The sequence below is a fragment of the Pelophylax lessonae genome, assembly GCF_965119305.1.
Source record: "Pelophylax lessonae genome assembly, chromosome: 5".
Classification (NCBI taxonomy): domain Eukaryota; kingdom Metazoa; phylum Chordata; class Amphibia; order Anura; family Ranidae; genus Pelophylax; species Pelophylax lessonae.
Genome location: NC_138772.1, coordinates 389,282,796 through 389,571,153, shown reverse-complemented (window position 1 = coordinate 389,571,153; position 288,358 = coordinate 389,282,796). Strand labels below are relative to the sequence as shown.

The window sequence follows — 288,358 nt, the reverse complement described above, 5'->3', positions numbered from 1 at the left end:
CCATACCAGACCCTTATCCGGGAATGCAGCCTGGCAGGTCAGGAAAGGGGAGGGGGCGATTGCCCCCCTCCCTGAACCATACCATGTCCATCCCTATTTACCAGTATACAGTATATACCATCCCAATCCTTTTAACTACTTCCCACCCGCCCTATAGGGAATTGACGGCGGGAAGGTGGCTGTGTTATCCTGACACGCCGTCATATGACGGCGGCAGGATAATGCGCTCTGCGCGCCCCCTGGGGAGCGCACAGAGCGGCGATCGGTGCTGCGGTGTGTCACTCTGACACACCGCATCTCCAATCTCTGCTGACATAGGCTCTTTACCATGTGACCAGCTGTGTCCAAGTTTGCCAATCATACTTATGAGAGACAATCATATTTGGTGAGTAAGTCTGGTGTGAGGGATATCCACTGTGGTCGAGAATAGTCACTGGATTACTTTTATCCATCTGCACACTGAACACAGGGTGTTGTGAAAAAGTACCTTTTCTTTAAAAGGACTGGGTTTTTTTATATACTTGTAAATATGTGGTTTTCACTATTTTTGGATTAATTGGGAGGGACCACTGTAAAGTTACATTAATGTGACTTTAATGTAATATCTGGGTTAGCAAAGGCATCTGATACACGCAGAGTGGATTTACATTATTTGTGGCTTTTGAGGAATACATTTTAAGTGAAAGTTTTCATGTCTGGAGATCAGATTTAAAAGAGAAGTATGAGAATTTTTTCTTATTTTTTGAACTATACCTAAATAGGTGGATGCAACATCGGTCTGGTGCTGCACCTGTCCCCCGACGCTCTAAGGATGAGAACTGAGCGATCAAACACCGCTGATCACTCAGTTCTCAAAAGCTCTGCCCCCCCACACTCACTGGAGCGCTGGGCTGTGGAAGGGCGGGAGCGAGCGGCTCAGACTCTCAGCGGCTCGCTGACCAGCTGATCTGGGTGTCGGTTCAGGCATGTGGGCGGGTCCCAACCATATTGTCATATTCTTGCCCCAGCTTGGACAAGCTCTGTGACGTCAGCTGATAGTCTCAGCCCGCTAGTCTGCTGAAAACAGTTAACAGGAGGACAGAATGATCTGCCTTCTTGTGATCCACAGGAGAAGTACAGCCAAACGCGCTTTGGCTGTACTTCTACTTTAACATGATTCAGTGGAGGGTGCAAGGTGAGAGTTTGTTGGCTCACTATGTTGAACATATGCCAGCCACATCCCTGGTATACTAGAAAAAAGAGATTGTTGGGAGAAGTCCGAAACAGACCAAAATCCATGGGCTGCTACCCAAAAAAAAATGGGATTTTCTGGGGCTGTAATTTGTTCTAGAGAAAGGCATACACATGGATAATTCCATTCATAAAATTGACAAGTTTATTAAAGTACAAAGGGAAAGTTGAACGGTAGTGTAAGGGTAACCCCAAAACTCATGGGTTTCAGTAACATTTTGACTGTTGAAGCCAGATTGAAAATTATATTTATTTAGACAAACATGTAGATAGAAAGACATGTTTGGAGAGCAAGTCAATCACATTACATTCTGTTGGCTTAATGAACATTGCTCTATCTGACTTAGGGTTTCTAATACACTTTTATACAGTAAAGTGGGTGGAACCTAGCTATCTAATTTCTTTTGAAGTCCCATCTGGTGACATTTTGGAGTCTTTTAGTATGCGGACGGCCATTCACATAGATGTGTGACTTCCAGTTTCGTTCCTTGAACAAATCTTTAAAGACTTGAGATAGCAATCTTGCAAATGAAGGACTGAACACAACAGCTGCTCTAAAATATGACTTCTCACACAATATATATCCAATATATCTGCTTAATCACAAATCCATGCCCGATAATCATAAGTAAATATTTGATAAACAAAATGACTGCTTCCCTTTTCCTCATCAGTAGCATGCACAACAAACATAGCTACTAAGCATCATACACCCAGTCTCCCCATGTGTAAACTGTTACAAGTTCATAAATACATCTTACCATTTGTCCAAGAAAGCAACATCTGCTGAAGATACAAGAGATATGGCGTCCAAGGGCGGCCAAAGGATCCTATTGCTCACCCGGCAAAGCCAGACAGGGAATTCCAGCAAAGTCGGGGTACCCAGGGATAGGTGAACACTGGACCGAGCCAAGTACCATGGTTGATATATTATAACCCAAAACAGGTAAAAGATGCCTGTAGCATCTAAGTAGGAGTTTGAAGACAAAAAAGAGGAGGGGACACATATATATATGTGTCCTGGTCAATACCTAATAATAGACATGTAAATTCGTCTAACTGGGACAGGATATAATAGGCAATCTAAGCCATCCTCAGTGGAGGGTGCATTTACAGGCACATCATTTGTAAAGGGTTTGGACATTATACTGGATTACATTACATTGTAATCTAAGTAAATAAAAGTGTTCATTGATTATATTTTGTGATTGCAGATGCTTTAAAAATAATATATTTTCTTTGAATTAGGCTTTACTTTACTATATATAGTAATTTAGTGCTGTTCCTGGTTTTTTTTTTTTTAGTGAGCTCTGCTACATATTTCAGCTTAGTTATTACTGTATGAATTTATTTTAGGATGGCCTATTTATCAGCTTTTAGATGTACAGCACAGTGGCAGGCCTTACCACCTAGCTCAAATTATGCTCGTCACTCTGAGATCAGTTCAAAGAACAAAGCCGCAATACATTTCACCTTGATGACATGAACATCTGTGTACTCATTCTGACACCTGCTCTCTGATACTAAAATAAACAAAGTAACAACTATGTATCTCAATGATTTATGACCCTGTTATCCTGCAATTGAAGCATATGCTGTCCTTTTACTTGTTTCTCCTGATAAGTATTTTGCATTATTGTTGAGGCCATTGATTGGCTGCGTTGATTAAGCTGTGTGATTGTAAGATTTATCAAGAGATAGAAAAATGATAACACTGCTTTGCTTTATTTTAGGAAACTTTGCTTTTATAGGGGTGAGATACTACCAACAGAATGTACAGTTGAGTAACACATGGTAATATATGTCACAATAACTAATCAACACTTGCACAGATACAATGAGGGGAATTAACTAAAACTAGAACAGACAATCTGTGCAGGACAACCGATCAGCTTCTATATTTCATTTTAAAAGCTTGAAGCGGTGGTAAACTCTCAAAAGACAAAATAAAATGTTTCCCCTGCAAGGCTATTTCATAATGTGCTAGTATGCATCGCATACTAGCACATTATGAGGGTCTTACCTTAGAATGAACTCCTCCAGTGGTTGGCTGTCACCACTGACAGGGCTTCCGTCTTCACCTGTCTTCCATCTGGGTTCACGGGCTCCGGCCATCTGAATGGCCAAGCCCTGGTGCTGTCACTCCCATACATGCGTGCGGGAGCCGCTGTTTATGGCATAGGGCTCTGAAGGAATGGCACAGATATGCCGCAAATATGTGGCAAATATTTACCACAAAATATAATCAACAATGTCTGCTGATTAACATTACATCACATCAGTGAGACCTTTTTGTAATCTAACATAATAGTAAAGATCAAAGTGAATGTAAGCTTTTTTAAGAAGGTTATATTTCCCTTTCAAAGATGTGACACACGCATTGGGGAAAAAATGGTGTGCGTAAATTGTTAACATAACATTAAGATAAGTGTAATTCAGATTGACAAGAGCACAAATGTTTTCATTGTTACACTGTTTTCCTATGAAGAAGTCACTGTATTACGTGACGAAACGTGTCAGAAGCGGAGCCACGTGACAGCACACTATTTTAACTTCTCCACTGGATTGATGTTTTAACTTAAGAGGGCAATGACCTGATAAAGCGTAACAAGCATCTGTATTCAGTGCACTGGGTTGGAGAGTGCACTCTCCTTGCTGAGCTCTGGAAGCTATAGTAGTGAGAAGCATGTTGTAACCTAATCCTGATGTCTGTGAATTATCTCCTGGAGCGGTCCTGCAGTGTTTACACCTAATTATCTGGAAAGGCTTTTGCTGACCTTACCTTTATGGAGGTCTCCTGATGAGGTAAGAGGCAGCTTGAATAGGTCGTGCAGCACAGAGGTGAACACTATCTGGTACTTTATATGGGAAGATAGAACCTGTCTGTGGATATATTAAACAGTGAAACAAAAGAATATATCAGCAGTGGACTTTCATTTGGCAACAGACCACGTGTGTTTTAGACTGCACAGAGAAATATGAAAATACATCAGACTGGACTGTCATTTTTGCACTTTATTTGCAAGTCGATGCACTTTTATATTTGTAATGCTGTTTTATTGTCTGCTGCTGTATAGCTATATACTATATTTATTATAGGTATAATTTATTTATTTGATGTGGGAACACATGACAGTGAAAAGCGGCAACAAGACATATATATCACACTAATATACATATACAGTATCTCACAAAAGTGAGTACACCCCTCACATTTTTGTAAATATTTTATTATATCTTTTCATGTGACAACACTGAACAAATGACACTTTGCTACAATGTAAAGTAGTGAGTGTACAGCTTGTATAACAGTGTAAATTTTCTGTCCCCTCAAAATAACTCAACACACAGCCATTAATGTCTAAACCGCTGGCAACAAAAGTGAGTACACCCCTAAGTGAAAATGTCCAAATTGGGCCCAAAGTGTCAATATTTTGTGTGGCCACCATTTTTTTCCAGCACTGCCTTAACCCTCTTGGGAATGGAGTTCTCCAGAGCTTCACAGGTTGCCATTGGCGTCCTCTTCCATGAAGACATCACAGGGCTGGTGGATGTCCCACAGATGCTCAATAGGGTTTAGGTCTGGAGACATGCTTGGCCAGTCCATCAACTTTACCCTCAGCTTCTTTAGCAAGTAAGTGGTCGTTTTGGAGGTGTGTTTGGGGTCATTATCATGTTGAACTACTGCCCTCTGGCCCAGTCTCCGAAGGAAGGGAATCATGCTCTGCTTCAGTATGTCACAGTACATGTTGGCATTCATGGTTCCCTCAATGAACTGTAGCTCCCCAGGGCCAGCAGCAATCATGCAGTCCCAGACCACGACACTCCCATCACCATGCTTGACTGTAGGCATTTAGGCAACACACACTTGTCTTTGTACTCCTCACCTGGTTAATACGTTTATCCTGGTCTCATCAGACCACTTGACATGGTTCCAGTAATCCATGTCCTTACTCTGCTTTTCTTCAACAAACTGTTTGCAGGCTTCCTTGTGCATCACCTTTAGAAGAGGCTTCCTTCTGGGATGACAGCCATGCAAACCAATTTAATGCAGTGTGCGGCATGTGGTCCTGAGTACTAACAGGCTGACCCTCCCCACCCCTTCAACCTCTGCAGCAATGCTGGCAGTACTCATACATCTATTTCCCAAATACATCTATTTCCCAAAGACAACCTCAGGACATGACACTGAGCATGTGCACTCAACTTCTTTGGTCGACCATGGCGAGGCCAGTTCTGAGTGAAACCTGTCCTGTAAAACTGGTGTATGGTCTTGGCCACCATGCTGCAGCTCAGTGTCAGGGTCTTGGCAATATTCTTATAGCCTAGGCCATCTTTATGTAGAGCAACAATTCTTTTTTTTTTCAAATCTTCAGGGAGTTCTTTGCCATGACGTGACATGTTGAACTTCCAGTGACCAGCATGAGAGAGTGAGAGCGATAACACCAAATGTAACACACCTGCTCCCCATTCACACCTTGTAACACTAACGAGTCACTTGACACCGGGGAGGGAAAATGGCTATTTGGCCCAATTTGGACATTTTCACTTAGGTGTGTACTCACTTTTGTTGCCAGAGGTTTAGACCTTAATGGCTGTGTTGAGTTAATTTAATGGGGCAGCAAATATATATATATATATATATATATATATATATATATAGAGAGAGAGAGAGAGAGAGAGAGAGAGAGAGAGAGAGAGAATATTTTCTGTATCTGTACACTTTTTTTATTTGCTTTTTTTTATCAATTTGGGAGACCGGATCCAGATCCCTCAATAGAGCTGTGCAGTAACAGATCATTCCTAATAGTGATCCTTTGCTGGCTGCATACCCTTCTTAAGTTTGCTTGCCACACAGTACACGCAGAATGAGGCTCAGCCTAAAAGTGAATCTTGTATGGTGGATCCATGGTGTGACTCCTCTGTGTATCGTTGGCTGTGCCTTTCTGTATGTCAACACATATGATGGGTGGCCTCACAAGCCAATATGAAGCATTGGGCATTTCTGTACAGGAATCTAATAGTGGAAGATAATTATCTCTCTGTAAGCTTTGTCTCAGAGCTTACACAGGGCTATTAGTCCAAGGTGCCACCAGGCAAATATGATGCATTATTACTGCATGTCAGATTGACTTGAAGTTGTGCCCAGTGGCTGATTCCCAGAAAATCACTTACCCTTGAAAACATTTCATTTTACTCTTTGTCATAAATGTACATTTCTCTGTTGATGTCATTGCGTGGTGGTAGGTGCATTGTGCAAAATGGCATATGCAAATGTTCAGTTCTAATATCATTTGCAGTCTAACCATTTTGCACCTCATAAATTATTCTTTACAACCTATCACAATGTTTTCAAAGCAATGCATTATTTTTCTAGATGAATTCTGATTAGCATGAATCATAACATGTTGAGGAAGAACAAATGAAACTGGAAACCCAAACAGACAGAACTGTTCATTTATTTGTGTAATACTCTTTGTCTAGAAGATTCTGTTCTCTCAAAAGAATAAAATAATCTCACAGTTCAACTTACAACCAATGTAAATGTAGGTCATTAAATTATCCAAATGGGCTTATGCCAATATTCAAGGATTTCTGTCCCTTTATACTACTCTTCTCTCCAGAACAAAGTGAATCACTATTATTAGTTACAGTATCAGTCATTATATATGGTCCGTCTTCCATTATTTCATGAACGAGGAAAAAATGATTGTCATATATTTTCCATGTAGCTATCTGACATTCTAAAATAGTAATTTAATAACCGTCTATATCTCTGTCTTTAAGGCGAGAAAAGGCACATCAAAGGTGAAGAAAAAAAATGTGGATATATAGAATATGTCTAGATAAATAATTAGCATGACTGGGAAATCTCAGTATATTAAATTCATCCACAAAGGAATAGATAGGATAATCAATTTTACTAAAAGCCTTTTCAAGTAACAAGCAATAATCTATATTTAGGGGAATTGTGTAGATATGTGAACTTCAAATCTTTTCTAAAAATACTTTTTAGGTAATCTTTATCTGGACATTTTTAATGACAGAAACAAGCAATGATGTTGTTTTAAGGTATGATGATGAATGTTCTTCAGTGAACATTAACAAGTTTGTTCTTTTTTCACACCTTGTGTTTTACACCTTTGTGCTGTTTTACGCTTTTCAGTTTGTCTACTTTTGATGACTTTCAGTGACTCATTGACCAGGAATGGGGGTGCTGTTAGAGACACTAAAGTAACTGATCTTAAAGTGGTAGTAAACTCTTATTATAAAGTTTTACTTACAGGTAAGCTTTTAACAAGGCTTATCTGTAGGTACAGTGAATGTCTTCTATACTTGTGCCGTTTGGAAGATATTCACATCTGCTGCAGCTAATGATGTCACCAGCTACACTACATTGGCTCAAGGAACACTAAGGATTTGATTTAATAAAACTGGAGAGTGCAAAATCTGGTGCAACTCTGCATAGAAACCACTCAGTTTCCAGATTTTTGACAAAGCTTAATGTAACAAGCTGAAGTTAGAAGCTGATTGGCTACCATGCAGAGCTGCACCAGATTTTGCACTCTCCAGTTTTAGTAAGAGCACTGTGCCTTGATCGTGACTCTTATGTGCATGCTCAGGAGTGATGTCATAAGCACTCCATTCAAACAGCTGGAGATTGCAAACCCAGAAGGAAGAGTAGGTGAAGATGGAAGCACCAGGAGTGGAGACAACTTTGCTCTGGAGGGTTCAAGGTAAGTCTGTCGTAATATGCTAGTATACCGTGCATACCAGAGGTGTAACTAGAACCTTCAGGGCCTCTTTGTGAGAAACTATGAAGGGTCCCCTCTCCCCCTTCCATCTGAGCCTGGGCTTCAAGTTTTGATAGGGCATCCATGGACATCCTCTCAGAAACCTGTTTCCCACATGCCCCCTGGGGAGTGCAGAGGGCTCTGTGACTGCTGTGTCCTTTGGGCACAGCTGATTACAGATCATCAGATTAAGGGTCAGTGTGTACTTTTGGAAGAAAATCCATTGTATTCAGTTCCCCTTCCATCCTCAATGTCTTATCTGTTAGTCTTGCTATTATATCTACTTCTGCAGCACTACTTTTGGAGGGCTGATAACACTGCACAAGTACTTGTAAATTTTCAGCCTTATTGGTCTATCAATGCACTTTTTGAACATGTTTTTGAAAACATCAAGTTTGTAGCCAGGGGTTAGCAACCCTTTTACTGAGGTCCTACCTCTGGGTGATGTTAGTGGGTCGGAGTACTGTGTCCCTTTATAATCTGATGTAGGAGGAGTCTGAGGCAAAAAGAGTATGGGAACAGGCCACCATGATATACATTATGTAGGTCTGTAGTCCGGAAGGAGAAGTCAATTTGGGGCTAGCAGAGAGACTTGGGAAGAGGACCCACAGCAAGGAAACTCACAGTAATGCGTGGGAGGGATGGCTGCACAGTTGGGGCTCAGTGTTATTACTCTGTTGTGTTCTATTCTACCTCAAGTGAAAGTTTAAAGATAAAGGTGTTATTTCATCAGTAAAATATTAAGGCTGCTCATGTGGACATTCCTTCATTGATGAAGGTGGGTCTCGGGCCAGGAGAATGTAAGTAACAATATGGTAGAATTTCTCCCTTTACAGGTGTCCCCATATCATATTTGGAGAAGAAGAGGTGCAGGGCCCTTGGCCAGCATGGTGGGAGCTGGTGGTGAATCTGGGCCTTTTACAGGATTAATTTACTAATGTCAATAAAGACTGTTCATTTTGCAAAGGAATTTGCCTCAGAACTTAAACGAGGTGAAGCTCTGCTGACTTCCATCATCCAATCATGTGCAAGTAAAAATTATGGGTTTTTTTTCCTTGCATGTGATTGGTTACTCTTTGCAAAATAAAACTTCACCAAATGTATTAAGCTCTGGGACAAATTGCCTAGCAAAATGCAACTGCCTTTGCAGAGTGAACAGCTCTTCTACCTTTAGCAAAGCAACCCAATTGCCTCATATATATATATATATATATATATATATACAGTATATATGTATGTGTGTATATATATATATATATATATATATATATATATATATATATATATATATATATATATATATATATATATACATTTAAAGTGTCTGTAAAGTCACATGATGCCTTTACTGGTATGTCCACTGGATGATGCTGGCAATAACTACAGTGTGTTTTTTTTAATGAATGAATGAAAAGGCTAAATGCCTTTTCTCCCACCGCATTTGTGCGGTCAGGTGATTCTGCTCCGCTCTTCTTCCCCAATATACGGAGAGAGGTTGAAGAGGCCGAGATTCCTCTGTGATGCAGGAAAGAAAGCCATTCTCAAGCTGACAGGCAGGGAGGGCGGGGAAGAGGGGAGAGACTCACAGCAGAGAGCGGGCTGATGGAGGCACATAAACTGACCATGGTACCATGGTTTAGCAGCCATGGTTATGGTGGTCAGCACAGACAGGGGGACACAGGAACAGGCAGGATCAACCAGGTGTATTACAACATAGGAAGGGACAAATTACATGGAACATGCACTGTGCTATAGATCATGCCTTAAAGGAACAGGATTGTTGGGTTTTTTGGGTTTTTTTTAGGGTTACAACCACTTTAAGATCAGTTTGAGTTGCATTTGCATTCAGAAATGCTTCCTTCATAAGTGCGTGTGACCTTCCTGGGACCTGCTTGTGACCTCCTCCAAAGCTGTATCAATTGCAATAATGTGAACAAAGGCCCATGTACACAGAGTCCAAGGTAACACCTGTAACAGAATACTTACCTTACCAGGAACACCAAAAAATAACACTCCAGAAAATCTTTCAGCACTAAAAGCTAATGCCCTGTTTATAAATATGCCCATGTGTATTTATTAAAGGAATATTATGAGTTGATGTACTAAAGGCAAATGGACTGTTCAATTTGTAAGAGAAGTTCCCCTTTGCAAGGGAATTTGCACCAGAGCTTAGTGATTGGTGTGAAGCTCTGCTGACATCCATGATTCAATCATGTGCAAGGGAAAATGCTGTTTTTTTTTAATTTGCACATAATTGGGTGTTCTTTGTAAAGTAAACCTTCACCACACTAACTAAGCTCTGGTCAAATTCCTCTGTAAAGTGCAATTTCCATTGAAAGTGAACAACCCTTTTAACAAACCAACCCCATTGTGTTTTCATATGTTCCTAAAGAAAATTACACTTTTTGTTGTTTAGCATTGGCAGAGGCGCTGATGGTAAATAAGATAAACAAAAAAAGATGTTTTTATTTAAAAAAAATAAAATAAATTAAGAAAGCTTTCAGAAATAGAAGTGTTAATAGTTTTTTTTTTTTTTATAAATTAAGAAAATGGAAAATAAATGGACAGAAAACAAATTCAAATCAAATCAATATTTGGTGTGACTACTCTTTGTCTTCAAAACACCATCAACTCTTCTAGGTACACTTGCACACAGTTTTTGAAGGAACTCAGCAGATAGGTTGTTCCAAACATCCTGGAGAACTAACCCGATCTTTTGTGGATGTGGGCTGCCTCAAATCCTTTTGCCTTTTTTTTTGTAATCCCAGACAGACTCGATGATGTTGAGAACAGGACTCTGTGTGGGCCAAACCATCCCTTCCAGGACTCCTTGTTCTTCTTTACACTGAAGATAGTTCTTAAGAACATTGGCTGATTATTTGGGGTCATTGTCCTGCTGTAGAATAAATTTGGGGCAAACTACACACCTCCCTGATGGTATGTCATGATGGATAAGTACCTGCCTGTATTTCTCAGCATTGGGATCCTGACCAAATCCCCCACTTTATTTTCAGAAATGAAGCTCCAAACTTTCAAAGAACCTCCGCCATGCTTTGCTGTTGCCTGCAGACACTCATTATTGTAATGCTCCCCAGTCCTCATCGAACCAAATGCCACCTGCTACAGCAAAGTATTTAAAATTTTGACTCATCAGTCCAGAGCACCTGCTGCCATTTTTCTGCACCCCAGTTCCTTTGTTTTTGTGCATAGTTGAGTCACCTAGCCTTGTTTCCACAATGGAGGTATGGCTTTTTAGCCAAACCTCTACCATAAAGACCACTTACTCTGTATAGCAGATGTGTATACTTAGGTCCCATTGGTTTCTGCCAGTTTTCTGCTGATGGCACAGCTGGACATCTTCCAATGTCAAAGGGAAGTAGGCATGATGTGTCTTTCATCTGCTGCATTAAAGTGGTTATAAACTTCAGCCATGAAATATAAATAAAGCATATCCCTCTATAGTGTGCATTGGTCTTAAATAATAGCAGAATTTGTAATTTCTGTCTGCTGCTTTGTTCCTCTTCTATCAGCATGAATCACTTCTGACAAGTTTTCCTTGTCAGAAAAAAGGTGACAGGGGAGGGAGCTCCAGCTGATTAACAGCTTCCACTCTGTTCCTGTGTGCTGTGTGAATGGGGTGTGTCCCTTCCCTCCAATCAGCTCTCAGAAATCTTCTTACTGAGCTCTGCAGAGTGTAACTTCAGTTCTCTGTCCCCTTTTTTTGATAGCTCAGACAAGCTTTATTAATTCTGCACTATGAACAGATGTAGAGAAGAGAAGACTGCAGATAACCATGTACAATTTATGTAGGAGGATTTGTTTCATCTCTATGTATCACCTCAGGCCAGTCACTTCAGTGGGTATATGTAAGAATTTACAACCACTTTATGTATTATTAAAGTCATCTAACCTGCCCCACCCCATCCTTAGGTGGGACACACCAACAGCGACTAATGTGAGTACACATTCCTTACCTTTTCACTGGATATATCTGAGGGTTTACAACCACTTTAAGTTTCCTTGGCCGACCACTGCATCTTTGGTCCTCTGTTGCCTTTTTCTTTGTGCTTCTTCAAAACAGCACATCATGAAACTGTCTTCCCCAACCTCCCCTTAGTAGCAGAGTTTGGCTGTTCCTTACTCTATTTTAAGCCTTCTACACAGCTGTTTGTTTCACTTAATGACTGTGTTTGAACTTACATATGAAATTGATAACTATTAGAACATGCTTGCTATTATTGGCTAATCATATACCTTACTCTAATTCTGCAAAATCCCTGACTTTGTGCAAGTGTAAAAAGTGTGCAAGTGTAAGAATCGATGTCGGTTTAAAGCCAAAGGGTAGTCATACTAAATAAAATGATTTTTCTTCTGTTCGCTCACTTTGGATTTTGTAAATTTATAAAAGTAAACATTTAAAATAGAGGCAAAGGTAAATAGGGTAAAGTGATTGTAAAGTCACAAGGTTAGCCGATCAGGAGAGAGAGGGAGCGGGGCCAAACTGAAGCACTGTGTCTGAATAGATACACTGAGCTGCAGCTTGGCTCAGGGGCCCCCATAGCAAGCTGCTTGCTGTGGGGGCACTCAACAGGAGGGAGCGGCCAGGAACTCCAGCCAGGGACCCAAGAAGAGAAGGATCTGGGCTGCTCTGTGCAAAACCACTACACATGGCAGGTAAGTATGACATGTTTGTTATTTTAGTAGAAAAACTGGACGTTATAATCACTGTAATGCTGTCAGTTGATCAATCATTGTTTTGGTGTTTCAACAATTCAGTATCGGGATTAGAGCAGAGTACTGGTGCCAGTACCTGACCTTAAAAATCACCAAGTGACAATAGAATAGATATATAATGGGTTCTGAATAAAGAAATGCTTTAGGATCTTTGGAGTTACTGGAAGTCACCAGCAGATAGGTACTTACTGATGTGATAGTGAGGAGGAACAATTGGGTTTTAGGAGAATCCTGTCAGCCACTGTGCTGAAGAGAAGAGAGAAGTGTGACAGAAGGTTGAAGAGAGAGGTGTGATAGAGAAGATTTTGTTCTTCCCTGTCCTGATACATCTAAGATTTTTTCTGCACACATTGCCAATGAGCTGCCATCATTCAAGTGTTTCTAAAGGAAAGATCTTTTTTTTTTTTTTTTTTTTTTTTTTTAATCAAAAATGACAAACCTGTTATGCAAACCTGCTCTGTATAATGGTTTTACACAAGCAGCCCCAATCCTCTTCTTTTTGGGTCCCCTGCTGATGGTTCTGGCCCCTCCCCCTTGCCAAGTGCCCCCAATAGAAAGCCTTTCTCTTCTCTTGGCTCTGGCCATCTGGTCATTAAGTGTCAAAAAAATTTGATGGAATGAATAACCCTGCTCTATTTCTATAAGATGGTGGGCAACCATGCTGGCAGTGTGTGTTGGTACTGTTAGGGAGAGCTGAAAATTCTGGGCAGGGAGAGACACTGTTTTTTTTTGCCATTGGTACTTGCCCCCCATGGACCCTGGTTCCCATTACTTTTTTGACAATAGCCCTATTGCTTAAAAGCCCTGCTAATGGCCAGAATTGAATAAGATTTGCCTCCAAAGTTTGCAAACTTTGCAGTTCAAGAAATGTTTGTGAAACTCTTTGCAAATCAATCCCAGGCAGATTTGTTTATCCCTATTCATTACAGATTTTCCACAGAGGACAGTCAAAGCCAGACATGAGCAGCAAAACTGGAACTAAAGGCCTCTGGCATTAGAATTGGCACTTGGACTTTTTGCTGATGGGTTGTAGCAGATTGATATCTTTCTCTCTTTTTTTTTTTTAAGTTGTGGTCCTATCTCCTACTCAACACTGCTCAAGCTATATATTTTTAATGGGATCTTTTTTTGACTTCTTTGGGTTTGAACTTTTGTAAACCTGCATGTAGTATGTTAAATGATTCCACCATTATAAGATATGTATATTGTATTCTGATAATTAAATGGTGTTAATAAATGTAAAAGTTGTACATATTCCACCCACTTATATCACCTCTTGGAGAGTTAGTGAAGTGGAAAAGCCATTTTAATGTATCTGTACAGGCTATTATCAGCATGATGCAGGCCTTCTTCTCTATTGTACAAGTTAATAATTTTTCGCAGTATGCACCTGTCTAATTGTAGACAAAACTTGCACTGTTGGCAGGCCTATAGTACCAGCATATTACACCTGCCATCTAATGTGTAGAAGATGATGTGCTGTCACATTGGAGAAAAGAATGTAAACAACTAAAGGCTCTTTAACTGGAAGCTATTAATTGTGCTTCTGAAAAAAAACTACTTTGATTGGCAGCTCGTTACAGTGATAATTTTGGGCAGCAGGAAAGGCTGCAACTCAACAAGTCAGATTGGCAATTTAGCACAGTTGCCTTCAGGCCAAACAATACAAATAAATAATCTTTCTTATACTACCAAGACTGAAGAATTACAATAACCCTTTGCAAGTTAACTTCATATTACCCACTTGCTGTCCAAAGCAATTTTTTTCTTTCACACATATGTTAAAAATACTTGAAAATGGCTTGTAAAATATAAAAGATGACGTTGCATTATGTAAATAGATATCAAGCATGTCAAGATTTAAAATAACAAACTACGGTGCCGAAAATTTTTCATAGGTGTCATCGTTTTAAAAGCTAATACAGGTTATCGGTATAAAGTTAAAGTGGTTCCAAAGTTAGAAGGTTTTTTTATCTTAATGTATTAAGATAAAAAAACCTTCTGTGTGCAGCAGCCCCCCTAATACTTCCCTGAGCTCCATCTTCATCCAGCGATGTTGCATGAGAGACTCAGCTGCCCGGGACTCTTCCTCCTCATTGGCTGAGACAGTAGCGGGGCACCTTTGGCTGAATGGACACACAGAGCAGAAGTTCGGGTACCCCCATAGCAGGTTGCTTGCTGTGGGGGCACTCGACAGGAGGTAGGGCCAGGGACACCTGTAAGGGGCCCGAGAAGAGGAGGATCTGGGCTGCTTTCTACGAAACCACTGCATGCTGGAGGTAAGTATAATGTGCTTTTTATTTTTAACCAGTTGACCTCTGGAAAGTTTTACACCCCTCGTCATCAGGCCATTTTTTGCAAAATTGCACTGCGTTGCTTTAACTGACCATTGCACGGTCATGCGACACTGTACCCAAATAAAACGTATTTCTTTTTTTCCCACAAATACAGCTTTCTTTTGGTGGTATTTGCTCACCTCTGTGGTTTTAATTTTTTGCGCTATAAACAAAAAAATACTGAAAATTCTAAAAAAAAAACAAAAAAAAAATATATTTCCTTATTTTCTGCTTCAAAACACATCCAATAAAAAATGCAAAAAAATAAAATTTCTTCATTAATTTAGGTCAAAATATATTCAGCTACATATTTGGTTTGTGCAAAAGTTATAGCGCCCAAAAACTATGGAATATATTTATGGAATTTTTATTTATTTATTTTTTTTTTTACTAGTAATGGTGGTGATCAGCGACTTATAGCGGGACTGCGATATTGCGGTGGACAAACCGCATACCTAACTGACACCTATTTGGGAATCAGTGACACCAATATAGTGATCAGTGCTAAAAATATAATGTCTTTGTACTAATGACACTGACAGGAAAGGGGAAGGGGTTAACATCTAGGGTGATCAAGGGGTTAAATGTGTGGCCAACATATCTTACTGTGTGTATTGCATGCTGTTTTTACTAAGCAATGTGCTGTTTTTAGTTCCTGCTCTGCAGGAAGAAAAAAAAAAGCACATTGCTGCTGTCAGAAAAGAGCCCTGTGTTTGCTTACCTACACAGGACTCCCTTCGTTAATGTACAGAGCTGATTGTCAGGTGCCAGGACCAATCAGCGTCCCACACCTGCTGATTGGTTTGTGCTGCAGCCAATCGCAGCATAATGGGGGCGAGCTTCCTACCCTGGCATGCAGATCACATAATAGGTACGTGATCCAGCACAGGGTAGCCGCCTTGCTGCCGTATATGTACAGTATACGGTCGTCAAGCGCAGAGGCGTAACTAGAACCTTCAGGGCCCCGATGCAAGAAACCATGAAGGGCCCCCCAGACCCCTGGCCGGGGCCCTTCCCTTCAAGCCCGGGGCTCTTCCCACTAATCCTGGGGCTCTTTAATCTCATTGCATGGCCTTTTATTATGGTCCTGCATCAGGATCCTTTCACAAGTTCTGCAGTGGGCCCCCTTCCTGCAATCTTGGGGCCTCCCCACAGTGGTGAAATGCCAGGGCCCGGTCGCAAGTGTGACCTTTGAGATCCTAGAAGTTCACCCACTGGTTTGCTACCGGGCCCCCTGGAGCATGGGGCCTGGTAGCGATTGCAACCCCTGTAGTTACGCCCCTGGTCAAGCGGTTAAACAAAGAGAGAAAAAAAAAGACTTAAGTATCACTTTAAGTGTGAATAATGATGTTAGAATTATTGCTGTCACTCTGACATCCCCAGCTATATCTAATGTGTCGTGCAATTAGTGTTTGCATACATGTAAGCGACCTAAGTGCACATTTACATTTGTGTGTATTCACGGGGACATATTTTTCTTTTTATTGTTTTTATGTATTTTATACATTTTGTTTTACACTTTTTTTCTCTTAAGTTTATTGCTATAACAATGGGACTAACAAGCCCCCTTTGTAATAGTTTTGGTCAGGTGACAGGTCCTCTTTATGGCGACATCATAAATCCAGTAGACTAACTTGCCCTCCACTGCAGCTAATAATAAAGCACAGGTTGTGCTTGAATAACTGTTTTCCTGGCTGTAGCAGCAAGGGAATGACAGCTCTGAAACCGGAAGTTAGGATATCATTGTCAGTTCCGGGTTCATTAGTTACAGAGGAGATCATGAAACAGATGTTTCTTGATCTTCTCTGTAACTTTCTATCCCAACGGTTCGACCCGAACATTGACTGTTCGAAATTCGGCCAAATTTCGAACTTTTTGCTGAAAAAGTTTGGAATTCGGCAACCAGAACCGACCAAAATGCAATGGGACAGAAACTGGGCTTTAAAAGCCCGTGATTGGACCAGAACCATCAGTAAAAGCCAATTGAGGGGGCAGGAGAATGCTAGGAATGTGATTGGAGTGACTAGGGGGTCCAGACGCCAATCATTAGTGAATACGCCCCCCAGTATATAAGATAGCCCCGCCAAATCTCTAGCATTGTAATACAGGGATGTGGAAGAGAGTGGAAGCAGTTCTGTTACTTCTGCTTCAAAAGTGTCATTTAGCAATTATTAGTGTGAGGAAAGGGATATCTAGTGTAGTTAGGGTACTATTTTCCACTATAGTTAGATTTAATAATCTAGTTTCTGTAGGGAAAGTGTTAAGTGTCAGGGGACCGTAGTGTAGTGTAGGGTTAACTGACTCTGACTGCTATGGCAGGGTGACAAAACCCTTCCATGTCAGGGTGACCGCTATAGAGAAAAGATTGTTTCTCTTTGAACTGCTATAAAACATGATAGTGGCTTCGCCCCTGTCACACCCGGCTTTTTGTTGCAGGCGTTTATTGGGCTTTTTTGTGGACGTGTTTGGAGGCAGGCATGACATCAGAACTTCTGTGTAGGGGTATATATACACACACATGTATGTATATATACACATACACATGTATGTATATATACACATACACATATATAGGTGTGAAAGTAGCAGAACCCTATGCTTGCGCTAATTAAATAATTAACATGCATATGGCTTCTCTCCTATCACACCTATATGTGTGTATGTGTATAAATCCATATAAGTGTGTGTGTATATAAATCCCTATACAGAAGTTCAGATTTTATGCCTGCCTCCAAAGACCCCCAAAAAATGCCCAAAAAAACGCCTTCAACAACACACCTGAGCGTTTTTGTAGCAGGCGTTTTTTTTGGGCATTTTTTGGGCATCTTTGGAGGCAGGCATAACATTAGAACTTCTGTGTAGGGGTATATACACACACACACATGTATGTATATATACACATACACATATATAGGTGTGAAAGTAGCAGAACCCTATGCTTGCACTAATGAAATAATTAACATGCATATGGCTTCTCTCCTATCACACCTATATGTGTGTATGTGTATAAATACATATAAGTGTGTATATATATCCCTATACAGAAGTTCAGATGTTATGCCTGCCTCCAAAGACCCCAAAAAAATGCCCAAAAAAAACGCCTGCAACAACACACCTGGGCGTTTTTTTAGCAGGCGTTTTTTTTTGGGCATTTTTTGGGTGTCTTTGGAGGCAGGCATAGCATCTGAACTTCTGTATAGGGATATATATATATACACACACACTTATATGTATTTATACACTTACAAACATATAAGTGTGATAGGAGAGAAGCCATATGCATGTTAATTATTTCATTAGCGCAAGCATAGGGTTCTGCTATTTTCACACCTATATATGTGTATGTGTGTGTATATATATATATATATATATATATATATATATACATACATACATACATACATACATACATGTGTGTGTGTGTGTATATACCCCTACACAGAAGTTCAGATGTCATGCCTGCCTCCAAACACGTCCACAAAAAAGCCCTATAAACGCCTGCAACAAAAAGCCGGGTGTAAAAGTAGCGAAGCCACTAACCTGTTCTATATTAATTCTAATACAAACAAACTTTTTTTTCTGGTTCTGGACATGCTACAGAGCTGAAACTTCACATTTTTTTAATAATTTTTTCAATAATTGGCTCTCTATCAAAAAATGACAATTTTTAAGAACTTTTTTTGTGTGATTAATAGTCCCTGGGGCATGACCCAAAACCCTAGGCACTTTTTAGGGGGATTTATTGGGTTTTAGGGCTTCAAAATTGTGTTTTTTGATTACCGTAGTTCGGGTCCCATTGCTTTCAATGGGGTTCTGAAATCCGAGCCGAACTTTCGGGAAGTGTTCTGGTCGAACCGAACTTTTGAAAAGTTCAATCATCCCTAGTAGGGACATCTGTTATATTATTGTTTCACGGATTTTGATTTATTTAGAGCACAGGGGATTTCTATTGTATATCCTGCTTTTTCATTTTCCTTGGTTGTGGCTGGGTATTCTTTGCAAACTGATATTTCACCCCATTCACCAGAGTGAGTGAAAATTCACTCCTTTTGTAAATGAACTCCACTGACACTCATTGGGGACACACACAGCAACGAAAACCTTTGGAGAGTGGATGGTTTGGCACTCTATCCCTAAAAAATGTCCTTAATACCACTAAATAGTGTGAAGATGGTATATGTGTATGATGTCTGGATGATGTGCTGGCAGCTTCTGCACACCAAAGGAGTTCTGCTGTTGCTTTGGGCTGTGATAGGAAAAAGTATAGATCTAGAACAGGAGTGTCACACGTGATATAACTTTGGTAATATATCTTTGCTGATATGCTTTATGGATATACAGTACGGTAAGCTGTACAATTGTTTAGCCCTGATGAAAAAGACTTCGCCCCCCAAAATGCATAGAAATTTTTTTGTACTCGAATAAACTGGTGTCTGGACTTTAATATTACATTTATGGTGCTTCAGTTCTTGACTTACTGTATATCAAACAGGGATTCCAACCATTTACCACTCTGCTGTATTTTTTTTTTTTTAATGCTGTTTGGGTCACCATCTGCCCCATGCTATCCTAATGAACAGTGAGGCCACCTACTGTATTTAGCAGCCAATAGGAAGGTGTGTGTTAAGAGGAGCACAGAAGTTGTAAATTAGGATGCTGTGTAGTGGATAATTACCTAATATTGTGCCGAGGTTTTGGGGAAAAGATAAATTGTACTGATGAGTATGTGCCCAGGGGTACCTGCTATACAAACTTGGGGACACCTTACAAGCAGAAAAATTCTTTATTTGTCTGAATATCCTTTTTTAACCATTGGAATGTTTCTGAATATCCTTTTTTAACCATTGGAATGTTTCAAATGCTAGCACAGTATTTTTAAAAAACCCTATGCTTAAAATATAAGATTTAATAAAATGTTATTAGGTATTGTGTAACAGTAACAATACATAAACTTAACTATAGTAAGAAAAATATCCAGCTGGTGTTCCAGACAAAGCTTTAGTTAGTACAGCGTCCTAATCTTACTAAACTGATGGTGAAGTCATGGGAACAATCTTTCGGCACTGCATGTTTGCATACTGCATTGCAGGTACCCAAGATTTTGTGAATTGAACAATCATCATTGCCTCAAATAAGTGCTCTATGCAGGCTGTAGTTTTGTTACGCAAAGAAGAAACATGCAAAAATAGAAAAATGCCTTTATTTTCATTTAAAAATGTAGGACACAATGTTGTGAACAGAAATAAAAGAATAAATTTTCATTTATATATTACAATAAAAGTATCTGTTGTCATCAGTAAAACATCTTACCACTTGTCACTCTCTAATCTTATTTTTTTTTTTCCTCATCAAAGTGTCAGTCTACCAAAAACTGATATTTCAGTGAATTTGCATAAACCACTGGCTTCTTCAGTTTTTGAGAACTCCGTTTCTAAGGTAATACCACCTTAGTCTTTTCTTCTACAACCCCAAACAATTAAGTTTTTGCCTTCCTGCAGCTAAAGTGGGAATCCAGATTTTACCAAACCTGACCTTAAGTCCTGCCAGGAGTGCATGTCTTACAAGGAAATGGATATGCAAAGGTGGAGTGACTATTATTACTGCAATGTGGATAAACATATTGGTTGGGTATCTAGACAATGTGAACTATTAGTTAGACTTGGAGGGGTGAAGTTTGGGAAACACTAATAAACACCAAAAAAAAAAAAAATATTGCAAAATTTTAATGAAATACATTAAAATGTCATTGCAGGTGGATAAAACTTGGAACTCAAATTCAGCTGGTTCATGTAGGACTCTAGGACCTACCAAAAACTGAAATATCAATTTTGGGTTGATTCACCATGAAGTAAAGGTTTCTAAACTCATAAAACACAATTTTCATTACTCTATGTAATACATTTATTTGATTAATGTTGATTTCCATGAATTAAAGCCCAACTGAAGTGGCAGAAATAGTTAATAATCAGATGGACATTGTCATGAAAACCTTAATTTTTATAGTCTTACCTTTGCTCTACTATTATAGCTGTAGCACAGTGTGTATACATATGACTGCTCAGTCCAATAGGCACCAGAGTTTGTAGTCTGTATGAGGACACTCATGATGAGGCGTGGTTGGTATTTATCTATACCAGCACAAAGTACCGGAGTGGGGTGCAGGAAGCACATTTGCAGAGAGAATAAATTAATAGTAAAGTCTTCTGTGTTTTAGCAGCAATCCATTTGAACATATACATTTCGCACATAACATAACAAGAAGAAATCCTTTTGTAAAAAGTGCAGAACACTTATAACATATTCCTATTGCAGCCTCGTCCACTGGTTTCTTGTGCTCCACACTTTTGACAGCACTGAAAATGTGAGTAAAAATTATGTGAATCTGTCCTCAGAAGCACATATCCCATTAGGCAAATTGCTGCGCATGCCTATCCTATTGGATATTTTAAGTATGCTGCTTGCGCCAACACACACAGACAGCCCAAAAAGACAAATAAAACAAGACATGCCTATGCTCCGCTTCTGTGACAATGCTGCCTTAAGCGGGCCATACATGAATTGAAAGTCGACTGGTTAAGCAGGAAAGGCCTTATTTTGATCCATTTATAGGCAGGGAAGTTGTACAGATGTGTATCTACCAATTGACTTCTGTACAACCGTTCTGTCGGATATTCTCCACAGACCAGCAGCACTAATCAATGTATTCTGATGGCAAGGAAGTTTTAATGCTGTCAGAATACAATAGCTCAGCAGGGAGGTTTCCCCCAATAACATTTATTGTGTGGATGGGGGAAATGGGTCAGTTTTTTTCATTCAACACTGCTGGTTAAATGAAAAAAACTGATCCATTTATGGGCTGCTTAAGTGACTATTTTTGATCACTTCCCTTGGAGGAAGAGTAGAGATGTGTCTTCTATTTGTGGTTCTTTGGGGCTGCCTGTTCATGTCTGTGCACACAACATTCCCACTTAGGGCTGTAGCCCTCTTCCTGGGAGTGTTAGTGCAGAGGGAGGGGGGGGTCTCAATGGGGCTCTGCAAGTGACAGAGCCACCCTTACAGCAGAAATTTAAACCAGTGATCAAGAACATCAGAAAAAAATAGAGGATAGACTGCAAGAAAGACCAGAAGAAGCCTAACACAAGGTAAGTCCAAACATCAGCATCTTAAACAGTATATAAAAATAAAGTTTAATATCACGTTAAGTAGGTATTGTAAGGCATTTCCAAGTATAAATAAGTTAAAAATTGTAACATATGATGGTACAGGGCTATAAAGAGTAAAAAAGTGTAAGACTTCAGATGGGCTTTAATTATGTAGGTACTTTCTTTGAACATTTTAAAAGCAGATCCACATAACATGTACACTTGACAAATCCTAAAAACAGGTTCGTGATTTTCTCCATAATAAAACTAATTAGGGTGGTCATAAACATACTAAGCCTTTTGCATGGTACAACTATTTTCAGCAGAGTTGTACAACATTTTTATCTCAAATGATCATATATGCAGACCTCAAGAGACTAAAAGTATTACTGAACATCGGTTATATGGAGAAATGTTTCATCCAATACTTAGATAATCTCCTTTAAAAAAAGAGGTAAGCCAGAATTCCTCGATACATGAGGAAGTAATGGGCAGATTACCTAATAATGTATCAAACAATCAATTCTCCCATGATAACCACTGCTACTTCCTATTGTGGTACCGGAATACTTAAATGTCTCTAGGCTAGAGCCAGCAAAATTCTACTCAATTCCTCTTGACATCCTATCTAACAGTACCTGTTTATGGAGGCTCGGGATTGCTCTCTTTGCTGAGTACCTGGATACATTACCATCATTCCTTCTTTCCATATTGGCTGAAATTATTATTTATTCTAATGGATGATCTCAGCCAATAGAAAATAAAATAGTTTAGCCCAGTTAGGAAATAAATGATGAAGGCAATGTGTCCAGGTGCTGTTAAATAGGATAGCAAGATTAATGGCATGGATGAGCAGCCAAAGCTTAAACAGTGTATGGCCAGCTTAATTTGTCGGAACCTGTACTTCTCAACATCAAAATTGTCACTATGCTCCACCGAAAGGAACAAACCCATGCATAGTTTTTTCCTAATTAATCCTCCAAGTTATATATTCTTGTGTCTTCAATTATGAACTGCCCATTTGAGGTAAACCAATACTTCAATAGTTTAGGACTTTGTTTGAAGTCTTAAATAAACTCCAGTGTCTAAAGAATAATTTACTTCCACAAACTTGACAGACAAAATCACCCTGAACAAAGGAGAATGAGCCAATACCTTGGAGATATCGCATATATTTCAGATTTTCCGGGTCCGCTTTATAAGCTATTTGTGGTAATAGTGTAATATGTACAGTATCAACAAAACCAGGTCACTTCAGCCTGCAAGGCTCTTACTGTACATTCAAATAACATTATGTTTCAAACTACATAAAGATAGTTACACATCTTGACTGGTCCTTGAAATATCGACAATAGGGTTTTATATAAAAAAGTAGGTCACATTCTGAATTCACCTTATACTGTACATTAAATGACTCTTTAAATGTTTAACTATTAATTCTATGAAATATGTTATTTAAAAGGAAATTGTTAATGATGCATAGAAAATACTTATATTTATAACCAGAGTAAAAGGTCAAATTCCATTCCATAGGTAATTCTTTTTTTTTTCTTAAGTTTTGAATAGAAGGAAGGAAGATTAGAACCTTTGTGAGGGTTTTTATTGCAATAACTTGTCTAAGGAAATTTCCCTATCATGTTTTATTCTGTTGCAACCCGAATAAGAAATGACAGAAAAGGGGTTAAGAAAAGGAATACACACACAGCATATGACTAATTACTAGAATTGCCTGTGATCTCCTTGTAGCTGATCCTTTACCTATTACTGACTTACCATTGTTATGCACTGTATTTCTGTATGGTGGCGACCATCTTGGTAGCAGCACGGCTTTACTTCCTCATGTCAGGGTCTCCAACAACAGTGAACAGTACAGTGGTGAAATCACTACATTTTACTCTAAATCTTCTAAGACTAGCATTCAGAGTAGGCAATCTCACATTGAAACCATACAGCTAAGAAGCAGTAAGCACAATAATGTCTAATCACACTGATATACTGTAACAGGAAGTACATAGCTATTTTCTAGGACAAATTCAAGGCAAAATGTACATTTTTCATGGTATTGTTTAGGCACAAATAGCATTTCTTTGTTGCAATATCATGTCACACTGTATTTGTGCAGTGGTCTTTCAAACGCAATTTTTTTTAAAAAATACACAAAAAACAAAACACTTAAGTTAGGCCAATTTTTTTGTACAATGTGAAAGATGATGTTACGCTGAGTAAATAGATACCTAACATGTCATGCTTTAAAATTGCGCACTCTCGTGGAATGGTGACAAACTACGGTACTGAAAAATCTCCATAGGCGACGATTTAAAAAATTTAAAAATGTTCACAGGTTACCTGTTTAGAGTTACAGAAGAGCTCTAATACTAGAATTATTTGTATCTCTCTAACGATCCTGGAGGTACCTCACACTTTACATATGCCGGTGTGACTTGCTTATGAGTTCACTTCTGTGCACGAGTATGGAGGAACAGCGCACTTTAAATTTTTTTTTTCTTATTTATTTAACTTTTTTTTTTTTTTTTACAGTGTCCCTCTATTTTATATATTTTTGATCACTTTTATTGCTATTACAAAGGAATGTAACCATCTCTTGTAATAGAAATAAGCATGACAGGTCCTCTTTATTGAAAGATCTGGGTTTAAAAAGACCCCAAATCTCTCATTTACCTTTTAAAGCAAAAAAAATAAAAAAAAAAATCAGCCCTTTAAAGCGGTTGTATACCGCTGGTCTTTTTTCTTTTTCCTGCAAGGTAAAGTCATAATGTGCTAGTATGCATTTCACATTATCTGAAACATACCTTAAAACAAAGCTGTTCTAGTGCCGGGATTTCAGCGCTGCAGCTACTTCCATCTTTACCCGTCTTGCTTTGGGGTTTGCAGGCTCCAGCTCTGTGACTGGCTGGAGCCGCGATGACTTTACTCCTGCGCATGCGCGCGGCATGGGGCTTGGAAGAAATGGCACGTGTGGCCATTCCTTCAAAGCGAATGCATCAGTGATGTCACTGGCTGCATGTTTAGGTGATATATTTACACTACCCATAGGTAAGCCTTATTATAGGCTTACCTATAGGTAAAAGTCAGGAAAGGAAGTTTACTTCCTTTTTAAGCCCGAGAGGTGGAAGTGACATCAGATGTTGCTCCAGTCCTCCAAGGGCATAGAGCCGAGTGGGGCAATCTTGCCCTCATTCGACTTCCTGCCCAGGCATTTGAGGCATTAGATTGGCTCCGGGCTTACCGACTGCTCCGGTAAGCTCAGAGACAGCCAGGAAGTGAGGGAGAGGGGGCGCACCTCTCCCGCCGCCTTTAACCACTTGCCGACTGCCTAACGCCGATCTACGTCGGCAGTCAGCCCCTCACAGGCAAAGTGACGTAGGGCTACGTCACTAGCTTGTGAGGGTCTAGGGAGCGAGCGCGCGCCCCCGGAGGCGCGCTCCCGCGTGGTCACGGACCCCCCCGCGCGTGTGACCGACGGACCCGATGTCCGCCGGCCACTCTGCGATTGGCGGGGGAGAGGGAGAAAGTCAGGCGGCTTGTGTAAACAAGCCACCTGTCATTCTCCTCGGTGTAAAAACACTGATCACACGGATCTACTATGTAGATCCGTTGATCAGTGTCCTTACAGCTCAAGCCACAGCCAATCACAGTAGAAAGCACGCCCCTAGGCACACACACAGCCCCTCCCTCCCAAATAAAGTTAACCCCTTCACTACCAGTGTATTTTTACAGTAACAGTGCACATATATAGCACTGATTACTGTAGAAATGTCACTGGTAACCCCAAAAGTGTCAAAAATGTCAGTCAAGGGTCCGATCTGTCCGCCGCAATGTCGCAGTACCGCAAAAAAAATCGCAGATTGCCGGCATTACGCGTTAAAAAAAAAAACAACAAAAATGACAAAAATCTTTCCCTTTGTTAGTAAACGCGATAACTTTTGCGCATACCAATCAAAATACGCTTTTTGCGATTTTTTTTTTACCAAACATAGGTAGCATAAAACAAATTGGCCGAAAATGTTAAAAAATTTTGATCTTTACATTTTTTTGGGGGGGAATTTCATATAAAAAAAATGTAAAAAATATTGCTATTTTTGCAAAATTGACGCTCTTTTTTTGTTTATAGCGCGTGATCAAAAAATTGCACAGGTGATCAAATACCACCAAAAGAAAGCTCTGTTTGTGGGAAAAAAAGGACGCCAAATTTGTTTAGGTACAGCGTCGCGCGACCGCGCAATTGTCCGTTAAAGTCACGCAGTGCCGAATCGCAAAATACCCCCTGGTCAGGAAGGGGGTAAAATCTTCCGGGGCTTAAGTGGTTAAAAGTGATCCTGTGGCAAATTTTCCACTGGGACCACTTTGATCTGAAAGAGAATCGCCCACATTACAAAATAATACCGGGGTTAAACAACAGTATTTAATGCCAAAGCAATGACCTATGGTTGGCAAGTTTGTATCTACACCCAAAAATAAAAATGCAAAACATTGCAACTTACTGGTCATTGGATGTAGTGACTGCACTAGTTATCATTTTTGAGCAGTTTTCAGCTGGTTACTCTGTGAATAATGCAATTACTGTTCAAGAGTGGCTCCGCTCACTTCTCTACTGTACCTAAGGCGTAGCTATGGTTGTCACCAAGACTAGACCTCTATAATGTCTGCCTTTGTTCAACTCAATTACGTATGGGGTGATGAAATTAGTAGTTAACAGAACAAAGACAGGGCTGTTTTTGCTTTTAGTTTATCTTATACAAGCAGCCTACATTTCTAGCAAGATCAACAGGTATTTTCTGTACTTGCTAGAAATTGTTCTTAGCCTGGGTATTTAAAACAGATGCATCCATCTAAGAACTAGTAAGCTTCAAAATATTTTTTTTAATATTTTCACACTGTGTTACAGAAGGCATTAAAAATATAAATATGCTAATAAAATAAATATTTGACGTCCTAGTTTAGGTTATGATGTGCTTTTGAGAAAGAAAAATGTAGCATTCCTAATTATTTTGGCCTATTTCTGATAAGCTCCTAGTTCTGAAGATTCAAGACAATTCAAGGGTCACATGTAAAAGAAGCCTGAACTGTAAAAGAGGAGCATTTAGGCTTACCTTTCCAGTGACCTGTTTCTTTTAACGCTGCTGCTTTTCTGCTTACTGGACACTGTAGATATTCTACGCTTTTATGTGTGAAATAACTGCTTCCTCTGACCCATGCTGTGATTTTTCCTACCAGCTCCGTACGTCCTGTAGTTTAGATGTCAAAATACATCATGAGACTGAAGGAATAGATATTCACACAGATGAAGTGTAGAATAGGACCAGTAGTCGGGAAGCAGTCTAGGCTTTAATTACAAGTAACAGGGTCACTTTAACCCCTCATCATCAATTTGGTAATTAACAATCAGAAGTAGAAAGATACTGCTGTACTATCAAATATAATACTATTATAAGCAATAATCAAATATTGTAATTGCTTGATTTATGTACTGTAAGTGTTTTACATTATTTTTTATCAAACTTGCAGAAACACATAATGGCCAACCCCAAGGCTTGTGGACAAAAGCAAGCAACGTAATACCCAGTACAAGCTTTACCTGCTTAATAACCTAGCCCACCAGAAAAAAAATCCTAAGCTAATACCAATTTCTATTAGATGAAGCACATGTATACCCTCTACCTTTAATCCCACAATGCAATAGCCAGCCCTCAGCGACCTATAAAGATGGCCAGTCTTTGCCATGTGGGAAGAAGCTTCTCTGTTCCCTGGCATTCTTGCTGATTTTCTGGTGATCAGAAAAATGCTAGATTTTTTGGCTCTACCCCTTAACTAGAAAGAAATACAAAAACAATGGGGTGTTACACAACAACTATGCACCAGTCCAAAAACAAACATATGGAAAAGTACATGTGTTTAATAAATCAATAGAAATGGATTACCTGTTGCCCTTGTACTTTTTCAAGATCTAAATCTCAATAATTACATTCAACCTTCACTATTATGGTGATCGTTCTGCAAGGTAAAGGGCAACACCATGTGCTGACTGACCAAGACCTTAAAAAATACCTTCATTGGGATTGGTTTTAGTGTTTGATCCTTCCATGTTCAGCATTTATTAAAGTTTTAAACTTGACTTCTATTTATTGCATTTTTTGCAATGGAATGGTAATAATGGAATGTGCGCTGTGCTATGTTAATATAACAGTCTGTGCATTAAGAACTGACACTGCAAACCCTCTCATAATTTATCCATAAAAGTGAAGCTACACAGTGTAGCAATAAAACTGAACATAGAGTTGAAAAAAGGTTATATCAGGAATCTTTTATGTAATGCCTAAAGAAAGTAAATGAAACGGAGAGCACACTGGCATAGTGTAAGATCCTCAAAAAAAAAAATCAATCTCTAATATACTGGCTAATGTGTTTTGAGAAAGCACCCATAAGGTAAGTGGGATGTCCAAAAGGAGAAAACTTTTTTTGTTAAGCCTCCAAGAGTGAATAAATTATCTTATGTCACATGAGGAAAAGTTCTCATCTCGAGTAAGTTCCAACTAGAGGCAATCCTGATAACCTAATGTAGTTAGCTAACAAAAGGAAGTATAGGCTGCTTGGGAGGGAGAGGGGGGAATTAAAGCAAAGCTGCTGCTTCAGCCAGCATGGGCAAATCACAATTTTGCATTATGCAAAGTCTATGCAAGTCTAGTTTAAAGGATTACTTGCAGTTTTGTAAAGTTAAAGAGGAGTTTTAATATGATCAAAATCTTCTGATACAATGGTCAATAAAGAGCACCATGGTTATATGATTCTACCACCATGCTTTATCCTCTGGTTGTACTGTGGGTGAATCCTGATTGAACTTCTTTAAAACTCTCATAGACTCTAATGTCAAGATTTCCATGCAGTGATGGTTCGAGTTTCCTACGTCATTGTAAAGGTTTTACTCGTTTACAGCTGGATTATAAAGTTATTTATTCTGCATCAGCCTTCCCTATCCAGCTGTTGTGGAATTATAAATGCCATCTGTGAGCTGGGGAGGTGTTTGTCACTATTTGGATCTGGCTCATTCCCATGTTTTGGTTGTTGGTCACTTGGGGAAGGAAAAACAAAAGAGAGGATTGAGGGGCACTTTTGAAAGGGTTGCTATGGATCTGGTCTGCTAGAGGGCACCAGTTTATAATGTTAGTCATTGACTAACCTTGCCAACCAGCATCCAGATGCATACCCTTTTGGAATCACATCTTCTAAAGATTATAGTAAAAAAAAAATGTTCTACATGTTTTTCTGTACTGGACCAAGGAACCCCTTTTACATCATTGATTGTTGAAATTTTTTCACCTATGCACCTCAGTGTACCAACCCCAAACTGATGGCCTGGTAAAGTTAAATAGAATCCTGAAAAGTATGCTAAAGAAAGTGAGAAAGGAGAGAAAATAATGGAACTTCCTGTTACCATACTTATTATTTTCAGTAAAAGGAAAAGCCACAGTCATCCACAGGATTTTCCCTGTTTGAACATTTGCACAGTAGATGTCCCCAGAGACTTTTGGATATAGCCCAGAAAACATGTTAGCAAGAGGCCACACCACACAAACATGTAATCATAAACACATTGCTTAGGTGCAGAATAGAATAGCACCATTAATGCCCATAGTTCGAGAACATATGCAAAAAGCCCAAGAGGCCCAGGCAATCTGCTCTAGTAAAACTAGAACCTTAAACCTGGGCAAAAGAGTTTTAGATTTGGTGCTCACTTTAGAGTAAACGTCTTGCAAAGTGGTGGGGCTCCTATAAGTTCACAGAGAAAGTCATTAATATGAATCACCAGGTATACTAGCTCAAAAAGAGAAAGTTCCTCCAAATATACTAAGTAAATCTAAGAAAATTATGGAAGGATCAGGAGGCTTTTTACTAGAAAGTGACTCTAAAGTATCACCAATGAAAGTATAATGGAGGTTAGGATGTCAGAACCCCTGTCTGCTCCCCAGCTTCAGGAGTTGAGAGTGTTCTTGGAACAAAAATTAGGAGGTGTTTTTTTATCATTTTAGCTAACATAATATACCATGACATTGTGACTAAGCCTCTTGAGAAAGTAATGTTAAAACCACATTGGGTACCTGAAGCTCAATGGAAAGCCATTTCAGAAAAGGTTCATAAAATAATAGCCATGGAGTTTATAGAGGAATCTAAAAATGAGTTGCTAAGCTCTAAATTGCAACCAGCATAACTAAGCCTGAATGAAGACTCAGGTTCTGCAACAACTTGAGGAAACTAGTTAAAATTACTGAATTTGTTGCTTATCCCATGCCCCAGGTGGATAAATTGATAAAAATGCTGGGACTTGACAGGTACATTATGTGAGGGATTAGCTCGGTGGTAAGCGTATGGGTGACCCCTTTGGGGGTGCGTTTACACAAATAGATAGCCGGGAGATGGTTGCAAACAACAGATTGGTTTATTCATGCACTCCTTATGAACCAACTGCAGGCAGCAAAAACATCCAAAATAAAATAAAACAGAAAATAAATCCTTGCCTCTGTGGGCGGCTACCTTCACACACACTGGAACCTACCTAAGAGTCTGTCTCCAACCTACTGTTGGAGCAAACTTTGCTGGTCCCACAGCAGACACTCAATAGTCCATTTTTATCCTTTCCATAACAAATGTCCATTCAACATGTCCCTTTTCCTCTTCATATGGAACATGTCCCTTTACTCTTCACATTGAGATAATTTGTTTTCTCACCTTGAGAAGTCTTGAGAAGTCTTCACTCAGAAAATGTCCATTGGTTTCCTTTCACATCCCGCTTGTTACCCTCCTGAGCGCACATCGCTTCAGGAGGTCTTCCCCATGCTCACACAGCGTTCAGGGGGCACACGTCTGTCTGTCCTCCTCTTCCCAGCTCACACAGCGACAGGAGACAGCAGTCCTTCTCCCAGGCGTCCTCAGCGTTGGGAAGCACACATCTGTCTGCCTTCCTCTCCCAGCCCACACGGCGACAGGAGGCAGCAATCAATAGGACTTCCTTTGGACAAATTATAGAGGCCTTAATTTCCTCATTCTGAACAGCTGAAGGCCTTTCAACTTCCTTAGACAGTTCTGGCTACCTCTGCAGCCGACACCCTATAGTAATTGGTGAACTTTCCAAAGCAGGTGGGAATGTGTCTCCTCTGTGACTACATTCCCAGATTTACCTGACTTCCTGTCACAATTACCACCTCCAATCTTACTAAAAGGTATTGGCAGGTTCACTTAAGAGTCGGGGAAAAAGACTTGGCAGGTTCCCTTAACAGCCAGGGTAAAGTAAAAGACCAGGTGGGCTGTACCAGTACGTGGTTCTCCCTTTTGGCTTTCATGTGGCCCCGGCCTCAATCCAAAGATTGAAAGACTACAATTTTAAACTTCACAATGTATGATTCTGTGTGTCATCATCACCATTGGTGATGTTATTTTTAGTCTTGACTGGGATTTCCAATTAAACATATCAGTGCAGTTTTTATTCATAAGGCTAGGTTAGCAGTAAACCCAAAAAAAAATGAAGAATAGGCCTGGAAGAAGCCCAGTATAGGCTACAGCATTGGGTAGAGAGTCTTAATAATGCTAATGGACAATATTAAGGCATTTAAAAGTAGGCCCAACAGGTGTAATAAAAAAAAACATATAAGGATTGTACCACCAGAGATTTGTGCCTGATTTTAGTACTACAGCAGATCCACATACTGATCCCAGCAAAGACAGCAAGTCCACCATTGTGAAGTAAAATGAAGAGGCAAAGAGCACTTTTCAACAGCTGAAGGCAGTTTTATGTAGGGGACCAGTGTTACCATTCCTGACCTCAGTTAAGAGTTTCTTGTACAAACAGATGCCTCTGATGTTGGCCTGGGAGCAGTTTTGTTCCAGTAAATTAATGGAGGAGAGCATCCAGCCGCATCCCTTAGGCTTGAGTTAATCAGAGACATATAAGTGCACATAAAAAAACAAAACAAACAAACAAAAAAGGATGAGTATTGTCTGTGATACTTTTTTTATTTGCACTAACATCCAAATTTTCAGGACCCTTCTTCAAGGCCCATGCAGTACTAATGGACAAAGCTTTAGAACTTTTGTGGGGTTTTTTTTTCTCAGAGATTGTCCTACTTAACATTCCTTGAAGAAGACATACCCCGAAGCCTGTCCTGAAAAATGATATGCTAGTGCAAATGAAAAAAATTATCATGGATGGTATTCAACTATTCCTCAATCAGGAAAAAACTCCTGTACAGAGGAACTATTATTTAGTAGTATTATTTAGTAGAAAGGGAGCATTATTGAGATCTTTGGGCAGACAGCTATGATTGATAACAGACCATTCTCCACTCAGTGAATGACTCCAAACAAAAGGAACAATGCATGGGTCACAAATGTTTTATGGCTTTGCAAGACTTTACTTTTTTTAAATAACACAGGCCACAGACCCAACAAGGGAATGCTGATGGACCATCAAATGTGCACCGTTTGTTGCAAAAATGTACTCTTTTTCACAGGTCTGAGCAGAGGAGGTAGGCGTGTGAAGCACTGGCTAGCAGGATTGTGAATGGTGCTTATATGTCACCAAGGTTTCTCACATATATATGATGGGTGCTTCCAGAATTTATGGCTGATATGGAAAAAACAACCTTTTTATTTTCTCACAAATTTACTTTCTCGTCTGGGTCCTGGAGCCCAGAGCCTTTGTACAGCTTTGGTTGGAATAAAGCTTTTATTCCTAGTTCCACAGCTTACCTGGTGGCCATATCTCTAGTCTGAGTTGCCCACAGGCCTTTATATATTGTCACGTGTAAAGGCCTGAGATCATCAGCCAAGCACATTGGAAAAAAAAAGAATTGTTTTCTTTTACCAAACAAAACAGGCAAACAGGAAAAACAGCTTGTCTTCAGCAAGCAGAAAACACACACTAGTCCATGCTCTGGTTCAAAATTGCAATTTGAAGTTAATGGTGCACCACCACTATACCAATCCTGTGGTTTTGAGGTTTCCTGTTGACTTCAGGGGTCCCAAAGAGGAGGTTTTCGCCAGCTCAGCAATTGTGGCTCAATCCTAAGCTCAATTCACCCTGCTCACACAGGTATCCAGCCTTCTCACAGCCAGGTGCCAACTATTTCCTCTTCCTTTCTTGGACTCTGGGGCATCTGGATTAACTCCTTAAGGACCAAAATCCCTGTACTCAGGGTTTGAGGTCCTACCCACCCAAAACTCTTTGAACCTCAAAATGATAGGTCCCTAACAAGGAATTAGCAATCTGCAAAATACTGAAAGGCAGTCAACTACCCTTTAGCCAGACTATCTCAGAACCTTTCACCTTGCATGGGTAAGAACCCCTGAGTACTTAACATTACCTGCTAACTGTACCTCTATGAAGGGACCACAACCCAAATAGTGGGGAAATATACCTGCCATTCAGGACCCAACCCTGGCATCCTATACAATATACATGCTACCTAATGTTCAGGGCTCTCTCTGCAGTGGAAGTCTACTGCTGGGTGAAAAGGCTTATATTTTCACCTCTTTAAACATGCCAAACTGACCAGCAAAATTTTCCATTCCAGAGTTAAGAATAAATAATCTAACAAAGGCAATGGTCAGTATTATGGCTAAAACCATTTTTTTTACAAGAAAAAAAAAAAACGGAAAAACGGTTGCTTTAACTGCTCAAAAGTTGTTAGCTAATGTTGGGGTTTAATGTGTTTGTCCCTTACTTAGCTTTAACCACCAAGCACTGAGGGTATGCAAATATGCGGCCTCTCGGCAGATGGGCCTTGGTATTTGCATACCAATTTGCAGACACACGCCCTGCGGGCTCCTGGCACAGTTGCCAACCGCTAACGGAAAGCTCCCGATCACTTCTGGCAATCAAGAGCTTAACGATCATAATACCGACTGACCGCCATGACAGCCAATCACTCTGCTCACATGATCATAAACTGCACCTCCCGCCATCTGAAATCCCTTAAAGAGCCAGGAGGCACCGGCACAAAGAGGGTGAAGTACATGTCCATCTAAAAATATCCTGTCCAGAAGACGACATCGTATCTGCCTGTATTTCTTAGCATTGAGGACACCATTGATACTGACCAAATCTCCAACTCCATTTGCAGAAATGCAGCCCCAAACTTGCAAGTAACCTCCACCATGCTCTACTGTCTGCAGACACTCATTATTGTAATGCTGTCCAGCCCTTTGACAAACAAACTGCCTCCTGCTACAGCCAAATATTTAACATTTTGACTAGTCAGTCCAGAGCACTTGCTGTCATTTTTCTGCACCCCAGTTCCAATGTTTTCGTGCACAATTGAGTCGATTAGCCTTTCCAAGCTGGAGGTATGGCTTTTTGGCCACAAATCTTCCATAAAGGCCACTTATGGCCAACTTTTCTGAAGAGTAGATGGTTGTACCTGGATCCCACAGATGACACTGCTGGGCATCTTCCGTTGTCAAATGGAAGTAAGCATGATGTGTATTTTATCTTCTGCATTAAGTTTAGTTTGCCAACCACTGTGTCTACGGTCCTCAACATTGCCAGCTTCTTCAAAAGAACTTGAACAGTACATCCTGAAACCCCATTTTGCTTTGAAATCTTTGCCAGGGCAGACCTTGCTGATGCATTATAACTGCCTTGTGTCTTATTGCTGTGCTCAGTCTTGCCTTGGGGTATGACCTGTGACATAATACTGTCTTCCACAACCTCACCTTAAAGGTTAAGTTTACCTTTTTTTCTACATTTAAGCTCCCCTATATCTCAGTATACGAATAATGTACTTCATTTGCAGAAATAAAAAAACGTTCTATTTATCCTACACAAATCTCACTAAATGCAGCTCAAATAACAGCCTATGTGGATAGTCCTTTAATATAAAAAATAGTAGAAGTATGTCCTGGGTTTTGTCCAGCTAACCATACACTATACAATCTGATTGTACAATCTGCTTTAGATCTACCATCAACTATGTAGTGCAAAGGCCTGCCTGCCTGGTTACAGCATCAGTAGATAGATGGTGTCTCCTCCCATTATATACAGTAGTTTTGGTAAATCTAAAGGAGATCATCAAGCGATTGTACTAGTGTATGGCCACCTTTGTATGCCTAAAATAACTTGTTGCGCTTTTAGTGGCATTAATTGTTAACAGCACACCAAACACTAAAGCAAACAGAACTTTTCATGTGAAAAAATGAGCAACAAATGCAGCAGAACACACAATTAAAAAAAAGCAACCCACAACACACCATGAGCAACTTTCCCACGTGTAGGGAAACCCATTGGAATCAATGGGCTACCCTATATGTGTCACCAGAGAAATGAGCCAAAAAACATGCGCTTCCACTACGCTAGGTATGAATGGGGCCTGAAAGTGAAATTGGTTTATTTACATAAGAACAATGAGGCTCCATTCACATCATGCTTTGCCGTACGTTTCAGAAACTTGCTGCAAACACACCAAAAAGCATGGTAAAAACCCACCATGCTCCACTCTAATAAAAAATATTTTGGAGCTTCTTTGTTGCACGTAGGGCATCCCCTTCAGGTAAATGGGCTGCCCTATGCATGACGAGTGGAAATTCTCCAAAATGCCCCCCCCCCTCAAAAAAAAATGCATAAGGAACGTCCGTTCCCGCTATGTGAAGCTCAATCCACTCCATCCTATGTACTTGGCAAAGTGAACTGTTTCTTCTCCTTTATACAACTGAATGTTCATTTAGCGTATTCACTTTAAATACCCAATTACATGCAAAAAGAAAAACAAATTCACAAGAGATTATACAAATAAAGTCAGCGTGGATCAAACAGTAGAGCACATTGCAGGCCCATCATTTCATTTTTGACCTGTGATTATATGGACCAAAAATGCATTGCAATGTATCCCTAGGGGCAGCCAGTTGTACTTCTGTTTACATCCATTTACATCTAGGTCTGTTCAGGTTCAATAAGCCTTTCTCTAGGTCCAATGTTACAGACCAGAGTGGAACAGATGTAAATAGTTATAAACTGATGCACTGCCATTTACAACCAACCACCCATATGGATAGCTTGCTCCATTTTTCTCCCATCACTAGATGGTTGAAGAACAGAATAGAATCAAAAGGGGCATGGATGTCTCTGTGGGAGAACAGCGGTCTTTCTACATTGATTGGACACACCCCTTGCCTTGTCACAGCTACAGTCAGCAGGAAGTGCGATCTGAAATTTCTTCCATTAGGTGACTTGTGTCTTTCTGAACTCCATGAGCTGCATAAACTTCTTCAACCTCTGTCAAGTCATTACTTCAAGTGTATATCACCTTTATGTGTTAGTGCTGATTGAATGAAGATCTAATGCTTGCACCTAAGGCATTAACTGTAAAGATACTAGATGTGCCTAAATTTGCAAATGACTCTCTCTTTTTATAAATATATATATTTACACTGCTCAAAAAAATGAAAGGAACTCTTTAATCAGAATATTGCATCAAGTCAATTAAAATCCTGGGATATTGATCTGGTTAGTTAGGTAGCAGAGGTAGTTGGGGCAGTTTCAGCTGCTTTGGTGTTAATGAAATTAACAACAGGTGCACTAGATGAGCAAAAATGAGACAGCCTCCAAAACAGGAATACTTTTACAGGTGGAGGCACTGCCATTTTTTTCCCTACTCATCTTTGCTGACTGTTTTTCACTAGTTTTTAATTTGGCTAGGGTCAGCGTCACTACTGGTAGCATGAGGTGATACCTGGACCATATAGAGATTGAACAGGCAGTCTAACTCCTTCAGGATGGCACATCAATGTGTGTCATTGTCAGAAGGTTTGTTGTGTCTCAAGAGCATGGAGATGATTCCAAAAAACAGGCAGTTACTCTAGGAGAGCTAGACAGGGCCATAGAAGGACCTTAACCCATCAACAGGACCGGTATCGGCTCCTTTGTGCAAGAAGGAACAGGATGAGTACTGCCAGAGCCCTACACAATGACCTCCTCAGTCTGTTCAGGTGCTCAGTATTGCCCTGGTCCAGACCTGGGGGGAAATACCCTAGGACACCAGCTGTTGCCTCATTAGGAGCATAACCCGACGTGGTCAGGCATGCGTACAAGCATGTGGTGGCCATACAAATGACGGAGTACCATTTTGAATTGCTGTAATGCAATTTCAGCAAAATGGATTAGCGTGCTGTATCATTTTTTCACTTTGATTTTCAGGTGTGTTTGAATTCAGCCCTCTGTAGGTTGATAATTTTAATTTCCATCAAACAATGTGGCATCCTTTTGTTCCTAACATATTACTCAGTGCATATCAGTATAGATATCCAGCATGATATTTTTCCCAATTGAGATCTGATGTATTTTCAAAGTGTTCCTTTAATTTTATTTGAGCAGTGTGTGTGTGTATATATATATATATATATAAATAAAATATTTATTTTTAAATATAAATAAAAACAAAGCATAGCAAGTAAATACAGCATAGTAAGTATAAACTTATAGCCAGTAATATCACTACTTCAGGTATCCCTGCTCTTTACCCACTTACCGCAAAGTGACGTAGGGGTACGTTGGGTAACTTTGCGGGGTTATACCGGGATGATGCCTCTAGCTAGAGGCATCATCCCGGTACCGTGGTTTAGTGGCAATGGTCGGCTTTCCGTCGGTAACGACCGATGCGGCTTGGGAGCCGCTCGATCGTTACCCGGGTGAGCGGGAGGGGACGTCCCCCCTCCCGCCGCCTTCCGTGACTCTTAATGGGCCTCCCGTCCCACCGGGAGACCCGAGCACCCAGCCGGCACGTCCGCCGGCTGGATGGAGTCCCGATCAAAGCCGGAAACGGCTTTGATCGGGTCTCCGATGACGTAACCCGGAGGCGGCGTCCATGACGTCACTTCCGGGTTACTGTGCTGCAAAAGGCGGCAAATTTAAAAAACGGCTGTATGCAAAAACGCAGTTTTTGGCGTTTTGCATACATGGAAGTGTAGTGGAGGGGTCTGGGGTCTTTTAGACCCTCGATCCCTCCATAAAGAGTACCTGTCACTGCATATTGGTGTCACAAGGGATGTTTACATTGCTTGTGACAGCAATAAAAGTGATCAGATTTTTTTTTTTTTAAAACCTGTAATAAAGTTAAAAAAAAATAAAATAAATAGGAAAAAAAATTTTTTAGCCGCCGCCGTCACTGTTAGCTCGAGCACAAAAAAAAAACGTATACGGAAGTCGAGCCGCGAATGAAATCGCTGTTCAGACCACACATGTGAGGTATCGCCGTGATCGCCAGAGCGTAAGCAATAATTAAAAAAAAAAGAGCATCACTCTAACTCTAAACTGGTAACCGTTAAAAAAATTTAAAGCGTCGCCTATTGAGATTTCTATTGACCGTAGTTTGTCGCCATTCCACGGGTGCGCCCAATTTTAAACCATAACATGTTGGGTATCTATTTACTCGGCGTGACATCATCTTTCACAATATACAAAAAAAAATGGGCTAACTTTACTGTTTAGTATTTTTTAAATGCAGTGAAATGTGGTTTTTCAAAATTTTTCCAAAAAGATTGCGTTTTAAAGACCGCTGCGCAAATACCGCGTGACAAAAAATATTGCAATGACCGCCATTTGATTCTTCAGAGTCTTTGCTAAAATAATATATATAATGTTTGGGGGTTCTAAGTAGTTTTCTAGGAAAAAATACTGATTTTAACTTGTAAACAAAAAGTGTCCGAAATAGGGCTGTGGTTTAAGTGGTTAAATTTACCAACCTGTACCATGCTGTAGACATGGAGATATGAATGCTTCAGATCCTAAATAGCTTCATATATACAACACATGAGATACTAAGGAGGTGTTTCCACTTGTAAGGGTTAACAAGTGGCGACACCTCCTATGTATCTCATGTGTTGTATATGCGAAGCTATTTAGGACCTGAGCATTCATATCCCCATTTCTACTGCATGGTGCATGCTGGTAACGTAAAGTTGCTATATTACTGGCTATACATTCATACTTATTGTGCTGTAACCCTCCTGCATTATTTATTGATTATTTTTTTTTTTTTTTTCAATTTGGGAGACTTGCTTAGAAAAAAATAAATAAATAAATATATATATATATATATATATATATATATATACACACACACATATACCAATTGCTTGACGGCCATCTTCAAAAAGTAACATATTAATAAATGATGAATATGTTTCACTTAATTCCATTAGGAACATTACATGAATGAGCATGTTGGTCCATAAATATGCATGGCACTCATAAATAAAAAGACTACTTCATATTTACTGTCTAAATTATGCTACTCTTTTAATTTCGGACACATCTGAATCTGAATGCTTACCGTTTTTAGCTACTAAATGCAATGGAATTTGCAAGCTGCAATGTGACATAGACTATTGAAAACTGAGCATGTTCTGTATTTCTGTTGTCTTAAGGCACAATTAGGACAATGCCAGGGCAATCAAGTACACTGGGAATGTACAGTACATGCACTGTAACATAACATAATATATACCATGCCCCATGTAATACATCAACATAAGGAAAATAATATTCTGATATATCTAAACCCATACAATCAAATTCATTTAAATTTATGTCTGAATGATACCAGTCCGACAGAACCAGCTTTTGAGCCAGAGATAAAACAGGATCATACATGAATGCTTGAGTACATCATAAACAAATGTAAAAATCAGTACTTTTTTTTAAATTTAAAAGGATAAAGAAAATGATGAGGTCGTTTTAAAATGAATGGAAGCAACACATCTCAAAAAGTTGAGAGAGTGTAACAAAAAGCTGGCAAAGTAGGAAGTACTAAAAAGGAAAAGCTGGAAGAACATTTTGCAACTGATTAGGTTCATTGGCAACAGGTCAGTAACAAGATTGGGTATAAAAAGAGCATTATAATCAACCCAGACCCAGCATTAGAACTTTTAAATCTTGGGTTAGATGCCTTCCCTATAGTCATTAGAAAGGTTATAGCATTTATATTACTAGCTTCTAAACCTAATATCACCAGACACTGGAAGAGGGAGTTGGCACCCAACCTCTCTGAGGTTAAAGCCTCTATACAAAATCATTACTCTTATGAAAGACTACTGGCACTTAGAGCAAATTCACTGCCCTTGTTTGAAAATGCGTGGCATCCATGGGTCGAATGGTATAAGATACAGTGGGTACGGAAAGTATTCAGACCCCCTTAAATTTTTCACTCTTTGTTATATTGCAGCCATTTGCTAAAATCATTTAAGTTCATTCTTCTTCCTCATGAATGTACACATAGCACCCCATACTGACAGAAAAACACAGAATTGTTGACATTGTTGCAGATTTATTAAAAAAGAAAAACTGAAATATCACATGGTCCTAAGTATTCAGACCCTTTGCTGTGACACTCATATATTTAACTCAGGTGCTTTCCATTTCTTCTGATCATCCTTGAGATGGTTCTACACCTTCATTTGAGTCCAGCTGTGTTTGATTATACTGATTGGACTTGATTAGGAAAGCCACACACCTGTCTATATAAGACCTTCCAGATCACAATGCATGTCAGAGCAAACGAGAATCATGAGGTCAAAGGAACTGCCTGAAGAGCTCAGAGACAGAATTGTGGCAAGGCACAGATCTGGCCAAGTTTACAAAAAGATTTCTGCTGCACTTAAGGTTCCTAAGAGCACAGTGGCCTCCATAATCCTCAAATGGAAGACGTTTGGGACAACCAGAACCCTTCCTAGAGCTGGCCGTCCGGCCAAACTGAGCTATCGGGGGAGAAGAGCCTTGGTGAGAGAGGTAAAGAAGAACCCAAAGATCACTGTGGCTGAGCTCCAGAGATGCAGTCAGGAGATGGGAGAAAGTTGTAGAAAGTCAACCATCACTGCAGCCCTCCACCAGTCGGGGCTTTATGGCAGAGTGGCCCGACGGAAGCCTCTCCTCAGTGTAAGACACACGAAAGCCCGCATGGAGTTTGCTAAAAAAACACCTGAAGGACTCCAAGATGGTGAGAAATAAGATTCTCTGGTCTGATGAGACCAAAATAGAACTTTTTGGCCTTAATTCTAAGCGGTATGTGTGGAGAAAACCAGGCACTGCTCATCACCTGTCCAATACAGTCCCAACAGTGAAGCATGGTGGTGGCAGCATCATGCTGTGGGGGTGTCTTTCAGCTGCAGGGGCAGGACGACTGGTTGCAATCGAGGGAAAGATGAATGCGGCCAAGTACAGGGATATCCTGGACAAAAACCTTCTCCAGAGTGCTCTGGACCTCAGACTGGGCCGAAGGTTTACCTTCCAACAAAACAATGACCCTAAGCACACAGCTAAAATAATGAAGGAGTGGCTTCACAACAACTCCGTGACTGTTCTTGAATGGCCCAGCCAGAGCCCTGACTTAAACCCAATTGAGCATCTCTGGAGAGACCTAAAAATGGCTGTCCACCAACGTTTACCATCCAACCTGACAGAACTGGAGAGGATCTGCAAGGAGGAATGGCAGAGGATCCCCAAATCCAGGTGTGAAAGACTTGTTGCATCTTTCCCAAAAAGACTCCTGGCTGTATTAGATCAAAAGGGGGCTTCTACTAAATACTGAGCAAAGGGTCTGAATACTTAGGACCATGTGATATTTCAGTTTGTCTTTTTTAATAAATCTGCAACACTGTCAACAATTCTGTGTTTTTCTGTCAGTATGGGGTGCTATGTGTACATTCATGAGAAAGAAGAATGAACTTAAATGATTTTAGCAAATGGCTGCAATATAACAAAGAGTGAAAAATTGAAGGGGGTCTGAATACTTTCTGTACCCACTGTATATTCTGTTGAAATATATGTGCTACAACCTTAGCAATATTACCTACAACTTGGCGAATGTACTCACAGACTGGTCTTTGTTCTTCGTATATGTTGCACTGTGTGGCTACCTATATCTGTTTTATAATCCTTCCTTAATCTCTTTTTTTGTTCTACTCTATATAATCTCAATAAAAACGTATTGAAACGCAAAAAAAAAAAACATTTTCTACATTAGCTACTGCTGGTAAAATGGCAGAATTATAAATTAGTGCTGTGCTACAAGGCAAAAAAAAGAGCAGCATTATAGAGAGTCAGTGTGTCTCAGAAGTAAAGATGGCAGAGGATCATCAATCTGTCAAAATCTGTGTCTACAAATTGTTAAACAAATTCAGAATAATGTTCCTCAATGTAAAATTGCGAAGACTTTAAATATACAGTGCATCTGGAAAGTATTCACAGCCCTTCACTTTTTTCCACATTTTGTTATCTTACAGCCTTAATATAAAACAGATTCAGTTCATTATTTTCCTCAAGATTCTACAAACAATTCCCCATAATGACAATGTGATAGAAGTTTGTTTGAAATCTGCAAATTTATTAAAAAATAAAAACAAAAAAATCACATGTTCATAAGTATTCACAGCCTTTGCTCAATATTTTATTGAAGTACCTTTGTACAGCGTCAATTAAAGCCTGAAGTCTTTTGAGTATGATGCTCCAAGCTTGGCACACCTTTTTTTGGGCAGCTTTTCCCACTCTTCTTTGCAAGACCTCTCAAGCTCCATCGGGCTGGATGTCGGTGTACAGCTATTTTCAGATCTTTCCAGAGATGTTCAATCAGGTTCATGTCTGGGCCACTCAAGGACATTCACAGAGTTGTCCCATAGCCACTCCATTTTTATCTTGGCTGTGTGCTTAGGGTCGTTGTCCAGTTGGAAGATTCATTTTCGGCCCGGTCTGAGGTCCAGAGCGCTCTAGAGCAGGTTTTTATCATGGATGTCTCTGTGCATTGCTGCATTCATCTTCCCCTCAATCTTGACTAGTCTCTCATTTCCTGTCACTGAAAAACATCCCCACAGCATGATGCTGCCACCACCATGCTTCACTGTAGGGATGGTATTGGCCAGGTGATGAGCGTTACCTGGTTTCCTCCAGACATAACACTTCAAATTCAGGCCAAAGAGTTCAATATTTGTTTCATCAGACCAGAGAATTTTGTTTCTAATGATCTGAGAGTCCTTCAGGTGCCTTTTGGTAAACTCCAGGTGGGCTGTCATGTTCTTTTTACTGAGAAGTGGCTTCCGTCTGGCCACTCTACCATACAGGCCTAATTGGTGGAGTGCTGCAGAGATCATTGTTCTTCTGGAAGGTTCTCCTATCTCCACAGAGAAATGCTGGAGCTCTGTCAGAGTTACCATCCGGTTCTTTGTCACCCCCCTTACTAAGGCCATTCTCCCCCATCGCTCAGTTTCACTGGGCGGCCCACCCTAGGTAGAGTCCTAGTGGTTCCAAACTTCTTCCATTTACAGATGATGGAAGTCACTGTGCACATTGGGACCATCAATGCTGCAGAAATGTTTCTGTACCCTTCCCAAGATATATGCCTCGATCTAATCCTGTCTCGGAGATCTACAGACAATTCCTTGGACTTCATGGCTTGATTTGTATTGGCATGCACTGTTGACTGTGGGACCGTATATAGACAAGTGTGTGCCTTTCCAAATCATGTCTAATCAACTGAACTTACCACATGTGAACTCCAAGTTGTAGAAACATCTCAACGATGATCAGTGGAAACCGAATGCAACTGAGCTCAATTTTGAGTGTCATGCTATAGGCTATGAATACTTATGTACATGTAATTTTTTTCATTTTTTATTTTTAATAAATTTGCAAAGATTTCAAACTTCTCTCACATTGTCATTATGGGGTATGGATTGTAGAATTTTGAGGAAAATAATGAATTTAATCCATTTTTGAATAAGGTTGTAACATAACAAAATGTGGAAAAAGGGAAGTGCTGTGAATAGTTTCCGGATGCACTGTATCATTTTTTACAGTAAATACTATTATCAAAAAAGAATCAGAGAATCTGGAGAAAACTCTACGCAAGGGACAAGGTCGACATTACTTCATGGGCTCAGGAATACTTCCAAAAATCACTGTCTGTGAACACAGCTCGCTGTGCCATCCAAAAATGCAAGAAGCCATATCTGATCAACGCTGTCAGCAGCTGGTCTCCTCAGTTCCCAGGTGTTTACACAATGATGTTAAAAGAAGAGGGGACGTTACGCTGTTGTAAACATGGCCCTGTCCCATCTTTTTTGTGGCGTGTTGCTGCCATCAATTTCAAAATGACCCTTTTCTTTTTTAAGGTATATTTTCAGTGCAAGTATTTTATGTTTTCTATTTTCTATTGTGAATAAATATGTATTTATGAGATTTGCAAACTATTGCATTCTGTTGTTTTTTTTTTGGAGATTTTACATGGTGTGCCAACTTTTTGGAATTTGGGTTGTAAGTCCTGTTAGATTACTTTAGGTTGGCCCCTTTTGAAGGTATAGCTATGGGAAACATTAAAAATAAGCACCTATACTTTTTAAAATCCAGGAATACTGTCTCACCCTGCTCTGCACATGCTCAGTTGCTCTTGATTTTTTGACACTGAGCGGAAAATCAGAGCCACTAGAGGCTGGTCTGCTGACAGCCTAAAGATTTATTGCTGCTCAGGGGCTCTGGGCTTCAGCAAAATGGCAGCCTCCAAAAAGAAGAAACAGGAACAATGATGGAGGCAATTTACAGCACACACTAATTTTGGTAGCATAATTATTAAAGCGGAGTTCCGGCCACAAAATTGACATAATCGATTTTGTGGCCATCCGCTTGCTTTTTAGCACCTGAAAAGGAAATGGTTAGTTACGATTTTTTATTTTTTTTACTTACCTTGTAATTGCAGAAAAATATACTCACCTTTCTTCCACTTCCTCCCTCGGTGGCCCCGGCCCACGCCGTCACTTCCGGTTTGCAATGATTCCTGGGAGCTGAACGTCATCGCTCCCAGGAATCAATGTGCCGGCACCAGCCCCACTCGTCACTTCCGGTGCGACGCTGTTAAACAGCTTCTGGGCATGCCCAGAAGCTGTGGAGGAATGCGGCACCGCACCGTAAGTGACGAGAAGGGCCGGTGCAGACGCATTCTGGGAGAAGAGGACACGGAAGAGGACGCAGAAGAGGATCGCGCTGGCTTCAGCTGCCCACATCCGAGATGGCAACGCTGGAGAAGAAATTTTAAAGGTAAGTATTTCTTCTTGCAGGTAAGTGCGAACCGGGACAGATCAGAGGCTTTCCATTGTGGAATGTACTAGCCCTGACTGTCCCGGGGGTATTTTTAGTGAAACATTTTTTTCATGGCCGGAACTCCGCTTTAATGTGGAATGCATATTCCTTGCTAAAGAGCTTGCTGTAAAGACATTAATTAACTAAGGAAAATGTTTTGATACATATGTCACTGTGCACGTTATTAGTCTAGACCCTGGAAGCAAAGCTGATAAGGAAGAATATATTTTTAATTAGTTTGTTTCACTTTTATACCTCTACTGTATTTATTGCACTACGTTTCCATTTCATATGTAGTGCATTTTCTAAAATAATGAAAAATGTTAATGCAAAATAAAAACAAAATAGATCCAAATCAATTTGGATAATTCGTTATGTAATTATGTTATTTCAGATGCTTCAAACAATAACAATAGTCCCAAACGATATAATAATATTATCTGAATGGAATGAATACAAATTAATTTGTTGTTTCGTTATAATTAATTGTTAAAATAATAATATAAATTTACAAAATTTTGCAGAACCCCAGTTCTGCCTACCTAGGCGAAAATTACTGGCAATGTATTGAGACTAAATAGAATAATATAAAAATTATACATTTTATTCACATAGTACAAAAAATACAACACACATTTGTTTAATATAAGGCACATAACATATAGAGCAAGTATACATCACATATATCACATACATTACAATATAAAAACAACATGCAACAGGATATGAAGGACACTAGAACAAAAGGCACCCTCTCCTAATAAGGAGGCATAGGTGATCTTATGCACCCCATGATAACCCCATGAGGTGAAGTAGTTCCAGTGGTAGATGATATTACAACCAGTAGGTCAACGCATTTCGCAAACCTTAGCTTTATCAAGACCAAGCTGTAAGTATAACTTTCTGTTGAGCTTGAAAGAACATACATTAGTGACCATGAAATTTAAAAAAAAAAAAGAAAAAAAAAAGAAAGATATAAATATGTATTTTTCTTGTCCTGTCCAAAGTATTCTTTAGACTTACACATATGTAATTTGAGGCCTTTAACAGAGCTAAAAAAAAAACCTATCCTCTATGTACACGACCGAGGGTCCTCATTCCGATACCCAGGAGTAGCTGATATATGGGGGCCACAAAAAGGGGCCAAATGGCAGCCTGAAGGACATATAAGGTATATATCTTGAATAACTATAGCAGCTTTTATTTTAGAGGGATTACATAGATATAGTCTATAGTATGTATGTATATATTATACAAAATAATATACCTTCAGCAGACCAAGGGTCTCATTCACTCATGTATGAGACCCTTGGCCTGCTGAAAGTATATTACTTTGCATATACAGCTGCAAGAAAAAGTATGTGAACACTTTTGAATGATATGGATTTCTGCACAAATTGGTCATAAAATGTGATCTGATCATCATCTAAGTCACAACAATAGACAATCACAGTCTGCTTAAAATTAATAACACACAAAGAATGAAATGTTGCCATGTTTTTATTGAACACACCATGTAAACATTCACAGTGCAGGTGGAAAAAGTATGTGAACCCTTGGATTTAATAACTGGTTGAACCTCCTTTGGCAGCAATAATTTCAACCAAACGTTTCCTGTAGTTGCAGATCAGACATGCACAACGGTCAGGAGTAATTCTTGACCTAACTCTTTACAGAACCGTTTCAGTTCAGCAATATTCTTGGGATGTCGGGTGTGAATCGCTTTCTTGAGGTCATGCCACAGCATCTCAATCGGGTTGAGGTCAGGACTCTGACTGGGCCACTTCAGAAGGCCTATTTTCTTCTGTTTAGGCCATTCTGTTGATTTACTTCTATGCTTTGGGTCATTGTCCTATTGTAACACCCATCTTCTGTTGAGATTCAGCTGGTAGACAGATGGCCTTACGTTCTCCTGCAAAATGTCTTGATAAACTTGGGAATTCATTTTTCCTTCGATGACAGCAATCCGTCTAGGCCCTGACACAGCAAAGCAGCCCCAAACCATGATGCCCCCACCACCATACTTCACAGTTGGGATGAGGTATTGATGTTGGTGCGCTGTGCCTCTTTTTCGCCACACATAGTGTTGTAGGTTTCTTCCAAACAACTCAACTTTGGTTTCATCTGTCCACAGAATATTTTGCCAGTACTGCTGTGAAACATCCAGGTGCTCTTGGGCAAACTGTAAATGTGCAGCAATGTTTTGTTTGGACAGCAGTGGCTTCCTCTGTGGTATCCTCCCATGAAATCCATTCTTGTTTAGTGTTTTACGTATTGTAGATTTGCTAACAGGGATGTTAGCATTTGCCAGTGACTTTTGTAAGTCTTTAGCTGACACTCTAGGATTCTTCTTCACCTCATTGATCAGTCTGCCCTGTGCTCTTGCAGTCATCTTTACATGACGGCCACTTCTAGGGAGAGTAGCAGCAGTGCTGAACTTTCTCCATTTATAGACAATTTGTCTTACCGTGGACTGATGAACAGCAAGGCTTTTGGAGATACTTTTATAACCCTTTCCAGCTTTATGCAAGTCAACAATTATTAATCGTAGGTCTTTTGAGAGCTCTTTTGTGTGAGGCATCATTCACATCAGGCAATGCTTCTTGTGAAAAGCAAACCCAGAACTGGTGTGTGTTTTTTATAGGGCAGGGCAGCTGTAACAAACACCTCCAATCTCATCTCATTGATTGGACTCCAGTTGACTGACATCTCACTCCAATTAGCTCTTGGAGATGTCATTAGTCTAGGGCTTCGCATACTTTTTCCACCTGCGCTGTGAATGTTTACATGGTGTGTTCAATAAAAACATGGCAACATTTCATTATTTGTGTGTTTTTAGTTTAAGCAGACGGTGATTGTCTATTGTTGTGACTTAGATGATGATCAGGTCACATTTTATGACCAATTTGTGCAGAAATCCATATCATTCCAAAGGGTTCACATACTTTGTCTTGCAGCTGTATATATACAGTGGGGATCGAAAGTTTGGTCACCCCAGGTAAAAATTTGTATTAATGTGCATAAAGAAGCCAAGGAAAGATGGATAAATCTCCAAAAGGCATCAAATTACAGATTAGACATTATTATAATATGTCATCAAAAGTTAGATTTTATTCCCATCATTTACACTTTCAAAATGACAGAAAACAAAAGAATGGCGTCTGCAAAAGTCTGGGCACCCTGCAGAGTTAATATCTTGTACTGCCCCCTTTGGCAAGTATCACAGCTTGTAAACGCTTTTTGTAGCCAGACAAGAGTCTTTCAATTCTTGTTTGAGGTATCTTTGCCCATTCTTCCTTACAAAAGTCTTCCAGTTCTTTGAGATTTCTAGGCTGTCTGTCATGCACTGCTCTTTTAAGGTCTATCCATAGATTTTCAATTATGTTGAGGTCAGGAGATTGTGAAGGCCATGGCAAAACCTTCAGTTTATGCCTCTTGATGTAATCCCCGATTTCGAGGTGTGTTTAGGATCATTATCCATTTGTAGAAGCCATCCTCTCTTTAACTTCAGCTTTTTCGCAGATGGCATCAAGTTACCATCCAAAATTTGCTGAAATTTTATTGAATCCATTTTTCCTTCTACTCGTGAGATGCTCCCTGTGCCACTGGCTGCAATACAACACCAAAGCATGATTGATCCACCCCCCATGCTTAACAGTTGGACAGAGGTTCTTTTCATTAAATTCTGTGCCCCTTCTTCTCCAAACGTACCTTTGCTCATTCCGGCCAAAAAGTTCCATTTCAACCTCATCGGTCCACAGAACTTGTTTCCAAAATGCATCAGGCTTGTCTATATGTTCATTTGCCAAGTTCAAACGCTGATTTTTGTGGTGAGGAAATAGAAGAGGTTTTCTTCTGATGACTCTTCCATGAAGACCATATTTGTACAAGTATCTCTTTATAGTGGAATAGTGTACCACAACTCCAGTGTCTGCCAGATCTTTCTGGAGGGATCGTGCAGTCAAACGTGGGTTTTGAATTGTTTTTCTCACAATCCTGCGAGCTGTTCTGTCTGATATTTTTCTTGGTCTTCCAGATCTTGCTTTAACTTCCACTATTCCTGATGACTGCCATTTCTTAATTACATTCCGAACAGAGGATATTGATATCTGAAAATGCTTTGCTATCTTCTTATAGCCTTCTCCAGCTTTGTTAGTCAACTATTTTCAGTTTCAGTTTTCTAGACAACTGTCAGATGAGTCTGGGCATTTTAAACCTTTGAGTTTGACATCAACAGGTCTTCCCAGACAATGATTGAGAACAATCCATGACACTGGCAGGTCTCAGCCTTGCAAAGGGGGCAGTGCATGCTATAAATTCTGCAGGGTGCCCAAACTTTTGCAGACACCATTTTTTTGTTTTCTGTAATTTTGAAAGTGTCAATGATGGAAATAAAATCTAACGTTTGTTGACATATTATAAGACTGTCTAATCTGTAATTTGATTCCTTTTGGAGATTTTTCCATCTTTCCTTGGCCTCTTTATGCACATTAATACAAATTTTTACCTGGGGTGCCCAAACTTTCGATCCCCACTATATACTATAGATTATATCTATGTAATCACTCTAAAATAAAAGCTGCTATAGTTATTTAAGATATATACCTTATATGTCCTTCAGGCTGCCATTTGGTCCCTTTTTGTGGCCCCCATATATCAGCTACTCTTGGTTATCAGAATGAGGACCCTCAGTCGTGTAAATAGAGGATAGGTTTTTATGTGATGTGGATGTATGCCCGGATATTGACACTCCCTGAATGGATCCACAGACATAGCTCTGTTAAAGGTCTCAAATGACATATGTGTAAGTCTAAAGAGTACTTTGGACAGGGCAAGAAAAATACATATGAACAGTATATCTTTTTTTTTTTTTTATTTCATGGTCACTAATGTATGTTCTTTCATGCTCAACAGAAATAAAGTTATACTTACAGCTTGGTCTTGATAAAGCTAAGGTTTGCGAAATGCGTCGACCTACTGGCTGTAATATCATCTACCACTGGAACTTCTTCACCTCATGGGGTCATTGTGGGGTGCATAAGATCACCTAGACCTCCTTATTAGGAGAGGATGCCTTTTGTTCTAGTGTCCTTTATATCCTGTTGCATGTTGTTTTTATATTGTAATGTATATGATAAATGTCATGTATACTTGCTCTAGATGTTATGTGCCTTATATTATACAGATGTATGTTGTCTTTTTTGTACTATGTGAATAAAATGTATAATTTTTATATTATTCTATTTTGTCTCAATACATTGCCAGTAAAGTCCGCCTAGGTAGGCAGAACTGGGGGTCTGCAAAATTTTGTATATATATTGAACTTGGATGTGGCAGAGAATAGAGACTCGTCTTTAATAATATAAATTTGATGAAATTTGTTATTTTTGTGATTTGGAGATTCGGATACATATGAATCTCCAAAAACCGACAATTTCAATTTGATACAAAATTAAGTGGGCGCTCCTTATACAAGTCTATTGATGTGATATTGTTTGGTGGAAGGAAGCTGCCTTTTTTTTTTTAATGTTTGATTTGTATTATTTATGAATTTTGGGTCCAGTACAATTTGGTGGATTTGTTTTTTTTTTTATAAATCGCTATATACTAACTAATACTTTGCCACAATCCAGTGATGTAACAGATGTTTGAAAACTGCACCATCCATTATGCAATGTACCAACACCAGAGGAAAATGAAGAGAATTTGGTGTTTTTGCTATGCAGTACATCACTGTTATCTCACAAAATACCGTATATACTCGAGTATAAGCCGAGTTTTTCAGCATATTTTTTCATGCTGAAAATGCACCCCTCGGCTTATACTCGAGTCACTGACTAGAGTGTCTTTTTAAAAATGGCGCCGATCGGTGCCGACGTGTCACTGCGCATGTTCCGCATGCCCCGGAATAGCCGAGTGTTCGGCCTTTCCCGAGCATCGGCGGCGCATTTGCGGTGACGTATTGGCGGAGCCGGGTGGCACGAAGACGGCACCTCACCGACAGGTAAGTGAGACTCCTCCGCAGCCCCTGCATTTCCTCATGCAGTGCTGCGGGCATGGTACAGGACATTCTCCTGTACCATGCCCGCAGCACTGCATCTCCTGTGCCATGCCTGTACATACTGTGCCATGCCTATACCTACTGTGCCATGCCTGTACATACTGTTCCATGCCTGTACTTACTGTGCCATGCCTATACCATCACCTGTGCCATGCCTATACCATCACCTGTGCCATGCCTATACCATCACCTGTGCCATGCCTATACCATGCCTGTACCATGACCTGTGACATGCCTGTACCATGACCTGTGACATGCCTGTTCCATCACCTGTGCCATGCCTGTACCATCACCTGTGCCCTGATCTGCGCCATGCCCTTACCATGACCAGTGCAATGCCTGTACTATGACCTGCGCCATCTCCTGTACCATGCCCGTAGCCCCTGTTTTGCGTCTCGTGGTGGTCCAGTTGGGTACAGTAGCTGCTGCATGTCCCACCCTACAGGCTTATACTCGAGTCAATACGTTTTCCCACTTTTTTGTGGTAAAATTAGGGGTCTCGGCTTATATTCCGGTTGGCTTATACTCGAGTATATACGGTATTTATAAAATGAGGTTTCATTTTAGTATACCATCATAAGCGTTGTTTCACGTGGTGCTGCTCCCTGCTGCAGCAAAGCTAAATATGACAGATGTCTGTTTTTACATCTGTGCCTGTCTAGTTTGTGCCCACGTCCAGCGGACACGTGATGGCTCTGTGTGCGGGCAGATGTAAACAGACCGTTATATCAGGCTACCTCTGCTCCACAAACTTAATTTATAGCATTTGATTTATGTTTGTTTTGGCGTTTTGATTGATATTCTGTCTCTATCATTTAAAATACACCTATAATAAAAATGATAGACCCTTCATTTCTTTGTAACGTACAAAATATGCAGGGAATCAAATGATTATTTTCCCCACTGTATTTGTTTATTGTGTCTATTTAACTTTTATTTGCAAAGGGGAATTTGAAAAGCACAAATTACAGATTTTGGTGGTAGAACTATCTGAACTTAATTTAGGCAAGCATTTGTGCCAGTCTCTGTGACATTACTGAAACGTGGGGCAAACTTAGGTAGTTCTATGTCAGTGACACATTCTTAAAGAATTACCACCAGTTCTCAGTTTAGCAAACTCATGGTAAATTAAGACCAGCTTTGAACTGGCATAAGTCAGTACTCTGACTTGAGCTGGCTGTGCCTGTGCTGGGAAGTGCTAATGAATGTGACAGCTTGTAGCACAGAGCTGTGTTCCCTGCCCCACCTAGGGAGATTGCTTGGCTGAAAGCTAATGTAAACCGGGATACAGGTCATGTCATTACCCAAAATTTTGATGCCAATATTTGGAAATGTATGTGTCGTTGGTCTAGCTATAGACAAACCTGGTTCCCCAAAAAGTCTCAGTAACTTTTGATTGACAGCACACAGCACTGGGTGTATTCAAAAGCCGCTATTGGACTCAGTAGCATCTATGGATGTGTCTATTGCTATAAAGTGTTAAAGTAGAGCGAACCTGATAGAGGACTAGTCTTTTACCCCCTCCATCAAGCTCTGTTTATTCCTATTAAAAAAGTGACCAGGGAGGGAAGACGTCCAACAAAGGAGTGTTCAGTGTGGACACTTCATCCTCAGTGCAGACAGGGGCAGATTCATATTACTGTCTTTAACCACTTTACCACTAGAGGATTTTGCTGTCTTACGTCTGGGCCACTTTTTGCGATTCGGCGCTGTGCGACTTTAACTGACAATTGCGCGGTCGTGCGAAGCCATACCCAAACGAAATTTACGTCCTTTTTTTCCCACAAACAGAGCTTTCTTTTGGTGGTATTTGATCACCTGTGCGATTTTTACTTTTTGTGCTATAAACAAAAAAAGAGCGTAAATTTTGAAAAAACAACAATATTTTTAAAATTTTTTTATATGAAATTCCCCCCCAAAAAATGTAAAAATCAAAATTTTTTTAAATTTTTGGCCAATTTGTTTTCTGCTACCTATGTTTGGTAAAAAAATTCACAATAAGCGTATTTTGATTGGTTTGCGCAAAAGTTATTGCTTTACTAACTAAGGGAAAGATTTCTGTCATTTTTGGTGTTTTTTTTTTTTAACGAGTAATGGCGGCGATCTGCGTTTTTTTTTGCGGGACTGCGACATTGCGGCGGACAGATCGGACCCTTGACTGACATTTTTGACACTTTTGGGGTTACCAGTGACATTACTGCAGTAATCAGTGCTATATATATATGCACTGTTACTGTAAAAATGACACTGGCAGGGAAGGGGTTAATTTAATTGGAGAGGGAGGGGTTAATGTATGCCTGGTGCTTACTGACGTGTGTGGGGGGAGGTGACTGAGTGACACAAGGACAGATCCAGGGTTCAGCTATGCTGAACCCTGCAATCTGACCCTGCCTGTCACTTAGGATCTCCACACTAGATTCCCGATGATCGTGGAAGAGCAGCGGCGATCGCCGCTGCTCCTCCCCTGGCCCGACTCCCGCTGTGACTGAATACAGCGGGAGCGAGCCTCCGGCGGCGCGCATGCGCCGCCGAGAAAGGGGAGTGTCTGATGACGTAGATCTACGTTGTCAGACGATAACGAGCCACTTTGCCGCAGTACTATTACCGTACGCAGACGGCAAGTGGTTAACAAATACATGAATCAGGCACAAGCACCCACATATTTTTGGTAGACACCCCTTATGACTACCCCTGATTTAACTTCAATTATTCATTTTGCCCAATTACTTTTCATGGAATCTAAGACAGCCATCTGTTACGTTCTAATATTCTTTCACTTTTTTTATGATTTTTTTTTTCTTTCTTTAAATGATCATCTTCTTTATTGCCCTTCAATAACTTCTTAACACGATGTTCCCTTTTTCCTTCACTTCAATATCTCAGTTTTCTTTTTCTCATAGTTCATTGTTCAGTCTCATAACTAGATATTTTTTTCATAGATTCCATATTGCACTTATATTTCTGTTTGTCTTGTCTTTTTTCCCTTTCTCAGCCATTTATTCACATTTCTTTCTAACTAAAATATTCCCTTCCCCATCACAGTCCTACATGTTTTACTGCTTTTGAATCGTTGTCAGGGATTAAATGTGCTCTGAGTGATTTTTAGTGTTCCTGTGACAACACACAATCAATCAAACAACAAAATGTGACTGATGTTTCAAAAAAGACACCCTAATCCTGCTCTTACAGCATACCAAGTGCAGCTATTAACTCTACTGAGGCACCTAGAGTTTAACTTGTGTCTGTATAAACTGTCAAGTGGTAGCAAGTTTGCTGACTCCAGAATAACAAAGGCTATATGCTGCGCACTGGTAAAGTCAGGGTATCCGTGAGAAATAAGTAGATAAATTGGAGGATGATGAATAAATGAATAAAACTTGCTTTAACATAAACCATGAAGTGATATTTATTATGTGGCCATAGATAAAGCACACAGTCTAGATAAAAACACAGTGTTGTGTGAATGACACAGTCTAATTTAAAAAGTAAAAGTCAGAGTCTCATCCAGCCTCAAACACTAATTGGAGGGCCCAGCACTTCTGATGAAAACAGGCTCAAGGTTCACATACCAGCCTGAAGGCTTGCTGGGACCAGCTGTTGCTGTCCTTCGGGGAAGGCACACTTCAGTGTTGTCTGTAGTAAAGCTGGAGCTCACCAGGAAGATGGCCGCTTGTAGGATGGAGACAATAATGCGGTAGACCAAGGGAGGCGACATGGCCAATCTGGTGGCCCATGTCAGAGGAAAGGGAGGGACCAGGGAGGTTCTCCAATCAGATAACGCATTTCAAAGCTCCTGGGTTCTTTGACGAGAGCCTTTGAAACGTGTTATATGATTAGAGAGCCCCCATGGTTCCTCTCCTTAGCCTGCCACATTATTTACTCTATCCTGTGAGCGGCCATCTTCCTGGTGGGCTCCAGCTTTACTACACACCACATTGAAGTGTGTCTTCCCCACAGGACACCAACAGCTGGTCCCAGCAATCCCTCAGGCTGGTATGTAAGCCTTGAGCCCGTTTCCATCACAAGTGCTGGGCCCTCCATTTAGTGTTTGAGGCTGGAGGAGACTTAAGCTTTTACCTTTTAAATTAGACTGTGTCATTCACACATGACTGTGTTTTTATCTAGTTTTATCTATGGCCACATAATAAATGTTACTTCATGGTTTAAATGGAAGCAAGTTTTTTTCCTTTATTCATCATCTCCCAATTTAGCTACTTGTTTCTCGTGAATACCCTGACTTTACCAGTGGGCCGCATATAGCCTTTGTGTTTCTGTTTTGGATATCTCCATTCCTCCAGTGGACTGCATGCAGCATGGGACTGGGTCACTAGTATGCATGTTACTACCGCTTAACCCATTCTATGGTTGATCGCCTTGAGTCTGTTTGTTGCATTTTTTGTCCTGACCCTAGAATAAGCAGATGCATTGCACATAATCTCCCCTTAGTTTATGCACAACCCTCTTGGAGTTTGCTATAGACAATCCATCTGTGTTTTGTCTGGTATCATTTAGAAAGTGAGACTAAGCTTTTTTTTTTTTTCTTTACTTTTTCATAAATGAAAAAAAAAAAAGAAAGTAGAGATACAGATTCTAGAAAACCAACTACAGGAACGGATGCAGGTGCCAAACTAAATGATTTCCTCTACCCATGTTCTAAACTTGTACAAAGATCAAAGATCAGTTTGGTAGGGAGTAGTATGTTTCTACATAGTGGAAACAGGAATGTCAAGTGGATTCCTATGTTCATATAGAACAGGCTTGCAGACCTCATTCAGACAGCACTTTGGTGAGAATTGAAGTCAAGACTTTAGGGAGGAGGTTCATTTAATATAAATGTCCTTTTACTAAAAAATAAAAAAAGACAGTAGCTGCATTTCAAACATTTATCTAATATCCAGTATATTATGCCTGCTGTCACCTGTGCAGTGTTTATAGCAACCTGTTTCACAGCAGTTAAAAAAACAGCAGGCTAGTCTTAAAGTGGTCATAAACTTGAAGCAAAAAAAAAAAAAAAAATCCCTGAAAGGTAAAAGGCAACATGTGCTAGTATGTGCATACTAGCACATTATGAAAAACTTGCCTTAGAACAAAGCCTTCCAGTGGTGCACGGTCACTGCTGACAGGGCTTCCATCTTCACCCTGTCTTTCTTCTTGGTTTGTGTGCTCCAGCTGCCTGACTGCATGTGCACAGGAGTCACAGGCACGACACACAGCTCTGAAGGAATGGCAGGGGTATGCCGTTTCTTCAGAGCGCATGCATCAGTGACCTCATTGGCTACATTCTGTGTGAATATCTCCTAAACATTACAAGTTTAGGAGATTTTCACTGTATCTGCAGGTAAGCCTTATTATAGGCATACCTGCAGGTACAAGTTTAAAAAAGAAGTTTGCTACCACTTTAACGCTAGGTCTACCTCAAACTTAATTCTCAGTAAGCCAGAACACAGCAGACCAATCAAATTATCTAATGCACACGGACTACATCATCCATCACTTTTTTATAGTCACAGCAGAACAGAAGGGACAAAACATGTGTTACTATTATTTGGAAATTCAGGTAGTAAATGAATGCTTGGAATGCAGCCAACATCTACATTGTTTGTACTGTATGCATCCTAATTTATGAATTATGAATTACAATCATTATACTTTAAAAGCTAGCACTATCTAAAGTAGTTTTGACTTTTGAGTGGCGTTTGGAGAGTTGAACACTTGCTGGCTTCTTACATCTCCCAGAGGCTATAATGGAGATGTTTCCTTTAAGGCAGTCTGAGTCTCTAACTCATACTACATGGCCATAAGGATGGTGTCATTTTTTAGGAGCTGGAGATCTCAATAATTTGTTGGCAAGTGAAACCAGCAAATTGCAATTTAACAAGCCAAGAACCAATGAAAACTGAAATATCTCAGAACTTTAAATTATTGATCACAAGGTGTATTGATATACTTTCTCTCACATCAAAAAAATGAACAATGCTTTTTAGAGTCAAGATTGGTACACTAAATCTGCTACATGGTCCTTGATAGAGTCAGGCTGTTCTAAGACTTCATAAACAGTGAAGATAATTGGGAATGATGAGGATCTCAGAGAGCAGGTACTCATGAAAAGTAATTTAAGGACTGGAACGGAAGGGATAGAAATAGTTTTTTTTTTTTTTAATGTGTCCAAGATGGGGAGTCCCAATCCTTGTTGAATGACAACTGCTCTGTAAAAAGAATAAACCACCCCATCTTGTTTTAGACATCCCATGGTGTCTATATTTATCTTATACCAGCTACCAGTGCTCAACAATGTCATACGGTCCAGAGGGCACAATGTTAGGTGTGCAACTTTTTATTATACTGGATATTGTTGACATTTACCATCAGGGATTGGAGGGGTAGATTGAGGAACTAAAGGTAAGTGCCTACCATAGAAAAGGTTGGGGGTAAACTTAGAGCATTTACTATTTTTTTAACTAGCTAGTGTATAGAAGTAGCAAGAAGAACTTCCTAATGTAGGTTATCTTATTTTAAGAATTCATTTAAAAAAAATGGCAGGATCACCAGTAATTTCCCATGAAACAAAGAAATAAAAAGAGAACAGGCTACATTAACAAACATCTGCATGGACACACAGATAAAATAACGTATTCTGGGGTAACATACACTTTAACCACTTAAGCCCCGGAAGATTTTACGCCCTTCCTGACCAGGGGGTATTTTGTGATTCGGCACTGCATGACTTTAACGGACAATTGCGCGGTCATGCAACGCTGTACCTAAACTAATTTGACGTCCTTTTTTTCCCACAAATAGAGCTTTCTTTTGGTGGTATTTGATCACCTGTGCGATTTTTTGATCATGCGCTATAATCAAAAAAAGTGCGACAATTTTGCAAAAATAACAATATTTTTCACATTTTTTTATATGAAATTCCCCCCCCTCCAAAAAAAATTTAAAAATCAAATTTTTTTTAAATTTTTGGCCAATTTGTTTTCTGCTACCTATGTTTGGTAAAAAAAAATCACAATAAGTGTATTTTGATTGGTTTGCGCAAAAGTTATTACGTTTACTAAGGGAAAGATTTTTGTAATTTTTGTTGTTTTTTTTTTTAACGAGTAATGGCGGCGATCTGCAATTTTTTTTTTTGCGGAACTGCAACATTGCGGCGGACAGTTAGGACCCTTGACTGACATTTTTGACACTTTTGGGGGTACCAGTGACATTACTACAGTAATCAGTGCTATACATATGCACTGTTACTATAAAAATGACACTGGCAGGGAAGGGGTTAACTTTATTAGAGAAGGAGTGGTTAAGTGTGTCCCTAGGGGCGTGTTTCTAACTGTGCAGGGATGTGGCTGTGTGTGTAACAGCACAGATCAACGGTCCTACATAGCAGGACCGTTAGATCTGTGCTTTTACACAGGGAAGAATGACAGGCAGCTTTGTTTATATTAGTCGTCTGCCTTTCTCCCTTCACAGCGGACGATCGCGAGTGACCAGCGGACATCGGGTCCACCGGTCACACGCACGGAGGAGTCAGTGAACGAGCCTCCGGCGGCGTGCGCTCGCCCGCTATTGGCTCCCAGGCTAGTGACGTACCGGTACGTCACTTTGCCTGGCCGGGGCTGACCGCCGCAGTATATGTACTTGCGGCGGTCAGCAACCGGTTAATGTGTACGTCTGGGCAAAAAAAAAAACATTTGGTGAATCTCTGCAAACCATGCACATATCCCTCTTTGCAGAACGATATTTCTGTATCCTGCCAGAAAAACAGTGAACTTTTAACTTTTGTTGTTGGCTGCCAACACTACTTTTGCTGAACTGGAATTTGAAATTTCGGCCTGGGTTCTCCTTTATTGGCCTATAGACCAGCTCTCCCTTATTGAGATGAGGGGGTGTTTTATAGACTAGTAGTTTTAGCCTTAGTTAGAATTTGACTGGAATTCCACTTTAAGTCAGAATATCTACTGAATTGACCTTCAACCTGAATTCTAATTGAAAGCATAGCAAAGTAACCAGACGTAGATAGCTATTGGGACAGTTCCAAGGTGTGCATGCAGCATTTGAACATTATCCTCTTCGTAACCCATATTACTTGAACAACATAAAATGGGCCAGGATGGGATACCTGACCTGCATATTCGGAAGCTGAGCAGATGGCATTCTGATTAACAAGGCTACTGTCACTAAGAAGATTTCAGTAGAAGTGTGGCTTGAACTAGAACATACAGCTCTGCCTGGATAAAACACAAAACCCCAGGTCTGTATCCAATTTGGACTGGATGCATACAGCTTATGGCATTCACACTTTTTTTGCGTTATGGTATGGAAACATACATTTTAGCAATGTAATAAGATTAACAGAATTGCAGTATGCAGGATTTTGATTTTTGTCATGAGGGACAACATTTTCATAAACTGCAGTCACCATTACATCTGTACAGCTTCAGAACCTAATTTTCTTAAAGACTAAAGAGCCATAAATAACTTTCAACAACAACTTTAAAAAACACAAAAATACTGTAGTTTGGGCATTCTACAGTATTTTTCCAAAAGTGATACCATACTTTATGATATGTAAAGGAAAAGGGCTACATATCTAATTTTGATGTACAAAAAAATTACAGAACAAGGACAAATGTTAAATATAGTCTGATACATAACAACAGGGTAAATGGACCTCCTAAATACCAAGAAAGCACATCAGGCATCAAAATGCAATTTCTTATCAATTAAAATGAACATAGCTACAATTTTATCATAAATATAACCCACGCATTGTAAGGTTGCGCAATAAGATAAAAAGTTATAAAAGGAAACATTAGTGTTTACTTTAATAATATTTAACAATACTTCTGTACCTTTTTAAATAAATTATTTATTTTTATTTATATTATCAGTATTAGCATTGTTATTAATAAAGAATCTTTATAATAGAAAACATCAAAAGGCTGACATTCTGACAAATGGGCCAGTGATGCAAATCTACATTGAATAAATATGAAATGTAGCAAAAATACATTTTATCATGCACTTCACTTAATTTCCATTTATAGAAATTAAATTCTATGGTAGCTAGCAAAAAGATTCCTAAATATACTATATATTCTGCATTTCAAGTCTGCTTGTTGTAAGCAAGATTGCATGCCATTTGTAAAATACTGCAAGAGGTAAAAAACAAAAAACAAACAAAAAAAACTAAAAATAACAAAAATACATTTTGGTGCATGTGATATAGTTGAATGTAAACATTTCTTTTTTATTATTTTTTAATAATAATGATGCTTTTAGTCATTTCATAACCATAACATCCAATAAAAACAGTGTAATACAGAAAAATTTCAATTATTTGAAAATAAAATTCTAACAGTCCCACTTAAGCAAACTCAATTGATGTCCTTTGCCTTTAAAATGTATTTGAATATTCTGCCTTTTTAAACTTCATTTCAATATTATGTTACCAAAGAAATGATAAAACCTCTAAAACAGTTTATTCAGAAAAATAAATCAGTTTATCACTATGTAGGCAGACTTGCTGCCTTAGCATTTCAGTAAGCCAAACTAAATCGCCATAACCGAGCAATTACTGACATGCCATCAGCAGGAACAAATATCTACTGTAGCTAAAATGAAGTGCACAGTTACTGTTAAAAATAATCTGATTCATACTGAAAGTTAAAGATGGGCTAGTTCACTGTTTATTAATACAGTTTGGTTTCAGTCATACATACAGTTACAATCAGGTGTTGGTGATGGTTACCAATACATACTAAAACTGTTGACACTGCAGATCTTTGGATATTGGCAAGTTCCCTGTAATACAGCATGTTCCAAAACTATGGACAAATCTCAAAGTGTGCTTTAAATACTTTTGTTATCTATATCATCCTCATCACCATTGTCATCAGACTTAGCGTGAGACCTGGATAGCGTCAACAGTTTTTCTTTATTAGTGTACTGCTTCTGTTCTACATGTTGTTCTGTGCTGGTATCGTCCGAGGGAATTTCAATGTTTATAGCCTCTGTTTCCTCACAGTCTTGAGTTTTATTGGCTGAGGTGTCTATTGACTCGAAGGAGGTTCCTGCCTCCTCAAGGTGAATGTAGCCCTTATTGCTTGATTGGTCAGACCCTGAACTTTGGGAATCTCTTCTTATCAATGGCGCTGTAGTATAAGAATCCATAAGAACAGCAGGTTTTGTTTTGCCCAATGGAGAGCCTCTCACCAAAAGGCTACAGTCTAAGTCTGTGCTACTTAATGACTGGCTACCCAATTCTGACAGAGGCCCCGGTGACATTGGTCTCCTAAAGTCAGGCAGACAGCTTGTGCTCTGGCGCCTTAAAGGTAATTTTCTATGAGTTTTGGGAAATTCCCAGTTTAAGTCTGCATGGCTAAAATTGGTCAAACTTAATTCAATCTCTCCCTTAGATACTTCTTTGGCACTTTTGTTCCCTTCCCCATGTTCTTCTTGTTTTTCCAAGAGACAGCTATCTAACTTGACAATAGGCAGTGTAAAAGCACTGAGGGAATGACCGACAATGGAACACGTACTGTTCCTACCCCATTCTAGGTCAGGGGATTCAGACAAGGAATCATTATCCTCATCTCTCCCTGAAATTCTATCAAATGGTAAAGCAGAGTTGGACCTCTCCCTGTAAATACTGTATACCTCCTCATTCAAGTTTATTTGCTCATTTGGGTGTCGATATACCTTAGGAGAAGACGTCCTTGTTTCCCTTAGATTAGGAGGAGAGAAGGAAATTGGTCCACCAAGAGCAGAATTCCAGGAGCTCTTGGCCAACATTGCCGCACCAAATGTGTCACCACCTTTTACATCCATGCTCCGAGATTGCACATAATTAACAAACCCATTTAAAGGAACTCCATCTTTAGATTTCATTCCATGAACATCAATCACTGTAGAGTAGAGATCCCTCAGGTTGATGATCTTTGTTTTCTTGTCTCTGTTTTCATGAAGAACTGCATTAGCACAAATAAAAAGAAATATTCCAATGCCCATTATTAGAGGACCAAAAACTTTAAGATTATCCGAGTGCAAGTATCCAGAAAAAAAACCTGCAAGAAATCCAGGTGAAGTTTTTTGCTGAAGGCTTCTTGTTAAGTTTGTATCACTTACTTTAAAGGCATTCTGATTAGCTCCTTGACTGTTGTGATGGCTCCATGATTGGCTTGAATTTGCACTAATTTTATTTATATCACCTGATGAAAGTTTGGCTTTATTTGTCCCCAGACTGCCATGATAAACAGAACTGCTTTTTGGCCAATATCCCATAACAGCCATGGCTATTCCAACCAAAAGTACCAAAATTCCACACAGAGCAATTAATCCAGAGACAGAGCAAAGTTTAAGTTTGCCTTTTACTACCACCACATCATTCTTGCGCTTCTTTTTTGCTTTCCGCTTTCTCTTTGGAGCTTGGCTATTGGGTCTGAGAGGATCTTGTTTTCGTGCAGAGATCCTCAACAGACCTCCAGTGGCAATCATGCCGACCTCAAACTGCCACACAAGTCACTTCAGCTCCTGTGCAATTAAAAAGAAAAGACAAATTTAAAGGTTAAAACACAATTTCCAAGCACATTTAGTTGTCAATATCAATGATGTATCTATTTAATGCCACAGCCATTTGATGCTCAATAGAGTAGAGCAGTGGTCCTCAATCCTGGCCTACAGGGTCCACTAACAGGCCAGATTTTAGGTATTACCTTGGGGAGATGCAGACTAGAGAACTGCAATCACTGAGCAGCAAATGATATCACCTGGGATGTATTTCAGTTATCTTGCAAATCTGGCCTGTTAGTGGGCCCTGTAGGCCAGGGTTGAGGACCACTGGAGTAGAGCACATCTCAAAATAAGGGTGTGTGATTTATGATGTAAAGTTAAAGATCACCAACTGCTTTAAAGGTTTAAATATGTTCTGATAAATCAATATGTTATGTTTTATTTTCATAGTACATTAAAGTGTATGTTTTTGATATCCTATTACTTTTTGTCTCTTTGACAACAGTACAAATAGGGATGGTGAAACTACCTAAACAGACCGTAATAAAAACTTGACAAAGGGTCTAATCCTTCCACATGTTATCCAGGACAAAAAATACGTTTTGGTATTACATAGACTTTATTTGTTTGCCATAGGAAAAAGTGAGTGCTACTGTACATTATTAGCCTATTGAAAAATTAAAGATGAACTTCAGGTTAAAAAAAAAAAAAAATATCCTTGCAGTGGGACCCTTACACACTGCAGGGGTTAAGAGCTTGTTAAGTCTAGTGGTATCAGAATAGGCTCTGAAACTTACATTTCTTGCTCCACAGGCATCCAGCACTTGTCTCTTCTGTCCAGCGCTCTGAGATGTGGGCAGGTCCTCACGTAGAATGCAGGACTGCTAGTCCTGCATTGTATACTGTATGTGATGGCTTCAGAGTGCAACCACTGGACAGAGCACTGAAGAGAAGAGGCTTTGGGGGACCAGTCACACAGCTTATTCCTTTTAGCCTAGACTTCTACAGCATTTAATGCAGGGAGGCCCTACTGAAAGGTAATTGTTCTCTGTTGTTTGAAGGAGGGCTTGAAATAATGCACTAAATTTGGCTTAAGTGATGCAAGATACCAAACATTTAATACTTGATGTCATAACAAAGGCACGTCTAGCAATGTTAGATTTTTAATGATTCACAAAATGTGATTTCAAGATGCATAAAATGTTTTTATATATGAAAAAAAAAATATATATATATATATATACACACACACATAAAAAATGTTAAATTGACAGCATTTGCCTTGGATGATTTAAAAGCATAAAAGATAAGGCTCAGGGTAGCATATCAAAGATTTTGCAGGTACATTTTCTCAAAAAAACTAAAGTGTAATATTCTAGTTGTTCCTAAGTCTACAACTCTAATTAAATGCTTGAATATTCTGTGCAGGTAACTTTCATTTACTAAAGAAATACAGAAGCCTATAGACTAAGGATGCTGTATCTGAATGTAGTATCTGATACCCACCTCTTACTTTTTTGCCATACTACAGACTTCAACCTACAACAGTAGCTTGGTACAGTCTGCATTAGTTAGCTTTCACTGCAAGAGGAGAACACAGTTATGGCACCTCCAATGAAAGCCCAATGGTACATTGGTTTCTAATGCACAAACAAACATTTATTTTAAGCTGATAAAAGATGAAAGGTGCTGAATGCTCCAGGCAACCAGAATAGATTAACCATTAGAATGCAGGGCATCAAAGGGAAAATGAAAACTTTAGGCTGGCATTGTTGTTCAGTTTGGTAACCCTTAGGTTATATTCAGATTTCTCATGAGAACACCAATAGTTTAGTTAAAGTTACTAGTCCCAGTAATTAATTTGCAAGATAAGCAACACTACAGATATTTGCTCCAAAAAATATACCTACATACTGCATGTATTTTATTTAATACATAGTATACACTAATAAAAAACAGAAAGGCTAAATTAGCCATTTCACAGAAAGCTATCTTACGCAAAGTGAACTGCAAGGTTCATTGTTAGGTTTTCTTTACTCCCCATTATCCAGTTGCCATAGTAACCAGCAATGACCTGTATCTAGTGTCAGACACATCTAGTGCATTGTAGCTCTGTTTATTGTCGCAGTTTCTTACAATGCTTTTAATGTGACTGCACTGTTACTGGTCTACAAGTTCTACCTGCTATTAGCTTAAAACTAATATTATGTATTATATATTTTCCCTGACTTTTTTGACAAACACTGTAAGGACTCAATAAAACACATGACTGTATTTTAAACATTCCTGGACCGGAAGATTTTTTTCCTTTAAATTACCAGGTCATTTTTTGCGATTCGGCACAGCGTTATTTTACTGGAAAACTGCGCGGTTGCGCGACACTGTACCCAAATAAAATTGATGTCCTTTTTTTCCCCCACAAATAGAGCTTTCTTTTGGTGGTATTTTATCACCTGTGTGATTTTTATTTTTTGCACTATAAACAAAAAAAAGCGACAATTCTGGGGAAAAAAAAAAAAACAATATTTTTCACTTTCTGCTATATAACATCCCCCCCCCCCCCAAAAAAAAAATCAAATCAAATTTTTTCATAATTTTAGGGCAATTTGCATTCTGCTACATATTTTTGGTAAAAAAAAAATCCCAGTAAGCGTATTTTGATTGGTTTGCGCAAAAGTTATCGCATCTACCAACTTGGGGAAAGATTTGTCATTTTTATTTATTTATTTTTACTAGTAATGGCAGCGATCAGCGATTTTTAGCAGGACTGCGAAATTTACGGCAGACACATCGGACCCCTGACTGACATTGACAATTTTGGGGGGATCAGTGACATTACTACAGTAATCAGTGTTAAAAATATGCACTGTTACTGTAATAATGACACTGGCAGGGAAGGGGTTAACACAGGTGCGATTAAAGGGTTAAATGTGAGCCTAGGGGGTGTTTTCTAACTGTGGGGGGGATGGACTTGTGAAATCAACACAGAGACCTGTGTTTTCAACAGCAGACCATTGTTCTCTCTTCACGGGGAGCGATTACAGGTGCCTGGCGGCAATTGCGGCTGCAAGACTCGTGGATCAGCTTCCCCGCTGGCGAGTGGGCGCGTGCTCCTCCAGGATCAATCCCGGAAACCACGGTACAGGCACGGCATTTAGCGGGAACCTGCTGCCGCATAAGTGCAGCGGCTGGTTGGCAAGTGGTTAAATTATCTATTTTGTTTTATTTTAACCACTTGCCGACCAGTCACTGGGACTGTACTGCGGCAAAGTGGCTCGATTCCGTCCAGCGACGTAGACCTACGTCGCTGGACTCCTCCCCTTGTGGGCGGCACTCGCGCGCCGCCGGAGGCTCGCTCCCGCTGTTTTCAGTCACAGCGGGAGTCGGGCGAGGGGAGGAGCAGTGGCAATCGCCGCCGCTCTTCCCCGATCGTCGGGGAATCGAGTCTGGAGATTAAAAAATCCGATTTTTAAATTTTTTGGGGGGAATTTCATATAAAAAATGTGAAAAATATTGTTATTTTTTCCAAATTTACTCTCATTTTTTGTTTATAGCGCAAAAAAGTAGAAATCGCACAGGTGATCAAATACCACCAAAAGAAAGCTCTGTTTGTGGGAAAAAAAGGACGTAAATTTCGTTTGGGTATGGCATCGCACGACCGCGCAATTGTCAGTTAAATTCGCACAGTGCCGAATCGCAAAAAGTGGCCTAGACGTAAGACCACAAAATCCTCCGGTGGTAAAGTGGTTAAGTGAAACTAAAATTATGTAAAATAAATTTAGCAAATGCCCCCTTCACCCTCCCTAGCACTTCAGGTCCCTTTTATAAAGGAGAACAGTTTCCACTCCCTGCGCACCACTGGCCATCCCTGGAAATACTCAAGACTGCGCCTGCATATAACATTTTTTTTTTTTTTAATAAAATACAGCCCATGGTACAAAGCCTGCAATACTCTGTGGTGGCAAAATGCTGCAACGAACACTCACCAATAGGTAGAGGACACTGTCACATGACCTTGAACAGGTCATGTGATAGAGTCCTACTTCTCCCACAATACTTTTCAGAGTCCTGAAGGAAGCAAAGTGCAAACTACATTTTATAAAGAATAGCAGGAGTGCTTAATATGCTGAGGGCACTTTCAATAGAAAAGCAGCATTATGGTTGCATTACAATTTAACTATTATTAAACAAATATGCAAACCTTTGTGTAGTAACAAATCAAAAGGAAAAAAAAAACTTGTAACAATATCCAAACCAATACCAATCTACAATTTAGTAGATTGGCTCAATTAGACTGGCTTAACTGTGGGTATACAATTCTGTATATAGTTTTTTAGTTATTTATTCGATTTATTTATGATTTTCCCATTGGTTGGACTAGCTTGACTAGTAAAACATATGTAAATATTAATAATTTATACTAAATATGTCTCATAAACAAACAAGATAATGCAATAGCATTCCACAAGCACCCTCACACAATCAATATTAAAACAATTAAAACTCCTCTAGACTGAATAATCCTGCCAGTCCCTAATATGCCCAAATAGGAAATCAGCTAACAGGAATGCTCGTAATTAGCCCTGTGTTGGTGTAACCCAGGTCAAAATCCCAAATTTAAATAAATTACTTAATGCACCAAACCACTAAGGCTGCACTAATTATGCCAACAGTAGGTTTCCATGAAGCAAATATGCCAATTTTTAAATGTAGAATGTAGCATAAAATGTGTGCCACATTGAAGGGAGTGATGCAACCCCTGGGTCAGTTGAACGTACATTAGAATGGAGGCAGCAATGGTCAGAATGGCCTACACATGTCATATTCCCACTGAATTTTAAAATTACATTACCCTAGGCTGGGCACTAAAGTGGTAGTACAGGCCTTTGGTTACTTTTTACCCACAGGTAAGCCTACAATAAGGTTTACCGGCACGTATTGTAAATATCTCTTAAACGTGCACTGTTTATGAGATATTTACTTGTGAAACTGCCAGTGCAGTATTTGTGAAACTGCCAGAGCATGCGCACTGAAGGAATGGCATATCCGTGCCATTCTTTCACAGTCCTGTGACTTAAACAGTGAGACCACTGGAGCCCGCAAACCCAGAAGGAAGGCCATGTGAAGATGGAAGCCCTGTCAGCCCTGTCAGTGGCGACAGTGCGCCACTGGAGGGCTTCATTTTAAGGTAAGTTTCACATAATTTGTTAGTATGCGAAGCATACTAGTACATTATAGCATTGCCTTGCAGAGGACAAATTAGATTTTTGACTTACCGTAAAATCCATTTCTCTGATGTTCATTGAAGGACACAGCCCCTTATCCTAACCATTGGGTTATACTGCCCCCTACAGGGGTAGGATACTAGGCAGAAAAAAAGTCTGGCTATGCCTATGGGCAGTCAAATGGGGTATACTCCCTCTCTCTCTGCTACAGGTACTCAGTTTTGTTACAAGCAGTGTCACAAGAATTACAACTCCACAGAGGGGTGGGCGCTGTGTCCGTCAATGAACATCAGAGAAATGGATTTTACGGTAAGTCAAAAATCCCATTTTCTCTTTTGTTCATTGATTGACAAAGCTCCTGATCTTCGTAATCATTGGGACGTCCCAAAGCAGTGTTAAACATGGGGGGCGGGAACAGCGAAAAAGAAATTCCCAAGGCTAAACTATAGCCAACCAAGTAAATAGGAGAACAACAAAAACAACTGGAAAAGAAAAGAACAATACACCCTCAAAGAGGACCAGGTCCTCTAAACAGCAGCCTGCAAAACTTTGCGGCTAAAGGAAGCATCCGCAGATGCCAACACATTCACTTTATAGAACTTTGTGAAAGTGTGCGCCCACGACCAAGTGGCCGCTTTGCAAAGCTGCGTCACTGACGCTTGATGACGGAAGGCCCAGCAGGCACTGAGCACCCGAGTAGAATGCGCTTTGACAGGGAAAGGAGGAACCTGACCCTTGATAGAATAGGCCTGAACCACCATCTGATCCATCTGGAAATGGTTGCAGAGGAAGCATTTCTGAGGCCCATCAGTTAGAACAAATAGTGAGTCTGATTTCCTAAAAGACTCCATAGCTGGCAGGTACACCCTAAAAGCCCAGACCACATCCAAGGCATGCAAGGAAATTTCCTTCTGATGTTTTGGCCTGGGACACAGGGAAGGCAACACAATGTCTTCATTGAAATGAAAATCAGAGACAACCTTTCTAAGGAACGACGGACAGGGGCGAAGAACCATCTCATCTCTGTAAACCCCCAAGTAAAGTGAACGACAGGATAACACCACCAATTCTGACACCCTGTGCGCAAAGGTGATAGCCACCAAAAAGGCCACCTTCTGAGACAGCATAACCAGGGGAAACTTCTGAAGATTCTCAAAAGGAGGCTTCTGGATGATTGAGGGAGTGTGCAGCCAAGGGCCCATTGAAAGAAGACCGCCAAAGCCGACACCTGGCCCTTGATAGTACTCAAGGTCAGTTTCTGCTCAACCTCCTGATGAAGAAAGGTCAAGATCCGAGCCACCGATAAAGAATGAGGATGAACCCCGAGAGACTCAAACCATGCAATGTACGTCTTCCACGTACAATGGTAGATATTTCTAGAAAAATATTTCCTAGCTTTTAACAGTGTTGTAATCACTTACTCAGACAAACCTCTATTCTTCAGCACCTGGCATTCAACAGACAAGCCGTCAAAGCCAGCGACTGAAAAGCAGGATGGAAGATTGGTCCTTGGGACAGCAGATCCTCCCTGAGAGGAAGTTTCTAAAGAACATCAGTGACCAGCTGCACCAGATTGGCATACCAAGCCCGAAGAGGCCAGTCTGGGGTCACTAAAATGACCGGAATACCTTCTGCCTTGATCCTGCGTAGAAGTCTTGGCAGAAGCTTGAGAGGAGTGAAGGAGTAAATCAGATGATACTGACCCCATGGGGCCACCAGTGCGTCTGTGGCATTTGCCTGAGAATCCCATGACCGAGCCACTAACCTCTGCACCTTTCTGTTGAGCCGGGACGTCAACAGATCCACCTCAGGGATGCCCCACCAGAGACAACTGATGAAACACATCTGGATGAAGGGAGCACTCCCATTGTTCCAACACCTGTCAACTGAGATAATCCGCCTGAACGTTTTCCACCCCAGGACTGTGTATGGTGGAGAGTGCTGGAACGAACCATTCTGCCCACTTTTGAATCCCGGCTACCTCCAGAGCCGCCAGGACACTTCTTGTGCCCCCCTGGATATTGACATAAGCCACTGCAGTGGCATTGTCTGATTGAATGCGCACTGGACATCCCTGAAGATGATCCGTCCAATGTTCCAGGCACAGTCTGATTGCTCAGAGTTTCAAGTTATTGATTGGTAGTCAGGACTCTACCAGTATCCAGATCCCCTGAACAGAATTTTTACCGAGGACACCTCCCCAGCCAGACATTCTGGCATCCATGGTGACCACTATCCAATACAAGGGGAGGAAGGATTTGCCCAGCGGAAGTGCCGGAGAATGAAGCCACCATATCAGGGACTCTTTCGTTCCCTGATTTAGCCGGATCTGATTGTCCAGATACTGCAAATTCTTGTCCCATTTGGCCAGAATCTCCCTTTGCAGGGACATCGTATGGAACTGTGCAATCAGAACCGCCTTGAAGGTAGACACCATCAGGCTCAGCACCCGCATGCAAGTCCAGAGGAAGGACCATCTGCTGGACAGCAAGAGACAAATTGCAGCCTGCAGTATTATTTAGAGTTTGGTCAGAGGAAGGAGCACTCTTGCTAAGGCCGAGTCCAGAGTCAGACCCAAGATGGTCCAGCTTTGTGGACGGAACAAGTGCAGACTTCTGAAAAACCAAAATCCAGCCAAACTCCCTGACAGTTTGTATGGTGATTTAATGGTTTTCCACCAGAACAGTAGGAGACTCCGCTCGCAGAAGGAGGTTGTCCAAGTAGCTCAGTACCGTGATCCCCCGTTGGCGTAACAATGCTGGCACCAGGGCTAGCACTTTTGTGAAGACCCGAGGAGCAGAGTAGAGACCAAAGAGCAATGCCACAAACTGATAATGCTCCTCTCCCACTGCAAAGCGGAGGAAGCGCTGATGACTGGCACATATTGGAATGTGAAGGTAAGCATCCTTGATGTCAATAGAGGCAAGAAAATCCCCCTGATGCAGGGATGCCACCACTGCGCGAATGGACTCCATTCTGAACTCCTCCACCTGCACAGAGCAGTTCAGTGCCTTTAGGTCCAGAATTGGACATACCTTGCCTTCCCTCCTGGGAACTGTAAACCGGTTTGAGTAAAACCCCTGAAAACGTTCTGCTGTCCGAACCGGGCCAATTACCCCTTGAAGTAACAGGTCTTGTACCACCCCAAACAGACCCTGTAAGCGGTCTGGGGACAGGTGCAAGTTGGAAGGAAAGAATCTTGCCAGGGGGTAAGAGCTAAACTCAATCTTTTAGCCAGACCATTTGACTTTGTGGACCCACTTGTCTTGTACCAGGAAAGTCCATGGGTCCATCGGTGAGGGTGCACCTTCATGCGGAAGGAGCTTACTCTGCAGGTCTGGATAAGCCCGCTCTCAACTTGCCAGACCAAGTTTGCTTGGATCCACCAGAGGAGGCCCTGAATGGCTTCGATCCCTTGTCAGTCGCCCCTAAGGGGCGAAAACACTTCTTAGAAAGGTACTCTTCCACCCTGTGAGACCATTAATGATGTCATCCAGGGTACCTCCAAACAGGCGATCTTCTTGGAAAGGAAGATCAGTCAGGGCCTTTTTAGAAGTTTGGTCTGCAGACCAGCATTTGAGCCAAAAAAATACGCCAAAGGACCTCTGCTGAAACAGATTGCCTTGCGACTAGGGGGCCACACCCAAAGAGGCATCACAGATAAACTGCAGCCCCTGGACCAACTGGACCAGCTCAGCAAAGGCAGAGGGAAAGCTTAGCCCACTCGGTCAGAGTTTGTGACACCAGTGCAATGCTAAATATCGGTCTCAGTGCCGAACCAATAGGGTGTACATATTTCGGGCAACAGCCTCTGCCTTTCTGTCAGCCGGGTCCTTAAAGGCCGGGACTCTTCAATAGGAATCATGGTGGCTTTGTTCAATCTGGAGACCAGAGGGTCCACCACCAGTGGAACATTCCAATTTTTAAGAAGGGACTACTCATAGGGGTATCGCATAGCAAATCGCTTAGGGACCACAAGGGGGCATTTGGCCGTTCCCATTCTTTAGCGACAATTCTGTCAAAATAGGCAAGAGAAGGAAACACCATTGCTGCTCTGGATGGCTTGTGAGTGCCAAAGGGAGATGATGCGTCCTCCATTTTTAAGGTCTTATGCACAGATACAATCAGTGCATCCACCAGCGCCTTTTCGTGCACGGTTGCAGAAGTGGAGGACTCTTCCTCACTATCTGAAAACTCAGGGCGTCTGGTCGCAAACCCAGCAGAGTGACCCACGTCCACGGTGGCCGAATCAGATTCAGGATCTGAGGTGACAGATGAGGCAGGGGGTGCTTTTTGCTAGCCCATCACCCAAAAACCACCTCCATCTGGGACAGAAAGGACTCCAGGACCGCCGTCAGTGCATCGATAGATGGTTGGGACCTGGAGAGCCCCGCAGCCTCTGAGAGGGGATCAGGTGGGGAAATGTGCTCCAAAAACTCCATAAGTTATTAGGGGGACCCCACAAAAAAAGGTATAAAAAAACACTGCTAGGGACACCCCCACTGCTCCGGTAGCACCACTCGGTCGCCAGTAACAGAGCACCTAAATGATCCTCAGCAGAGGAGAGGACCCCACCAGACTCACCACGCAGCAGAAACAGGCACCCGTAGCCACCAGGATAATCTGCACTCCACGTGTGGCGATCAGGAAGTGAAAAGATCCAGGAGTCAGCACCAAGCGATGAGGAGGGGCTTCCACCGCCAAAATCGCCACCCGCAGGGCTCCACTATCATGGCCACCGCTATTTTCAATGGCAAACCACTGCAAAAATGGCAGCCGAACTACACAAACATGGCTGCCGTGCATTGAACACACGGGCTACAGCAAAATGGCGGCCCCAGACGGCACCACAAGGCTCCCAGGGATCCCCAGGCCTCAGAAAACGGGACAGGCAGGAAGGGGGGCACCTGGCAGGAACCCCCACCAGGTACAGCCCCCCCCCCCACAGCCAATCACCCGGTCACTGGCGACACACCCACCTGCCCCCTTTACCAGCACAGCACCCTGCCCCCACGCCACGCAGTGGACCAGGCCACCCCACAGCCCCAACATCAGTGAAGGAGAGAGCGGATGGGGGTCGATATGACCCACAGGGACCACCAGACCAGGTTAGGGGGGGTGCCTAACAAGAAGGAGGGGAACCCAGGGGTCCAACTGTTCAATGGAGGGGCCCACGTCCACCCCAAAACCCTCCAGGGGTAGAGGGGGTACAGTTACTTACCATACCAGGAACCAGACGGGCACCGCTTCAGACAGAACCTCCTCTCCATCTAAATGGGGGGGGGGGGCTGTCGGCCAGGAGGAATGCTGTGACTCGGGCGGAGACCGTGTCATATGCGACCTCACAAGGTGCTTAACTCGCAGGCCAGCCCCTGTCCGGTGGGGCTAAGTCGTGACCGACCTAGCGCAGAGCTGAGGTCTGAGCACACTTGCTGGCCAGACTGGGGTGACCACCGGATCTAGATTATCCAGCCCATCGTCCAGTCTGGCAGTTGATTATAGATCTCCCAGGAAAAAAAACATGAGAAAAAAATCTATCCAAAAGTAAAAAATTGCCAGGACCAGAGATCCCAGCAAGGAACTAGGTCCTTAATCTTGACTAGGCAGAAAAAAAAAACTGAGTACCTATAGCAGAGAGAGGGAGTATTTCTCCTGGGACTGCCCATAGGCGTTTCTGCCTAGTGTCCTACTCCTGTAGGGGTCAGTATAACCCAATGGTTAAGAAGATCAGGAGCTGTGTTCATCAATGAATGAAAGAGAATGTTTTATTTTTTTTTTCTTTTAAGAATTTACCACTACTTTAAATTAAAGTGATTGTAAACGATCACCTTGTAAAACAACCCATTCAGTTTAAAATAGAAATGAAAGGCAAAACATTTTTGTATAGATATATAAAAACATTATAAATACCTTTTTTCCCTTTATTTTTATAAGTGATCACATTCCCTCCGTTCCCTCTGTTCTCAGCTGCATAAGAGCTGGGGAGAGGAGAAGCAGTGGCACCCTGAGCTTCCAAGTGAATGGCTGTGCAGCAGGGACGTGTGAGGACAAGTCTGATCATTGGAGGAGAGTACACCAAGTTCCCAGCATAGCTAGAGAACTGACCACTGTGTGTTTTCCTGCTTAGAGTGGTGAGTTTTTAATAGGAAAGTAGAGTAACTGGCAGGAACACCAGGGATTTCACATAAAGGAAGCAATACAAAGAGAACAGGAGACTTTCTCATACAAGTACATGGTACAGCAGGCACCTAACAGGAATATGAAAGGTTAAGGGTAACAATTGCTTTAAATTTAAACAAAGATTTTATATATTCAGTATATAAAATAAGATACAATGCATCAGTTTAAAAACATATAAACTTAAAAGAAACTGAACATGAATTTGACTCCAAACCATTATAGTTACAGGCAGAGTTGTGCAGAAAACATCCAAAATGTTACATTAAGCATATCTTATCATTCTCCATGTCAATGTTTTTATAGATTTTTATTGTAATATGGACCAACACTGTAGTTATACCAATGTTACCTATCCATCAGGTGTGATTGAGGATGAAAAGGAACATAATGAAAACATATGTAACTAACTGTTCACGTAAAGTTAAAGCTGAACCCTGGAAAAGTAAAAACTTTTCCCTTGCAGTTAAAGTAGCTATAAATGCATGCCATTTTTTTTTTTACCTTTAATGCATTCCCTGCATCCCCCCCCCCCCCCGATTCAGTGCTGTGCCCATCTGTAGCGTCTTCCCTCTCTCTCTCCCTGTATTCACAGGGCAGAGAGACAGTAGCAGGAGCCATTGGCCCCTGCAACTGTCAATTGATTTCTGTAAGCAGAGAGTAGGGGGTGGGGCTGAGCATGAGTCTTTGGATGCATACCGCCTGGAGAGCCCACATGTGGCCCCCTTCTTCCCCATAGAAAGTGGCTTCCAATGGTTGTGCAGGGAGAAGAGGAGGAACCAAGTGTGCCGGTGGGGTACCCTAGAAGTGAGGGTTATAGGCTGCTCTGTGCAATACTACTGTACAAAGAGGGTAAGCATAGCATGGTTGTTATGTACAAAATATATTTTCACCTTTACAATCATTTTAACTGCTTGTTTCTGTCTAGGGGACATGAAAGACACTTTACCATACCTGGTCCTCTGCTCTCCCAGCATACAATACTCCCTTCCACTCTGGCAGTGGACTGTCCCTCAGCTACTTTACATCCAATACAAGACTATGGGCTCTGCATCAGGCTTGATGATGCCAGAGGACCTTGGATTGCTGGAGCATAGGGGAGAAGAGGTTGTAGGGACTGGTCTAGCAGCTTGGAGAAGCATACAGAAGTGAACGATTGGGTACGTAAAACTCCTTTGCCTGGACCCCTGGGCATAAAAATTGCACTTAACCCTTGCAGTGCAGGCACGGCCTCACTACAAGGGATACATTTTAAGTTTTACAGACTTAAAAGTGGTTGTAAACCCTCTCAAATACCTAGTGAAGTGAATAGCTTCAGGTGATACACAGAGATGAAACAAATCCTCCTACGTAGACAAGTTTTACTACTCTATCTGCAGTTATCGCTTCTCTACATCCCTTCAAAAGATTTGTGATAAAATCCTTCTGCATCTGTGAGGAGCAGAGAAGAGGGGCTGGAGAGCTGCAGTTACAGTGTGTGAGAGCTGATTGGAGGAAAGAGACACACTACTCCTTCACACACGGCACAGGAGCGAATGAAGGAATAGACAAACTGTGTGCTGAGCTCCCTCCCCGTCACAAATTTATCTCATGTGTTGGGAAAACTTCTCACAAGTGACTTATCCTAACAGAGGAATGAAGCACACACCTAAAGAGTAACTCTACTTTCATGGGGAAAAAATAGCAAATAAAGAAAAAATAATATAGCATATACAATTGCGACACAAGTCATATTGTAATTGTTTCAATCTGCAGCCGCTGTAATTTTCTAAAAAAAAAATGCAAAGGCTACCCGGAGGTGTTCCGTACACAAAATGTATACTGAAAATACCCCAGAAACATCATTTCCTGCTTGTGTAATTGGCTCACCAATTTTCTCAGAAGTCTGCAGTAAGATACAAGTCAGATTTCAGACATCCCCTGCAAAAAAAAAAAAAATGGGATCTTTTGACTTACCTTAAAATCCATTTCTCTGATGTTCATTGATGGACACAGCACCCACCCCTGGAGTTGGCTTTCTTCTGACACTGCTGAGAGTGGGTGTATATGCTATATTATTTTTTCTTTATTTGTTATTTTTGAAAGTAGAGTTACTCTTTAGGTGTGTGCTTCATTCCTCTGTTAGGATAGTTCACTTCTGAGAAGCCATAGCCAACCAGGTAACATGGAGCTCAACCATAACAACTGGAGCTCACCTGAGAAAAAACAATACACCCTCAAAGAGGACCAGGTCCTCTAAACAGCAGCCGCAAGACAGTGCAGGCCAAAAGAAGCATCCACATACACCAACACATTCACTTTATAAAACTTTGTGAAAGTGTGCACAGACGACCAGTTGGTCGCCTTGCAAACCTGCATCATTGATGCCTGATGACGGAAGGCCCAGGAGGCACTAAGCACCCGAGTAGAGTGTGTCTCAACAGGGAAAGGAGGAACCTGACCCCTAATTGAATAGGCCTCAATCACTGTATGTCTGATCCATCTGAAAATGATCCCAGAAAAAGCAGCCAACCCTTTTTGAAGTCCATCCTTGAGTATAAATAGTGAGTCTGACTTCTTAAAAGACTCCGTAGCTGCCAGGTACACCCTGATTGCCCAAACCACATCCAGGAAATGCAATGTAATGGAAATCGAGACGACCTTTGGAAGGAACAACGGACAGGGACGAAGAACCATCTTATCTCGGTGAACCACCAGGTAAGGTGAACGACAAGACAACGCCGCCAGCTCCGAAACCCTGCACGAGGAAGTAATAGCCACCAAAAAGGCCACCTTCTGGGACATTGTAAGCAGGGGAAACTTCCAAAAATTTTAGAAGGGTGGTTTCTGGAGAACTGACAACACCAATTGAGGTCCCACGGTGGCAATGGAGACTGCACTGGAGGAGCCAATTGTCGAACTCCCTGGATAAAGTATGCACCTAGGAATGTGTGGTCAATGAACATTGAAAGAAAACCTCCAATGGCCGAAACCTGGCCCTTGATGGTACTTAAGGCCAGCCGCAGCTCAACCCTCCCATTGGAGGGAAGCCAAGAACCAGCGCCACCAAAAAGAAGCAGGGGGAACCCCAAGAGACTCACACCACGCAATGTACGTCTTCCAAGTACAATGGTAGATCTTCCTAGAGGTAGATTTTCTGGCCTTTGACAGCGTTGGAATCACTGACTCAGACAAACCTCTATCCTTCAGCACCTGGCTTTCAACAGCCAAGCTGCTAAATACAGCAACTGTAAAGCAGGATGGAAGATTGGCCCTTGGGACAGCAGATCTTCCCTGAGAGAAAGTCTCCAAGGAGCATCGGTGACCAACAGTTTTAGCTCGGCGTACCAAGACCGGCGAGGCCAGTCTGGAGCCACTACAATGACTGGAATCTCTACTGCCTCGATCCTGCACAGGAGTCGGGGCAGAAGTTTGAGAGGGCTGGAACGAATCGGTCTGCCCACCTTAGAATGCTGGCTACTTCCCGAGCCACCAGGACACTTCTTGTGCCCCCTTGGTGATTGACCTAGACCACGGCCATGGCATTGTCTGATTGGATTCGTAACAGACACCGCTAAAGATGAATTGTCCAAGGAGCCAGACAAGGTCTGATCGCTCTGAGTTCCAGCACATCAATCAGCAGTCTGGGCTTTTCCAGAGTGCTGACCCCCTGAGCACAATCTGTGCTGAGGATGCCTCCCAACCCAGACAGGCTGACATCCATGATGACAACTGTCCAGTACAGGGAAAGAAAGGATATTCACCATCAAAGTGCCGTAGAACTAAGCCACCTCTAGAGACCGTGCATTCTTGTCCCATTTCTCCAGAATCTCTTTTTGCAGACTTCTTGTGTAGAACTGTGTAAACGGAACCACCTCGAAGGTGGACACCATCAGCCCAGCACCTGCATGCAAGCCCAGAGGGATGACCGTCTACTGGACAACAGAAGCTGAATTGCCTCCTGAAATGTCGGGAGTTTTTCCAGAGGAAGAAACACTCTGGCTGAGGCTGAGTCAGAGCCAGATAGTGCAGTTTTTTGGACGGAACCAGAACAGACCTCTGAAGGTTCAGAATCTAGCCAAACTCCCTCAGAGTAATCTCCATGTTGTCCATCAAAGCAGACGGAGACTCCGCTCGCAGAAGAAGATCATCCAGATACCCCAGTATCGCGATCCCCCGCTGACGCAACAATGCCAGCACCAGGGCCAACACTTTTGTGAAGACCCGCGGAGCGGAGGCGAGACCAAAGGTAACGCCACAGACTGGTAATGCTCCTCGCCCATGGCAAAGCTGAGGAAGCGCTGATGACCGGAACATATTGGAATGTGAAGGTAGGCATCCTTGATGTCAATAGAAGTGAGAAAATCTCTCTGATGTAGGTATACCTCTACCGTGCGAATGGACTCCATTCGGAACTTCTGTACCCGCACAAGCAGTTTAGCGTTTTGAAGGTCCAGAATTGGACGTACTTTGCCTTCCTTTCTGGGAACTGTAAAGAGGTTTGAGTAAAAACCCTGAAAACATTCCCAAGTCTGAACCTGGAACAATCACCCCTTGAAGAAACAAGTCTTGCACTGCCCAAAAGAGACCCGGTAAGCAATCTAGGGACAAGTGCAGGTTGGAAGGGAAGACCCTTTCTGGAGGATAAGACCGAAACTTGATCTTGTAGCCAGACCGAATGACTTTGTGGACCCACTTGTCCTGGGAGGCCTATGAATTCGGAAACCAGCAAAGACTTCCCCCCTCCCCAGATACAGATGAGGGTACCCCTTCATGCAGAGGAAGCCTTGTCTGCAGGTCTGGAAGAGCCTGCTCATGGCTTGCCAGACCAGGTTCTCTTGGAACCTCCAGTGGAGGCCCTGAAGGGCTTTGATCCCTTGTCTTGAGACCCTGAGGGACAAAAAAGCTTGTTATGAGCCGAGGAGAATGGCTTATGTCTACAAAGGGGCTCCTTGCCCTTGGTAGCCTGTGGAAGAAGAGTACTTTCCCCCCTGTGAGACCCTTAAGGATGTCATCCAAGGAAGCTCCAAACATGCGGGGGGAGATCAGATAAGGCCTTCTTATAAGTCTGGTCTGTAGACCAGCATTTCAGCCAGATAATACGCTGAAGGACCACTGCTGATACAGAAAGCCTAGAATTTAAAGGAGCCGCATTCAAAGAGGCATCACAGATAAACTGTAGCCCCTGGACCAACTGATCTGCAAAGGCAGGGGGAAGCTGTTTCCCCTCCAGGTCCCGGCATAAAAGTCTAGCTCACTTGGTCAGAGTTTGCAAAACCAGGGCAATAGTAAATACCGGCCTGAGTGTGAACCAGCCACAGTGAACATATTACAGGCTAGAGCCTCCGCCCTCCTATCAGCTGGATCTTTAAAGGCCGGGGACTCCTCAATGAATGAAGGTAGCTTTATTTAACTTGGAAACTAGCAAGTTCACGACAGGTGGGACCATACACTTCATAAGCAGGGAATCTTTACAAGGTGGCATGCCGTCATCAAAAAAACACTTTATTTTTAACTGGAGTTTTGCTTTTTTTTTAAAATGAAAGTGTTACTAAACCCAGAACCTGCATTTACTATATCTGGTCTCCCACAGTACACAGAACATAGAAATGAAATTATTTCAGTAAATATAAACAAATAAATACCTTTTCTCATCAGTATGTAGCAGCCTTGTGACTTGCATTAGTTCCTAGTAAAGCTTGTAGGAGGAGTTTTCATTCTCCCCTGATCCTCTGTCTGGACAGTGCTGATTGGCCCTGTGCTGATCACATGCACCCTCCCAAGAAAAAAAAACTCTCTAGCAATACACATCAAACTGAACATGTGCAGCCCGTCCCTTGGCTCTGTAAATATCAGGTTATTTTGTAGAGACAGTGAAAGATGAGAAGGATCAGAGAGACAGGATCAAACAGCCTTTATACACAATGCAAATGATTAACCCCTTAGGTTCCATAGTGAGTATAATAAGCATTCTTTACTGCACAGATACAGACTGATTTTAGTATTGTGGGTTTAGTAACACTTTAAAAGATACAACCACAAAACATTTTCTATTTTTGTACATGCCCTTATAAAGTTGCTATTTTTATAGCCAAAAGAAAAATGTATGTATTTTATAGAAGGGTAAACTATCTGCTGTCACAAAGCATGCTTATAGTATTTTTAAGAATTCTGCTTGTCATTGTTGAAATGCTTCAACGTTTAGCACAGACCTCTGGTTGATTCTGAATGGTCGCACGCAGTTTAGTATAATACTATTTTTCATACACTTTCAAACCATTTTAGACATAGGGAGGTCAGGAAGAAATTTATAGCTGATATTTCATAGAAAAGCAATTTGGGATGTTAACCATAAACATCAGTTTAGCTTTTACTCAGGCTGTGGTATGAATGGTATATTTTCCATGTTGCACGCTGCTTTAAATACAGAATGCAGGCTTAGAAACAATACAATATTTTAAATAAAATAATTTCTTTCCTAAGAATGTACAGTATCTTACTCGCCAACAAAACCATGATCTGTTCAGTTTAGAGTGCTTAGCACTGATGCAGCAGAGACAATTACACTTGAACACTTTTATGTAATACCCATCCGCTCTAGTTACCATGGCAACAAGCTATGGACTGTATACACTGACAGAAGCACCCTAGATGCATTGCAGTCTCCTTTCTTAAAATGGTTACTCGGTTTTTGGAAACCACTAATTGTATATACTAACAGAATTTGACATTGTTACATTTTGCTATATAAAAAGGTCGCAACACAGAGCTCGAAAATGAACCTGTTCATTTCTAGCCACTTGCTGACTGCCCTATAGCAGGTTTACTGCTACAGGGTGGCAACTCTGCACAGGATCACGTGTATATACAGTACGTGATCCTGCACTTCCACCTGTGGGCCGCTTCTGCTGTAATAATTCACAGCAGAAGCCGATCTGCTATGATAATTCACAGCAGAAGCTGATCAGTGGGTGCCGGTCACTTTATGTCCTCCGGCAGCTGACGATCATCAGTAAGATCATCAGTAAACTACACAGAACAGGGATCTGCCTGTGTAAACAAGGCAGATCTCTGTTCTGACAGGGGATAGGGATATATTATGTGTTCCTGCAAAGCAGGGACTTGACTTCATCTTTTCCCCTAGTAAAAGCAACACATACAGTACAAAAAAAACACTGGCTAGGAACACAGTTAAGCCTTTGCTTGCCCTGGATGTTAACGCCTTCCCAACCAGTGTTATTAGGGCAGTGACTTATCTTTAGCACTGGTTACTGTATTAGTGTCATGGGTTCCCCGCAAAGTGTAAACAGTGTCAGTTAGTGTCTTATTGGCCGCCGCAATATTGCAGTTCTGCTATAAGGTCACCTATCAATGCCATTATGTGTATAAAAAAATAAAAATTCTATAAAGGTAGACTTCAACGGCATGGTAAACAGGTATTTCAGAGACTTTGCAGGAATACTAGGGAAAAACTGTAGATGCAGATGTGCTGATAATGAAGTTCTGCAGCACAGTTTTGTTTTAATTTTAAGTCAAATTTCTACATTAACTAAAAATTTAAAAAAAATCCAGATTTTCTGTGTGAGACAGGACTTCATTTTGAAACTGAAGTCCGAAATTCTGTCGGTTATATCAACACTCTCATAGTGGGAATCACAGCCTTAGATATTGAAATAATGGAAAAATAAAATATTGTAGTTTTGTATTAAACATAGTTTGTAGACACTATAACATTCACGTAAATCAGTGTTTCTCAAACTTTTTTGTCCTGCGGCACACCAAAAAGGTCTAAAAACTTTCACGGCACACTTGAAAATATTTAACAATTTTTGTGGTAAAGAAATTATTTATTTTTACCTGTATATTTAATTTTAAATAGAATGTGAAGGATGTGTCTGCTTTCAAGAGCAAATCAGATTTAGGATCAAAAGACCTTGGATTGCGAGCAAAATTTATTACGGAAACATACTTGTAATTCAAAGCACTCTTATATCAAAGCGAATGACCCCATAAGAAATAATAAAAAAACTCAGATGATTCGGTCCATGACCATTTATTCAAAAGTCCTTCAGTTTATAGTCCATATAAAAAGATTATAGCAATGTGATAACCATAAAATTTCCATCCACAAATTGCAGCCCTCACAAGGGGATTAGAAGCAAAATTCAGCAGGAGCTACAGAGTATGAAAGCGAAGAGAGGCATCTCTAAGTGTAGCAAAATGGTTTACTTTAATGAAGGTTCAACATTTAGCAACTCACATGGTTGATGATTAAAAGAGGTACATCTAACTATGCAGGCATACGGGGTAAAGCTGTCCACATAGATCATCCTCCTCACTGCCATCAGTCTGCAGTCGTGACTGGGAAGACTACCCTGCAGTAGAGCGATCTGAAAATGAGGCTTGAAGCACGCGTGAAGCGCAGTGTGGAAGGGATGCCGTTGATGGTGGTGTGGAGGACGGTCTATGTGGAGAGCTTTACCCCGGATACCTGCATACTTAGATGTGCCTGTTTTAATTATCAACCATGTGAGTTGCTAAATGTTGGACCTTCATTAACTGTAACACATTGCTACACTTAGAGGCACCTCTCTTCTATTTTATACTCAGTTGTGACATGACGCTACCTGTATATCAAGACATTGCTTGTTTATCAAGTCAAAATGTATTAAACATTTTTGCTTGTCTTGCAAAACGCTCTCAAACCAAGTTACTCTCAATCCAAGGTTTTACGTATATTTATATATACAGTATTATATTACTAGTCAGCTGCTGATATATTGGGGATCACACTGGTCCATCCCTGACCCCCCATCTCTTCTCTCTCCTTTGTCCTTAGTCTTACCTTCTCGGCTCCGTGTACGGAGGGACAGGGACTGACTGCGGCCCGCTCTGTTGTGTGGGTGGGAGGAGGAAATAACGCGAGGTGCACCGCACACAGCACCTTTATTGGCTGGAAGCGCTGCCTGGCAAGCACCTAACATCCTGGACTCCTAGCACTGCTGGAAGCCTCTGGCTATTCAGGATCTGGATTGGTGAGACCGGCCTGGCTAACATCAAACAGTCGCTCTCCAATTCGCACACAGGTGAGGCCTGCACAGTGCTGCACAGGTACATTCAGCAGCAGTATGCCAGGCCGGCAGAGCTGCAGAGTCTCATGTGGCACCGGAGAACAACAAATGTTTATCCAGTCACGGGAAGACGGCACACCTCACAGTTTGAGAATCACGGGCGTAAACAAATTAATATACGCTTATTGGGATTTTCATTCCAAAAACATGTAGCAGAATACATATTGACCTAAATTTATGAAAAAATCTGATTTTTTTTATTGGATGTGTTTTATAGCAGAAAATAAAAAATATTGTATTTTTTTTTTTTTTTAATTGTCGGACTTTTTTTTTATAGCACAAGAATTAAAAAATACAGTGGTGATCAAATACCACCAAAAGAAAGCTCTATTTGTGAGAAATAAATGACATGTCTTTTGGGTACAGTGTCACAAATACTCTCTCACAGGAGTAAGAACAGAAAGTATTCATGTTTAATGAAAAAAAAAACATTGTGTAATGAAATGTTTAATACAAAACTCCAATATTTTAATTTTCCATTATTTCAATATCTAAGGCTGTGATTCCCACTATGAGAGTGTTGATATAACCAATAGAATATGGTATAGCTATGTATCACTTGGGTTTTTTTATCAAGCAATATCTGCTTGATACATTTATCTCCAAGGAAATTATTTATAATCTACAAGCTTCTTATCAAATACAATCAGAGTAACCAAGTAGTGTAAGACTTATGCACAGACATGCAATAATAAAGTAATATAAGGGTCTTTACTAGGCACGTGACTTCAAAGTTAATTTAATAAAACAATGTTTTCAAAATGAAGTCCTATCTCACACAGCAAATCTGGATTTTTAAATTTTTAATTAAAGTAGAACTGTGACTTCAAATTAAAACAAAAATATGTGCTTCAGAACTTCATTCTGCACATTTGAATCTCAGTTTTCTCGTAGTATTCCCGTAGTCTCTGGGATACCTGTTGACCCTGCCAATGAAGTCTACCTTTTAATGATGGTGTGTCAATAATACTGCACTACTTGTGAATTCAGAGCAGAGCTAGTCAAAGTAGAAGGACTTTTTTTTTTTAACTTTATGACGCGTGTGCATAACATAGTAACTGGATTTAGCTTATTTAGACCGTAATATAGGAGTCTTTAGTAGTACTTTAACCTGTTGGTGCAGAAAGCACTCAAATATGCAACCTCTCGGCGGGTGGGCCTGGGTGCCGATCGGACAGATACTTGTGTGCAACACTGCAAAACCAGCTGTGCTGAGAGCGCTCCCGACACATTTACCGGCGGGTAATGGAAAGTTCTTGATCGCTTCTTGCGATTGGGAGCTTTCCGATCATGTGACCACTGTGACAGCCAATCACTGTGGTCATTTGATCAGAGCGCCTGCCCCACCTCCCGACATCTGAAAACCCTTAAAGGGCCGGGGAGGCACCAACAAAAAATGGAATTTAGAGGGAAGCTAAAAGTTACACACAGTGACTGGGTCCCTGTAAAAATATAATTCACAAAATGGGATAAATGCACCCAAAACAATACAGTCATAAAGGTCACAAAGAACCAAAGAATTTAGAAGCAAACACAAGATCTGCACATTGCTTAATGACTGGAGCTGATACGCTGCAGTGCTATTATACTGGTAACTTATTAAAGCTCGCCAGATATTAAATCTAATATTAGATAATATATTTCTACTGCAGAAGCCATGCCCAAAAAAAGTCATGTGGAGGAGCAAGGCTAGTCACCAGTATTTCCTGTGGTCCCCATGCAAGTAATCCTTTTCCAAATAATTACAATGCCTTGGTTTGTACATTGTGTCTGTGTGAAGATGGTTGACTTGAAAAAGGAGCAGGGCTTTCCCCCTTCATGTAAAACCCAATCTTTCGATTACAAGTAATGACCGTTGGGGAATCTTCAAGAAGACGAGATGACAAAAGTAGGAAGACTACCTCACCAGCGACCATCAGTGGCACAATCAGTAGCACAGCAGTGACAGCACTCATTCTAACTCCAAACTGTATTGGAATATCAGTAATTGCACACAGTCTGACAGCAACCCACAAAGGTACTGTACCCAATATTCATGGCTACTTTCTGAAAACTCAACCAATCAGTGGCAGCATTTTATGTGTACTGAATGCTAGAAAATACCTTTCCTTACATAGTAGTTGAGGTTGAATAAAGACAATAGTCCATCCAGTTCAACCTGTGTAGGTGTGTGTGGCCATAATCATCTCTCATATCCCTGAATGTTCTGATCCTTGAGATGTATGTCCAAGAGTCTTTGGAAAGCAACCATACTTCCCGCAGAAGCCACCTCCTGTGGTAGAGAATTCCACAATCCTGTAGCCCTACAGGACGTACCTTCTTTCTATATATGCATATCACCTCAAAAACGGCAAGCCTTCGGCTACATTCACACTTGCCCCCTGCGTTTGTTTTATTTAACCACTTAAGCTCCGGAAGATTTTACCCCCTTCCTGACCAGGCCCTATTTTGCGATTCAGCGCTGCGTGATTTTAACGGACAATTGTGCGGTCGTGCGACGCTGTACCTAAACTAAATTGACATCCTTTTTTTCCCACAAATAGAGCTTTCTTTTGGTGGTATTTGATCACCTGTGCGATTTTTTGATCATGCGCTATAAACAAAAAAAAAGCGTCAATTTTGCAAAAATAACAATATTTTTCACATTTTTTTATATGAAATTCCCCAAAAAAATGTAAAAATCTAATTTTTTTAACATTTTTGGCCAATTTGTTTTCTGCTACATATGTTTGGTAAAAAAAATCACAATAAGTGTATTTTGATTGGTTTGCGCAAAAGTTATTGAGTTTACTAAGGGAAAGATTTTTTGTCATTTTTGTTGTTGTTTTTTTAACGAGTAATGGCGGTGATCTGCGATTTTTTTTGCGGAACTGCGACATTGGGGCAGACAGATCGGACCCTTGACTGACATTTTTGACACTTTTGGGGGTACCAGTGACATTACTACAGTAATCAGTGCTATACATATGCACTGTTACTGTAAAAATTACACTGGCAGGGAAGGGGTTAACTTTATTGGAGAAGGAGGGGGTTAAGTGTGTCCCTAGGGGTGTGTTTCTAACTGTGCAGGTATGTGGCTTTACATGTAACAGCAGACATCTACGGTCCTACATAGCAGGACCGTTAGATCTCTGCTGTTACACAGGGAAGAATGACAGGCGGCTTTGTTTACATTAGCCGCCTGCCTTTCTCCCTTCACAGTGGACGATCGCGAGTGACCGGCGAACATCGGGTCCGCCGGTCACACGCGCGGACTTGTTAGGGAACGAGCCGGGGCGGGAGCGTGCCTCCGGCGGCGTGCGCTCGCCCCCTATTGGCTCACAGGCTAGTGACGTACCGGTACATCACTTTGCCTGGCCGGGGCTGACCACCGCAGTATATGTTAAAGTAGTAATAAACCAAAAATATAATATATTACAGCTTACCAACCATTAGATGTGGTGGCTGCATTCGTTTTTTTTTTAGGCTTTTCTCTCTGTTTTTACTTGATGATTTGGCAAGTAACATACCTCCTGTATTAGCATAACCCCACTCCAGATGAACAAGCCATTTTGTTCCTTAGGCTGGCCATAGATATAAACAATGTTTCATCTAATCTGATGAAGATTTAACAAACATGTCAAAACTGACAATAAATTGGCTGGTAAACTGGCACACACTGCATAAATGTTAGCTATCAAAAGAGGTTTTCCGTGCAAGTATCAATACAGTGGAGTCTCTATAACATCATTCTTCAATCTGCTACATTATTCTGCAACATGACTAGAAAGAAAAAATGATTCCATAGAACGTCACTAGGTTTTTACACAGTGATTGTTAAAAATGTAAAGCATTATTACAATTTTTATAAACATTGTAGTCTCCTTAGTGTTACTGAATCCTACTCATACCAAAGAATTGTTTCCCTATGTTTGGCATCCCATCGTTTTCAGATCCAAATAGGGAGAAGCAGAATGATTCCAATGGAACTGATTTTGCTATGATATTACAAGTTTTGTTGTCAGTGAAACTTTGCAGAAGTTATAACTTTTTTGCTCATCAAGCTGATTAGGTAAAACATTTAAGAATAAAAATTATGCATTAAAATAAAAGAGGGTGCTTTTTAGTTTGGTTCATTTCATTTATTGTTCTTTGTATGTGTATTTTTTACCCAATTTTGTGCATTTATTACTTTTTTTAAATGCCTGTTTTTCTGAGAGAAAAGGGTAAAATAATGAGGCTGACAAAGGGCCATTTTTGGCACAACAATGGTCCTGAATTGTTGAAAGAAGCTTCTGTTACCTTCCGGAGCCATTTAAAAGTCTTTACACCATAGAATCATCAATATTTTCCTAATTTCACATTTCTTATAGAAAAATCCTAGGATCTGTGATCTATACATTCATATACCACTCATCCTACCATTGCGCCACAGTAAATGGTCTAGAAAATCATAACTCTGAGTTAAATGAGCTGCTGCCACTTTAAGTAAAATGTGTATCAAGCCAAAATCACCTAAAGCATATAAGGTAAATAGCAGTGCTAAAGAGTGAGAAAGTAATCTCACACACACCTATACATAAACAATATCCCAGGACGAAGTCGTAATGACAAAACGCATCTGTACGTGGCTGTATGGCAACCGGAAGTGACGCATCGCGTACTACCAGAAGTGAAGGTCCGTTGAGATACCAATAACATCACTGTATATCCGCCAGGACCGAGATAAGTTAGACTATGATATTTCTACCACATACCTGTTTATATTTGGAAACTTGTGAATTAAATATTTAAAGAATTTTTAATAAATCAGTGTTTTAAACACAATGCACTGAGCTCTCCCTTTCTTGTTGCATGAGTGATTTGTGATTCACTTCTAATGGCTGGAGATCGTTGCTGATGTCCCTGATGTCCTTGACCCTGAGGGGTACAGTGCCTATTTTGCCAAACATGAGAATGTGAGGCAAATTAATTTGGCGAGTCTAAACTGAATAGGGAAGTGGTTGCACATTCTCACATGGTGTGGTGTGGAGATACTTTAACCGCTTGCCGACTGCCGATCGCCTGCAGCAGATATACTGCTTGGCTGTACGGTGATCTTGGGGGCGCACGCGTTCCTATCATTCGCCAGAGGAAGCTGATTCACGGGGCCGTCAGCAGTGATTGCTCCTGGCCACCTGAGATAACTCCCCGTGGAGAGAGAACGGTGGTCTGCTGTTCTGAACACAGCAGACTGTTGTTCTCTCTGGTATCAATACCTAGCTCCTGTGTTCCTCCTATTTAGGATCACAGGCCTGTGTTGATTCCACAAGCCCTAGGCATACATTTAACCTTTGATCGTCTCTGTGTTAACCCTTTCCCTGCCAGTGTCATTATTACAGTAACAGTGCAAATGTTTAGCACTGATTACTGTAGTAATGTCACTGGTCCCCCCAAAAATGTCAGTTAGGGGTCCGATCTGTCCGCCACAATGTCGCAGTCCCGCTAAAAAATCGCTGATCACCACCATTGCTAGTAAAAAATATATATATAAAAATGACATAAATCTTTCCCCTAGTTTGTAGACACGATAACTTTTGTGCCAGCCAATCGGGATTTATTGGGATTTTATTTACCAGAAATATGTAGCAGAATACAAATTGGCCTAAAATGATGACAAAATTCAATTTTTTAACTTTTTAGGGGGGAATGTTGTATAGCAGAAAGTGAAAAATATATATATATATATATTCTCACATTTCTTATTGCTACTAACACATTTTGCCAAAATGTTGCCAAGATTTCCTGCTTTTTTTTTTGAAAATTTCAGGGAAATGAAAGCTCTTAATTTTGCTTATCTCTGGTAAAAAGCAGATTCTTTCTTTGTATCAATGGAATGTGAAAACAGGTCAACTTTTGCGCAAACCAATCAAAATACGCTTATTGTGATTTTTTTTACCAAAAATATGTAGCAGAAAACAAGTTGGCCTAAAATTTAAAAAAATTTTGATTTTTACATTTTTTTTTTGTGGGGAATTCCATATAAAAAAATGTGAAACATATTGTTATTTTTTCAAAATTTACGCTCTTTTTTTGTTTACAGTGCAAAAAATAAAAATCGCACAGGTAATCAAATATGTATCCAAATCATTTGGATACAGCATCGCACGACCATGCAATTGTCCGTTAAAGTCACGCAGCGCCGAATCGCAAAATAGGCCCTGGTCTTTGAGCAGGAAAATCCTCCGGGGCTTAAGTGGTTAATGATAGAGAATTTTTAAACCAATTATTAACGGCCGTGCCCAATAAATTTCTTAAGAACTGTGTGTCTGCCTATTTATTTATAATCTCTTTAAATGTTTAAAGTTAAAGGTTAATGAAAAAAATCCTGCCTACTATCCCATTATTATTATTATTACTATTATATTATTATTACACAATATTTATTTACAGCCAATGGTTTTTGCAGTGCTTTACAAAATGGAATTCCACAAAGATTCGGCTAAACATGTGACTTACAAAATTCACACTGCATATTTGCTATCCAGATTCTTTGATTGGATTACTAGCTGGGTTCATGGTTGCCAAACACAATTGCAAACCTCTCTATCCCTGATGTAACAGCAGTTCACGACTATTAGGGATTATGTGAGGTTTCATAGTGACTTGTGAAAACAGGCAGATGGCAAGATGTACATGGACAAGCATTAACAGATTTCTACATTGTAAAAATGAGCTTTGCACATTCACAGAAGCATATTATCTACAGTCATTTGTAACCGTGTAAGAATAATGTGAACATTCTGATTTGTTCTGTTATAACCTGTCCACGAATAGTTTAAATTTCCTTAAGAGCAGATCAGAGTCTGCTAGTAAGTAAAACAAGAGATCTACATAAATATGAAATAAACAATGATTTATTCTATTCAAACAACAGAAACAAAGAATATTTCATAAATATTTCTTCGTAGCTAGGAGAAAGTTCTACATCATTTATAACTAATAAATTGTGTCACCTGTTTGCTGATGAAATTTTAATGACTTGATTATTGAAGACAAACAAACAGAAAAACAAGAGGTAAAGGTCCTTTGGTAGTATTCCAGACTTATAATATGCCTAAGTGCACACAAGCTGAGAAGGGACTTCTTCTTTCCCCAGTCTCTCCCTTGTGCATTGACGGATCTGTTGTTCACATAAGACTTGCATTAAAAAGACCCCAAAATAACATCTCAGAAAAGCACAGTGTACTGCCGTCTTCCCTGATGCTGTTCTCATGTCCCTTTCATTGAAGTCCCATGAGTACAAGAGATCCCCATATGCAGAGAGAACAACTGTTCTCTATGCTGTTCCAGTCTGCCGTATGGCATTGACACGTTTCTCTACCAGAAATAAATAAATAATGTGATGGAACAATTCTGGAATACAGCAACAGAAGCATTATATATTTTCTTGATGGGCATTCGGTAGTTTTACAACATTTACCATTAACGCCTGTCAAAATGTGTACTCCTTAAGTTCCTGTATTTCTCGCTGCACTTATTGCTCATGTACACCATATTTTAAAGCTGAACTCCAGGCAATGAGTAAACCCATACATGCCAACTGTCCTACCTGCCAAAGGGTTTGTTCTACTGTCCATCCAGACCCGTGATGAACTGGTAACCTGACTCTTTTAGGTTCCATTTAAGCAACACAGCTAGGACACCATCCTGTCCCAGATAAGAAATGATTAGAAACAGTAGGATGAGTTCATCCTTTTCTCTCTCCTCCTCTCCTCGCGACACTGGGGGCCCCATTCACAAAGTGTGCCAAAAAATGTATGTCACAAAACTTGCTTGGCGCAGTGCCAAAATTTGGTACATAAGCTTCATTAGAGCATTTTTGGAGTGGAGGGAGGCCCTTTCAAATTATTAGTGCTGCTCCAAAAATGCACTATAAAAATGCACAAAAAACACAATGTGGCAGCATTGCTCAGGAGTGAATGGAGCCTAATTGAATCCGAGTACTGCCCCACCCTCCCCAAGTCTGAATGTTGTTGTATAGAAGAGTACATGAGGCTGAAATCAAGTAATATTCATTCTTCACATCAACATTGATTATTTTAATAATCATGCTGCTAGAAATAGTAAATAGATAGTAAAGTATATCATATTTACTTGTTTTAAACTTTTTTTATACATTGCTTCAGTTACTTCCTGGTTTCCTGCCTAGGCAAATGATGTCATACATCCCAGGAGTCTTCAGGAAGGTCAACAACTGGGTTACTTTTTAAGTAACAACAATATCTCTCCTGCGCTCAAGTGGTATGCGGGAAGGTGAATCTTCTAAGCGGTTTTATGACACAAATGAAGTGATCTTGCTGCCCCCCTCAGGACCAAGGGTATCCAAAAGGCACTACAAGAAAACAACAAGAGAAGGGCGCACCGACCTTGTGCATTACCACTTAAAAGTTTATTAAAATCAAAGAAGAGTAGCGTACAATATACTCACAAACGTAGCCGTGGCGATTTTGGCTCTGAGGAAGAGGGTCCACCCCCGAAACGCGTAAGCCACATCAGGTTTTGAGGGCGCCATCACGCTATCCAGCAGTAGAGAAGTGTCCTGGAAGTGAGCGGTGCCCATTTCCTATATGCTGGTTCATATGCTACGTTTGTGAATATATTGTACGCTACCCTTCTTTGATTTTAAGTGGTAATGCACAAGGTCGGTGCACCGTTTTCTTGTTACTTTTTAAGTAACCCAGCAGTCTTGAGAAGGGGAGGAGAAGAGAAGGGGTTTTCTCAGCTGACCACACCTTCCTGCATGAATGCTTGAGCTAAGGGCAGATGGATTCCATGCAGTAAAGGCTACATTAATCATTTGCCCTTACTCAAGATGACCATGACCATAAATGCTAGGGCGTGTGTTTCTCAACAAAATAAAGCATGGAGACATGGAAGGATGAAGGAGTTTTCTTTAACTATTAAAAATGAATTAAATAGTGTTTTTGGTTTGTGGTGCTCAGATGCAATAAAGACCCACTTTAAACTAGTTGTATTTAAAATACATTAATTATTCTTTTAATAAATACATAGCTGCATTAACCGGTGCTTCTAAATATTCAGCTGTACCAAACACTGTTTGTCCTGTCCTAAGTAAAATTGCTCACTGAACAATGGTGCTTGAACCAAACTCTACAACAAAAGACACAGAAAAAAAAAATATTGGCTGTGTAAACCTAACCTTTTTCCAACTTTCTAGCAGATAGCCAAGAGATGCAGACAGAGACAAACAATCCTATGATAAATTACCTGGGTACACAGGTACTTCACATACTTAGTACAAACATGAAAAAAAGAAAAAGCTTTTCATTCAAGTATCAGCTCTCCGACCGATATCTTAAATACACCTGCTTAACATCAGAGGTCGATCAGTGAATCATGTGGCTGCAACTCAATAATAAAAGTATGGAAATATGGTTAAAAGGTCCTTCTGTTATTTTGCCAAACAGGGTAGAGAAGAAATGTAATTGAAAAGATCTGACTGTGAAAATGTTGTTGGCATCAAAAGTGCTGGTTGATTCAGAGACTACTGATCTGGAATTTAAAAGCTCTGTCATCTCTAATTTTAACAGAGAATGGTGCAAAGGGAAAAAAAAAAACATAAAAACATCTAGTGAACAAAGGATCAGTTGCTGACAATACTGTTAACAAGAGAGGTCCAAGGATATGGCCTGACTTGTTCTAGCTGAGAGAATGCCCACATTCTTCAAATATCCATTTTTTACAATTGTAGTGTGCACAAAAATATCTAGAAGATTTTGAGTTAGTGGCGGAAGACCACACTGGGTTCCACACTTGTTTGCCAAGAACAAAGCATACTTGGAAAAGGGCTTGCTCCAACTCCCACTTTTAAAGACCAAAAAATGCAAACATTGCACCTGCCCATTGCCTTCTTTAAAGGGGTTGTAAAGTCAGAAGGTTTTTTTATCCTAATGCATTCCATGCAGTAAGATAAAAAGCCTTCTATGTGCAGCAGCTCCCCTCAGTCCCCCTAATACTTACCTGAGTCCCATTTCTATCCAATGATGTCCACGAGTGCCTCAGCTATCCAGGACTCTCTCTCCTGATTGTCTGAGACACAGCAGTGGCGCCATTGGCTCCCGTTGCTGTCAATCAAACTCAGTTAGCAAATCAGGAGAGAGAGGGGGCAGGGCCAAACGGCACCTCCGTGTCTAAATGGATACATGGAGCTGCAACTAGGCTCGGGTGCCCCCATAGCAAGCTGCTTGCTGTGGGGGCACTCAAAAGGAGGGAGGGGCCAGGGGAGCCAACGAGGGACCCAAGAAGGGGAGGATCTGGGCTGCCCTGTGCAAAACCAACTGCACAGAGGAGGTAAGTATAATATTTTTATTTTAATAGAAAAATAAACAAGATTTTTACAATCACTTTAAGGCAATATTGTCCATCAAGTATACAGCCCCGCCAGGACATCATTCCTTGATGTTTCTAATCCAAAGGGCCCAATTATAGGATTGTGTAATCTAAGAACACAAATGAAGCTACCATGCATGGGCTTATCAAGACAGCCATCAAGTCCATAAAGAATGTTTCAGCCATCTTGTCCAACTCATGCTGCAATAATGAATACTGTTCTGAAAGCAGAAGAGGCTCCAACAGGGACGTAGATAGAAGTACCTACAAAAGTGGTCACTAAACATGTATTAGTCTTTTTATGCCATATTGATATCACTTGAGTGCCCACATGGTCACTTAATTGAATGTTGTAATGTCTTATGAATTGACAATGCAAAGTGTACTAGAGTTTAAATCTGTATCCATAGTTATATTCCTTAGTTTAGTACTAAGTCTTTAGGTTTGTGGATTGGTACCATAAGGCTTAAAGCAGTATTAAAGGCAAAAAGAAAATTGCAATATATTCAAGCTCACAAGTTCCAAGATTTGATGACTGGATTTTTCTTATTTAGGCTTTTTTCTTTAATTTCACCAGATCTGGCCAATATGCCTGTTAATTTTCAACTTCTTTTGAACAGTAACTCAAATTTTTTTTAGAAAAAAAAAAAGCAATCCCCACTTGGTGATAAGTGTACATTGCAGGGATTTTAACAAACGTTGTTGCAGATTTCTACCTGTTTCTGCTGTGGAGGAATAGCTCTTTATTTCATTATGTCAATGTGCAGATTGAATCTGAATGGGAGAGACTTATTTGTTTCAATACATTTTTAATAAAGTATTCAAAGTACAAAAAGAAAGAAGAAAAACCTGCTACTGCAAGTTATACAACGGAGGAGACAATAAAATCAACAGGATTATACGTCTCGCAGGGTGGAAAAGATGACCATTTCAACAATAACAAACTGTACATGGAGGAAAGTATCATTATCAGCAGGTCTTGTTTATGTACCACTGAGTACATAGAAGCCACGTCTTCTCAAAGGCCTTTACGGAATCATTTCTTACAGCTAATAGCTTCTCACAAATACTTTTTAATTATAAGGCCTCGTGCACACCGCTGCTCCTAAACTGACATTTTGGGGGGATTTTGGAATTTTTCCCTAAAGCCCTGACTGCACCTCAATGAAAGCCTATGATGTTGATTTACTAAGGGCAAATAGACTGTGCCCTCTGTGAGTGCAGTTCCTCCAGAGCTTAGTAAATGAGGGAAAGCTCTTCTGACTTCCATCATCCAATCATGTGAAAGCAAAAATTCTGTTTTTTGTAAATTTTGCAGAGGATGCCTAAAATCTGACTTACATCTTAGTGCAGACTTCGGAAAAAATCATTCAGTAGACCTTACCAAACAACCTCAGCAGTTACTTCTGAGCTAAAATGTTTTTCAGAACACTGCTATAGGCAGACATAATGATCGCTAAATTGGGGGAAAAATATTTTTTTACATTTATCCTGCCTATAAATGTGTGCAGTCAATATCTAGTCTTGGCAATCAATATCTAGTCTTGGTGTAGAGGTTTGACCCTCAAAACCTAGAACATTTCCTTTCACAACATGAGATTTTTAGAGGCCCTTGGAAAGACATGACAGAAGTGTCAAATTAAACTTCATCAGCTCAAGGGCTCTGCATGATTCCTTGGCAGCCAAGGCTATTGTGGAGCAGGGTCATCAGACCATTTGAGATGTTGACTGCTGCAGCATACATAGGATACATGGTATTGTCCTATTCCTCTATAACCTGTCTTGTTCATTCAATGTATACATGGGTGGGAACTTATCTGAAATTGACTCGGCATTGCTAGAATTTGGAACCAGCTGCCAGGTCATTACTGAAATTGGTGAAACTCTAGGTTGACTGCAGCATGCGTGGCATCACTCAGTGATTCATACATGCAAAGCTGCCAATGCTGATATATGGCACTATGCAGCTAGTATATGCCTTTGGGAGAGAATAGGGAGAAAGGGGAGAAGTCAGAGAACTTAAGGCAGAGAGTGAAAAGAGAGCAGCAGACGAGGTGATGGGCCGCACAAATAATCTTTCCTGACTTTGCAGTCTTAGAATGGCTAGTGCCTGGAATCTGGAATTGATTTAGGTCAGGTAAAGGTCAAGTGTAGTGCTATAGTGTCTTTCCAGGGTGGGATCCTGGGAGGCAAATCTATATTGCTGTACTGGTCTGATGGTGTCCAAAAAATACCTTGCTTTATAATTTATTTAAGATTTCAACAGAAAATGGCTGTTCAGGTGTCATGCACACGAGGGAAGCAAGTCTTTGTGTCTGTACAAAAGAAAAAAAAAATCCTCCTTTGAAATGTAAGCATTATTTCCCTGACTGCGTGTGCATTTGCAGGAGGCAATTCTGCTACCATGCAAAAAAAAAAACTTGCTGTACAAATAAAGCAATAACATGCAAAAGGCTGACCTGGTGTGGGTAGAAATGTCTGCAGCTGTACAAAAAAAAAAAACTTGTAAATTTAAAGCATTTTTGTTAAAAATTAATGCATTGGGGTGTAGGGGTGGGTGGCCACTTTTAGCACAATTTATCCACACCTTAATTGTATATAAGGGAATTCATAAGGAGTGTCTACGACACTCTTTAGAATACTGATGTGTCTCTACACAACAAATGCCATCACGTGCAACAGATTCATGTTCCAGTGCATGGGAAGATAATTCTAAGCTAAGGCTGCACTCTCTTCTCCTGTTTCCCAGATGCAGGAGAAGGCTCTCCACGACCGTGAACCACTAGACATGTAATACTTTAGTAATCCAAAAATAAGGATGGGAGGAGCCTATCATCATAAAAGCCAATACATTAGGTTGAGAAGGAATGGTAAATGTGGCCAATTTTGAAGCAGAATCTAATGATCTTGCTAATAAATTGGAGGAACCATGATTCTGAACACAACACAAAACAAAACATAAATATATCATGTGTATAAAAATAATCCAAACTCAAAGTCCATCAAATATATAAATAATATTCCGTGAAACTTCTGTAATATATTCTGTGCTGAAAACTCAATTCAAATAAAACGTCCACGTGAGACAATCCCACCACCAGCAGGTTTAACTTCTTACCAGATATATGGATATAAATAGCATAACTAATCCACATGAACCGAGGTTAGCTATTATCCCATACACCTTCACCCAGCATGTGAGCACACTCAAAGGCCTCTTACTAGATGCAAGGTATACTGGGCATTGGAAGTAAACTTTCCTCTTTCCAGGATGTAACTTTAGGCTGGCTATCAATCATACGGTCCACAGATGGGGTGGTGCTCTGTCTCTTATATTACTCCACAATTCGCAAATGCAAAAGAATTCAATGGAATCGACAATGGTGCATTACCCCCGATTTATTAGATAAATTAGGCAATTACACTTACATGTATCTAAATGTCTGCTGGCAAATTGAAAAGAGCCTGTGGGAACTTCACGTCCGGCTGCAGCACGGACAGATGACGCGAGTGGCGGAGCGACACGCCTCCTATTTGAATTGAGTTTTCAGCACAGAATACATCACAGAAGTTTCACTGAATATTATTTATATATTTGATGGACTTTGAGTTTGGATTATTTTTATACACATGATATATTTATGTTTTGTTGTATTGTGTTCAGAATCATGGTTCCTAGATCATGGATTGGGGACACATCCTAGTTTAGCGCACCAATAATTTTTCACAATTATTAGTCACATTTCTTGGTAGCGGCTTTACCACTTATATCAGCGCACCTTTATTTTTCACAATAAATTGGAGGAGAGAGGTTATAATAGAGTAATTACAAAGGCTTATCACCATTCAAAGAACAGGGATAGAGGACCACCATTAGAAGACCAACAGAGTGATAAGAATGGTCGGTCAACACAAACAAATTATATTTTCTACTAGACTTAGTATGGAATTTAACAAAATGAAAGCTAATATTAATCATTATCTCCCCATTCTATTTAGTGATCCCAGTAATAGAGGAATATAAGTTAGCTGAGTCAAGTTTGTCTCTTGGAAAGCCTTAAATATAGGTAACATACTGTCACCAAGTTTGTAAGTAAGACCCAGAATGGATGGATGGGAGTAGTTGGTTTAGAATCCAGGGGCTTTTTAGATGTGGAGGAACAAGATGCTCCTGTTGTAGTTAATTAAATCTTCATGATGTGGTGTGCAATATGTGTGTCACACAACGAGAAGGTTGTGTGACAGACTGCAAGATTATTTACAGAATATTAAGTGAAATAAGTGGACTACTGTAGCAAAACATATCTACGGTACATGTTAAAAATGTTGAAACTTTAAAATACAAATTATTGAATGTATAAAGAGACCAATAAGATGAGCTGATAGGTTCTTAAGGTTATGCCGAAGTGAAGTGTTTTGGATTTTCACTTTAGAAACTTTTTTACCAGTTGGTCTTAACTTTGAATGTCTTGTTTCTTATTAATATGAATTTATATGAAAAAAAAAAGAATACAGATTAGTGAGCATTAATAGTTCATTGCCCCATTCTTGTATCCGATATATTTTCTGAAATTATTAATATTGTTACTGTAATAAACAGTATGTTTTTAGTTTTATTTTTGTTTCAGTTGATGAGTTGATTGGATGGTTCTATTTTGCAATAAGTTAATACACATTTATAGTAAAATATGTGGCCTTATGGATCTAGTGTTGATACGCATACATTGGATGTGAGTTTCGCAGACTCTTTGTTAAAGTGGAGTTCCACCCAAAAATGGAACTTCCGCTTTAAGGCCTCCTGACATGCCACATTTGCCATGTAATTTTTTTGGGGGGGAGGGGGGGGGCAGGTACCTAGATTTGACAGGTACCCGCTTTCACTCAGGGCTGCCTAGGCAGCTCCAGCGGAAGTTCTCCATTCCCCCTCCCTGCAATCTTTTAGGACACGTCACAGGTCCCAGAAGATTGCCCGTCCACTCAGTACGCGCAGCGCGACTTGCGCATGTGCAGTGTGCACCCGGCTGTGAAGCTGCAAGCTGTCACAGCCGGGTGCCCACACTAGAGATGCTGGTGCCACGGGGAGAAAAGGGAGAGAACCGAGGCTCCTGCCAGCCGCATCGCTGGATCGTAGGACAGGTAAGTGTGTTTTAATTTTTTTACACTTTTTGTAGCTGCTGACTTCTAATAAAACACAGAAATGGGTGGAACTCTGCTTTAACTGTAGCCATTCAATATTGCTACATCCTAATTTTTGTTGATAAACATTGCAAGGGTTTTTTAACTAAGGCTCCTTTCAGACGGCCGCTCCGCTGCTTTAGTCCGCTGCGGGACTTTTTTTTTTCCACGGAGCGGATGACATTTCTGTCATCCGCTCCGTGTGCCCACATATCATCCCATCCATTTGCGGATGATATGCGGACATAATGTAAGTATATGGCATTGCGGATGTCAGCGGATGACACCGCTGACATCCGATTTTCCTTCCTTTCCGTTTTTTACACGGATGGAAAAATGGGGTTCTGTTCCATTCGTAAAAACGGAACAGAACTGAAAGGAGGAAAATCGGATGTCAGCGGATGGTATTCCGCTGACATTCGCAGTGCCATTCACTTACATTGATGTCCGCAAATAATCCGCAAAAAAATAGGATGATTTGCGGACACACGGAGCGGCCGTGTGAAAGGACCCTTAGTTCTAGCTGATCATTTGGATACATATGTTACTTGGACATCATTGTTACAATGTTTCTTGGGGTTGTGATTAGGTGGAACTACACTCTGATCACTTACCTTAGGTTGCAGTGTGAAAGAGAATTGTGGCTGGGCTCTGTGATAACTACCTTTAGTAAGGTAATCTAATTGTCCACTCAGCTCATGAAGATATAAATATAATATAGTATAATAAGTGTTACAGGTTATGTTGTTACTTAGACTTAGATATAAGGACTGCTTTTTTGTACATCTTTATGCTATATTTAAGCTACTTTTATGAGTGAAATGCATTAGAGCTGCTTTGCCAACCGGTCAATTGTCAGTGTATCTCTTTGCTTCAATAAATTCAAGTTGGCTTTTATGGTGAGTGGCTCCCTCTTCCATGTTTTGGTTACAAGATTGGTGTATCTGTTGTAAAAAGTGTGGAGGCGCACATATAGACAATCCGCCCTTACTGCAGCTGCACTTCCTCCTGCCGCTGCAGCTGTCACAGAGACAGTACATCAGTGGAAATTTGTATCTGAAAGGGTGGAGTCTGATGGGGAATCATAGATACTAGTTCCCTATCAGGTTCGATTCCTTTATGATTGATACCAAGCAGTGGATGGATTCTTATCATGGTCAGGGTCGGACTCAGATACCAGTAGCTAAAGCAGTAATGAGGCTTCCACCAACCAGCTAGATATATGCAGCAGCAGGTCACCCTGGTGGATAACACAGGCTCACCTGAACTGTGGAGTCTAACTACTAACCAGTGTTCACCAGAGCAAGCCGGGGTTCAGTAGCCAATATAGCAGGTATGGATCAAGCAAAAGCGTAGTCAGTAAACAAGCCAAAGGTCAGTAACATGTGGTCGCCCATTGGGATCAAGCAGAAGCATATGCGAGAAACAAGCCAAAGTTCAGTAGCAAGTGCTAGCTGAGATACAGATGGCAGCAGGTGTGACACGAGCGAGATATTGGCTGCAGAGAGCACAATATTCTGGCAAACAGGAAGTGCAAAGACATGGCTAAAACAGGAAGTTCATGGGAGGAGCAAAGGGTTCCAGGTTTAAGAGAAACAAGGTTCAAGGCAAGGTCATTCACTGAATTGTCAAGAGAAATTTCATATCATCGCCGTTGGCTCAGCCAGAAGAGACATTGCAAGATACAGCAGAGTTCCAAGGTTCAGACCCATTTACATGGAAAGCTGGCGCACAGGTAAATCAAATAATTATAACTGGTAAGGTAAATTAAAATACAAATAAAATAAACCATAGATAGTTCAAAGAGTCAATGGTAGGCTGTAAAAAGTAAGTAATCCACACTAAGGCTAAGGCATCTCCTCCGGAGTGAAACCAGCTCAAAGGTCCATATAAGATAACAAGAGAAAACAGGAGAGCTCCTTTGAGTGTAGTATTTAATAAATCCAGAGTATTAAGCACATTAAAAACTCGCATATAAGTAGGGAAAACAGCGAAGTTCACGCGGGTCAAATTGCTGCAGCGGCGGAGTGAAAACCGGCATTAAAGCTCTGCTATGGATCATCTATCTCCATAAGGCATGGTGTCTCAGCAAGGAGACAGGCTGCTTCTAGCTCTCAGCTGTACCGGCCACTGGTTGAGGCACAGCACCCGCTGGCGTATGATGTCACTGTGGAGCAGGGGGACACACCGTGTTTCCGAGCATGCGCGAAGCTCTCACAGAGCATGCGCACTCCTTTTTCAAGTGTTCAAACCCAGGTCCTGATAATTCTAACCAATAGGCAGCCTGGTATTAGCAATAGAATCTGCCCACTGCCTGCTTTACAACATTGGACCTGATGGGGAACTAGTGTTTCAGCTTTCCCATCAGGCTCCACCCACTGCAACATCGCTGTTTGCTAGGAGCTTGTTGACTGTAAAGCTGTCAAAGTCCTTAACAACCAGTGACAGGTAGAAAAGGGAGAAGGTATATATCGCTCTGCTACACTGCGCCCATAGACAAGCACCCCAATTTCATTATCTATAAATTGGAGATTATTATTTTTTAAATTTCGAGCAATAACTTCGTAAAAGTGACACTATTATTATGCATATAACTCTGCCACACGTGTTAATAAAGTTACAAAAAATTGGGTGTCAGGGGATTTTAAATCTGGCACAGGTCAATTTAAAGGGCCAAAGCACGCACAGGGCCACACAGTGCATAAGTAGTTACTGAATGTACTGGAGGTAAAATTGATCATTAGCACTGTTATTCCCCAACCGCTTAGCAATAGGGGCTCAGCTATCTCCATGGTCACCAGGTAAACAAGGATAATAGGATAAGAATGTATCAAGGCATGTTATACTTTTATTTACTCTGATACATTTTTCTTCTAGCAGCAGTGAAAACAGGGAATTGGCTACTGTTTACAGACAGAAAATATCTCAATGTACATTTTACTCTCTCTTCCATGAGGCAATGAAGGAAAGACAGCCATGGACACAAGAGAAAAACAGGGCACAAGCTACAAGGCACTGCGTTACAACGATAGACAATAAATAATGAGATCCCCAATCAAAACAATGTGAAGAACACTAGCCTCCTTATGCCAATTAAAGTGAACATCAAACCAAGTTTCTTCCTTTCTGCCACCAATGATGTTCTCAAAACACTAAACTCCATCTAGATTGAAGAATTACAACATACATTGAGTTAAAGTGGATTGCTGTATGTTACAGAGAATTGTTTGCTTTCTGTATTGTCTGAAAAACCTCAACATGGACAAGGAAATGGGAAAGCGAAAAAAATCAATAAAACACATCACCGTATCTCGCAATACATTTCAATTATCTGATCTCAAATCTATATGGAACACAAGCATCGAGACTAGAAAACCACTTTACCGGTGATTGTTTCCTTTCATATATTTATTCAGTCTAGGATAAATTATCAGCTTCTCAATCAGTAAACAGACATAAGTATTGTCTTCGCTTTTTAACACTTGCTGAACTGTGTTATTAGCATATCAACAGCAAAGGCCAAAAGTTTCCTGAAGTATCTGAGCTGCTATCAGTCTAATAGGCTTATTCAATAAGAAAGTGTGAAGACCAATAAAAATGTATAACATTCAGTACTCTATAGCATCCAGTCTGACTTTATCCACTTCTGATCATCCTATAGCAGTTTTACGTGATCCTGCACCTCCCGGGTATCAGGTGCAAGAGCGCAATGCCACCAGGTTTCTCCCGCTGTGATTGAACACAGTGGGAGCTGATCAGCGGGTCCTATGGACCCAATGTCCACCAGCACCTGCTGATCGTTCAGTACACAGGCTGAATGGTGATCTGCCTATGTAAACAAGGCAGATTGCTGTCCTGTCATTAGGGAAGGCATTCGTCCTGTGTTCCTGCAAAGCAGGAACATGGATCAATGCCTTCCCCTAGTAAAAGCACTAGGGATAGACCGATATGTTTTTTTCAGGGCCGATACCGATATTTTGGTCACAATGTATCGGTATCTGCCGATATGGGCCGATATTTTGTACATTTAAAGTTTTGAAAAATAAAGACAATTTTTGACACAAGTTTGGTACTGAACATGTCAAATTTTTGTTTAATACTTAATGTTTGGCTTGCTGGCACCCTGTGGTGGATGGCTGGCACCCTGTGGTGGGTGGGTTTCTGGCACAGGGGCTTTGGGTGACTGGCTGGTACAGGGCCTGTGAGTGGCTGGCTGGTACAGTGCCTATGGCTGGCTGGTACAGGGCCTGTGGGTGGGTGGCTGTCTGGCTCGCTCGTACAGTACCTGTGGCTGGCTGGCTGGTACAGGGCCTGTGGATGTGGGTGGCTGGCTGGCACCGGGCTGCTGTGGGTGGGTGTATGGCTGTGATACACTCCCACGAGACTAGTCCAGACTCCAGACTAGGCTGTCCAAGATGAGGGAGTCGGCCTAAGAAGGCAGAATGACGTCACGAAAATATCAGTAATATCAACCAGTTCCGGGGCTGATACCGATATATCGGGGAAAGTGCATATCAGCCTTGCCGATAATCGGTCTACCCCTAAAAAGCACCTCCCCCGTTTTTAAGAAAACTAAGGCTGGGCACACAGTTAACCCTTTGATCACCCCTGATGTTAACCCTTTCCTAGCCAGTGTAAATAATACAGCGACTGTGCATATTTTTAGCATCGATCACTAGGGATGCAAAAATTTTGGGCCGAAACAGAAACCCAAAATTCAGGATGCCCTTGACCGAAAACCGAAACCGAAAATTACTTTTTTCCCCAAAATGAATTTAAAATAGTAGACAAGGTTAATTACCAATGGTATTTGTATTATCCAGCATGAGGGGGTTAATGTATTGCCAGTGGTCACTGATGCATTAGTGACCAACCAGTGGCAGTAAATTAGCCCCTTTGTGCTGCATTAGTGGCACCAGTGTCAGTGTTAATTGACACTGGTTGCACTGACACTGATACTGGTTGCACTAATGCAGCACAAAGGGGTTAATTAACTGCCACTGGTCAGTCACTAATGCATCAGTGACCAGTGGCAATACATTAACCCCCTCATGCTGCATAATACAAATACCATTGGTAATTAATCTCGCCTCGTCTGGGTATAGAAAACATTACACTGGTACTGGGTTATAGAAGACATTGCACTGGTCCTGGGATATAGAAGACATTATACTGGTCCTGGCTGGGATATAGAAGACATTATACTGGTCCTGGGATTTAGAAGACATTATATTGGTACTGGCTGGGATATGGAATACGTTATACTGGTCCTGGGATATAGAAGACATTATACTTGTACTGGGATATAGGAGACATTATACTGGATCTAGAGGGCACTGTACTGGTATTGTGTTCTAGAGGAGAATGCCATAATTCCAGTACAATAGAGAGACAGAGACAATACAGGAGTTGGCCATCCTGGTCTTCTCCTAGTCCTATGATGGGAGCTGTTAGTTCCTGCACAGTCCAGCCTGCACCTGCCTATCAGTGAAGTGTATAGAGCCGTTCTATGACACCGGGGAGCTGTAATCTCGCAGTAGGGCAGTCTCTCGTGTATACACGGCTCTGGTGTTAAAACATGGGGGCGCTGTAACTTGGTTCACTATAGTGACATAAGATCCCGCACACCACTTAACCAGCACTTCCACACTCTGTCAGAACTCAGGACGGAAAAAGGCGGGTACTGCACGGCATGACGTCACATCAATTCTGCGAGGAAGGGGGGTGCAGCGCAGCACAGGTGAAGTGTGTATGAAGTAACACACCGGGCGAGCGGGCGCTAATAGCTGTTATGAAGTGAGCCCTCCACTTCCCTGTCAGCGGAGATACCCGCCTGACAGGGAAGTGAAGGGCTCACTTCGTTACAGCTATTAGCGGCCGCTCGCCCACCTGTCCGGTGTGTAACTTCATACACACTTCACCTTTGCTGCGCTGTGCCCCCCCTCCTCGCGGCGGCCATTAATTTCGGCATCTTTAACCCGTTTTCAGCCGAAATGGGATAGGCTCATTTTCGGACTAAAATTTCGGTTGCCGAAATTTCGGTGCACCACTACTGATCATTGCATTAGTGTCACGGGTCCCCAAAAAGTGTTAAAAGTGTCAGTTAGTGTCCCAACTGTCCACCGCAATATCGCAGTCCCACTACAAGTTACTGATTACCGCCATTACTAAAAAAAAAATAAATAATAATATCACAGTTTGTAAGCACTATAAATTTTGCGCAAAACAATCAATAAATGCCAGTTGGGATTTTTTTACCGCAAATATTTAGCAGAATACATATTGTTCCTAAATCCCCCCCCCCCCCATGTTTTCCTCCCCCTTCCCTTTTATTAATATTGTTCCTAAATTGATGAAGAAATTAGATTTTTTTCATTGAATATGTTTTATAGCAGAAAATAAAACATATTGTTTTATTTTTTCAATGATGTTGTTTTTTTTTTTTTTTTTTTTTAAAGTGCAAAAAATTTAAATCACAGAGTGGTGATCAAATACCACCAAAAGGAACCTCTATTTCTAGGGAAAAAAATTACATAAATTGTGTTTGGGTACAGAATTGCATGACTGTGCCGTTGTCAAGTTAAAATAATGCAAAAAATAGCCTGGTCATGAAGGGGGGTAAATCTTCCGGAGGGCAAGTGGTTATATTGCTGCAGCCTGACATCACAAGTAATCTTTTCTTATTGGTTGATAAGAATTTCTGCATGTGGCCTGTGCACTGCCTTATGGGATTTTAAAACCAACCAGCTCCGCTTTAAGAATTATTTTAATTTTGCAAGGAATATTACCCGTGCCGACAAGGAGAATAATGTATAATCAAGATAAAAAATTCTGACTCATTCTATTCACGTTCAGTCTGATGGGGATGCTCAGATTGTATTAGTTATGTTTGATGCAATGCGCAAATGAAAATCAAACCAATCAAAATCATATGCTTTGAAATAAGCATTTTATTGATGCCTTTAGATTAGAATTATTACATGAGTGAATTTATTTACAGCAAAAAATCCCTTTTTTATTAATGCATTATACAGTAGGTGAAAGCTCTTAAGAAGAAAGACGAAAGAATATATTTCAAGATGTTGAATCATATAAAAATATTGGTTAAAAAAAATAAATAAATGGGATAGGAAGTCTGCTTGCTTTTGGAAAGAGAGCGACTTCTGCATAATTACCACGAATAGGAAGAGTTTACGTTGTTTTTCTATCCAAATCGATGCTTAATGAACAGCACTACAGATCTAGTTCTGGGCACAGTACCAAAGCCAATGGTCCATTCACAGCTGAAACATGGAAGCAGATGGTACCAATTCTCCCAAGTGTTTTCTAATCAATATTAAATGCACAAGTGGTTGGTCAGTTAACACAGCAGATCTGAGAGACGCAAAGTACTTATGGACTTATTCTCAAAAACGTATTACAACCTGCAGACTGCCATGAGGTCATATCGCTTTTGTTAAACTGATTTCATTACTGTAATTAGGATACTTTGTCTGCTTTCCCTTATATTTTATTAAGGTGGAGTTATCTTCACACAAGGGGCATTAAACGTATGCATATTACTGTGTGTAACAGATGTAGAATCGTTTATAAAATCCCCTTTTTATACATGCATTAGTAAATTGTACTGTGAGCAGACCATTTGATGGCACTAAAAATGCTCATTCAGCAATTGAGAATTTTACTGCTACTTAACAGCATTGCCAGCATGCATCTCAGACTGCTGAATGGGTCTGAATGGTCACATGCAGTTTACAGTAATAGTTCCACAATGAAAATCACAATAGAAAATCCACACAATGAGAATAGGGAAATATCATTGCGATGTTTCTTGGGATATATATATATATATATATATATATATATATATATATATATACTGTATATATATATATATATATATATATATATATATATATATAAGAGTAAATATCAACTGCAATTCAACTCTTGGCGAGTCTGTAAAAATAAAGAATACCTCTGGTAAGCACTCTCTCACTTCTCTACACTACACAAATACACTTTTTTGTTAAAAAAATGCGGGTACATGGGTACATTTACTTATATTCAGATCAACCATATGAGTTCTGCAGGGATCAATACACAGTATGCGTCTTTGTTGGACCACACTTGCCACATTAACAAGGTTGTTAAAGTCCTTCCTCAATGATCGTGTCTACAATGGACTGCCAAATTCAAATTTTCTATACAGTAATGTCTCTGTACCTTTTTTTGTATTAAAATTGTTCAATGAACTCTATTTTAAAAAAATGTGTATTATCAAGCAAAACTATGACCAGTAAGAAAGTTCCTGCAACATTTCTAAATATAAAAAAATAAATAAAAATAAAAACTAAATAGAAATTAAAAACTGCAGAGGAGATCAAATACCACCAAAAGAAATCTCTATTTGTGGGAAAAAAGGACATTACTTTTTTCTGGGTACAGTGTCCCATGACAGCGCAATTGCCAGTAAAAGTAACGCAGTGCCGTATCATAAAAAATGGCCTGATCATGAAGGAGGGGTAAACCTTTCGGATCTACATAGTTACATAGTTAGTCAGGTTAAAAAAGACACAAGTCCATCTGGCTCAACCAATAAAAAAACAAAAGCTGAAGTGGTTAAGGTGGTTTTTTACCTTCATGCATTCCCCCCCCCCTTATATCCACCTGAGCCCGATCCAATACTGCACAAGAGCAGAAGCTCTTCTGGGTCTATGCCTCCTCATTGGCTGAGCCGGCTCCCACTGCTGTCAATCAGAGCCAGTGTGTACGGATCGGGGCAGAGCACTGACGAGGCAGCTCAGGAGTGAGCATGCACAAGTGCTTCCAGAGAAAACAGCTTCCTCTGGGGGCACTTAGCGGGGGCAGGGGAGGGCCTGGAGCACCAGTGGGAGGACCCAATAAAAAGGAGGATCATGATATGTTTATTATTTTGAAAAAAAATCTGAACCTTTACAATTACTTTTATAATATTATACGTAGATTACCATTCTTGCTTGCTATGTGTTTACACTTGTGACATGCAGCTTTGAAGTTTGAACCAAACTAAAGACCAATATGCACGGGGTTTGTGCAATCTTCCCTTATGTTTGCATGGAGATAGTGTATATCAGCTACTTGTGATTTGCTATTGCATAAAATGTAGATATTTATAGATTAATAAATAGAGGGAGATCTGCATTTGACGTACTCTAAACCCACGTTCACATTGGTCTGACCTAACATGCGATTTGACATGTCAAATCGCATGTCAAATTGGACTTATTGCTGGCAATGACACAATCGAAATCGGTGCGATGCCAACTTTGCAGCACCACACCGATTCCCAAAAGTAGTTTCTGCCTTACTTTTGGCGACTTCAGGGGGCAATTTTAATAGACATTTGTGCAGGGACCCGCACAGATGTCTGTGAAAGCGCCCCCAAAGTCGGACTGAAAATGATGGTTTAAAATCCTGTGAGTTTAGCTGAACGATTTCAAACCCACCTTAGTGTGAACCTAGGCTTTAGGGGTGCATTACAATGACAGACTGGTGTGCGGTGCAGTCTGTCCAGATCCGTGCAGTGCTGATGCGCCAATCTCATCGCACTGATCATTTTTTTTTTAAATACAAACCTTACTGAAATGTCACAGATATTTCATTAAGTTATTTGGCTTCCAAGCGGTGCAAGGCAGTGGATTTTCTCGCACTGCACTGCGCTTTACTGTCCACCTCTGCAATGCAGTGGTGTGAACTGGGCAGAAAAGGAACGTTTTTTTGCCTTGTGATGCATTGGGACTGTGCTGGAATAGACACCCAATGCATCTGGTGTGAATGCACCCTAATTCAGCCTCTCTGCTTTACAACTGTTGAGATAATGGGGTTGATTTACTTAAGGCAACTAGGCTGTTCACTTTGATTGGTAAACCCCCTTTGAGTTTGCTGGTTCATTGACAAAAATGTATTCCCTGTGCAGCCAAGATAGAGGGGTTGATTTACTATAGGCAAATAGGCTGCATGGAGGGAAAATTTAGCCTAGTTAATGTGGGGAAAATTCACTTTTCAAGGAAAAATAGCCAAGCCATCAAAAGGCAACAACTGTAAAGCAAGATGGAAAACTGGCCCTTGGGACAGCAGATCCTCCCTGAGAGGAAGCTTCCAAGGAACGTCGCAACCAACCGCACCAGATCAGGGTACCAAGCCCAGCGAGGCCAGTCCGGGGCCACCAAGATGACCGGAATCCCTTCTGCCTCTATCCTGCTTAGAAGTCTTGGCAGAAGCTTGAGAGGAGAGAAGGCGTTAATCAGACGATACTGACCCCACGGGGCCACCAGCATGTCTGTGGCATCCGCCGGAAGATCATGTGATCATGCCACAAACCTCTGTACCTTTCTGTTGAGCCAAGACGCCACCAGATCCACCTCAGGGATGCCCCACTGGAGACACAACTAATTAAACACCTGTGGATGAAGGGACCACTCCCCTTGGTCCAACGCCTGCCGACTGAGGTAATCCGCCTGCCAGTTTTCCACCCCCCAGAATGTGTACAGCGGAGAGGGCTGGAACGAACTGTTCTGCCCCCCTTAGAATGCTGGCTACCTGCAGAGTAGCCAGGACACTTCTTGTGCCCCCCGATGATTGACACAGGCCACGGCCGTGGCATTGTCGGAATAAATGCACACTGGACATCCCTGAAGACGATCCATCCAATTTTCTAGGCACAGTCTAATTGTTCAGAGTTCTAGGACATTGATCTTCCAGTATCCAGACCCCCTGAGCAGAATTTTTGCTGAAGATGCCTTCCCAGCCATACAGGCTGGCATCCGTGGCTGACCACTGTCCAATACAAGGGAAGAAAGAATTTGCCCAGCCAAAGCACCAGAGAACGAAGCCACCATATCAGGGACCCCTTCGTTCCCCAGCTCAGCCAGATCAGATTGTCTAGAGACTGCGGATTCTTGTCCCATTTGCCCAGAATCTCACTTTGCAGGGACCTCATATGAAACTGTGCAAATGGAACCACATCAAAGGTAGACACCATCAGGCCCAGTCCCCGCATGCAAGTCCAGAGGGATGACCATCTGTTGGACAGCAGGAGATGAATTGCAGCCTGCAGTTTCTGGAGTTTGTCCAGAGGAAGGAGCATGCTGGCCAGGGCCGAGTCCAGAGTCAGACCCAGACAGTCTAGCTTAGTGGTCAGAACCAGAGCAGTCTTCTGAAAATTCCTAATCCAGCCCACCTCCCTCAGAGTTTGTATGGTGATCTCCAGGTTTTCCACCAGAGCAGTAGGAGACTCTGCTTGCAAAGGGCGGTCGTCCAAGTAGCCCAGTACCGCGATCCCCCGCTGACGTAACAATGCTAGCACTGAGACCAACACTTTCGTGAAGACCCGAGGAGCGGAGGCGAGACCAAAGGGAACGCCACAAACTGATAATGCTCCTTGCCAACGGCAAAGAGGAGGAAGCACTGGTGACCGGCACTGGAATGTGAAGGCAAGCATCCTTGATGACAATAGAGACAAGAAAATCCCCCTGATGCAGGGATGCCACCATCGTGCGAATGGACTTCATTCTGAACCTCTACACCCGCACAAAGCAGTTCAGCACCTTGAGGTCCAGAATTGGACGCACCTTGCCTTCCTTCCTGGAAACTGTAAACAGGTTTTAGTAAAACCCCTGAAAATGTCGGAAAAGGGACAATCACCCCTTGAAGTAACAGGTCCTGCACAAAAAGACCCTGTAAGCGGTCCAGGGACAGGTGCAAGTTTGAAGGAAAGAACCTTTCCGGAGGTAAGAATCATTTTCTTAGGCAGCGCCATTCCCCTCCCTTTCCTTCTCTGTTTACATGCATATAACCTTTTGGTTATATTTGAGGGAGGCTGCAGCCTGCTATTATATTTTTTCCTTAGCGCAGAGTATTTTCTTTTCAAGAAAAGAATCAAGCGCCCAGGTAATGGTCATAAAACACAAAAAGGAGTCTAGATAAACTGCTGCTAATTAACTGCAGATATTCCCACATCAAAAGTAGAAAAAAATAATTAGCGCAAGTTTGTACTCCCTTCAATAGGTGAATAATATTGTCCTTTCTTCGAAAGTGCTAATGCATCACAGTGCATCATAAATCTTTTTTCAAAACTCATATCCAAAAACAGTGCAAGACAGAAAATAAACATTTTCAAAACAGTGCTAGTGTAACAAAATCTGTGCCGTGTAATCAAAATAAATAAATATATATATATATGAAAACAATACATAATCAATTCGTCAAAAAGTGCTAGTGCAAAAATGTGAAATTCAAAAAATTATCTGTGCGGTGCAAACAGAACAAATAAAAATATATGTATTTTTGTTGCACTAGAACTTTTTTGAAAAAGTTTATGTTTTGTCTTGCACTGTTTTTGGATATGAGTTTTGAAAAAAGATTTATGATGCACTGTGATGCTTTAGCACTTTAGAAGAAAGGACAATATTATTCATCTATTGAAGGGAGTACAAACTTGCGCTGATTATTTTTTTCTACTTTTTAAGAAGGGACTCCTCATAGGGGCACTGCAAAGCAAATCCACAAGGGGAGGTTTTGGTCGTTCCCACTCTAGCAATAATTCTGTCAAAATAGGAAGGGAAAGGAAACACCTTTGCTGCTCTTGATGGCTTGTGAGTGCAAAAGGTAACTGATGCCTCCATTGCAGCTCCAGCTGAGTCCTCCATCTTTAAAGTCTCATGTGCAGATACTATCAGTGCATCCACCAGCGCCTTTTCATGCGTTGCTACAGGCTACAGGAGTGGAGAAATCATCCTCACTATCTGAGAACTCAGGGCACGGGGTCGCAGACCCAGCAGAGCGACCCGCGTCTGAGGTGGCCGAATCAGATTCAGGATCTGAGGAGACAGATGAGGCAGGGAAAGGCGGGAGAGCTTTTTGCTAGCCCGTGGCCCAAAAACCACCTCCACCAGGAACACAAAGGACTCTAGGACCGCCGTCAGTGCCTCAATGGATAGGTGGGACCCGGAGGGCCCCGCAGCCTCTGAGAGGGGATCAGGTGGGGAGACGTGCTCCAAGGACTCCATGAGTCAATAGGGGGACCCCACAAAAAAAGGATTAAAAACACTGCTAAGGGACAACCCCACCGTTGCGGCAGCACCACCTGGTCGCCAGTAACAGAGCACCAATTGATCCTCAGCAGAGAGGGAGAGCACCCCACCAGACTCACCACCCAGCAGAAACAGGCACCTGCCAGCACCAGGATAATCTGCACTCTATGTGCAGCGATCAGGAAGTGAAAAGATCCAGGAGTCAGCACCAGGGGATGAGGAGGAGCTCCCACCGCCGAAATCGCCACCCAGAGGGCTCCACTGTCAGGGCCGCCTCTTTTTCCATGGCAAACCACTGCAAAATGGCTGTTGGACTACACAAACATGGCTGCCGTGCATAGAGCACACAGGGTACAAGAAAATGGCAGCACCACGAGGCTCCAAGGTACCCAGGAGGGATTCCTAGGCCTCAGAAAATGACAGAGGCAGGAAGGGGGGGCCTAGCAGGAGCCCCCACCAGGTACAGCCCCCCCCACCCCTGATCAACTAGGCGCTGGTGGTGCACCTCTCTGCCCCCATCGCCAGTACAGCAACCTGCCCCCACCCCAGGAGGTGGACCAAACCACTCCAAAGCCCCAGCATAGTGAAGGGGGCACAGGTGTGGGGGCAAGATGGCCCACAGGGACCACCAGATGGATGAGGGGGGTGCCTAAATGGGAAGGAGGGGAACCCAGGGGTCCGACTGTCCAATGGAAGGGCCCACGTCCACCTAAAACCCTTCACGGGGAAAAGGGGGACAGTTGCTTACCAGGAACCAGGCAGGCACCGCTCCAAACAGAACCTCCTCTCCATCGAAATGGGGGCTGTCGGCCAGAAGGAACACTGCAACTCGAGCTGAGACCCGGTCGTATGCGACCTCACAAGGCGTTTAACTCACACTCCAGCCCTCGTCTGGCGGGGAGGGGTGCTATTTCATGGCCGACCTAGCGCGGAACTGAGGTCTGTGCGCACTCGCTGGCCAGACTGGGATGACCACTGGATCTAGATTATTGGGGAACCATGATAGTATAACTGTGAGGCTGGTATCCGCTTTCCAATTCATTATGGAATCAAGGTGATCTAGAAGTTCGGACCTGAAATTCAACATTTGAAAGGAATATTATAGCCTTCCCTTCAATGCCACGCTCATTGCTATAGATTTTATAATGTCTCTCTCCCTAAGAATGCAGACTGAGTATAAGGCAAGGGGTAATCTAAAGAAAGAGAGGAGAAAGAGAAAAGAACAAAAAGAAATAATACCAAAGGAGAAAATGCACTCCATAATATGAACCTGTCTGATCTCTGACAACTCACAAGGGGTCAGACAAGTATTTAATCCAGGGTTCCCAGATTTTATCAAACACAGCTCTTTCGTCTAGTAGGATTGCTGAAAGGCGCCCATTTACCACTATCAACGACAACTTGTTTTTCACCAAGACAAAGGGAATCGTAGGTGTCCTCCAGGACCTGGCTATCGCTATTTTAGCTGCTGTGGAAATAGAGGCTATAAGTTTCCCTGCCTGTCTAGGTGTGCCATCAACTGGGTGTCCCAAAAGTGCTTGCTGTGGTGATTTAGTTAGATTCACCTGTGTAAGTGAGTACATAAAATTGTAGAGACTGGTCAAAAGCATTTAACTTTGGGACAGGACCACCATATGTGTAATAGTGTGCCTTCCATACCGCACCCTGGAAAACAGGAGGAAGAAGCCCCTGTGACAAACGCAGCTATTCACACCGAAACCATGTACCACCTCATCAAGACCTGATAGGTAGCTTCGATCAATCAGGTATTTATGTTTGATTTCGATGCACACTGTGACATTTTGGACCACTCACCTATTTCGAACGTCTTCTCTATGTATTGTTCTCACTTTGTCAAATTTTGGAAATATGGCAAGTGGGCTTTCTGAAGGACCTGCACAAATGTTCAATTGAGGTAGAAGTGGAAATATCAGTTGCACGCTGTAGGGATTTAAAAAAAATGCACATTTTGAACATAATGAAAAAATTCTGAGTTTGAGAGTTGGTGTTTGTCTTGTAGGGTTACTTTTGATAAAATCCTTCTGTGATCGCAGAAGTCGGCAATGCACATCAAACCCTTGTTTGTCTACCAGGCAAAAGTGTGGGGATTGAGATCCTAAAGTGAAATCTGAGTTAAAAACGAGGGGAGCCATGGGATTGTGCGGGGACTTAAAACTATAAGGCATTGTTAATCTGTCCCATACATGTAAAGAAATAGATAGCGTGGGACACATCATAATCAGCTTATTTTTTAACCCAGCCATATTAAGTGACTAATTGGTTTTGTGGGATACAAGGAGGATTCCATTTTCATCCAGGTGGGTTGGGGTGATAAGGAGTGGTAATGAATTAGCTGTTCCAATTGTGCTGCATAAAAATATTTGGCAAAGTCTGGAACTCCCAGGCCACCCCTCAGCTTGGGAGTGTAAAAAGTGAGTTTGTTTACCCGAGGTCTCTTATTCCCCCATATAAATTTCAGAACCCTATTTTGGAACTTGTGCAAATCCGACACAGTAATTGAGATAGGCAGTGTTCTGAATGGATATAATAACCTTGGCAAGAGATTTATCTTAATTGGGAGGGGTTGTTATCCCTTCGTTGGAGATCTGCTATCACCCTGCTATATAATGGAGGATAATTTGCCCGATATAACCTATCTAGAGTAGGAGTCAGAAAAATTCCCAAATACGGGAGAACCTTCGTCTGCCATTTAAAAGGAAATTAGTTTTGTATCTAAAAACGTTTTTAAAAACAGGTGGACCATATTGGTCTGATCTTATAAGTCTACTGTGTATTGTCCTTCCCTGACCATATGATGGTAACAGGGGAGAATTACGTAAACTCTGGCATTATAGGATAGTTTGTTTAAAACCAGCCAATGATTTTTTATTATTGTAAACACTTTTGTTGAGAAAGAATGATATTGGGAAATGAAAGGGAGTTGCGGACAAGAAATCCATGTAGTTTTAACTCTTGTAAAGTATTTTTTTTTTTGGAGTTTAGCTTCCATCTTATCCAATTATTTATTATTTTTTTTTAGATTCAGTTACAATTTTGGAGACACCAGTAAATTGATTACAGTGGATCAATTAACCTGTAAGGCACAGGTAATCAATTAACCCGTGTTTCCATATCTTTGCTTTCCAGGGAAAAAAAATGGCAGTGTACATCAGAGCCGGGAGTGACATCATGACATCGCTTCCAGCCCCCCAGAATCATAGACATGGCCGGGGACAATCCAGTCTTTTGCCAGCTCTTTGTGAACCCGGCACCAGATCGGATCCCCGGCTTTCCCATCCCCCAGAGAGGTGCGGATGGGCTGAGGAAGGGGGGGGGGGGTTCGTCCCCTCTCACCGCCTGTAGAAGCTATCCAGTGGCTTATCAGCCACTAGGATGGCTTTTACATTACAGAGAATCGCCGGCTGAAAAGAAAGATTTCTGGATGATGTCTATAGCTTGATGTAGAAATAATTCAGATATTTCCACTTCAAGCCCAGGACATCCTATGTCATCCTACGGGTGGGAAGAAGGTTAACTGGGAGTGAGACATGAAGCTATATAAGGGTGGTGGGGGGAATATAAATCTTTTATATTAAAATAGTACTAAAGGCTGATTTTTTTTTCTCACAGATTTCATCATTTTAAATATAAAGCACAATACTGGTAAATGTTTACTATAAAAAGAAAGAAAAAAATCTGCGCTAGTGAAAAACAAAGAAAAAGCCTCTGAACACTATACCGTTGATACCAGGCACATATAAAACCAATAAAAAAAAGTACAGCGCAAATTTTAAACAAAATTATTGAGTGACATTCTCTAGTGATAAACGAATATAATAAAGTTCATGAAAGTTCAAAAAGCACACAGTGAAATGTGCTAATGAATATACCTCAGAACCATGGAGTGATAAGAAAATGAACTAAAAACCCAAGCATAAGTTCTGTGCTGGAATGGAAAGAAGTCCAGCGATAGCTGAGGTGACCCCAAGGGAATATCAACACCAGAGGCTTAATGAATGCAGCTGACCCCCTTATTCAGGGTGGTCAAAAACCGCTCAATCAACCAGTGAGGTTTAACCTCTTAGTAAAAACATTGACAACCGCTCAGGTAATTCCTGGTGGCCAATCCAATGGATTCTGACCCCCAATCAATGGATCGCAAAATATGCAAGATAAAGGCTCCACATAGTGAAGTATTGTAAAACATCCAGGTTTTTTGAAAAGGAATGCACCTACATCAATATTGATAGTAAAACAGCATGGCTGTATCGATAGTAAAACAGCAATGGTAATGCCCAGAGCACGTCTCTCTCCAGTGACCAAAATTTCCAGCCAACAATCGCACATGTGCAGTAGCGTGTGTGCATGGCACAGCCCTATGCATTTTGTCAGATATGACGTTATCAGGGGCACGCACACATGCCAAAGCCACGCACATATATATACACAGCTCGGATGAAGAGGATCTGCCGTGATTGGTTGAAATTCAGGGACATTATATATTTAAGCTACAATTGTATGCTAATAGACACAGCAGTCTATCACAGGCACCCCACATTAATTCAATCCTATGTCCATAAAAATGAAAAAAAAAAATCCTTTAAAACTAAAAATAATAGATCCCCATCATTCAGGCATAAGAATGCTCCAAAACAACCAATTATATAAAAAACTTTTACTATAAACGTAATTATAATGACCTAATTTACCTTCAATCTATCAGCCTCCAGCTTCTTTGGGTTCAGTTTATGATTTTCACTACACAGAGCCCTTAAAGTGATTGTAAATGTTGGATTTTTTTTTTTTTTAAAACAACATGCAATACTTACTGTACCTGCTCTGTGCAATGGTTTTGCATAGAGCAGCCCTGATCATCCTCTTTTGGGTTCCTCCACCAGCACATCTGGCTCCTCCTGCCTTCAGAGTGCCCCTATAGCAAGCCACAAAGTATAGTATAGAGTGCCCCTATAGCAAGGTAAAAAAAAACTTCTGACTTTAGAATCACTCATTTAATTGTCCTGCCCAGGACTACGTGTCCCATGAGGCAATGCTCCTCGCACATTGACATTCACAAGTTCCCAGGCACTTACCGAATTGTATGGAAGGTGTACTGAGCTGTATGTGTGCTGCACTGTGTATACTGGAATGTATGGATGGTGTACTGAGTTGTATGCATGTTGCACTGTGTATACTGTCATGTATGAAAGGTGGACTGAGCTGTGTGTGTGCTGCACTGAGTCTTTGCTAAAAAAAAATATATATATATATATATATATATACAGTATACAGTCATTAGCAAAAAATGCTGATTTTAACTTGTAAACAACAAGTGTCAGAAATAGGCCTGGTCCTTAAGTAATCAGTCTATAAAAACTCTCAATTTTCAGAATAGCTGTTCTATCATTACAAGAAAGGCAAGTATTCATGTTAAATACTGACAATTAATCAGATCAGATTTCTTTTGAATAATATATACTGTACATTTTTTTTTTTTTAAGTCCCCTTTAACAAAAGCAGCCAGAAGTACCATTTTAGATATTATTTATGTAATCATTTATTAATTTATAAAGCACTATGACAATATTTTAGCTTTGAAGAGATGTCTCCTTCTCCAGGGCTCCACAGTCCCCATTACACAAAGTGCGAGCAAGACAAATTAAGATACCTCATCTGTTCCATTTTGAAGCTCTGGCTTAGTCACTAGACTGTGTGACATTAAAAATTCAGCAACTGCTCTCTCTTGTCATCTTAATTTTAGATAACAGACTCACTGTTTTCCCAGCATGATAAAAATTCATTAAAAAGATCTGTAATGTGCAATTACTGTATGTTAGAGTAACTGCACATAGGACTCCTATGCTTTAATAATTATTTCTTGACATAATGCCATGTACCTGAATACACACTTTAGCTACATAGTCATTATCATATACTCCCTGCTAGGTCCCATCACATGGTGCTGCACATTTATTTGCCACGACCTAAATTCATCAAATCTTGCTAATATTTAGCTATGAACTAATCAGGGCCCTTGATTACCATGATGTTGATAATCCATACATCATTGGTGAGAAGATTGGTGATATATTGGTAGGCTTCTATTGTGCTATGTGTTCAGTTCAGAGGTCAATTCTGATCTGATTTCCTCTTTTTCAAGAGAAATATTGCTTCAGTCACCTATTTATTAAAGCGGTTGTATCCCGTTTAAAAAAAAAATAAAATTGCATCGCATACTAGCACAATATGAAATACTTACCTTAGAATGAAGCCCCCCCCCCCCCCCACGAACGCCCGGACACCGCTGAGGGAGCTGTCATGTTCCCTCGGCGTCTCTTCCAGGTTCGGCGGCTCCAGCGCTGTGAGTGGCAGGAGCCACGATGACGTCACTCCCGCGCATGCGCGCGGGAGTTCACTTTCCATAAAGGAGCCATCAAGGAGCTCTGAAGGTCTGCCAAGATACGCCGGACCTTCAGAGCGCATGCACCACTGGTTTCAGCGGCTGCATGCAGGGTGAATATTTCTTCTAAACCGTGCAGGTTTAGGAGATATTATTTTATCAACAGGTAAACCTTATTATAGTCTTACTTGTAGGTATAAATTAAAAAGCAGAGTATACTACCGCTTTAAGCAATACTAGGCACTTTCTTCAGTCTGTTTTCCATACTTAGCTATATTAAAAGAGATGTATGGGATTTTTTTTTCTTGAATCATACTTACCTAGGTGGATACAGCATCGGTCCAATGCTGCATCTGTCCCCCAGCGCCTCTAAGACTGAGAACCGAGAAATCAAACACCGCAGATCGCTCGGTTCTTTCAACCCCCCCGAGCAGAGAGCTGCTGACTGTAAGTCACTGGCTCTCTGCAAACCCCCCCCCCCTAATCGATATACAATTGTCACATGACTCAGCTCTTTCCCAGCCTGTCTGCAGGGAAACAGTGGCAGGAAGAGCATCTATTCCTCTGCTACTGGTCACATGTTCAAAATAAAAAATCAGCCTTTGGGATACAGAGTGAAAAAAAAATCATATCAATAGACTGTTTTAAATTGTCATACAAATATACACTTGAAATCAAATTATCCATTCTCTCTCTGTAAGTGAAGGATGGCACTGTAACTATTTAAAAATAAATAAAACAAACAAACAAACATGTAAGTACCTTTTTCCTAATCGATATACAATTGTCACATGACCCAGCTCTTTCCCAGCCTGTCTGCAGGGAAACAGTGGCAAGAGGAGCATCTATTCCGCTGATACTGGTTACATGCTCAAAATAAAAAAAACAGCCTTTGGGATACAGAGTGCAAAAGAAAATTCATATCAAAAGACTGTTTTAAATTGTCATACAAATATATAATTGAAATCAAATCTTTATTATTTTTTGCCAATTGCAGGCTATGTCACGACCCTCTAGTCTTAGAATAACAGGGAGGGGAAGCCTCCATCAATCAGGGTGTAATATTCTGCGCCCATTGTGTTTAGCTGGTTAGTGAGCACGGAGGGGGAGGAGGGAGTGGGCTGTCATTTACCACTGTGTATACCCCCCATGTGTCACTCTAGTCACATGTGAAAAGGAGGAAATGCTCACAGTAGAAAATACACTGAAAACTGAGCATGTGCACTAGCTGTCAACACTGATCTGCAAAATCCCCAACTGCAGTGGGGACATGGACAGGAGGGAGGGACAGAGAACAGCAGAATCAACCAGGTTTGTTGCAGAATACAAAAAACAAATCCCATATTGACTGAGTATGAACAGCATGTAATACAGGATTCATTGACAGTCTTTAATAATGTGGGTTTAGTAACACTTTAAGCTAGCCATACATAATAAGGTTTGGCAGGCATGGTTGGACTCCTCCTCCACTGCGGGGGTGACACTTTGGGTGTGGGCTGGGAATTATCTGCTGTTACATACTTTTGCACCAGACGGACTGGGTACCTGGTTAGGATTGGCCAATAAATAAAAATTACTGCTAGAATCCTCTACTATTTTGGTTTTGGAGTTTACCATATTGGGCTTGAATCCACTTTATGAGGTACTTTCAGGTCCGGATGGCCTGAAGGCCCATTCAGCTACTTTACAATTGGTGTAGAAACTGAATTGTACTACTTCATTGCTCCAGCCCTGAGGGGCTTCAAGGTTGAAAGGAAGACACGTTTTGGGGATGGGAAGGGAGGGGATAGGAAGAGGTTTAATTGAGTAGATATTTGTTTTCTAGGATGCCTACCAATTCTTACTGTTTTACGGCTCTACGTGTTCAACTTAATGGCGATCCCTATTGTAATTGCCACCTTGTTGTTATGTCAAATGTGAAAATGCTTAATAAAAATAAGTTTTCAAAAAAAAAAGCTAGCCAAATATGCTTCTAATTTCTCTTGTTCAGCTCAGTGTTATTATCTATTCTAAATGCCACTGCTCATTAGATGCGGGGTGACCCAAAAAGATACAGTGACTGTCCGTTCACACTACCGCGGCACGACTTCGGGGGCAACCTGTGAAGTCGCGTGCACCGCGACTTCGGCTCGACTTGCAAGGACTTCACATTATTGAAGTCAATGCAAGTCGCTCCGATGTCGCCCCGAAGTAGTACAGGAACTATTTTCTAAGTCGGAGAAACTTGAGTCGCTCCTATTAGAACGGTTCCCGTAGCACTGAATGGACCATGACTTGTCAGGCGGCCAAGTTGCCTGACAAGTCGCGGTAGTGTGAACCGGGACTGAACCTTCACCGGAAAATGATGTTATTTATTTATTTTTTTGACGAGCAAGTTCCTTTTTTTGGCAGTGTCCGCTCCCACTTCCTCATTGCTTGTTTAGAATGGGGTTTTTTTTCAGTCCACTCCCCTGCTGAAATTACTCTTTAATGACAGCTAACGAACCGCTAACAGATTCACCTAACTTAGCTTTTGATTTGCAGATAATGCTACACCAAGTCCACTTGAACACTGACATCTTTACACTGGCTGTGACATATGAAACTCAATGGTTTAAAAATCCTGTTGTGATATTACAACTACTGTTTATCGTGAAAGCCTGTTTGACCTCCTGTCTATTATTGCCTTATATTGTGTCTAAGCTTGCTGGAATTCACTCATATGCATTTGATGATACATGTGCAATCTGTAACTCTCTAGCCAGCTTCTGGTTCACACATGTTCAGAGTCTTCTGCATGACAGTTGCCACACAGTTACTGCACATTAGTTGATGCCATATATTTGACATCAAGCACAGCATAATCACCTTATTGCATCAGCTGATGGGGAACTGCCACAATATTATCCAGAAACGTTTCAATCATTTATGAATTATTTTTTTCATCCTTTTTTTTTTTCTTTCTTTCTACACTATGGCTGTTACATAGTATATGGACTTTATGATCTTTCTTTTTTTCTTTTTCTGTGCCATTGCCAGGCTGAAGGTTTTAATTTGTTTTCTCTTGGGGGGAGTATATTTATGTCTTATACAGTATGTCCTACTTTTACATTTATACATAAAAATACACTGTATGAATTTTAATCAGAGGCCTTTTTCTATGTAATATACAGTATAATATAATAATAATATAGTGTTGTTGAGTCGAGTCCTGATAAGTGCAGTTTTCTCCATGAAATTAACAATAAATGCTGGCAGGGGCCTTCTCCTACTAAAAAATTATTTATTTTTTAATCTTCACAAACCGGTTTAATAGCCTGTGTTTTTAATAGCTTATCTGAGTTTTTTTTAAAATCATTATTTACTGATTTTTGAGTTATTTTTTTTTTTTGCACACTTTTTTTTTTTGCACACCAGGGCTGGTTCACACTGATGCGATGGAAGACATCGCATGTGATTCACACCACACTTCTGTGCAATTCACATGCAATGTGAATTCAGCCATGCAGATTATATGGCTGAATTTGCATCGCATTCGGACCAAACTCGCGCAGGACCCTTTTTTTGGTCCGCACCTGTATTGCATTGACACTCCCAGCGGGTCGCATATGGAAGTGTGAAGTCGGGGACGATGCAGGAACCCGCAGTGGATTTGCAGGGTTTCCCGCATCGCACCAATGTGAACTGAGCCATAGAGCCCCTAACCATTAAATATTTTCTAAAAACAGAAACCCCTGGTAAAAAAAATAAAGGAGTTATCTGAATGCATAAATAAATAAATAAATAAATAAGTAAATAAATAAATAAATGCAATATTTTCATTTTCATCAGTACACACCTTGCTTTAGGCCCAATGCCATAATCACTGAGTCCCTGTGCTTCTCTATGCAATAGACATAGATCATTGCTGGTGGGAGAGGCCAGCCTGCTGCTAACCTTCTGAAAATATTAAAGCACCCTGACCCAGCACTCCTGTCTAGAACCCTCAATCCTGATGCAAGCAGTGTGCTGGGTTTTTGGAGAAGTTAGGTAAATTTCAAAATGTGATGATGGGCAGATGTCAGTCTGGAGGAGGGGGTGTTCTTTTGCAGGCTGCATCTGCATTCTAGCTCCGCTAGGTAACATCCACCTGTTATGCTGTGCCTCTATGAGCTGAGCTGAGCTTAGCTAAGAACTGAAATTCAATGAATGAAAGGGTTAGACCAGGGACAGTCAGGCTGGGGAGGATTTGACTAAATGATGCTGAATATTCTCCAATCTGAAAATGAGAAAGATAACAGCCTTGCTTGCTGGATCACTAGATGAAAGTAGAAGAAAGAAAGCCTTAAATATAGCTATCACTTTTAAGAATTGGTAAACTGAAATATAATGAATGATTTCTTTTAGGTTTAATACAAAATGAGAAGTACAAAGATCTTTATTTTATTTAAAATATATATCATTATTGTAATAATTAAAATTGCCAACTTTTTTCTAAAAACACCTAAAAGAAAAAGTTGGATTTTTTGGGAGAAGAAAGTGGAAGAACCTTCTCTTTTTTCTTACCTCTATGGCAGGGGATATCATCAGTTGGGATGATGAGATTACCGGTATCTCAAAGATACAGGCACGCCAAATTTAAGACAGGAACAAGTCGGGGGATGTACAGATATTTGTTCTTCAAGTTCTAACAGAACTTTGACTATTATATGTCTGGCATCTTGGGCTTTTTTCAGTTCTTAAATGTGATGAACTGTGATTTTATGCTGAAATCTGACTTTTATGCCACAAAGAGGATTGATTGTTCATTATTACTATGCTACTAAAGCCACTATGATTCACATTCTGTGAACTTTATATGGTTACATGCTTTGCCAACTACAGAATACTCTGTGAAAACCAGCTTTAATAGTTTGATTACACAAGGGAGTGAATTATATGTTGGTCTTTTTTTATCTGCTTTATTACTGTCATCCTGAGGAGGAAAAGATATATTAGGAATATCTAACTCAACCCAGACATCACCCTCCATTGATATATGGAATTGAAGATCCATCAATATTATGTCCTCAACTTGACTTACATTTATTTTTGGATTAAAGTAATCTGAACTTAGTTGATATTGAAAGGAAACTAGGTGAAGATCGGTTCATTGTTGGACATGTCCCGCATTAGAATTAATACACAAAGCACCCTAATTGCAGGACGATTGTGAACAATTCAAGTCCGCTGCATATAAAGTAGAATATTATGCTGTACTTACCTATTCTGCATAATTATGGGGACATTCTTATAACAAAGGTTTTAGAGATACCATTTGATGCATTACATTGTATGAAAGTTTTTGTGGCTATCTGAAGTAACATTAGAGCGATTTAAGTCATAATGTACTAGTACTAGTACTTTATGACAGACTTACCTGAAAACAAAGCCCTCCAGTGGCATGCTGTCACAGATCACGGCACTTCCATCTTCCCCCGGTCTTTCTTTCGAGTTTGCGGGCTTCAGCCATATGAAGGGCTAAGCTGCGATAATGTCATATGACGTCCTCCCATTTTTGCCACGCATGCAAGCTCACGGGGTGAGCTGCGTGATGATTTGGTGGTTTGCCATATCCCTGGGACACTGCGCAGCTCTTTACAATGTGATCAGCTGCCAATCACAGATGATCACAGTGTTAACAGGAAATGCCGGTTATCGGAATTCCACACTGTCAGAGTGAGCAGAGAAGAGCCGGTAGGTGGTATTCCTCAGTGGGGGCATCTGCACTGACAGTCAGAGCACTGATCATCAATGTCCTGATTATCAGTGCAGCCCCAACAGTGTCCACCAGCGCTGCCAATCAGTGCCCACCAGTACTGCCCATCAGTGATGCCCGTCAGTGCCCATCAATGCCTCCTCATCAGTGGCGTCCATCAGTGCCCATCAGTGCCACTTGTCAGTGCCGCTTTTCAGTGCCCATTAGTGCTGCCTATCTGTGCCACATATCAGTGTCCATAAGTGTTGCCTACCAGTGCTCATCAGTGACCATCAGTGTTGCATATTAGCGTGTCCTCATCAGTGCCACCTCATCAGTGTTCATCAGTGCTGATTTATCAGTGCAGCCTATCAGTGCCCATCAGTGCAGCCTCATCAGCGCACATCAGTAAAGAAGAACAATTACTTATTTACAATATTTTATAACAGAAAATAAAAAAGAGGGGTTTTTTTCCAACATTTTCAGTCTTTTTTTGTTTGTTTAGCAAAAAAAGAAAAAATCCAGTGTTGAGGTAAATACCATCAAAAGAAACCTTTATTCAAGCTCTATCCAAATGTTGTCTGGGTACAGTGTTGCATGACCGCCCAATTGTCATTCAAAGGTGTCCGTTTAAGAAAGCAAGATGAGCAGCGATCCTGATGAACGCAGTTCATCTTGGATCATTGTTGGTTTATGAAACAGAGATGATCAGGGGAGAACATTTTTTCAGCTGATCATCTCCACACACAGAGAATCTGTCATTGACTAACACAGAGACAGCCAATTTATGAAGCTGCAATCTCCACACTTCCCTGGCGATCTGTGCCAGAATTTACACTCCCAGATTCATCAGCTTAGAGGTGGAGAATCGGGGATAGAAGACAGAGTCTGGGGAGAACTGTGGGGGAAGAAGGAAGATTATTGACTTCATTCTTCCTCGATCAGACCCCCCCCCCCCAAGACAGTAAACATGTCCCCTTGCCATATTTATGTGTATATACACACACACACACACACACACATATATATATATATATATATATATATATATATACACATTTATACACAGTATCTCACAAAAGTGAGTACACCGGCACGCTGTCTCCCTGATGGTCACCGAGGTTTTGGCCGAATTCCGGATCTCACCCATAGGCCAAACGGGCAGAATCTATGCAGGAACGGTGAGCAGGCCATCACATCGTGATTATCATTTACATGCTTGAAAATTTCTATCTTGATGTAAGCATATTGGATGCTGGGGTTTTTTTATGTTGGAGTGTGGGTACTAAATAAAGCTTTTGAAACGGTATCACACTATTGTGCCTCCTATCTTTCCAATGTTTTTTTGGGTATGAGCTGATCCCTGACTGAGACTGGAAAGCGGAGTTCTTCTGGTGAGAGCGGAGGTGGTCCGGAGAGTCAAGGGTTCAAGCAACCAATGCTTACAGGCGTATTACCATGTAATACCAGGGGTCACTGATGGTGTGGTGAAGGTTAATGCCGGATTAATTATCTCTGAGCACCGGGAACACCGAATATTTAAGGAATAGCTGGTTCTTACCTTGAATAGAGACTGTTTTGGCGGTATAACACTCTCATATGAGGACTATATGATCATGATATGTTGAAGACATATTGAGCGCTGCTGAATGTGATTTGTGCTGGACATTTCCTATTTTAGTATTTATTACATTATATTTTAGGATTATGGTTGAAATATACATTTTTCTGAGTCAATCACTTCTACAATTTACGCACAAATTTTCAGGTTTATCATTAAATGTTTTATGTATGGTTCAGTTTTATTAAATGCATTTTATTTTTTCTTTTCAAACATGGTCGGGTTTGGTTGGGAGTCTCCCTCTTGGCTTACTCTAACCACTCTCTTGCATAGGCCTACGCTCAACTGACCAGCTTTGTACTGGTGAGCATATTAACAGTTTTTTGCTAACGTGTAGTGAACTGAGGTTATGCCTACGGACATTAACCTCTTCTTTCTTTATTCTTTTATCTTATTGCGCTATCCTATCTAAACCTCCCTATCTTTACACTCCGTTACTTCCTCCTCCCCTTTCTTCCCCCTCTCATCTTATTCTATCCCTCCTTCCTAACTTCAGCCCCCCCTAACCTGCTTCCTAACCTATCTCTCCCCTCCCTCCCATACCTGCAGATGGATGCTATCAGTGTGCTCTCGCTCAATGCTAAGAGACTTAACGTTCCTGAAAAGAAGCAAATCTTATTGAATGATTTGAAATGTTTAAAAGCAGATATCACATTTACTCAAGAAACCCACTTCAGAAAAGACAAACTTCCCCTACTCAAAAACAGGTTCTTCCCTGTGACGTACTATTCTACCAATTCAGTAGCTAAGTCGAAGGGAGTCTCTATTATTATATCGGGAAAAGTGGCGTGCACCTATTTGAAAACTCATATTGATTCTAACGGACGATTCCTGTTTTTAAAAGGTATAATTGGTAATGACAAGGTGACTCTGGCCACTATCTATCTTCCTAATAGTCAACAAGATACCTTCATTACTCGCAGCCTTGAAAAACTTCTCGAGTTTTCTGAGTGCCAACTGATTATCGGAGGGGACTTTAACATCCCCCTAAATCCTTCCAAGGATACTTCTTCAGGGTCTTCCTCCGTTCCTCCTGGTTCCCGCAAGCGAATTGTAAATTCCCACAACTGGTAGATGTATGGTGCTTGCTGCACTCAGGTGAAAGGGACTAAACTTTTATTCTTCGCCTCACAAACTATACTTACAAATAGATTATTTATTGATACCACACTGTCAATTACATGTGGTCTTGGACTCTTCCATCGGCTCCATTATGTGGTCAGACCATGCACCAGTGATCTTATCATATGCACTTCAGATGTTAATTCATCGAAAGTTCGGATGTGAAGGTTGAACGAGAGTCTACCCCAAGATACAGAAGTCCTAACAGATGTCACTAAAGTGCTGGACTACCATAGGCGGCTCTCTAATTAGGCAAATTAGGCGGTAGCCTAAGGCCTCGCACCTACAGGGGCCTCGCGGCCAGTGGCGGAGCGACAACATTTAGAAGGGCGCAGTCAGGGAAATCTCCCAAGTAAAAGATTGTTTTAAATCCTCGGATATAAAAGTTGCAGCAGTGTGCTGCAGTCCCTTCACTGTGGCTGCCAGGTGTCCGTTGTCCGCTGACACTTACCCCGCCTTCTCTGCTTGGGGATTGGCCGTCTGATCATGTAATGCTAAGATGTGGAGGAATCGGTGGGCGTGTACCTGCATCAGTAGGAAGTGACTGCCCAGTCAGCTCACTCTGCTATCATCGGTTGTTGCTCTGGAAGGGGCGATCTGCCCTGGCACAGGAACATACAGGTAACCAGGCCCCGACTTGTTACTCTGCAGGCTGGTCATAGATTTGTGGTGTCTACTATGCAAAGGGGGTGAGTAGCCCCAGGGAAGTTGGAAGAGTCTTAGAATGGTTGGTGGAGGAGGAGGAGAAGAAGAAGGCCCTGGGTGCCTGGGGGAGGAGAGGGTGGCTGGAAGAGAAGGATAGGGTCCCTGGATGTCTAGGGGAAAAGGAGAGGGCCCCTGGGTGGCTAGGGGAAAAGGAGAGGGCCCCTAGGTGGCTAGGGGAAAAGGAGAGGGCCCCTGGGTGGCTAGGGGAAAATGAGAGGGCCCCTGGGTGGCTAGGGGAAATGGAGAGGGCCCCTGGGTGGCTAGGGGAAAAGGAGAGGGCCCCTGGGTGGCTGAAGGAGAAGGAGAGGGCACCTGGGTGGCTAAGGGAGGAGAGGGCCCCTGGATGGCTGAAGGAGAAGGAGAGGGACCCTGGGTGGCTGAGGGAGAAGGAGATGGCCCCTGGGTGGATGGGAGAGAATGAGATGGCCCCTGGGTGGCTGGGGGAGAAGGAGGGGGCCCCTGGGTTGTTGGGGGAGAAGGAGAGGGCCCCTGGGTGGCTGGAGGAGAAGGAGAGGGCCCCTGGGTGGCTGGAGAAGGAGATGGCCCCTGGGTGGCTGGAGGAGAAGAAGGAGAGGGCCCCTGTGTGGCTGGAGGAGAAGAAGGAGAGGTCTCCTGGGTGGCTGGAGAAGAAGGAGAGGGCCCCTGGGTGGCTGGAGGAGAAGAAGGAGATGGCCCCTGGGTGGCTGGAGGAAAAGGAGAGGGCCCCTGGGTGGCTGGGGAAGAAGGAGAGGGCCCCTGGGTGGCTGGAAGAAAAGGAGAGGGGCCCCTGGGTGGCTGTGGAAGAAGGAGAGGGCCCCTGGGTGGCTAGGGGAAAGGGAGAGGGCCCCTGGGTGGCTAGGGGAAAAGGAGAGGGCCCCTGGGTGGCTAGGGGAAAAGGAGAGGGCCCCTGGGTGGCTGAAGGAGAAGGAGAGGGCACCTGGGTGGCTAAGGGAGGAGAGGGCCCCTGGATGGCTGAAGGAGAAGGAGAGGGACCCTGGGTGGCTGAGGGAGAAGGAGATAGCCCCTGGGTGGATGGGAGAGAATGAGATGGCCCCTGGGTGGCTGGGGGAGAAGGAGGGGGCCCCTGGGTTGTTGGGGGAGAAGGAGAGGGCCCCTGGGTGGCTGGAGGAGAAGGAGAGGGCCCCTGGGTGGCTGGAGAAGGAGATGGCCCCTGGGTGGCTGGAGGAGAAGAAGGAGAGGGCCCCTGGGTGGCTGGAGGAGAAGAAGGAGAGGTCTCCTGGGTGGCTGGAGAAGAAGGAGAGGGCCCCTGGGTGGCTGGAGGAGAAGAAGGAGATGGCCCCTGGGTGGCTGGAGGAAAAGGAGAGGGCCCCTGGGTGGCTGGGGAAGAAGGAGAGGGCCCCTGGGTGGCTGGGGGAGGAGGAGAGGCCCCCCCCTGTGACGCCAGAGTCATTTGCCAGGGAAGAGAGTGGAGCTGAGCCAGTCCTGAATATTTGACATCAAAGCCAAACATGGTGGAGCTGGAGCCCTTTGCCCTACACAATGACAGCACCCGAGGTGGAAGGTGAGAGGTAGCGGGGTTGTGACATTATATAGCATATCGACTCATATTGTACATTATTGGTAGTTTTGGTTGGAGTTGTCCTTTAGATGTTTAACTCTGCTGTTTTTCCCCCCAGCTGTGAGGGACTGAGGAATGACAGCCCACTATGCTGGGACTTATAGTGTCCTAGAATGTGGAGGACTGAGGAATCCTCAGTCCCTCACAGAGGGCACTACAAGTTCCAGAATAGCAGGCTGCCATGCCTTAGTCCCCACAAAGGGAACTACAAGTCTTAGCATAGCAGGCAGTAGTTCCTCAGTCCCCTACAGAGAGCAGTACAAGTCCAACCATAGCAGGCTTCCATTCCTCAGGGAGGAATGGCAGTGCACTATACTGGAATTTACAGTGCCCTCTGTGGGGACTCAGGTATGGCAGCCTTCTGCAGTGGGACTTGTCGTGCCCTAGACTGTGGTGGACTAAGGAAGGGAAGTGTAAGGGGGTCTCTGGAAACTGATGCAAGGGGGAGCTTTGGTGACCACAGAGTTCCCTTTTACACCAGAGTCTCCAGCTTTTCCCCTCAATCAGGGTTCCCAGAACTCCTCTTACATCAGAGTTACAGTGTAAGGGGGAAACTCTGGAGACTCTGATGTAAAGGGGGCTCTGTGAAATTTGATTTAAGAGGGGGACTCTAATGCTAAGAGGAATTCTGTGGACTCTGATGTAAGGAGGAGATGCTGGGGGAATCTGATTCAAAGGAGAACTCTTATGCAAGGGGGGGACACTGAACTCTGATGTAAGGAGGGACTCCGGGAATCATGACCTATAGGGAAATGCTGTGATGTAAGAGCAGACATATATATATATATATATATATATATATATATATATATATATATACACATACCCGATGTTTAATGATCTTTGATTAAAGAAGAATTGGTTAGAGAAAATTCTAGAAACTGTGAACTCATAGTACAAAGGTTAAGGCTCTTAATATATGCAATTTATACAGTTAATTTTTATTGCTTGAATTATTTTTCCCATTATGGGCGTGCGTGGGGCCTCATGTCCAAGTTTTGCCTTAGGCCTCACAAAGCCTAGAGCCGCCTCTGTGACTACTACTTCCAAACTAATGACATTCCAGACTGTGACCCCAGAATTATCAGGGTGCTCATCAAGCAAGACTCCTGGATCAAGACGCAGCGCATGATAAAGCTTACTTCTCTTCTACAGGACTTACATGCCGTAGAATCACGCCACAAACATGCTCCGTCACAGTCGTTAGAGGGAGAACTTATGACACTGCGCAAACAAATTAATGATTTACTTCATTTCAAAGCTAAAGCGGCTTTGCAAATGTCAGAAAACGTCATACGAATCTGGGGACAAGTGTGGTAGACTGTTGGCCAAATTCCTCCAAGAACAGAAAATGGCAACCTACATCCCTCAGATTGCCTTCTCCACTGGACAAAAGGTCACCCTGCCCAAACAAATTACACAAGAATTTAAGTCATTCTATGACTCTCTAACTCTCTATCTAACCTCCTCTCAATTGCCTCAACTACCTACTACTGTTAGAGAGGCATTTGAAGACCCCATCACACTAGACGAACTTCAAAAAGCAGTGGATGAGATCAAGGCAGGTAAAGCTCCAGGACCTGATGACCTCAATATACAGTATTATAAAGCCCTTTTACCCTCTCTTGGTCAGTTTATGATCAATATGTTTAATGCGCTGGGGTCCGGAAAGGTTCCTTCTTAAGGAAATCATATAGGCCCACATATCAGTAATCCACAAAGAGGGTAAGGATCCCACATCTTGTGGCAGTTACAGACCAGTATCTTTAACCACTTCCTTACCGATGGACATCATATGACGTCCAGGGCTTTAAGTGGGGATATCTTAATGATGCCTGCAGCTGCAGGCATCATTCAGATATCATTTTTTTTCAGCTGGTGATTCCTTTCACCATAAGAACTGTCATAGCGGCCGTTCAGCCACTTGATTGTTCTTACAGGCGGTGGGAGGGGACATCCCCCATCCTGCCGCCTTACGGTGATTCTACCGACTCACCCGTGCAATCAGAGCGCCGGAGAAGGAATCGGCCGTTGATAGAAGGCTGCCCTAGAGACTGCAAAGGACCAGATGGTCCCCTGCAGTCTCTTTGACTCTCGGAGGCCCAGGCGCAGTGTAGTCACACCCGGCCTGGCAGTTGTCAATACTGCTGTGATCCTGGCTGGATAATGATGATTTTTACATGTAGGAGAGAAATGCCAGAATTGGCTTGGGTGGCAAGTGGTTAATCTGGTTCACAGAGTCTGAAAGAAAACAGCTTCTGCTGTGCTCTCTATTTTGAAAACCATAATGTTGGGAATGCTTTGTCCTTTATTCCCCTATATTAAATGTTTAGAGTCCATTCACACTGCCGCGACTTGTGAGGCGACTTGTGTGCCCTCAAGTCGCCTCAAGTCGCTTGACATAACAAAAGCAATTTTATTCAATGAGAGCCGTCTTAATTGGCACTACTGAAGTCGCTCCGACTTCAGAAGAGGGTCCTGTACTACTTTGAGGCGACTTGTATCCGACTTGTCCCAATAGACTTCAATGGGAGTCGCCTCCAAGTCGGATCCTTATCTTATTTGAAGCGAATTGTGATCCGACTTTCCAGGAAGAAGAAGGAAAATTAACCAGGCATTCCCCACATTGCAGCCATGCCTACAGTTCCTATATACCATTATCTCTGCCTGTGTGAGTGGCACTGGTGGGCAGTGGCACTGGTGGACACTGATTCATGGCACTGATACGTGGCACTGGTGGACACTGATTTGTGGCACTGATATGTGGCACTGGTGGACACTGATTCGTGGCACTGCTACGTGGCACTGGTGGACACTGATACGTGGCACTGATACGTGGCACTGGTGGACACTGATTCCTGGCACTGATACGTGGCACTGGTGGACTTTGATTCATGGCACTGATATGTGGCACTGGTGGACACTGATTCGTGGAACTATGTGGCACTGGTGGACACTTATTCGTGGCAGTGATACGTGTCACTGATACGTGGCACTGGTGGACACTGATTTGTGGCACTGATACGTGGCACTGGTGGACACTGATTCGTGGCACTGATATGTGGCACTGGTGGACACTGATTCTTGGCACTGATACGTGGCACTGATATGTGGCACTGGTGGACACTGATTCGTGGCACTGCTACGTGGCACTGGTGGACACTTATTCCTGGCACTGGTGGACACTGATTTGTGGCACTGATACGTGGCCCTTGGGTCCACTGATTCGTGGCACTGATATGTGGCACTGGTGGACACTGATTCGTGGCACTGATACGTGGCACTGGTGGACACTTAGTGTGAGGAAAGGGATATGCAGTGTAGTTAGGGTACTATATTCGCGCTGAAGTCGCACTAGGTCGCGCTGAAGTCACGCTGAAAGTTGCGCTAACAAGTCGCCCCTTATGAGGCGACTTTCAGGTCGCGGTAGTGTGAACCGGCTCTTACTTGTAAAACAAAGCTTTTATAAGAATCATAACATAAAACACAAACAAACAATACATTTTACATAATTTTCCAACAAACAAACCACAAATGAAAGGTTTTTGAAACCTTTTTACAGAAATGGAAGGCCTTCTTCCCGTCAACTTTTATTGTATCTATCAAATATGAACATGCTATACTTTTTAAAATGCACTCAGGTGCAATGTTCAGCACTGGCATTGCATCAAACCTGTTACTTTTAGTTTCCACATCACACTTATAAAATAAAAGATTATAAAGCAAGTCCAGCCAACCGGTAAAGGAGCCACCAACGCTTTCTAGAAAACAATGCAACAGTGCTAAAGTTCATTCAATGTAGCTTATAGCTAAACTCTAGGCAAACAGCTACCGTAAATACATAGATTAAATATACATATGCGATTCATTTACCTGCCAAAGGGTTTTTATTTCTGCTTAAACAGTACTGAGAGCTCCATAGATCTATCCCATGACACAGCCCTGCCAAGCAATGAAGAGGATCTAGTCTTCCTCTGCTAAAGTTTCAGTCCCAGTTCCAGTCCCTGTCTCCCTCACCACAGCCCCACGTCTGTGACTGGAGAGTGAAAGGAGAAGCAGCAGGCTGATGAGCTATATTTTATCTATCAATCTGCTCTCTCCTCCTATCAGTATGCTCTGTAGTACAGAACACACCTGTATGGCTTCTTGTGCTTCTTCTTCCTCCCCCGTCTCTGAACTCTACTATAAGAGGCTGATACCAAATAAAATTCAGGTATTTACAATTACTATGATTTCTACATTGATGATTGGAAAGCTGCACTAACTTCTGTTTTCTATATCAGCCGGCTTTAATGCTTTAATTAAAACTTGTACTTAGAGGAATAATTAAAAGGCTGTAATAGTTAATATTTTTCTGGAAAGTTATTTAACCACTTGACCTCTGGAAGATTTACCCCCCTTCATGACCAGGCCATTTTTTTGCGATACGGCACTGCGTTACTTTAACTGACAACTGCGCGGTCATGCAATGCTGTACCCAAATAGCATTTTTGTCATTTTTTTCCTACAAATAGAACTTTATTTAAGGCTGCATTCACATGTCAGCGTTTGGATCGCGGGCAGAACCGCCGCGGTTCCGCCCGCGATCCGGAGATTATTGCAAATCGCGGGACGCCTAGCGTTGCCCGTTGATTTGCAATAGCCCCCCAAACGCTGAGCGATGTTGCCGCGATTTCCGCCTGCCGAATCGCGGTAACATCGCGCAAACAAAATTGCGGGACGCAATACGCTCCAAAGAAGCTCTTGTACTTTTTTGGAGCGTATTGCGTCCTGCGATTTTGTTTGCGCGATGTTACCGCGATTCGGCAGGCGGAAATCGCAGCAACATCGCTCAGCGTTTGGGGGGCTATTGCAAATCAACGGGCAACGCTAGGCGTCCCGCGATTTGCAATAATCTCCGGATAGCGGGCGGAACCGCGGCGGTTCTGCCCGCAATCCAAACGCTGACATGTGAATGCAGCTTTAGTGATATTTGATCACCACTGCTGTTTTTATTTGCGCTATAAACAAAAAAAGGACAATTAAAAAAAAAACAAATATAAAAAAAAAACAATATAATTTACTTTCTGCTATAAAACATATCCAATAAAAATTTTTTAAAAATCGTATTTATTTATTTTAACCAGTTGCCACCTGCCAACCATCAAACGACGAAGGAGTGGTGCGGCTCTCGTTCTGAGCCGATGTCATATGACATTAGCCCACTCAATCAGGGCAGGCTCGCGATCGAGTGCGTGCAGCCCGGCACTGTCGTTGTTGGAATGTCCCCGAGGCACAGCTAATCATCGACAGGGGGCAAACAACCAATGAGCATGATCCATTCACAGCCGACCACATGGCTCTGCCCCCTGTGTTGACTGTGCATGCACGCGATCAGGAGCACACTGCGCATTCATGTCGGTGGAGGCGTGTTCCCAGGAACCCAGCTCTTTACCAACAGTGGTAAAAAGCCAATGACAATGGCTGTTTACCACGTGATCGGCCGTGAGCCATTCACAGCCGATCACAAATGTAAACACAGAGCAGTGACTGGCTGTTACCAGCTCTTCTCTCCTCACACTCCGTTTCCAGTGTAAGGAGAGAAGAGCAAGGGGCAGTAAGTTACCGATCTGTGTTCGGTCAGTTTACTCTGCACTAAACACAAATAAAGAGAACCTGTCCCCATCAAGCAGTGTACAGTCTTTAGCCCCCCACCATTGCACCTGTCACCCAACAGTCACCACATCAGTGCCCATAAAGTGCACCTGCCACTCATCAGTGCCCATAAAGTGCCCCTGTCACCATCAGAGACTGCTATCAGTACCGTAAGCGGCGCACCTGTCACCCATTAGTGACCACCGCCTGTCACATATCACCCATCAGTGTCGTCGCCTGTCACCCGCCACTCACCCATCAGTGACCATTGCCTGTCACCCATCAGTGTACACCATTAGTCACCCATCAGTGACCGTCATCAGTCACTCATCAATGACCGTGACCTGTTACCCATCAGTGACCATCACCTGTCATGCATGAGTGATTGTCATCTGTCACCCATCAGTGACCATCATCTGTCATCCATCAGACACCCATCGGTGACCATCACCTGTCACCTATCAGTCATCGTCTCCTGTCACCCATTAGACACCCAGCAGTGGCCGTCACCTGTCATGTGTAAGTCACCCATCAGTGACTGTCACGTATCAGTCACCCATCAGTGACAGTCAGCAGTCACCTGTCACCAGTCGCACAGCCTATCACAAAAGTACCCGTTGCACAGCCCATCACCAAAGTACCCATCCCACAGCTACTTTCAGCAACATGTCCAAAAAATGTACACCAGTGAGGAAGGGTTTCAGACCCTCTCCATGACTGATGAGAGCAGCATGGAGTTCTGATCAGATTCCAATTCCGAATCCAATTCCGAATTTGAACAAATTTTTAGCAGTGGATCAGCAATGAAATCAGAGGAAGAATGGGTCCCTCCTAAAAGGGCAAAGGGCTCTGGAAAACAGGCAGCAACCAGCAATAGACCCCAGGATTGAATGCCCAGGCCCAGTATCAGCACTGCCACCAGCGATAGACCCCTAGGATCAAATGTCCAGGCCCAGCACCAGTACTCCAGTATCACCCCCAAGTACCAGCACAGGAATTTCAAATCCCCCAACTACCAGCACTGAAGTGTCACATTCCCTAAGAGTCAGGTCCACTACATACCTCCCAGATGCTCTTGCCAACCCAACATGGCTGCCTTCCAACTCGGGATCAGCAAGCATTCCCCCTTTCACTGCACAGCCTGGTGTGCTGGCCAATCCTGAGAATTTCTCAGAAATTGGTTTTCTTTATTTATTTTTGCCCAACACTTTGCTGCAATTTATTGTGGACCAGACCAATCTCTATGCCCAACAGTCAATTTGCAAACAACCCCCAATCATCCTATGCCCTTCCGTTTGAGTGGAGAGATTTGACTTTGGAGAAGTTTAACCACTTAAGGACCGGAAGGTTTTACCCCCTTAATGACCAGGTAATTTTTAGCGATTCGGCACTGCATTACTTTAACGGACAATTGCACGTTTGTGCGATGCTGTACCCAAAAAAAGTTGATGTCCTTTTTTTTTAACAACAAATAGAGCTTTCTATTGATGGTATTTGATCACCTGTGTGTTTTTTCTTTTATTTGCGGTATAAACAAAAAATGAGCGACAATTCTGATGAGAAAAAAAAAAAATAATAATAATAATATTTTTCACTTTCTGCTATATAACATTTCCAAAAAAAAGGTAAACAAATGTTTTCATCATTTTAGGCCAATTTGAATTCTGCTACATATTCTTGGTAAAAATATCCCAATAAGCATATCTTGATTGGTTTGTGCAAAAGTTATTGTGTCTACAAACTAGAGGAAAGATTTATGTCATTTTTATTTATTTTATTTTTTTTACTAGTAATGGTGGCGGTCAGCGATTTTTAGCTGGACTGCGACATTGCTGCCGTTAGAACGGACCCCTAACTGATATTTTTGACACTTTTGTCCAGGGACCAGTGACATTACTACAGTAATCAGTGCTAAAAATATGCACTGTTACTGTAATAATGACACTGGCAGGGAAGGGGGTTAACCCAGAGGCGATCAAAGGGTTAAATGTGAGCCTAGGGTTTTTTTCTAACTGTGAGGGGGATGGGCTTATTGAATTAACAAAGGGACCTGTGTTTCTAAATAGGAGGAACACAGGAGCGCTGTGATTTTAACTGACAGAACAGTGGTAAACACGGCAGACTGCCATTCTGTCTTCCCGGGGAGTGATCGCGGGTACCCGGTGGCAATCGTGGCCACCGGCCCCACAGATCAGCTTCCCCTCTCGCGAATCGCCCTACCGAGGAGCGTCATATGGGTACGGTGATTCGCACAGCCGAGCCAGCCTGCAGCATATATCTGCAACGTGCGCTCGGCAAGTGGTTAAATTGTTTATGGGCCTCACTATAAACATGGGGCTTACAAAAAAAAATTAAGGACATGCCTATTGGTCCACCAACCCCATCCACCACATGCAACTTTATTCTGCCGTAATGTCCAGGTCCCAATATGAGATGATTATGCGCTTCCTTCACTTCAGCGACAACACCCAGTTCCCTCCCCAAAACCATCCAAATTATGACAAATTATGTAAAATTGGCCCACTCATAAATTTTTTTTCCCACAGATTTGCAGAACTTTATGTCCCTGATCAGAAAAAATGCGTGGATGAGTCCCTGGTACACTTTACAGGCCGGCTAGGAATAAAGCAATATATTCCTAGCAGAAGGGCAAAATACGGGGTCAAAATTTACAAGGTATGTGAAAGAGCCACGGGATATCTGTATGCGTTCCACAAATATAAAGGAAGAGATCCCAGCTCCAGCATGCCTGGCCTACATGGGCATAAAATTTTTTTATGGCAAATGGCATACCCACTGCTGAACAAAGGTTATCAAACACTGCTTGGCCAAAAAAAAAAGTCGCCACCAAAAAAAAAAGGTCACATAATCCAATATTTTGTTGGCTTTGATTACGGGACACATTCACTGTGGCATTGTTTCGATAAGCTTCTTCAATGTCACAAGATTTATTTCCATCCAGTGTTGCATTAATTTTTTACCAAGATCTTGTATTGATGTTTGGGAGAATCGGACCACTGCGCAAAGCCTTCTCCAGCACTTCCCAAAGATTCTCAATGGGGTTAAGTTCTGGACTCTGTGGTAGCCATTCCATGTGTGAAAATTATGTCTTATGCTCCCTGAACCACTCTTTCACAATTTGAGCCCGATGAATCCTGGCATTGTGATCTTGGAATATGCCCGCGCCATCAGGGAAGAAAAAATCCATTGATGGAAAAACCTGGTCATAAGTATATTCAGGTAGTCAGCTGACCTCATTCTTTGGGCACATGCAGTAACTATCAAATAGTATAGTTCCTGCATGCTTAGTTTGGTTAGTTGCTTAGTTAATTAATGGTGAGTAAATAGTGGTGACTTTTTTTTTTTGGCCAGGTAGTGTTTATACCTGCATAACTACTATACTAGCCTTCCCCTTTTCAAACACCTAAACCTTGCAAAAACCCTGGCCTGTGGAACCATAAGAAAGAACAGGAAGGGCTTCCCACAATCTTTGGTCAGCAAAATGCGAAGGGGGATAAAGCAGCTTTGAGAAGCAACAAAGTGCTGGCCTTGAGGTGGAAGGATAGCAGGAATGTATATATGATGTCCGCCATTCATAATGACACCACAGTTGAGTTTTAAAGAAGACGAAGTCCCATTCAATAGCTCACATACGTACAAGAATATAATTTTTACATGGGGGGGGGGTCAATTTCAAAGACCAAATGCTTCAGCCCTATTTGTCAATAAGGAGGTCCCATTTCTGGTACAAGAAAGTAGCAATTTATCTAATTAATTTGGCAATTTAAAATGCATATACTATCTACACCAAATCCACGGAAAGCCCCACCTCCTTCCTAAATTCATCAAAGAATTTGTCCTGTCCCTCATCTGAACAAACCCCCCCCCCCCCCAGAAAACTTTTGCTCTGATGCTGTTTGCCGACTTCATGAGCGCCACTTCCCAGACAACATTCCACCATCTGAAGAAGGCCAAAGACGCCAAAAAAGATGTTGCACATGCAGTAAAAGAGGATTTTGAAGAGATACCAGCTATCATCCCAGCCTGTGCATTGGAGAATGCTTCCGACTTTATAACACATCCCTAAAATATTAGCCCATAATTTTAATCATTTTCCTATTTTCATTATCTGTGCTGACCATTTTCCATGTTTCCTCAAATAACCATGCCACTACCTTCCATGTAAACGGACCCTGGCCTGTTTTTCGACTATGCCTCTGCCTACCGTTCGGACTGCTTCCACGTGAACTGACCCTGGCCTGTTTTACCAATTACGCTTCTGCCTACTGTTTGGACTGCTTCCACGTGAACTGACCTGGCCTGTTTCATCGATTACGCTTCAGCCTACCATTTGGATGCTTCCACTTTAACTGACCCTAGCCTGTTTTATCAAATATGCTTCTGCCTACTGTTTGGACTACTTCCATGTGAACTGAACATGGCCTGCTTTTGTCAACTACGCATCTGCCTACTGCTTGGACTGCTTGCATGTGAACTGATCCCGACCTGTTTTGTCGACTATGCTTCTGCCTACCGCTTAGACTGACCTGCTACTGTAGTACACAGGGTGCACATGAAAGAGAAAAGGAGGCGCAAACACATAGTGCACCCTTGGACACCTTTAAAACATTTACTAAAATGCCAAAAACATACTCACAGATATGAAGGGCAAAAATTGCATAGAATGAGTCCACCACATGTGGAAATAAACATGTCCCTGTAATTGGACCTCTGACGCATTTCGGGAGGCACACTCCCTTCCCCAGAGTACACAGGGGTCTCACATATGTGAGGGGCTCCATAATTGTTTTTCTAGATGGAGAAAACAAATTGTTTGGCTCTCTCCGGGTTTCGTAATTTCCGGATTAGGGTCTGGAGTCCGGAGGCTTCAAAGAGATTTGGGTGGGAGAAGCCTCTATACCTGTGCCCAGGTCTTACCTGACTGGGGCCCTATGTCTGCTGCTGACTTACTGCCATCATGCCCCTGCCTGCCGCATGAACTGATCACACCACTGCCTGCTACCTGTACTATGGAAATAATTAGCTGTAGCAAGAGGCAGTATGAGTGTCTGCAAGTAACAGTGTACCAGGACCAATGTTATGGCTGTGCTGACCATGTCTCTGCCTGGACAATTTCCTTTGGACAAATGCTTTGGCTGTGCTGACAAAATCCCAGTACTGACTATAGACAATATTCCTGCCTGCTGCCTGGATAATTACTATTGTTGTCGCTAAGCATGTCTCTGCCTGCTGCCTGGACCAATGCTTACCCTTTACTTAATAGAATGTATTTTGCAGTGTAATTGTTAGTATCTACTTGCTATGTGTTAGAAATATGAAGGGCCTTCAAAAATTATAGGTTGTCAAGAAACTAGATGTGTATTTTACGTTCCTAGAACATCCAACGGCGCTACTTGAATATTGGGCCTCTGTATGTGGCCAGGCTGAGTAATAAAAGTCTCACACCTGGTATTGCCATACTCAGGAAGAGTAGCAGAATGTATTTTGGGTGCATTTTTTGCTATGTACATGCTATGTGTTAGAAATATTGTATAAATGGGCAATTTTGTGTAAAAAATAATTTCGTTTTCATTTTCTTTCCACATTTTCCAAACACTTCTGGAATAAAAAAAAGACATGTTCAAATATACATTGGAGTGTTTGCTTTCCAAAATTGGTTCATTTTGTGGGTATTTCCATTGCCCTGGTGCTCTAGGGCCTTCAAAAATGCGATAGGTTGTCAGGAAATTATATGTGTAATTCATGCTCCTAGAACACCTGATGGTGCCACTTGGATGTTGGGCTTCTGTATGTGGTTAGGCTGTGTAAAAGTGTCACACATATGGCATTGCCATTCTCAGAAGGAGTAGTAGAATGTATTATGGGATGCAATTTTTTCTATGTACATGCTTTGTGTTAGAAATATTGTATAAATGGACAACTTTATGTAAAAATAAAATGTGTTTTCATTTTCTTTCCACATTTTCCAAACACTTGTTAAAAAAAATAACATGTTCAAAAGACTGATTTTGCCTCAAAGATTATACGTTGGGATGTGTGCTTTTCAAAATGGGGTCATTTTGTGGGCGTTTTCATTGTTCTGGTGCTCCAGGACCTGCGATAGGTTGTCAGGAAATTAGGGGGTACTTGTACTTTCCTTGCTTGTTAGGGCCCTTTCACACAGTCTTTCAGGCGGACCTGATCGGATGCTCCATGCACTCCTATGGGGCTGCGGATCTCAGCGGTGACATGTCTGCTGACACCCGCTATCTGATCCAATCAGGTTTGTGAAATCCAGATGGATGGAAGCCCAATTTTCCACCCATCTGGAGGATCGGATCGGATCAAATGAAAACGGACAGGCGGTTCGTTTTCATCCAATCTCCCCATAGAGGAGAGGAGAGCAGGGATCTGACAGGTCCGTCTTAGCACAGTGCGCGAGACGGACCTGTCATCTACCTGCTCAGTGGGGATCGGTGGATCAATTCCCCGCTGAGCAAAGCGGAGTCCACCGGGCGGAAAGCCCCTGTGAAAGGGCCCTTAGTGTCTCAAGAAATAAGATAGGCCTTCAGTACATCAGGTGTGATCAATTTTCAATGATTGCCACCATAGTTTGTAGGCTCTATGGCTTTTACAAAGAGCAAATATTATACACTTATTTGGGTTATTTTTACCAATGATATGTAGCAGTACAAATGTTGACCAAAATTTGTAAAGACAAATTACTAATTTGCTAAATTTTATGACAGAAACAAAGAAAAATAAATTTTTTCACAAAATTTTCACTCTTTTTTTATTTATAGCACAAAAAATAAAAAACCCAGTAGTGATTAAATACCACCAAAAGAAAGCTCTATTTGTGTGAATTGTCAGTTCACATAAATAGAGCTCAGTTCATTGAGTAATTGTCATTCAAAATGTGAGAGCATTGAAAGCTGAAAATTGGTCTGGACAGGAAGGGGGTGAAAGTGCCCTGTATTGAAGTGGTTAAAAAAGGGCAATATGTATTCTGCTACATATTTTTTGAAAAAAAAATAAAAAAATCCCAATAAATGTATATTGATTTTTTTGCGCAAAAGTTATAGAGTCTACAAACTATGGTATATATACTGAAATTTCTATTTATTTTTTTTTTTTTTATACTAGTAATGGTGGGGATTAGTGACTTATAGGGGAACTGCGATATTGCGGCCGGACAGTCGGACACTAACTGACACTTTTGGCACTTTGTGGGAACCAGTGACACTAATACAGTGATCAGTGTTAACTATTCACTGTCACTGAACAAATAATACTGGCTGGAAAAGGGTTAAACATTTAGGGCAATCAAAGGGTTAACTGTGTGCCTAGCCAGTGTTTTACTGTATAATGTGTGCTAATTTCAACTTTTTTTGGGAAGGCTGTCCACAAGGTTAAGGAGGAGGTTATGGTAATGTTTGAACATTCTTCCAGAAGTGCATTTGTGAGGTCAGGCTGCTCTTAGTCATCCCAAAGGTGTTCTATCAGGTTGGTATCCTGTGAAAGAATTCTGGACCTATGAATTCTGCCCATGAGCACGCCACCCATCTGATAACATGGGCTCTGCACTAGACTGATGGATTATTTCCCCTATAAGCCCCCTAGGCTACTTTGACCCGAGATGATACCATCATCCTAGTGGATAGTGAAAGTCTTCTTCTGATACCGTCAGGCCTGAAGAGGCCACTGTCTGACCTTCCAGAGAAGGACCGCTTCCATGTATTTCTTCCACATCGAGTCCACTACCCAAGCTTGTGGTGACTTAGACATTTGAGTTTGGACATGCTGGAAGGGCGATGTCCTGTTCCAGATGCAAGGATGCACACCTTTGTATGGTGCTGGAGAAGAAGAAACTAGAACTATTTTGTTTGATATAGGAAACCAATAAGGTAGTTTACCGCTTGACGCTTGGATATCTGAAATCCTTCTCCCAGACGTGATAGCCTTAGGAAATACTGCTTTAGTGTCATGAAAAATATTGAGTAAGTCTTGCTCAGAAGAATGGAGGAGTGTGACAAGCTTTCCAACACTAATTACAATGCAAGTTCTAAGGGGAAAGAACTTTCTGTACAGGCCTTTCGGAATTGGTTTATCAAGATGTGCGGCGGTCCTTGGATCTCAGGAAGTGAGGACCTGACAAAGACTTGACTACCACTTAATCCCTTATCTCGGCTTACTTGCAGACATCTTAATCTTTACAGTCGGGAGCAGAGAATTATATCTTTCAATTCTGCAAGGTTTCCCATGTTCTAGTATACCTGAAGTTTGTAGCAGGTGCCCTGGCTTCCACAGAGTTTCAAATACTGAAAGGCAAGACCCCTAGATGAGCCTTCCATACTTGGTCTCCAAGCTGCTAGATCTAACTTGGATGAATTTGTATACGCTTGGCCCCACAGTGTAAGGTCTGAAATCTCAGGAAGAAGAATAGGAGGTTCTTGGGCCAAAGACTGTACTTGAGGAAATCGTGGCCTGCAAGGCCACCAGGACATTATTGCCCTCATCACAGCTGGACGACTACAGATCCTGATGAGGAGCTTGGAGACCACTGGGTCTGGTTCCTATATAGGCTAACCTGCTGACCCAACTGGATGTTTGTAGATCCACTACTTCAACCTCTGGGAAGCTCCTTCTTGCAAGAATAACTTCCATTAATGACCATAGAGGTCACTGTCAGGTTGAGATTCATTGAACCGCTTGTTGGTCTAGGGTCCCACACATGACATCCATGACTTTGTATCTTACAAAGTCTGACAGGAAGTTCTGGGAAGCTAGAACACAAAGAACAATGATATGAGACAGGTTCTACTGTTGGCAAACCTGAATGGGAGATACCTTTGACACAGATTTAATAATATTGTATTCCTTCTTGCCATGAAGATGGGAGATACTGAGGCTATGTTGCCCAAACGACTTCAACACTTGGGAATCACTGCACCCCCGATGTTAGCCACTTCGTCGTCCATTGGCATATGTCACTGACCTTGAGCTAGGAGGTCACTGAGGTGAATACCAAGAAAGTAAATAGATTGTGATGATTGGTATGACAGGAAGCTGATGAAAGTTGAAAAGATTACCTATCTTTAGCCACCACCAACGGGACTTGTCTCATATGTGGGGGTCATCATCTCTGGAGTAGGAAGCAAATCTTTCATTACCTTAGAAGGTCAAATTATAATGTTCTCAATCTTCCAGTGAGTCCAACCGACTGCATGGATTACCGCAGACTGCGTCATTTGAGACCATGGGATATAAACAGATGGGATAGAGCCAGGACTTGCCCCATGTGAGAACCTAATACTGTCACTTTTTTGGGGGGCAACTCTACAGTATTCTCCTGAGTGTCCAAGATGTCATTATTATATTGAGATGAGTTGGCCTTCCCCAGCTGATGATCCGTCCAAATTTGATCTGAGTCTGAAACAGAATTTGCCTGGAAGATGTTGAGCCACCCGCAGGCACTTGTCCAGCTATGAAACATGCTGCCCTTGCTTCCGTTAGATGGCCACTACTGGAAGCAATGTTCTGGAAAAATGTCTTGAGTATGTGCAAAGACCAAAGGTTGTTGAACGGTCCTGAAGTAAAACTCTCAGACGCATGGGTGTGCTGAAAAGCATATGTACACATCAGCTAGATCTAGAGAAAACTACAGCTGCTTTATCTGATGGTTTGAAAGATTGTTCTCAATAACTCCATATGAAGTTTTGAATTTTGATTCTTTGTTCCATTTCCTGCCTAAATCTGCTTTTCGACTAAGAACACTGGCTCGATGGTCCACTGTTGGAACAAGATTTGGTAACATTTGCTTAAAGCTTTAAAGAAGCACAGTGGGAATTAGAGGAGTTGGAGGAATGGAAGGACAATTTTAATGCCTTCCTTACTGCGCAGGCCCTACCGATCCTGAGCCTCCTCTGCCCAAATTTGCGATAATTCCTGCAATAACACCTACTGGGCAAATTTGAGTGAAAGGAATTTTGCTGCTCCTAGCGAGGAGCAGTCTTGCAGTCTCTGTCACCAACTTTTTGTTCTGGGCCTAGGTGACTAGCCAAAGGGATTAGTCCCAAATCTAGACATCACTGATTCCATCTTGAATAGTAGTCATTTCACTTGGAAAGAGGCATATGCAGTCAGTGGGTAAAGGCATAGGGCTTGACTAACCACACAGAATACTAGAGGAACAGCATATCGCATCGCTGGTCACTTTAATTTCACTCAGGAATCACAGACCACAGAGACTTATTACTGGTCCAGTTTGCCTTCGACTCATCTGCTGAGAACCCTATAGCCTCGGCTACTGAAGTGAACTCCCACAAAGGCCACACAACACTACCAAATGGTAGCATGAACCTCATTGCCAAATTCATATTGCTGTTCTCACGCCTCTGCAAAGGATATTGCATCATCCGCTAGCAGACTGGCACTTCTGGCTTGTCTGATAAAGATTCCTTGGCCAACTGCCTCTGATGTAACAGACAAGAAATGGAACAAGTGGCGCAAGCTGTTAGCACTACATAAAATGGTAGTCCATATAATAGCACATGGAGGCTATGATAAAGTCTTAAGGTGAGATGAGGAAATAGTCTGAATGCTCAGGGCCAGCCTGTTAGGGAGCGGAAGCGATCTCCAAACATGCAACAAACAAAAGAGAAAACAGGTGCCTCTGAGTTAAGACTGCAATTTAATATGGCAAACAAATAGTAAAAACTTACATCAAGGTAAGTATAGGCAGACAAGATGGGTCCTTCCGGTGTCTGTGTGGAGGCTGGGGGCTTAGAGTCACCATTGTAGGTCTGTGTTCATCTCCTCTCTTCCTCTTCCTGTCTGGCAGAAAGTAGGGGGTGTCACGGCAGTGAGATGGAGGCTTGGACTGCAGGGTGAAACCTCAGTGAGATGGAGGCTTGGACCGCAGGGTGGCCCTGATGCTCATCCACAGGAACTTCCAGCGTAATTACTGAGGCGTTTCCGAGCATGCGCACTGTGCTGGGATACCAGCGCGCGCTCCGTTTTCAAAGTCGGTGCAATAAGTCCTTGTGCAAAACCTGTGCATATGTAAAACACGGTAAAAAACTATTACACACACAAAACCAAACTGCCATGACACCCCCACTTCCTGCCGGACAGGAAGAGGAAGATAGGAGATAAACACAGACCTACAGTGGTGACTCTAAGCCCCCAGCCTCCACACGGACACCGGAAGGACCCATCTTGTCTGCCTATACTTACCTTGATGTAAGTTTTTACTATTTGTTTGCCATATTAAATTGCAGTCTTAACTCAGAGGCGCCTGTTTTCTCTTTTGTTTTTTGCCTCTGAAGTAAAGCTGGGCTTTACAGAAAGGATCTTGCATCCCCTGCTAGCATGAAGACACATCTGGCCAATCTCATAAAAGCTCCTTGGCCTGCTGCTTTTGAGGCACAGGTACCCTTTAAACAAACTTAGCTGTCTAATTAGCTTAGCACCTAAGCGTTAGCGACTAGAGATCCACTTAGTCAGTTTGAACAGTGCCAAAACATTTGCCTTTTTGTTTACGGCGGCCTGATATGCAACTTGACATAGCATCTTGGCAGGCACATCAGCTAACCACACTCCCATTACCACCCAGGATGGTCCTTATTGTGATTTCCTTTAGTCTGCCCCTCCTGGCAGCACCTTGAATGTACATCGGTTTTCCTCAGAGACAGAGAGGACCTGCCACTGTTGAAGGAACAAGTTGCCTCTTTTCTTTTGGGGAGTGGTGAAGGTATTAAGGGCTGGAAAGTTTTACCATCCATATTGCCTGTGCACTCTTTTTTTTTAATATAGTGTACCTACCTGACCCTCACCTTAATGACATGGCTGATCTCTGGATAAGCTCATACCTCAAGGATATGACCTGCAGGTTTGTGGTCATAATAAATACCTGGAAGTACTGGCTAGGACATTAGCATTAATATACTCTCAGTGGCAGTCCATCTGCAGACATTGTAGCAGCAAATTGACCTTTATGCTATTGTGAGCTAGGATTAATTAAAAGTAATTACCAATAGATGTGTAATAGACAAATTACTTAAGGCACTGTAAACTTAAGCAGAACACTAAACTTCACTCCAGCATTTAGACATAACAGGTTAATGCATAACAATCATTAAACACAAAGAAGCCCCAAACGTATAGCAGCCATCAGTGTTTGGCAGCCAAAAGCTGGCATTAAAACCATAGCAGCTATACAACGCATAGCAGTCATTAATCCTGAAGCATTACTTTATCATAAGCAGCACAAGGAAGGGTTAATATACTTCAGACCAAAAGCCCTGGCAGACCTATACTAGGCCACTGGTCTACAAAGGTTAAAAACAGCAAACCCAGGTATTGGAGCATTAAACAGTATTCCAACCTGCAGAGCCAGGCATCGCTGAGTTAATAGGAAAGACTCAACTTTGCACAGCAACACCTGTATATCAGGCCATGCATTAGCAGTACTGCAGACAAAACCAAACCTGTGAGGCATTAACCACTTAAGCCCCGGAAGATTTTACCCCCTTCCTGACCAGGGGGTATTTTACGATTCGGCACTGCGTGATTTTAACGGACAATTGCGTGGTCGTGCGACGCTGTACCTAAACAAATTTGGCGTCCTTTTTTTCCCACAAACAGAGCTTTCTTTTGGTGGTATTTGATCACCTGTGCGATTTTTTGATCACGCGCTATGAACAAAAAAAGAGCGTACATTTTGCAAAAATAGCAATATTTTTCACTTTTTTTTATATGAAATTCCCCCCAAAAAAATGTAAAAATCTAAATTTTTTAACATTTTCGGCCAATTTGTTTTATGCTACCTATGTTTGGTAAAAAAATCGCAAAAAGCATATTTTGATTGGTTTGCGTAAAAGTTATCGCGTTTACTAACAAAGGGAAAGATTTTTGTCATTTTTGTTGTTTTTTTTTTAACACGTAATGGCGGCGATCTGCGATTTTTTTTGTGGTACTGCGACATTGCGGCGGACAGATCGGACCCTTGACTGACATTTTTGACACTTTTGGGGTTACCAGTGACATTACTGCAGTAATCAGTGCTATACATATGCACTGTTACTGTAAAAATACACTGGTAGTGAAGGGGTTAACTTTATTTGAGAGGGAGGGGCTGTGTGTGTCCCTAGGGGCGTGCTTTCTACTGTGATTGGCTGTGGCTTGAGCTGTAAGGATACTGATCAACGGATCTACATAGTAGATCCGTGTGATCAGTGTTTTTACACCGAGGAGAATGACAGGTGGCTTGTTTACACAAGCCGCCTGACTTTCTCCCTCTCCCCCGCCGATCGCAGAGTGGCCGGCGGACATCGGGTCCGCCGGTCACACGCGCGGGGGGGTCCGCGACCACGCGGGAGCGGGGGCGCGCGCTCGCTCCCTAGACCCTCACAAGCAAGCGACGTAGCCCTACGTCACTTTGCCTGTGAGGGGCTGACCGCCGACGTAGATAGTCGTGCGGCGGTCGGCAAGTGGTTAATGAAACAAGCAGAACTATAAGGCCCCTTTCACACAGGCGAACCGTTCAGATCCGCCTGTTCGTTTTTTTGGCAGATCTGAACGGTCCCCCCATGCATTCCTATGGGGGATCGGATGTCAGCGGAGACATGTCCGCTGACACCCGATCCGATCCATCAAATCCGTTCTCATCCGATTCCCCCATAGAGAACAACGGGGACCTTACAGCTCTGTTTCCGCACACAGCGCAGAGACAAAGCTGCCATCTGCCTGCTCAGCGGGGGATCGGCGGGTCGATCCCCCGCTGATAAAAACGGAGTCTGCCAACAGACCGTCAGGTGTGAAAGGGGCCTTAACCTTATAATAATCATGATAAACCATGACAGCCCATGGTTTAGCTTACCTACCTGTGCAGTACATATCCCAGACTGGCTCTAATGATGGGAGAGGCTCGATTCCTGAACAGGTGGCCACCAATACACCCCTAGGCAGCCGCCCAGGGTTCCCAGTTGCAATTACCGCAAGCCAGAAGTTATCCTAACACCATTTTGCTGCTCCTTGTTGACCGTTATTCTGCCGGGGACCATCCCCATCCACACATCCATCTGGAAAGGGGCAGCCCACAGTACAGCCACAGAAAGTAGAGAAAGTAGACAAGGAGACAATTTTGGAAGGGGACAGCCATCCTACAAAGATGCCAGCGTTTTGCAAGGAAAATAAAGATACACAGAGCACCAGACTACCCATTAATGTGTGGGGCCAAACTCACCAGGAGGAGAGACTGGATCAGTCCCAACAAACAAGGTAGAATTGTTTTACCTGCATCCAGAGACCAGTATCCTGCACCCAGTACCTGGATCTGGGGGAGGTCTCCCTTGTATAGGTGGTTAACACCCGAATGGAGGGAGCTTCGTCACAGGAGAGGCTGAACCTGTGCGGCTGGCCAAATGAATCCGGAAAGGTAAGGGCAAAAATAAAAATCTCCTTTCCATAGTTATAACCGGTTAAGCATTTGAGGAACAAAAAGAGAATGCCGCCTTAGGGGAGGTGACTCATTTATCTATTATAACAAGTCCTGATTGGGCGACGGGCAGAGCCTACCCATACGTGTATACTGTCATGCTTGTGTCAGGAAAGAAAAAATGATACGCACGTTATTATTCATATTTTATCATTTGTTATTGTATCAATTTACAGTTCTGTATATTGAATTACATATTCTGATACTGTATGTATTTTCCCGATCAAGTGGTTTTGGCTGCGAAATGCATAGAGCTGATTGATGACCCTTTTTTTTCTCCTCTCCTTTCTTTGCAGAAACTCTACCTGCCCACAGCAGTATATATTACCTTTTTCTGGGACAGAGCAGTTGGTTACCTTGACTTAACCTTTTGCCACCTGCACCTAAAATGATGGCTAAAGCGCGAACTTACTCTATTGACATCCTCCCGTGATCACGTTTCCCATGCGCCCATCTGTGGTGGAAGGGGTGGCACGCTCTGTGATCACCGAGTCCAAAGGACTCAGCTGATTACAGAACGGGGTAAAGGGCCAATCACAGCGGCCCTTTACCCCATGGTCAGCTGTGTTCAATGACAGCTGATCACAGACGTCAACACACGCCCGTTATTGGCTTATTTCTCCTCACGCTGTCAGCATGAGGAGAAAAGAAGAAGCCGATAACTGCCTTTTGTTAAAGGGACATCGGCACTGATAATCAGGGCACTGATTATAAGTGCAGTCCCCACAGTGCTCACCAGTGCTGTCAATCAGTGCCCACCAGTGCTACCAATCAGTGCTCATCAGTGCCCATCAGTGCATCCTCATCAGTGTCACCTATCAGTGTTGCCTATCAGTGCCCTTCAGTGCAGTCCTTCAGTGCCACCTATCAGCGCAGCCTGATCAGTGCCTCCTTATCAGTGCCCACCAGTGCTGCCTCATCAGTGCACATTAGTGCCACCTATCAGTGCCCATCAGTGCTACCTATCAGTGCCCATCAGTGCTGTCTCATCAGTGCAGCTACCAGTGCCCATCAGTGCCACATCATCAGCACACATCAGTGAAGGAGAAGAATTACCTGTTTGCAAAATTTTATAACAAATTATGAAAAAAATGTTTGTTTGTTTTTTTAAAATTTTCAGTCTTTTTTCGTTTGTTTAGCAAAAAATAGAAAACCAAGTGATCAAATACCACCAAAAGAAAGCTCTATTTGTGTGAAAAAAATGATGAAAATTTCATATGAGTACAGTGTTGCATGACCGTGCAGTCATTCACATTGTGACAGCGCTGAAAACTGAAAATTGGCTTAGGCAGGAAGGGGGTAAAAGTGCCCAGTAGGCAAGTGGTTGATGCACCAAAAATTTCAGCCACTGGAAATTATCGACCGAAAATAGGGTTTTCAGCTTGTGCCGAAAATGCCAGCGATTTTGCCGCAATTTTACCTTGCTTATGGTGTTTTGCATAGGTCATGTGACCCAAAAATGCATCAAAAACGCAACATGGGTGCATTTTTGATGAGTTCTTGCTGTGTTTTCAATGTATTTTAATGGGGAGGTGTATTTTTGGTTAAGTTACGCTTTAAATAAGAAAACAAAATAAATACCATTTAATTGTGTATCAATTTTCTTTATATTCCTGGCTCTTTTAGCACTAATACCATGCAAATTATTAGCTCACTGGCTTCTGATACCCTGACAACAAAGGCCCCTTTTACACTGGCGGAGTCCACCAGCGTATCTGCCCACTCAGCAGGGGATCTATCCGCTGAGCAAACAAAAACAAAGAAAAATTCCCAGCTCAACTAACCAGCCAACCTGCAACAAACCAAATTGTCCTGTCTATCATTTCATGTCAAATTGGAGTTCCACCCGTTTTTGTATTTATTAAAAGTCAGCAGCTACAAAAAGTGCAGCTGCTGATTTTTAATAAACACACACTCACCTGTCCCACGGTCCAGCGATGAGGCCAGTGGGAGCCTCGGTTCTCTCCCTCTTCTCCCCACGGTGCGGTCATCTCTAGCGTGGGCACCCGGCTGTGACAGCTTTCAGCTTCACAGCTGGGTGCGCACTGCGCAGGCATGAGTCGCGCTACGCGTCCTGAGTGGCCGGGCAATCTTTTAGGGCCTGTGATATGTCCCAGAAGATTGCAGGGAGGGAGGGGGAGAGGAGAACTTGGGAGCGGGTATCTGTAGCCGCTCCCCCCCTCAAAAAACATGACATGCCAAATTTAGGGCCTCCACGCTGGCGATCCTTCTGCTGTACTCACCCTTCAACACATGGATCACTTCCTGGACCAATCCCGCCAGCAGCCTTACCACCCTCCCCAGACGCTCACAATACTGAACAGGCCACAGCCACGAACATGGCGGATGCAATGCTTCAAGTAAGCGGGGATGCAAATGGGGCTAGTTCAGCGGCACACCCCCCGATACCCCTGGATGAAATCTCACATTTACGTATAGCGGAGGCTGTGGCTGCCCTGCTAAAGCCTACGATCAATGACAATAAAAAGCAGTAGCACAGGGCATTTCGCAGCTCTGTAAAGAAATGAGGGCACAATCGTAAAGAATTCAGGATGCTGAGCTCAGGGTATCATCCATAGAAGAAGAAATACGGCAAACCACTACAAAATTGCGATACTGCCTTCCAGATGTTTCAGGAAAAGCTCAACGATTTAGAAAATTGAAGGGGCGTGGCTTGGCGCTGATCGTGGATGGCCGCCTGATCTCCTAGCTCCCGGCCAGCTCGAGAGTTTTCAGCTATAAGAAGAGCGATCTTTCTCCTGCTGCACTCCCAAGAAGGATGAGTAGATCCAGCACCCGCTCCTCTCCCTCACGATCTCGCTCCCCGAGAGATTTGATGCCCGTCCGCACCCGCAGCATACCGGACCTATTCCGCCAGCCCCAACTACTACGCGAGGCCCCGGCTTCAAATCAGGCCTACGCGGACGCGGCTCGAGGAACCCCGACTCTCTCCAATACGAGAGAACACACGGCACCACTACCCCAAGGCAACATGTCCTCAGCCATGGACACTCTGGCGCCGACGACTACCCCTCCTCCTCCACCGCCTGTCACCCTCCCGGACCTTCGCTCCATTGCAGATGAGCTGAAGGCCTCACTAGCCATGGCAGTGATAGAATTGAAGGGTGAAATATCTTCTATCAATCTGAGAGTAACAGATGTCGAAGAGAAAGTTACAGCGCAAGAAGAATCCATTCAATCCATGACTGACACAATGCATTCTCATGATGCCCAATTTAGGGACATGCAAAGACAACTTGAAGATCTTGACAACAGGGGTCGGCGCCATAATTTAAGAGTAAGGGGCCTGCCTGAATCGGTAGATCAAACACAAATCACAAGAGCTACTACCGCCATCTTTAATGATGTCCTGGGAAGACCTCTAGAAACACCTATCGAGTTCGAACGTCTCCATAGAGCCCTGAGACCCAAACCAAGAGACACAGACCCCCCAAGGGACATCATTTGCTGCGTAGTCAACTTCAGACTGAAGGAAGATGTCCTGAGGAGGACAAGAGATTGTCGCTCCCTCCTATACCATGGCACGGAAATAAAAATCTTCCAGGATCTTTCGCCGATAACCCTACAACGTAGAAGAGACTTGCGACCCCTATTGGATTCTCTAAGATCCAGAAATATCCAGTACCGATGGAAATTCCCGTTCTGCCTATCTGCTTCGGCAAACGGTCGTACCATCAACCTGAGGGTCCCGGAAGAACTCGCTAATTTCTGCAACGCACTGAACATACCGCACATTAACCTGCCTGATTGGTACAGACCTCTCAACACCCAAAGGCTGCGAAGATCAAATTCAATGGATGCAGTTCCGGAAAGGGATGACTTCCAAATCAGACGTCCCAGAACATCATCGTCTAGCAACGGTTCATCCAACCTACACAGGAGCCAAGATTTCCTGAGCCCTACAGCTTCCCCAGCGCACCGTCGCCCAAGACAAGAATAAAGTACCTCATCCCAAATGGTCTGACTCTCCTACACCTTTTGTCACCCCCCCCCCCATGCCCTTTCTCTTACTTTTTCGCTTTCTCTCTCTAGCCCTGTCCACACTTTCTACCTGCCCCCGTCTGCTTCTTCCCAACAGATTTTGAACTGCACCTGAACAGAAGCCCGGATCTGCGCCAGCAACATCACCTCAACCTATATTCATCCGGACACACACATCTCCTTCTATTCCCGAAGATCGTGGTTAAGGATGGGTAATGTACTTTACACCACACGAACAACCTAAGTAAATGGATGTACCCCTCCTCTTTAAATGCACTCCTTATAACAGAGACTACCACGCCACTGTCCACCATATCTCCACATGCCCTCCACTTCCCCTCCCCCCTCCCCCCTCTTTTGCTTCTTTTTTTTTTTTTAACTTTTTTTTTTTTTTTTGGGGCCGAGTTTATTTTATTATAGAGTTTATTCTAAGGGGTTTACCTATTTAGCCCTAACTGAATGTTTTCATCTCTTACTTATGACACACATGATATGCTTTGGTTAAAATGTACCCTGCTTCTGAAACCTCTTTTCAGGATGAGAGTGATGAGAGAGGGAGGAGGGGAAAATAAAAGCCCCTTGGAAAGAAAAGGGACGGATTTTCAGAGAGAGAAAAAAAAGGAAAAAAAAAAAAAGGGGAAAAAAAAAAAAAGGGGGAAAAAACCTTCTTTACATATACACACCTCTAAAATAGCCTCGCCCTGTGTACAAGCATTGTCCATAGACAGCTACACCTCGAACGTCCACCTTGAAGGGAGGGCAAGAACATCCCGGATCAAATTACCACACGTCTCGTGCCACTCATGGTCTCAATCCTAAAAGCACACTCCCATTTGCCCGGTCTTCTACTATACAGAAAGGAGTAAGTGATATCACTCCCCTCTCTCTCTGACGCTCGCTCCCCACACCCAGGAGAGGATTCCCAGGGAACCTCTTCTTACCATGCACACTTCAGACTATTTCGATGTAATCCAATCAGACATTTTATGGCATTATGTTATAATATATGGTATAATATTTTATGGTATCATTGAAAGTTCAAAGTATTATATGTTCATGCCAATGTCTTTGTCTTTCTCCACTCTAAACCTATCCAACTTACCGCTTCTACCACAACCTGCGATCAAGGCTACACCACCTCAATCGGCAGTGTGCTGACTGACCCACCTATCTCACCCCCCATAACCCTGACATACCTAGTGGCTCCCAATTCTTTTTTTGTTTTTTTTTTCCGGGCTCCCCATGATGCATATGATATTTTTATTCTCCCCTAACGGCTTCTAGTCAATTTTTTATCCCCTCCCTGCATTAATGTCTCTGCTGGGTCTGTTTCCTGAATACCCATAATCTCACTTCCTTCACCTCTACTCCTGATAACACGAAAGATCATCAAATTCTTTCTTTCCCTTACCTCTCGAGCCGGCCGGCTCATGTTTCCGTCATTTTCACGTACCTCGATCGACTACCAACCATTCACCCCACAAGACAGACAGAGTTGATCTGATCACCTCATCTGTCAACACTTCCGATACCTGTATATTTGGATAGGTGTGATTGTATTTCACACTCTATACTTCGGTTCTCCCCCTCCTCCTGATTATCCCACCCCTCTCCCCCTTCCCCTCTGACCTCCCCATCCTCCTACATCCTTCTCCCCCCCATCCCCTTCCCACATCGGTCTCTACCTCCCAGACACATTAAGCCTACCATACCAGACCACACCCACAACACCCCCCAGTGGTAGGTACCTGATCCAACTTCATGATGAATTCTCCACAGACTCCCTCCAATTCACTCCAAATTAAGGTTGTGTCATTAAACGTAAAAGGTTTAAATATACCCGAGAAACGTAGCCAAGTCCTCGAGATTATGCACAAATCAAAGGCGGATATAGTATACCTTCAAGAGACTCACTTTCTTTCAAAAAACACCCCGAAACTTAGCAACTTCAGATACCCCACAGCTTACCTGGCCACTAATCCTTTAGGAAAAACGAAGGGAGTTGCAATTCTCATATCTAAAAACCTTGATTGGAAATGTACTGACTCCCTCATTGACCCTGACGGGCGATACATTATCCTGAAAGGATTCTTGGCACAAAAACCCATCACTCTAGCTAATATTTACTCCCCCAACTCTGCGCAGGTACCATTTTTTAGGAAAATTGCCTCCTTACTGGCTGAAAACCAAAAGGGAATCACAATCCTGGGAGGGGACTTCAACGTAGCGTTGTATCCTATCCTAGACTCCTCCTCAGGCACATCATCCCTCCCGTACAAAGCCCTCAAACAAATTCGTCAATCCCTCCAAGAACTACTCCTACACGATACCTGGCGTACTCTAAACCCCTCCACAAAAGACTTCACATTTTTCTCTTCTCACCAAAGATATTCCAGGTTAGATTACCTCTTCCTATCACAAAAAGACCTACCCCTGATCAAAAAGGCCACAATTGAACCAATGCTAATCTCTGATCACCACCCAGTATCCCTGACAATCGCAATCCCTGGAGACTTCTCGTATAACAAGTTCTGGAGGCTAGACTCGACGCTTCTCACTCATGAACCCGACATCCAGTATCTGAGGAAAAAGATTGCGGAATACTTCTCTGAAAATACCACTAGCGATATCTCCCCCATCACGATTTGGGAAGCGCATAAATGTGCACTAAGAGGAGTTCTTATTTCTCTCAAATCCTCAAAGAAGAAAGCGCACCAAGCACATACTCAAGCAATAATTAACAAAATTCAAAACCTAGAAAAAAATCACAAAAGCACCAGAGCACATCTCACATACCTTGAACTAGTACATAACAGACAACTCCTCCTAGACGAGCTTCACATTAAAATAAAACGTAAATTTCTCCTCCAACAAAAATTATTCTACGAGTTCGGGAACAAAAGTAGTAAATTCCTCGCCAAAGCCCTCCAAGAAAAAAGAGCAAAGTCCTCCATACATTCGATCAAAGACACCCAAGGAAACACCTTTGTCAAAACCCCAGACATCGCAACCCAATTTGAGAAGTACTACACCCAGCTTTATAATCTAGATCATCCAATCCCGATTCAAACCCAGAATTCCCTCATACAAGATTTCCTCCAGAAATCCTGCACTAAAACTCTTAATAACTCCCAATCCCAAAACCTGGAACAGCCCTTATCAGAGGAAGAGCTCAAATTAGCTATTTCTCAACTAAAAGCAGGCAAAAGCCCAGGCCCAGACGGTTTCACAGCCCCATATTACAAAACCTTCACAGACCTTCTATCATCTCCGTTACTAAAAGCCTTTAACTCACTGGCTTCTCCCCCATATCCCCATCACAGATTGCTTGACGCCCATATAACAGTGATACCAAAGGAAAATAAGGACCCAACCTCAGTAATTAACTACAGACCCATCTCTCTACTTAACGTCGACATCAAACTTTTCGCCAAAATTATCGCGAATAGATTACTGCCCCTGGTTCCGATACTAATAGACAAAGATCAGGTGGGATTCGTCCCCGGCCGCGAAGCTCGTGACAACACGGTCAAAGCCATTAACATCCATCACTGGATGACCTCTCATAAAGTAAAGGGCTTTATGCTATCCCTCGACGCCGAGAAGGCGTTCGATAGGCTCGACTGGAATTACATGAGAAAAGTCCTGCAACACATTGGCATCCCGGACCGATTACTCACTCTAATATTGTCTCTGTACTCCACACCTACGGCATGTGTCAGAGTCAATGGAAGCCTATCGGACGCCTTCTCCATAGGAAACGGGACTAGGCAGGGATGCCCCCTATCCCCAATTCTGTTTGTCCTTACCTTAGAACCTTTTTTACGTACACTTGACCTAAACCCAAACATTTCTGGAATTACCATCTCCCATCATACGTATAAGATAGCGGCTTTTGCCGATGACATTTTACTGTTTCTTAGCGACCCTCTCCTCTCCATCCCGTCACTTCTACAAGAATTTAAATTCTTTCAGAAAATGTCCAATTTCAAAATAAACTTCTCAAAGTCAAACGCCCTCAACATTACCCTATCCAAAAGATTAGTAGACCAATGCAAGTCTAACTTTCCATTCCAATGGGCTCAATCTTCCATTAAATACCTAGGCATTCACCTAACGAATAATCTGAACGATCTGTTCCCCACTAACTTTCTCCCAGTATTACAAGCAATCAAAGACGACATTAAGAAATGGTCCAGACCACATTTCTCCTGGTTCGGACGAGCCGCCATCCTTAAAATGAATGTCCTACCACGCCTATTATTCCTCCTTCAAGCTATCCCCATTACAATCCCAAAATCCTTCTTCAACTCCTTCAAATCTTTATGTTCCAAATTTCTTTGGTGCCAAAAAAAACCCAGGCTCTCTTTCACATTACTTTCCAAACCCAAACTAGATGGAGGCATTGGCCTACCAGACTTACAAAAATATTATTGGGCATGTCACCTAACTAGAATTTTAGATTGGTTTCTCCATGAACCCAATAAAGACTGGGTAATACTTGAAAAAACCTTCTGCAATATTCCCCTCAAGACCTTACTGTGGCTCAATCCTGAACACACACCCATGTCCGTAAAGAAACATCCCCTCTTGAATACCACCCTAACGTCCTTTAGAGATACCTGCAAACAAGCATCTATCTCCTCAACCCCAGGTCCCCTGACACCAATCAAACACAACCCAGACTTTCCTCCGGGTATGTCCGCTTCATTCCTACGAGGATACTGGAAGGATGACCCCATCGGAGCTTTCCGCTTCTTCGACAAAGGATCCCTCTTGGAACGCCTGCAGATCAAGTCACCCGCCTTGCCTTCCCCCATACCCAACTGGACCTACTTTCAAATTAGACACTTTCTCCAATCCCTGAACCATAATGGGGCCCTTTCCAGAGACCTTACCCCATTCGAGAAGCTTTGTATAAGCACCACACCAAAACGCCACCTAATTTCGGTAACATACAATCTCCTGATTTCAGAGGTCCAAGAACACACCAATAAAGCTAAGCCCAGATGGGAATCAGACCTCAACCTCTCCTTGTCTGAAAAAGAATGGCAAAATCTATGCCATATTGCCCACAAAAGTTCCCTCAATGTTTCCACACAAGAAAATTGCTACAAGCTGCTAACGAGATGGTACAGGACACCTGCAATTATATAAATAAATAAACCCCGACATCACTGACATTTGCTGGAGATGCCACTCTGATATAGGGACACTCATCCATATCTATTGGTCCTGCCCAAAAATACAACCATTCTGGTTATCTATCCATGATACCATTTCGAAAGACCTAAATATCGATATTCCTTTTTCTCCTGCACAATATCTCCTAAACTATACTACTATCCCACCTCACAGGTACTGCAAATCTCTATCCCCTCACCTACTCAATGCAGCCAAAGCATGTATACCGATCCACTGGAAATCGGATATAACTCCACATAAACGGGAATGGCTAAACAAAATGGACAAAATTGCTAGATTAGAAGAGCTAATTGCGATCGCTCGAGATAGAACGGTCTCCTATGCTCACACGCTCACACTTGGGCTCCCTGGAAGTCATTTCGAGACCCGCAAAGCCATACATCTCCAGCCGACACTCCCACCTCTACAGCTGTTCCATCAGTTGCCACCCCGTGACTTTCTCTCTATCGAATACTTTGCCTCATGCATCATGGCAACCCTTGGCTTCTCACACACACACGAAGATTGGTAGCACAACGGTAAGCCCCTCTCACCCCTAAACAAGGGCTGTAAGTGAGAGGGGTTTACGGAGCACAACGCGGCAAGCCCAACACCAACCCCACATATTACCATCACTCACTATCGGTCTTTATAACATTTCTAACTCCCCAGACTGGCAAGGTGGAGACCGATGACTCCTTACCCTCCTTCCCCCTTCCTTTCCCTTCCCTCCTCCCCCCCACCCCCTACGTTTTTTTTCCCCCAAAATTTGATGAATAGGTGTCCTCTTCTCCCCGGAGTGGACACCTCCCACCAAATCATCTTACTCCTACATATAGTCTTAAATATTTATCATTTTTCCTCCTTTTTTTTTTTTTTTATTTTATCATATCAACATTTCTCTAACAATTCAGTTGATATCCTGCAACATACCCCCTGTGTTGTACCTCAAACTCACACACACCGAGATTTGACTACAGTTCCATACCTTATTGTTCTATGGTTAGAATAGTTCTTCCAATTTGGCAAAACTAAGCTTCAAGTTGACACTCGCTTTGCCTTCAGTTTCTCTATTGACTTATTATTGATGGACACTCCTGTTGAGTCTCCCGTTTTTTAAAAGGTCGAACCTCTCAATACGTGCCTTACATTTACATTTGTTTATTCTCAGTTTTTTTTTGTCTTTTTTTTTTTGTTTGTAACAACTTTCAAAATAAGCTATGTTGCTGTACATTGTACGTACTGTTTATACGTTGATTTATAAGAGACTGTATGTATTCTTAATATTTTTATAATTCTTTCAATAAAAACTTTTTGGAAAAAAAAAAAAGAAAATTGATCCAGGCGAAATAACCTGCAAATAGTGGGTCTACCTGAATCCTTTACAGCTAACGTGTTATCTGCTTTATTCTCCACACAGATACCTGCAGCGCTGGGCATCAATACACAGTGCACAGTGGAACGCGCACACAGATTATGAGCACCCTCAGAAAACCGTAAGTCACCTAGACCTGTTATAGTTGGCTATCTCAATTATGCAGACAAGCATATAATTCTTCAACGCTTTCAGCAACAACATTTGCTCCGAGTGGAAGGCCACAAACTACTAGTGTTTGCGGACTATTCACAGGAAGTTTCGAACAAGCGCAAAGCCTTCTCACATATCTGTGCCATTTTGCGAATCAGCACTGCGTTATTTTAACGGACAATTGCTCGGTCGTGCGATGCTGTACCCAAATAAAATTGACGTCTTTTTTTCCCACAAATAGAGCCTTCTTTTGGTGGTATTTGATCACCTGTGCGATTTTTATTTTTTGCGCTATAAACAAAAAAAGGTGACAATTTTGAAAAACAATAAAACAAAAAAAAATTACTGACTAACTACTAACTATGGGAAAGATTTATGTCATTTTTATTTACTTATTTTTTTTACTATCAATGGCGGCGATCTGCGATTTTTTGCAGGACTGTGACATTGCGGCGGACAGATCGGACCCCTGACTGACATTTTTGACACTTTTGGGGGTACCAGTGACATTTCTACAGTAATCAGTGCTATACATATGCACTGTTTCTGTAATAATGACACTGGCAGGGAAGGGGTTAACAGTATAGGTGATCAAGGGGTTAAATGTGACCCTAGGGGAGTGATTCTAACTGCATGGGGGTTGGACTTGTGAAATGATCACAGAGACATGTGATCCTATATACCAGGATCACATGAGTTCTGTGATCATTTCAGGGAGAAGGACGGTCGGCTGTGTTTTCAACAACCTACCATCCTTCTCTCTCAGCGGGGAACAATCGAGAGTGTCAGGCGGCAATCAGAGCCGCCTGACACACGCATAGGCTCCCCCGCTAGCAAGTGGGGGTGGGAGCTCACGGTCGGCGGTGCGCGCTCACCCCCTAGCTCCTCCCAGGCGAGCGACGTGTCCCTACGTCTCTTTGCCTGTACTAGCTAGCCTGCCGCAGTAAATATACAGGAGGCGGTCAGGAACTGGTTAAAGCCCCTGGACCTGATGGCTACACAGCAGAGTTCTACAAAATGATCGGCGAAAATGTCCTTCCCATCCTCCTATCCATATACAACAGGATGTGGGATGGTGGTACACATCTACCCACAGGCACTCAAGCATTCATCAGACTCCTAGCAAAAACTGGCAAGGATCCCACACTCCCAGGGTCCTACCAACCCATTTCCTTACTAAATGTGGATGTTAAAATGCTCTCTAAAATTATAGCTAACAGATTAGCCACTAGTCTACCCGCCTTACTTCATCCGGCACATACAGGCTGTAAGGTTCTTCTGACTCTAGAATAGGCCAAATCCCATCCGCAGGAAGATCTTGCAATTAATACACTTGACACAGAAAAGGAGTTTCGTTTGATAATGTCAGTTTCAATTGGCTATTTTTGGTCCTACAAAAATTGGGATTTGCCGGTTGCTTTGTACATACTTCTTAAAAGCTATGTACACCAACCCATCGGCCAAAATAATTGCACCAGATTTCATCTTCAATACCATCCATCTACTTTGTACACAAGAGTACGAGACAGGGCTGCCCCCTCCCCCCTTTACTTTTTAACCTGGCCCTAGAACATTTCTCCAGATTCCTGGCGGAGACTTCCCCATTCATGCTATCAAAATCGGTCAGCATGAAATCCATACAGCATTGTTCGCAGATGACATGCTAATTTTTACATCTGACCTTAAGTCTGTCCTTCATACTTTAAAATCAAATCTAGACTTATTTAAAATATGCTCAGGTCTACGAATTAATTATGACAAAAGCGAGCTACTACCACTCATTCAATCTCGGTAGACACCATCACTTCCTCAGCCTTCTCTTTGGCCAAACACCACATCGTCTATCTAGGTATCAAGATAGGAAAAGACCCATCATCCCTATATGGACTCAAATACCCTTTGATCATTGACAAAATTGTAAAAGAGTTGGAGGTCTGGATGACGCTGCCCCTCTCACTCTTCGGGAGATGCCATTTAATCAAAATGGTGAGTTTTCCTCGCCTATTGTACGCACTGCAAACCATACCACTCTTATTCAAACATAAAGATATACAAAAGCTGAACAAGGCCTTTCAAATTTTTATCTAGAACAATAATGCCTCGTTTCCACTGAGCGGAACGGTTCGGGTCGGTACAGTTTGGAAGGGTTAGAATGGTCCGGTCTATTCAGGTGAGCGTTTCCACTGCAAGTCGGGCCCTTAGGGACCATGCGGGGTTTACACCGAATGAGGTGTTTGTTTTGCTCTTTCATTTGACGTGAGCATTGAAGTCTTCCTGTCCGCCAATCAGTATAATGTATCGTGTGACGCCAGTAGCTCCGCCCTAACCGTACCGTACCATTTCCTATGGCCCTACATCTGAATGGGCCACTTTATAATGGAAAAACTCAAATTAGCGTACCGTACAGAACCGACCTGAACCGATCCGCTCAGTGGAAACGAGGCATAAGAGACCCCACATTGCGCTACCAAAGCCACACCTCCCGAGAAGTGATGGAGGTGCTGGTCTGCCCAATGTTAGGCTATATAACCTGGCTATGCTTTGGAAGCATGCTATTTTCTTCCATTCAACCTCACGGGACTTATGCACTGCAAATGGAACACACTACTTCCACCTTTACAACATACCATTCTACTCAGAGACACTATGATCACCTGGAGAGAGATCAGGAAAAAACTCAGGCTATCCCCCCTGTAATCCATATATCTCCCAATTCACGGAAACCCCATGTTCCCTCAGAGCTCAAGGTATGGAGCATATGATGTTTGGTGTTCTAAAGGTCTCCTCAAAATGGCTCTTTATTTGATCTCGACATCTCAGTAGCCAAACCCTTCTCTGAGGTTGCTTCCACATTCCATCTCCAAACCTCGCATGTTACTAAACTACAACCCTACGTCCAATCCATCTGTCCAGACAGACACAGGAGATTAAAAAAATAATTTATGGACCAAATGATCACTCAACATACATATTCTATCTCCGAAATATACAAAAACCTGAACTCCAGCAATCACCAAAATCCATGACACCGAATGCAAATAAAATGGAATAAAGACATAGGATATCTGAAAATTTGCCAACTACTGATCAATGAAAACTGGAGAGAAACACAATTTAAACTCATGTATAGAGCGTTCATACCTTTCTTCTGCTCTGAACCTACATGACCCCAATACCACACGTGCCTTCAGTGTGGCCTACATAAACCCTCTCTCTTCCACTGCCCACCAATAGCACTTTTCTGGGAGCCAATCCTCAACTTCATCAACGGCATCACAGGAATGCTGTTACCTAAATCCCCTCTCCTAATGCTGTTTAGCTATGACCAACAACTGACCAGAATACCTGAACGACCAAAAATTCACATCTCACAATGGTCTCATATATGTCTGATGAAGACATACTGAAAACCTGGACAGTTGCTACTCCTCCTACCTTATCTATGGTCAAAAGAGATCTCACGAACCTGCTATATAAAGAAAAACTAGACACGACCCTCCAGGGATATGCTAACACCAACCGCGTTTTCACCAGATGGAGGTCATACATAGAACAACACTGATGTCTTCCTTTCAGTATAGGGAGTGGTACTGTAAAGCGAACCTAGGGAGCTCTCTAGGTAAACTAAAACTCTCTTAGTAAGGGGCAACAAACCCACTAAATTAGCAACAAGGTGTAATTCTTGTTTTGTTTCATTTTTCTGTTTTTAATTTAAAAGTTTTGGATTATTGTTCTGTTAATGTTTAAATCAAGATTTCACATTGAATGCCCTTCGCATCAACACCAAACGTTTCATCTCACGTTCACAAATGTTAACTTGTAAATCTATCATAAACGCTAATTTAGCTCACTAATTTGTCATCCAGACTTCTAGCTCAGCCAGGTTTTCCCTTTTTGCTTATTTTCACTATCTTCAAACTATAGGCATATTTCAAGGCTAAAAACTCTGCATTATCTTTTTAAACCTTATAACATCTTTGTACTTTCCGACAACACTATGTTCTCATAAACCGTTCAAATAACTGTGAATTATAATCCCATACCTTAAATGCCTCATTGGTTCTGTATATGATGAAAATATCAATAAACATATTTAAAAAAAAACAACAAAAAAAACGGGTTTAGTTTGCACACAATTGCAAATACTCACATAAGCTGCAGAGGCCTCTACTTGGTGTCCAGTGCACCCCTGTGCCTTTAATTAGGAGTAGGCTTTCTCCAGGCATACCTGCCCTCTATCTATCCATTATTATGCCTGTGTTCCTTCTATGGAGGCTCTCAAATATATAGAATTAGGACTGCAGCTAATACTGGGGTGCCTTGTCGCTGCCTCTGCAGCTTATGCATGTATTTGCAAATGTGTGCAACTTAGACAGGGAAATTCGCTTTGTTCCAGACTGGCTGGTAAGTTGAGCTAGGAATTTTTCTTTGTTGCTGTTTGACATGCATTGCCCTTCCATGTCCTCCTTGCTATTAAGACCAGTCATGGTTGGTGCAGTTGTCGTTTGTTTGTACTGGTGATCTCTCCGCTGAGCAGGTGAATAACAGGCCCGTGTCCGCTCCAATGATGCAGAGCAGACAGAGACACAGTCTGCTGTCCTCTATGGGCTGTCAGGTGGAAACGGACCACCTGCCTATTTCCATCCAACTGTCATCCGATCCAATCTGCCAAATGGTTGGGGAACAGATCCCATCCATCTGTTTTTAGCAAACAGGATTGGACCGGATGTCGGCGGGTGTCATTGAACGCATATCGGTTGACATTCGCCACCTCATAGAGAGCAATGGAATGGCTAGATTGGGTCTGCCTGAAAAACTGACAGGTGGACCCGATTGGTCTGTTGGTGTGAAAGGGGCCTAATGTGTTCATGCCACCCAGTACATGTGTCCGGATGACTTGGAACAGGATCAGTGAAGCACAACAAACAGCAGAAAAGCCTGAACTATATGTCATTTTGTATCAACGCCATCGTTGTTAAACAAAACACTTCAGCTAATATCTGATATTTTACTTTTACAGAATTGCAAATGATGCAGTTGGTCACTACAAAAGCAGGACAAAGCAATGGGTTCTATTTATTGCCCCTCTCCACAGTACATCTATCCCTTTCCTTCACTCCACTGGTGCTCGGTTTAGCAACTTGGACCAAAAAAAGATAGCAAAGAGTCACTTTAGTCAAAGCTTGCATAGGGCAAAGGACTTTTTCCCTGTCCCCCACCAATCAAATGAGAGGAAGATAAGTGCATCCTATGCTCCTTCATACCCAGATATATTAGGAAATTGCTTTTCTCCCAATGGCGGAATACAGCAGCAGAGGAAATAAGGAAAGGTATAAGGAAATAAGGTTATGTGCTACTAGCAGGAAATCAGTGGGTTTGCCTAGCATAAGTAGATATGTGTTATTATCAGCTCAATACAAAAAAAAGTGCACTTATGCTTTATTTAACCACTTGAGCTTTCGGGAAAACATTTACCCCCTTCATGACCAGGCCATTTTTTGCGATACGACACTGTGTTACATTAACTGAAATATTTAAAGATCATGCGACACTGTGCCCAAATAAAATGTATGTCATTTTTTTCCCGCAAATAGAGCTTTCTTTTGGTAATATTTGATCACCACTACGTTGTTTATTTTTTGCGCTTTAAACATAAAGAGACCGACAATTAAAAAGAAATATATATATATATTTTGTACTTTCTGCTATATAACAAATCCAATAAAAATGTAAATAAAAAAAAAAAAAGAAATATCTTAACCGCTTCCCGACCACCCGCCGCAGTTATACTGCAGCAGGGCGGCCCTCCGACATAGGTATACGAAAAGAAAATAAAGGTATACGTTGGTCGCGCGTCTGCAGCTAGGGGGCGAGCACGATCCCGCCCTCACTCGGCAGCGGGATGCCAAAGCACAGGGCAAGGGGCTCTGATTGGCGCCTGACACCCGCGATTGTGCCCCGCTGAGAGAGAAGCACGGTCAGCTGTTGTAAACACAACTGAACGTTCTTCTCTCTGGAATGATCACAGAGTGCCTGTGATCGTTCTATATAGGAGCACAGGTCTCTGTGATAATTTCACAAACCCCGCCCCATACAGTTAGAAACACGCCCCTAGGTACATATTTAACCTTGATCACTTACTATGTTAACCCCTTCCCTGCCAGTGTCATTATTACAGTAACCGTACATATTTTTAGCACTGATTACTGTAGTAATGTCACTGGTCCCCCCAAAAGTGTCAAAAATGTCAGTTAGGGGTCCGATCTGTCCGCCGCAATGTCGCAGTCCCGCAAAAAAAAAATCACAGATCGCTGCCACTACTAGTAAAAAAAAAAAAATAATAAAAATGACATAAATCTTTCCTGTAGTTAGTAGACGTGATAACTTTTGCGCAAACCAATCAAAATACGCTTATTGTGATTTTTTTCCCCAAAAAATATGTAGCAGAAAATAATAAATTGGCCTAAAATGTTAAAAAATTTTGATTTTTAATTTTTTTTCGGAATATTATATAGCAGAATGTGAAAAATATTGGTTTTTTTTTTTTCAGAATTGTTGCTCTTTTTTCAAAAAATAAAAATCGCGCAGGTGATCAAATACCACCACAAGAAAGCTCTGTTTATGGGAAAAAAAGGACGTCAGTTTCGTTTGGTACAGCGTCGCACGACCGCGCAAATGTCCTTTAAAGTCACACAGTACCGAATTGCAAAATAGGGCCTGGTCATTGAGCAGCTAAATCCTCCGGGGCTACAGTGGTTAAGATAACCTTGATATACCAATTGTATATAGCATGATATCAAATGATACTATCATATATCCCCTGGTATTACAATATATATTATACAGCTGCAAAAACACCTACATAGACATTATTTGAGTATTCCTAATTTAAGGGCATACCGAAATATAATACATAAAGAAAAATCTTATTGGTACAGTAGTTAAAGAGGACTCAAGGTCAAAGTGGCCTAAAGAATATGTTACCCACACATTTGATATTCCCGATATGTGCCTGTTGTACAATGTACTTGTGTTAAAAAGTATCCTGTTCCCTTTACATTGCTTCCCTTGTGTGAAATTCAGTCCCCTTGCTTTCTTATATCAAACTGACCTACTCTTATACCAACTGACCCCCTGTACAGCCATTCACTGGCAAGATCAGTGTACTGTAGAGATGGGTCGAACACCCTCCAGTTCAGTTTGCGCCGCAACTCTCGAACATTTGAAGAGTTAAGACCTGAAGAGGGAACCCTATTGAAGCCTATGGGACCCGAGTTTTAAAAATCAAAAGTCCCTATTTTGAAGGCTTATATGCAAGGTATTGCCCATAAAAAGGATATGGGGGTCCGGGTACTGCCCTGGGGGAAATGTACCAATGCAAAAAAAAAAAAAACTTTGAAAAAAGATTGTTTTTAAAGGAGCAACAATACTTAAAGTAAAAAAAAAAGTCCTTTAAATATATTGCATGGGGGGTCCCCTTAGTTTGCCTGTAAAGTGGAGCATCTGTACCGTTTATAGAACCTGCTGCAGCAAAACTGACATTTATAAAGAAAGAACATAAATAACATTTAATTTGCCGGCAATACAATACCATTGCCAGCAATACAAAAATGTAAAAAAAATGGCCTAAATCCATACCAGGACCTTTGGGTCTGGTGTGGATTTTAAGGGAAACCTCATGCCAAACAGGGGTTATGTGATTATTTATAATAAAAAAATTGAAAAAAAGTATTTATAATGATATATACACACAAATGTTCTGCCTTTCATTTATTTTTTTAACAGAATTAACTATTTTACAAGGTTGGGTTCACATATACTTTAAAGCAAATGTGAACCCTGTAAATCTTAAAATATTTGAATAAGGTACAATACTAATCTAAGACAAAAATTTTAAGAAAAAAACACTATCAATAAGCAGCCTCTGCATCCTGGGCTTCAAATGGTGGGGGAGCTGATTCCTAGTGCATAGGCACCAAGACTTGTAGCTTCAATTCAGAAGGCGCAGACCACGCTAGTATGTGGATCTTCATCCATGTTTAGTGTGGTAAGAAGGAAACAGGATGAAGGGGACTGGTAGGATCACAGGGTGTGTAAATGTATTTTAATGCTTCTCAAAAAGTAAAAAAGAGCCACTAAGTGCATAGTCAGGAAAAAATGAAATGAATGTAAATGCCATGCAAATTAAGGTTCCCATTAACTTTAAGGTCCCCATCTACCCAATTACGGCCCACATATAAAAAAAGAGTTGTCAGACACCACAAATATACGCCTGAATTCTGGGGAATAGCCACCATCTTTACTCCCTCTATAGCATCTTTGCCGTTTTATTGAATTTTTTTTCACCAAAACCACATCCTACAAAGCTCACATTAGAACTCCATCAGCACATTAATTGGACCTGTAGTGACAGCCTTATTACTGCAGCTCACATTTTCTAATCAGTAAGGCACCTAAAAACCTAGGGAAAGCCCAAATATCCCTGACTTTTGCTTTGTAGCACCCTGTGTCAGGTCACAGGTAGAGGTGCACCCAAACCGAAAATGCAGGATGCACTTGGCCGAAAACCGAAACTGAAAATGACAGTTTTTAAAAAATGTATACCGTATATTTGTATATATAATTGTATTATATTCGACTTTTTAACTATTATCATGCATTAACCAGAATACGCATGTATTGTTGGCCATTATTGGCACCTCTAGCGCAAAAGTAAAAAAAAAATTACTTTATATTCTATGTATGTCTTCACACTGGTCCGTTGCGCTTTCATTGTGGTGTTAAAAATCCTGCTTGCTGCATTTTTGGTCAGTTCATAAACCGCACCTCCCCGTTGAAATGCACTGGAAATGCAGCAAGAACTTATCAATAGAGCTTGGCTCAGGTGGGCTTGGATCGTAGTCCCAACCCACCTGAGCAATCCTGCCAGGAAGCCCTCACTGCACATCGCCAATCATAGGCAGTGAGGCATTACACATGCTGCCTATGATTGTCGGTGCACACCTCAAACACACCTGAGCCCATCCCTATTTATCAATAACGCACCCATGTTGCATTGACCAATGGTTTCCTGTTCCCTGACAGAATATTAGACTTATTAGTACATTTAATATACATTTCCCCTTTTTTTTTCTATTTTTACAACCTTGCCATTACTTAGAAAACAAAAAGCCAACAAACAGACCTCTAACGATATCAGTTGGCTGTATGATGGTCTGATATTAAAAATAATCCCAAAAAATAAAAAATAAAAACATATCAAATGTCTGGCTTATTTTTCTATTACCCATGCATGAAGCATAGACATTTTTTTTTTTTGCAAACACCTAACTCTTATTTTCTGTACAAAAAAAATAAATGTTTTCACAATCCAAAATGGAAGAAGATCCCCGGTGTGCTGGGCTGAAGACGGTGTCTGAATGGGGAAGTGGCTGTACAATAAAACTGTTAGCTGCCAATGGCAAAGATATCAGAAAATAGATAAGAAAAACTGTATGATTGGGTTTTCAAATGTTCCTAGCAAACTGAATTGATGTCACGAGTTTAATTATGTGGAGAAATGTAACTTATTCCATTGTGATGTGGTTGGTGTTTTCAGGCAAGTTATGAGCAAAGTCTTAGCAAGGTTGGCATGTTATGGCTTAAAACAGACAAGACCAGTCAATGATTCCTTTTCTCCATTACTTAGTATGTCATCTCTGTTCATGACATAAGAGCTGGAATATACTGATCTTGACAAGCACGACAAAGCCACACACAGTTCGAACTGTGATAAAAGTTCACTAACGATCATTACTACGCATCCTTGAGTGACAGTTCCACTGAAACTGTCAGTTTGGTACTAACTTCAGCCAAGATTTTTATAAAATACTACGTCATATTATCCAGGTAAAAAGTAACACATAATATGCAGTTGGCTAAAAGTATTTCCATATACGTAAGTACTTTTGTCAGTCAAATCTCACAAATATAGTTATTTCTAAAGTGCTTAAAGTGGAGTTCCACCCAAAAGTGGAAGCTCTGCTTATCTGGCCCCCCCCCCCCCCACATTTGGCACCCTTCAGGGTGGAGTACCTGTTTTTGACAGGCACTCATCCCCACTTTGGTGAGACTCCACGGCGAGGTCCCTTGGAAGTTCAGCCCACCTGCTCTTTCCTCCGCTGCTGGGCCAGTTAGAAAGCTCAGTGCGGAACTGGCTGTGAAGCCAAAAGGCTTCACTGCTGGTTTCCCTTACCACGAATGGCGGCAGCAGTATTTGCAGTTGCTGCCTAATATTTTTTCATGGGGGGGCAGAACAAAACCTATGTGTTGCCAATGGATGGTAGTCCTTCAACTGCTCTTTTCAACAATGGAAGCCAAAGAAAATATATGTACTCTCAGGTATGGATGGGCATGTGACTCACCCAGTAGGGCAGTTGACAATATCAGTAGAGCAGTGCACAGTGCCAGTAGGGCAGAGGATGGTGATGGTGAGGATCAGAATGATGCAGAGCACGGAAACAAGTGGAGATCACTGGAGTAGTGGTGTCTATTTCAGTAATTTCCAGCTTCCAGGGGAATCAGACAGGTATGGTATTATATATATAGTTACATTGGTTCCAGCTGGAACCAGCCAGGTGCTTGACTACGAATGGAGAGAGAGAGAGAAACACTGGCTGCAGCTGCCCTCTGTAGCTGCTTCCCTGAGGTCCTGAACTAGTTAACAGCTATATCAGCAAGAGGAAGGGGCTGCTTAGCAGGACTAGACTGAGCAATAGACTGAGGCAATAGACTGAGGCAGGCAGCACTGCACTGAGGCCAGAGGAGAGAGACTCTACTGTAATCACAAGCTTTTAACCACTTACCCACTGGACACCTATACTCCCTTCCTAACCAGGCCAATTTTCAGCTTTCAGTGCTCTCACATTTTGAATGACAATTACTCAGTCATGTAACACTGTATCCATATGAAATTGTTGTCCTTTTTTTCACACAAATAGTGCTTTCTTTTTGGGGTATTTAATCACCAGTGGGTTTTTTATTTTTTGCACTATAAATAAAAAAAGACCACACATTTTGTAAAAAAAAAAAAAAAAAAAAAAGTTTGCAAATTAGCAATTTGTATTCAAAAATGTTGGCCAAAGTTATACTGCTACATATCTTTGGTAAAATAACCCAAATAGGTATAAATGATTTGGTCTTTGTGAAGGTTATAGAGTCTATAAAAGCTATGGTACCAATCATTGAAAACTGATCACACCTGATGTACAGACGGCCTATCTAATTTCTTGAGAAACCAACAAGCCAGGACAGTACAAATACCCCCCAAATTACCCCTTTTTGGAAATTAGACATTCTAAGGTATTTAGTAAGAGGCATGGTGAGTTTTTTGAAGTTGTAATTATTTCCCACAATTCTTTGCAAAATTAAGATTTTTTTCTACAAAATTGTCATATTACCAAGTTATTTCTCATACACTGCATAGGCATACTTGCAACTACACAACAAAATACATTCTGCTACTCCTCCTGAATATGGCGATACCACATGTGTGAGACTTTTTCACAGTCTGGCCACATACAGAGGCCCAACATCCAAGTAGCACCTCCAGGAGTTCTAGGAGCATAAATTACACATATAATTTCCTGACAACCTATCACACTCTTGAAGGCCCTGGAGCATCAGGAAAATGGAAGTGCCCACAAAATGACCCCATTTTGGGAAAAAAAAAACCACCCCAACACATAATCTAGGAAGCATAAGGAGTCTTTTGAACATGTCATTTTTTTTTCTACAAGTTTTTGGAAAAATGTGAAAGGAGAATGAAAACGCATTTTTTTTTTACACAAAACTGTCCATTTATAAGATATTTCTAAAAAATAGCATGTGCATAGCAAAAATGACACCCCAAAATACATTCTGCTACTCCTAAATATGACGATACCACATATGTGAGACTTTTACACAGCCTGGCCACATACAGAGGCCCAGCATTCAGGGAGCACCGTCAGGTGCTCTAAGGTCATACAATTACAAATCTAATATCCTGACTACCTATTACACTTTTGTGAGGCACTGTAGGGCACTGATAAGCACTGTAGTGGCACTGATGTGGCATTGATGAGACACAGATGAGTACTCATGTGGCATGGATGTGGCACAGATGTGCACTGATATGGCATGGATTAGCACTGATGTGGCATGGATGTGGCACGGATGAGCACTGATGTGACATGGATGAGCACTGATGTGGCATGGATGTGGCACGGATGAGCATGGATGTGGCATTGATGTGGCACAGATGAGCACTGATGTGACATGGATGAGCACTGATGTGACATGGATAAGCACTGATGTGGCATGGATGAGGCACAAATGAGCACTGATGTGGCATTATTGAGTCACGGGTGAGGCACAGATGGGCATGAATGAGGCACAAATGAAGCAGAGATGGGCATGAATGAGCCATGGATAAAGCACAGATGGGCATGAATGAGGCATGGATGGTCATGGTTGAGGCACAGATGGACATGAATGAGGTGTGAATGAGGCAAGTAAGAGGCAGGGGTGAGTACTGCTACAGTCTCCCTCCTCTCCTCGCACGGTGTATTGATCGCTGTGTACTGCATGCGAAGAGAGGAGAGAGCTGGATGGGACATGCGCCAGTTTGTTGACAACTGATCGCTCACTCATTGAACTGAGCAATTATGTGGTAAAGGGCCCCTGTCATTGGCCCTTTACCACGATCTGTGATGCGCCGGGAACATGGACACATTGCAAATAATACATTGTTTATTGCTGGCTTTGCTGATTCATGAGTTAATACCAGTCTAATGGCACAGAACTCTATTCTAAGTTACCCTGGCATAGCCATTTTACTGTCTGGCAAACTGTGTCTGAACCTCCCTTCTGTGTGTTCATTTATGCTCACACCACCCCCTATTCTAACCCGTACCAATACATTGAGGTAATTTATCACAATACGGTCTTGTGTTTATTTCCTGGTACTAATTCACAACCAAGTTAAGGGAATCAACAATTGTGTTCCAATAAGTGCTTGCAGTAACTTTCACTCAACCAAGTGCGTCAGAGGGGTTGAGCTTGTTTTTGGAGTTGAGGTGCAGAGCAGAGAACCCACATTAAGCGGTGTCTACGGGCGTAGCGTTACATATGTATAAAATATCCCTAAATTAAATTCACCTTTAATGTCAAATTAGGTCTTAGACCACCTAATATAATTTCATGTTTCTTCATACTAAATATTTGCCCATAAGTCTTACTACTAAATAATTAGGATGGTATTTGCATACAGAGTTAATACAGTATGGTAATAATAACGGGAACAAAAATGATGCATTACCTAAGCAAATACAAGTTAGTAGTGGTGTCCCTATTTTGTTGGAGACAGCGTTCCACAGAAACAAGTATCAGACAAAAAACACCACCATGCCTTTTACATGGCTGCAAGAAACAACTGTCTTCTAGTCCGCTTCAAAGAGTATGCTCACTGTGCTACATGCAAACAAATTGTGTAACAGCGTCTACTTCCCAGCATACACCACACACTACAGACTGATTATCAGTTAAAAGATGTGTGCTTTTCTACTCTTCTGCAGCTAATTAAATCATTTGTGACATTCAGGGGATTGTGGAATATTATATGCACATAGGACACTGCTGGCTTTTAAAAAGTCAGTTTATTTCCTAGTAATGGCTTCTTTTCAGCAAAACATAAAATGACCTCTCTTCCTTTAGCTCAATTAAGAATCCATTGGTACAGGAACGTATGCAATTCATCAATCCAACTAATACATGGCTTACCAGCCAAGTTAGGCCTCATGTACACTGCTACTGATAAATGGACTTTTAGGAGTAGTTGGGCTTTTTTTTAACAACCCCGGAACTTATCTTATCTGTCCATGTACACTGAGTCGTTTAGAGGCAGTTAAGTTTAGTAGTATTTTTTTTACTTTCAATATTTTTATTGAAGCTCATTAGTACCATGTACAATGCATTCGACAATTGAGAAAAGTGGGAATACAGACATCAGGCAACCACACAGAGGGGCGTTAAGCCCCGTACACACGTACCGATGGTCGGCATACAAATGTTCCTCTTTTCTCCCCGGGATGTCGGTGTCTGCTGAAAAGTGCAAAGACAGCACAAGGACAGCACAAGAATTTTGTCCGCCGATTGCAGAAGTGATGTCATGTAATGGTTAACTTTCCCTGTGTTTTCTATTTTCTGAGCATGCCCAGTCTTGCAAATCTGCGGTCTGTCGGCCGAATTCTGTACTGACAGGCGAACAATCGTCCGTTCTGGTGTCGGCATACAAAAATTTTCATGTTTGCAAGAAAGACTTTTGTCCGCGGATTGTGCGCAGACATCTGTCGGAGGCACCATACTAACACGCGTACAATCGGCAGATCCTTCGTCCACCGACGTTTGTATGCCGACGATCGGTACGTGTGTACGGGCCTTTAGCCCGCACCCGACGCTGTTAACAAGCAGAATTGTACATACATCATATTTGTAAAGATATAGAATTCTATTTGAACAAACATTCAGCTTACTGAAAACATAAACTGGGGTAAGGGGAAACCAGGAAGGGATCGAGTCTTGGAAGCATAACCAGTTTTGACAATCAAAAGAACTCAACTAAGCATAATTTCCTGGAAAGCCATTCCAACCAAGGCGCCCACAACTCGTCGGCTGTCTCCAATCTGTTGTTGGCTGAGGCAAACATTCTCTCATAGGAGTAGTATTGGCTCATTAAAAGAAGTACTTCATCCATATTCGGGATGATAGAGGTTTTCCATTTTCTCAAAACTGTTAGTCTAGCTGCTAATAGGAGGTTAGTCGCTACATTTCGTAGAGGGAAGGGGATTTTGTCTATCCCCAGGTTTAGAAAGGCCAAGCCCGGGTCTGGGGTCATAGGGGACATCAGTATTTAACTCAACAGGTGAAATAGTGTACGCCAGAAAGGGGATATCCTTCTGCACGTCCATAGGATGTGATGTAGGGTACCTACCCGGCCACAACCTCTCCAACAGTAGTATTTTTTTTAAAGCAAAAAAAATGCATTCAGACAGAAGTGTCTTGGCATTTGAAACGCCAAATGCGTGTAACAGCATGTTAACGCGTCTAAATGCGGTAACTCACGTTTATAAGCGATTTGTTTATTGGTTTTCTCAATAGGGATACATTTCTGACCATTTTACAATGTAAAAACGCTTCTAAATGAGCATAAATGCAGAATGTAAACGAGGCAATACAGACATTTTTACTGTCGGTTATTAGCTGTCAAGTTCCAGCTTTCAGGAGAGGTTTTCACATGTCCCGTGTACATGAGGCCTTAGAGTCCAGAGTTAGCCATGTCTTTTATGCAGAGTGGCTCAAAAGTTCCAGGCCTCCAGGCAGCTCTTACTAAAAGCTGGCAGAGGGACTCCTCCGCTTACAGAATATACTGATCAGTTCTGCAGGCCTACTGGCTGCAAGCGTTGATCGAGTGAAAATATACTGACAGTCCAGTTCAGGGAGAGTAGATCAACTCTTTTAGAACAGGAACAGCTATACATGCATCAAAATCCATCCGGTTCCTGCTTAACCGGACACATTTTGATCCATTTATGGCCAGCTTTAGGCTAGGTTCACAATAACCAGTGCTCTGAAAAGTGGCCTGCAGTGGATCACCTCTAAAACTGCTGCCTTTTTTTGGGGGGGGGGGGGGGGGGCGGGATAGGGGTTTCCATTTATTTATAATGGGGCTAATACATTGTAACTGACTTGAGTGGCCAGCTTTGAGAGGCACTGCCACCATGGCTGTTGTTTAACCTTTAGGTGGGTGGCCAGGGGAGGGCTAAAACCACAGCTCAGCCACCTGTTTTTATTACTCCTTGGCCACCCATATAAAATAACCTTCTACAAATATCTCTACAAGGCAGTTAACTCCATCCTGACCCTAAGGCTGACTTTGCAGCTTTGCAGTAATGCACTGTAGAATGCAAATGCATACTTGCCAACTGTCCCATTTTTGCCAGGACAGTCCCGGCAAATAGGGTAATTTATATTGTCCTGGCCAGATCTTTGCACTTTATTTATATTTAAATATTACATTTTTTGTATGGTCACACCTGAGCACATTTGACACTTTAGAATTGCAGGAAATTGTGATGAGAATTTTAAACTTTAGGCAGAAGTAGTGCAGCTGAATGGGAGAATTATTCCAACTCTGCTACTTTGGCCTTAAGTTTGAAATTCCCTTTTCAATTTCCTGTAATTCTCTCTTTATTGAGTAGACCTTATAATCTGATGATAAGTAGGCGTAGATTAATTATGTGGAGTGGGTGGAGCTTCAGGGAAGTGGGTGTGGTAAGTAATTGATAGCTGTCCCTGGAAACCTTTTTCAAATGTTGGCAACTATGCAAATGTATGGTGCATTGGCAGTTCATTCAAAATGAATGGTCTGCCTAAAAAGCAACGCACATTGGTGTACAAAAGTCTGCATCATAAAGTGTGTGCAGTAATACAAGAAGGGCAAAGGGGAACTGAAAGGACTCACAGCTTTTACCAAGGGGAGATGTATTTCTGGGATCCTGTAAAATGCTAAAGTGACCAATACATGTTTCTTTCTACCTCCATTAACAGTACCTTACATAATGGCTTTTATAAGCTCTTTATATCTCTCTCTCTCTCTGCAATCCCTGACCTCAGCCAACAGAAAAAAAATAATTCCATCCATAAGAACAGAAGGGATGATGTCAATCTACCTGGACATACTTACTGTACACAGGCATTGCATGCCTGACTTCTAAGGCCTCATGCACATAGGGTGTTTGAAAAAACAAGCTCCAAACCAGTTCTGACGCCGGAAAAAATCAGCTGTAAAAACGTGCTTTTAGAAATGTTTTGTATTGGCATTACTGCACGTTTTAGCCACGTTTAGCAGCGTTAGCGTTTAGCAGCCTTTCTCTGCCCTCTTCTATTTTCCAACCCTCAAATCCAACTACTACAGCTTACGTCTGAAATGGCCTAACGCTGCATGTGGCCTTAAGCAGCCTTTAGCAGCGTCAAGCGTTTTTACAGCCTAACGCTGCTGCTCCAGAAAACACTGGCCCTGGGTTTTCAGCTTGACCACTTTAAGACCGGAAGGATTTGCCCCCTTAATGACCAGGCCCTATTTTGCGATTCGACACTGCATTACTTTAACGGACAATTGCGCGGTCGTGCGACACTGTACCCAAACTAAATTTACATCCTTTTTTTTTTCCCCCACAAATATAGCTTTCTTTTGGTGTTATTTGATCACCTCTGCCATTTTTATTTTTTGCGCTATGAACAAAAAAAGAGCGACAATTTTGAAAAAAAAAAACAATATTTTGACATTCTCAAAAAAAAAAAATGAAAAAATCTAAATTTTTTAACATTTTAGGCCAATTTGTTTTCTGCTACATATTTTTGGTATAATAAAAAAATCGCAATAAGCGTATTTTGATTGGTTTGAGCAAAAGTTATCGCGTCTACTAACTACGGGAAAGATTTATGTTGTTTTAATTTTTTTTTACTAGTAATGGCGGCGATCTATGATTTTTTTTGCGGTGGACAGATCGGACCCCTAACTGACATTTTTGACACTTTTGGGGGTATCAGTGACATTACCACAGTAATCAGTGCTAAAAATATGCACTGTTACTGTAATAATGCCAGAGGTTAAGTGTGAGCCTAGGGGAGTGATTCTAACTGTAGGGGGGTTAGGCTTGTGAAATGATCACAGAGACCTGTGATCTTATATAGCAGGATCACATGAGCTCTGTGATCATCCCAGGGAGTAGGATGGTGGGCTGTGTTTACAACACAGCCTTATGGCCTGCAAAAAAAACAAAAATGTCCACAATCTGCTTCATTTTTCAGGGTATCAGACTGGACAAATCCTGGAAAGAAGGTAGCCAGTACACCAAAATATTCAAGACTATTTAGAGCCTGTTCCACTGTTTACAACAGCCGACCGTCCTTCTCTCTCAGCGGGGAACGGTTGGGGGTGTCAGGCGGCAATCGGAGCCGCCAGACACCCGCATCGGCTTTCCCGCTGACGATCGGGGTCGGAAGCGCTCCAGCGCGCGCTCGCCCTCTAGCTGCCCCCAGGCAATTGACGTAGACCTACGTACTTTTGCCTGTACGAGCCAGCCTGCCACAGTAAATATACCGTAAGCGGTCCGGAAGTGATTAAAAACGCCTATGCCACTTGCAGCTCCTAAAAGCCTGTGTGTGCATGAGGCCAAAGAATAACATGCTGCAAAAAAAAACATCTGACGCTCCTAAAAGCAGCTGTGAAAATGCCCTGTGTGCATGAGGCCTAAAGGTAAAGGTAGTTTTTACACAAAGTTTTCACAGCTGCAATACAGGGTTTGATCTAAAACTGTGTTATGGGAGAAGAAGCAATAAAGAGCACAAAGCAGCAGTAATGCACAGTTACATGTAGATAGGATAGTAAAAGGGAGGACATGGGTCACTTTAATTTCGGTTATGATACAGGCTATGAACAGGACACATTTTTTCAAGTAAAATTTCCTTAAGAAAGCTATGTGTCAATCTCTCAATTTTTTTCAATGCTAAATAAACATAGCTTGGTGTTTTAACAAAGGATGCATGATGCATATAATAAGTGGAATTTTACCTACTAACTCACCCGTCTTATTATTCTTTCTTAAAACTAGATCAAACAAACCTTTCTGGAATGGAAGCACTTGCTTAGCGTGAACCTGTGATTTTCCCATTTATAGGGGAAAGCAACAGGTTTTTAACCTCCCCACTTCCCACCATCATATAATTATGTTCTATTGCCCTGCCACTCCACTCATCAGTTGGGAGCACCAAGTTACAAGCTGGAGCTTACATAGAGCTGAGGAATCTATTCCTGCCCTGTTGTAACAACTCCACTGGGACAATAATGAAGCTACAGAGCTGTCAGGGGAAGCAGAATGAATGGCATACGAACCACTATTCCTGAAAGAACCCCATATTTCTATTGGCTCCTAGTGTCTGAACAGAGAAGCAGCGGAGTGAGTATAATGGGACTATGTACAGCTGGGAAGATGTGAAATTTAAAGCGGAGTTCCGGGCACAAAATCGGTATTTTTTTTTTTTGTGCCCCTCCGCTAGCTACACATAACCTGAAAAGGAATTGGATAGTTATATTTTTTTTTTTTTGTACACTCACCTTGTAATCGAAGATCGTAAATACTCACCTCAGGGTACTTCCTCCTCCAGCGCCGAGGCTCACCCCGTCACTTCCTGCCTCGCGATGATTCCTGGGAGCTGAACGTCATCGCTCCCAGGAATCAATGTGACGGCACCGGCCCCGCACGTCACTTCCGGGCGACGCCGCATTCCCCTGCTAAACAGCTTCTGGGCATGCCCAGAAGCTGTTTAGGAATGCGGCGCCGCACCGGAAGTGACGAGAGGGGCCGGTGCGGCGCATTCTGGGAGAAGAAGACGCGGAAGAAGACACCGAAGAGGACCGCGCCGGCTTCAGCTGCCCACAAGAGAGATGGAAACGCTGTGGAAGAAATTTTCAAAGTAAGTATTTCTTCTTGCAGGTAAGTGCGAACCGGGACAGATCAGAGGCTAGCCATTGTGGAATGTGCTAGCCCTGACTGTCCCGGAGGTATGTTCATCAAAAAATGAGATCTGTGCCCGGAACTCCGCTTTAAGTGAGTCTGTTGCTTCACCCTGCATGGGCAAAGTGCATGTTCAGTTTAAGGTTTACCGCTAAGTACTGTCAAATCGGGAAAGCAACTGACTCATTATTTTTTAATCCCCTAATATTTTCTAAGGCAGATTTGATCTGAATTAAAGAAGAAGTAAAGCCAAAGCTCGTTTGGTTGTACTTCTCTTGTGGATCAATGGAGTGCAGTTCGTTCTGCACTCCTGTTAGCCATTTTCAGCAGACAGCGGGCTGAAGCCTGCTGTCGGCTGATGTTAGGGAGCCAGTCCATGCTAGGGCAAGATTGCGACAATACAGTCGGGATCTGCTCACAACCCTGCACCGGCACGTGGCTCAGCCACACAGCGAGCCGCTGAGAGTCTGAGGTAGTCGCTCTCGCTCCCTCCACTGCCCAGCCCTCTAGAGATACAGATGCAGCCACCTATGTAAATATAGTTCTTAAAAAAAAGAAAAAGAATACTTAACTTCTCTTTTAAATTAAAAAAATTTAGGAACGCAGCTAATAATGGTTCCCTGCTTAAGGACCGCCCCATGTACATATACTGCGTCAGGGCAGCCCTTAAGAGCAAAATCACCTACCTGTATGTGATAAAGATCTTCGGCTCTGGAGCACGTGCAGTCGGAGCCCTGCTTCCGCTGTGATTGCACACAGCGGGAGCCAATCAGCGGGACCCGCCGATTGTTCAGAGAAGAGGCAGAACAGCGATCTGCCTATGTAAACAAGGCAGACCACCATTCTGTGAGGGAGGAAAGTGGAGTTCTCGTGTTCCTGCTAAGCAGAAACATGGATCTCTGTTTTCCTCCAGTCACAGCATTCCCCCCCACAGTTAGAAAGCACTCCCCAGGAGCACACTTAGCCCTTTGATCGCCCCTGATATCAACCCCTTTCTTGCCAGTGTCATTTATACAGTTTGTTTTAGCACTGATCAGTGTATTGGTGTGACTGGTCCCCAAAAAGTGTCAGATTTGTCAACCGCAATGTCGCAGTCCCGCTAAAAATCGCTGATCGCCACCATTACTAGTAAAAACATTAAAAAAAAAAGTAAAAAGTCCATAAATCTATACCATAGTTTGTACACGCTATAACTTTTGCGCAAGCTATTCAATATACGCTTATTGGGATTTGTTTTTACCAAAAAACATGCAGAAGAATATATATTGGCCTAAATTGATGAAGAAATTAAAGTAAAAAGTATTGGGTTTCGTTCAATATTGTCGCACTTTTGTTGGCTATAGTGCAAAAAATACTGCAGAGGTGATCAAATACCACCAAAAGAAAGCTCTATTTGTGGGGGGGAGGGGGGGATATAAACTTTATTTGTGTACGGTGTCGCACGACTGCGCAACTGTCAGTTAAAGCATTGCAGTACGATATCGCAAAAATGGCATGTTCAGGAAAGGGGTAAAGCCTTCTGGAGCTGAAGTGGTTAATTGTATGACTCAGTGCAGGATCAATCTGACTGTGTATATTCAGGAGTGCTTAAAATGTACACTTCACTGATTTTTCAATAAACCTGGATTCCATTCGCTCATCACTATCTCTGGTGTAGTAGTGTGTACTGTACTTGAAGCCCAGCCTTGCATAGAAAGCTTGTTTTATCCCTCTGAACTGTCCATTCTCCTAATGAGTTGATGAGTTTTCTCTCAGAACCTATTTTTGTCAAAGACAGAAAGTCACTAAATTCTACTATGTGACAATGATTTTCCCTACCGAAAGTGTCTCCATTCCTAACTCACACACATGTACAGAAAACAGACATAAATTACATCTCTTAAGAAAATGCCTTATGGCCTGCAAAAAATAAAAAATGTCCACAATCTGTTTCATTTTTTCAGGGTATCAGACTGGACAAATCCTGGAAAGAAGGTAGCCAGTACACCAAAATATTCAAGACTATTTAGAGCCTCTTTCACTGCAATAACAAAAGCTGTAGATGCTGTAGATGCAAAATGAAAATTGGTACTGGATCTTAAAGCGGAACTCCACTCAAAAGGGGAAGTTCCGCTTTAAGGACTCGTCCTCTGCTACTCTTGCACAATTGCCACTTTTGAGGAGCGAGTACCCGATTTTGACAGGTACCTGCTTCCCACTTTGTGGCGCTCGGAGTGGAAGTTCTCCTTCCTCCTCCCCCCGTCTGTCTTCTGGGACACTGACAGGTCCCAGAAGACTGCATCCACCATTCACGATGCGCAGCACGACTCGCGCATGCGCAGTGGGCACCCGACTGTGAAGCCGCAAGCTATCACAGCCAGGTGCCCATAGTGAAGACGCTGGGGCGGGGGACCAAAGACAGCAGGTGAGACCGCCTGGGGTGAGCTCACCGCTGGATCTTGGGACAGGTGAGTGGCTGTTTTTTAAAGTCAGCAGCTACACTTTTTGTAGCTGCTGACTTTTATTTTTATCACGGGTTACTGCAGCTCAGCTTTAACCACTTGCCGACCAGCCACTGTAGTTTTACGGTGGCAGGTCGGCTCTCTTACGCCTAACGATGAACATGTACATCGCTTCGTGTAACAGATGGTGGGGGCTCGGGGGTGCACACACACGCCGATTTGCTAGAGGGGGGAGCCAATCAGCGGGTCCAGCGAATGCGATGCCTGCCGGGCACCTGCGATTGCTCCCCATGGAGACAGAATGGCGGTCTGCTGATGTAAACAAGGCAAACCGCTGTTCTGTCAGTGATAAACACAGGGATCATGTGTTCCTCCTATTTAGGAACACAGGTCTCTGTGTTCATCCAGTGAGTACAACTCCCACACAGTTAGAAAGCATCCCCTAGGGACACACTTAACCCTTTGATCACCCCTGGTTTTAACCCCTTCCCTGCCACTGTCATTAGTACAATAAGAGTGAATATTTTTATATAACTGATGAAAAAAATAGATTTTTTAATTTTTTTAATTGGGAATGTTTTAAAATATAGTAAAAAATATTGTTGTTTTTTTTAGAATTCTCTTTTTTTTGTTTATAGCGCAAAAAAATAAAAACTGCAGAGATGATCAAATACCACCAAAAAAGAAAGGCCTATTTGTGGGGGAAAAGCACATCAATTTTATTTGGGTACAACGTTGCATAACCGCGCAATTGTCAGTTAAAGAAACGCAGTGCCGTATAACACAAAAAATGGCCTGGTCTTTAAGGGGGTAAAACCTTCCTGTCCTTAAGCCCAACTCCGGGCACAACCCATGAAATACCCTTGCAGTGGGGCCCCTGGCACTGCAAGGGTTAAATTCTCATTAGGGATACAGGAATAGGGTGTAATACCTACCATATTAATCACTACGGCAGGGTACCCCTGTCCATGTGACTAGTCCTCCTGAAGCCTCCTTTCTAAGACAGTCCTGGCCGTGGTCACACGCCTACCTCCTCTACATACAACGCAGGGGTAAATGTTTTACTGGTAGAAGAGGACAGTATTGGAGCTTGTCAGCACAGTGGTAAGACATGCAATACAAGTTTTACATGGTGAAGAGGAAGGTGCTCAGCCTCTTCCTTTACCCTGAGACTAATGCCCCGTACACACGTGCAGATTATCTGAAGACTTTTGTCTGCAGATTTACCTTTTCTATGTAGTGCAAGGGCCTGCCGGATTGCATACAAATTGAAAGTGTTTAGGTTTGACCTCATATTATATGGTTTTGGTAAGTCTACAGACAAAAGTCTTCAGATAATCTGCACGTGTGTACGGGGCATTATCAAACATTCAACCCTTGCAGAGCAGCAAGGGGTTTATTTCTGGGCCCAAAGTTAGTAATTAAAAAGGACTGACTGGCTCTTTACTTTGATATCAATTTGTCCTTTCATGTCCAACACACTCTAACAAACTAGGTAGCTGCTACTAAACAACATGAATAAGAAATTTCCCAATACGTACCGTGTGCAGTTGAACCTGTCATGTGCAGTAAGGAATGAAATACTGTAATTATGCAAAGTTCCTTGAATTGCATAATTTTTGTTCATAAATCAGGTTAATTCAGTACTTATGTACAATTGGTACAATGGACCACTACTGAAACTTTCTAGCCAGAAAAAAGAATTTGTCTCATGATTGGGCCCCAAAGTTGTACAACAAGCACTATCTACATGTTGTCAAACTTGTTAAAATTGATGCAACTTTTTAGTTTGCTAGACTAAAAAATCCCCTGATATTTGAACTTGTTTCATCTCAAATCTCTGTCCACATCTAACCTTTCATCTGCCAGCCAGCTACGGTATAGAGATTAAATGCTCCTACACAAAGCAAAGCTGCCATATTTATTTTTTAAGGTTGAGACCAACAGTTCATAAAGCTGGACTCCATGAACTAGACAAATTTTTACCTTTGCAGTAGGGCCCCCATTGTTCATTTAGTCTAGGGGTGCTCTGGCTGGCTTCTTTCATCCATGTGACCAGTCCAGATGCCTGATGAAGGAGCACGCATACTCAGAACGCGTGAATTCGCCTGCTCTAACGACATTGAGTGAGGCGGAAGCGCCGGAGATCCAGGAAGTGCACAGCCGGGGACCTGAGGCTGCACACCTGCACGCCAGTCCACATCCACAGAGTGGATGAAAAACATTACATCTTGGTGCATCGCTACAATAATCCTGTGAGTTACACTTTTAGGCTCCTTTCACCGTTGGACGGAGTCCGTTTTTCTCAGCGGGGGATCGAGCCGCTGATCCCCCGCTGAGCAGCAGGAGGACAGCTGTGTCTCCGTGCTGTGTGCGGAGACACAGCTGTCAGTTCCCCGTGCATCTCAATGGGGGAAATCGGATGGGAACGGACCGCCGGTCCGTTCTCATCCGATGCCATTCGATCCGCTGGACGGATGGAAAATAGGGTTTCCATCCGTCCAGATTTGACGGATCGGATCGGATGTCAGCGGACATGTCTCCGCTGACATCCGATGCCCCATAGGAATGCATGGGGAGACCGTTCAGATCCGCCAAAAAAACGGACAGGCGGATCTGAACGGTCCGCCTGTGTGAAAGGGGCCTTACTGTGTGTACCAAGAAATCGTTTTACCACACTCAGATGGCGCTGCTCTCTTTCTCCACCCTTAGTCCAGCACTGCTACCTCTTGAAGGTGCTTCGGGGCCTGATTGCAACCTCACCTCCTCACATACAATGAAGGTTTAATAGCCCTGCAATGTATGTGGTGATGCCAAGGGACCACCAACAGCCCGGAACTTCAGACAGAAGAGACCAGTGCTGGAGCGAGATGGGGCAAGTGATACACCTTATCCCTTTACTCCTAGACAAAATAAGCATTTAAACCTTGCATGTATGGGGGATCCCACTGCAAGGGGAACATTTGTCTAATTCCCATAGTTCAGCTTTGAATTGGAACTTCACTATTTCAAACAACATAGACTGATTCTAATTCTTATGCTGCTAGCATTAGGAAATGGTAGAGAGTGACTAGGTGTCCCGGGAGCTGCACATCAATTCAAGATCTGCTGTATGATATGAATATAAGTCCTGGTTCACACGATATGCGATGCGGGAACCCTACGAATCCACCGCGGGTTCCCGCATCGCACTCAACTCGCAGGCAGTTCAAACTGCCATATGCGAATCGCTGGGGGTGTCAATATAAAGTTAATGACACTCCCAGATCAGTTCGCATATCGCAGTGTGAACTGTCAGTTCGGACCTGAATCAGATCGCATAGGTGTGAACCCCCATGCGATCCCATTCTGGTGCGGACCCAAAAAAGGGATCCTGTGCGAGTTTAGTTCGAATGCGATGCAAATTCAGCCAGTTTGCATCGTACAGACATCGCATGTGATTTGCAGAGCAGTGTGCTGCAAATCACATGCGATATCTGTCATCGCATATGTGTGAACCGGCTCTTAAAAATTTATTAAATAGCATTTTTTGTTTGTGGTGCTCAGATGCAATGCAGTTCCAAGTACATTATTTAATACATATTAATATACAGTAATACATACCATACAATCAGATCATTCCTGCAAGCCCCAAAGTCCACACTCCTGTGTATTATTTTCCAAGACACATGAACATGATACAGTAACAGCACATAGTAAATTTGCATTTCTTCTGTATTTAAAAATGTCACACACAAAGGGTCCGAAAAAAACAGCTAAACTACACCATCAGCCCACATGAATATTTAAGCAGTATTCTATTTATTCTGATAAATGTAATCTGCTAACACAGGAATAACAAAATAGTTGAAAAAGCTCAGTAGGCCTCCTAGAATCCTAGCTTCTAACCTGCTTTCATCTGTGTACGTAATGTATTTGCATTGATATAAAAGGCAAAATCCACACTGAAGCTCAGAATACATTACATGGGTCTACCCTCCCTAGAATAGAACGAGGCAATACTACTGCATAATAACCAATCCCCACAGTACTTGTGCAGCTGTAGGTTGTGCTGAACATGCCAACCCTAGTTATTCAATGCTCAGGGTTCTTATGCAACTCCGATTTTGATCTCCGCATTGTTTACTACGTTTAATAAGGCTTATAAGAATCACTCGAGCAAGCTCACCTTTGCTGCCTTTTAAGCTCACGAATGTAACGAGCTGAGGTGAAAGTAAATTGCAATGGGAAATCCAGCAGCACAATATACCGGCATTCAATCATTCGGATAAGTCACTGACCCGTTGCTCGCCAATGTAGCAGCACATCACTACAATACAGAACCTGGCACTGTCACTCTCACCGCTGCCACGGGTCTTCTACACATAATGTACTCATCTAGCAGAGATGGATTGTGCTGTAGCTCTGCAACATATAAGGTGATTGTAATATACCATACCCCTTCTATCTGAGGAATGGTGTGTGTATATTAGGAAACATTCTCCCGTGAAAGACTTAAGATGGAAAACAGACAGCGGTGTACGATCTGCATGCACTGATCCATGTGCTATTAAAATAATATAGATGTCAGCTTTAGGAAAGCCCTTAATAATCCTGACATCCTTATTTGGACTACACAAAAGAAACACTTTAAATCACTTAAATTACCTCTGCCGCTGATCCTGGCTTGGAAGGGACTAGGAACACAAACCGTACCAGATGTAACTATGAGCACTAAACAGGTGCAGACAATGTCACATTCAAAATATGGTTTATAATAGATACATTGTACTATAGATAAAAGTCAGCTAGCAAGTAGAGCAAAGAAAGCATGGTGCCCATAGCCACACACACTGATCCCATTCTCACTCAGCCAAGGAGTTCACTCACCCCCCCTATGTCATGGTCTCCTAAAATACTCCAAACTGGCATGGGAACATCATAGGCTCAGGAAGCTGCAGGACTGCTTACCGCTGCAAGCCTCTGTGTGTATCACGTGTCCTCCTCTACACGTTGCCATAGAGATTCAACATAGATACAATGTATTCATGCAGCAGAAGAGAACCCGGGCTCAATGGAAGTGCAGGGCTCACGCAGACCAGGACAGGGGGTGGAAGCGGTGACCTGCACCTACTAACCTCACACTCATTCTACACATCAAGGTCACCTGTAATCTGGGGTAGTGGAAAACCCATGGTGCTGACTTTCATATAACTGGAGAATAACTGATGCCAGCTTCAAATATGTCCACTTTTTAGGTCATCATATAACAATGGCATGCAATAAAGTAGATAGACACCCAATCAGTTAAATTTTATATAAGCTTTAAAGCTGAACTCTGGGGAAAACATAAATCTTCCCTTGCAGTGGGGCTGCTGGGCTGTAAGAGTTGAATGCTCATAGAATAGTGCTTCCCAACCTCAGTCCATAAGAACCTCCGATAGATCATGTGTTCAGGATCTCCTAATAGATCATGTGTTCAGGATCTCCTAATAGATCATGTGTTCAGGATCTCCTAATAGATCATGTGTTCAGGATCTCCTAATAGATCATGTGTTCAGGATCTCCTAATAGATCATGTGTTCAGGATCTCCTTCATCTTGCACAGGTTCTTTAAACAGTAAAAACAAATGGCCACTGCCCTCACCTATAACTGGCCTTTACAGCAAGAAGCACATGGTCTAGGACTGGTCTAGCAGCATGGAGGGAGCCTACTGGACTGGAATATCAGGTAAGTAAAAATGTTTTTTCCAGTAACCTAGACCAGTGTTTCCCAACCCCCTTCCTCAAGTACTCCCAACAAGCCATGCTTTGGGAATTTCCCTTAGATAAAATAACTGTCATAAATACCAAGCCATTGATATTGACTTAAAGCACCTGTAAAACAAACCAAAGAAATTCCCAGGTCAACCAGCCTGCTAACCAACCAATTGGTTGGTTAGCAGGCTGGTCGGTAAGTTGACCTGGGAATTTCTTTGGTTTTGTTTTACAGGTGCTTTAAATCATTATCAATGGCTTGGAATTTATGACAGTTATTTTATCTAAGGGAAATTCCCAAAACATGGCTTGTTGGGAGTACTTGAGGAAGGGTGTTGGGAAACACTGGTCTAGGTTACTGGAAAAAACACCTTTACTTACCAGATCTCCCAGTCCAGTAGGCTCCCTCCATGCTGCTAGACCAGTCCCTGCAGCCATTTCTCCTCTATGCATGGGCAAACGAAGGCCCTCTGATGTCATTAAGTGCAATGCAAGGAAAATAGCCTTGAACTAGACATGAGGACCCCGAGGGATGGTCTACTGCTGGAGGGTAGGGGAGTAGAGGGGAGTGTTGGCTGCCAAGGGAGCGAGGAATCGGGTATATAAAATTGTTTTTCTGGTCCCCTAGACATAAATGAGAATTTAATTCTTGCTTTGCTGGAGTAGCTCCAATACAAGGGAGGATTTTTCCTTTCCTTAGAGATTGCCATTACCATGTTATTTTTGTAAAAAATAAATCCTGCGACTTTTAGCTGCAGCTGGAAATACCTATCACTTTTCTGAAAATAAGTATCCTTCCGCTGGTGTGTTAGCCTTGAAAATCGAGCCTATTGCGATCCTGCTATTGGGGTCACTGTTCAGGCATTTCCTGTTATGGGGTGACAACTGATGACGTCACCCTGCGCCTCTGGTGTAGACTCCAAGTGGCGGTACCTATGCTCATTGCACAGGTATTGACAACCATTGCCGCTCCAGCGTGATAACATGCAGAGGATGCTGGAGTGAGCACTTGGTGGCCAAAAGTGACTGGATGACATTAGATTGCAAGCTCTCATGAGCAGGGCCATCCTCTATTGAATTGTATTGTAACTGTACTGTCTTGCTTTATTTTTTTTAAAGCGCTGCACAAACTGTTGGTGCTATATAACTCCCGTATAATAATGATAATAATAATCAGCTGAAATTAGATGTAAAAATGGCAAAAACAATATTTTAGAAGCGAAAAAAAAAAAAAAATATTTATGATAAACAGTGCTTTAGGAAAATAAATGTCATCTAGAAAGGGTTTTGTATTTTGATTTTTGGTTTAGATGCATAAAAAAAATAATAAGGAAGACAGTGATAATCATATAAATAAATAAAACAATCTGAATGCTAATAATGACAATAATATAAATAATTATAAATAATAAACAATTATACAAATGATCATGATGGTAGTAATAATATTAAATATATTGGTAACAATAGAAAGTTACAATAAGGTAAACAGACCCATTGTAACAGAATAAGCAGAACACAGTGTAAAGATAATTCCCAGTATGATATTTTTTTTCCTGAGATGTAGACTGGTTAAACTGGATAAAGCCCAGAGATGCTCTGTACAGCCCCGTATAATAAGATCAGGTCCTCTTTAGACAGATCGCCGATCACACTACAAAGTAGATCGATGTCAGATGAAGAACTCCCGGGACCGATCAGATGATAGTAAGCAGCCCATCAGCACACCGATCGCCGGCTCTAGGATCCCTGTAAATCCGATCATTGGTCCCCCTCTGAGCAGACAACAGCTTGCCATCTGCAGGGAAATTCTCATCTCCATCATCGCACTCACCAGTTTGCCGTACCGCGGAATGGATGCCGGGTGACAACACAGCCAGTAGGATTGGTGTGGTCAGATCCTGCGATCCTCCTGACATCGGCCGTCCATCATGTTCCTCCATGGACCCGGCTCACATGCTCGGAGCTCCCCCGGCAGGCAGCTGCCTCCTCCTCCTCCTCCTCCTCCTCCTCCTCTCCGGTCCTGCGCCGCGCTGAGGTTGGAGAAGATCTCCCGTCCCTGACATCCTCAGCAGCAGGATCCGCCTCTGTCACTCTCTCCATCGCAGAGCCCCGGCCTGGCTCCGCCCCTGGTCACTTCTCGCCCTATGGTTGGTCCTCAGGGTCATTTACACAGCAGGGGCGGAGCTTTGGGATAGCTCTTCACACCTGACATGATCACTGAGCAATGGATACAAATCACATGCTGCATTTACTTCTAAGGGAGAAGCTAAACCACCAGGGCCAGATCTAGCCTGTCTGATGGGGGGGCAGTAAAAGATGTGAGGGGGCAAAGGATGGGAGGTCAGCTGGGTAGTGTACAGGGGGTCAGCAGGGCAGAGGATAAGCTTAGCACTTTGTACAATAGTGTACAGAGGCTATATTGGGGGAGGGGGGCAGTAATGATGCCAGGGGGGCAAAGGATGGGAGGTCAGCTGGGTAGTGTACAGGGGGTCAGCAGGGCAGAGGATAAGCTTAGCACTTTGTACAATAGCGTACAGATAGGTACAGATAGTGTACTGGGTAGTGCAATCAGCAATGTGATAGCACTTTCACCAATATTGTGGACTTATTTTACATGTATATATTTATATATATAATTTATGTAGCGCTGCTAGTGTACTCTTGTTATGCCATTTTTATTTAATGCTTGTCATTCATGATAAACGTTGTATACACCAGTGGCGGCTGGTGAAGTTTTAAGATGGGGGGGCGCAAGACCCCGCCCTTCCATTTTGACCCCTCCCATTTCTCAGAAGCCCCACCCCTTATAGACTCCACCCATTTTGTCCCCTGTATTTTGCTTGCGTGAACCAATTCTCCCAATATATCACATATTAAGGGGTCCATCAGTGCTAGTATATCCCATCATAGGGAACAGGGGCCCTATTATGGGATATACTGTGAGAGACATCCTATTATGGGATACATGGACTGAGAGTGGCACAAACCCCACAGTACAAACCCCTCAAGCACAAACAACTCAAGCACAAACCCCACAGTACAGGCCCTCTAGCATAAACCCCACAGTACAGGCCCTCTAGCATAAACCCCACAGTACAGGCCCTCTAGTATAAACCCCACAGTACAGGCCCTCTAGCACAAACCCCACAGTACAGGCCCTCTAGCATAAACCCCACAGTACAGGCCCTCTAGCATAAACCCCACAGTATAGGCCCTCTGGCATAAACCCCACAGTACAGGCCCCTAGCACAAACCCCACAGTACATGCCCCCTTCAATATAGTGACCAGTATAAATGCCCCCTTTCAATGTAGTGACCAGCATACATGTCCCCAATGCAGTGACCAGTATACATGTCCCCAATGCAGAGCTATGCGTGCGTGCCTCCAATGCAGTGACCACCAGTGTACATGTCCCCAATGCAGAGCTATGCGTGCGTGCCTCCAATGCAGTGACCACCAGCGTACATGTCCCCAATGCAGAGCTATGCATGCGTGCCTCCAGTGCAGCCAGTGACCACCAGTATACATGTCCCCCAATGCAGAGCTATGTGTGCGTGCCTCCAGTGACCACCAGTATACATGCCCCCAATGCAGAGCTATGCGTGCGTGCCTCCAGTGCAGCCAGTATACATGCCCCCAATGCAGAGCTATGCGTGCGTGCCTCCAGTATACATGTCCCCAATGCAGAGCTATGCGTGCGTGCCTCCAGTGCAGCCAGTATACATGTACCCAAATGCAGAGCTATGCGTGCGTGCCTCCAGTGACCACCAGTATACATGTCCCCCAATGCAGAGCTATGCGTGCGTGCCTCCAGTGACCACCAGTATACATGTACCCCAATGCAGAGCTATGCGTGCGTGCCTCCAGTGACCACCAGTATACATGTACCCCAATGCAGAGCTATGCGTGCGTGCCTCCAGTGCAGCCAGTATACATGTACCCCAATGCAGAGCTATGCGTGCGTGCCTCCAGTGACCACCAGTATACATGTCCCCCAATGCAGAGCTATGCGTGGGTGCCTCCAGTGACCACCAGTATACATGTACCCCAATGCAGAGCTATGCGTGCGTGCCTCCAGTGACCACCAGTATACATGTACCCCAATGCAGAGCTATGCGTGCGTGCCTCCAGTGCAGCCAGTATACATGTACCCCAATGCAGAGCTATGCGTGCGTGCCTCCAGTGACCACCAGTATACATGTCCCCCAATGCAGAGCTATGCGTGCGTGCGTGCCTCCAGTGCAGCCAGTATACATGCCCCCAATGCAGAGCTATGCGTGCGTGCCTCCAGTGACCACCAGTATACATGTACCCCAATGCAGAGCTATGCGTGCGTGCCTCCAGTGACCACCAGTATACATGTACCCCAATGCAGAGCTATGCGTGCGTGCCTCCAGTGCAGCCAGTATACATGTACCCCAATGCAGAGCTATGCGTGCGTGCCTCCAGTGACCACCAGTATACATGTACCCCAATGCAGAGCTATGCGTGCGTGCCTCCAGTGACCACCAGTATACATGTACCCCAATGCAGAGCTATGCGTGCGTGCCTCCAGTGCAGCCAGTATACATGTACCCCAATGCAGAGCTATGCGTGCGTGCCTCCAGTGACCACCAGTATACATGTACCCCAATGCAGAGCTATGCGTGCGTGCCTCCAGTGACCACCAGTATACATGTCCCCCAATGCAGAGCTATGCGTGCGTGCCTCCAGTGCAGCCAGTATACATGCCCCCAATGCAGAGCTATGCGTGCGTGCCTCCAGTGACCACCAGTATACATGTACCCCAATGCAGAGCTATGCGTGCGTGCCTCCAGTGACCACCAGTATACATGTACCCCAATGCAGAGCTATGCGTGCGTGCCTCCAGTGCAGCCAGTATACATGTACCCCAATGCAGAGCTATGCGTGCGTGCCTCCAGTGACCACCAGTATACATGTACCCCAATGCAGAGCTATGCGTGCGTGCCTCCAGTGCAGCCAGTATACATGTACCTCAATGCAGAGCTATGCATGCGTGCCTCCAGTGGCCACCAGTATACATGTCCCCCAATGCAGAGCTATGCGTGCGTGCCTCCAGTGCAGCCAGTATACATGTACCCCAATGCAGAGCTATGTGTGCGTGCCTCCAGTGACCACCAGTATACATGTACCCCAATGCAGAGCTATGCGTGCGTGCTTCCAGTGCAGCCAGTTTACATGTACCCCAATGCAGAGCTATGCGTGCGTGCCTCCAGTGACCACCAGTATACATGTACCCCAATGCAGAGCTATGCATGCGTGCTTCCAGTGCAGCCAGTATACGTGTACCCCAATGCAGAGCTATGCGTGCGTGCCTCCAGTGACCACCAGTATACATGTACCTCAATGCAGAGCTATGCGTGCGTGCCTCCAGTGACCACCAGTATACATGTACCCCAATGCAGAGCTTTGCGTGCGTGCCTCCAGTGACCACCAGTATACATGTACCCCAATGCAGAGCTATGCGTGCGTGCCTCCAGTGCAGCCAGTATACATGTACCCCAATGCAGAGCTATGCGTGCGTGCCTCCAGTGACCACCAGTATACATGTACCCCAATGCAGAGCTATGCGTGCGTGCCTCCAGTGCAGCCAGTATACATGTACCCCAATGCAGAGCTATGCGTGCGTGCCTCCAGTGCAGCCAGTATACATGTACCCCAATGCAGAGCTAAGCGTGCGAGCCCGACTGAGAGTAGTGCATTTACCTGTGAGTCACGGCGGCTTCTCCCTCTCCTCTTCTTCGTTCGGAGGTGGGAAGGTGAGCGGCGCTTCTCCCTCTCGGCCTCTTCTGCAGCGGGTGACCGGCGCCGGCTTCTTCTCCGGACTGGACTCCTCTTCGGCGGCGGGAAGCTGACCGGGCGGTGACGGTGAGTGACTGATGCACGCACCGGCACCGCCCCCATTGCGACGTCAGCGGCGTCGCAATCGGATGTCCTGGATGATCATTGGTCCAGGCTGGAGCCTGGACCAATCACAGCCAGTATATCAGGAAAGTGGGGGTGTCCAATCGCAATGACTTGCGCCCAGGTTACGCCCCCAGAAGGCAGCCAATCGGCGCCTCTTCTGGGACGTAAACCCCCCCCCCATAGCCAACAGTGTCACCGCATAGGCCTGCGAACCCAATTTTTTTTTTCACAACTTTATTTGTTCTTTTTTTATTCTTGTTTTATTTTTTTTTTTAAATTTTTTTAGTTGCAGGGGGGCGGCGCCCTGGCGCCCCCTATGCACAGGCCGCCACTGGTATACACATGCTTTTGTGTAAAGCCCCGTACACACGTACTGATCGTCGGCCGAACGATCGGCCGTCTTTTGTCCAGGGCTGTCGTGTCTGTTGAAAACTGCAAAAGACTGCACACGAATTTTGTTGGCCAACAACAGCCGACTGCAGAAGTGATGTCATGTGATGGTTAACTTTCCTTGTCTTTTTTCTTTTCTGAGCATGCCCAGTCTTGCTAATCTGCTGTCTGTCGGCCGAAATCTGTACTGACTGGCGAACAATCGGCCATTCTGACAAATATTTTAAAGTCTGCATGACAGATTCTGCTCGGCCGAAAATGCGCTGTCGGCTGTCGGAAGCATCATACTAACAAGCCTACAATCGGCCAATCGGTCGTCGGCCGAATATTTACGGCCGACAATCGGTACGTGTGTACGGGGCTTTAGTCTATGAGAGATCTGGTGTTTCACGTGCATGGCATCCAATTGGTAATTATCATTTGCCGATGTGGTTGTCGTAGTGTCTATGTGCTTTTTATGTAATGATCATTGTTATATTTTTTTCATAGACACTACATTGGTCACATCAAAATTTGATTTCTCAGGGCTGTATAAGTGGTTTTCTGACTAATCTTCTTAACATGCACAGTGTGGACAAGTCTTGTCCACATTGTTTATGACCGTTTCTTCTTTCTCTCTTCTTTTCTTTTCCTGTGTTTTTCTTTTTTCTTTTCATATATATTTTTATCCTCACTGCTTATTCTTGTTTTCGTTTTTTCTTCTCTTTTTTTCTTTAATGGCTTCTCTCCTGTTTTTTGTTTTTTGTTTTTTTCTTCTTTTTCTTGTTTTTCTTTTTTTTTCTTTTCTTATTTCTCTCTTTTTTACCTTGTGGATTTATAATACGTGTTTTTATACATCCTCGGATGTATATGTTTATACTATTACATAAGTTGTTACAGTATGTGCACTATTTGTTACGATGTGGGTACATGTTTGGTGAGATGATGCTTCATTTAGGATCTGCTTAGTTGGAGAGTCCCCTCCTTTTTGGAGCCAATATTATATATTTTTTTTTCCACATCTTTTATAATCTAGTGTATTTTTTACAACTAAGAGACATTTTTTAATGACGTGTGTGTTTCATTTTTCATTTTTTATTTGTTACATAAACTTTATGAGACAAACATACATGTGTCAAGTTCATTCATCAGTATTTACAACACAGATGCATGGATCTATACATGTACATCTTTACCTTGTTTACCATCTGGTAATATTCTTCTCTCTTTGCATATTTTCTTCTTTTTTATTCTATTTCTTTAATTTCTCATTTTCTGCATACATTCAATTTTCATTTTTATTTTTACTCTTTTCTTCTTTTTCTTAATTCGTGTGGAGGGTTATTTTCTTCTCTTTTATCTACTATGGAAATCTGCCTGTTTTACTCTTGTAGGCAATTAGCCCTTTATGGCTAGCAACCTTGCACTTAATTAACGGAAATTGGTTTTAGGTTGCAGTTTACTATTTAGGCAGCATCTCCACATTGTAACGCTCCTGCGTTTCTTATATGGTGTGGATTTTCAGCTGCAGAAATAGTTCCACGTCAGTAGTCATGTAAGTAATTAGCTGAGATACCATTCCCAACCTCAATGACTCATCATGTGTGGAAGGTCTTATTTCAGCCAGTAAATACACACAATTAGCAAGCTGGTTCCTAGAATGACTTTATGTATGTGGTAACACAATGATGAAGGTTGAGGGATAGGTTGAGTGGAGGTGGTAGGTGACAGACACTTGAAGGTGAGACAGTAGCAGATGGATGCAGGAAGGTTTAGCAATGTTGTATGGTAGCAGATGACAGAATAACAGGTGGACATACAAAAGAGATCAACCCAGTGCAGAAAAGTAGCAGTAGTCTCAAGAGCTAGCAATCTAGTTATGCAGATGTAATAAACAGTCTTTACTATGCAGAGCTAGATAGTGTAAGCTTAGTATAAGTTTATAGAGAATTCCCCTGCGGGGTACTTAGCACTATTAGTGATACAGCCGAAGGGTGGTTCAGGAGAGGCGGATGATCCAGTAGCGGGATACAGGGATCAGCGCGGCGAGGTTCCGTCAGCGAGGTAAGCTTGCAAGCATGGAAGCTTCAAGCAAGGTTAGCATCCAGGTAAGGGTGTTTGAACGAACACATGTGAGTGAGAACCGGCGCTTTAAATAGCCATCTAGTCCGGCGCTGGGTGATGACAGCTCCAGTCTTAAAGGTGTATGCGCACCTTTCCAAAAGTAAATGGTGGGGCGCATACACTTGTGGAAAGTGTAATTTAGGGTACCAAAGGTACCGGAACATTACACACATGTATCCTCATAGTTATGACTAAGCGAATGTAATTTCGTGAAATGCGTCAACTATGTCTGTCCCCTGTCTCAGATTTTTGTTATTATGGATTTTTGACATCTTCAATAAACGGATTTATTCATCTTTACTTTCAATTTGGAGTGCGGTTGCCTAAACTTCAATTTACACAGCTGCCGGGATTACGGACCTCACCAGCACCCTAGTTGATTGTTTGGACATTCATACACCAGAGCATTTTTTTCCTCTCTTGCATCTCATGTTCCTTTATATACTTTGAGCAACCTTACACCTTTTGATATTCGGATTTGATTTAATAGCAGCAGCTGTTTCTTTTATATGTGATTTTATATCTATACATTAATGGTTGTGTTTCAATTGTTGAAAGTGAGTGGGTTTAATTTTCTATATTTACACCTAACCCTTCTTTGATTACTTTCAACAAAACGTTTACCTATTCACCTACATTTTTGGATAACGGGCACTCCTTTTATCTACCATCACAAGTACATGCGGAAAACACCTTGAGGCCTTACCCAGAGGTAGCAGCCCTGGTCCCTCAAAAGGGCTCACAGCCACCTTTCTGCCAAGGCGGGCCGGATCCATCGGGAAGCAAACTCTCTCAACACGCCTCCTCCATTACTCACTTACAGACCCTCAACTGAGTGAGTCAGTTCAGCGCACTCTCCCACCCAGAAAAGTTTCCATAAAAATTAAAGTGGAAGGCAAATCAAAACCTATCTAAGCTTAAAGTGGTTGTAAACCCTCTCATATACCCAGTCAATTGAATAGCCTAAGATGATGTAATAAGAAATGTAAAGACGAAATCAGGGTGGCTAAAACAGAACACGAGAGACATATAGCGGAAGAGAGTAAAAAGAACCCAAAGAAATTCTTTAAGTATATAAACAGTAAGGCCAGAACACATTGGCCCCATAAAAGACGATAAGGGAGTTTTGGCCACAGAGGACAGGGAAAAGGCGGTAGTGTTAAATAATTTCTTCTCTTCAGTCTTCACAAAAGAATTGGGGGGCTACACTAACCCAGCTTGTAAGGCCAAACTAAACAACACACCTCAGGAAATACAGCTATGGCTAACAGAAGATAGACTTAGAACTAAACTAGAGAAACTTAACATAAATAAATCACCGGGACCGGGAATAAAGAGATTATTCTCCCACTCTACAAGACTCTGGTCCGGCCACATCTGGAGTATGCTGTCCAGTTCTGGGCACCTGTCCTCAGGAAGGATGTGATGGAACTGGAGAAAGTCCAGAGAAGGGCAACAAAAATAATTAGGGGAATGGAGGACATCAGCTATGAGGAAAGACTACAAGCACTGAACTTATTCTCTCTGGAGAAGAGACGATTGAGGGGGCATATGATGAGCACGTCATCTATGTACCTCCCATAGTAGATGATATGTTGTGAGAAGGGATTATTTTGCCAGATGTTGAACTCTTCCCAGAAGCCCATAGTGAGGTTGGCATAACAGGGTGCGAAACTCGCTCCCATGGCCGTGCCTCTAGTTTGTAAGTAGAACTTGTTGAGGAAAGAAAAATTGTTTTTTTTTTTTTTTTATCTGTATTTAATTGTTTGTAATATTTTTAATAGTTCAACATTTTTATTCATTTTTTTATTTATTTACACCCAATTTTTATTTTTTTTTAATTTTTTTTTTTATTTTCATTTTTTTCACCATGTTTTCTAGTTGTCAATTTGTTTGTCTGTGCAGCAGGTTCTGGTAAGGGGAGCCAATGTGGGCATTGATTTTTCTCCTCCCCTTCCTCCCCCTTCCTTTTTATTTAATCTCCAATGTTTAACGCCATTGTAGATCTGATGAAGGGGATGCCCCAAAACATGTAATCTCATATCTCATTTGGCGTTTGGTTTCTTCTCCTAACTTGGTGCTTATACTCCGGGATCCCTGTGTGTGGTCAGTTCCGCCTCCCATTGTGTCCAGCTGTTTGGCACTGCTTTCCCCTGGCTTGGCCGCCGACTTCCTGTGATGTCATCTCCAGCTGCGGCAGAGGACCGACAAGTGGAGGAGACGCCGGTGCGCTGTGACTGTGTGGACGGCCGGCTAGTGGTGATTGCATGTTTCCACGTCTCCAAAGCTGTGGTTCCTCTCCCTCCTCCCCACCCCCCCAGTGAGAATTTCCTTTGGGTGATTTCCACCTTGCCCAGCCTTTTTACGAGTGGAGGAGACACCGGTGCACTGTTACTGTGCGACCGGCCAGCAGTGATTCCATCTTCCCTCACCTCCTATGCTGGGGATTCTCTACCCCCCCCCCCCGTGAGGATTTCTTTTGGGTGACTTTCATCTTTCCCAGCCCTCTTTACCATCTGACATCATTGTGACATCCTCTCCCTGCAGCATTGGCTCTCACCTCAGGTACTGCAACACATCTCATTAATTTGATGATCTGTATGTGTTTCCTTGCCAACCAATGACCAGAGTTTTTGGCCAAGAAACTCAATAAACTGAGATATTTCATCTTTTATTTCTCTGCCTAGTTGTCCTTGCCTTGGGGAGCGCTAATTTTCCTATTTATTTGTTGATTATAAATGAATTCACATGCTCACCGGGCCACGGATACAAGGATCCGCAATCAACTGCTCGCCCCTAATTTGGAGTAGCCTGGATCACGTACGTGATCCAGCCTGCCTGTGTCAGTTGGCTGCAGTAAAAGTATTGTAGGTGGTGGGCAAGTGGTGAAAGATGAACTCATGTGAACACTTTAGGCCTCATTCACACAGGCACTGAGGCCTGTTGACTGTGAATGGTCTATGTGTTTATGCAGCTTGAGCCACCAGGTGCTGCATGCATTCAACCCATATAGGTATATAGGGATGGAGAAACTGCACTAACACAGCCACTCATTTGGCAGGCGTGCAGGTGGAGGTAAGCGATACTGAATGCAAACAGTGGACAGTTACTGTGTCCTCATACACTTACAAGGACTGCCTGCACAGAGCAGCTCAAACTGCATATACACACTTTCCATTAATGGTCTACAGGCATCAGTAGCCATATGAATGAGTCCTTAAGGTGGAACTAAAACCTCCTATCCCCTGCAGCCATAGAATCTGCCATCTTAGCCTCTATTTGATCTGCAATTGCAATTGGTGTTGCCAATGTGATCATCTATAACACCAACTACTGTATTTGTTGGCTTGACACTTTAGTTAGGAGCTGACTAACTGTAAGAACTGGCCCAGACTGGAAAATGTGCATTCCTGTACAAACCTGTGCGTTCCAGTTCCTTGCGTTTTTTACAGCCCAAATATTTGAATGGCCTGCAAAAAGCACTGGAACATGAAAACAGTAGTGCAAACACTACTTTTGTCAGAATGCACTGCATCAAACCACATGGTACTATCCGAATTATTTCCCACAAATACGCTGCATTTTTGACATCCATTGGCTTTACCATTAACAAATGATTGCCACCCGTAACCCTCTCGCAAGGGCAGCCCATTTAGGCAGGAAACATGTAGGAAACATGTCTTTACCATGCTCTGTTTTGGTGTGAACAGATCCTAACAGTTATCTCCAGAGGTATGTTACATCTAGGGATGCACCGAATGTTCGGCAGCCGAACATTATTCGGCCGAAAATAGAAAAAATAGCACTTTCGGTGTTCGGCCGAATAAGTAAAAGGGCCGAATAAATTTGTGCCGAACAATGTCAGCGGCGGTCACTAAATGGCGGCCCGCGCGATGCTTCCGCCCGGACCGCGAGCCCGCTACCTAGGAGTCCTTCAGTCCCCTTCCTCATTGCGGCTCCCGACTCCCTGCTCACACGCCGCCGGTGTCCTGTCCGGCCGCGAGTAGGGGGTGTGACGTCACGCGCGCGTCCCGCCCCCTGCTCCTGACTGCAGCTCCTTCACACTAGGTCCAGCGAGCGTGACACTATGTGCACGCCCCGCCCCCCTGTTCGCGGCTTTTGGCTCCGACCTGGCTGCAGTTCAGGTATGTGGAGCACATTTGGGGGAGAATACGGTAGCTGCACAAGCATTAGTGTGCAGACTGGCATATTTTGCCATATGTTGCCACTTGCCATGCTCATTAGAGTGCCCTATAAAGTGCCCCTTAAAAAAAAAAGAAAAAAAATGTGCCCAACAGAGTGCTCCCTTGACATAAAATGTGGCCATCAGCGTGCCCCTTATTTTATGCTAAGGGACATGCGGATGAGCATATTTTATGTTAAGGGGCACTCTGATGGGCATATTTTATGTTAAGGGGCACGCTAATGGGCATATTTTATGTTAAGAGCAACGCTGATTTAAATGTTTTGTTTTGCCCATCAGAGTGCCCCCTAACATAAATTGTGCCCATCAGCGTGCCCCCTAACATAAAATGTGCCCATCAGCGTGCCCCCTAACATAAAATGTGCCCATCAGAGTGCCCCCTAACATAAATGTGCCCATCAGCGTGCCCCTTATTTTATGTTAAGGGTCACACTGATGGGAAAATTTTATGCTAAGGGTCACGCTGATGGACACATTTTATGTTAAGGGGCAAGAGAGAGAGGACAAGAGAGAGAGAGACATGAGAGGACAAGAGAGAGAGAGAGAGAGAGACATGAGAGTACAAGAGAGAGAGAGAGAGGACAAGAGAGAGAGAGAGAGGACGAGAGAGAGAGAGAGTGAGAAGACAAGAGAGAGAGAGTGAGAGGACAAGAGAGAGAGAGAGAGACATGAGAGGACAAGAGAGAGAGACATGAGAGGACAAGAGAGAGAGAGAGAGAGGACAAGAGAGAGAGAAAAAATTGGCAAAATAAATGGAAAAAATGCGAAACACCGCGTTCGGTATTCGGCCTTCGGCCAAGCATTTCATTATTATTCGGCTTCGGCCAAGAATTTCATTTCGGTGCATCACTAGTTACATCGCTTTTTTAGCGACCCGATAATTTTAAAATCTGTGACGTACATAAATGATCACATACAATAAGTGTATATTTATCCTGTTTGAGGAAGCATTGTTTTGCTGTGATCTGTTACAATCATATTAGTAATTGGCAACAGGATCTCCATGTTTCAAATTCTGCAAAAAATGTTCACATGTTCATTGTGTATACGTCTATTTAAGATCCATTTAAATCGGTTGAGGGTCTATGAACTGGAAACAGCCTGGGTCCTCTGTAAAATGAATCAGCTGTTGCCCTGTGGGGTCTCAAACTTGCCTTTAGATGCTTGAAGCTCCTTTCATTCCTATGGGTTGTACAGCATATGTTAGGATGCATCAAAACACATTTGATTTGGCATCCCATCTTTTTCAATTAGTCTGGTTCACATATACGCAAGGCATTGTGGAGTATCATGCAAAATAATTCAGGTATGTTTTCTCATGCATCAGTGAGTCTACAGAATTCAATAGGGGCACATGAAAGCACAGTACATTTGGTTTTGTGTTCTAAAAATTCATGGCTATTGAGCCCTACTCCTGGAAACAGGTCATGTGCTCTTGTCCTGTCTACAGGACAATTGCAATTGGAGGCTGTTATCACACCTCCTAGATACTTAACTTGGAGAAACATACACAAACGCATGAAAGCGTTAGTTAAGAATGCACAAATCTGGAAGCACATAGGTGTGTAAATGTTTTTATTTTATATATCTTAGGTTTTTTGTGACTACCATATGCCAAAATTTAAATAGCTTATTGTTAGATTATTGTTAATTATTAACATAGTGTAGTAGTAAAGTAGAATTGGAACTTTTTTCCTTTTTTTTAAGGTAAGAGAAAAGGTCTTACCTTAAAAATCCCCCCCTAATTCCTATCCAGGTAACCCAATGGGAAGTAAAAACATCCCAAACAGTTTCTGTCACGTTACTCAATCAGGAACACTGAAATTGTAACCAAAATTGTATATTTTACAGGTCACTCCTCCAAATGAACTGATTGAAGCACCTTAATCAGTCATTTAAATGCTTGACTCTATTTACTTTGACTTTATAATGTCATTACCCTACAGGTGGTCATGCTTTTCCCTTCAAGTACCTTGATCATTTAAACCGTAAACATGGCAATCTGAAATGTTAGGTATTTGAAAAATATGACTTTTTATTAGTATTATATTAAAATAAAACCGCATACCATTAATGCAGTAATCTAGAGTAATGCAAAGGCTTTGAAAAAAGTGTGAATAGTTTTACGATTTTCTCACAACAGTATTGCCAATTCATTAGAAAATGCGACTAAATAATTCCTTCCAAAGGGGTAAATGAATGCCCTAAACTGGCTCCTAAAGGGTGTCTCCTAGATTAGAGCTACTCCGAAAGACGTATGGAGGGTTCCCGCTAGATTCTTGGTAATATGGGCAGTTAAAACATTTCTTTCAGAGGTTAATCCCCAAGCTCCACTCCTCTAATTCCCTCATTGAGTTTGAACAAATGTGCACTCACCAAACTGATACTTCACACTTGCTATCCAGAACATACCAGCTTAAGCTGGCTGAGCAGCCCTGTGAAACCCCTTATTTTATACGTTAGTGGGTGGTTGAACTGGAGTTTACTTTCACGGCACCCCAATTACAAAAAAAATTAACCTAACTCATGTTGCCTCGATAAGTACAAAAACCCAAGAATCATGTTATAAGTTTCTAGCTAGGTGGTACCGAATACCCAATCGCTTAGCCAGGACTCGTAGGCCTATTGAATTTACCCCTCTACATTATTTGTTTCAAGACATTCCCTCCTCTCTAAAAGCTTTAAAACATAGTGTTAATCCACACCTCTTGAATGCAGTTAAATGTCTTATTCCCAGGTATTGGAGACAAAATATCTGCCCTATCTTAGAAGATTGGTGAAGGGAGGTCAAGAGGGTTATGGAGGCAGAGAGATGGGTTTATACAAATCAGCAAAGGGACCAACAGATCTGGTCTGGGTGGATGTAATACTCCAAAGAAATGGATAAGAACGATCAGTCATCCCGGTGTCTGGCCTCCTGTGGCGGTCAGAGAAATACACACTGAGCCCAGTTAGCATTGCTTTTGTTGTATTACATGTATGTAGAAATGTTCTTACCCACACAGTCCACTCCTGCATGACCTGAGTCATGACTACTGTTGCTAGAGTGGGTTTTAGCTACAGACCAACTGGAGCTCGCATGATGGCTCTCCCCTTATTAATGGGCTGTATTATTGCTAAAGATGATGATCAAATGTGATGGAACATACACTGGATGGTTATACTTTTATGTTCTTGTCTTCATTTCTGTTATTCTTATTCACATTGTATTTTTTTTTTTTATCTAATATTATTAATTGTACAAAAGGGTAAATGATTTCTGGGTGAAGTCCTTTTTATGGAAGGTTTCTAAGTTAAAGTTAAACTCCAGTCAGCCAAAAAAATATAAGTAGTATGTGACAGCCCCTTAACCACCCCTCCGAGAAAAGTAAGGTTTAAATGCTTCTTTACTCTTTTACAAGTTTAATGTAGAGAAATTCCTACCTTATCCCTTGTTTTCCCAACAGCTAGCACTCTCTTCTGCTCCTGCAAACTGGGAAGGCCCTCAATGTCCTTTGTCATTGCACATGATTATGTCAGAAAGGAGGCCACCACATGAACAGTAATGAAAGAAATGACCATTGCATACACGCAAGCACATAGGCCTAAGAACCACTGCCCTTGACTGCATGACGGGTGCGCGTTTGTGTGCACATACGCATGCACAAGTGCGCATTGGCGCCAGGCAGTCTATGTAAACTACACTAGTCCTCTGCATTAGTGCCGTTTGGTCTATTACGCTCCTGAGCATCTGTGCATCTGTTCCTGTGTTGCTCCTCTGTTGCTGACCTCATCTGTACCTGACTCTGCCTTAACATCGCCTGTACCGACTCCTGGCTTGCCTCTGGACTATTCTTCTGCCTGCTCCTATGTATGATCTGCCTTGCTGTTACCCACCCCAGCCTGGTTCCCGACTACTCTGCTGCCTGCTTTCTGTACCTTGATCTGCCCAAATGTTGCTGATCTGGACTGTCTGACCTTGCCTTGACCCTCATCAGCTGACCCGTGCCTGGCTCCAGCTCTGGTCCTTCCGCTATGTGCATCCAGCCAGTCATCTCTGCACACCTGAATGCACATCAGCACCTGCCGGCAAAAGACTTTACAGGCACTCCTGCCACTGTTACCTTATCAGGGCTCCTGAGCCAGAGCTGTAAGAGAGGCTTACCTTTGCTTTGGTTCATTACAAGTGAATGGGAGTGTCTTTGAGAGCCTGTTTGTACGGCCTAAAAAAAAGCCTGCTGGAGCAAAGAAAAAGGAAAGTATTCCTATACCTTAAACCTCCCCTTGACTAAATAAACTTTGGTTGGACTACTAAAAGACTCTTTCACTTGCCATGAGCACTAACAAACACCCAGATCTAACCCTTTCCCATTACACTCAAAGGGGTGCTAGAAAGTCTTAATTGGACAACTGTACCAAGGGCACAGCTGTCCTTTAAACTCAACTGGTCACTATGTGCAATGACTCTGCTTTTATGGAGGTTTTTTATTAATCCATTTCAACAAATCAACCTCATTTGTGGAAAATGCATGAAAAGCGCTAAGGTATGACATGATGAAAAGCAGGAAATGGAGTCAGCTATTCCAATGAATGACTTTTGTACTGCTTCCAATCATGGACATACATGAAACTTGATATTTAGCAATTAGTACAGTGGTTCTTAACCTGGGTTCGATCGATCCCCAGGGGTTCGGTGAGTCAGTCTCAGGGGTTCGGCGGGGGGGCAACAGGGCAATTGCTCCCCCCGAGAAAATATTACTGATTGTGATGCCAACCCCCCCCCCCCCGGGAAATCAGAGCTGCGGTCAGGATGACTCACAGCCATTACACATAGACACTTGACGCTCTGCTCCCTGTACCTCCCCCAGCAGGTTTCCAGCCTATCTCCTGCAGGCTGCTTGCTGCTTGAGTGGGCGGGATGGGGATGTACCTGACCACGGAGATCGCGCCCGCCTGGAAGAGGGAAGTGTGAGCAGCTGAGCAGAGGGAGCCGAGTGAATGTTCCTGGAGGTAGGCTCAGCTAGCTGTACATGGTGGATTAGTTTGCAAGCACCTCTATGCTAAGTCTGCTGAGTTACTGCAGCTTAGCATAGAGGTGCTGTTAGCTGACAAATGGAAATGCATGTCCTTTTCATTTAGCTCAATAAGCATTGTGAATGCCCCCTGGTGTGTGCCCTCCTGATACCCCATGGTATGCGCTCCCAACACCTCCCCCCCAGTGTGTGTCCTCCTGACACCCCATGGTATGCCCTCCCAACCCCCCCCCAGTGTGTGCCCCCTGACACCCCATGGTATGCCCTCCCAACACCTCCCCCCAATGTGTTCCCTCTTGACACCCCATGGTATGTCCTCCCAACCCCCCCCAGTGTGTGCCCTCCTGATACCCCATGGTATGCCCTCCCAACACCTCCCGCCAGTGTGTGCCCTCCTGACACCCCATGGTATGCCCTCCCAACCCCCCACCCCAGTGTGTGCCCTCCTGACACCCCATGGAATTCCCTCCCAACCCCCCCAAGTGTGTGCCCCCCTGACACCCCATTGTATGCCCTCCAACCCCCCCCCCCCAGTGTGTGCCCTCCTGATACCCCATGGTATGCCTTCCCAACCCCCCCCCCCGTGTGTGCCCTCCTGGCTCCCCCAGTGTGTGCCCTCCCAACCACTGATGTGTGCCCTCCTGAGACCCAGTGTGTGGCCTCCTGAATCTCCACTGGTGTGTGCCCTCACTACCCTCCCCCACAGTGTGTGTCCTCCTGACCCTCCCCCCTGTGTATGCCCTTCCAAACCCCTGGTGTGTGCCCTCAGAACCCCCCGGTTTGTGCCCTCCTGACCCTCCCCTGGTGTGTGCCCTCCCAGCCCCCTGGTGTGTGGCTTTACTGATCCCTGTACACTGTCCTATCCTCTGTCCTGTCAACTCCTGTCCTCTGCCCTATTCTCTGTAGAACACCGTCCTTCAGTCTACTGACCACTCTATCCTTCCCTACAATCAACTGACCTGTATACACTGCCCTACATGCTACTGGCCTCTTTACACTGCCCTACATCCTACTGACCTCTATACACTGCCCTACATGCTACTGGCCTCTGTACACTGCCTTACATCCTACTGACCTTTCTACACCGCCCTAAAAACTACTGACCCCTATACACTGCCCTACATGCTACTGACCTCGCTACACTGCCCTACAAACTACTGAGCACTGTACACTACCCTACAAACTACTGAGCACTGTACACTACCCTACAAACTACTGGCCACTGCACATTGCCCTACAAACTACTCACTACTGCACACTGTCCTACAGCCTACTGACCTCTGTACGCTGCCCTACAGCCTACTGACCTCTGTACGCTGCCCTACAGCCTACTGACCTCTGTACACTGCCCTACAGCCTACTGACCTCTGTACGCTGCCCTACAGCCTACTGACCTCTGTATGCTGCCCTACATACTACTGACCTCTGTACATTTTACTTTGTATGATACGTTTATTTCAGTTCTGTAAACAACACCTTATTTTCTGGCAATGCCCCTCCCAAGACTAGACTCATAAAATCATATTTTATTTTTCCAATTAAGAAGGGTTCGGTGAATGCGCATATGAAGCTGGTGGGGTTCAGTACCTCCAACAAGGTTAAGAACCACTGAATTAGTGGTTCATCTTTTGTTGGCAATACCCTTAACTAGTTTTTGTGTCTGATGACCAGACCTATGCAGTAGTTAGAAAGTATTTTGGCTTATTCATAAATACAAAACCCTATTGAATCATGTAATGTACTTGTTTTTTCTTAAATAGCCTGCAGATCACAATACTGCATGTTAATAGGACTGAGGTCAGGGCAGTGATCTGACTTTTAAAAATTATAGAATTTTTTGTTTTTTCATTTATTGGATCATTTTCATTTTGTGTTCAGTTTCAGAGTGCAGATATAAATCACACGATTCTACTGTGGAATATTCTGGTACAACTTGCAATTCAATGTTTTCAATAACCAGAAACTTATCTCTAAATTATTATATTCCCTCCATTCACACTTGCTATGGTTTGCTTTCTTTAAACATAATGGGGGAAATTCACTAAAACTGGTGCACAGAGAATTTGGTGGAGCTATGCATAGTAACTAATCAGCTTCTAACCTCAGCTTGTTCAGCTAAGCTTTGTTAATACAATCTAGAAGCTGATTGGTTACTATACATAGCTGCACCAGACTCTCTGTGCACCAGTTTTAGTAAATCTCCCCCTAGTGCTTTATATTCACAGGGCAGTCTAGACTTTTTTTCACATGTGCACAAAGAATTGCTCCAAAAGTGATGTGGAACATACAGGTTGACCTAAACAAATTTGACCAAACATTTTGTTTGCAGAGCAGAAACTTCCTCCATAGCAACTACCTATGAACACTGCTCTTGCGAAGTAATTATTTTTTTACTTTTTTTTTTCCCGCTATATCTAGCCTTAATGGATACTGAGGTTATCAGGTACATGAGATGTATACACATCGTTTGCTGTTATCACAGTGTCATTTTTCATTTACCTGAGGTTTGTATGATGTGTCCTGGGATTGATCTCTGTAGGACGTTCACACCAATAGAAAGCAATAGTGTTTCATTTTTTCTATTTTTGTGAGCAGTGTGTCTGGCTCTGGACTGACTGATATCCATGTGATGAGCTTGTGTTATAGTATTCAGAGATTTCTTTTGCTGGGAGCTTTGAGTAACTAAAATTGTATATTTTACAATCAGTCCTCCAAATGAATCTATTGAGGCTTCTTAATCAGTCATTTGAATACCCAACTCTAATTACTTTCCTTTACAATGCCATTACCCTAGAGGTGCTCATACTTTTTCCTTTGATTACCTTGATTGTTAAATCCATGTCCAGTAAAGATATATCAATTTGAAATGTTAGGTAATTGACTAATTGAAACATATGACTGTCTTTTTTATTATTGTTAAAGTGAGATAAAACCCACATTTTATGATTTATTCATGCAGTAATACAGTAAAATAGAGAAGGCATCTAAACAATTCCCTCCAAAGCAGTAAATAATTTCTGGGTGTTTTTTTTTGACAGACTTCCAGGATAAAACCGAACACCATATAGAAAAAGGGGATGTGGCACCAGTAGTGGATGCGGTGTTCACAAGTAAAGATGGGGTTGATAGATGGACACACGGAGCATTAAAACAGACCTTTATTGAAGAACTAGATTGAATATAAAAGACACAACCACAACGTGTCAAAGTGACCCAGAAACTTTAAAAATAGGGCAACGTTGTCTCATGGGGATAAGGGAGAGGCCAGCAGCTGCTCAACCCATACAGTCCATACATACACCAATCACCACAATATCGGCCGATAATGTACAATATCTAATTAGGGATAAACCAAATAAAGCAATCTGGTGTGATGTAGATATAGATGGAAAAAAATAGCTGTGCAGTCATTGAGAGGGGGAGGGATCACCCTGAAATTGGTGATTAATTGCTAATGCAGATGACAGTCAGTCAGTAGGGATGATCGAACGGTTCGGGTCGACCATCGGTTCGACCCGAACATTGGCTGTTCGAAATTCGGCCGAATTCCGAACTTCTTGCTGAAAAAGTTCGGAATTCGGCAACCAGAACCGACCAAAATGCAATGGGACAGGAAATGGGCTTTAAAAGCCCGTGATTGGACCAGAACCATCAGTAAAAGCCAATTGAGGGGGCAGGAGAATGCTAGGAATGTGATTGGAGTGACTAGGGGGTCAAGAGGCCAATCATTAGTGAATACGCCCCCCAGTATATAAGATAGCCCCGCCAAATTCCTAGCATTGTAATACAGGGCTGTGGAAAAGAGTGGAAGCAGTTCTGTTACTTCTGCTTCAAAGTGTCATTTAGCAATTATTAGTGTGAAGAAAGGGATATCTAGTGTAGTTAGGGTGCTATTTTGCACTTTAGTTAGCTTTAATAATCTAGTTTCTGTAGGGAAAGTGTTAAGTGCCAGGGTGACCGTAGTGTAGTGTAGGGTGAACTGACTCTGACTGCTATGGCAGGGTGACCAAACCCTTCCATGTCAGGGTGGCCGCTATAGAGAAAAGATCGTTTCTCTTAGGTCACTTATAGAACAGCGATATGGCTTCTCGCCTGTCTCCGCTCCTATCACACCTATATATGTGTATGTGTATAAATACATATACAGTCAGGTCCATAAATAATGGGACATTGACATAATTCTAATATTTTTGGCTCTATACACCACCACAATGGATTTGAAATGAAACAAACAAGATGTGCTTTAACTGCAGACTTTCAGCTTTAATTTGAGGGTATTTACATCCAAATCAGGAATTACAACAGTTTGTATACGTGCCTCCCACTTTTTAAGGGACCAAAAGTAATGGGACAATTGGCTGCTCAGCTGTTCCATGGCCAGGTGTGTGTTATTCCCTCATTATCCCATTTACAAGGAGCAGATAAAAGGTCCAGAGTTGATTTCAAGTGTGCCATTTGCATTTGGAATCTGTTGCTGTCAACTCTCAATTTGAGATCCAAAGAGCTGTCACTATCAGTGAAGCAAGCCATCATTAGGCTGAAAAAACAAAACAAACCTACCAGAGAGATAGCAAAAACATTAGGTGTGGCCAAATCAACTGTTTGGAACATCCTTAAAAAGAAAGAACACACCAGTGAGCTCAGCAACACCAAAAGACCCGGAAGATCAAGGAAAACAACTGTGGTGGATGACCGAATAATTCTTTCCCTGGTGAAGAAAACACCCTTCAAAACAGTTGGCCAGATCAAGAACACTCTCCAGGAGGTAGGTGTATGTGTGTTAAAGTCAACAGTCAAGAGAAGACATCACCAGAGTGAATACAGAGGGTTTACCACAAGATGTAAACGATTGGTGAGCCTCAAAAACAGGAAGGCCAGATTAGAGCTTGCCAAACAACATCTAAAAAAGCCTTCACCGTTCTGGAACAACATCCTATGGACAGATGAGACCAGGACCAACTTGTACCAGAGTGATGGGAATAGAAGAGTATGGAGAAGGAAAGGAACTGCTCATGATCCAAAGCATACCACCTCATCAGTGAAGCATGGTTGTGCTAGTGTCATGGCGTGGGCATGTATGGCTGCCAATGGAACTGGTTCTCTTGTATTTATTGATGATGTGACTGCTGACAAAAGCAGCAGGATGAATTCTGAAGTGTTTCGGGCAATATTATCTGCTCATATTCAGTCAAATGCTTCAGAACTCATTGGACGGCACTTCACAGTGCAGATGGACAATGACCCGAAGCATACTGCAAAAGCAACCAAAGAGTTTTTTTAAGTGAAAGAAGTGGAATGTTATGCAATGGCCAAGTCAATCACCTGACCTGAATCTGATTGAGCATGCATTTCACTTGCTGAAGACAAAACTGAAGGGAAAATGCCCCAAGAACAAGCAGGAACTGAAGACAGTTGCAGTAGAGGCCTGGCAGAGCATCACCATGGATGAAACCCAACGTCTGGTGATGTCTATGTGTTCCAGACTTCAGGCTGTAATTGACTGCAAAGGATTTGCAACCAAGTATTAAAAAGTGAAAGTTTAATTTATGATTGTTAATCTGTCCCATTACTTTTGGTCCCTTAAAAAGTGGGAGGCACATATACAAACTGTTGTAATTCCTACACCGTTCACCTGATTTGGATGTAAATACCCTCAAATTAAAGCTGAAAGTCTGCAGTTAAAGAACATCTTGTTTGTTTCATTTCAAATCGATTGTGGTGGTGTATAGAGCCAAAAAGATTAGAATTGTGTCGATGTCCCAATATTTATGGACCTGACTGTAAGTGTGTGAGTATATTTACCCCTATACAGAAGTTCAGATGTTTTGCCTGCCTCCAAAGACCCCAAAAAAATGACCAAAAAAACGCCTGCGCCCAAAAAAAAACGCCCAGGTGTGTTATTGCAGGCCTTTTTTTTTGGACATTTTTTTGGGGTCTTTGGAGGCAGGCAAAACATCTGAACTTCTGTATTGGGGTATATATACACACACACTTATATGTATTTATACACATATATAGGTGTTATAGGAGCGGAGACATATGCCTGTTAATTATTTCATTAGCGCAAGCATAGTGTTCTGCTATTTTCACACCTATATGTGTGTATGTGTATAAATACATATAAGTGTGTGTGTATATATACCCCTATACAGAAGTTCAGATGTTTTGCCTGCCTCCAAAGACCCACAAAAAATGCCCAAAAAAACGCCTGCGCCAAAAAAAAACGCCCAGGTGTGTTACATAGTTACATAGTTACATAGTAGGTGAGGTTGAATAAAGACAACAGTCCATCCAGTTCAACCTGTGTAGGTGTGTGTGGCTGTAATCATCTCACATACCCCTGAATGTTCTGATCCTTGAGATGTACGTCTAATAGTCTTTTGAAAGCCACCATACTACCCGCAGAAACCACCTCTTGTGGTAGAGACTTCCACAATCTTGTAGCCCTAACAGTAAAGAAAGGTTAAAACGCTTCTCCTCTAATCGCATTGTATGCCCCCGAGTCCTCATGCAATCCCTTCGACTGAACAGCTTTTTTTTTAAGCTCAGATCCCCATTGAGATATTTAAAAATTGCTATCATGTCCCCCCTCAGGCGTCTCTTCTCCAGGGAGAATAAATCAAGCGATTGCAGACGCTCTTCATAATTAAGGTCCTCCAATCCCCTAATTAGTTTAGTTGCCCTTCTCTGGACTCTCTCCAGCTCCAACACATCCCTCCTGAGGACTGGCGACCAGAACTGGACAGAATACTCCAGATGCGGTCGGACCAGAGTTTTATAAAGTGGAAGGATTATAGACTTATCTCTGGAATACATCCCTTTCTTTATGCATGCTAATATTCTGCTAGCCTTGGCAGCTGCCGCTTGACATTGCATGCTATTGCCTAGTCTATCATCAACCAAGACTCCCAGATCTTTCTCCATTTTTGATTCCCCCAAGGGTTCCCCTCCTAACGTGTATTGTGCTTTTATGTTTCTAGTCCCCAAGTGCAAAACCTTACACTTCTCCACGTTAAACCTCATTTGCCAAATCGTTGCCCACTCTGTTATTTTGTCTAGGTCATTCTGTAGGATATCTGCTTCATGCTGTGCAGTTATTGCCCTGCCCAATTGCAATAAAAAATAAATAAATGCACAGTGCATCAATCTAAATGTAGATAATTGAATTGCTGTCATGAAGACGATTAAAAGACTAAAAGGTCAGCTTAGATGGAAACTGCTAGAAAGCAGCAGTATAGAAGAATCCAATAAATACATTGCAGACAGTCCATAGTCTACTCTAACACCTCAAAGCAAAAAAATAAAAAATCTGAAACTCAACTGGAGGTTATGGCATTGGCTAAAATTAATACCTTCTTGACAGTGAGAAAAGAGAGAGTAAAAATAAGCGCAGCGCAAAAAAAAAAATGATTTTCCAATGCAAAAGGAAGTGCTGAAAACATCTCAAACAAATATATTATAAACTCTAAAGAATCAACAAATCAACACATTTATTTAGTGATAAGGTTAAACCAAATACCCATGACCAAAAAGTATATATAAATAAATAAATAAATAGTGCTAAATAACTGTGCAATCCATAAGGAAAACCGCCAAGTTTTCAAAGCCATGGTCACTGAGCGGAGACAGCGACAGGGAGTGACCAGGGCTGGCGAGGATATATACACTAATGGAGTGCCATAGAGAGGAAATTTTCCTAAATGTGAAGTTGGTGGCCCTTTATAATTGCCCACTACTAGGCTGTTGAACTGATGGCCGATGTCGCTTGTTTCCTTAAATCGCTTAAAGCGGAGTTCCGGGCACAAAATCGACCTAATCGATTTTGTGCCCATCCGCTGGATCTTCTTCACCTGAAAAGGAATTGGATAGTTAGGTATATTTTTTTTTTTTTACTCACCTTGTAATTGTAGATAGAAAATACTCACCTATTCTCTACTTCCTCCCTCTGTGCCGCTGTCACTTCCTGTCTTGCGATGATTCCTGGGAGCTGAACGTCATCGCTCCCAGGAATCAATGCGACGGCACCGGCCCCGCTCGTCACTTCCGGGGCGACGCATGCCCAGAAGCTGTGGAGGAATGTGGCGCTGGACCGGAAGTGACGAGAGGGGCCGGTGCAGGCGCATTCTGGGACAAGAAGACACGGAAGAGGACGCAGAAGAGGATCGCGCCAGCTTCAGCTGCCCACAACAGAGATGGCAACGCTGGAGAAGAAATTTTATAAGTGAGTATTTCTTCTTGCAGGTAAGTGCGAACCGGGACAGATCAGAGGCTAGCCATTGTGGAATGTACTAGCCCTGACTGTCCCGGGGGTATGTTTATTGAAAAAACGTTTTAGTGCCCGGAACTCCGCTTTAAGGAAAGTTGTGTGGAGAGTGGATTGAAAACCCCCCTTTACTAGGTACTAAAGAAAAAACATTGCGGTGATCAAATACCACCAAAAGAAAAAAGTTACACAAATACATTTTTTGGGGAAATTTTTGTGGGAAAAAAATGACATAAATTTGGTTTTAGGTACAGTTATTTATTTATAAATAAATAAATAAATAAATTGTGCTAAATAACTGTGCAAACTATAAGGAAAACCGCCAAGTTTTCAAAGCCATGGTTACGGAGCGGAGACAGCGACAGGGAGTGACCAGGGCTGCGAAGATATATACACTAATCGAGTGCCATAGAGAGGAAATTTACCTAAATGTGAAGTTGGTGGCCCTTTATAATCGCCCACTACTAGGCTGTTGAACTGATGGCGGATGTCGCTTTTTTCCTTAAATCGCTTAAGGAAAGTTGTGTGGAGAGTAGATTGAAAACCCCCCTTTACTAGGTGTTTTCACACCCTTGCCTGTATGGACCCATGAGGCATTTGCCAATTGGGTCCACATGTTCCAGTAAGCCTCCTCATTGCTTAGTGGCAGTGAAACCCCTAACAGCAGTGACCCCCAATTGTGGTTTGTGGAGTTAACATTCATCCCCTTTGAATTACTATCCTGGTGATTTGCTTTAACACATCAGTTTGGACATCTTCACAGTTTTTTTTCCTTATGGATTGCACATTTTTTAGCACTATTTATTTATTGAGGATATGGGATATTCACTATACTTTGTGGTCATAGGTATTAGGTTTACCCTTATCACAAAATAAGTGAGTTGATTTGTTTGTACAAGTGTCACATATTTTTTATATGAATGCCATAACTACTAAATAGTAGCACATGGGTGTTTGTAACATTCATTATTGACACACGGAGTTTATAATCTATTTGTTTGAGATGTTTTCTGCACTTTCTTTTGTACTGGGAAATAATTTTACATTGTTTATAGTTATTTAATGTTTGTTTCAACATTAACACTTGTATAATTTTTTTTTTTTGGAAAATTATTTTCATATTATATTCAGTTTTCAAGAACATACAAAAAGAAAACAGTAACAACGGTTACAATAAGACAAGGCAGACATCAAACAAAACATCTACCTAACCCCAGAAACCCCCCCCCCCCCTCCCCCCCAAAACAGACACCAGCACCCCAACATCATCCCGGATGACCGAGGCCAGCAGGGTCGGCACCGGCCCACGCCAGAAACAAACGCAGTCCGGCTCCGACTCACAGAGAAGAGCACCCCTCAGTAGCACCCAATCAAACCCCCCTCAGTGCACACCCAAAACACAGCTGTCATGCAGTATAGTTCAGGCTAGGCAGCAATATAAAATAAAGTACATAAATCCAGCAAATCAACATGCAAATGGCATAACATAATAACAGGACGCAGGGCCAGCGTCAAGCCTCCTCCCCCAAAAAGTGCAAAGTTAACCAATTGATGAAGATGAGTCAACCCACGCCCTCCAGACCTTTTCAAATTTTTTGGGACAACCCCTAGATAAGTATGTCGCCTTATAGAGCGGTAAGCCAGCATTGACCAAGCCCCTCCAGAAAGAAAGCGAGGGAGGAGCCTCCTTCTTCCAATGGAGCAGGATCGCCTTCCTGGCATAAAACAGCAGTATACTGAGCAACGTTCTGTGGGCCACCGAAGGGACCACCTCCTCCACCAAACCCAAGAGACAGACCCTCGAGGTCAGTGGAATCGGGGTCAGCAACACCTCGTTAATACAGTCAGTCACAGCCCTCCAAAACATCTGGATCTGGCTGCAGTCCCAGAAGACGTGAGTCGCGTCTGCCGGAGAAGTAGAACAATGCCAGCATTCAGCGGACGAGGTCGGATAAATCCTGGCCAGGCGGGCCGGAGTGTAATAGATCCGGTGCAGGAATTTGAATTGTATGAGCCGGTCCCTAGCGGACACCAGATATTTAAAGGGTTCAGTCCAGACCTCATCCCAGTCGTCACCTTGCAGGTCGGGCACCTCCAACGTCCATCTGTCGCTACATTTAGTAATGCTAGGGGGGGTCAGTCTAAACATATCCTTATACACAGTCGAAAGGATCTTGAGCGAGGTGTCACAAGTTAACACACACTCAAGATCTGAATGGCACATTTCCACGTGAGACGTAGCAAACTGGCTTCGGAAAGCATGTCGCAGTTGGAGATATCTAAAGTAATAATGATTGGGCAGGTCAAAGTTTTCTTTCAAACGGTCAAAAGGAAGAAGATCCCCCGCTGCTGTAATGTCCCCCAAGGTCTTAACCCCTTTCACCGCCCATATCACCGGGTCAAGAAACTTATGGAAGTGGGGGAGGGTAGGATTCATCCACAGGGGGGTAGACGGAGAGAAGCCAACATAGCTAGGACAGGTCAAGCGCAATGACTGCGCCCAAGCTCTCACCGTGGCTTTCATGGTCAACGTTAACGGGAGATCCGAGCCAAGTCCCCTAAACAGGGCCAACCGGAGAGTCTCAAATGAGCCCAGATGAGCTGCCTCCAGGATCGTGGCCGAATCCCCGTCATCCGCCCGCAGCCATCGTCTTGCAAACACCATCTGACCCGCCAGGGAATACCTACGCCAGTCAGGGAGTGCCAGACCACCACTGCCCCAGGGCTCCCTGAGGGCCCGTAGGCCAATCCTGGGAGCCCCCAGTGACCAAAGGAAGGAACTGATGATACTGTCCAGTTTTTTGTAAAATGACATGGGAACCCATAAGGGGGAATTACGGAGAAAGTACAATACAACTGGCAAAAATTTCATTTTAAGGACACTAATACGACCCAAGAGGGACAGCGGGAGCTTCTTCCAAGACTGTACATGTTGCTGTAGTCTAGACAACAAGGGTAGGAGGTTAAGATGGTAATAGTCCTGAGGGCTACTTGTCACCCTGACCCCCAGGTAGGTAAAGCTATCAACCCAGCAGAGGGGCAGGTCCCCAGCCGCAGCAGAGCGGGCACCATCATCCACAGACAGGATAGCGGACTTCCCCCAATTGACCCGAAGGCCAGAGCACTTGCCAAAGTCATCCAACACAGTCAGGGCCGCTCGAAGAGAGGGGCCCAGATCGTCCAGGAATAATAACATGTCGTCTGCGTATAGGGCAAGGCATTCTTTAATGGAGCCCACTCTGATGGCACTGACGGCCGGGGAGCTGCGCAACGCTATAGCTATAGGTTCCAGCGTGAGGGCGAACAGGAACGGTGACAGGGGGCACCCCTGTCTCGTTCCCCGGCCCACCTGGAAGTAGGGAGATGTAAGAAATCCCAGACGGATAGCCGTTTTAGGACCGGTGTACAAAAGCCTAATCCACGTCCGGAATTTAGTCCCAAACCCCATAAGTTCCAAAGACTTAAGCATAAAGGACCAGTCGACCGAGTCGAAGGCCTTTTCAAAATCGATAGAGACCACCACCCGTGAGCCTGAGTCCCCCCCTGGGATCTGAAGGTGAGTGAACAGTCGTCTGATATTCGTGTCAACCGACTTACCGGGCATAAAGCCCGTTTGGTCAGGGTCGATCAGGGAAGGAAGTACTCCCGCCAGTCTGGTGGCCAGGACTTTCGTCAAGATCTTGAGATCCATGTTCAGTAGAGCTATGGGTCGGTAGGAGGAACAGTCCATAGGATCCTTACCAGGCTTAGGCAACAGGACCATATATGCCTCAAGCATAGAGGGAGGGAGAGACTCGCTCTCCAAGCAATGTTGTAGTAAAGAACTCAGTCTGGGTGCTAACTGTTCAGAGAACTGTTTATAAAAGTCTGCAGGGAAGCCGTCAGGGCCTGGAGCCTTATGAGGCGGGAATGCCGCAATGGCCTTTTCCACCTCCGCGGTCGTAATCGGTGCATCTAACATGGCGCTATCCTCAGATGTCAAAGTTGGAAGGGCAACTCTCCCCAGCAGCCCATCAGCCACCGAGGGGTCAACATCCCGCAACGGGGCATACAGGGTCTCAAAGTAGTCATGGAATGTAGCCAGTATGTCTCGGGGATCAGTCTGCACAACCCCATCCCTATTCCTGATCAGCGGGATGTTAACAGGGGTCCTCTGGTCGGCCACCAGCATCGCCAATAATTTACCATTTTTATCCCCTTGAGCGAAAACCGACTCCCGGGTCCGGTTGATCGCAGTATGAGTAAGATCGGAGACATGCAGGGAGAGAAGGCGTCTCGCCTCCAGCAACGCAATGTAGCTGGCATCAGATGGCGAGTCCGCATGTTCCCTCGCCCGCAGTCTCTCCGCCTCCTAAAGCTCCCTGACCTCGCTATTATGATCCTTCCTGGCCGTCTTAATGGCTGAAACACATTCCCCCCACGCCACTGCCTTGAATGCATCCCAGACCATCCGCCGGTCCGCGGAATCCTCATTCTCTTCCCAGTATGATCGGATCGAATCACCCAGGTGGGAGGCGACCTGATCTTGTTGGAGCCAGCCAGCCGCCAGGCGCCAACCCCGCACTCTAGCCCCCAATTGGAGGTTCACTGTCAAGAGCAACAGGTTATGATCAGACACCCCCCCCCCCATAGGTACTCCGCTCCGACCAAGAGGGATTGAAAGCAGGCATTCCCAAACGCCAAGTCAATTCAGGAAGACGACTTGTGCGTCGTGGAGAGATAGGAGTACTCCCGCAACATAGGATTCTTCCACCTCCAAAGCTCAAGTACACCCACCGCGGACGCCCACCCGGACAGGTCCACCGAGGCAGAGCGGTTGGGGTTGGAAGAATCCATCGTACTATCCAGGATGGCATTGAAGTCACCCATATACAACACTGGAAGATGAGAATAATCGATCAATTTGTCCATCAAATCATACAATAATTGTATCCCAAAAGGAGGAGGCACATAGATTGCCACCAGCAGCATTGTGACCGAGTAAATATCTAGTAGTACCGCCACATATCTGCCCCCTGGATCGGAGATCACCCTTTGGATCGTGCAGGGCAAAGATTTACTTATGAGGATGGAGACCCCCCTGGCATAGGTGGAATAGGTGGCATGCAGCGCCCTCTGGATCCACGGTCTCCTAAGAGCAAGAATCATATTACCGTCCAAGTGGGTCTCCTGCAGGAGGAGGATATGTGGTTTAATCAATTTCAGGTACTGAAAGACCCTGGCCCTCTTGAACTTATTATTTAAACCTCTCACATTCCAGGAGAGGAACCTAACATTGTCAGCCATGAGCATAGAGAAAACATGGGTGTGGGACCCGAGGCGAGGCCCAATGCAATAAGAACCCTAGGGGGTACTGCAGAAAAATATAGCAAATACTGATAATGACCTCTAGACATAAATGAGCATTCAAGTTCAGGTGCTGGTGTAACATAACCCGTGCCATCATACCAAAAACCCCAAAAACAAGCAAAAAACAAGAAAAAAACAAAACAGCAGAAAAAACAGTCCGGTACGTGGCTTGAATCCCGAACAACCCAAAAAAACGACAAGTGCAACGGTCCTCCAGTGTGAACAACAGTTCGGCAAGTTAGATGACAGTCACTGTCCCACATGGAGCCCCTGGACCTGGCGGATGGTGATCAGTGCAGTGGGCCGTCCAAGCAGAACAACCCCACCGTCGCAGGCAACCCAGGGCACATAAGGGGGACGGTGTACCAGCATCCAGTTAGTAAAAAAAAAAACAAGATCTGAACCCCAAAAAAAAAAATAGAGAAAGACAAACAAGGGTAAGGACTCAGGAGGTATGCAGCGACAGTCGCACAAATAGGGCCAGGAGTCTCAGGAAAGCATATAGAAGCCACGTAGGAAACCAGAATCATAGCAGCCAGACAGAGCAATAAGGATGTTAACGCAGGCCATCCAACCACTCCGACACCTCCTGCGGAAAATCAAAGAATTTGACCGAGCCATTATGTTGAACCCGGAGCCTGCTAGGGTACTGCATGCTGTAGGTGATCTCTTTGGCTCGCAAGCGTTTCCTGACCTCAGTAAACGATCGCCTCTTCCGCTGGGTCTCCGCAGAAAAATCAGGAAACAACATCACACGGGCATTTTCAAAGCGCAGCTCAGGATGTTTCCGCGCCTCCGAGAGGAGCATGTCATGATCCCTGTAGTTGAGGAACTTAACCAGGAATGGCCGTGGGGGGGCTCCCGGCGGCCTGGCCCCAGCCGGGACCCGATGAGCCCTTTCAACCACATAAGTAAGGGGTAAATCCTCCAGGGAGAGCAGCTGTTTAAAGAATTGTTCAGCAAAAGGAGCAGGCTTCTTCCCCTCCACCCCTTCAGGGAGCCCCACCACTCTTACGTTATTCCTCCTCTGACGGTCTTCTGCATCATCAGCGCGGTGTTGCAGGGACTTCACTATGCCCTGTAGTTCCGATAATTGGGCAGAGTGGGCATGAGAACAGTCTTCCACCTCAGAGATCCTATCCTCCGCTGTAGTGAGGCGACCCCTGATCTTGTCAAGGTCATGGCGGATGAGAGTACATTCTGATGCCAGATGATCAATCCTGACCATGAGCGCCGCTTTGCATGCGTCTATAGCCTCCAGGATCGGTGTGGTAATCGCCCTCTGGTCGGTATCCGGAGCCGGAGCAGTATTTGGGGACGCTCCGGGACTCCGCACATCCGCAGCCTGACGATCCTCCATGCCTGCACAAGCGCCACAGCACCTCGCGGCGGAGGCGGAGCCCGAGCTCTTAGCTGAGCGGGTCTGGCGCTGGTCCATAGGCGGCTTCCGCTGCGATTTAGGGGTCGAGGATGGCATCGCCAGCACACCCGGAGGTTCACCCACCGACCAGGGTGAAAAAGGGGGGTCGCCCGCCCACCGAAAACGGAGATATTCAGGATAATCCAGGGAGCTCCGGGCAGACACGTCTAGCCTCGCTCACATCCGGCCACGCCCTCAACACTTGTATAATTTTTAGTGGTACCCTTCAGGTGGGGTCCCTATACATTTTTATTTTCTTGTTTAGCTCTGCACTTATTTTTACTGTTTTTTAAACACATACTTGTCCTTGTGGTGCTGGCTGCTTTTTGTTTATATTGGTACACCAGTACTGTATTTTTTATTTTATATTTATAGATAAGAGAGAGGAATGTCTCTAATTGGTTACAATTCCATTTCTGTCAAAATAAAAAGTTGATTGGACCCCAGGTGGTATCTGCATGTGGTGAATCCTTAAAATGGCCAGGGTACAAAATCTAAGCATACAGACCAGATCTTTACCAGAGCACCCTGCAAGGAGTTATGTTTTTTCTAATGGGCGTACCAGGTTCTGGCCCTCAGACACATTTGGGCAGATATCAGCTAACCAGGATTAGAACCATAGCATGGTACACAGCCGACAATATCAGAAACATGAGCATACTATGGGTCTGGTGTCCAGAGAACAAGCATAGGGAGATACAAGCAAGGACAGAGGAAAAAGAATGCAAGAAATACCTTGGAATGGAACCTAGGGCCAGAAAATGAGCCTCATGTTCAGGCAAATGGTGTTGGTCTGTGCACAAGTAAATAGTCATCTTGATTGACAGGCTGAAAAATGACTCATACTGCACCTGCGATGTCAAAAAGTAGGTGAGTTCTGACAATGCTTATGCCTCCTAGCCCTGGAACGAGCCAAGGAAGTAGAGGTCACATGCTAGTAGAACCACAAGTAGCATATCTGCTTTGCTGCTGATCTGTGACAAAGATTAGGTCTTATTAAAAGTTGTGAGTACCTTCCCCCCCTCCCCCTTCCCACCCCCCCTTTTTTTTTTTCTCTTTCCTTTCCTCCCTGACCATCCTTCCTGTTCCTGTCTCGTCGCCTCATTCCCATTCCTTTTGTTCTACCCCTCCATTTCTCCCCCCTCCCCCTAAAATATTGTGGTTTCCAGATACTAGGACGACCTAGCAGTCCGCATGCACGTACCAATTATCCACCCTCTCCAACATTCCCTTCTGCTGGTTCCCCTTGTTCCCCCTAGTTCCGAACAGGGTCCTCTTACAACCCCCTCGGGCACAGGTTCGGGGGTCGCGGACACAGTATGTTCCCCGTGGGGGTGTCTGCCCCCCCATTCGTGTGCCCAGGGGCCTCCTAAGTCTCTGTAGCACAGACCGCATCTCCCTCAGATACGGCCAAGGGATCCCACAGTGCCTCCTGCCTTTTGGGCGCACATTCCCCCTCAGTCTGAACCCTTCTTGGTACTCAAACGCTGTTTCAGTTGCTCAAACAGCCTTAACTTTTTGGCCTAGCTCAGGTGCCTTTTCCCTTTAATACGTCGTAATAGGTTCTTTGTTATTAACTATGTGCCACTTGCCACGTGTTATTGTTACGACTACTGAGATGTGTTTAACTGCATTTTTGTGTTCTATAACTATTGCATATGCATTCAATGCAACTTTACCTGTATGTCTTAAAGATTTTCAATAAAATGTTTCACAAAAAAAAAAAAAAAAAATTAAAAGTTGTGAGAGGCCAACGTTCTTTTTAAACAAGATAGAAAGGGGACCCAACCCTTAATACTGCTAAGAACCAAACGCTGGTCTCAACTCCTGTCCTTAGGACCGACTAACAGGCCAGATTTTGTGGCATCCGCTTCCTTATTGTCACCTGAAAAAGAATTGGATATTCCCGAATTTTTTTTTTTTTTACTTACCTTGTTTCAGAAGAAAATATACTCACCTTTCCTTCCACTTCCTCCCTCTGTGGCCGCGGCCCGCGCCGTCACTTCCTGTCCTGCAATGCATCCTGGGAGCTCTTAGTTATCACTCCCAGGAGGCAATGGGCAGTGACGTAGGCGACCAGCTGCTCCTCTCATCGCGTTATTTGCAAACAGGAAATAACGCGATGATAGGCGTCCCTATGGAAACCCTTACTATGCCGAACACATAGTACTGGGCATGCGTGAAATTTCGCGCAGCATTCATCGGCCCCCTCCATCTAGACCCAGGAAGCAGGGCATACATTTGCATACTGCGGCTTCGGGTAACCAGGACAAAGATGGCGGCGCTCAGCAAGCTTTTTATAAAGTAAGATTTTATGATTGCCAATCAATTATTAAACTGTCTAAAACCAGATTAGCAGATGTATGAAGGGTGGTGGATCACTGTTTGGGAAGTATTTATAAAAAAAAAACGATTCTGTGGCCGGAACTCCGCTTTAAGCGATTACCTTGGGGAGATACAGACTTGAATACTGCAAACACTACGAAGCAAATGATATCACCTGTGATGTATTTCAGCTATCTTGCAAACCTGGCCTGTTAGTGGGTCTGAGGACAGGAGTTGAGAACCACTGCCTTAGATGTAGTGGCTGCGTTTGTTTTTTGTTTTTTTTTCAGTTTTTTTCCTTTATGTTTGCCATGAAATCCTGCCAGTAACAGACTTCCTGTTCTAAGGTGACAGCATTCACTCACTGCACGAACTATGGAGGAGCATAGTTGTCTCCCTAGGATAGAAAGTGTGTTAGGACTACAAAACAGCAGCCCCTTTCATCATCTCTATAACATAGATGGGAGGTGAGAGAGAAAAGTGAGCTAGGAAGGGTTGATATCATTATTTGATTCCTGGCAGAATCAACAGGTATCTTTTTTGTTCTTATTGAACAGAAATAACAAATAATTGGAAGCGTTAACATACACATAATAAAGTTCTCCTTTGAAACAAGTGTTCTGTCCAAGACATATTGTGGCAAACATGTACTGTATAATACTGAAAACAATATCCTGTTTTTTTTTTTACAAATGAAAAGCAGTAGGAAAGTACTGTTTCCTTCTGTCATATTTTTGCATCCATTAACTTCAAATTTAGTGGACCTCATTGTTTACTCATCCATGCCTTCATTACACCATTCAGTAAGTGCTCAGGCAGCTGGAATAGGGTCATTTAAGTTTTCATCTCATTTGTGCATTACTTATAGTCTCTGTATACCTTTGCACTTTAAGAGGATCTATCTGGCACATACACAAAAGAGGAGCATATTAAACTGATCACATATGTGAATATGTCACCCTGTGTATGAGGGGTGTGGGGGGGGGGGGCATCTACCCATGAATTTTAATACTTCCTACCCTGTTTTGGGTACTTGCCCTATGGACTGAATTAACATGCTTGGTTCAATACTTACATCCCTCTCTTGGCAAAACAATTATTTAACAACTAGTTTCCAAATTTTTCTAACAGTTAGAAGCACATATTACCTCCCCCTGTGGAAGCCAAAATTTACCTAAGCTTCTTGTAAATATTCAAATTGGGTTAATGATTAACCAAAATATTACCAGCTTTAAAGTGTGACTGCATTACCTGCAGTTATATCTATATGGTAGCCAGCAACCCCCATCCTCCCCTCCAACCACCCACATTCTTAGTCTTATACTGACACGTCTCGGAACACCCAAAATACTGCCGCCCAGGATGACCAGAATAACTTTGCTCAAAATTGATGACACAGTATAACTTCCTAATTCAAATACATTCTAATATATACAAAAAAATAAGAAAATGATTAACAATGTGGATTAGATCACAGTTCAGATGCATATAATATGGTGCAGTGTATTAAAAGTATGACAGAAGTATTCATATAACATTACATACAGTGCATATAGAAAATGTATTTTTTTGGGGATTTATGTTATAGACCAACACAAAGTGGCAGACAATTGTGAAGTGGAAGGAAAATGATAAATAGTTTTCAAATTTTTTTACAAAACAATATCTGAAAAGTTTGGCGTGCATTTGTATTTAGCCCCCTTTACTCTGATATCCCTACCTAAAATCTAGTTGAACCAATTTCCTTTAGAAGTCTTCTAATTAGAAAATAGAATCCACCTGTGTGTAATTTATTCTCTGTATAAATACAGCTGTTTTTTTAAGCTCTCGGAGGTTTGTTAGAGAACCTTAGAGAACAAACAGCATCATGAAGGCCAAGGAACACACCAGGTCAGGGATAAAGTTGTGGAGAAGTGTAAAGCAGAGTTAGGTTATAAAAAAATATTCCAAGCTTTAAGCATCTAACGGAGCACTGTTCAGTCCATCATCCTGAAAATGGAAAGAGTATGGCACAACTGCAAACCTACCAAGATATGGCCGTCCACCTAAACTGACAGGCTGGGCAGGAAGAGCATTAATTAGAGGAGCAGCCAAGAGGCCCATGGTAACTCTGGAGGAGCTGCAGAGATCCAAAGCTCAGGTGGGAGAATCTGTCCACAGGACAACTATTAGTCGTGCGCTCCACAAATCTGGCCTTTTATTGAAGAGTGGCAAGAGGAAAGCCATTGTTGAACGAAAGCCATAAAAAGTCCCATTTGCTGTTTGCAAGAACCCATGTGGGAGACACAGCAAACATTAGGAAAAAGGTGCTCTGGTCAGATGAGACCAAAATTGAACTTCTTGGCATATTCATATTCAATGTGTTATTCATGTGTTAGAATGGCACAGTCAAAGTCCAGGCCTAAAAATTGCTTTTCACAGATGCTCTCCATCCAATCTGACAGAGCTTGAGCTTTTTTGCAAAGAAGAATCGGCAAAAATGTAATTCGTTAGATGTGCAAAGCTGGTAGAGACATACCCAAAAAGACTTGCAGCTGTAATTGCAGCGAAAGGTGGTTCTATAAAGTATTGACTCAGGGGGGCTGAATACAAATGCACACCACACTTTACAGATATTTACTTGTAAAGAAATTTGAAAACCTTTTATAATTTTTCTTCCACTTCACAATTACGGGCCACTTTGTGTTGGTCTATCACATAAAATCCCAATAAAATGCATTTACGTTTTGGGTTGTAACATAACATGTGGAAAATGTCAAGGGGTATGAATACTTTTTCACGGCACTGTATATAAAAAGATATTTAAATAATAAAGAATCCCTAAAAATAATAATCATTGAAATGCAGGGCATCCTTGTTTTTTTTTTTTTTGGGGGGGGGGTAAATTATTCCAAATCAAAAGGGAAAAGGGAAAGAGAGAAAGTGAGGAAAGGGATAGTAGGGTAATAAGAAGGGCAGAGGAACATTGCTTTTCTTGTAGCGAAGGCAGGAATAGGGACATAGGGGAGTAGGAGAAGAGGTATTGGTATGGAGGAGAAAAGGAAATAGGGTTGAGAGAAGGGTAGAGAAGAAAAGAAAGTAAGGAGGAATCGAGATTCTGTATGATGGTGGGATTCAACATCTCTAACAAATTCCAGTAGGGTTTATACTGTATCAATTCCTTCAATGGTGCAGCGCTATAGTAAACACTCAAAAATATTCCTAAAAAAAAAAAACAATCAAAAAACCAATAGTGTATATGCAATAAAATAAGTTTCCATCAATCTTTAAATCTACACAGTCCTTTATTTGTAGTAATCCATCGCTGTACTGCTTTCTTATTTTCTTATTTGCTGTGCTATATCTTTTAAAGTTGTGCTCTCGCCTGATAAATATGACCCTACCCCTCAGTATAGATCAAATATCACTCAGGGGCGTTAGATTCAAATCCCCCTGGGGAAAGTCACGTGACGTGTGACGAAACGTGTAGGAGCCAGACCTGACAAATGATGCTGGGAGCACAGTCTGAGACAGAGGCAAGTAGCTTGTTTGCAGTGGTATACAAAACCGATTGTAAAGCACATCATGGTGCTTTGAGCAAATAATGAAAGGCATTGACACTCTGTAGATAATGTGAGTGTTTTATTGGCGTGTGATTGAATAAAAGTGTTTGTAAGAATAAAATTGGAGAATGGCTGGATAATAAAGGCTGCAAACTAGCAAAAGCTGTGATCCATGTGTGAAAGGGAAAGCAATGTTTGGAGAAAGGAATAATCAATATGAGGAGTGTATCAAGGCTGGATATTTTTTAAGAACAAGGTGAGGGCACATCTGATGATATTGGCACACTTTTAATTTTTGAGCATGATGGAAGTGATTTGATTAGCTTGAAGATTATTCAATAATTAAAGAATAAGGCACTATATCGTTTTTTTTTCTTCCTTTTATTGATGCACAGAACATTGGGGAGATGATGAGTGTGGAGGATTGAAGAAATACACACACTGAGAAGTAGGGTCATATTCATTAGGTGAGAGCACAACTTTAGGAGATATAGCACGGAAAATAAGAAAACAGTACACAGATGGATTACTACATATAAAGGTAAAGATTGATGGAGGCCTATTTTATTGCATATATTGTATTTTTTAATTTTTGATTGTTTTTTGAGGATTCTTTTTGATTGTTCACTATTGCACATAAGGAAAAGCGCTGTACCATTAAAGGAACTAGTATTGATACACATTTAAATGGGAGTGTGTTTGGGTGCTGGCAGCTATTTACTAAAATAAAAAACACATAGCAACTCACAAGATAACACACATATAAATCAGGATTTTTACTGTATGTCTTTGCATTGGTAAAGTCTATCCAATGAAAAAAGTGCAACAGCATTTTTCTTAAGTGTCCTTTAGGGAATTGGTAAGGTCCTCCATATAGTTATTGTAATTTATTGTTTTGTAACATTGTTGTATTGTAGGTGGGTGTCATGTTTTTCCAGAAGGCATGTATACACACACGTGTGTCATTAATAAATGCTTAAAATAAATATTTTCTAAAGATTAAAGTTAACTGAGTTATGATGTAATAAAAAGAAGCAGGGTCTGTTGAAATTTAAAGTCAGTTCTGCATTGTAGTTTGGACCTTTTTCCAAAAATATGAAACGATAGCAACAGTCTGGGGTTGAATTTCAAAGTGCAGTTGCTCCAGATCTTAGTAGATGAGGTAAAGCTTCACTTTGCAAAGAATAACCAATCACATGCAAGGAAAAAATAAAAAACAGCATTTTTGCTTGCACATGATTGTCAGCAGAACTCCTCCTCATTTACTAAGCTATGGAGCAACTGCACTTGCAAAATGCACAGTATATTTGCCTTTAGTAAACCAACCCCATGTGTATTTTCAATTAATTATAGATTCAATTATATTGTTCAATTTTGTAAAGAATCGTTCCATCATCTTGTTACTCGTATGGCCGACAGAAGTCTTGCTGTAATGATAATATCTGCAATCCTTCATTGTTCTGGTGTCACCATGATAGGAAGCGAAGGGGAATCTTCTCAGGGCATAGCAATAAAAAGTTATTGAAAAATAAAAAAAAATTGTGGCTAGGGTTTGGATTTAAAGTTACATCTGTACAAGTAAGAAAATATATACTGTACTATCTTCCTATTTTTCTCCACCCTGCTTAAAAAAATGGTTCATTTTTTTGTTCAAATCATGCTTACTACTGTATATTGTCAAGAGCTTTGCCAGTCTTAGTCTGCAGGGTTCAATATTGAGTTTGCCTGATCTTTGCAGCTATAACAGCTTCCACTCTTCTGGGTAGGCTGTCCACAAGGTTTAGGAGTGTGTCTATGGGAATGTTTGACCATTCTTCCAGAAGCGCATTTGTATGGTCAGGCACTGATGTTGAAGAGAAGGCCTGGCTCGCGGTCTGCACTTAATTAATCTCAAAGCTGTACTATTGTGTTCTGTCAGGACTCTGTGCAGGCCAGTCAAGTTCCTCCACTGCAAACTTGCTCATCCATGTCTTTATGGACTTTGCTGTGTGCACTGGTCCAAATCATTTGATGGAGGGGGGATTATGGTGTAGGGTTGTTTTTCGGGGGTTTGGCTGGGCCCGTTAGTTCCAGTGAAGGGATCTCTTAACCACTTAAGCCCCGGAAGATTTTACCCCCTTCCTGACCAGGGCCTATTTTGCGATTCCGCACTGCGTGACTTTAACGGACAATTGCGCGGACGTGCGACGCTGTACCCAAACGAATTTGATGTCCCTTTTTTCCCACAAACAGAGCTTTCTTTTGGTGGTATTTGATCACCTGTGAGATTTTTTGATCATGTGCTATAAACAAAAAAAGAGCGTCAATTTTGGAAAAATAACAATATTTTTCACATTTTTTTTATATGAAATTCCCCCAAAAAAATGTAAAAATCTAAATTTTTTAACATTTTAGGCCAATTTGTTTTATGCTACATATGTTTGGTAAAAAAATCGCAAAAAGCGTGTTTTGATTGGTTTGCCAAAAGTTATTGCGTTTACTAACTAAGGGAAAGATTTTTGTCATTTTTGTTGTTTTTTTTTTAACGAGTAATGGCGGTGATCTGAGATTTGTTTTGCGGGACTGCGACATTGCGGCGGACAGATCGGACCCTTGACTGACATTTTTGACACTTTTGGGGCTACCAGTGACATTACTACAGTAATCAGTGCTATACATATGCACTGTTACTGTAAAAATGACACTGGCAGTGAAGGGGTTAACTTTATTTGAGAGGGAGGGGTTAAGTGTGTCCCTAGGGGCATGATTCTTACTGTGATTGGATGTGGCTGTGTGTGTAACAGCACAGATCAACGGTCCTACATAGCAGGACCGAATGATCTGTGCTGTTACACAGGGGAGACTGACAGGCAGCTTTGTTTCCATTAGCCGCCTGCCTTTCTCCCGCTGTAACCGACGATCGCGAGTGACCGGCGGACATCGGGTCCGCCGGTCACTTGTGCGGGGGGGTCTGTGACCGAGTGGGAGCGCGCCTCCGGCGGTGTGCGCTCGCTCCCTAGACCCTCACAGGCTAGTGACGTAGACCTAAGTCGCTTTGCCTGTGAGGGGCTGACTGCCGACGTAAATCGTCGTTAGGCAGTCGGCAAGTGGTTAAGGCATCAGCATACCAAGACATTTCTGACAATTTCATGCTCCCAACTTTGTTGGAACAGTTTGAGGTTAGCCTTTCCTGTTCCAACATGGCTGCGCACTAGTGAACAAAGCAAGGTCCATAAAGACATGGTTTAGCGAGTTTGGGGTGGAGAGACTTGACTGGCCTGCACAGAGTCCTGACCTCAACCCAATAGAACACCTTTGGGAGGAATTAGAGTGGAGACTGCCAGCCAGGCCTTCTCTCCAATATCAGTGCCTGACCTCACAAATGTGCTTCTGAAAGAATTGTCAAACATTCCCATAGACACAATCCTAAACCTTGTGGACAGCCTTCCCAGAGGAGTTAAAGCTGTTATAGCTCCAAAGATGAAGATTGTACCCTACAAACTAAGACTGGGATGCCATTGAAGTTCATGTGCTAAAAAGGTAGGTGTCCCAATACTTTTGATAATGTAGTGTATATCTGAGAAATAATTTTATAATGGAATTGCGAATAATATGTGCGAGAGTAATCACACAATTCAAACTGGCTTTTGATCAAAGGGTATTATTAATGGTAGGTATTTCAGTGCTGGATGATGGGTTCATTTTAGGGACCACATTTTTCAGCACAAATCTATTTTGATTTGTGTCTGCCTCTTATGGCTGAAAATGTTAACAGTTAATGTCTGGAACTGTTAATGTTTTTAGTGCACTCATTGTAACAAAAAGAAGCAATTGTCCAAGAGCAATGCAAATTATTACATTGAATGCTGAAACTGATTGGCTCCTGATCCACTAAGTCTTTTAAAATTAAAAGCTCAAGATCACTTGCAAGCAGATTTTATGGCTAGCACAGCTTAAGAAATAAATTGCTTTTCATCTTTAGCTGTACAGCAAACTGAGTAAACAGATATAAGACTGCTTTAGTTGTTGACGGGTCACTAGGTCTCTTTTTATCAAAAAGGTCTTCTCTCTGTTGTACTGGATTTTCCTTGCTCATTATGTAGTTTAAGCAGTGGCGGCCGGTGCATAGGGGGCGCCAGGGCGCCGCCCCCCCTGAAAAAAGGAAGAAAAAAAAAAAAGATAAAAAAAAAAAAAAAGATTGCAAAACGAGCAATAAAGTTTGAAAAAAAAAAAAAATTGCGTTCGCCGCCGCCGCCGCCAGCCGATGTGGAGGGGGTGGGGGGGTGGGGTTACCACCCAGAAGAGGCGCCGATTGGCTGCCTTCTGGGGGGCGTGGGGGGCGTAACCTGGGCGCAAGGCAGATTCCTTGGAAACCCCCACTTCGTGGATTCCTGGCTGTGATTGGTCCAGCCTCCAGCCTGGACCAATCACAGCATCCAGGACATCCAACGCTGACCCCGCTGACGTCACTCGCAGCAGTGGACCGGACCGCGGGCGATGGAGTCGGGTGGACACCGGACGGGAGTGATGGCGGCACCGGAGAGGAGACCAGACCACCGGAGGTCATCTGCTGGAAGAAGACATCACCACCGGTGAGTCCTCGTGGTCCTCCTGTCCTGTCAGTCCTCCATGACCATCCATCCAGATTTTCCACCGCCATCCCCCTATGCTCTGCCTCATCCCATGAGTCATGGGATGAGGCAGAGCAGAGGGGGATGGCGGTGGAAAGGCTGGATGGATGGTCATCATGGGCCATGACCATCCATCCATCCATCCATCCAGCCTTTCCACCGCCATCCCCCTCTGCTCTGCCTCATCCCATGACCATCCCTCCCACCGCCATCCCTTTGCCTGATCCCATCTCTCCCACTGCCATACCTCTGCAGGGGGCATGTATACTGGTCACTACATTGAATGGGGGCCTGTACGCTGGTCACTACATTGAAAGGGGGCATGTACGCTGGTCACTACATTGAAAGGGGGCATGTACGCTGGTCACTGTATTGAAAGGGGGCATGTACGCTGGTCACTGTATTGAAAGGGGGCATGTACGCTGGTCACTGTATTGAAAGGGGGCATGTACGCTGGTCACTGTATTGAAAGGGGGCATGTACGCTGGTCACTACATTGAATGGGGGCATGTACGCTGGTCACTACATTGAAAGGGGGCATGTACGCTGGTCACTACATTGAATGGGGGCATGTACGCTGGTCACTACATTGAAAGGGGGCATGTATGCTGGTCACTACATTGAAAGGGGGCCTGTATACTGGTCACTACATTGAATGGGGGCATGTACGCTGGTCACTACATTGAAAGGGGGCATGTACGCTGGTCACTACATTGAAAGGGGGCATGTACGCTGGTCACTACATTGAAAGGGGGCATGTACGCTGGTCACTGCATTGAAAGGGGGCATGTACGCTGGTCACTGTATTGAAAGGGGGCATGTACGCTGGTCACTGCATTGAAAGGGGGCATGTACGCTGGTCACTGCATTGAAAGGGGGCATGTACGCTGGTCACTGTATTGAAAGGGGGCATGTACGCTGGTCACTACATTGAAAGGGGGCATGTACGCTGGTCACTGCATTGAAAGGGGGCATGTACGCTGGTCACTGCATTGAAAGGGGGCATGTACGCTGGTCACTACATTGAAAGGGGGCCTGTATACTGGTCACTACATTGAATGGGGGCATGTACGCTGGTCACTACATTGAAAGGGGGCATGTACGCTGGTCACTACATTGAAAGGGGGCCTGTATACTGGTCACTACATTGAATGGGGGCATGTAAGCTGGTCACTACATTGAATGGGGGCATGTACGCTGGTCACTACATTGAAAGGGGGCATGTATGCTGGTCACTACATTGAAAGGGGGCCTGTATACTGGTCACTACATTGAATGGGGGCATGTACGCTGGTCACTACATTGAAAGGGGGCATGTACGCTGGTCACTACATTGAATGGGGGCATGTACGCTGGTCACTACATTGAAAGGGGGCATGTACGCTGGTCACTACATTGAATGGGGGCATGTACGCTGGTCACTACATTGAAAGGGGGCATGTATGCTGGTCACTACATTGAAAGGGGGCCTGTATACTGGTCACTACATTGAATGGGGGCATGTACGCTGGTCACTACATTGAAAGGGGGCATGTACGCTGGTCACTACATTGAAAGGGGGCATGTACGCTGGTCACTACATTGAATGGGGGCATGTACGCTGGTCACTACATTGAAAGGGGGCATGTATGCTGGTCACTACATTGAAAGGGGGCCTGTATACTGGTCACTACATTGAATGGGGGCATGTACGCTGGTCACTACATTGAAAGGGGGCATGTACGCTGGTCACTACATTGAAAGGGGGCATGTACGCTGGTCACTGCATTGAAAGGGGGCATGTACGCTGGTCACTGTATTGAAAGGGGGCATGTACGCTGGTCACTGCATTGAAAGGGGGCATGTACGCTGGTCACTGCATTGAAAGGGGGCATGTACGCTGGTCACTGTATTGAAAGGGGGCATGTACGCTGGTCACTACATTGAAAGGGGGCATGTACGCTGGTCACTGCATTGAAAGGGGGCATGTACGCTGGTCACTGCATTGAAAGGGGGCATGTACGCTGGTCACTACATTGAAAGGGGGCATGTACGCTGGTCACTGCATTGAAAGGGGGCATGTATACTGGTCACTACATTGAAAGGGGGCCTGTATACTGGTCACTACATTGAAAGGGGGCATGTACGCTGGTCACTGCATTGAAAGGGGGCATGTACGCTGGTCACTGCATTGAAAGGGGGCATGTACGCTGGTCACTACATTGAAAGGGGGCATGTACGCTGGTCACTGCATTGAAAGGGGGCATGTACGCTGGTCACTGCATTGAAAGGGGGCATGTACGCTGGTCACTGCATTGAAAGGGGGCATGTACGCTGGTCACTGCATTGAAAGGGGGCATGTACGCTGGTCACTACATTGAAAGGGGCATGTACGCTGGTCACTACATTGAAAGGGGGCATGTACGCTGGTCACTGCATTGAAAGGGGGCATGTACTGTGTGGTCTGTGCTAGGGGGTCTGTACTGTGGGGTTTGTACAAGGGGCCTGTACTGTGGGGTTTGTGCCACTCTGTCAGTGTATCCCATAATAGGGCCCCTGCTCCCTATTATGGGATATACTAGTACTGATGGAGCCCTTAATATGTGATATATTGGGAGAATTGGTTCACGCAAGCAAAATACAGGGGACAAAATGGGTGGGGTCTATAAGGGGTGTGGCTTCTGAGAAATGGGAGGGGCCAAAATAGAAGGGCGGGGTCTTGCGCCCCCCCATCTTAAAACTTCACCAGCCGCCACTGAGTTTAAGTTGTAAAGATTCCATTGGAGTGTGTGGAAAATAATAGCACATACCTAGTGTTTCCTACTTTAGAATATGAATTAGCAATGATAGAGGAGCAAATACTGTACAAACACTTTTGGCACAGAATCTGGGGATTAACATATCAAGTAATTATGAGATTCAACAAAAAGCCCTACAAGAAGTCATAGGGAATCATAACAAAAAAAAACATTATAAATAAGAACAAAAAAATGTTAAGAGATTTATTGGCCTATAGTACAGGCCAAGCCTATAAATCATGGGTGTCCAACCTTTTGGCTTCTCTGGGCCACATTGAGTGTAGAGAAATTTTCTCAGGCCGCATATTAAATATATACTATAGTTAAGGTATATAAGTAATAAAATGCCGCCGTGCCCTTCCCGCGCCACCACGCCCCCGCACTGATTTAACACAACTAGAGGATGATCAAATGAAATGGAATCAGTATACAGAGGTGCTTCGGAGCGATAATAAGGAACACTCTAACCACCATGACCACCATGACCACTTCAGTGATTTGAAGTGGTCATGGTGGTAGGAGTCAGAAACACTGCACATGTTCCCCTCCCCCCTCTGAGGCAGCCTCTGCCTACCGTTAGTTGGAAGCTGCTGTGGCTGTGCCCCCCGCCCTAACTTCCCTCCTTCCCAGCAAAAAAAAAATTGTCAGGGGGCAGTGGGCCGCATTGCCTGAGGTTTCCCGAGCCGCATGCGGCCCTCGGGCCACAGGTTGGACATGCCTGCTATAAATAGTCACATACAAAAAGAAGCAATACAATAAACCCTCCTTCACTTAGGCGTTTTTTCTTGGTGGGATGTAGTCAATGAAGTGACGACCAGTCAGCACGACATCCAGCTCTATTCACAGCCATTGATGGTGTTTGGTGGTTCACAACGATATGTTCGACAACTTTCAAGATGAAGTCAGAATGAATCACAGGCTTGTCACTTTTTTTTTTTTGAGCATAATGTAGGCATTCCACAAGGATTGCTCAAGAAGTTGTCTGAAGATCTTCTTGTAGTACTTATTTTGCTGTTTCCTCATTGCTGGGTAGAATGTCATTGCTTGGTTGGCTGTTGACACCTCCCATGGTGTTATTGTAGTCTATCACTACTTGTGGCTTCACAATTTCTTTCCCACCTTCTGTGCGTACCATAACAGTGGAGGATATATGCACTGTACTCATTAGGCACACATCTTTCTTGTCACGCCATCGCAGTGCCATCATTTTGCCTTTCTGCCAGGCAACCATTTCTCCAGTCTTCAGCTTTAATTGCCAATTGTTGGCAGCATGTCGCGCCAGTTAGCCCTAATGGTTTCATAGGCATCTGTTTTGTTTTGCAGAAGAAACTCATAGTCAAATCAAAGTTCAGGAAACGTATAAAGTTTTCGGTTGTTACACAATAGCCCTGATTTAGCAATGGCTCAATGAGTGAAAGAACGGAAGATGTTGCCATTCCATAGTTGCTGTATTTTGGATTGAATTTTGGTCCTTTTCCAGTTTATATGGCTGAATTCCAAATGTAGTCAGTTGACGATTCGCATAGCATGTAGGATTTTACGCCAAATCGTGCTCTCTTTGATGCAATGTATTGTACCCAGCTGAGCCTTCCCTTGTAGGCCATTAGACTTTCATCTGTGCTGATATCTATTTCTGGCACATAGCTCAGTTGGAAATTCTTTAGAATCATTTGAGATACTTCCCAAATTTTCTTTGTTATTTTCGAAGTGTAAATATTTAATGATCAGGGAAAATCTGTACTCTGACATGACCGTGCCAAAGAATGGAGTAGTAAGTAATGTATTGGTTGTCCAATACCATTTCTGCAGGGGTTTCCCCACAACTCCCTGAAGTATTATTAGGCCCAGAAATTTCCAAATGTCCTCTTTGGTCACTGGTTCCCACTTTCTGCTTCTTGAAAACTTCCAAAGCAGAGTAGCCAATTGTGGCTCTTTGTACAGGTTTGTCTGAGTAACTATTTTCCAATAACCTCATCGGTCAGAAATAATTGTAAGTATGCCAAGGGGTTGTCATGTTAAACTTCTACTTTCATACCAGGTGCTCGAGTAAATGGGAATCTTGGGGGCACTGCCTGATCTGTACTGCAGCCAATAGAGCACCAAGTTCGCACATCACTGAGCTCAGTCGCAGAATCGTCGCTGTCGTCACTTTCAGTTTCCAATGACGAAATTCCCCATGAATCACTATCGCTCAATTTTTCAAGTAATTCCAATTCACTATTGCTGTTTTCTAGCTAGTCTAAAACTGCTTTTGACCTAAAGGAATGCTTTTTGGACGCCATGGATGTTCTCAAGTTTCCAGGCAGAAAGAACAGTAAAAGTGCAGGCAGGGCACTGGACAAATCACTAGGGACACACAGTAATGTAATCATGACAGATTACAATGTACTGTATTACAATGTTTATTTTATTTTTTTTTTATTTTTTTTTTTAACTCCCGCCGGTTTCCGCCCCCCCTGCATCGCTCCGCTTGCAGGGAGCGGAACCCAGAAGACGAATGCCGGGATTGGCCGGAGGACAGAGCGAAGGACATCGGGGGATCACTGGGGATAAGGTACTTATCACTACAGGGTAATCCCAAGTGTGTCTCGGGGTTACCACTTTTGGTACTGAAAATTAACCCCGAGCCGCACTCGGGATTACTAGGAGAGGGTCATGTTCCTGGATGTGCAGATAGGGGTGGATGAACATGGTAACCTCTTCTCCTATCTGTACAGGAAACCATCATCCGCTAATACAATTTTGCATGCCGCGAGTGTCCATTCCAAGTCCCTGGTGCAAAGTATCCCATATGGACAGTACTTTAGACTAAAGAGAAACTGCTCCAGAGAGGAGAATGTTTTTAATACAAGCTAAGGAGTTATAGATGAGACTTTTCAAGTGGGATATACTTATGCCTCGTACACACGGTCAGATAATCGTACGAAAAAACTCGCTTTCGACCTGGTTGCACGATAATCTGATCGTTAGTACACTGCTTTCGACAGCCGATCACAACAGTACATCCAACAAAATCCGAAGGGACAAACAGGAAAACTTCTGTCGTACGATAGCCCCGCGAACGACAATCGTGTAATTAGTACACTATGCGTCCGCTAAAAATCATTCGACAAACACCGCGCATGATCGGAAATAGCGAAATAACCCGGAAGGGGAATCTGGAGAATGTAAACAATGGTTTTACGACCCGACAATAATATTGCAGCATATTCCCAATGTTTTTCCGAACATTCGGTCAGTAGAATAGTAAAATCCAGCTATAATGATCAAGCCTGGTTATTATATTTGTTACCTAATTTTAGCAAAGACTGGCATAAATGTTAAAGATAAAGAACTGATTTTCTTTTCATTTTGGATACAATTTGCAATACACTGTTGGTCTTTAAATAAAGAGCAAATTGTGTGTACAATTATACAATCATACATATCTAATATAATAATGACAACATACAAGGCCAGTGATGGAAGCATGGTAAACTTTATTAATCAACAGATAACCTCAACAATCACAAGCAACAACCATATCAATAGTTGCAAGATCAACAAAACAAGTGCCACATATGTGTGTTTGAATGTCCAAAAACAAGTAAACTTTTTTTTAAATCTAAAAAAAAAACTATAATTGAGTGTAATTAAAATCCTGCGGCCATGGAGTATGTGGTCGTTCCTGTTGCATGTGGTGCCATTGGCCACCATGATGCTGTGATCCTGGTGATGTATGTTGGTTAGATTGGACAAATTGCTGGGATGTCAATCTACTCTCTATGTGTTCTGTCATGCGAGTATGTCTGGTCAATTCCCCTCGCACACCTTTATTCATCGTCTCCAGCATCAAAGTTTCCGCAAACTGACGTTGCTCCTCAGACATTTTACGGAGCTTGCTTGTCACAAGGATGCCAAAAGCATCTGCTTCATCATGTTTCTTAAGAGCAGCGGTTGCTTTGCTTAAAAATGATGTAGTGGCATCTTCAAATCTCCTCCTCTTTTGAGGCCTATTCACTGGAGTTGATGTAGTGCTCTCCTGTGTTATTTCAGTGAGAACATTTATGTCCTCTGATGTTTCCTCTTGTGTGTTTGTCTAAAAAAAGTGACAATTAAGCTTATATTTTGTATCACAGATTGCATTTCACATTAACATCCAACCCCCAAACATCAATTGTACCTGAAAACACAGAATGTATGGATTAGTTATGGGAATAAGAACGTTAATACCTGTGTCTGTGGTATTTCCTCGGTGTCCTCAGACAGGTTTTCTGCAGACATAAAGGTGTCCAACGCTGCAGATGTAGATGGTGTAGATAGTGTACATATGGACGATCTTGCATCCACCTGTTCAGTAAGGAACCGCAGACTGTCAAAATACCATAGTCTGGGAATGTATATGTCCTCCGCTCCTGCTCCAGATTTTTGGGAGTCAACAATTTTGTTCAATTCTCTTTTGAATACGGTTCTCAAATTAGCAATTTTATTGCGTACATAATTAATGTCCGCTGACATATGAATGGTTTTGCATAGGTCTACCAGTTTTGATAGGGCCTCATGCCTCTTATTCCGGTCCGAGTAGTCTTTTGATTTTATTTTCCACAAACAGGGCATCTGTCTGTACATCTCTATGAATTTCTGAAGGAATTCAGGGGATGTGAATTTGTCCACCATGGTTCCTACAAAGATAAACATGCTGGTTTAGCTATGTTGCATATCATGTACACTGGCATAGAAGCATAACAAGAAAATATATCTTTAATTAAATAAAGTGGCAGCAGTAGTACATACGGCCTCTTGCAAGCATACTCAATTTTCACGCTATAACAACAACACCTTTTGTTTTATGTGTCACTCATTTAAAACTATACATGTCATTTAGAACAGCTTGATATAGGAAGATTAACTTAGATGCTAGGAATCTTCCTCAAATTAAGTTGACGAATAATATCAGAACAATGCAATGGGCTTGCAAATGATGTTTCAATGCTTCAAAAGAACAATTTTTCCAACAAATGCTTAGTTTACCTTCGTTCGCTATGACAGTTCGGTCGTGAATCTGAAAATGCTCGTTCAGTCTTCTCTACAGCACAAGTACAATCCTTCCGTGATTGTGCCACCACAAGACGAACATTCGGTGTTTGACGGTCTGTGCATGCGTCTGGTGTCCCGCCCCTATCCGACGTCACGCACATGCACGTGGGGCGCCGTTATTGCAATAACGAAGACGTCACAAGTCAAACGATCGAATGTCTGAAGTGGAGAACAGGATGTCGGCCAAAAAACCTGTGAGACAGGAAAGAAGAATGAAAGCAACATCCATGTCAAAGGATGAAATGTTGGAGATGGTGAAGATCCTGGAGAAGCATGATTACGATGGCAGGCTTGCACATTATGAGAGGCCTAATACAAGGAAGGACCGCATCCTGGACAAAGTAGTGGAAGTCCTCAGAGTTAAACATGGTGTGGAACGGTCCAAAGAACAACTGAGGAAGAGGTGGTCCGATTTGAAAAGTCGTGAACAAAAACAACTCATGGAAATCCAGGAAAAAATTAAAAAAAGTAAGTATATTTGCTTGTTGATATTTATTATTGCTTTCCAATGTTTTTTTCATTTGAGCCTCCTAATCATATGCTGTACATTACTGTGTATATAATATATAACTGATATTTCTTGGTTGTGCTCATTGTTAAATGAGTTATATAACTGTGAATGTGCCTGCCTCGATATATGCTGTCATTAATTTAATGTTATTTTCTTGTAGTCAAAAAAATGAACTTGAAGAAACGGCTGCGCCATCAGAAGAGTCATGAAAGGAGGAGGGGTTTTGGATCGGAGTCTGAGGACGTGAATGAGGAGAAAACAGCAGATTCTGGAGTTTCTGTTGCTGCAGCAGGTTAGTCATGTGGGTTTGTGAAGCAAATTTAAAGTTCTATGATAACATAGCATGTAATCCAAATTATATGTATTTTTAGGCTCCAAGAGGAAGAGACGACGCATAATAGAATTGGACAGTGACGATTCAGGGGGAGAAAAAGCAGGTCCATCAACAAGTAGTGTCCATGATAAAGATAGTGGTGTACGCAGCATTGAAGATTTGGCTGAGCATACTGAATTAGGTATGTGTTTAAGTATAATGTACATTAAATGTTAATTTTGATGGTAGAGGAATGCACAATTGGCCATAGAGGACATGTTTTGGGATGCATTTCAGTACGCTTGAGATAGTAGTAAAGTTTACAGACAATAACTGTGTGTGTGTATGTGTGTGTATGTGTGTGTATGTGTTTATATGTGTGTATATATATATATATATATATATATATATATATATATATATATATATATATATATATGTGTGTTTTTATGTGTGTGTGTGTATATATATATATTTTTATATGTATGTATGTTATATATATATATATATATATATATATATATATATATAGTATGTATGTATGTGTGCTGGTAATTTCCGGCTGGTGTGTTGAGGGCGCAGGGGCGCCGCCCCCCCATCCATGCGTTCGTCCCCCTAATCTACATGCAGGGGCGCCGGACGTATGGATTTCTATGGGATTTTTTTATCATTATCTGATTAGAGCCAGAGGCTCTAATAGGGCGATGCAAAGGGTGGAGCCGGGGCACAGAGCAGTGCATCCCGACTCCACCCATTGTGTGCCAATAGCAAATGAAAATTCGCTATTGTCACACCGATCCTCATCCTAGTCCCGCCATCAGCAGGAGAGAGCAGCATAGTCGGTCCAGTTATCGTGAGGAGGTAAGTGATTCAAGCAGCTGCTGCCTCAGACTCAGTGTCTCCCTCCTCTTTCCTGTCACTGTGCGGGACTGTGGACTCGAGTCCGGCGGTGGTGGGGGGCACACCGTGGTCACTTTACATTGAAGGGGGCACAACGTGTTAACTCTACATTGATGGGGGCACTGCTCACTGGTCACTCTGCATTGATGGGGGCACACTGTACCTTGATTACTGAAGGCACCTTTCATAGTTGTGTAACCTCAAAGTCACATTTTGACAGCCACCACTGGTGCTGGTGCAATTGCAAACATTTTTTGCAATGACAACAAGGTCATCCTGTCATGATGCTGAAAGATCACTATCATCCGTAAATCGTGTTATAAAGTGTGAGAAATTTGTACATAGGGAAAGAATGTTTGTAAGCAAACTATGCTATTTTTACAGATGACCTACGTGTCGAAGCAGTGCAGCAGGAATACAGTGTTTCTTCTCCGGTACATGTATGGGATACCATAATGGAGGGGACAGGTGACATGCCCACATGGAGCACAGAGGATACTCTGCAGAGTGTGACTAGCACACGTACGTACAAGTGAAATGAAATGAGTTGTTGTGGTCTTTACAAATTCACATCTTATTAGTAATCAAGACCTCTCCTTTATTACAGAACCTGTTTTGGATGCTACTACGGTGGGACAGATATCCAGGGAGTTAATTTCAGCATGTACTGACATCCAGAAGATCAAGGATGCAGCTACATGTCTACTGAGCCGTTTACAGTACTTCATAGACATATTTGCCAAATTACAGCCACATGTTTGATGTGCTTTTTCCTTGCTTGTTTTTTGTCGAATAAGGTCCGGTTCACACTTATGCGAGTGCGTGAAGGCTGCGAACTCGCAGCCTGTTCCCGCATCACACACGCACCCCCGGCAGTTCACACTGCCATATGCGATACGCTGGGGGTGTCAATGTAATATTAACGACACCCCCAGTTTGATCGCATATCGCAGTGCGATCATGCAGTTCGCACAGGATCGGATCGCACAAGTGTGAACTGCTGTGCGATCTGATCCTGATGCGGCTGCCAAAAAGGGTCCCTGTGTGTGTTTGCTGTGGCTGCGGTGAGAATTTAGCCATACAAACTCTATGGCTAAACTCGCACCGCACAGCCGATCGCATGTAATGTCGGAGCAGTGCGCTCCGACATTACATGCGAACCCCGCACACGCACAAGTGTGAACCGGGGCTAATTGTTTTGTTTTGTTGTTTTTTTATGTTGATTTTTTGGAAACCTAAAGTTCAGGGTTGCATTCGTCTGTATTTGTCTGTACTGCACGCACATTGCACAATTGTTCACACTGCAATCTTGAAAAAAATTAGGGGAATCAATGTTAGATCGCAGTGTGACCGTGTGAACTGATACATGGTGCTTCAGTGGTATTGCAAAGGTGTCAAGACCCATGCAATACCATTCCAGTGCAGTACCAAAAGAGGGTTCATCATGGCCCAATAGGGTTGATTCCTGGAAAATCATAGCTGCTGATTCTTCTTTTTTATATTGGAAAGCATGTTAGCTTAAAATAAAACTTTTATATTTTTTCAAATCTTTGCTTCTTTATTTTCTTGAATATAATCATTGATCACTTGTTTAAAGTGCTTCTTTTGCGAATTTGATGAAGACATGTTATAGAACCTTATAATATAAGCTATTTGTGAACATTATCTTAATGCTGCAGTACAGTAAAAAAGTACACTGTTTATAATGAAAACAAAGAAAAAACTTATTAGATACAGTGGACATATTTATTCTGCAAATTTGCAAACCCAAACTATTATAGACATGTAACTTTAATTACATATAACAACTACATAAACCAAGAAGTTATGTTAAAAATAACAACAATCAATTTTTTATGCAGAACAGAAAAAGGAGCCTGCCATATTGCATATGTATAATATTAGCTTTATGTTGTCCAGTGGTCTTTTATTTGTCATCCTGCCAGGAAACTGAGCCCCTACCAACGAAATACTCCATGTAATCCAGTCGACACTGCCGTGCATTTTGTGAGGGAAGTCTAGGATATCCACTGTTTAGGGGAGTTAGTAAATCAATATGCTCATGGCTGTCTCCACGAATGGTACTCCCTGGCATTGATGAAGGATCATCAGGCTCTCTTTCAGAAGGCACAAGTGTCATGTAGCCATGGGCATTTCTTCTTAGATAGTTGTGCAGAACACAACAGCATAGAACAAGGCAGTCGATTTTATACAACGCTAAATTGATAGAGGTCAGAAAAATGCGGAATCGATTTGCAAGTATGCCAAATGCGTTCTCAACAACCCTGCGTGCCCGGGACAACCTATAGTTGAAGATCCTCTGTTGTCTTGTTAAATTTCTCATGGGGAATGGTTTCATAACATGTTCACTAAGCGCAAACGCGTCATCAGCTACAAATACGAAGTTCATGCCTTCAAAGGTTTCCTCGCAGGATGGCAGATTGAGTTTCCCTTCCTTGAGACGCTTGTAGAACTCTGTTTGATCGATGATACTCCCATCTGAGTTCCGCCCATTCTTGCCAATATCTAAATACATGAACTCGTAGTTGGCATTAACTACAGCAAGCATCACAATACTGAAGAAACCTTTGTAATTGTAGAAAAAGGAACCAGTATTTGCAGGTGGCACTATACGTACATGTTTGCCATCAATGGCCCCACCACAATTTGGGAAATTCCAATGATGTTGGAAATTGTTGGCGACCTCATTCCACTCATGGGGATTGCTGGGTAACTGAAAGTTAATTTGAGAAGAGGTCAATACAATGAATAAACATATAGCTGCACATTAGCATACAAAAGATTGACTGTACCTTGATATATTCCTGCTGTAATGCCATAATGATAGCCTTGCAGGTCTCTGGGATTATCTTTCCAAGTGATTGTGGAGAAATGCCTGTGGAAAATTTCAGGTCCTGAAGACTTCTCCCTGTTGCCAAGTAACGGAGAGTAGCAATTAGCCGTTGCTCTGGGCTTATAGATTCCCGCATTAGTGTGTCCTTTTTGCTGATGAATGGTGTGACGGCTTGCAGCAAATTTTGGAAACAGACATCATTCATCCTTAAAAAATTCCGGTAGTCGTCTGGATTGTTCTCATTCAGGTGTTTTAGCAGAGACATGTGGGAGTACTTCTGGCGGTCACGCAACCATTGCTTGGACCATGTCTTCCTTTTTTGCTTCTTCCTGTTCATTACATTGAAGATAGCCACTACTCCCAAGATGGTAATTGGAAGCACGGTGTCATGCATTCCGTCACGAATACTTCTACGTTTTCGGAGAACGTGCGAATAAAGGCGAAAAGACGATTAAACGCGGGGAAGAAAATCACGGATAACCTCGAAAATACAGACGGAAGAACGGAAGAGGAAGAGGCGTGTCAGATACAGGGGTCACGCGCATGTGACGTATGTGACATCACTTTCCAAGACGTGGCTACGCATTCTGGTTGCTTTCACACAATCGTACGACAGAAATCATATGGTTAGTACACATGGTTGCATTCGACATTTTGTAGCATGCTACTTTACTCGAACGATATGTCGTACGATTATCTGACCGTGTGTACGAGGCATTAGACCTGCCTTAAAAAGGCCTTCAATAGAGCCAGACTAAAATACTTTCTAAAAAAACAGGATACTCACTCAATCTCAACATATGAGATTGATTACAAAGTTTTCTAACCAACACTCACAGATACGTACCATATTGGCACCACATTGGCATCTCCTTACCGAAGATGCCATTGTGGCAAAATATGTGAGCAAAAAACAAACAATCACTTATAAAAAGGCTAAATCTCTTAGAGATCATCTTACAAGGAGCCATCTTCCAAAAAGCTCCACTTTGTCAAATATTAGGCCAAAAGGAAGGGGCACTTTCCCATGTGGGAAATGCGAGTTCTGTGAATGGGTGAAATCGGATAGATACATAACTTTACCGAATGGTTTTAACATGAATCCCTCAATACTGTATAGACTGTCTAGGATTGGTATACATTATGACATGTAAATGCAATGCATTCTATGTCGGAAAAACCCGGAGACCTTTTTGGAAGCGAAAATGGAATCATGTGTATTTGATCAGGAATGGGAAACTGGAGTCTGCTATTAGCAGACACGTGGGACTATATCATAATTTCGATTTATCAGTAATGGAATTATTTGCACTCGAACATGTCCCTGCATCTGAGAGAGGTGGGAATATTGACTCCCAACTCCTCAGATTAGAAACGAAATGGATAGTCACCTTACAAGCTACGAGATCCCCGGGTTTGAATGAATGTGTTAGCTATAAACCCTTCCTACAATAGTTCCGCTTACATTAAAGATTACTTTTGCCTGCAGTCACCTCCATGGAATCCACTGATGCCAGGATCTGATGTCCTGACATCCTGGGATTCAGAAAGATGAAAGGGAGATAGAAAAATAGCCATTGTTTTGCTGTATTTGGCCTCTGGTTTTTGTTTTGTTTTATTTGCTGCTTTTTGTTTTTGCTCTTTATTTGATGCATGAACTTACTTTTGCAAGATATTTTGCAAATAATTGCAGGTTTGGAATCCTGTACGGATTATATTATGAATATTAGTATGACCCTCCCTTTGGGGGGGGGGGGGGGGCATGGGGCACCCGGAGATTCGGCAGGGGGTTTTAAGATGGGGGTTTCCATGCAGCAGTTCACTGATGGAGATGACACTGGCACCTTTTTTTATTTTTTTTCAGCCAGACTGCATCCCCTTCTCATGTGTAATTATGCTGTAGGGCCGGTTTTTGCTGCTCGAGAGTGTGTGAGGTTTTTTGTTTGTTGTCTTCTCTTTTTTTTGTCTTATTTTCGTGTCTGTGTCTTTGCTTGTGTTGCATTTTATTGTGACCCATTGTTTGATTTTTGTTGTTTGTATGTTTTGAACCCTCCCTCCCCAGCTGGGCTTTTGGAGGGGCCTCTGTGTGGTGTATGTTGGTGTGGTCGCATGGGAATTGGTTTGTGGTACTTGGCAGGATAGGAATTTTGTGCTCCGGGTCTCCAGTCAGGGATGAACTTTGCGTGAAATGGCGCATGCCCCTTCCAATATCAGGTGATCCTAACTGGAAGTGGCACAGGGAGCGGATTCTTGTCCTGGCCGCCATTTGTGGCCATGCACGGCTTTTGGCCTTTGCTGCAAATGCCCAGAGATATACCCGCCCACTATCCCGCTGCTATTTACTTGGCAAGGCGGGCGTGGGGGAGGAACTTTACCCCTGGCAGCCGTTGTCTCCTTCCATATATATATATATATATATATGGGGGGGCATGGAGACGGTCCTAGTGGATGTTTCATCAGCTCTCCATTTGGAGGGGCCCCTCACGGTCAGGATCAGCACAGATAGGAGTGGTGGCTCTTCTTATTAAAGGTCAGTGTCTGCACCACACCTGGACTGCAATTATAGTTGCATTGGCTACTTCATGTTCCCGTGACATACAGTATACTCAATCTTTGATCTATTATGTCTAGAGGGAATTGGCACATATGGGACCCCCAGGAATGCAGGGATGGTCCGTCCTGATGCCACTTGGGCATTGAAAGTTGGAGTCTATTCATTTTTTATATGACCTATAGAGACTAACCTTTTATTTATGGTCATTATTTTGTGCAACGTGAGTGTCTGTATTTCTCTGTAATTTACTGGAAATGCCTCCATTTGGAACAATGCCTTAATATACCTGACCCGTACCTACATTATACTTTATTTGTCAGGTTTTTGTGGCCTCAAAGCATGACTTCTCTGTTCTGGCTGTATGGTGTCCGGTGTTCGCTCTTCTTGGAGCTGCCTTGCATATGACCTCCCCCTGTGCCATGTTGCTGGCTCGGGTGCTTCATGTTCCCACTCTAGGTTTGGGTAGGTACCTATGAGTACTCAAATATTTTTGCTTGCATATTATGTCTTTTGCTTTTATTGAAAAATTTAAAAAATGCAAGGATTTACTATTGATGTGGAAATGGATTTATGTATTTTGAACCATATAGTAATTATGCTGTATCTCCCAGTACCAATAGGAACCAAGAAGCTTTAAGCGAAACGCATAGTGATCCATTGGCACATGGGACATAAGATTCCTGTTTGGCCCTGATATTTGAGATCATCGCAGACTCTGTGTCTCCATGAACTTGTTTTCTGCATATACAGTTGTACAACCATACGTACCCTTTATGGGGAGATGCCGCATATTTTCACTACAATTTTTATATGGTTTTAACATTTTTTATCATGTTGTCATAGTAAAATTTCTATTTTTATTACATCGAGTACTCTTTTCTTCCTTAATGGGATTATTGGTGGCAACCTTTAAACTCCTATATATATATGCTCTTTCCTTTTTTTCATGAATAATTTTTTGAATGTGGTGCCACACATAACTGAGTCACGTCTCCATATTCACCATGTATTTTAGGATATGGATATCTCAGTGGTTGACAGCCTTATTCAGTATTGCTCCTGTAGGTAGAAAGGAAAATCAGTCTGCCTAAGGTGGCTGCAACATGGCTAAACCATGCTAAACCATGGACCGTGCATTAACTATACCTGGTCTCCAATAGTACACAGAACATGGAAATGCAATTATTTAATTTTAGTAAATATAACCTGCTAAATACCTTTTCTCATCAGCAGTATACAGCAGTCTTGTGAATTCTATCAGTTCCTAGTAAAGCTTGTAGGAGGAGTTTGCATGCTGTACTGAGCTGTCCTATCAGGATCCAGGGGCCCCTAACTCTCCGTCTGGACAGTGCTGATTGGCTCTGTGCTGATCACATGCACCCTCCCAAGAAAAAAAAAAACTCTAGCAATACACACCAAACCGAGCATAAGCAGCCTAACTCCAAAGGCTCTGTCTTATTCGGACATGTTTTGGAGTCAGTGGAAGAAGAGGAGGATCTGTGCATACATAATCAAGCAGCATTTTTACACAATGCAGAGGATTAACCCCTTAGGTTCCACAGTGAGTATAACAAGTATGTTTTACTGCAAATACAGACTGATTTTACTGTTGTGGGTTTAGTAACACTCTAACTTTTTTTTTTTTTATTAAAATTGCAAAAGCTTAGAACCAGTGCATTATTTATTTATTTATTTATTTATCGCTGTCTGTTGCTTGCTACTGGAATATTTCCAATACCTTTCTGTCCTAGACTCAAAAAAAAAAGTAACTAACTCAAAATGAGTAGAACTTCCTTTTTAGAAAGCTGCCTAAGAGGATCCCCAATGGATCCTGGAAGATTGGAATGGAAGATTTCTCCTCACTTTTTGTTCTGTGACAACCTTTAAAATATTGGCTATCCTATTGCTTGCTTACACTGTAAAAATGGTCAACAGCAAAGAGGATATAGAGGGTGAATTACAGAGATTCTGATCATCTATCTATCTATCTATCTATCTATCTATCTATCTATCTATCTATCTATCTATCTATCTATCTATCTATCTATCTATCTATCTATCTATCTATCTATCTATCTATCTATCTATCTATCTATCTATCTATCTATCTATCTATCTATCTATCTATCTATCTATCTATCTATCTATCTATCTATCTATCTATCTATCTATCTATCTATCTATCTATCTATCTATCTATCTATCTATCTATCTATCTATCTATCTATCTTTTTATGTATTTATCTATCCAAAGCTAAGGGTTAGGTTTAGGCTATGGATAAATTAACTGCTTCGGACCACCCAATGCACATATACTGTGGCAGGGCATCCCTTCAGCACAAAACCACATACTTTTACATCTCCTGCTATGATTGGACACTGTGGGAGCCAGTCAGTGGGTCCGGTGGACCTGATGTTTACCAGCACCCAGCGATCGTTTCTGAGAGAGACAGAACGGCAGTCTGCCTTTGTAAACAAGGCAGACCGCCGTTCTGTCAGAGGGGAAGATGGAGATCTTGTGTTTCAGCTAATCAGGAACACCGGTCTCTGCCTTCCCCCAGTCAAAGCACCCCCCACACAGTTAGAAAGCACTCACAGGGAACACATTTAACCCCTTTATCATCATTAGTACAGTGACAGTGCATTTTTTTTAGCACTGATCACTGTAATGGTGTCACTTGTCCCCAAAAAATGTCACTTAGGGGTTAATTCACTAAAACTGCATGGTGAAAAATCTGGTGCAGCTTTGCATAGAAACCAATCAGCTTCCATGCTTTATTGCTAAAACTTAATTGAACAAGCTAAAGTTAGAAGCTGATTGGCTACCATGCAGAGCTGCACCAGATTCTGAGTGCAACAGTTTTAGTAAAGCTCCCCCTTAGTGTCAGATTTGTCTGCACCAATGTCACAGTCCTGCTAAAAATCACTGGTTGCCAGTGATTTTTAGTTTGTAGATGCTATAACTTTTGCGCAAACCAACCAATATACGCTTATTGTGATTTTTCTTTTTTTTAGAGGACAGCGGGGATCTGACAGCTCCGTCTCTGCACACATAATGGAGATGGAGCTGTCATCCGCCTGCTCAGCGGGGATCGGCGGATCAACCCCTCACTGAGCAGAGCGGACTCCGTCGGGCAGTGCGCCCGTGTGAAAGGGGCCTTACAGCAATTCAAATCCTACACAAAGATTTTGTCAACGCTCCCATGATACAGCAGCTGAAAGGGCCAAACCCGAACACTTTCTCCTCCATGTCATGCAGGTCAGAACATTCTGTGGTTATATCGACTGTCTGACTAAGTAAAGCAGGCAATTATTTGAAGTGCAAACTGGAGGAGGAAATGTTTGGTGTAGCACCTATAGTATGTCAGAGAGTACCAGATACACATATATGAATCAGAATAACACTTCAACGCCCCCATTACATAAGTTTAGCTGTTTCTGGCATTATTCATTCCTGTTAATTACTCTTGTACTGATTTTAATAGTTTGTTTAATGATCCTTGAGGTGCAATCTTTCATATGTAAGTAGATCCCTCACTGAATTCTGGAATTTAACTGGTGATTACATTGACATTATTATTAACCCAACTTTGCTTGATTATTGAAAATGATGCTTAAATCAGTCGCATAATTTGCCTTCATAAAGGCAGCCTCATGCTATTTAGTAATTCTAGACTTCGGTAAGGATACATACACATGGGATTACAAAGTGTTACAGCTAGTTGATGCATGTGAAAAATGAATGCTTAGCGGTATTAATCCAAAACCAAAAATGTAATATATTGTAGCTTACTAATCATTAGATGTGGTGGCTGCATTTGTTTTTTTTTTCCTTAAAATGGTTGTAAACCTCAGACATAAAATATGAACAAAGCATATCCCTCCATAGTGTGTACTTGTACCTGTAATTTCCGTCTGCTGCATCGCTCCACTGCTATCAGCATGAGTTACTTCTGATGAGTTTTCCTGACACCAAGAGGAAAATGGTGACATGTGGAGGGCAAAGCCTATGATTAGTAGCTTTAGGTCCTGTGTGCTGTGTGGTGAAGTATGCGTGTGTATGTGGGAGGGGTGTCATTACTTTTAAATCAGCTCTCAGAGCTTCTCTCACTGAGTGTGACTTTAGCTCCCCCTCCCCTTTTCAGAGCTGAGAGATTTTTTATAAATTATGCACTTTGAATGGATGTATGGGACATATGGCTGTAGATAGACAGGTACAACTCATGTATTAGGATTTGTTTTATCTCTGTGTATCACCCTTAGGCCAGTCACTTCACTGGGTATATTTAAAGAGGTTGTAAACTCGTTAAAAGTTTTTTTTTTTCTTTTGCAACCTGCAAGAGAAAGACATAATGAGCTAGTATGCATCGCATACTAGCTCATTATGAAATACTTACCTTAGAACGAGCCCCCGCCGTGCCGCTCTCTTACCTGTATGACGAGCGACATGTTCAGTCGCCCGTCTTCCGGGATCACGGCATCCGGCCATCTGATTGGCCGGAGCCGCGGTGACGTCACTCCTGCGCACGCGCGCGGGAGCCGACGGTCACGGCACGGGGCTCTGAAGGAACGGCACGATCAGCCGTTCCTTCAGAGCGCATGCGCCAGTGACGTCACTGGCTGCATTAAAGGTAAATATCTCCTAAACCGTACATGTTTAGGAGATATTTACAGTACCTATAGGTAAGCCTTATCATAGGCTTACCTATAGGTACAACTTCCTGAGGAGGGTTTACTTCCTCTTTAAGGGTTTACAACCAGTTTAATGTCTAGGTTCCAGCCTCAAATACCTTTTTTAACTTTAAAATACTTTATAATACTAATCCATTGACCTTTATAGAACCGCTATTCTCATACTTACAAGGTGTACAGTATTGGACTTTAGTCAAAATCTTTCTTTTAAAAACGCTGTCTGGGCGCGGCCATCTTAGATGTGGGCATCTGAAGCCGCAGTGTAATCTGCTGTGTCCTTCTTCCTGATTCCAGGGATTGTTCTGGGAGTTCTTCCTGATTCCAGCCTCCTGGGAGTGATGACAAACAGTTCCCAGGATGCAATGCAAAGACGGAAGTGATGCCGCAGCCAAAGAGGGGGGAGAAGGAGGAAGTACAATCAAAAATGCCCTGAAAATAAGGTAAGGGACCCCCGAAAAAAATTGAAAATGCCCAATTGTTGATTAGCATAGCGAGCACTCCAGGAATCACTAAAGTTGCAAACGAGGCCGGAACTCCTCTTTAAGCTTTTTTCCTTCTGTTTTCACCTGGAGATCTGGACAGTAAAGCCCCGTACACACGTACCGATCGTCGACCGAACGATCGGCCGTCTTTTGTCCAGGGCTGTCGTGTCTGTTGAAAAATGCAAAAGACTGCACACGAATTTTGTCGGCCAACAACAGCCGACTGCAGAAGTGATGTCATGTGATGGTTAACTTTCCTTGTCTTTTTTCTTTTCTGAGCATGCCCAGTCTTGCAAATCTGCTGTCTGTTGGCCGAAATCTGTACTGACTGGCGAACAATCGGCCGTTCTGGTGTTGGCCAACAAAAATTTTAATGCCTGCACGACAGATTCTGTTCGGCCGAAAATGCGCTGTCGGCTGTCGGAAGCATCATACTAACAAGTCTACAATCGGCCGATCGGTTGTCGGCTGAATATTTACGGCCGACAATCGGTACGTGTGTACGGGGCTTAACACACCTCCTGTGCAAGAGTGCCTCCACTTTGGATGAAGGAGCAAAAGGGGCACCTGTGGAGAGCAGCATAATCAGTCTGAGGGGAGGGGAGTGTTAAACGAGCTAGCAGATTTTGATTCATTTAAAATTGAAGCCAAACTCCAGCTCACACTGCAGTTACAGCAACAGGTTTTGCTTTTCTTTTTCGGGATAAAGGTTTTGCACTAATATATAAAAACTCATCATTGTAAGCTCCACTGGCTGTTTTGAATGGTTTGTCTTTTGTTGCTTTTTCCCGTTGAAAGGCAACAGACTTTCTGACTGGATTACCAGGTGAAAATTAAGGAAAGAAAAATAGTGCAGCCATCACATCTAAGAACTGGTAAACTGGTATTTAATAAATGCTTGCTTTTGGGTTTAATATAGTTTAATACTACTTTAAAGATAATTTTTAAACTCTTTAATAAAAAAATAAAAAAATAATAATACAAATATGTAGCATCCTCCTAGGTAGGTGCTAGGATAGTTAGATAGCTGTTAAGTTGTGTCTTTGGTAGTTAGTTGCCACACTGTAGGCAGTGTGCTGCAGTTGTTTGACAGGTAAAAGCATTTTCTGCTCAATGTAATCATTGAAGCTGCAATCTGCTAATTAGCTCTGTTCAGTGTCTTCAGTTGCTGCCTGTTTGATCTATAGCTTCTTCTGTATCCAGGAGCCTTATAAAGTTTCTGAATAGTAGATATGAAGCTATGCAGATGGCAGCATGGATTTTATACAGCCCTAGCCCATCCCAGAGAGGCAAGCTCTGAAGGGGGGTTGGAATACTGTCTGCCACAGATCTGTTTGGTATCACTGGATGGCATCGCTTGGAAGACTGGAAGGCAGCATCCATCAGTCTTGGGCCTTGTAAGTGCAGACATTGCTGGATCTTGAGGTCCTTGTGCTCTAGCTAGCCCTCTGGTGCCTAGTATAGCCAGCTAAGAGCAGCATAGACAATTTTATTGCGACACACATGGGTTAAAAGCACTTACAGAAGTATCCATTGTGGTAAGGCATACAACATAGTGTCAATCCTGTAAGGTCAGCATTGTCTTATGTGGATATGAAGGGGGAGAGCTGGTTCGTGGCTGTCATGTATCCAGGAGGACGCTGGCGTGTGCAGGAGCAGAGAGACAGCAGTTTGGCTGGGCTTCCAGAACCACGCTGGAATGCATGCCGTTGATATCAGATGGTGGTGGGCAGTAATGCGTTTTGGAGCATGCTGGAATCCTTCGTCAGGCCTATGCCAACTGGAAAACCACTGGTTTATAAGCAACGGGGAGGCAGGAAAAAGGGAGGTGCTAGGTAACAAGGAAATAGGTTGTGCACAGTTCTTTTGACATGACTACACCCACTGGTTGGTGGGCTGCGGGGGGGGGGGGGAGGAGAAGGGAGGGAGGTGTACCACCGGTTTGACAGATATTAGCGTGATACAGCCGAGGGTATGATTACTATGTGCTCTGATCACACATGTATGGGTTACTGGAATGATGATAATTATGGTAAGATCCATAAAAAAAATATAATCTAAAAAAATATATAAAAAGATATATTGTAAAGGATTTTTGTATATACAGTATCTCACAAAAGTGAGTACCCCCCTCAAATTTTTGTAAATATTTTATTTTATCTTTTCATGTGACAACACTGAAGAAATGACACTTTGCTACAACGTAAAGTAGTGAGTGTACAGCTGGTATAACCTCCAAAATAACAACACACAACCATTAATGTCTAAACTGCTGGCAACAAAAGTGAGTACAACCCTAAGTGGAAATGTCCAAATTGGGCCCAAAATGTCAATATTTTGTGTGACCACCATTATGTTCCAGCACTGCCTTAACCCTCTCGGGCATGGAGTTCACCAGAGCTTCACAGGTTGCCACTGGAGTCCTCTTCCACTCCTCCATGATGACATCACAGAGCTAGTGGATGTTAGAGATCTTGCGCTCCTCCACCTTCTGTTTGAGTATGCCCCACAGATGCTCAATATGGTTTAGGTCTAGAGACATGCTTGGTTAGTCCATCACCTTTACCCTCAGCTTCTTTAGCAAGGCAGTGGTCGTCTTGGAGGTGTGTTTGGGGTTGTTATTCTGTTGAAATACTGCCCTGCGGCGCAGTGTCCAAAGGGAGGGGTTCATGCTCTGCTTCTGTATGTCACAGTACATGTTGGCATTCATGGTTCCCTCAATGAACTGTAATCCCCCAGTGCCAGCAGCACTCATGCAGCCCCAGACCATGACACTCCCACCACCATGCTTGACTGTAGGTAAGACAAACTTGTTTTTGTGCTCCTCACCTGGTTGCCACCACACACGTTTATCTTGGTCTCATGGGACCACAGGACATGGTTCCAGTAATCCATGTTCTTAGTCTGCTTGCCTTCAGCAAACTGTTTGCGGGCTTTCTTGTGCATCATCTTTAGAAGAGGCTTCCTTCTGGGACGACAGCCATGCAGACCAATTTGATGCAATGTGCAGCGTATGGTCTGAGCACTGACAGGCTGACCCTCCACCCCTTCAACCTCTTTAGCAATGCTGGCACCACTCATATGTCTATTTCCCAAAGAAAACCTCTGGATATGACGCTGAGCTTGTACACTCAACTTATTTGGTCGACCATGGCAAGGCCTGTTCTGCGTGGAACCTGTCCTGCTAAACTGCTGCAGCTCAGTTTCAGGGTCTTGGCAATCTTCTTATAGCCTAGGGCATGTTTACGTAGAGCAACAACTCTTTTTTTCAGATCCTCAGAGAGTTCTTTGCCATGAGGTGCCATGTTGAACTTCCAGTGACCAGTATGAGAGAGTGACAGCGATAACACCAAATTTAACACACCTGCTCCCCATTCACACCTGAGGCCTTGTAACACTAAAGAGTCACATGACACCGGGGAGAAAAAAATAGCTAGTAGGCCAATTTGGACATGTTCACTTAGGGGTGTACTCACTTTTATTGCCAGTGGTTTAGACATTAATGGCTGTGTGTTGAGTTATTTTGAGGGGACAGTAAATTTACACTGTTATACAAGCTGTACACTCACTACTTTACTTTGTAGCAAAGTGTCATTTCTTCAGGTAAATATATACATATATGTGAGAGTTTGTTTATATATATTTCCCTGATTTGGATATATGATTGATTGCCAGCTTGAAGCGCAGTACAACACCCCCTTTCTTATATCTAACTTAAACTGTGAAGGCACCAGTATCTGTACCTGCAGCATCAAGGGCATAGAATTTACTTACCTTATTCCCGTGTTAGCGCAAGAATCACAATTTTAAACGTCATTTCTTCAGTGTTGTCACATAAAAAGATATAATGAAATATTTACAAAAATGTGAGGGCAATACTTACTTTTGTGAGATGCTGTATATATAAAAATAATTAATAATAAAACATGATAAAAAAATGACAAAACATGACAGAAGCAACTGTGGGGTGTCTGCAGGAGGCACTATGTAGAATATACAGTGGGTACGGAAAGTATTCAGACCCCCTTAAATTTTTCACTCTTTGTTATATTGCAGCCATTTGCTAAAATCATTTAAGTTCATTCTTCTTCCTCATGAATGTACACATAGCACCCCATACTGACAGAAAAACATGGAATTGTTGACATTGTTGCAGATTTATTAAAAAAGAAAAACTGAAATATCACATGGTCCTAAGTATTCAGACCCTTTACTGTGACACTCATATATTTAACTCAGGTGCTTTCCATTTCTTCTGATCATCCTTGAGATGATTCTACACCTTCATTTGAGTCCAGCTGTGTTTGATTATACTGATTGGACTTGATTAGGAAAGCCACACACCTGTCTATATAAGACCTTCCAGATCACAATGCATGTCAGAGCAAATGAGAATCATGAGGTCAAAGGAACTGCCTGAAGAGCTCAGAGACAGAATTGTGGCAAGGCACAGATCTGGCCAAGGTTACAAAAAGATTTCTGCTGCACTTAAGGTTCCTAAGAGCACAGTGGCCTCCATAATCCTCGAATGGAAGACGTTTGGGACGACCAGAACCCTTCCTAGAGCTGGCCGTCCGGCCAAACTGAGCTATCGGGGGAGAAGAGCCTTGGTGAGAGAGGTAAAGAAGAACCCAAAGATCACTGTGGCTGAGCTCCAGAGATGCAGTCAGGAGATGGGAGAAAGTTGTAGAAAGTCAACCATCACTGCAGCCCTCCACCAGTCGGGGCTTTATGGTAGAGTGGCCCGACGGAAGCCTCTCCTCAGGGTAAGACACATGAAAGCCCACATGGAGTTTGCTAAAAAACACCTGAAGGACTCCAAGATGGTGAGAAATAAGATTCTCTGGTCTGATGAGACCAAAATAGAACTTTTTGGCCTTAATTCTAAGCGGTATGTGTGGAGAAAACCAGGCACTGCTCATCACCTGTCCAACAAAGTCCCAACAGTGAAGCATGGTGTTGGCAGCATCATGCTGTGGGGGTGTTTTTCAGCTGCAGGGACAGGACGACTGGTTGCAATCGAGGGAAAGATGAATGCGGCCAAGTACAGGGATATCCTGGACAAAAACCTTCTCTAGAGTGCTCTGGACCTCAGACTGGGCCGAAGGTTTACCTTCCAACAAGACAATGACCCTAAGCACACAGCTAAAATAACGAAGGAGTGGCTTCACAACAACTCCGTGACTGTTCTTGAATGGCCCAGCCAGAGCCCTGACTTAAACCCAATTGAGCATCTCTGGAGAGACCTAAAAATGGCTGTCCACCAACGTTTACCATCCAACCTGACAGAACTGGAGAGGACCTGCAAGGAGGAATGGCAGAGGATCCCCAAATCCAGGTGTGAAAGACTTGTTGCATCTTTCCCAAAAAGACTCCTGGCTGTATTAGATCAAAAGGGGGCTTCTACTAAATACTGAGCAAAGGGTCTGAATACTTAGGACCATGTGATATTTCAGTTTTTCTTTTTTAATAAATCTGCAACAATGTCAACAATTCCATGTTTTTCTGTCAGTATGGGGTGCTATGTGTACATTCATGAGGAAGAAGAATGAACTTAAATGATTTTAGCAAATGGCTGCAATATAACAAAGAGTGAAAAATTTAAGGGGGTCTGAATACTTTCCGTACCCACTGTATATTTAGAAATGATATTGTATAAGGTATATGAAGAGGCCGGAAAGGAAGTGCTTATCTGCAATCATAGCGTTGCCAACATAGCCGGATCAGTAGTGATATAAGTCTATAGTGTACAGTAGTTACAGTATGCTATTTATTTCTAATTCATTTATTCCTCCTAGTGACAGTACATCTAAGACATACAGTTGTGCTCATAAGTTTACACACCCTGGCAGAACTTATGATTTCTTGGCCATTTTTCAGAGAATATGAATGATAACACAAAAACTTGGTTGGTGTTTGGCTGAAGCCATTTATTATCAATCAGCTGTGTTTACTCTTTTTATGTCATAATGACAACAGAAACTACCCAAATGACCCTGATCAAAAGTTTACACACCCCAGTTCTTAATACCGTGTATTGCACCTTTTATCATCAAAGACAGCTTGAAGTGTTTTGTGGTATTTGTGAATGAGGCTCTTTATCATCTCAGATGGTAAAGCTGCCCATTCTTTCTGGCAGAAAGCCTCCAGTTCCTGTAAATTCTTGGGCTGTCTTGCATGAACGACACGTTTGAGATCTCCCCAGATTGGCTCAATGATATTGAGGTCAGGAGACTGAGATAGCCCCTCCAGAACCTTCACTTTATTCTGCTGTAGTCTATGACAGGTGGACTTGGCCTTGTGTTTAGGATCATTGTCATGTTGGAATGTCCAAATCTGTCCCATGCGCAGCTTCCGGGCTGATGAATGCAAATTTTCCTCCAGTATTTTTTGATAACATACTGCATTTATCTCACCATCAATTCTGACCAAATTTCTTGTGCCTTTGTAGCTCACACATCCCCAAAACATCAGCGATCCACCTCCGTGTTTCACAGTAGGAATGCTGTACCTTTCATCATAGGCCTTGTTGACTCCTCTTCAAATGTAGCATTTATGGTTGTGGACAAAAAGCGCAATTTTGGTCTCATCACTCCAAATGACTTTGTGGCAGAAGGTTTGAGGCTTGTCTCTCTGCTGTTTGGCGTATTGTAAGTGGGATACTTTGTGGCATTTGCGTAGTAATGGCTTTCTTCTGGCGACTCGAACATGCAGCGCATCTTTCTTCAAGTGCCACCTTATTGTGCATCTTAAAACAGCCACACCACATGTTTTCAGAGAGTCCTGTATTTCACCTAAAGGTATTTGTGGGTTTTTCTTTGCATCCCAAACAATTTTCCTGGCAATTGTGGCTGAAATTTTAGTTGGTCTTCCTGACCTTGGTTTGGTTTCACCAGAACCCCTCATTTTCCACTTCTTGGTTAGAGTTTTAACACTGCTGATTGGCATTCTCAATTCCTTGAATATATTTTTATATCCCTTTCCTGTTTTATACAGTTCAACTACCTTTTCCCGCATATCCCACAGACAATTATTTTGCTTTCCCCATGACTCAGAACTTAGAAACGTTAGTGCAGCACTGGGTGAAAGATGGAAGTGTCTGTCAGGAGTCCAAAAACTCATTGACCTTTTATACGCACACACTAATTACAAGCATACAGATAACAGGTGAGGATGGTTACCTTTAATAGCCATTCAAACCCTTTTGTGTCAACTTGTGTGCATGTTATCAGGCCAAAATCACCAGGGTGTGTAAACTTTTGATCAGGGTTATTTGGGTAGTTTCTGTTGTCATTATGATATAAAAAGAGTAAACACAGTTGATTGATAATAAATGGCTTCAGCCAAACACTAACCATGAGGGAAAGAAAAGTTTTTGTGTTATCATTCATATTCTCTGAAAAATGGCCAAGAAATCCTAAATTCTGCCAGGGTGTGTAAACTTGTGAGCACAACTGTATATCCAATACATTTCTCTGTGGTAGAGGCGTTGGAACCTCTCTGCCTCAGGGAAGGTGGAAGGGATGGACTCAATGACCCATACCCTCAAGCCGGTGGTGGATTTTTCGTGGTGTTTGGCAAAGTGTCTGGGGATACTGTGTTAGTCTCTGCTGGCCACGATGAACTGGCGGTGTTCGCCAAACTTTTTTCGTAAGGTGAGTATTGGTCTACCCAGGTAGTGGAGACCGGAGGGGTAGGACAAACAGTACACCACATACTCGGTAGAACAGGTGTAAAACTTTTTGACGGGATACGTTTTTCCTTTGGTGGAGAACTCTTTCTGTCCATGGCAGACAAAACTACATGTGAGGCATAAATGTTGCAACATTGATGCATCCCAGTAAGTGAGAAAATTTTTAGTGATAGTGATGTATGTTTGGCAGTTCTCAGTTTACTAGGTGCTACTTTTCCTTTTACGTTAGGACTAGAGCTTTTTTGTAGAATCTTGGTGTGGCTGGTATGTTCTTTTTTAAAATATTGTTTTATATTTCTATATTTCATTTTTATTTCTGCTATTGCTTGCCAAAACATTTTCCAAGCCCTCTACACTCTTCTGTTACTCTTACCATGATTATCATCATTCCAGTATCCCAGTATCCCATACATGTGTGATCAGAGCACATCGTAAACATACCCTCAGCTGTATCACGCTAATATCTGTAAAACCCATGGCACACCTCCCTCCTGTACCTCCCTAATTTATTGTATTTGACAGCGGGGAGACTTTCCTGCCACAGAATACAGTGATCAGCATTCATCAGAATTCTGTACAACTACAATGCTCATACATGGATCAAAATTCAGCAGTCTCTGCTGAAACAGTGCAATTTCAATTCATGTATGGCCAGCTTAAGGTTGTTCTTATCTGCATCTCTTTTACATTGCATGGCTGCAAAAAATTCAAAAAGAATTACCACCAGTTTGTAGATAAATGGAATTGGAGGTAACTAATAACTCAAAGATGACATACAGACAGATCAGAGCTGTGGAGGGGTTGGGTTGTATGTTTACTTCTTACTTTGTAGTGTGTTTGCTTCATTGGTGGCCACTGGCCAGCAACCAATGATGCAAGGCTCCACACTGCAGTGGACAGAGCCTAATGAGGATGCTGAGAGATACAGCCAGGTCCATAAATATTGGGACATCAACACAATTCTAATCTTTTTGGCTCTAAACACCACCACAATGGATGTTTGAAACGAAACAAACAAGATGTGCTTTAACTGCAGACTTTCAGCTTTAATTTGAGGGTATTTACATCCAAATCAGGTGAACGGTGTAGGAATTACAATAGTTTGTATATGTGCCTCCCACTTTTTAAGGCACCAAAAGTAATGGGACAGATTAACAATCATAAATCAAACTTTCACTTTTTAATACTTGGTTGCAAATCCTTTGCAGTCAATTACAGCCTGAAGTCTGGAACGCATAGACATCACCAGACGCTGGGTTTCATCCCTGGTGATACTCTGCCAGGCCTCTACTGCAACTGTCTTCAGTTCCTGCTTGTTCTTGGGGCATTTTCCCTTCAGTTCTTTCTTCAACAAGTGAAATGCATGCTCAATCGGATTCAGGTCAGGTGATGGACTTGGCTATTGCATAACATTCCATTTCTTTTTCTTGAAAAACTCTTTGGTTGCTTTCGCAGTATGCTTCGGGTCATTGTCCATCTGCACTGTGAAGCGCCGTCCAATGAGTTCTGAAGCATTTGGCTGAATATGAGCAGATAATATTGCCCGAAACACTTCAGAATTCATCCTGCTGCTGTTGTCAGCAGTCACATCATCAATAAATAGAGAACCATTTCCATCGGCAGCCATACATGCCCACGCCATGACACTACCACCACCATGCTTCACTGATGAGGTGGTAAGCTTTGGATCATGAGCAGTTCCTTTCCTTCTCCATACTCTTCTCTTCCCATCACTCTGGTACAAGTTGATCTTGGTCTCATCTGTCCATAGGATGTTGTTACAGAACTTTGAAGGCATTTTTAGATGTTGTTTGGCAAACTCTAATCTGGCCTTCAGGGTTTGAAGCTCACCAATGGTTTACATCTTGTGGTGAACCCTCCGTATTCACTCTGGTGAAGTCTTCTCTTGATTGTTGACTTTAACACACATACACCTACCTCCTGGAGAGTGTTCTTGATCTGGCCACCTGTTGTGAAGGGTGTTTTCTTCCCCAGGGAAAGAATTCTTCAGTCATCCACCACCGTTGTTTTCCGTGGTCTTTCGGGTCTTTTGGTGATGCTGAGCTCACCGTTGCGTTTTTTTTTTTTTTAAGGATGTTCCAAACAGTTGATTTGGCCATACCTAATGTTTTTGCTATCTCTTTGATGGGTTTGTTTTGTTTTTCAGCCTAATGATGGCTTGCTTCACTGATAGTGACAGCTCTTTGGATCTCATATTGAGAGTTGACAGCAACAGATTCCAAATGCAAATAGCCCACTTGAAATGATCTCTGGACCTTTTATCTGCTCCTTGTAAATGGGATAATGAGGGAATAACACACACCTGACCATGCAACAGCTGAGCAGCCAATTGTCCCATTACTTTTGGTCCCTTAAAAAGTTGGAGGCACATATACAAACTGTTGTAATTCCTACACCTTTCACCTGATTTGGATGTAAATACCATTAAAGCTGAAAGTCTGCAGTTAAAGCACATCGTTTCAAAAAGATTAGAATTGTGTCGATGTCCCAATATTTATGGACCTGACTGTAAGTTCTCCATCATGTCCACCTCCCTTATGATTGTGAAGGAAAGGATAGATTCCATAGCCACTAGAGGACTGAATCGTGACCATGGAATCTGCCCACTGCCTTCCATTGGCAATCACAAGGGAAACAGACTTGATGGCAAACAAGTCTTACAGTTCCCCCATCAGGCTTTCCCACCCCACAACAAAATTCTGTTGAGTCCCTGGTCATGTCTGTGTGACAGGCACATTTTTGAGGCAGGGAGTTCAATGTTATTGATTGGAACTGAGGAGGAATGTTTGGTATTGACACTATGGACCCAGTGCCTGCCTCCTGTGACAAATTCATGTCCCTGTTCCTGACAGGTACATAAATCTGTGGAAAGCACAGACATTTGTCATGTGGAGGTGCAATGAAATTCTAAAGAATGACAGTCTTTGAATTCCAATGATTGTCTGGTATCTTTAATATCTATGAAGTTTAGTGCAGTAAAAAGGGCAGTTGTCCATTCAGAAGTCTAACCTCTCTCTCAGATTTCTGACTTGAAACTGAATTTATACTTATGCCACCAAGGCCTTAGGTGGCATAAGTATAAACAGGAGAGAATCAGTATTCTGATTCTCAGTTCTCTGATACCATTCTTTTTTGTGTATGGGTTAAGGATTAACAGTTAAATTACCTTTTTTTAAAAAAAAATCAAAACCATATCCATCAACAGCATGAAGGTAGGGCCATTCTGTCGAATTAAATGCTTTTGCAGTATCAAGACAATCACTCTCTGTCTGAGGTTGCTATGGAGACATTAAATATTCTCAAATACTCTGCATATGTTTAGCATAGTGGATTTTCACAGCGTTAATCCAGTTTCATTATGGTGCACGATTTAAATAATGAATGTACCGAATGGGCAGAGTTTTGCTAAGTTAATGGTAAAGAGAAAAACTTGCACTTGGATGGGTCTTTGCCTGGTTTAGATGCTAAGATAATTAACTAATAAATATATGCAGTGCAATGCTAAAAAGACCTTATCTTTTTAACAAATGCAAAAGCGTTTATAGAAAATACTTTCAAGGCACAAAATAAAAAATACAGAAAAGAGGGTCCACCATGTCCCACCAAAGTCCACCAAGAGAGTCCTTGCAAATACTAACGTAAAAATACTCAGGGAATGATGTGCAGAAGAGGAAGACATTTTATTAATTGTGCGACTACAAGAGTCTTTTATATTTTGGAATGCCCATGGAAGAAAATGTATGTGGGTAAAGCTAAAAGCCATCTACGTGTGCAGTTTGGGGAACATTTGAAGAAAACCTGATAGGTTTGCACCTTGCCATAGAACATCAGGGGAGTCCTAGGGGACTCAAAGTAAATGGATTTTTTGCCTTAAAAAATTCTAGTCGCGGTGACTTTGATAAGATCCTGCTTAGAAAGGAAAAATCCTGGATTTTTAGACTTGATACGATGGCCCCTAAGGGGTTAAACAATGAAATTAGACTTAAGGTCTTTTTTTTTTTTACTTTCAATAGTATTTATTCAAGAAATAAGTGAACATAGCATTGAAATACAATAAAATTGTTGAGAGAGTAACATAACTAAGAGACAGTCCAATAAGAACAGTACAGGGTGATCAATAGGAATACATCAGCATGAGCATATAGAAGCAGACTGCGTGACGGATCATAAGCAAAAACCTTGCGCTTAACATGGATAAATGGTAGAAAACAGTACAACTAATAATGGTAATGCAAGATCTAATACTGCAAATCTGCCAATCGGCTCACTGCCCGGAAGAAAAACATGTGTGCCAAGTAGGACAGTACTCTTTAGAAAAAAGTTAAACATGCCACCCAGATTCCGATAATATGCTAGGGTGCTATCTCCCATCGTAAATGCAACTGTATTGAAATCTGTTACCTCTCGTAAACTCAGAGAAGAGGCCAAGAGGCCTAGAAAATCGCTAGGAAGCAGAGGGGGCTAGGTAGGAAAAAGAAAAAAAAAAAGGAAATGAAGGAAAAAAGGGGGAGAGAATAGGAAAGGAGGAAAAAGGGCACAGCCAGTCCCCAGGAGCTGACAACAGAAGAAACTAACTCAAGGTTACTCCAGGAATCAGAGATATGCCTACATATGTCGCCCAGGGCTCCCAGATCAGTTCAAATCTGGGAACCGTGTTGGACAATACGCTGACCATCTTTTCCTGGGTCATTATCCAGGTGATCTTATTCCTTATTTTCCTGATGGAAACTGTAGGTGATTTCCAGGAGCCCGCAATGGATAGTTTGACACCTAGAAAGATATAGTGAACCAACTTTTGTGTGTGTTTCGGTATACCAGGAGGTTTTGAATGTAGGAGTGCCACCAGGGCAGTGTTAGGAATCCTGTGACCTGTAACTTTAAATATCATGTGAAAAATTTTGTTCCAAGTACTACGCAACTTTGGGCATTCCCACCAAACATGTAGCATAGAGAGGAAGAGGGGTACATCTTGTGTAGTCTGACAGGTACAAGATACCACCGAGTCAATACTTTTAGGCTCGCCTCCATCAGAGGTACACTGCCGATTCCCCGAAGGGAGCGAAAGCTTGCCCTACCCCACTCCTCCATGTCCCAGGCGACCGCCAGATCTTTTTCCCAAGCCTGCATATACGGAAGCTTCGCTTGATCAGAGACCAGAGATTGATAGATTATGGAGATGCCCCCCTTCTGCTCCGCGGGATTACAACACCATACCTCATAGCTTGTGAAGGAAAATGGAGGAGTCTCATCCTTCGAGACGGTTGTGAGAAAGTGAGAGTTTTGTAAAAATCTATACATTTCCGATGGTGGCATCTTAAGCTTGTCGGAGCAAAGTTTGAGGGTAATAGGGCCCTTTGGGGTGAAGAAGTGACCTATGCGGTAAATCCCCTTATCCAGCCACCATTGGAAAGCCTTGATGTCCATACCGGGTTGGAATGCCGGATTATGGAACAAATGTGCAAGCGGTCTCATGCTAGAAGTGAGGGAAGAGGACTGTTTAACAGTATCCCATAAAGCGAAGGAAGACGACAAAACTGGGGACAATATAGGTGGTCTATGTCGAGAGGGGATCCAGAGGAGAAAGTCCAGAGTGTGTGAGGGGACCGCCTGCCTCTCGATTTGTATCCAATCAGGTTTTTCAAATCTAGAGTAGACGACAGAAAGTTGAGCCAACCGTGCTGCCTGGTAATAAAGCCAGAGGTTAGGCACCCCCAACCCCCCCCCCTCCGTCTATGAGTGTACAAAACCTTGCTGGAGAGTCTATAACCTTTGCCCCCCCATATAAATTTGATTATCAAGTTTTGGAATTTGCGTAATGGTTCCCTTTGGAGGGGGATCGGCAAAGCCCTAAACAGGTAGAGGAGTCTAGGAAGTAAGTTCATCTTTATGGCATTGATTCTGCCTAGCCACGACAAGCGGTAGAGTGACCAACCCTGTAAATCCCTGCCTAGGGATTGGTAGATAGCTGGGTAATTTACTTTCTGTAGATCCTCAAACTTAGCCGTGAGGTTAACCCCCAAGTATCTGATATGGGTATCAGACCAGCGAAAACCAAAGGAGGGTTGTAGACGCTTGGCTTCCTCCTTTTTCACCGAGACATTCAAGATAGAAGACTTGGTTAGATTTACTCTAAGCCCGGATACGGTCGCAAAGTTCTCCAATGTCTTGCAAATATTGGGGAGAGAGATGGTGGGGGATGTGACGAAAAGTAGCAGGTCATCTGCGAATAGAGCGCATTTGTGTTCCCGGGGGCCGCAATTAACCCCTTTGATGTCAGGATGAGATCTAATTGCGATGGCGAGGGTTTCGATCACAATCGCAAATATGAGAGGTGACAAGGGACACCCCTGCCTTGTCCCCTTGGAAATCGGGAACGAGTCGGAGTAATATCCCTGGTACCTAATCCGTGCTTCGGGGGAGGAGTAAAGAGCCTTAAGGATACCGAGGAAGTTTGCGCCAAATCCCCATCTTTCCAGTATCGAGAATAAATATGACCATTCAACTGTGTCGAATGCCTTTTGAAGATCTATGGAAAGGAGTAAGCCTTCCTGCGGGGACCCCCCTGCCCAGCCCGACTGCAATATAGAGATAATGTCAATAGCTCGCCTCACTTGGTCGGGGCCCTGTCTGCCAGGGATATACCCTACCTGGTCTTTATGAATGTATAGTTTGATGAAGGATGCCAACCTATTCGCTAGTAGTTTGGTGAGTATCTTTAGGTCATTGTTAATAAGTGAGATGGGCCTATAGTTGCTGACTTCTCCAGGGTCCTTGTCTGGCTTAGGGATGACCGAGATGAAGGCCTGATTATTTTGCTTGTCAATCGGTGCGCCCTTTTTAAGAGTGTTAAAGTACCTGACCATGTACGGGGAAAGCAACCCCGAGAACGTCTTGTAGTAAAGGTTAGGGAAACCATCGGGTCCCGGCGCCGAGCCCAATTTAAGGTCTTTTATTACACCCATAACTTCCGCTTCAGTGAATTGTGCTTCTAAGATCTCACTATGGTTCTTGGCAATATTGGGAATTGGTAAATTGTCCAGGAAAGACGTCAAGGCTTGTGGTTTGTCGGATCGGGTATTGCGATACAAGTCTTTAAAAAAGGCCGGAAATTCCTGCAATATGCGTTGTGGATTCTGGGTCTTGCCTCCCCCCCTGACGGACATTTTGGGCATTGCGTGGGATCTCATTCTAGGTCTAAGTTTTAGGGCCAGTAATGTCCCTATTTTGTCCCTCTGGTGATAGAATTTAGCCCCCTGCCATCTAATGTGTTTTTCAGCTGAGCTGGTTAGAGCCATATTGAGGTCGGCTCTGGTTGCATCGAGAGCCTTCAAGGACGCCCTGGTAGGTTTACGTTTATGTTCGGCACTTAAGGCTGCAAATTGTTTTTCTAAGCGAATGACGTGAGCATTCCATTCCTTTTTGATGTGTGACGAGATTTGTATGAGTTTTCCGCGGATGGTCGTTTTATGGGCCGCCCAGAGAGTTTCAGGAGAGATTTCAGCCAGATCATTCAGCGAGAAATATTCCGTGATGGCACGTTCTATTTCCGTAACCCTGCAGGGTTCGCTGAGAATGGACTCATTAAGTCTCCAGTGGAAAGGACCTCTGGGGGCACCAGATCTAGCTATCCTGATGATCACCATTGAGTGGTCCGACCAGACCACATCCTTGATAGAGGCCATCATCAGGGAAGGGATCAAGGCTTGAGAGACTAAAACGTGGTCTATACGGGCAAAAGTCTGGTGTGGGTGAGAGAAGTGTGTGTAGTCTTTCGCGGTTGGATTCATTTCCCTCCAGCTATCCACCAAACCCATTTGATTGATCAGTTTAGCAGTTTGCGAGCTACGTTTGGGTGGCTTAACTATTCGGGAGCCCAGTGGCTTGGATTTGTCCAAACCATAGTCAAAAGCTGTATTTGAATCCCCCCCGAAGACTACACGACCCTCCAAGTGAGGCATAAGCCGGCTAAACATATTCTGGAAGAAGTGAGTTTGATTCTGGTTAGGCGCGTAATATGAGATAAATGAGTACAATTGTTCCTCTATGGTCCCCTTAACTAGGATAAATCGACCCTCAGGATCCCGGTGCTCGGAGTGGAGGGAGAAGTTGCAAGACTTGGCAAAAAGGATCGCTACTCCTCGCTTTTTGTCCTCTGCGCTAGCTAGAAAAAAAGTGGGATACTTGGCATGTAGGAAGGACGGACAGTACGATCGAGGAGAATGAGTCTCCTGGATCAGTAAGACCTCGATTCCCCTGCGATAAAAGTCCTGAAAAGCCTTCCTTCGCTTTATGGGAGAGTTGAGACCCTGGGCATTGTGGGATGCTATTTTAAGGTATGGAGCTGTATTCTTAGAAAGAGTCATGAAGCAGATTATGTGGATGCATCTGATAATTCGTATCACTCACCCATCTCCGAAACAAGGTACCTGAGGCGCTCGTACGCCGCCGTGTGAGGATCCGGTTGGTTCAGATGTGATAAGCATTGTTCCCCTGGAGACCGGCTGTGGAAAAAGAAGGGAAGAAATGAGAAAAAGGAGCAAAAGATTAAGTAGTAGTAGAGAGTGCGGAGGAGCTTGTGGACCTGCGTCCAAAAAGGACTTCCAATGTCGGATTGAGGTCCACCGCAATCCGACAGGGTTGAGTACAGGGTTCCAGTCCCCCAACAGGGGGGACTGGAGGTAGTCGCCCGGGAAAATCGAGATCTTCCCGCGTGACTGGTGGAGGCGTCATCCGACCACTCCGGCAGGACTCCCGCCCATAGTATAATGCTGTGACAATAAACAAACAAAAGCAGCCAAGCAAACCGGTAAATGACCCCTAGAAATGCATGGCCCTCCAGGGCTCCGCCGCCAGGCAATGACCTGGCCGGAAGAGCCCCCGAGGGCATCGCTTAAGATCACCTCAGAGTCCATGAGTCCGCAATGAGTCATTGAGTAGCTTAAGGGATACTCCGGTCAGGGACCCACCATCCGAGGGGGGGCCCGCCCGATGGGCTGAGGCCAAGGTAGAGTGCCCCATTAAATACTAAAACTTGAAAAAGCAAAATAGAATTTTAAGTAATAAAAAGGGCCAGAAAAACAAAATGCCATCTTAAAACAACTGAAAACCAGTCCAACAGGGGTACGTCCGAAGAAAGCTATGGTGTTCCATAAACATCAATCAGGGGTAAGGAGGACTAATTCAAGCGGAGTAACTCCAGTCCACAAGTGTGGTATAACTTGCATGAAGTCGCCACGATAGTAATCAGGGAGGTTTGCCGTCCTTAGAGCGTTTAAACTTGGATCCATGCCAAAGGGGAGCAATGGGGCTTGACGGGTTGGGGCATTTTACTGAGCTTGAGCTGGTGGAAGGGGCCGTGTGATCTGGGGGTTGTGGTAGTAGTTGCAGATGGGTAAGTAACCTTTCTCCCTCCGAGAAGCTAGAAAAGGCATAAGTCTTATTCCTGTAGGTAAATTTGAGAGCGAAGGGGAATGCCCACCAGTATTTAAGCTCCTTTTGGGACAGAATGGACAGAAGCGGCTTTAAAGATCTCCTGCATTGTATTGTAGCTGGTGCAAGATCAGTAAAAATCTGGACCGCATGACCTTGACAGGTGAGATTTTGGATCTTCCTGGCTCTGCTAACGATTTCTTCTTTTACAGAGAAGAAGTGGGGCTTAACAACAATGTCGCGTGGGTTGCCATCCCGCCGTGGGGGACCCAGTGCCCTGTGAGCCCTGTCAAGTTCAAGTTTGTGCTGAGGGATATCAGGCATGAGATCAGAGATGAGCCCCTGCACTGCGGAATGCACATCAGAGATAGATTCTGGCAGGCCACGCAGCCTAAAATTGTATCTACGGGACCTGTTCTCAAGGTCCTCCACTTTGAGGAGAGCCGAATCCAGTTGATCCTGAAGCGATTGTATAAGGGTGGTGTGTTGATTTGTTTTGGCTACAGTCAAATCTATCCTATTTTCCATTGCCTCCATCCTGTCCCCTAGGTTCTGAAAGTCCATTTTCAGATTAGTGGTTATTCTGTCTGCAATCTGTGATATACCCCTCTCCATCATTGCCGACATTTTGAGTAGCAGATCGTCATGGTCAGAGTGAGGAATCCCCCCAGGACCCTCTGTGGCTGCAGCGCTTGTGGGAGCTAACAGTGATACACTAGCAGGGGAGAAGTCTCCTATTATCCTGCTCAGGAGGGATTCAGTGGACGCTGGGGAGGGGGTCAGTGGCAGCTGGTTACTCACTGTTCCCTGCGGTGTGGAGATGATATGCCCCCTTGTCATATAGTCTGTGTGTTGCTGAGGAGGATCCCCCTCCTCCATCGCCTCACGCTGCTGGGCCAGATCCGCCATCTTGGGAGGAGCGGCCTCTGGACAGTCCGATGCAAATATACTTTCCAGGTTCCCCCTGACCCGGTTTTTGCTCATGGGGTGCGTCCCGGTGTTATAACCGAGGTCCGGGCACTCTGTCCGGCTAGCAGAAGTGCCGCTTAACAGCGTCGGGCGGGAGAGACTGCCGGGGTGGCGCGGAGCTCCGGTCCTAAGCCGCCATCTTGGGAGCTGCCGCGCATGCGCCCAAGGTCTTTTTTTTTTGTGTGTTTTTAACTTTGGTGTTTGGGGATGGGTATTTTTTTATCTCTGTCTTATTTGAGGTATATTTTTCAATAAAGATGACTTGATTTTGCACTTGACACTGCTTTGGGTTCTCCTTTACAGCTCCTTTTGTTTTTGTTTTTTTATTTTATTTATATTGATTCCTATACAGTTGTGAAGATACCCAGTCCAACACGGAATTGGCAGTGCTAGCTATACCTCAATTCTTTCCGAGTCCGGTATTTTTTTTTTTTTCAAATCTCTTTTTATTAATTTTTCATAACCAACAAATCATACAAACATAAAAAAGAAAAATAGCAATCACAATATCAAAATCAATACTTCTATACTCTATGATAGAAGAAAGAAAGAAGAAGAAAAAAAAAGGGGGGGGGGAGAAATAAAATAATACAAAAGAAAACAAAAATATAATTTCTCAACATCCTAACATAAGCTGCTCCATTTAATTGATTTTAATTTTTTTCTATTACTACTAGAGATGGGTATTCTCATACGTATCCTAACATATTGGTCCATCACCACTCCATACATAGATGTAAGGCCTAAATATAGACAATAAATAAGTCAATTTAAGAAGGAGGGTGATAGTAATGGTCAGACCTACGGAACACTTATCTTTAATTTTCCCAGAGTTCGTGTTATTTCCGCCTTTAAGTACCAGTCCGTATATCTGAAAGGTTTCATAAAATATCGAATGTCCGCGTCCGTAAGTTCTTGCTCTATAAAAGGTTGCCATTTGTCAAAAAACCTTTTTGTAGGAATATAATGTTGTAGGACTGTATCCGTACGTTCCTTATACAATAGTGACCGGTGCTCCCTTTTTAGAGCAGATAGAGTAGGAGGGTTAGGTTGGATCCATGACTTTAAGATGGTCCTCTTAGCCGCCAAAAAAACATAAATACTCCGGTATTTTTACTTATGTATAATTGCAGAAGAGGAAGACCCATCACCTTCACTCATTAACACTACTACCTCTTACCTTAACAATTCGACCTTCTCAAAGTAATAGTCAAATAACGCAGTTTAAATCCTAGTTTAGCAAAGAGATCCTCTGGTGTAGCTGGCCCGCCAGCTTCTTTCCACAACAGCACTCTCTCAGAATCACAATCCCATCCAATATAAAAATCAAAGAACTCCCAATGTGATCAAAAAGAGGAGAAGAAGCATCTCATAGTGTAGCAAATTCCATAACGCCATTTCAAAATAGTAGTAAAACACTCACATAGGAAAAGATAAAACCAGTATGTCATAAATACCACTGATGGCTGCTACGTCCTGGTGCATGATGACGTCACATGCCGCGACTCCACCCTTGATCTTCATCAATGACAGGAAGGTGATGCGTTTCCAAGCATCTGCTTCTTTCTTAAACCTGATTGGCTGCCACTACTGGCTGTTAATTATAACAATTATTGCTAGGTGCAATTTATCTCTTAACAGTGTGTGCTTTTCTGTAGGCAAATGTAGGTACCTGGGAAATGGTAATTTTACCATTATGATACCTTTTGTTTACAAATTTTCAGGCCACCTTTACTATTTTATTTTTTTGTCTTTATACATCACACTACTCAGTCCATCTTTGGCTTCTTTCACATGGCCGCTTAGTTTATTTTGTCCGCTGCGGCGCTTTTTTTTTTTTTTTTTACGGACACGGATGACACTTGTGTCATCCGGTCCGATATGTCCGCATATCATCCCATCTGTATGTCTTTGTGATTGCAGATGTCAGCGGATGACACTGCTGACATCCGATTTTGCGTCCTTTCTGTTTTTTTAAACGGAATAAAAATAGGGTTCTGTTCTGTTCCAAAAAACAGAACAGAACTGAAAGGACGCAAATCGGATGTCAGCGGATGGTCATCAGCTGACATCCGCAATCCCATTGACATGCATTATGTCCGTATATCACCCACAAGCGGATGGGGTGATATACGGACATACGGAACGCCCGTGTGAAAGAGGCCTTTGGGTGGTAAATAGTGATACAATTTAAAATATAAATATGTTCAGCTAGTAATTATATCCCATATGTACATAATTATTTTTTTTTTTTTCATATTATGCTTTGTAGTTAATCCTGGTCCCTTCATTCATTTATCCAATTTCTTATGCATTGGTTCTCTATAAATGTGTGTGTATACACATATTTTTCTTATATTTTTCATCTATTTTATTCATATATATATTTATTAAAATGTATATTCTATTTATTGCTTTTAGACATTAGTATTACACTCTTATATACATTGGTAATAAGTGCTCCCTTAATTCAGCTACATTGCTCTAGTCCACGCTGACACTTTACACTTGGATCCTGCCCTCTCCCCTGGGTTATAATTGACAGTCAGTAGTGGCAGCCAATGAGGTTTGAGAAAGAAGTGGAGGATTGAAAAGGCAACACCCCTCCTTCCTGCTGCAGCCCTGGTCTCCTGCTGATGTCACTTCCGGCTCAGCTCCCTCACCAGCTCCTCCCTCATTCTACACTGGCTACCAGCATTCCAGATGGCTTTATCTGTTTCCTCCCTGAGCGCACTAAGCCTCTGAGCTCTAAACCTCTCCATACCATCTCCGGATGGCCACCAAAATGCTGATGTGCCTTCTCGTTTTTACGTTGATGTAAGTTGCCAATTGGCATTTAATAAACCCTTTTCATGCTAATCTACTACACTTAGTTTGGCCCCCCCTTGTGTTCCCTTTTGTTTCTGCAGAGTCATTGCTTCACTCTTTTGGGAGCTGCCACTGTGTTGCTTATCTTTCCCTTCTGATATGTCAATGGACTTATATTATATATGGACATTCAATTTGGATGTTTAGTTAGCAACTTAGGTTCGATCTACGGTTCCTGCAAATTCTATTTACTGCTTTCCACCAAGACGTACTTGCCGAATGACTGCAAAAGTAGATTACTGTGATTTAGGTTACATCTGGGTGAGTTTAGGATCCCAAGCATTTGTGTTAATACTAAATCAGTTTTGTTAGGGTAAGTACTGCTATACACAACTCTTGTGTTCTTTTGTGTCCTGTAGTGTATACATAACTCTTGGATCCTGTCCTGTGGGAGGCAGAAAAGTTTTACAGTGCTTTATTACCATATTTAGGCCCTGTAAAATCCAATTAACTTCAATGGCCCCTGTTCACATATGAGCGTTTTGTCGCCTGAAGCAAAACGCCTAAAGCTCAAAAAAGTACATGAGCTTCTTTTTTGGCAGATTACAAGCGTTTTTGTTAGATGTCAATGCCTGCCTCAAAACACCTGCAAAAAAACGCCTAAAAAAAGCCTAGAAAATGCTTGGAAAAAAACGCCTGAAAAACACCTGAAAAAACACCCAAAAAAAACACGTGAAAATGATACGCTCAGGCTTCCATAAAACATGTGCAGTCTTCTCAGTATATACAGTATTTCACAAAAGCGAGTACTCTCCTCTCATTTTTGTAAATATTTTATTATATTGTTTCATGTGACAACACTGAAAAAATTACACTTTGCTACAATATAAAGTAGTGGGTGTACAGCTTTTATAACAGTGTCAATTTTCTGTCCCCCAAAATAACTCAACACACAGCCTATTAATGTCTAAACCTCTGGCAAAAAAAAGAGTACACCCCCCAAATTGGGCCCAATTAGCCATTTTCCCTCCCAGGTGTCATGTGACTCATTAGTGTTACAAGGTCTCAGGTGTGAATGGGGAGCGGGTGTGTTTAATTTGGTGGTATCGCTCTCACTCTCTCATACTGGTCACTGGATGTTCAACATGGTACCTCATGGCAAAGAACTCTCTGAGGATCTGAAAAAAGAATAGTTGCTCTACATAAAGATGGGCTAGGCTATTAGAAGATTGCAGCACGGTGGCCAAGACCATACAGCGGTTTAACAGGACAGATTCCACTCAGAACAGGCCTTGCCATGGTTGACCAAAGAAGTTGAATGCACGTGCTCAGCGTCATATCCAGAGATTGTCTTTGGGAAATAGACGTACGAGTGCTGCCAGCGTTGCCTCAGAGGTTGAAGGGGTGGGGGGGTCAGTGTTTCAGTGCTCAGAACATACGTCGCACACTGCATCAAATTCGTTTGCACAGCTGTCATCCCAGAAGGAAGCCTCTTCTAAAGATGATGCACAAAAAAAGCCCACAAACAGTCTGCTGAAGACAAGCAGAATAAGGACATGGATTACTGGAACCATGCCCTGTAGTCTGATGAGACCAAAAAAAACTTATTTTGCTCAGATGGAGTCAAGCGTGTGCGGCGGCAACCAGGTGAGAAGCACAAAGACAAGTGTGTCTTGCCTACAGTCAAGCATGGTGGTGGGGGAGTGTCATGGTCTGGGGCTGCATGAGTGCTACTGGCACTGGGGAGCTACAGTTCATTAGGGGACCATGAATGCCAACATGTACACATGTACTGTGACATACTGAAGCAGAGCGTGATCCCCTCCCTTCAGAGACTGGGCCACAGGGCAGTATTCCAACATGATAACGACCCCCAAACACACCCTCAAGTCGACCACTGCCTTGCTAAAGAAGCTGATGGTAAAATGTGATGGACTGGCCAAGCATGTCTCCAGACCTAAACCCTATTGAGCATCTGTGGGGCATCCTCAAACGGAAGGTGGAGAAGCACGAGGTCTCTAACATCCACCAGCTCCATGATGTCATCATGGAGGAGTTGAAGAGGACTCCAGTGGCAACCTGTGAAGCTCTGGTGAACTCCAAGCCCAAGAGGTTTAAGGCAGTGCTGGAAAATAATGGTGGCCACGCAAAATATTGACACTTTGGGCCTAATTTGGACATTTCCACTTAGGGGTGTACTCACTTTTGTTGCCAGCAGTTTAGACATTAATGGCTGTGCGTTGCATTATTTTGAGGGGACAGCAAATTTACACAGTTATAAAAGCTGTACACTCACTACTTTACATTGTAGCAAAGTGTAATTTCGTCAGTGTTGTCACATGAAAAGATATAATAAAATATTTACAAAAATGTGAGGGGTGTACTCACTTTTGTGAGATACTGTATTAACAACAGAAACAAGAACTGGAACTAACTTGTTCAGAGTATAGAAAGTATTACACACAGTATGTAACAACTGTAAATAGTGACATCTACAGGTATGAACACCACAATAACCATAAAAAGATACAATTTCCCATCCACGAATAGAGATAACTTAGGGGATGTGCTTCCCAATAACACATGTAATGGGACTTCTAGAAGCCTTTGGATATTGCCATGGGGCACTAAAAGGGGGATTAATGCTGTATTATGTTCTGCTAGTATTCATAAGAATTATACCTTTGGTGTTGATGTATTCCAGTTCAGACCCAAGAGTGAGAGGAAAAAAACAATATTGTCAATTGTCAAAGTTTTATCTATACAAAGGTCTTGCAACCTTATGAACAAGTACTATTTGGCATCATAGCTTTTTGTAAACAAATTAAATTGGAGTGCACTAAATCCATGTTCTCTTTTTCCTAATTTCTGTGCAATTTCTGTTATTCTATATGTTTTTGTATTGAGGGAAATTAAATAGAGAAGAAATTCTCTGTAAACTCAAATTTCCTTAATATATCCACAATATACTATAAGATATTGCCATTGTATGTGGACAGTGCACTTACGTGGGGAGAAAGGTCTATTTTTTGGGAATGTGCACTTGTGGCATGCCCATACAGCCACCAAGTTGGAAGAGGAATGCTTTATAAACAAAAGGGTTTCAGCTTACAGTAAATGGCAATGGAGAATAATTGGAGTTTAGAACCCAGAGGTTCTCCACAGAAAAAAAGTTTTAAGCTTTATCAAATGTTGCCAAAATATGGAAAAAACATTTACATCGCATGAAGGTTTGAGTCTGTTTATGATAGCTTGCTATCCCCATCTAACAATCTGTTATGATAAATAGAAAAATACGTTCGGAATATGTTGTTTCCTTCTTGTACCAGTACTGATGCATGTGACCTTCCCTTTGGAAGTAGAACATCATTAACAGAATGTCTACACTTTACATTCTAGGTCTTTATTTTCCTGTAATTCATGCTCCATTTCCCCGATCCCATTTTATCAGGCAGGTTTTGCAACCTATAAACCTAGATATCAAGCTGTTTAAATGAAAAAGGAGGGTAAAATTTCACAGTTGAGAAAGACACATTTTAACTTTTCTGAAACACTTGCAAAATGTTACAGTTCCCTAGAAGCTTGTAACAGATGAAGATTAAGGGGAATTTGGCAGGCAAAAGATTGATGAATGGTTATATTGTATATTATTATCAATAATGTGTGATGCCAGCATTTTCTTGCCTCACTGTAATGCTTATAATTGACATGCAGGTATAGAGTTAGACCAAAAAGTATGAATAAATGTAATGCAAGAAGTTTACAAGCTGAATATTTATTTTTTATGTTTCTGCTTCCTCTTTTAACTAACATGCGGGATGTGTACCAGACCCTTGTAGTCCCAAAGCAACAGCCAGGTGGTGCATATCTCTGTAATGCCAAGTAGCAGCGACAGACAGAGTTGTACTGTGTGCATGTTTGTCTATTTGTCTATTGACTGTTCATAAATTGGGTAGCGTGAACACCACTCAAAGTAGTGTAGTGTTGTCTTTTATTAGTTCTTGGCAATGTGGAAAAGGGTTCAGGAGGGATGGGGGTCAGGAAAAAATGGACCTCCACTTGAACCACCCACCTTTTGGTTTGGAAATTATAGCGGTTTAGTCAAGTGATATTTTATTTTACATTTCTTTAAAATGGCCTACATGGGGCGGCGATGGGGCCCACTGTGCTCTGATCCAAACCACACTCATGGATGAGACAAGTCTGATGCACTGCAGCAATGCCTTTGATTGCCCTCTGTGCAGCTTCTGTCACTTCCCACTCTGTGGCTCTGTCACTGCCTGCTTTGTGGTTCACCTCACTGCCCACTGTGTGCTTCTGCTTCCTATCACTGCTGGCTGTGTGTCCCCACCTTTTGTCACTGCTGGATGTTTGGCTTTGCCTCCTGTCACTGCTGGATGTGTGGCTCTGCCTTCTGTTATTGCCGGATGTGTGGCTCTGCCTCCTGTCACTGCCTGCAACTTCTGTCAGAGAATCCAGTGTGACTCCATTTGCAACCACACACAAATCTTATTGTTAAAGCAGCAGGGGGCTGTAGGGGCGGGGTCAGCATCTCTGGTGGGGTTGGGTTGCTGATGTCATTTGGAGCCCAGGAGGAGGATTGTGCAGATGTGACAGATTGATTTTTACCTCCGTACATCCCCCTCCCCACCCAAGGTTAGTCTGTGCCCTGTACAATCCCCCCAAGTCAGTCAGACTAACCTGGGGAAGTGGAAGTCTGGGGGGGAGGGGGGGGCGAATTTTCTTGGGCACAGATTAACCTAGGGGGTTGCTCTGGAGGAAAAGATAACAAGGTGGAGGGGCAGAATTTTACTGATGGACAGAATAATCATGGGGTAGGCAGGGCCGTCTTTAATATTGATTGGACCCTGGGCAAACATTTTCTTGGGCCCCCCATGCAATTTCGCTTTCCACCTTCTTTGAGACATACAATAAACAGCAGCTAGACTCAAAATCAGTTTACTCAATCAGATCAGGCAGCAATTGCGATTAGTTGCCAGAGGTTACAGTGTATCATTACTGCTCACTGACTGACTGCTAGAGGTTACGTACACACTATGGCTCACTGTTTATTTGCTTGAGGTTACAGCACATGACTACTGCTTGTTGATTGGTTTCTAGAGATTACTGTACAATAACACTGCTCACTCATTGGTTGGTAGAGGTTACTGAACATCCTTACCACTCGCTAATTGGTTACTAGATGTTACTGCATATTATTACTGCTCACTGATTGGTTGCTAGAGGTTACTGCACATCCTTACCGATCAATAATTGGTTGCAAGAGGTTAGTGAACATCATTACTGCCCACTGATTGGTTTCTTGGTGCACACCATGGACTGGGGAGGTGAGGGGACCCATCAATAGATAGAAAACTCCTAGGGATACTAGGACTCCTGGGATCAGTGGCATTGATGGGGAAAGGGGGTGATCAGTGGCAATCCTGAGGGGTAGATGGGATCAGTGGCAGTGGTGGGGGATGGGAATAGTCAGGAGGCAGTACACTGTGGCAAATTCTGAATCATGTAGAGCAAAGCAGAAAATCTTTGGCAAGTATATAGTGGGGGATTCTACACTGATCACCAATGTGAGGGGAGATTCTACACTGACCACCAATGTGAGGGGCACTTTGCACTGACCACAATGCAATGGTTGATTTTACACCCCCCACCAATATAAAGAGGGATTTCTACACTGACACCAATGTAAAAGAAGCATTTTTACCAACCACCAGTCTAAGGTGGAATATACAATGACCTCCATGTAAGCGGGAGTTTACACTGACAACCATTGTTGAAGAGATTTGTACTGACTACCAATGTTAGGGGGGATTTACACTGACCACCAATGTAAGGGCAATTCTGCACTTACCACCACTGTAAAGGGAAATGTACACTGATCACCAATGTAATGAAGAAGTTACACTGACAACAAAGTAAGAGGGACATTTACACTGACCACTAGTGTGAATGAAAGGATTTTTCACCAAGCCCCAATGTAATGAGAAGATTTACATTGACCACCAATGTAACTGAGACATTTAACCTGCATTCACATTTCTTGTGTCAGGAAAACATGCAAAATTGCTTTCCTGAAACCACAGAAATGTGCTGCCCTTCACCTGGATCACAGCAGTGGCAATAATTGTTAATGACACCCTCACGCATCTGCTGAGATGTGTGTATTCACATCCACCAAAATTCAGGGTGCTGTGCCACCATGATGTTTTGAAAAAAGGTTCCCCCTCCAATTTGCTTACCTTTACAGAAAGGGGTGATGGTAGGCTTAATGACCTCAGTTGTAGGCAGGACTTTCAAGCATTTACCTCCCCAGTGAGCAGCATTCAACAGAAGTGAAGGTGGATATGACCTCATGGTGTCATGATATACATACGAATGCTGCCTCTATTTACATATCAATGCAGCTGGTCCACGGCTATTTACATATTAATGCCATGCAATTTACATATCATTGCAGGTTATTTACAGGTAAACACAGAGTCTGCAGATGAGTAATCTGTACATGGCAATAGGGCAGAGCTGGGCAGCTATGGGACTAAAACTTTAAGGGAATTTAAACAGGGATAGTTGGCAAGTATGAGGCAGCTGCTTTGGGCCCCACAACAATGATGAGGCCCAGGGCAGCTACCCCTTTTGCCCTGCCTTAAAAACGGTCCTGGGGGTAGGATTGTACTAGGGCCAGGCAATGTCCAGTGGAAGGGCTTTCTCTATCCACCTAATTTGTATGGATAGAGGAACGTGCTAGTTTTTGTTTGTTCAGCCCTCTGGCGTACCAATCTAAGCATATTTTATAGCAGCCTTTTTCAACCATAGGGCCATGGCACCCTGGGGTGCCTTATGAGTTCTTCAGAGGTGCCTTGGAAAAATGCCTAAATATTGCCACAAGTCACCCAAAAATTGTCAACAAGCCAGCAAGGGGGGCAAGCCTGCTTTTTTGTTACTCAATGCCATACGTTTTTATTGTGCAGCATTACAACCTTGAGTACTGTGCTGGCCAGCCACTGGCATCTTAACAGCCAATTATGTCATCAGTTGATATGGAGGACATCAGGATCCAGCACATCTTTCTTGTTTGCCCCTCAGTATTTTCAAAGAAAAACTGATGGAGTAGAGGAACCCTAGAATACTATTTAGTATGCAGTATGCCGATCAGTATGCAAAAGTGGAGAAATAAATCACCTCTAACGTTGGGTGGCCCATGTGTGTGGATGCAGCCAAGATATGTAAAAACTATTAGTTTCATTTTTCATATTTTAGAATGGGGTGCCTTAAGGCTATATCAAATTTGAAAGGGTGCCTTAAATGAAAAAAGGTTGAGAAACACTGTTTTATAGGTACATTTTATGGGTACAAGAAGGCTTTAGTTTTTTTAACCATGCCTCTTTAAGCTTTCCCACTGGTAATGCTATTTGGCCACACCCACAATTTGCATGTGCCACATTACTACCATTCTAGAAGCCCCTAAAGGTGCCCCAAGTCTTTTATAATCCTAGCATCAACCCTGGCACAATGAAAACCATGCCCCACTCTTCACCACAGCACATTAAAGCACACCACATTTTTATGTTTTTTTTTTTTTTTTAGTGAGCAATGGGGCCCAAGCCCAGCGTATGATTTTGCAGACAGACCCAGTGATTTAATAAAATTCTCTTGGTCTGTCACTATATAACAGTGCAGAGTGCCTGTTTCAGCAGGAAAAAAGTCTCTGAACATATGTAACACTGATTGGAGACAGGTAGGAGTTGTCCACAAAGGAGAGATGTCCATATCCAGTCAATACCCCTATGTGCTTCGAGAGCCGTGGGGACTACAAAGGTATTCCCCATTGGAACAGACCAGTGTATCTTATCTAAGAAAATAGCAGTCTGTTTTTGAGCAGACAAGTCCAGCCTGCTGACTGAAGGTATCAGAGCCAGGCGGCGTGTGATTACTACCGGATTACTGGAGCAAGTGAGACATTGCTGGAACACTTTTATTGTTATGCCTGCTTTCTAATATTAAAATGTGAGTGTAGAGCCGCAAGTTTGGGATAACGTATTCTGTGTCAATAAACGGGGACATTACACTATTGGAATTCTCTCCCCCTTTTCTTTTAACATCGTGTGGAGCTGTTCCTAATTGAGCTCTTATGCAAATAAGGAGGATCCAAGAGGAGAATCAGCATCTGTTGTGCAAAACATAATTTTCATACAAGCTGTGTTGGCCCTTTTGGGTCTAGTAATAAGGTGAACGTCCATTTTACCTGGTGGCAGAGCACTCTTGCATGTTTTTGCTGGAGCACAGAGGGGATCCAGGAATCTCCTATGCACTCTTCTCTTCTGTGAAAAAGCCATACTGGAGTATTTTTATTGGACTTTTGCAATATTTTCCTTTTTCCCTTTATCATTTCTGCTCTTTGTTATATTCTCCATGTTGTGAGAGACACAGGACTCTGATCTGGAACAACAGATGTTTATTCAGGACTCACTGTACACTCCAGCATGCATTACAGGACAGCTCGGTATATCAATGCATCTCTTACATGTCTCTAAGATGGCCACTCTGCCCCTTGACCCTTGTCATCACTCCTGGGTGGAGCCAGCCTTAAAGTAACAGTACATGTGAAACCCTTCAGGTATAACACCTTCCATCCATCCCTAAAAAAAAAACAACAAAAAAACACAACAAAAGGAGAACAGGCATAAAACAGTAACTAATAATTGTCCAATACAGTCCTCCAACTCAGGAGATTTACATGGCTTCGTCCGGATGTGAGAACAACTTCCAGAGATGCTACGGGGAGAAAATGGCAGCAGATCACTTTAGGCGGGCCCGTCCAAAGTCTCGTAACCGCTCTTGCAGCTGAAACCGGTCAGGAGAGCGACAGCGTAGTTGAGGATGGGCACCCAGCCACTCGGGCTGGAGGAAGCAGGGCTGGCCGGAATGGACACCGGCGGGGCCAAGAGGGGATCCCCTAGCTCAGAGGGTGAACAGACCTCTGGACCAGGGCTGGAGGGCTCTGTTGGAGCTGAGTTCAAAAGTTCAGAGTCCCCCCAAGCATCAGTCTCAATGCATCCTGATCCGGTAGGAGCAGATCCTTGAGACACTGGAGGTGCAGCCGATGTCAGGGATTCGGACAGCTGAGAACGAGGACGCAATTGGTCCGCATCTTCCAGGCAGACCCTATACATTTTGGGTCCCAAAGTCTCTGCGACGATAGCAGGAAGCCAACGAGTGTTGTAAGCGCCATAAGATCGAGCCAATACCTTGTGCTGGGCTGTAAACTGGGGAATCTCATCGTGTTCGACCCTCTTGTCTTGAGACTGCCGTACATGTTCCTGGACCATTTGAGGGCAGAGCATGTCCAAAACAGTCCATGGCTGCCGACCCAAAAGAAGTTCAGCTGGAGTTTTCCCAGTGGTTGCATGTGGTGTGTTTCTGTAAGCAGAATGTAAGGAGTCCAGCTGCTGGGGTGACAGGGACTGTTGTTTACTTGTAGCCACAGTAGCTTTGAAATAATGTTTGAAGGTCTGTACAAACCTTTCTGCTTGACCATTTGTAGCCGGGTGGTAAGGTGCGGTCAACTTGTGTTTGATGTTGTGGGCAGTCAGGAAACTCTGAAACTCCTGGCTTGTGAATTGTGCACCGTTGTCCGTGACAATTTCTCTGGGGTATCCAAACGTAGCAGCGAGATGTAACAGTATGGAAATCATCGCCTTAGTCGTCGGCTGGGTAACAAGAATGACCTCAGGCCACTTTTAATGGGCATCAATAATGATCAAAAAGGTGTGTCCTCTGATCGGGCCTGCAAAGTCCAAGTGTAGGCGAAACCAGGGAACCGTGGGCCAAGGCCAGGGCTGGACGCACCCTCGAGGAGGGTCTCTTGCAGTTTGTGCGCATTCACATATGTCGTGATATCTGAGTCTAGGTTCGGCCACCACACATAGCCTCGGACCTTTTGTTTCATACGTGTGCCCCCGGGATGACCAGTATGTAGCAAGTCCAGAATGGGTCTCCGGAGGGTCTGCGGAACGATCACTTGGTCTCCCCATAAAACACAGTTGCCAGCCACAGTTAATTCCAGACGCCTACGGAAAGGTTCATAATCCTGTGTGACAGTTGCAGGCCAACCGTACCGTTACCCAGGAGAGTATTGTCTTATGGAAGGTATCCTTGGCTGTATGGGCTGCTACCTCCCCAGAAGACAGAAAGGACAGGCTGGTGTAACGACAACTCTTGACTGGTGGAGAAGAGTCTGTTAATGTCCTTGTCAGACGGGACATGGCGTCCGCATTAGCATTGGCATCATGGCTGCGATACTGGATTTTGTAGCTAGCGTTGAAGACGGGCCGCAGTCGTCTGGGAGATTCTGCCTTTGTCAGGGCTAAAGATCTGAAGGAGTGGTTTATGATCAGTCAGTATGGTGAATTCCCTACCATACAGGTAAAGATGAAACTTCTTAATTGCCCATATGAGCGCTAGAGCCTCTTCGTCAATGTGAGAGTAATTGCTTTCTGCTTTTGTCAAGGACCTGGAGGCGAATGCCACTGGTTTCTCTGACCCATCTGGTAAAACGTGAGATAGCACAGCCACTAGATCATAGGGTGAGGCATCACAAGCCAAGGTGAGAGGCCTTTGGAGGTCATAGAGCACGAGCATGCGTGACGCCAACAGCTTTCGCTTAGAAACTTCAAAAGCACGTTGGCATGCAGCCGACCAGTTCCATCTGGAGTGTTTCTCCATAGAAACATAGAAACATAGAATGTGTCGGCAGATAAGAACCATTTGGCCCATCTAGTCTGCCCAATATATCTGAATCCTATGAATAGTCCCTGGCCCTATCTTGTATGAAGGATAGCCTTATGCCTATCCCATGCATGCTTAAACTCCTTCACTGTATTTGCAGCTACCACTTCTGCAGGAAGGTTATTCCATGCATCCACTACTCTCTCAGTAAAGTAATACTTCCTCATATTACTTTTAAACCTTTGCCCCTCTAATTTAAAACTGTGTCCTCTTGTGGTAGTTTTTCTTCTTTTAAATATGCTCTCCTCCTTTACCGAGTTGATTCCCTTTATGTATTTAAAAGTTTCTATCATATCCCCTCTGTCTCTTCTTTCTTCCAAGCTATACATGTTAAGGTCCTTTAACCTTTCCTGGTAAGTTTTTTCCTGCAATCCATGTACTAGTTTAGTACAAAAAGCTTACAAAAGTACAAAAAGTACAAAAGCTTGTTCAACGGAAACAAAGTGTGTGCTAGATCTGGCAGGAATTTGTGGTAATAGTTCAGCAAGCCCAGGTATGATTGCAGCTGTTGGACGTAGGTTGGGGGTGGAGCTTTTACTGAAGCATCAACTTTGGCTTCCGTGGTGTGTATACCCTCTGCATCCACAAGGTGGCCACAAAACTCCAATTTAGGTACCATGAATTGGCATTTCGCCAAGTTCACTTTTAGACCCTGCTCTTGGAGTCTCGCCAACACAAGCTCCACGTTACACTTGTGTTCCTGGTCCGTCAGGCCCGTGATGAGCATGTCATCTAACAAGCACTGTGTGAAAGGAATGTCCGCCAAAATCTCATCCATTTTGCGTTGCCAAATGGCGGGGCGGAGGCTACACCAAACACCATCTGATTGTATTCATACAGTCCCTTGTGAGTGTTGATGGTTAGAAACTTGCGGGACAAAGGGTGGACCTCAAACTGTAAATAAGCTTGCCTGAGATCAAGCTTGGTGAACTTTTGACCTCCTGCAAGAGAGGCAAAAATGTAATCTACTCTGGGTAGGGGATACTGGTCTATTTCCAGTTGAGAATTTAGTGCCATGCGGAAATCGCCACAAATGCGTAAGTCCCTATTCGCTTTCTTTACTTGTACAACTGGTGATGCCCACTCGCTGTGCTCTACCTTTGAGATAACACCTTGTTCCTCCTGGTGTTCAGAGGTTGTTTATTTCGCACCATCTTACTACGGCAGACTCGTTTCAGATGGCCTGCCTTACCACAATTACGACAGAGCTGATCCTTAAACCGGCAGAATTTGTGATCATGGTCTGTATTCCCACAACAGTAGCAAGCTGACTCCCGGCTTGGTGAGGGTCTATAGTTTGCTGCTGTTGGCTTGACTGCTGTTCTGAAAACTTCCTCTTTAACCTCTTCCCTTCTGCTCTGGGGGGTTCAATGCCTCTGTATCTTTCACAGCCATGTGAAAAAAAAGCTTAGAGAACTTTTTTTTCTTCACTTTCCCCTCTCTAAGCTTTTATGGCTCCAGATGTTCTCCTGTTATTGATAATGCTGGCCATTGAAATTCAAGATAGACCAGCATTGCATTAGAAATATAGAAATGAAGTTAATTATAATTCCCATAATCCCCCACTAGGTGTTGTGTGCTTCCCTGTATGCTGTTATGGTCTGGTGACTGCTTGTAGACCCCTACACCTGTTCAGTTGCCCAGGGAGGGAGGCGCTACTCCCCTCTGAGGGTGGAGGATACAGTAATGACTTTTACCTGCTCTTCGTTCTCTCATGATCTCACCATTATGGTAAAGTTGAAACACACATCTGTACGAATATTACTGTTTTGCTGTGTAAACATATTGCAAATTACAATGTGTTCTTTTTAGGCAACACAGTCCCCCTGAAGAAGACCTTCTATAGGTTGAAACGCGTCGGGTGTTTGCTCCCCCAATATTCACTTTTGGGGTCGATGCGTTAACTAACTTGTCATGATGCTACAATATGTTATGAGATTTTGAGATCTATTGTTATTGAGATCACTGAAGCTTTCATGTTTTCCCATGATTTTATCATATGTATGTAATTTTGTCAATAAAGTATATATTTTTTATTAAAACTACATTTTTTGATCTACCACTTATTGTGCTGCCTAAAAACCCACTGGGGGTGGATACTTTGGTATCACTGTTTTCCAACAATTATTACCGGGTGAGCAGCCACTCCACTTCTCTAGTGTTGTAGTTCCATTATATGTCATAATGTACTAGTATGCTTAAAACGAAGCCCTCCAGCAGAATGCTGTCACCACTGACAGGGCTTTTATTTTCATCCAGTCTTCCTTCCAGGTTCCCGGCCTCCGGCTACACGAGTGGCCAGGGGCACGAGGACGTCACTCCCAGGCATGCGCACGGGAGCCGCCGTTTACGGCACACACTCTCAGTGCATGCGCCTGTGACGTCACTGGCTGCATGCAGTGCGAATATCTCCTAAATATTATACTTACCTCTTCTGTGTAGTGGTTTTGCACAAAGTGGCCTGTATCCTCCTCTTCTCAGGGTCCCTCTTCGCTGCTCCTGGCCCCTCCCTCCTGTCAAATGCCCCCACGGCAAGCCGCTTGCTATGGGGGCAACCAAACTGCGTCACAGCTCCCTGTGTCCATTCAGATACGGAGCTGCCATTCGGCCTCGCCCCCTCTCTCTCTCTCCTGATTGGCTAACTGACTTTGATTGACAGCAGCGGGTGCCAATGGCATTCCAATCAGGAGGTAGAGTCCCGGACGGCAGAGGGACTTGTGGACATCGCTGTATAGAGATGGGGCTCAAGTAAGTATTAGGGGTGCTGAGGCAGCTGCTACACACAGAAGGATTTTTAAGCATAGAATGCATTAAGATAAAAAACCTTCTGCCTTTACAACTCCTTTAAAAACACGAGCAGTAAAAATGTTCAGTAAAAAAAATTGTTAAGTGTATTTTTTAAATTAACTAACCAAAGTACCTGCTTCTGAGTTTTTTTTAGCATAATACATTTTTTTACAGAGCAGAGCTCAGAGTGGGAGAAGGGCGATCAATACAAAGAGCCGGTTGGTCTGATCATCTGCTAGCAAAAACATTCTCATAGTAGGAGAGAACAGAATGGCAGAGAGATGACCAAATAAGTCTGCAAATTCTCTTTTACTGTTTAATTACAAATTGAGGCAAGGACAAGACCTAACTGTGTTACTATTCATCTTCACTAGAAAAAAATCAGGTCCCCAGGATGGTTGTGCTGACTTGGTAGGCTGCCTAAATCTCAGGAATTAATAGATAGAAAAAAAAAAATCCTTTGGCAGGTAAAATAGTTCTCATATGTATTTTGTGTGTATTTAGCTGTTTGCCCCGGAGTTTAGCCGTAAGAAGGAAAGATCATCTTACAACATTGTACTGCTAAGAATGCAGTTAGCTATCAAAACTCTTAAAAACATTTATCAGTGTGTATACCTACACCAAAAAAAAAAAAAAAATTGACCGTAAGGCTCAGTTTAAAAATATGGGAATCAGATGCGTTTTGAACCACATACGATCATAAATAATATGTGGACCAGACCAGCTTTCAATTAAGCCGGTTCACAAATATGCGGGCCAGTTGCGGTGTGAATTAAAAAAGGGTCCTGTGCATTTTCTGGTTCAGGTGTGATTTAAGTGTCTAATTTGCACCTAAATCGCACCTGAACTGCTAAATAGTAGCCACATTGGACACCAAAACCAGACCCCCCATATGTGTGAACCCAGGCTAAGAGTTTGATTTTAACCACTTCTGGACCGGAAGGATTTGCCCCCTAATGACCAGGCCATTTTTTGCGATTCGGCACTGCATTACTTTAACGGACAATTGCGCGGTCGTGCGACGCTGTACCTAAATAAAATTGATGTCCTCTTTTTCCCACAAATAGAGCTTTCCTTTGGTGGTATTTGATCACCTCTGCGATGTTTCTTTTTTGCTCTATAAACAAAAAAAGAGCGACAATTCTGAAAAAAAAAATATATATATATATTTTTCACATTCTGCTATATAACATCCCCCCCCCCCAAAAAAAAACATTTAAAAATCACATTTTTTTTAACATTTTAGGCCAATTTGTATTCTGCTACATATTTTTGGTAAAAAAAATCACAATAAGCGTATTTTTAATAGTTTGCGCAAAAGTTATCACGTCTACTAACTAAAAATGTATGCCTTTTTTTTTTTTTTTACTAGTAATGGCTGCAATCTGCGATTTTTAGTGGGATTGCAACATTGCGGCGGACAGAGCAGACCCCTAACTGACACTTTTTGGGAGGACCAGTGACATTACTACAGTAATCAGTGCTAAAAATATGCACTGTTACTGTAATAATGACACTGGCCCATCAGTGCCCATCAGTGCCGCCTATCAGTGCCCATCAGTGCAGCCTATCAGATCCCATCAGTGCAACCTCATCAGTGCACATTAGTGAAGGGGAAGAATTACTTATTTACAAAATTTTATAACAGAAACAAAGAAAACTTTTTTTTTTTTTCAAAATGTTTGGTCTTTTTTAGTTTGTTTAGCAAAAAATAAAAAACCCATTGGTGATTAAATACCACCAAAAAAAAGCTCTATTTGTCTAAAAAATTATAACAATTTAGTTTGGCTACAGTGTTGAATGACCGCGCAATTGTTATTCAAAGTACGACAGCACTGAAAGCTGAAAATTTACCTGGGCAGGAAGTGGGTGGAAGTGCCCAGTTGGCAAGTGGTTAAGTACTGGTAATATTGTTTTTTTCCTTACACATGTATGAGTGTGTCTTGCACAAATGCATTTGTAATCAAGCTGTTGGTTGTAGAAAATGACACATCTGTACATTGTTACTTTCACAGAACACTCTGCCAATTATTCGGAAAAGCTTGAAGTGTTGTATTGCAAGTGCCTGTAGGGTGAAACATTATAAATAATGAACAACTGAAGACAGCAAAGAGGAGAATGTAATATACACTCTCTCAATGCATATTAAAAATTCTAGAAATCATGTGTCAGGATGAATATATCCAAATAATAATGGAAGAGATAAATGCTCTGGGGCATACATTTTTTTTCTGCTGACCACATTAATTCATAGCTCATGTAAATGTCAGGCTAACTCTAGCAATTAGGGCATTTTATAATAATTTACAGGTGTTATCAAATATTTGGATATGATAATATGAAATAAACTCGACACATTAATGTCAATATAACCTATTTTTATGTATTCATACATGTGCAGTTTAAGATGACTAAAGAGAAATAATTAACATTAACACTTAAGGGTATACTTATTAGTGATGCACTGGTAACAGCAGTAGATTGTAAATCCATGTTAGCCATTACCAAAAATAGATGTTTGGATTTAGGGTAATACCATTTATTGGCTACCTAAAAAGATTGTAGTTAAAGCTTTGGAAGCATGCTGGCCTCTTCTTTTGCCAATCTCTTTTGTCAGTAATAAACATTCCTTTTTTTTCACATGAACAACAAAGAGATGCAAACGGTATCAACTTGACACACATGAGTGGGACTGGGTGCTAAAATATGTAGAATACGTAGATGGGGATCAGTTTCTCTGTGAGAGATCTATGTGAAAGG

The 288,358-nt window shown here is 42.6% G+C and overlaps 1 protein-coding gene across 1 annotated transcript; it reads right to left on the bottom strand.

Annotated features, from left to right (window-relative positions):
• Positions 1 to 60,476: 60,476 nt before the first annotated feature.
• TMEM200C (transmembrane protein 200C) lies at positions 60,477 to 189,982 on the bottom strand. Its single transcript, XM_082257488.1, has 2 exons — positions 189,611 to 189,982; positions 60,477 to 62,948 (listed from the first exon to the last, which is right to left on the bottom strand). Exon 2 carries the CDS (start codon positions 62,910 to 62,912, stop codon positions 61,269 to 61,271), a length of 1,644 nt encoding a protein of 547 aa, XP_082113614.1. The 5' UTR covers positions 62,913 to 62,948; positions 189,611 to 189,982; the 3' UTR covers positions 60,477 to 61,268.
• Between the last annotated feature and the right edge of the window lie 98,376 nt (positions 189,983 to 288,358).

Coding starts and splice junctions, on each gene's coding strand:
- TMEM200C (XM_082257488.1), bottom strand. CDS start 62,912: ATGATTGCCACTGGAGGTCTGTTGAGGATCTCTGCACGAAAACAAGAT.